This window comes from Accipiter gentilis, chromosome 19 (assembly GCF_929443795.1).
Source record: "Accipiter gentilis chromosome 19, bAccGen1.1, whole genome shotgun sequence".
Lineage (NCBI taxonomy): Eukaryota > Metazoa > Chordata > Aves > Accipitriformes > Accipitridae > Astur > Astur gentilis.
In genome coordinates, this window is record NC_064898.1 from 6,661,353 (window position 1) to 6,914,072 (window position 252,720).

A 252,720-nucleotide genomic window follows, 5' to 3' on the forward strand; every position below is an offset into this window, starting at 1 on the left:
CCTGGGAACAGGAGGGCTGCTGTTCTGACTAATGAAGGAGACTTGTCCTTGACCAACATGAGTATTTTTTCCAGCTTAAGAAAAATGGATATTTTTTAAAAGACACAGATGGAGTCCCATCGCTACTATTCTAAATAGAACAAGACAAATGCAAGGAGTCTGGTGAAGTACAACTCCCCACAGCTACTCCAGAGACTAACAAACAACGCGTGCTGATGCTGCGTCCTTATGCAAAGACATTTCACAAAGCGGCTCTGTGCAGCGCTCCCACAGGAATCCCAGGTGAGATGTCCTAGAGCCAAGGGTTGCCACCACAGGGGAGGGAGGGCTTGTGACTTCTGACAAAGCACTGGTCTGGACCAGGGAGGTCCGTGTCCCTCTCCCACCGCTTCCTTTCCAGGCAGTTGTGACCTGATTTGCAGAAGGCTGCAGGTACCACATTTTAAAGTCTGATCCACAAAAACGGCTGCACCTAGCTGCAGTGTTGCTCAGAACTTGCGGTCTGAAGTTTTCTGATAAAATTTCACTATCACTTAAGCACCTGCACCAGGCAGGCTCAAAAGAATCTCGTGGCTGGGTCTGCTCTCCCATGTGTCACGGTGGGAGTCACGGACCGGTTTTTCCTCCGGCCACATCAGCCTTCTCTGTTCGTGTCACTTGAAATTCATAGGTCCCTTGGGCAGAGGAGAGACTTGAGTAAAGATCCTCTCGGTGAAGGTCCCGAGGGAGCAGAGGTCGACTGGGTAGAAATGCGGCAGCATTGCGGAGGTGGTGGGAGAGGTTGAGGCAGCAAAGCCCAGGGCAGCCAGAAACTTTGCGGGCAGCAGTGTCTTCTCCTGCTTCACAGGGAGACGGTTGCCTCCAGGGCACCGCTGTGGCTCACGGTGCTTGAGGATCATATTCAGCTGTAGGCTACTGCAGTGTGGCAACAAATCGTAGAAATGGTGCTGAGCTCCTAGCATGGAGCTGGGAACATGGAAGGTGACAAGGCAGAATGCAAAGAAAACAAGAATCCTATGACTGAACAGTATTTTAAGGACAGAAATTATGCTAAATCTGTACATCATGTAAAGCAAATCTGTCCCATTCCTGCTAAGCTCCATTTGTTCACCTGTGAAGGTGAAAAAACAAGCTAATTTTGCAACAAAATAGGTTTGAATAAATAAAGCAAATGTGTCTTTGTAAATATGAGTAGTGAAAAACCTGCTCTTGATTATGGCTGTGAGGATAATGGCCACAATCTAAAGTGGACGTGAAAAAGACATCTGTTCTGCTAAAATGATGAAGAGGATCAGAAAAACGATGGTAACAAAAATCAAATGGATTGTTCTGAGTATTTCTTAAGGAAAAATAGAGACAGATAAGAATTCAACTGGTCTTGGTCTATCTTTACAATAGGGATATATTACAGCTACATGTCTTTCTCTGAGTTTCTACCCTTCACATTCTGCACTAATAGATTTTGTTTACTGACAGATAACCAGTCGTACAAAAATGCAGCACTTGCAGTCCTGCTACTCTTTTGCTTATAGATGTCTTTTTTTTAACCCGTGTTAACAAATTAAGCTTTTGATCCTTCCAATTAGACCATATCCAGTCATTATCATGCCACATTTAGGGTCTGATTACGCAGCTGCTGCAACTGAACAGCTTCATTCAAATCAGTACGAAATGCTTACATGCAGCAACTGCAGAAATGGTGCTTGCATCCTTTGCAGAGCTGCCTATTGCTGCTTTCTCAAGGGCTTAGAATATTTATGTCTATCATCACTACATGATGTTGAATTTGCCTGTATTTTTTTTCTTAGGGTCTGATAGAAAAACCCATAAATCTGCAAGTTTTATGAAAAAACAGTTGGAGCAGATTACACAGTTAAGTTAACTTGTCTATGCTGGATCTTAATCCTCTCTGAAGATGTAACATGTATTCAGACCGATTTAAAATAAATGACTGTATCGGAAAACAAAACAGACATCAGAGCACAAGCATAAAGGCAAATGTCAGCCCCTGGCTCTGAAACGACTGGGACCCTCAATCCGAGCTATGAAACCTTACATTTCTGCCTCAGCGCAGGCAAACACACAGCACTATTTATAGCACAGCCTTTTACTACCCTTCTGTTAGAATAGGCTTCATCGGAGGATTTACATGACTAACGAAAAGCAAAAGCCTTTTGTACTTGGTCTCCATAAAAGAAGGCCAGTGTGAAGCTGGTGTTCACTGGGCTGAATTACAGAAAATATCAGTTACTAGAAAACCAGTTACTAATTCAAAGGCATCTGTTACCATGGCATAAGTCTCCTCTTCCCTCTCCATGCCCCAGATTTAGCACCAATGATGGGAGCTTAGTGAAAGCTCAAAAAGAATGGTTCTCACCTCTGAAAAATAAAATGCATAGTCAAGGAAGACCACATGTTTTCATGGTAACTAAGGAGTAAAGGGTTAAGACCTAGAAGATGGCTCTGAACCAGTAAACTGCACAAAAGACTCCTATTAGCAAATCAAGAGCCCAATGTGCTCTCATTTCCCCCGCTGTATCTTCTATTAAACCCTTTGGGCCACAAAGTTGCTGTTCCTGCCAAGGACAGCAATCAGCATGAGGTGATTATTTTAGATTCTGCTACATCCCCTGAAGTCTAGTGAAAATGAAAACCAACCCTCCTTTCACCCTCTGATCCGATTTCCAGGGCAGGGCAGGCCCATCAGCCAGTCCCCATCCTTTCATCTCGCCGTGCCAGCTGCAAGCACCCAGGCTTTCCCCAGAGATGCCACTTTCTCACAGATGCGTGCCTCCTCCTGCCTTCCAGATGGCAGCGGGCTTCTTAACAAGCTCCCCGATTCCTTTTTCCCCTTGGGACTTCGCTTCAACGTTATCTTGTCGCATCTGGTTTTCTCCAGTTGGGTGATGTGCAGGAGCACGAGACGTAACGCTGCTTCGGGAGGTTGCCAACCTGCAGCTCCCGTGGCCGTTTCAGACCTCCCCGCTCCAGAATTGTTCCCGGGCAGCAAGGATCCCTCACGCTCTGGTGTGCCAGAGACAGCCCCTGCCCCTGCTGCCGAGCAGAGGTGAGGACCACTTTGGTGAGGTTTGCGGGCTGCTCGTTTCCTTGTCTTGTTCTGCATCACTGAACTTACTCTTTCCTCCCTAGAGCTTTTCCGCAGCGCTTCTCAAGGCTCCCCGGTGCTGTTACAGGGCTGGTTAACACGGCTCGGGAAGGAGGAGAATGGCTGGAGAACAGAGCAGGGAATTGGGAGTCAGTCCGCGATATCCTTTCACACATGTTGTCTGTGACCTTTGGTGCAAAACTCCACCTCTTTGCTTTTTCCGCCTCTAAATGGAGACTGTGATCCTTCTACAGGAAAGGTTTCGTGTGGCCAAATCCTTCACATTTTACCCAACTGCCTGTGAAGTAATTTGAGATGTGGGTGGGGGCATAGTGCAACAGCAGCGCTCTCTCATTCCACCCATTCTGACCAGATTCACCAGGGGCAGATGTGGCCATAACCTGAATGAGAAGAGAGGAGGAAAAACTCTCTTTCCATATTTTTTGCACGTGATGGCAGCGGTAAGTTCCCAGGGTGAGAATTTGGCTGAAGAGAGACCATGGAGCTGCCTTCCCATCTCCCTAGCTATAGTGATGGTGTCCCTGGGGGTCTGCAAATGGGGGATTAAAGAGCTGGAGAGGAAGGGTGTCAAGGAGAATCAGCAGCATCATGGAGCAGCCGGAGAGGGCTATTATACCCCACTGAAGCCCCACAGTGGGGATCCTTCCCCTGTCAAAGGCAAGAGAAGGAGAGATGTCAGGGCTAAAGCATCTTGAGCCTCTTGATAGATCTGTCCTTAGACCTGGCAACAGATGGTGTTGCCACCAGATGACCTTTCTGCAGTGTCCTGCACAGCTTTGACCTGCTGATGGCCACAGACTCTCCACTTTCATGACACTAACTGAAGAAACACCAGGGTAGTCAGTAATATCAGTCATAAAGGGATGTTCTGCTTCCTCCCTCACTTCCAGTTTTCCACTAGGGATGGCAGCGGTAGTTTTTCATTGCTCCCACCGTGCAGCCAGAAGGCAGCTGTCCTTGGGATTTGATGAGGAGAGCAATGTAGTGCCATGGCTCTGGAAACAGGCAATGTAGGAACTGATATATTGGTTGAACTGGTGACCCACCTGATCAAGCAGTCTATTGCTGTACACAGCTGCCAGCAGAGGAGATATTTTACAAAGACACATGAAGATGCTATTGTGGATAATTATGGAGTGTCTGTTTGGCAGAAGGGGTACCTTTGTAACTTCAGGTAGTGATATGTCTGTTTTGATGAAAATTGTTTGTATGGCTTGTTACCTCCAAGGAAATGATTCCCACTTGCATAAATATTCACTTTTAGTGAATCTTTTGAGGTTCTTTGCTGCAGTAATATCCTGTGACTATGAGTTCCACACATTCATTATGCTTCACTCAAAGAGAGAAAGAAAAAACCCCCACCTTATGAGATGTAAGGGAAAGGTGCTAGGTAATAAATTTTTAATTGGGCATGCTCAAAAAGAAAGAAAGGTAAGAGAAGGAGAGCATCCTGATGAGGTGTATTATATTGCCATGAGGTTGTTTGAAACGGCCTCGTTACTCATGCATGACTCGTGCATTTACAAAGGAAAAAGTAAAATCTTTTTAGGGATATTGGTCTGGAGACAAAAGGGATCTCCAGGCCTTCAGCCAGCAGCCAGGACCGGGGATGACGCTGTCCTGACACAGCTTTCCTCCCGCACTGGGCAGAGCCAGCTGGGCTGTGCCGCTGCGGCTTTTGCCTTCCCTCCCTGCCTGGCAGGCAGCAGGAGCGTGGCGGTATGAAATGGAGGTACTGGGAAACCTAATTCGGAAACCATTTGTTTCCAAACCACGTGGTGCTTCGTGCTCTGGTAGTTTTTAACCATCTGGGATTATTCTCCCCCCGTGTTGCGAGGGTCGGTGTTGGAGAGCTGGGTGCTGCCATGGCCGGGGTGTCGAGCAGCCGCCTCCGGCAACACCTCAGCAGGGGAAGGCGCTGCCTTGGCTCTCCAGTAAATCGCCCCCGTGCAGAGGTCTGCTCGTTCGATGTTGTATCCTGTGGGAGACGTGTTAGTTAATTTAACAAGGTTTTGCTGTGGGCTCTGTTTCAGTGACTGGCTTTGGCCCCAGAGCAGTGCCCTGAGGGCTCCTCAGCCCGGCCTGTATGTGCCCGAGCGTGGCCCCAGCCTCGGTGAGCCCCTTCCTTCTTGGCTCTCCTTGGGCTGTCCCTGACAGAGCCACAGAATCGCAGAGGGCTTGAGGTGGGACAGGACCTCTGGAGATCATCTGGTCCAACCCCGCTGCTCAAACAGGGCCACCTGGAGCCAGTTGCCCAGGACCACATCTAGATGGCTTTTGAGGAGGTAGACCACCCTGGACAACCTCTTCCAGTGCTCGGTCACCCTCACAGGGAAGAAGTGTTCCCTGATGTTCAGAGGGAACCTCCTGTGTGTCAGTTTGTGCCCATGGCCTCTGCTCCTGTCACTGGGCACCACTAAGGAGAGCCTGGCTCTGTCCTCCCTTCAGGTATTTATATACATTGATGAGATCCCCCTAAGCCTCCTCTTCTCCAGCCTGAACGAGAGAGATGTTTTCTAGAAGCAGCGTCACAGCTCACAGCACTGCCAGAACCACATTGGAGAAACGTGCTGGGGTCGGGGACTGTCCTTCCTCAGCCCCACACCGTGCTTTGCCCCACAGCAGGCCTGCAGGGGTGCCTGCCTGGAGCCCAGGGAACCTGGAGAACTTTTAGGACCACGGACTGTCCCAGCAGGGAGAGAAAGGGACACACAAGCCCTTGTGCTGTGCACGGTGGCTCTGGGCTGAGAAGTGGTGGACGGGTGGTGGGATTTCTTTCTAAGCACCAGCTGGTTCTGCCACAGACTGGTGCATAATGGCCTGAAGGAGCCCCGTGCACCTCCTGGCAGCAGGTTCGGTGAAGCTGCTGCTGCTGGCAGTGCGCATGAACGCCGCTGCTTTTCTCCAAGTCCCAGCTCACCCTTCTTTTTCCTGCTAGATACTCCCACAAAGAGATAATTTCCTTATGAAAGGTGAGGCGCCAGCCTAGAAAGCTCTCGACTGTGAAGAGCAAATGGTTTATTTAAGACGTCTTTGCACTCTGCTGTGGACCCCCAGCTGAATGAGAGCCTCTCGAGGCTGGGGCTGTGCCGGAGCCACAGCCCCCGTGGTTTCATGGTGCCGATAGACCAGCAGAAGGCATGGGCATCTGGAGAAACCGAGTCCACCCTGAGGAAATGTGTTCAAGTGGAAAACGTGCTTGCAGGTCCAAAGGACACCTGTGTTTTAGTCCTGCTTCTGGCATTCCTGCTGCCTGCCTGCGTGTGAACCAGCCCAGCTCCTCGCTGGGCATTTGCACAGTGCAAATGTCACTTGTTGGAGTATCTTCTGCTCCAGCTGTCCAAGCGTAGGTGCAGGAGAGGAGCCCAGTTTATGGCCGCTGTGCCTTACGCTAGCTCCAGGGACCATTCTCCCCTATGACTTAAATTAGCTCCACCATACTCTTTGTCGGAAGAGCTCCATCAGCTGTGAGAACTTCTCACCTCTTATCTTCCTCTACTGCAGCTATTATCAGACCCTTCTGTGTGGTTTTAACAGCATAATTCTACTGAGGACCTACCACCCCCGGAAGGGCTTGGGTGCTGCTGAGGTGCTCTGGCTCTCATTAGGCTCTGACCCCGCTCTCAACGGTGGTGGATGAGAGCTTTGCAAGTCATTTAGGCTGGGAGAGGATCAAATCTCTGCAGAGTTTTCAAACCCCTCCGGCATTAGAAAAGCTACAGTGCTTACGAGGCACAACTTCTACTTCTGTACAATTTATAATTTTCTTTAATTGCTTAAAGTGCTCTAATTTTTACACCGTTGTGAAAGGATCTTTGTTTACAATGATTGCAGAGGGTAATATTTCTAGCATGGGTAACCATGGCAATGAATAATTCTATTCTCAGGAACTGTGCCAGCTGCACTAATGCCTTATAGTAGCACTCAAGCAGTTTGCTAATGAGAGACTTCTCGTTTATTGTAGGAGGACATTTTCCCATGTCCACGCATTAGCCTGTAGTTTCTTAAAAGCACATTCTTTATCAGTAATACGTGGAGAAAAAAAACCGAAACAAAACCAAACAAGCAAATCTCAGTTACATAGCTCCTCTTGCATGTAAGGTTTTCCTGTTTTTTTTCTTGGAGACTGTATTATAAGATACATAATTTAAGGAAACTTACAGTATGCAATAGTCTGTTTTGTTTGTACTACCACCTTCTAAAATAAGGCTGAGCCTAGGATGCTCTAAAGCAGCTTTCTTACACAAAAGGCACCATCCTGTAAACTGATCTAGTCAAAGATATGCAGCTTTTATCACTAGAGGAAGGACTTAAACTATTTTAAAAGATTAGTTTTATAAAGAATTTTATTTGAGTAAAGAATAATTTAAAATTATATTACTTTATAAAAATATATATTACAGCTTGGAGTTGAATTACTTCAACACCAAAGCATTGAAATTGATTAAAATATTGTTCTCATCTATGTATGAACATGATAACTATATTTGTAAAAAAATTATATAAAATAAGTAAAATATGTATTTTCACATGTTTCATTATTTAAATGCAATTTAAATTATTTTAAAAATAAATGTTCCAAATGGAATACTTTTTTAGCTTATATGATTTAGGGTATGTTCAGTAGAAACCCTCAAGGAATAGCTAAACTACAGTTCCTGTCATTCCACGGACCGTGGTCTCAGAGTACAAAAACAACCAGGTGGAATAAAGCATCCTCTCCTGTTTTCAGAAAAACATTAACAACAATCCCAAATCTCTTATCCAAGATCAAAATCCTTAGGAAAGATTTATGGAGCAACTGTTGAATTGGGCAAAGTTGTTTGGAATGGTTGTGGCTCGAGGCTTTTTAGAAAAGCGTTTCTTAGCCTTGTGTCTTTGATCAGAGAGAAAGGTGAACGTGTCCAAACAAACAGCACAGCGCAAACCTTCTGTTTTTTTTCATGTCGCAAAGCGGATTGATCTCTTTTCTGTGGTTAGTGATTCGGTGCCCTAATTAGCGGGCTCTGTTGTCACCAGTCTCTAAGTGGCCGACATCTGCCCAGAGCCAGCTGCCTCCCTCTGCAGGGCTCCCTGTCATCACCCGTTCGTGCTCTGCTCGCCAGAAAAGGTCCTCTGCCCATATTCCTAAAGACAAAGCAAGATCCACCGACTACGGTTTCCCAACAAGCTCAGTCTGAGTTGACTTAAACGAGAAGAATTCCCCCCAAATTCTGCTCAGCCTTGGGATAGCTTGGTTCTTCTGCAGCTCAGTAATGCCCCCACCTCTCCAGCATTTAAAAAATAGGTCAGTTCTGAAATTAAAACAGCCTGGAAAAGCCGTAGTGATTTTCCACAAAACCGTCACAACACAATGGCTGACTTTTTTCCTCCCGTTTCTTTTTCCAGCTAAGACAGTTCCCTGGGTTGATCACGTCGCTTGGGTCTTCCTCTGCCCCCCGAAGCTACAAATATTCATTTTGTGGAAATTTACAGCTCATTTGCTTCTCGCCCTCCATTTTGTCCCAGTGTGGACAGCCACCGAGAGGACTGGTCCTCCCAGCCCGGGAGCCTTCATCCCAGCGGGGCTTTCTCCCCGGCTCCCCTCGGCATGGCGGCGGGGTCCCGGCTCTCAGGCAGCAGAGCCAGCCTGGGCACACGTGCCAGCGGTGGGGGGACTGCCGGTGGATCCGATACCTGCTGGCCTGAAGGTTTCCTCCCACGTGTACGAAGCCATGCTGTCTCCTCTCTCCGCTGTCGCTGGAAGCTTAGAGGTCATTTTCCAACAGGACGATGGCGCAGGAACGGTTTGTGCACTGGCCTGATGAACCCTGATGGACCTGATGGCAAACTTGTTGAACCCTGCAGAAATTGCCTAGAAGAGAAACAGTAGCTGACCTTGAGCCACTGACCTGATCTACCCCAAACTACCCAGTGTTTGCTGCTGTTTTCATGGCTAACCCAGATAGCTGCCCTGACGTGGGAACGCTCTGTTTCTGGGTTTTGGGTTTTTTTCTTTTTTAGGAAAGATGTACCGACAAAGGAAGAGCTACAGAAAGGGAAAAGAAAAAAAGGGAGAGAGAGAGAGAGTCACTTCATACAGCTGTTCCAGATGGCAGACACCCAAATCCAGGCTCCTTCGTGGAGGTGGAAATCCAGCATGCACTTCTTAATGTCCGTGGAGTTACCCTTGATTTACGCTGGTGTGTGAGCAGTCCTGGCTGGCAGAGCAGTAGTGCAGGATAAGTGCTCAGGGAACAGGGAGGTTACAGCAGGATTAAAAAATAAGGCTGTCCTCAAGGGGGAGATTTATACAAATTCCTGCTGGGTTTGGGAGCTTGTGACGGGACCAGTGTTGTGCATGGTGCCGTGGCTGGTCCTCCCCAGCGAGCGGAGCTGGGATCCCGCCTCTCACTTTGCTGTGGGCAACAGACCTCCGCAGAAATCCCCTCTCCTTTCGGGTGTGGGGATGTAGTGCCCAAAAAGCTTCCAGTGAGGGGACTCACACCGCAGAGGGTTAAAGTGCTGTAATTTCCGAGGCAGTCCTGAGTTCATCCTTTTCTGAGGGCTGCAGCACTGCTCATTAGAAGCAATTAATCTCCAGTGCTGCGCTCTCCTGTCAGCTCGTGCCACTGTCACGGGCCAGCTCATCCGCGAGGAAGCAGCTGGGCATCCCACGCTGACCAGCGTCTCCTCCGATGTCTCACTTTGCTGTCGTCCCACACAGGTGGTTTGGGTAAATATGTGCACGGGCGTAATACATTAGTGGCAGTCACATCTGAGACCCGCGAATAAGGGGAAACCTGAAAAGCTTCTGCTGCTGCTTGAAAATTAAGTTTGTGATTGAATTAGATGCAGTTTGAGAGATGTGAGCCATACCCCCGTGCCTGGGAGCTCTGTAATCACTCTGTAAGAGGGCTAAAGAGGAATCGGCGCGCTGATTTGGGAAGTTTTCTCTGACAGCTCTTTTCTTTAACATTGGTGCCAACTGTAGATGATGTAAAACACTGCCGTACCTCTCTTCATGGACAAATTGTCACCAATCTTTGGCATCCCTAAGACCCTAAGAGAAGTTATTGCTCAGCCAAGGTCAGAGGATGGTTTTCAACACTCTTCTGCCACATACATTATTCTTGGGCCTCTGTATAAACCTGTTTTCCCTTCAGAGCTGTGGCTGATGTTAAGGAGCTTGACTTAAGGGGTTCACTGCTGGCTTTACAGGTAGCACTGTCTGTTCCCAGCATACAGGCCACATGTTGCAAGGCAGCTGCCAGCAGCCATTCAAGGTAGTAGGACTCGGTCTAATTTTTTCTCTCTAGTCCACTGATTGATCATTTGTAACCCAAACCCCAGTCAGAGATCACAAACATTGCCTGAGACATTATAATTATTTCTACAGCAGATCTCAGTTCTCCTGAACACCCAGAAACCCTCTACAAAACACGTGGGAGACCCTGAAACTATCATCTTGGAAAGGGCCAAATCTACTTACACTGGCTCAAAAGGGTTGATGATCTTATCATGCAAAAATGCATGTCCCCATTAAACTTGACACTACCTGCCCCACCAGAGACCCAGGGAATTGTGGTATCCACTGCTTGATTTGTTCATGACCCATGACTTTCATTTCTCATTTTCACCAAACTAACTTGTTTTTTCCTTTTTCCTTAGAGCCTCCATTCACCCAGCTTGCAAGTCATTGAAGAACAACTGCATTATGTGTAAAGACTACAAAAACCAGGTACCGGGACCCTGTTGTATGACGAAGATGCTTTACCAGCAATAGAAATCTGGCTGGAGGTGGCCTGTGGAGAATCCCTGCTGGGCACAGGAGCTGCACAGAAGCTTCCAGCCCAGAGACCCTCAGGGAGGCAACTCTGTGCCTTGCGTAACAGCTCGGAGTGGTAACCCTTAAATTTGCACCTACACAACTCTAGTTTGTCCTACATCCTACCTTTGTCCACACCTGTCTACTGGTGCTCCCGTCTCTTTACAACTTATGATGCGTTTCAAGTGTATTTTTGAGAAAATTTCAGATTATTCTTGAAAACTTGCGTGACCAAGAGGATTGCAGCGGGGATTTCTACTGCAGTCTGAGCCGTCTCTGCTCCGCTCCCCCTGCAACCACCACTCCAGGGCTTTTCCAGGGCCTTGGAGCTGGGGGCGGGGGGGGTTTGCAGCTCCGACACCATCTTTTTGCTGCCTCCTTCCTGGCGGCGGAGCAGGCAGAGTTCACCCGGCCGCTCTCCGATGCCACGCGGATGAACCGCACCACCGACCTGCCACGCTGCCCTGCCACACTGAGCTCGGCTCCTGCTCCCGTCTCTGAGCCGAGGAAGAAGAGCACGCAAGCGTCTCCCGCTTGTCGAAGGCAGAAAAACATCCTTTCGCATAAAACTGTTTTGACTTGGGGCTGACGTGCCCAACGCATTCAAGCACCGCGAGGCTTATTTAACGAGTGTCCCTGCGGAGTGCAGGCTGCACCCATAGCCCAAGACGAGGTGCTGGGCGGGGGGAATGGTTTTGGCAGCAATTCCTTCCTCCCTTGCAGCTGGGGAGCTCAGGACCCAAGCCCCAGGAGCTGACCCTCGGCAGCTGGCACGGCAGGAGGGATGGCAGACGCGGGCAGACCGACTTCTGCGTGCAAGCTGCCGTCTCCTTGCCTCGCTAAGCTGGTCGGCTCCCCGATGTGCGGCTTCTCCCAGGCGGGCTGGCCGCGCCACTGCCTTCTCCTCCTGCTGCCGGAGCCCAGCACCAATCCTGCACCCGGACACGCACCGTTCCCTCTGCAACTCCAAGGGGGCGTACGTGGGGGAAGAAACCTCATGAGGATGAGGGGAGAAGGAGTTCAAAGGCTTGTCAAGGAGAGGCCGTGGTGGGGAATTAATAGTAGATTTTGCAATGGGGAAAAAGAATTTCTGAATGTGGGGAAAAAAAATGCTCGTCTAGTTAAACCCTTCGCAGTTTGGAGCTCTTCTGCGTGCTTGGTGGCTAAATTCCCACTCCTGCAATTTGTACACAGGTAGCGGTCCCATGCAGTGTCTTTTGAGTTTAGGATTGGGAATGACTGCTTTCTCCCACTACTGAATATGGGCCTGTGAAGAGACTGAGTGTTACAAGCTGAATCTTCCCTCCTTTTTTTTTTTTTTTTTTTTTTTTTTTTTTTAAATTAATGCTGTTGCTGCTGTCTTCCAGCTGCTGTTGAGGAACAGTCTGGAATCTCTTGTGACACTCTCCAGTTGTCCCTCGTGACGTCTGGCCTGAAGTGGATGGGATGATTTGCCACGATCCTGCCTGGCTGTTTGCGCTTTGCAAGCCATGCAGAGGAATAGGTAGCCCAGGTGGGCAGAGGGGGCTAAGCCCCTTCCTGAGGGCAGCTCCCACCCCATACGAGCCCCCCTGTCAAGAGCACCTCATGGGTGGGAGAGGCTCTGCTGGGGGGTCGGCAAGGGTGGCCAAGTGATGGGTCGCAACGTGATGACCGCTCTGCCCAGTTGCCATGCAGGGCTGTGGTTTCTCCCCGTCTTACCGGAGGGAAGCCGTCCTGCCATGGCACAGGCTGCCTTCTGCATTGCCAAGGATGCAATGCAGGAGTAGGAGGTGGGAGGATGGGAAGGAGAGGCTGTTGGATGGGGAAAATACAACTATTTACATCTCCTCTGCTAGCAAGTCTGCCCAAGTGCTATGTCTGTCCAAGAAGAGTCTGCTTGTATCAGTGGGTTATGCTTAAAATCAATTGTAATGCAGATGCAACAGAATACAGTTCTCTGGTGGTACGCCAGGTACTACCCCTCCTTGGCTTGCAGGAGTACGGTTTTTACTTATCGTCCATGCTGGGCCAATTCTTCTCTCACCTTAGCTCATTCTTGTCCAATTATTCTTCCAGGCCACCTTCCTTTTTTTTTTTTTTTTTTTTTTTTTCTTGCTACCATCTCTGCAGGCTTCTGAGAAGTGCTGCACTTGTCTGGGTTTTTTCTTCTGCTCATCAGGTCCTGGGTCATTTGATTTCGGAGCAGTGAAGAGATGCAGTGAGCCTGCTGTGGGCAGACTGCAGGGCTCAGGGGCTGTGGACTTGCCTGAAAAACAGAAAAACACTGGAGAAGTAAGAGTAGCCTGGCCATTATCTGTTGATTTCCATTATAAAGGAGCACCATAGACCGTGGCAGTATTTCAGTGATGTAACCCAGTCCTGTACACACAGGCAGAATTTGGCCCTCTGTGTCCTGGCACAGGAGGTGGAGGGAAGCCGTGGAAGTAGGTCCATCAGGGTGAGTGCATTAACTCGGTGTTTTGGGATCTTATTCTCAGAGTTAAAATGCATGAACAGAGATTTTACACTGAAATCTATGATTTCCTCTGAATTCTCTTCTTTTGTGCCTTCTGCATGTGAGCTTTTGTTAGTCAATTGCTACACAGCATTTTATAGCGTGTCTTTTGTGTAGTGGTCCTTTCAGCTGTCATGCTCTGATCGCATTCAGCCTAGATGTATAGAGCATTTATTGTTTGTTTTGGGAGTTTTTTAATGAACGTTTCATTTAATATTCAGCCGTACTTGCAATTTGTCAGCAAGATCAACATCCTGTTGAATTTCACTCCGAGCAACCTCAGTGCATCAGTTATGGGTCCACGTCTCATTTCATCAATAGTTGCAAATAGGCCACAAGACTCTCTGTGTCAGTCGTGTATAAGAGTGAAGACAACAGAGGTCTAAATACGAACTATAATGGAAATTACCCACTTTTTCCTTTCCTTCTCAGGCTCCGATCCATTTTTCCCCCCCATATCTCATCTCTAGTAAATGTCTTGAGCTCCATCTAAGGGTGTCCTGCCAAGGGGAAAAGAGAATTATGTTTGCTTTCTTCCCTTGTTTATGCTGCATGGAGCAGGCCTAAGAGGTTTTCCCCTCTTTATCCAATAATATTATCTTGTTTTCTTTTTATAATAACTCCAGGGCTTGTCCTAATAGGCTCACTGGATAACTGGAGTAATACAGATATATACAAAAACTGCTTTGCTGAGAGGAGTAACAATTTTTCATTAAGGCTATTAATGTCCGTAGGGATTTTTATTCTGTTTCACTGAAATGCCTAAAAATATGTAGCAGAAAATATACTCTTGTTAAATGATTGGATAATTCTGCCATCTTACCTAAGAATTGGGCAACCACTATCATCTGAGACATCCCACAAATTCTTCAGCAAAAAGAAGGAAAGCCAAAGTTGACATTTTACATATATTTTTCTTTTAGAGCTATAGGAAGGAGTCCCAATACTCTTATGCCTTTTTTTTTAAATATAGAAATAAAAGCACAAGCAAGAGCACAAGCCAATTTTTTTTGTTTTCCTTGGTAGGTCACTGCTAACAGAGCATTTTTTGAAATCCCAGCAACTGCTACTAATCCTGACCTGATTTGGAGTCTTTTCAAAGCACACAAATAAAACCAGGTTGACAAAGCTCAGCTCAGAGACTGGTTTGCCTTCTTTTATCTCAACTGGGACTGCCACAGGGGCAGGAGAAGTACCACCAGACTGATCAGCTGGCAGCATTGCTTTCAAGAATTCGTTATTACTCTGGAGCAGCAGCATCAAATCCTGTAAACTTCCTGGGATTGCTGGTGTGTTGGCCATGGCAGCAGCAAATGCTGTACATGAACACTGACCTCCAGAAGCACTTTTTCTCCTTCTCTTTCCCTCTTAGCATTTTCTTAAGTTTCCTCTTTCCAATACCCATGTGCGCCTTTAGTGCCTGCAGCACTGACCTTCCCTAGTATTTGTTTTCTCTTCTGCACGTTCCTGCCTGTTATTTCAAGGGGAATTGAAGCTCTTTTAAAAGCCCTGGGAAAGGGCTTTCCTTTTGCTACAGAGGCTGCAAATTTGCTGTATTTCTCCCACATTACAGTAGGGCTTCAGACCCACTTGTTGTCAGTCATGCTGGCAGGATCGATAACTCCAGAAAAGGAGGTCAGAATGAGCAAATAAATTGGTATTGAATACAGTAATAAACAACCTGGCTATAAGCTCCCCTCACATGCATATTCTATTTTCTGCAGTTTGTCATTTAAACATGAGGCAAGCTGTATTCTGATAGAAAGTCAGGAACGATGGGAAAGGAGGAAGAAGGATGATCAAGGCACTGTTATGACAGTAATTAATTTAACAGGGTGTGCTTGTGTGGATGTGTTTCAGGATTTCATTGCATCAGAAAAACCCATCTCAGGTAGTTTTGGGACACTGATGAAGCTTTATTACTCTTCCCAACCCTTGTCTCTAAACCTAGAGTTTGCTTGTTGTTTTTTTTTTGTATCATGAATCTCACTGAAATATCAGTATCCTATGACCTACTCTCTCTACCGCTCCTCCTGTAATTCATTCCTGGGTCCTTCCTCAGAAGTGAGTGCTGCCAGTGTTGTTACTGCCTCCCCTCTGCAAATCATCCCTTTCACAAAGGGTCTCCACTTGAACTAGAGAAAAGGAATTTCCTCCCTAAAAGACCAGAATTTTATCCTCATCACAGAGCTTTTACCACTGTGTAATACCCAGCAATCATCTAATATCTGTCTTCTTTGTCCATAAAATGAAAGCATTAATATCCCCATCTGTCAAAGATTGCATGTAAACATTCATTCCTCCCAGGATGTGATAGAGATCCACATTCCCTTTCATATAAGCACTGCTACCTCTTCTGTCCTAATGCCTGATCCATGGCAGTGGCCTCGAAGAGCTTTTCAGAAGACATTCACACTCTACTGATTTATTCTCACATAAAGGTAAATACATACATAAGCATATACTTGAACAGCTGTTTCCACAAGTCATCGTGTACTCTGTATCCAAATAATATTTTAGTGCCATAAAAGGGAAGCTGATTTTAAGGACTCACAATAATTTCGAACCCTGGGGCTGTTTTCCAGCAAACAGATGACATGCTTACAGCCCTATGCTGTTTTCCCCATACATTTCAGATTCTCTCAGCTCAAAACCTTGCTTGGTGCATTTTCCATGATGGTTGTCGTTGGTCCATTAATTCTAGGAGCTCCAGGGTAAATTCTATCTGCATCTTCCTGCAGCTACACGGCATTTGATTTGTCCTCATCTACATAATCCATCTGTCCCCCGATCTGAGAGCTGTGTGCAGCCCTAGGTGCCAGGGAGCATGGGCTCAGTGCACCGCTCTGAAAGGCATGGACAACAACGTTCCATAATTTCTGGCTTTTTTTCTTAGCATCTGATTAAATTAATGTGATTCTTGCATGAGTCATGTAATGGCTGTCTGTTTAATGTACGGCTTCTCAGCCGTGGCACCTGTTTCTGAGAGGTGATGGATATCAGTAAATGGAGATAGAGGTGCTTGGTTCGTCTCAGGATCTCATCTGAAGTAGTGTGACAGTTCCTCAGCGTGGCCAAAAACCACACGCAGTGTTTCTTTGCCTTGGAGCGTGGGGTGGGGTCCAGCCCATGGGTGCCAGTCTACCTGGTTTCTCCATTCTGAGGGCTTCAGCAGCAGCTAAACCAGAGGGAACCATCAGCTCAGACAGGGAGACCTCCGAGGCAGACAGTCCTGCGTGCGAGGATGCTGCGGGCAGGAGCCCGAGCACACTGGGACTGACACAACCTTCCCGGATCCAGCCCGCAGCGACCTGGTCACCAGAGCACTGGCAGTCTCCAGCAGATCTGCTTTGGTTCACCCCCACTCAGATTTCCCTGTCAGAACTCATCTCAAGTACTGGAAAAAATGATCTTTGTGGCGTGGCTGGCTTTATGTACAGTTTATTATGTTTTTCTCCCCAACGATCTTGATTTGTTCAGAATCTGCAAAGATCTGTGGTGTCTGATCCAGATGGGCTAGCGGAGCTGACATCCCCCATCACCATCACAACAACATCTGGCTCTGGCCTACTTGTGGCAGGCATTTAATCAGATACTTACAGTGTATGTGTCTGTGGATGTGTTTGCACAGTGGAAACTCTCCCCATGTTCCTTAGAGCCTGGTACTGCTGGATTTATTTTTTTTAAATCCCAAATTTTTGCTGCTTTTTTTTAAAATTTTGCAATATTTTCATTCAGGTAGGCATGGCTGTAGGAGGACAGAAGGCTGAGGACAAGTAGCAAAACACTAGAGCATCCAGCATGTTGGATCTTAGGGAAAGATGCACAAAGATGCCCAGTAAAATCATGCATGTTGGATAAGCTTAAATCTTCCCCTGCTAATATGCAACACACAGGGGTACTCTGTAAAAAGCAACCTGGACAGAGAGAAAGAGGTTGTGTTCACTTATAAGTGGACTGAAATTATTTTTGCTTCCCATTTTCAGTTTATGGCAGTTGTTGCTGCTTTAAAACTCTTCCAGCAAGGACAAAACACGTTGGGGGATTTTTTTCAAAAAATTGTTTGTTTCCAATGCACTGTGCTTGAGCCAGCAGGCATAACCCAGAGTTTTGCAGTCTTGTGTTTTGAGGGGATGGGGAGGACTCTGAGGCCAAGCTCCGTACCAAACGCGTGCAAACATCTCACCTCCTTGCCCCCAGGCTTTACCTCTCCTCAAGCAAGCGTGATGCTGCCTCACTAAAAGGGCTTCGAAGTCTTTGCTTGGGAGCCACTCTGGAGTTGTTCTGTGTTATTGAAATGACAGGTTTGTGTTGAAAATTTCCTTGCAACTCGCTCTTCTGCCACAGCAGGCATTACTGGTTGGTTCCCAGGTTTGCATATCATCGAGGTCTTTGCTAACCTTGTCTCTTCACTGACTGCTTCAGCACTGCAGGGAAAGGGATGTGAGAGGAGACCAAAAGAACTAGGACAGAAAACAAATGCCGGGAAATAATAGCTTGTAAGTGAAGAAGGCCTCCAAGGAATCACAGGGACATGGCTGTAGATCTGCTTGAACTAAGTAACAGCAGCAAAACACACCTGGCAATTAAGGAAAATGAAAAACAGGTGAAATTTCACCTTGGGGGCTATTCTCCTGATGGCCACCCCTCCTGGGAGCAATCAGCCCTTGAAGCCACCTGCACTGGAGAATCCCCAGCTCACAGTTTCCTAGCTACGAGCGCCAGCAAGGGGTTTGGTTTATAATCAAGCCTATAGTTTGCAAGACTTTTTTTATCCATCAGTCTTTGACTTTTTTTCTTGGTGGCAGGGAAACACTGCTCTGGCCCCTCCAGAACCTCCCTCCTGATGCTTGAGCCATGCACGTGAGGGCCACATGGGGTCCGTGCCCTTAGGATGGCACTAGGGAATCAAGTTGTTAGTGGGCTGCTTACCTCATGGGCTTCATGAGCAACACAGCTGCTGGGCTACCTCTTTCCCTCCCCATGTCCCCAGGGACCAGCTTGGAGCACACCGGCATATCGGCTAACTGGGCTGATTTGGGGTAATTGGCCTGTCTGGTCTGGGTGCACACCTGACAGCGGGAGAGTTTGAGGAAGAAAGAGCCAGTTTCCCGGGTCACAAAATCACTGCAAGAGAGAAGACTGGCCTATTTCCAGAGGTGAAGAGGAAAAGTGATTTTGAAAGGACAGGCTGGAGTCAAAAGGAGAAGCGTATGCAGTCCAGTGCCCTCTTTGCTGGATTGTGTAGGTTCAGGGTACTTCTGCACAGCCCCCTGACAGACCCCAGTTCACATCGCACAGATATAATTTTAATCCCAGATGCATCCCTAGAGTAAGCCCACTGGTTCCCTCCAAGATGAAACCCACAGCCCAGCGCTAGCATTCTTCTTGCTCGACTCGTCCACTTCCCCCAGCAGAAGACCTGTCCCTGGGCAGAATCGCCCCACAGTGGCAAACCTAGCATAGGAGAGTACTCGTGCATCGGCGTCCTCTTTTTCTTCCTCTACATCCCGTCTCGGAGGACGGGACGCCCCTAATTCTCCCTTTCCCACTTTTCCCATGGCTCTAGGACACGAGTCACCTCTACTCTTCTTTTCCAGCCTTTCCTTGAAGGAGTGCCAGGGAGTCCTGCAAGGCACAGTGTTGGCAAGAAGAGGTGAGTGGGACCTGGCTGCATCCCCTCCCCATTCCCACTGCGGTGTGGGGAAGCTGGGCACATTTTGGGACTAGAAGGGGAGGGAGTGGTTCCCGAGGCAGAGCAGGGCCAGAGCCCGGGCAGGGAAGGGGACAGAAGGGAGCACAAGGCTGCTGCAGTACCTCTCACCTAGTAATACTGCTGGTTTTAGGCATTTTATGTGTTTTGGATTGTATAAGTTACCAAGTGTTGATACATTCCCCATCGCTAAGGATAAAAGTGTTGCTGCAGCTTGAGATCACTGTGTTTGTAGGTTTGTTACCGTGTGGGTCTTTTTGCATTTTTAGGATGGCTGTGCTAATGTCTTCAGGTCAACCTGCCCAAATTCAAGTTCCACTGCTGAACCACATGCTTGTTGGACCTCAGCCAACGCCACGCGACATGGCCAGTGCCTGTCTTTGTGCTTTGATTTTAGGAACTCTCATTACCAGAGGGAAAACAGATGCTTCCCATCTAGACTAATCAGGGAAGAAGTTTCACCCAGGGGATGCATCTGTTTAAAGATAGTTTAAATGTAATCAAATTGGTCAAGTTTGAGGACTAGCAGAGCTCTGCCATGAGGGACAAAACAAAGGGACTGAATACAAATATTAAAATCTGTGCTTACGCAGGATTCTGGGGACTGTGCTGTGCACTTTACTATGAACTGAAATACCCTGAGGATAAAACAGCAGCTGGGATTAAAACAAAGCTGGCATCAGTCCAAAGTACCAGTAAATCACGTGGGATTATTACTTCGCTAGAGATTTTACTGGTGTGGAAAGAAAAGAAAGTAGAAACTGATTTCTGCTAAACAAAGGAGTTCAGAGGAATCTCTGGCAAAACTAAGCCCTCGTCCTGCAAAATCTCTATGCAGTTCTTAACCCTAAAATTAACGATGTATGAAACTCTAAACCCACTGTTTCCAAGCAGGATTGGGGTCTGACAAGGGATTATTTCCTCCATGCAGTTCATAACATGACATACAAAGGCTGGGAAATAATCAAATGTGCATAGATTTTTTTATCTACAAAATTTCCTTTTCTGTTTATACAGACATTGAATGTGAACACAAAGGAGAGCAAGCATTTGGTATGTTAGAGGAGAAGGGCAGAAGAGGTGAGGAGGAAGGAACACATGGTAAAAAAATAGGATATAAAAAGAGAGCCACTTCTGCTACACTGGAGCAGAAGTGTCAGAAAACTCCTTAAAATAACCTGGCTGATGGGTATGATGAATGATATGAACTAGTGCTTGCTGTAAGCAGGTGTCCAGGTGAAGCATCCCTCTTTAACGATGTTCTCTGGAGGCTTCGAGCTGGACCACTTGCTGGAAACCAGCCACAGCTCATAGGTGGTACCTTATGACAACAGATGTTTACCAGCATCCTCTGAGAAACTCATTTGTGCAAGCCAAACTCCCAGTAAACATGTCACAATCCCCAACAGCATCAAATCAGTGGGAAGACTGGATTTTGTCATGGAGAACAGGACTGAAGAGCAATTAGAAGGGGACCGGTACTGTCTCTCTCCACATCGGTGCGAAGGCTGGCTGGAACCTGCTGGATGTCTAACGTGCTGCCTTGTCTCATTGCTGAGGCTGGGATGACTTTGTTGAGAACTGGATGTAACTCTTTTAAAAGCAAAAATGGAACCATGCCCACTTATTTCCATCCACCTTTGCAAAGGCAAACATTATGTTTTAGAGGTTATTAGGGAATCGGCAGCTCTCTAGGTTTTTGGTGACAGCTATGGTTGTAAGTGCCTTGGGCTTTGCTTTACTGAGAAGCACAGGTTTATCCCATGCTGCTCTTTCTTCCAAGGCTCCAGCACAAATGAATTCAAAGGCTACTGTTGCAAATGCAGCAGTGCAGGCTGCATTGAACCTTGCATTAATTGAGCTTGCTGCAAGGCAGGCGTATACAAAATGGCTGCAAGTCAAGCATCATTTGAGGAGGGGAATGTGAGTATTCTGGTGTGAGAGTAATCTGGCCACAGCCTCTGGCCCAGATTTTTGCTGAATTCATTGCCTGACATCTTAGAGCCAAAGCATCAGGAGTCCAAATGTCTGAGAAGGACATGGGAAACGGATACTGTGAAAGCCTCGACCTACATCACTGCAGTATCTAATTGTGAAGGATACGTCAATGTAATGTCATTCATATGAAGTTCACACCAACTATACCGATCTTAAGATTTCGTAACATTCTTTATCATGGTATCTGAGCCCTACACAGCCAATACTACTGGGAAACTCTAGTAAATACATGTAGTTAATCCGTGGACTTTTCCCCTCCCTGTAGTAGGAGGGCTTCAGGATTTCTGCTTTTTTTCTTCTCCTCTGTTAAATCCTTCTCTGTTTGGTGAGCTGGTTTTACCGTGTAGTTATGCTCCCAATGGAGACAAAGCTTTTGGGTGTGCTTGATGATCAGCAACTAGAACTCACAGTTTCTTTTAGAAATGTGTTCAACAGCCCAACCCTTTGACCAAGGAGGTAACTTTAGATCCTAATGATTAATAACAATAATAAAAAATGAGGACATTAGACTCTCTCTTTCTCTGTAGCTTCATGGAGTGCATCTAACCAACAAGATTCAGAAGGAAATTCAGGTCCTGCCTTTCCCATCTTGGAGTCTCTGGAGTGTGTAAGTGTACTTTGTGCAGCCACGGTTCACTTTGCTAAATATTCAGTGCAAGTCAAAGCCACGTATCTGTAATCCTACTCTGTTTTATCACCGATGTAATGACATTTACTGGAAAGCACATTAGGAAAAAATAGTCTGGGCTAACTTCGCTCTTTCAAAAACCTGCAATTTAAGCTGGATGTCAGAAGATGGCAGCAGTAAAGCACAATTAGGCCCTTTTTGTCCACAGGCTTTTGTTTCAAACCATGTTTTTGTTCCAAAAAGAGGCAGATTTTTTAAAAGGTGTCATTTTCAACAGTGACATCAAGTATGACAGGCGTCCTTCCAGTAAATGTGAATGCATGACTGCCTTTCATCCTGATGGAAAGCAGTATCAAGACCAGAATATACCTTATTTTATGCAAGCACACTTTTAGAAAAATCAGGTTGCTCTATTATCTTCAGAAAACCAGTCTTCCCTCTTACCTATAAGAAAAGATAACATAATTCTGTAAATGCCCATCCAATGCGGTGAGCATTTACTGAATTTCAAGGATCATTTCTTTTAAATAAAAAAAATCTATTCATATTGCAAGCATTTCCCCCAGTGAAGACTACATTTTAAAGCTCAGGAAAAGCAGAGAGTCTGCAGTGGGAGTATTCATCAGTTGATGAGCAGAGAGAGTCTGCAGTGGGAATATTCATCAGCTAATGAGTGTTCAATGGTTTCACTCTACCTCTAAGGTCTTTGTCTGTGAGTCTGTCAGCTTCACCCATAGCTTAGCAGGGTGTCAGCTCTGAAAGGACACAGTGATGCCAAGAGACAATGTGTGTTTGATTGAGGCTGTTGTTGCAGAAAAAAAAGCCAAGAAACGAGGCATTGTCACTCAGTCTGTGTCCCCTTCTGCAATAATAACTTAATATGGTTCCTAGACCATATTCTCAAGGTTTGCTATCTGACATGACTGTCAATATGCTTGCTGAGCTTTGACATGACAAGTCCTGCCCTTCTTCAAGTTCTGACCTAACCAGTTGCCTTACTTTGCTGTATCCTCGCAAATGTCATTGCATTTCACTCTCACTTCAGAGAGATTTGAAGCAATTCTATCCACTCTTTTCCATCGCTTTAAGGGGACATTCCTGGAAACACTCCTGCGTGATGCAAACGAGATGCTGCTTTTGACAGCATGTGATATTGTCTGTGGTATAAAACCAGTGTAATATGTCTATAGATGATAGTGTTTATCCCCTCAGCTATGTACTTCACACTCTTCACTTCAATGGGGATGACTGGCCCCAGGATGTCTTTCTGTAACTATTACTGAAGAACCAAGTGCCTTTTTCTAGCTAGAGCTCCTCAAGCGTTCTGGTTGTGCAGAACGCCGTTGGCAGCGTGTCCTTACCTTGGGAATGATGAACTCTGGAGAGTTTCTTCTCCCTGGTCCAAGCTATATGCTTTTGTCTGACACACAGGACGCATATGTCTCCAGTTAACAGGTTCATGAGTCCAAGTAATTTCTGTTTTTCACTGGATATAAAAAAATTTTATGTAATACAAAACATGCCAATGATGCCTTTGTTTTATAACATTCATTTCTTCCAACTTTCGCCTGTGGCATGGAAATAGCTTGGGATAGTCATGTAATGGTTTCCACAAGTAGTTATTTATCTTGTACAACAGACTTCTGCTCCTCAGCTGCTATCAATGAGTGTTTCTTAATTTCTTCAATGAGCCTGGGCAGATTGACACCAGTTGAAGATCAAATCCCATGTGATTAACTATGACAATAACCACAGCTAATATGGTCTTATCTTGTATACCTCTAGTAATCCGTGTGAGACCTAAGTAATCTAGTCAAAATAATAATTTGTGAGGTGGCTGTCAGTTGTCAGAAAGGGGGAAGAACATCTGTGATTCTTCTGCCTGTCCCAGTCTCAGGGCTCCTAATGATCTGAGCTGTACCTTCCCATTGCACACAACTGCTTCAGGGGACACTTATAAGTCACTGCCGTGGAGTTATTCACCCTGTATAACACAAACATGTAACTTGATTCATCACCGAGACACTCCAGAGTTATGACAATTTGATTCAATTAACTTCACAAAGATCTGCCTATTACTTGCTTTGGTGAAGATGCGATGGATCATGACACAAGCTATAAAAAATACCAGCGCAGTTGGAGTAGTCTATTGACCAAGCTCTTCAAAAGCTGGTACCATCATAAGTCCTGAGGACCAACTGGATTTCCAGCTGATTTTTAGAGGTACCCTGAAGTTGTATTTAAGAAAAAAAAGGTTTGTAATAAAAAAGACGAGTCAGGTCAAGATATGGAGACTTTCACCCTGTATTTTTGACAGGGTGTATTTTACAGACCTAAGTGTTGTAATCTTGTAATACAAATTTTCATAGAACAAAAACATCTAAAGGTAATGAACGTATATATCCCCTTAGAGCTGGGGAGAGGGAAGTTTATGAAATCAAAGTAGACAGCAGTACAAATAGCATTCAGTTGCACATCTTCCTTAGATACGTTGGCTCTACACATGGCTACAGGTAGGACTGAATGATCTTCCCTGTTTTGCTGTATTTAAAAACAAGCTTCAAATCACATTTTCTCAGCAGAGAGAGCTTTTATGTAATACATGATTGTTATCAGTAATAACAAATGAACTACTGCCTTCTTTATTCCACTCAGCCAGTGGGGTCAGACAATAAAGTAATCTGTCTCCCTTTTAATTTAATTTTGCCATGGGAATCATTGGCAGTACTTGGCAAAATCCCAGCACAGAAGGAATATATATTGTTGAAAAAAATGAAACAAAATCCCCATATGCTGATGCTATCTTGATAATGCCTAAAAATTGGTCTACGTGCCAACTTTCAGTTCCTGATCAAATCAGAATATGTGAACATTACCTGGAAAAATGTCTGTAAAAACTTTGATATAAACATTTTGAGTTTTGCCTGGGAAAACTACTCAGTCACTCATGACACTATGGAAATATATTAATGGACTTTTCCTACACATCCAATCAGAAAGTGATTTTCTTCACTATAGGTGGTTGTTCTTCCGCTGAGGTTCAAAATAGAAAATGATTTAGCACCTCCTTCTGAGGTATGGCAGATGTTCCCATATATTAAATGGATCTCAGTGCCCTCCAGAGAGAGTACTTTATTCAGTACAATCTGGGGTGTATTACAACAGCTTAAACCACTCTTATTTTACATTGATGTCCCTATGGAACAATCAAAAGTTCAAGTTTGTGGACAAAATGGCTTCTCGATGTGTATGTGCTCAGCCTGTAAGGCCTTGATCCCTCCAGGTCCCTTTGGGTGCTGAGCCCCTCTATCTGCAAGTGCCGCACTCGAGTCAGCGTGTCCCTGGTCTGACCGCGTGGGACAGGGATACACGCAGGAGGCTGCTATTTTGGTTTCCCCAATTCCTTCTGTTTCCACAGAACACGCCGCTGCCCGTTCCGGCAGTGATGGGAACACCCGCAAACCTTTGTGCGATGCCAGGTCCAGCGAGGCAGGGGCTGTCTTTGAGGCACGGTGGGATCAGCGCTCTCAGAGCCGCAAAAACCCCAAACGAGGAAAACCCTCGGAGGGCCAGTTAGGAAGTCTGGCAATAAAAGTTGACCTTTGGGCATTTGTTTCAGGCTGAGCTACTGGCTATGGAAAAGAAAGGGATTTGAGATTCTTGTCAACTCTCAGACTATTATCGCGGACTGTCAGTAGTGCCACTGGTTCTTCATTTCTACAAACTTTGAGAAAAACGTCATTGACACTGAGAGATACTATGGCAGAAACTTTATTTATTGGCATTGCACACACAGGAAGAACTTCGCCACCCGCAGTCAAAGCTGGAGAGCAGCCAAAGACATATAATCAAGGCCTTAAGAAAGTATCTGTGGCGGGCACTAGATTATAGGGTACAGTGCACTGATTACAAGCCAAGATACCCCCAGATCAGAAATCAGAATTAGTACTTTTTAAGCTCTAAGGGTAGTTTAAAATATTCATCTGAGCCCATTACTACATTCAGTATTTGGAAATAAACCCCATTTCTCCACATAAGGCTAAAACTTCAAAGCGGTAAGAATTTGCACATGTAATCCTTACCTTGTTGCTCAGTAGGACATTAACTACATGTTTATGTTACTGTTAATGGTTAGACTTCTCCATAACATAGAGGAGAATATTATAATTGGTGGTAACGCGGACTCCACCTGCAAGGCCTGGAATATTGCGTTTTCCATGTTTGCCTTGATTGGTTGGTTGGAGTTGTGAAAATAGGATGTGACATCTGCCTGGGCTTGTGTGTGCAAAATAGCAGCTGTGTGAGATGTGATAGGCAATAATTGGCTGCCTGCAGAGCAAGAAAACACGCACGTAAATGACGTCTCTCTCTCTTCTAAAACATTAGGCAAGGAAGCCTTTCAAGAAGGGGCAGGCAGCCTCTCAGGAAAGAACTGTCAAGCCTGCTTACATCATTGTGTCTCATTAAATTGGGAAATGCAACTCTTCTAATCATTAGTTCAGACAGCGCATCATCCCACCTTCCATCAAGATAATATTATTGTAATGTATTATTTGTGTCAGTGTTTGCCATAGCAGAGTTCTTGGAGACTCCCGTAATGCAGCCTTTTTTAATTTAACAGAAAGGCAAAGATACTATTTAAAATTAGGGATTCTTAGGAAAGAAATAGAAAACAACATGAAAAAGCATCATTACATTGCCAAATGAATCCATAATCCACCTACACCTTCAACACTGTAGGCTCTTCAAACTCCTCTGTCACAAGGATATGGAAGAGTCAAAGAAGGGAAGCAGGAGAGATCAAGGAATGGCACCTCTATTAGGAATGAGTATATCATCTAAGTGTCTTTGAAGTAGAAGAGAGATAACCTGGGGAGAGGAGGCAGTATCATATTGGTCTACAAAGTCTGAGTGACAAGAAGAGATTAAGCACACAGTGTTACTCACCATTTCTCATAATTCAGAAATCATAGCTATAAAATGAGCTTGTTATGTTTAACACTGTTCAATTCCAAACAGTCAAAAGGATGTACTTTTCATATAGGACACGGCCAAATGCTGGAACTGACGCCATAGAGTACTTTGGATACTGAATGATGAGTTCACTCCATGAGTTTGTAGAAGATAAAACCACTGACAACAGAAATAACTACTGTTGCAACTTCTTGATGAGGAGTTTCTCTGGACTGCTGAAACTTAGAAGGTACAATGCATGTCCTATTCTTACACTCTTCCTTAAACACTGACTTCTGTGAGCTAGCTGGATCTTTAATGTGAGCCAATAGACTTCTTTATATGTTTCAATGGTGTAAATAAATTTTTACTGTTGCTATTATTAGCAACAATAATGGAATTGATAAAACAGTACCTTACATCAATAAAATTATTTCTTTTTAAAAACCTGGTGGTTTCACTAATGTAAAAAATCTCAGAGGCCTCTTTGCCTTGAACTGAAAAGTAATACGGAGCTAGGAAGAACTGGCGTTACAGTCAAGGCCTTGGATCAGTAGCAAAGTCTGACAAGAAGTCAGTTTTTGTGTGACCCGGTTGCAACTCAGATATGGAGGTGACCTGGCTGCCAATTTATTTGTGACACTCCTGCGATAGTTCCTGCTTAAATTGAAATGGCTTAAAATGAAATTATTTTTATCCAGCTTTTCAGATTATTCCTGAAAATTTTTTATATTTTTAATTTTTAAGCTGTAATGTTTTTCTTTTTTTGATCTGTAGCCCTCACCTGGTTTCAATTTTCTTATTAAAAAAAGAAAAACCAACCCAGACTTTAGAAGCATCTAAAAGATATTTAAGAAAACACCTCATCATATTTGCAACACCTTTGAGCTGTGATGCCAGGACAAGACGTGACAAGGACTGTGACTCCTTAGGTTGCTCCCATCTAGTGCCTTCATCCACTAATGGATCTCATTACGTGGATACTTTGGGGCAGGGAAAGCGTATAAGCGATACTGCAGTAGAGTCCCAAGAAAAAATAACATCTGAAAGTTCTCTTGAGCTCACAAAAGCTCCGCTCCTCCTCAGTCATGTGTGGTATCCTCTGAGATTTGAAGTCATAAAAGAAAAAAGAAAATAAAAGTGATGTAGTCAGAAGTGCGACCTTCACAGCTGCAAATCCACTGGGAGTCAGAAGAAATTGTCTCCTGATATAAGAAATACTGCACAGATATACACAGGGACCACAGCAGCCGTTGGCTGGCCAAATCCAAATTCTGGCAACTAAATGCCACAGATGTCTGCTAGGTAACTGATAAGCAGAAGCATCACATTTGCAGTCCGTTTTGGGACTCTTCAGGCCTGCATGGGGAATATATGTGTGTGGTAATACAGTTACTGAAAAACAGAAAAAACATGCTTGTGAAGGATAGAGAATAGGTATAAAATGGGATGGGATTTCTATTTTTCTTCATGAATTTTATTCAAGAGCTTTGAGTTAACCAAGAGGCATAGTTTCTACAAATAATATCTACTTGTCATGTCTGCTCTACTAGTAATATGCTACACAAAAGGGAAGATAAGGATGGAGAGCAATACAGAGAATGAAGGTTTTTGGTGTTTGTCCCCATAAAGGCCAGCCATAGCGCTGGCTGGTGGTTGGCATCAGCCACCATCCCACTGCGCGCACTGGGAAAGGTCAATGAGCTGCCTGGTACTGTGTGGGGTCTGAGGAACCAAGCTGGGCATCTGGCTTCCACACCTCCCTTCCTAATGTGTGGCTGTCATCCCCGGGGGAGAAGAAGGAGGTGTGAAAGGAGGGTACCAGGGTGGCTGGGAGCAATATGCACAATGTCTGTGTCTTTAACATCCCCCAAGACAACAGGAGAAGCAGACTCCATCCCTCCACTGCTGGCTCTCTATTCTGGCTTCCCTTTCTCCGATGGGATAACATCAGAGACAAGAGCAAGGTCAGGTCTGAGCTTGGGTTTCTTCATTTTCTCCTCTTCACTTGTGTGACGGCGGTGCTGGAGGGGAGGTAGGGACCACTTTCTGGTGAGGGAAGGGATGAGGCTTCTCACGGGAACTGGCGTGGGGCTGGGCTGCGTGGGGGTGATAGGTGACTCTATCTCAGGAGGTGAGAAGCAATGGGATCTTCTACTTTTGGAAAATGGAGAGATGTGAGAAGAGAAAGGAAATATCAGGCAGTTATTTTCCGCTAGTACTTGGGGCAGAGAAAAAAATCACTTTTGGTTGTGCAGCTGAGGAACCGTGGACTGGCTCTCAGCTCTGCGGGAAATACAGGGAGAGTCTTTCATGCTCCTTACACAGTAATCTGAACGGCAAACATAGACTAAACTCTGTATCTAAAACTAATGACCCAATTCTGTGTGACGTTGAATATCACAAACTTCCATGGGGTTGTGGGTCTTGCAGTATTGAGGCAAGATAGTGAAGACCGCTAGAGCAAAGCAAGGTGAGACCTGGGAAAGTGCACTGAACGGGACCCAGATGCATCCCATGTGGCCACTGAATGTGGGTGGGAAAATCCCTTCCCCTTCCAATACTTCTTTTTGCTCACTCTTGTAATGGGCATAAAAGTACTCACCTCCATCAGCAAGCTCTTTGAGAATTATGACCACCAGGTAAAAGCAAGGCATTTCACTAAGTTTTCTGGAGTTATTTGTGCTAAATGTATTTTATATCATTCCAAAACCAGAGTCAACTATAAAGTTAATATATTAAGAATGCAGTCTGGGAGCTGTGACTGCCAAAGTCACTGTGTGGCACCGGGCATGGTCTCTTGCATGGCCTTCCTATTAGAAAACTGTGGTGATAATATCTCAGCGGGCAACTGCAGGGTTTGATGTTAATGATTATATGCTGGTTTGAAAGTTCAGACTTGATAGAGAAGTACTGATATGGGGGTCTGAGTCCACATGAAATGAAATCAGGCTCTCAGTCTCACTGCCAGAGGGGAGCAATAAAAACTTACCTAGGAGCCACGGGCAGTTTCTGAAGGAAAGGTGTAGGCGGTCACGAAAGCTGCCCTATTCCTTCAGCCCCCTCAGGTCAGGGGCAGGCTGGTGGTGCTACCTGGGAATATTTGTGTTAAAAGTGCCTGCTTTACTCACATTCAGCAAACACAGGTTTTTTCCACTCCCTTCCTTCCAGCACAAAGTTCATTTGGAAAACAAAAAATAGTCAAAGGAAAGTCCCTTCCCTGCAAGTGAATGCCCTTGCTAAACCTGTACCCCCAACATAAAGGTCATATGTCTTAGCTCTCACAAGCAATGTAGGTCGGTGTAATGCAGGGATCACACCAAATAGCCCTTACCTGTCCTCCCAGATGGGCACGTTATTTTTGCCCAACTGAAAATGCTAGACTAAAATTTGGCAAGAAGATAAAACAATCATACATAGGTTGGTAATGATGATATCACCGGGTGTCCTGTAGCTTTGACTTATTAACAGCACAGCAAAATTCATTAGCATGTCAAAGCATCACAGCCCAGAATGCATACAGACCGGCATAACGAATTAAAGCATGAAAGACAGCTTATGTGGAGAGTCACCAACAATGAAAAAAAGAGAATGTTGTGCTTGGGGCGATTCTCATTCAACAGAGTCTTGTCAGAATGGTTAGAGACTACAGAATAAATGTGTCTAACTACATTTTGTTTGGCCACACTAGAAAGCAAAGGTTATGAGGGTATCCTCCAGTTTTTTCTATTCGGCAGATGCAGATATATATAGGACCCTTTTCTCTGCCTCATCAGCAACTTAGTTTCTGCTGTATAGTACATGATGCCATACCATACAGTAAAAGGTGTAGCAAACGATCCATTTTTCTGACCCTCTAGATTGATGTGTTTATACTCTCAAGCAGTGTAAATCACTGCAGCCTCCCTGAAGTCATCAGAGTAGTGTTGATTTAGAGAGTTAGGTCTCCAGACCAAAACCATATGTGGTCACGCTGCAATTTGCCAAGTTCTTGCAAGCTGGCGCAATAACTGTGCAGGAGATTCTGAGAATGTTCTTCTCCTGTAGATACTGGTGGTGATAATTAACCAGTCCCTCTGAGTCACTGGTCTGTCAAGGGTCATTTCAGTGTGAAGGTGTGCTCAGGTGCTATATATGATGTTTTCCAGGCAAGACATAAAACGTGATTTTGCATTTACAGTAACTGTTCCGTGAGGAAATGTAATGCTAATGAAATCTGGTGTCCTACTTACATCCCAAACTGGAAAATTGCCACTCTGCCTGTTTGAAGGTTTATTTGCTTCCAGTGCACAATTCTGTTTGAGCCCTACGCAGTCACATGTTTTTGCTGGGTGTAGTTAGACAGCTGCTTTCTTTTTCCCCTAATTTGAAGGCAACTCTGTCTCCCATCAGGGATTGAAAATAGGGTACATTCTGCTTTAAAACTTGATAAGCACCTCTGAATTCAGGTTGCATGGCTTTGGCAGCACTACCATTTTTATCTGTGCAAGGTAACATGAAGTGAGAGATTATTTTACTGACATTAATGTTCAGTGGAACTGGAGCAGGCCAGTATGAAAAATGGATGGATGTTAGTTAACTAGCAGGTGTTAGGTATGAGTAATGAAAGAAATGTGGGAGGCAAACTTTGCCCATTCACTTTGTGTAGTACCTGTATCTCTGCAAAGAATGGCCTCTTTGTGTGGGCATAAGCCTTGCATTCATTTCCTGCTCTGATCTTATCTAGAGAATTTGAGTGACCCTGATATGCCATTAAATATGGGTCCCTATACACTGAACTCCTCCTTCCATTTTTATTTGTGTCTTGGCATTACTGGTCATCCCATTTTTCTCCTCCACAGATAGATCAACACCCTGTAATATCCTTGGGCTAATTTTGTGTGTAAGTCATAACACAAAGCAAATGTGATCTGGTAATAACAATCCCAGCTTTTGAAATGGAACATACTGTAATGTGATCACACATATAGTCAGACATACACTGCTCTGAGCCTGCAGTACCTTCAGAGGTTCGGTATTTTAAAGATACAAAGACTGTCTGTCTATAGCCTACTTATAGTCTATAGTCTAAATACCATCTATCTATAGGCTACCATGCAATACTTCTAATTTATGTCTGCAATATAGATTTCCCAACGAAGCAGGGCCATGATTCTCAACTATTTGGGTAGATATGCCAAGAAAGAAACAGTCCAGACCTTTTCAGTGTATGCTGTTAGAGACAGCGTATTTTAAGACCAGAAACGATCATTCAAGATTATCTTCTGCATTACACAAACCATAGCACTTTCTCAGGATTTAACTTATACAAATGTGAATTCATTCTTTTTGTTAAAAAATGCATCTTATTTCTAGTCTGGCTTTTTTGAGCCAGCTATTCAGTCTTCCTTTTTTTAGTGTTGTATTGTAAAGCTCTCCACTACTGGAAAACCCTGCTGCATAAACTTGTAGGACTGTGAGCAAGTCATCTTGTTAGTAAACCAAGCAGAAAGAGTTCTGATTATGAAATATGGGGTTTTTTTTCAGGTGACTAATCATTCATGTACCTCGTTTGGAATCCCCTCCAGGTTTGGAACATTGTTTTTGAGGTGGGACTTCAGAATAGAGCTAGGAATTCAGGCGCTTATTTCATCAGTGCCCTACATGTTTCACTACTCATTCATGGTATTTTATTGCTTTTGTGTCTAGCCACATTTACATTAGCAACAGCATCACATTGGGACCTACCGTGAGACAGTAAGTCACCATTATTCAGAGAATCACAGAAAAGCTGTGGTTGGAAGGCACCTCTGGACACTGTCTAGTCCAACCCCCCTGATTAAAGCAGGGTCAGCTCCTGCAGGTTGTTCAGGGCCATGTCCAGGGCTTTGAATATCTCCAAGGATGGAGACTCCTCAGCTTCTCTGGGCAGCCAGTTCCAGTGTTTAACCACCCTCCAGTAAAAAAAGGGGTTTCACATTTTTAAATCAAATTTCCTGTATTTTCATTCTCTCATCCCTTACATGAACTTTTTGTTCTTATATGAATGGTTTTCCCTTTGACTTAGCTCAAATGCATTTCAATGATCTTCCAAATATCATTAGAAACAGAGATAAACTTCTGTGTTCCTGTCCTCAAGCAGCCCATGTTAAAATTGAATACATGGCAGTAATCTGATGTACTGCAGATAAATAAAGAGGTTTAGATTAAACAGAGGGATCTGATAGTCATCATCTTGAAGTTCAGCAATATGCAACATTTGAACTAGTAAAATTATTTAGAACTTTGTGTTCTCCTTTTTTTTTGTTCTATTTGTTTTTCTAGTTTATTCTCAGATGTCATGATACCTTATGTTTAGCTGTTGACATTACTGTCTGCTTTGTCTAATTTAGATCAGTGCACTCATACGACACCATTCTCTCCATTTTCATAACATATGTGGGAATATATGAATAAAAACACAGGATAAGATGTTCCATTTACTTATAATTTTTATATTCAATAATGTTCCTTTTATCCCTTTGTTAATTGTTATAATTAATTCCTTTATTAGTCTCTTACATAGATTTAAAGTGGTGTTTGCATTCCTACAGGCAAGACTCAAAATGACTTGTCAGACTGTATCTATATTTCAGACCATGTTTTTACAGGTAAAATGGGCCATTACTCTGAAACACAGAAATAAAATATATACCCACACTGAATGTTCTCATAAAGAATCACGAGAATGTCTCCCAAAAAAGTGTCTTTTTTTAATATGCAGATTTAAAGTGCTGCTAGTAATGTCAGAAAGAGAACACTTCAAAGTACCTCATGGTTTCCACTGACAGAAATGAAAAGCCCCTGGCTTCATTGACACAAAAGACAAACTTCAAAGTGGATAGTCATCTTCAGACGCTCAGAACAAGCCAGATGCTCCCAATGTACCTGGTCTGTGAATGAAGAGAATAGGTGTCTTTCCTTGGCTCCCAGCTTCTCTCTTTTATAAGTACTAAATTCTCTTAGAAGCAAAGTACTAAAAGAAAAAGTACTACACAGACACCAAAATAACATAAACTTCATTTTTTATTCAACCACTTCCAAAGCATTTTTAATAATATTTTTTAATATTTTTTTTTCACTTATCAGGTGCAAAGTATCAACTTGCTTACATGGGCTGTAGCAACTTTCTCTGTTAGTTAACATAATGAACCTATTCATCAATACTATTGATCACAGACTTACATTTTTCAAGCAAAAGAGCTGAGAGACAGATGCTGTTAGCTTTTTCTTAAGAGTCACATACTTTGATACTTTTACATGGATGATGGCTGACACACACTGCTGCAGTCCCACACATCCATATATTAGCTGAGCTACACTCCACTCCTTAGCAGAGTCTTCTCTCTTCCAATTAAAGACATCTTTGGCTGCGATCAGCAGTAAGCAGTAGATGCCCCCATTGCTCTGGATTTACAGAAAGGTAGTGAGAGCCGGAATAGACACGATGCAAGAAATGTACCCTCCGCAATTCTGTAAAAACACAGTTCTATTGATAAAGAGTAACATCCCAAGAAAGATGATTCATTTTGAGGCATGAGCTTCCACCAGATCCCAGAAGCTGTCTGTAGTAGCAAATTTAACAGCACCCGGGAACTGGCTTGAGCACTACCCTGTGATCATCCGTACCATTTAGTTGTCAGTTGTTGGCCTTCTTTCCTTATTTTGCTAGCAAACATCTTCTCTGTGGGGTGATATTTCAGCTGACCCTGGCATGGCTGTCATTCCCTCAGGGAAGTTGGTAAATCTGCGAGTGGAGTACGCTTCTGCCTAGTACATGTGCCAATGGTTTGTAATGAATTTACGATTATGGGAGGAAAGAAGATGGGATGCTTGATGTGGCCTTGACTTTTTTGTCTCTAATCTGCACTCACTGCTGGAGCAGGAGAAGGAGAAAGGGAGAGAAGCAGCTTCCTCCTGAATCGCAGCAAGATAAAATTGCTTTCTATAAACCTGACGGGAGAGGGGAGAGCTATCTGAGCTGAGGGATAATGTTGGCAAAAGAGCAAGAGAGTATTAACTGCAGGAAATAAGATGATCTTTAACTGCCAGAGCAGTCTGACTCTACAGGAGCCTTCTTCTAAGAGTCATGTGGGCAAAAAACCCAATCAGGTTCTAAGACTGAACTTCATATACTTAGGAAAAAGTCTCATGGTGTCATGGTTTTCTGTGACAATTGAGAGCTGGGCACAGTGTCCCAGGAGCTCCCTTTTAAGCTTGTGTTCTGCAGACACAGAATGAGTCTATATTGTCATTGCATGATCCCTGTGTGTTTCTCAACCAGGACTTCTGATATCCATGACCCTCACCTTCATGTTCTCGCAAGGCTGCAGGAGGTAGTTGCTGTGTGCTGTTCTGTTCAGGAACAGCTTGCAGAGACACACTGCTTTCAGTGTAAAAAGTTACTTGTTAAGATCACAGCAAGCAATGCTATTTATAACTTAAACTTGTGAAACTTGTTCAGAGAGCTTTGATGCTAAGTTTTTTCAGGAGCAAGGCTCCCAGATGACAGCTCCCAGATGACAACTCCCAGATATTGCTTGTTTGCTGAGGTGGTAAAGTGAGGACATTTCATGGGAAATGTAAGACCACTTTGGAAAGTGGCAGTTTTAACATGATATAGGTCCAAGGACTTGCAAAGTGCAGCCCCACCTTCAGAGAATTCATATGTTTCTGGCCCAGAGAGAATATAAGGAGTGTCTGGTGCACAGAGGCAGGTTTGGAAGAGGCAGTCGGTAACCGAAAACTGAGTAAGTGCTTGTCAAAGCGACCCAAGCTCCTGGCTTTGTGTAGGTGTGGAGATGCCATTGGGAGGTTAGCAAAGGCTTTTGTGCCCCCCTCAAGAATCAAATAAAAATCTTACAGTTCTGGTGCTTTGAAGATGCTTGGCTTGCCTTATGACATTGAGTGCATTCTATGGAAAGGCTTTCCTACAGGTGCACACATGCAGAAAGAGGGAAGAACTACAAGAGTATATACATTGACCAAAGCTTCTAGGGCTCACCAAAAGTGAATTTACTGAGCATGGCACAAACCAATCAGAAGGATTCTTTCTCCACCCACATATTTTTCACAGTTCAGGAGCAGATGGGTTTATGTATGTAGCAGTCTATGTTCTGTTTGCACTGTATGATAGGGCAGCCGATGGAGCTGCATCGGACCACTTTTGGACCCTGCAGCTCTTCAAGAACTGCCTGGGCCCTTTCCTAAGGCTGCAGTCCTTCAGGAACGGACTGCTCCAGTGTGGGTCCCCTGTAGGGCCGCAAGTCCTGCCAGGAGCCCACTCCAGCGTAGGCTCTCCATGGACTGCAAGGGAATCTGCTCCAGTGCCTGGAGCACCTCCTCCTTCTTCACTGATCTGAGTGTCTACAGGGTTGTTTCTCTCACTCCTCTCTCTCATAGCTCCTGCGCAGCATTTTTTACTCCTTCTTAAATATATTATCAGAGTATTGCTGATGGGCTCAGCATTGGCCAGCAGTGGGTCCATCTTGGAGACTGCTGCAACTGGCTCTGTCTGACATAGGGGCAGCTTCTGGTATTTTCTCACAGAAGCCACCTTTGTGCCTCCCTGGCTGCTAAAACCTTGCCATGTAAACCCAATACATGCCGCCTAGGGATGTATTTCAAATGTACAAATTCTGAACATGAAAAAGAATTCTCAAAGAAGTGTGACTTTTTACATCACTTACAGAAGGTTTCTGGACACTAGAGCTGTCCAGGGCTGCTGAGGTGTGCAGGATCTGGAGGTCCTTTGAGTCTGGCAGGGAGGCAGTGCCATACAAAAGCATGACTCCCCAGCCTGAAGAGGGTTTGAAAGGCAGTGTTTGCTGCCCCACGTCCTGAGATCTCAGCAGGTTGCGATGCAGAGTTGTGCTGGGCACCTCTCACATGCTGGACTCGCTGTTCTTCCTCAGCAGCAGCAGCATCTGTGTGCCTAGGACCGAAGCTTCCTGAAGGCAGACCTGCAGAGCCTTTTTGTAACGTTTGTGGAAGAGAATTCAGCTCTCTGTGGCTTGATTTCCTCGTCTATGTATTTATGACTGCAAGAGGAAATTTGTGAATGCTTAAAGGACTGAGTTCCTGGAATGAAAGCTGCTATACAGGCTAAGGCTTAAGTTTAAATTCCGCAGGGCAGGCATTACTGCTTATTTGTAAAATGGCACTCCTGTGAGCACTCTCCAGTAAAAGTAGCAATGACAATGGAAAATATACTTTAGGGTCCATCAGTCTTATCATTTGGTTCACCTCGTGGCAGCAGATTTCCAATGTGAGCTGTGAACCTGCAAGCTGCTTTGCACAGATCTCTATATCCATAAAGAGTAGTTTGCAAGCCACGTATACTTAGAAATGAGGGAACAGGTTTGTCAAAAGTTGGAATAAATGGGTTATTTTTCATAGGTTTCATCATGCACTTAAATAGCAAGTGGTACAGAAAGCACACTGCTAGCTGGAGAAATTGCATGGAGCATTTTTTTCCCCGTATGAAAGGGAACATACAAAACAAATGTGACATTTTTTGCCATATAAATCTTTCAGAAAAAGGTATTCCACTGAAAACTGTAATTTTGTGAATGGAGCACAGCTAGAATGAAACCTCCTTGAAACTAGGCCCTTGGCAGGCTGGAAAAGAAGTTTTCCTTTTCTCTGTATTTGCTCAGGATAGATTTACTCCTCAAAAGACTGCCGGCACCATTTCCAATTCAAAAGTAATCTCCAATTTCCCATCCCTAAGGGATTAAGAGAGATGAAGCCTGGCTCCACCTTTTGATGCATTATGTATCAGCTCTGGAAGTAAGGAGAGGGCGAAAGATCAGGCTTTCAACCTGCCTCTGAATAGTCCTTGGCGTGTCCCCTTGACTACGGGCATGTGGCAGCTGCCCGTTGTGGAACACCCTTCCCGTGTGTCCGTCCTGACCGAAGGCTGGTGCTCGGGGGTCCGGGGCTGCCGGAGCTTGGAGGGGCACAGCGGTGGGGACAGTGCCCTCCGCGTTCGTCCCCTCACCGCGCAGACGACGGGACCGGGATCCAGCTGTCCGCACGGACAACACCTCCAAAGAGTTCGCTTCGGTCACAAAAGGGTGTCTTTTATTGGGTTTGTTTTCTGGGTTTGGGTGTGGGGGGGGTTAACTCTTTGTGGGATGGCTTAGCTGCACCAGGGACCAGCCTTGCAGCCCGCATCGGGAATGCTGGGAAAGGTAAGATGTTTTCTTTTCTGAAGCTGAATTTTTTAAAACCTATGCAAAGAAAAATAGAAGAATACCAAACAAGAGGAGGGGGGAGAAACAGAGAACTTTGTGCATGCAGTGGCAGAAGTTGTGGGGCACAGGTGGGGAGGCAGCCCATGGCACAGAGGTGGGATGGCTGGCAGGCAGGCGATGGGGAGCCGCCACACAAAGCCTCTGGAGCCCGGCCACGGAGCGGGTGGCCATGGAAACCCCTCGGAAACCCTTCGGCACAGCTGCCAAAACCCTTCGGCATCACTGGGGCCCGCCAGCGGGTTGCTGGGGTTACTGGGGGGGGCGGCAGCGGGCGGGAGACCCCGAGTCCCAGGCCGGCGAGGGCTGACCTCTGCCTCTGCCCGGCTTGGTCCTGCTGAGGAAAAGCCCCAAAGCAGCCACGGGATTTTCTCAGTTAACAGAGTTTTCCTTGACCCTGGGTTTAAAAAAGCCCAACTCCTTTCCAGGGTGCTAATTAGGAAATGCTAAAGCGGGGAGGAGGGGAAAGGGCTTTTCCTGGCCGGGTGTTACTCTGGTGCAGGCTGGATGTCCCACGGTAGATGTTAATAGCTAACAGGCAGGTCTCCAAAGGACCCAGGGAAATGTTGAAACTGGGAGAATTTCTCTCCATGAAACTGGGAGATTTCTTCTGCTTAAAGAGCCTTTGTTAAACTGCCTTGGAATAACTCAAGCTTGACAAAGTGGAACTAATTGGCCTTCATCTTCCCAATCTTATGCAAAACAACTTTGAAATCAGAAGGATATTTGAGGCAATGATATCCAGTATAAGAAGTAAAGCATAACTTGGGATTTTAAGGAGTTAAGTGTAACATATAAGTGATAACTCTGCACTCTGGGAGATTTCAAAACATCTGCTAGCAAAGGAAAGGATGGAGGTCACCTCTCAGGGGTGGAGGTCACCTCTCTGTCAAGGTTGGAAGTCACCTTTCTTCTCAGGTGGTCAGCGCAACCCTTAAAATAAGAGACTGACTTTTGGATACACACTCTTCCAAACTCTTCAGCATATCCCACCTTACTTTCATTTTGAATGACATATTAAGGACTGAATATAAACCCAGATCTCTCCCTATTCAAACACTACTGTCAATACCAGCCCTGATCTCTTTCTTCCAGTCTTTTAATCTTTTTCCTCTTGAGGATCACTTATTAAGAAGATAATTATTCTTATTTCCAGTTCCCTGGTTGAGGTTCTCTGTTTTAGACCTTTTCTTCACAAGATGCAGCAGAACTGGTGAACGCTCACTCTGCACAGTTCATGCGAGTTTCAGTGATTAAAAATAAAACTTCAGTAATTAAAAATAAAACTTGTCATTATTTATTCTTATGTCAGGAAAGGATATGTCAGATTAAGACAATCAGTTCAGCATTTGGTTAACCAAGACCAGCTCCCAAACTAATCAACCTTTTCCCACTACTGAAAACATGCTAAAATCACCTTATTTGAACTTAATTAAAAGTATCCATCTACTTTTTAAACAGTTCCTAAACCCAAATAAATTGCTATTCTACATTTCTAATATAGACCACATCATTATTGCGTATTTATGTCATGGCTCTTAGAGGCTTCAGAGAAAACTGAACTATGCTTGTGTCTTCTTGTGCTTAAAGGCACAGCATAGCTGGTTTGCAGCTCTTCCCTGTTCCTCAGAGCCTACAGATCTCAGCAGGTAAAGTGTAGAAGATGAAACAGATACAGAGAATTGAAATGAGATGATCCAGCCTGAGACGATCCAGCAGATCAGTAGAGAAATTCAGGTTTCATTATGTACAGGTCTGTGCTGTTCCTGGTACATTGTACCTATTCCAATTCCTCAATAAGAGTATGGCTTTAGTTCAAACCATTCACTTCAGCATACTTTGTGGCTGAAGTTACTTGAAAAATCTGATTGAAGTTCTAAGATGGAAGCATCTCACTGAGCACCAGCTGGGCTGATTTTAACCTTTCCATGCAGGAGCAGAGTGGCACAGCTGTACATGCTGTTACGTCAGGGCTATTTGGTTTTTTTCTTGGAGAAACATATTTAATTACACAACACGTCTTCTTCTTTCCTATGAGGTGAGCTATGGGGCCTAATTCTACAGCTACAGAAATAAGCAGGAGTTTCCCCACTGGTTTAAAAACATTTTAAATTGCTAAACTAAAGCCAAATCATGGAATAGTTAGTGTGGCCTCAAGTGCAGTTTGCAAAAAGGAAAGAAGTCACAGGCACATGGCATTAGATTCAGTGGTCACCGCTGAAGCTGGGGATTCCCCTTGTCTTCTGCCACCACACGCTGCAGCACTGACCCTTTGGAATTCAGCGGTAGTGCGGAGATGTCAGCGTAGCATCCCTCACGCTGCGAAGAAAGGTACGGAAACTGGTCCAGCACCAGCTGAAGGGGGGCACTGAGCTCAGGTGGACTTCCATTCTCACCATGAATGATTAAAGAAGGATCTTCACAGTTTCAGCTCAGGGGTACAGAGCGCTCAGGGGTGTGAACTCGAGTTAAGATAACCAAGGAGGGACTTGGGTTGGGATGGAGTTTTTTGCACTCTCTAAGACCACTAACACAGTGAATGACCAGAAAATAACTTTCTTACTTGTCCCCTACTGGAGAGAACCTCTGGCTTTCGAAGCTACGGGGCCCTCCAGCCACTTACCTGTTTAACTTACACTTTTGCAAGTTTCTGAGGTGACTTCGGCATCCATGCTTGCAATTTATAGCAAGGTTTTTAATAAAGGATTAATGAGTAATTACTGTTTGTTAAAAACAAGTGTAATATAGATGTTAATAAACCAAAGAGTAGAAGCTTTTGCAGATTACTGCAAGCAATGCGATGATCTATTAGAATTTACAGCATTCATGGAACACACAATAAAACAACGACTGATTGGTTATTAATCCTCGGGGAAAAAAGAACTGTAATGTCAAAGGTGGTCAGTATGTTTATTTCTGGAAGAAAACCAGGAGTATCTTTTTTGCTGATTAAAATGTCTTTCTGAGGAGGAATTAAATTTGGCAAGGAAGTTCGGAAGTGAAAGGTTCCCTGTGAATTAAAGCGTGACAGTTTTCAGGAGTAACAAATCCTTAATTAATGTGGGATAGATGCCAGAGGCAGTTATTTTAAAAATAAACTTGAAAACAAGTGCAGGAATTCCCTGAAACAAAGGTTTTCTGTTGCCATTTTCTGAGAACATGTTGTCTTATTGGCCAATTTGGTAGGCTGGCATCACAGAGGCATCATTCTAATTGTCATTTAATAGAAGCTTTACTTTATTTTATCCTAAACCACTTCCATGAATTTCCCATCACCTAAGCCTGGCATTAAAGAGAATTCAAAATCAAACAAGCTCCTCAAGAAAGAATTGTCCTTTGACAGAACTGGGGCTCCCAGTGCATTTTAATTTTTTTCAGTAGACAGCATGAGATGGAGACAGGGGCTTCTGTGTCTTGATCTGTGACAGCTGGGTTCTTACCTAATAATAAGCACTATAGTTGATGTAAAGGTTCAGGGTAAATCTGCACATTTAGCAAACGTGGGGGTAGGTGAATTTACATATGCAAATACTGCAGAAGACAGAGATATGATGACAGACTATTGCCTTTGTAAAAATCTAATTTTCTAATGTAATTGTACCAAGTAGGAGTAGATAAGCAAACAGTTCTGGCTTTTCATAGTGGTCATGCTAGAGAAGAACACAGAAATTGGCAATAGTTGCATTTACCTTTTGCTCAGAAATAGCTCATGCAAAGTTAATTAAATATCCCAAGTAAATTAGCCACTTTATTTTCCTTAATTAACTACAAGAATTAATCCTGAATTCAGTGAGGAGAAATGTTGCTATTAGCAAATGAGAAATGCAGTGGTGTAAGTAGGTAGTGATGTGTAACATTCTACATTTTTTAAATTCAAAAGTAAAAACAGAAAGGTCCATTAGTTCGCTTTACCTGAGTTTCTGGTTGAGCATCTGCTGCGAAGAGGAACATTATTTCTTTTCTACGAATTTCATTAGGTCTCGTTTCTGTGTCATATTACAACAGAGAACGCCTTAATGATGCTAACTACATTTGACAGGTACTATAGGCAGGAGCACATAATAGCATCAGCAGAACCAGTCCTTAGTCTTTAATGCATAGGCTTTTCTGGTGTGCTCATTCCCATAATATGTGAAGCTTTGTAAACTCTAAATGGATTTTTCTTCACAACACGCTCATGAGAGGTACTAAAGCAGTTGTTCAGTTTTATAGAAGGGAGATTAGGTGATAAGCCTAAAGTCTTTTGCAAAGCTGAGCACATGCTCCAGGTCTCTTGGTTCCACTGTTGCTCTGGAGGTGCCTGTGCCTGTTCCCTGGTTTCACAGTGATGGGTGCTGGAGGAACCCACAAACAGTGTGTCACTACACCTCTTCACAGATATCTCCTTATGACAATTTGCTAACTTGTCCTGGGATTGCAAAACATCTTTGATGCAGACCCACTAATCAGAAATAGGATATACAAATAACAGAGGACAATACAGAAACGTAGGTTAGTCTGTCTAGTGCAGTCTTTTTGTAAGTACCTGTTGGTACTGTACTGCTGAGCACCAGCTAGTCATAGTGTGAACACGCTGCAGCCTCTTTAGACAGGGAAGGGCTGAGCTACAGTATTTTGGCCACACAGCTCTCAGTTTGATGGTGCTCTGGCTCCACAGCTTGGATTTGACCCGTGGGAAAGGTAGGGGCCGGGGAAAACTACTGCTGGGAATGAGGAGCTGCAACTTCAGCCCCCTCAGGCCCGGGAGCACCTGGAACCCATTTCCCAGTGAATTGCTCCAACCGTCGGGCAGGGTGGCAGGACCACTGGGCAAACAGAGGGGGCTGAGCAGACACAGCTCTTGGGACCTCTCAGGTGGCGGAGAGCCTCCCTGTTCGTCTTTGAATCACAGGGGATCTTTGGCATCTGCAATCTTAAGCAAGGAAATTCCATATCTTGTGTGCAAGCCTGTATTTAGGAATACAGGGAACTTTGTAAGCTAAGTCTAGATTGAGGGGCCTTCAGGGTTCAGCACCCACTGCTAGTACATGGTTTAACTTGCCTTCCTGAAGCTATGTGCTTACTATGGCACACAAGTCCTGTAGTAGTCAAACATTGTGTGTCCCCAGAACACAGCCTAGTAACTGAAACTTAACTAGAGCCAAGTCATATTACAGCTTTTGCTTTCTTCTTATCCACATAAGCCAGCTAGCTATTAAAGAAGAAAGTTAAAATGTAGTGTCTATCAATCAGGATAATAATAATTTTGTTGTCTTCTAAGTACTTAGTTGTTCTGAATTTGATTGTTTAACATGTTTTATATTAAAAATATTAACTATACATTAAACATATGCCAGTTTAAAATACAGTGATACAATTAATACATAATATTAGAAATAATGTAATATTTAATATAACATATTTAGTATATAATTTTTTCAAGAAAAACGTGATATACTTTTAATGTGATATGCTCATCTTTTGATCTTCAACATTCCTTTTAAAAGAAATATTAACTAACATTTTCATTGATCTCTGTATCTGCACATACGTCAGAAGAGACATTCAGCCAGCGAGATCAGAATCTGACCTACGACAACTGGGTCAGTTGCTGTTAGCTTAAGAATTTAGTTTTCTTTTTTTCAGTTTTGTAATGTTCGTGTAAGGCATAGCACTCACACTGGTAGCTTGGAGCACAGAATCATATGTATAATTTTAATTAAACAAGGAAATGTTCACACAGTTTTTGTTATGAATTTTAATTTCTGTAAGCCAGATAGGATTCACGTGATTGAATGACAGAGCTCTCTGATGAGATGTCTGTAATCCTTTTACTTTGGAATATATTAACGCTGGTTTGATTACAATGAATGAATACATATCACTACCAGACTGCTCTCCTCCATTAACAGGCACAATTATTTGGCTTTCTATGCACATGTATCATCTAATACTGGTAATGACTTTTGGTCCTTATTTCTGGGGAATCTAAATTCCCCATTACTACACACTCCTACTCCATATCTTAATGTGTCAATGTTAGTGCAATATGATTTGTTTACCGTGAAGCAATCCAAAGGGGGCTGAATAAACTTCTAATATATTCACATAAAACACACGGAAACTTTTTTTAGATTTATATGACCAATATTCATGCCAGACACATCTAAAAATCACTGGCTGGTACTGTGTTACTGAATTATTTAGTTATCCATTGTGGAAGGGTAGCTGTCTTCGATGTGCCCAGTCCATGGGTAGAACCAGAGGATTTTGCTCTTGCTCCCTTCCAGCAATTCTGATGTCCACTAATACTTAGAATCTACCTTGAGATTGCCCTCAACTAACCTGAACCACATGCACTGCCCTTCCTTGTCCCAGCTACCTCTTGCAACTCTGCCTTAATGTAAACACTTTCGACATTTAGGCAAAGTTACGTGTTCTGTATTACGGCACCTGCAGGTTTCTTCTTTCCTTTGGGAATGTAACAGTATCCTTCTGTCACGACCCGGGCTGGACATTCCAGGGAGTCCTGGTGAGTTCGGAATTCCCTCAGGCTAAATGAAGGTGAAACAGCACAAACTATCAGTTAAACATTTTATTCGTGACAGAAGCAAACTGAACTTGGAAGGTGTAACAGTAGGTGGAGGGGTTTCTCACAACAGGAACTGGCATGAAACCACCTCAGTAAACCGTGTAACCTGTGGTAACCATATACGTCGATTCAGGGAAGAAAATAAGGAGATCCCTCCCGTTGGGTCACGAGGTTCAGAGCAGACCCCCTTGCTTTCTAGACTCCTTCTCAGAGAGGAGCCCAGGGGCAGCTGGATCCACTCCTAGTCCCACTCTTGGTCAACGGTTTTGTGTCTAAAGGGATGAGCTGTAGGAATTATGGAAAAGGAAAGAGGAAAAGAGAGCAAGACATAGAGAGAAAGAGGAAAAGAGAAGAGAAAGATTTCACCAGTCCTGGGTCCAGCATTGGTCCCACCAGCCTAAGGTCCAGTCCCAGAGGGCACACACATGTGGGGCTTCAGTTTGTGTCCTTTCATCATCCTTGCCCCTCCTTCAGGCACAGGAAGTCATTAGGATAATTAGGTGTCATGAGCGGTTTGTGCTTTCAGAACCTTCGGGAAATGGGTTGGTGGGCTTGGGGGTCGTTTGGGAAGTAACTTCCCCTTCCCTGCAGATGTGACCGTTGTTTGATCTTTGGCCATACATGGTGAGCTGCCTCACTCAGCGTATCAGAACAGGGAACTGTTCACCCTCCTGCACGCCCTCCGTCCTGTTGCTAATGTTCTCTCTGTTCCTTGCTATGCAGCGTTCCGTGTTATGCAGGGTTTGTTGTTACGAAGACCTTGCCCCACCACAATGTTTGAGACACTAACTCTTTCAGTCTCTCACACCTTCTTCATCATTCTCCTTAGCTGCAGAGACACCTGCAAGACTCCAACTCTCTTGGGGTATGAAGGCAAATGGAGAAAAAATTCTGCCTTGTCACCTTCCACCCATGGGCAAAAAAGTTACAAATAAGCCTTTCATTTCTTTTCTGAACCCTCTCAGGTGGACAAAGAGCAATTCTCACCCAACAGAAGGCAACAAGGGAAGAAAATGAGCATATCCTCTGGTCTATATCGCAACTTTTCACCTTTGCTGCTTCTTTCAGCTTCTTTTGGAAAGGCAGGGCGTGTGGAGGGTGGTCTGTTACCTCCTTTCCCTTCCTCTACCTTCGTGGAGCAGCTACCCATCCTCCTCTGCAACTTTTAAGAGACTTGGCCAGGTAAGTTTATTGCAGCTTCCCTGCCCTTTGCAGAGAAATGGTACCCTGAGATACGAGGGCAGGAGTCACAGGGGAACACAAAAGCTAAGAGGGTGCCAAGCTCCCACAAACCAGATGGCAGGCAGGCTGTTTCTAACGGTTGTAGTTGGCAGGAGAGCCGCCAAGGTGACACCCAATATGAGTGGTCTTACGTGCAGACCGCAGAAGGCTACTTCTGATAATTATTACACTGCCAACACTGGAAAACTGAACTGCTTGTTAAGTTTTGTACACAGTCAACTAAGAAGGGGGAAGAAAGGCTTAGTTAGGCATATTATATTAGAAATGTAATTACCACCTACAAGTTAATCAAGTATTGCATGTTTTGAATTGGTAAACATGCATTTGACAGTCTTGCATAGCTATAGATACATATTTTAGTTCTTCAACAGGAAAGAAATTCTAAGTAACAGTTGCAAAAATATGTTAGTAATTAATTTGTATCAACTCAACAAAACCCAGCTAAGACTGCAGAGTGGGAGTTCGCAAGTAACTATCTAGGGTGACTAAAACCTACAGTTTCATAAAACAGGCTCTCTTGAAAACTGGTATTTCTCTTATCACAACCAGGAAGAGGAAAACATGGATACAACTAATCTTAACTGCCAATTAGTCATTGCTGACTGAAGCATTTATATTCCCATTTAAGCTAGATATATTGGATAAGCAAGTGAGTTAAGAGCTCGAGCTGTCCTTCACTTCTTCTGTAGTCAATGGAAAGACTACGCTTTCAGATCTGTCCATTACCTATAGGAAACATGTAGTGGGAAGCGGAGTTTATGCTGTGTACCTCAGCTATACCCCTAATATCGGCATATATTAATCTCAGCCTAAACCTGTATTTATTACTCAGACAAAATTCCAACCTTGCCAGAGTTTGGGGTCAAGCAGAGATTTGACTCAGAAAGGATGGTCATACAACGACTTGTTTGCTAGTTCACCACCTGGTGACAGTAAAAGAACAAAAATACCCACTTCTATAATTCTGAGAACATAAGATGAATTATGCAAGTATTCATAGAACTGCCCAGGTTGGAAGGGACCTTGAAATATCATCTGGTCCAGCCTTTTGTAGAAAAGGGAGCCTAGATGACATTATTTAGCAACGTGTCCAGCCGCGTCTTGAAATCCTCCGGTGATGGGGACTCTACCACAAGCATGAGGAAGTTATGCTCGTGATTGATTGTCCTTGCTGTAAAAAATGTCTTTCTTATGCCAAGATTAAACCTTTCCCAATGCAGCTTGTACCCATTGCCCCTTGTCCTCTCCATGTGGCTCCCTGTGAAGAGAGAGCCTCCATCCTCTTTGTAGCTGTTGTTTATGTACTAGAATACTGTGATGACGTCCCTCCTGAACCTTCTCTTCTCCAGGGAGAAAAGATCTAACTACTTCAGTCTTTCCTCATAGGGCAGGTTCTCCAGCCCTTTGATCATCTTTGTGGCCCTCCTTTGGACTCCAGTCTGTCTGTGTCTTCCTTGAATTGTGGGGACCAGAACTGGACACAGCACTCCAGGTGCAGCCTGACAAGCGCTGGGTAGAGTGGGATGACCATGTTTCTATCTCTGCTTGTCATGCACCTGCAGATGCAGACCAGGATCCGATTTGCCTTTGTTGCAGCAGTGGCACACTGCTGGCTCATGTTCAGCTTGTTGTCCACCAGGATCCACGGGTCCCCTTCAGCAAGGCGGCATCCCAGCCGCACAGATTCCAGCCTGTACTGGGCTCTTTGGTTATGTTGTCCCAGTGCCGGACCTTGCATTTACCTTTGTTAAACTTCATAGAGTTCTCTCTAGCCCACTCTTCCAGCCTGTCCAGGTCTGTCTGTAAGATGGCTCGCCCTTCTGACATGTCCATCCCACCAGCCAGTTTAGTGTCATTGGCAGACTTGGTGAGGGTGCTTTAATCCCATTGTCCAGATCATTTAATAAGATGTTGAACCACGTGGGGCCCAGTATTGATCGGGGGGGGGGGGGGGGGATCAAATCCCACATGTGCCAGGCTGCCAGCCTGAGTAAAAACCATCGATCACCATCCTCCGACTGCGGTCTGTGAGCCAATTTCCTACCCATCTTGCAGACCACCCATCCAGTCTGTATGTTGCCCGTTTGGCCAGGAGGAAGCTGTGGGAATCCAGTGGTATAAAGGGCTGACCTTCCCCTTCTTTCAGCAAAAAGTAATAGCAGAGCTACTGGCAACCATGCTGTGCATGGAGCATGAAGGAGGAAGGGCTGTGTGGGGATTTCCTTTGGAGCAGTGGGTGCAATTACTGACAAATGTAGTAATATTCATATGATTTACATATGGTTCCTCTCATCATGCTGCTCTTATGTTCATTTTTGGGTGACATCTGAGCCATAGTTTTGTTTGCACAGTCACAGAAAGTTAATTTTAATTATGCAAATAAGTAGTGTTTCACAAACCCTAATTCTGAATTTGCACTTGAAGGAATGATTAAATTGCCGTCCAATTAAGGGACAGAAACAAGTGGCTGATGTAATTAATTGCCTTGGAAAGTATTATTCAAATTTTCAATATTCAAGATCAATAAAGAAAAAGTTAAAATTATATGCACAAAACAAGTTGGAATAATTATTATATTTAAGGAAATTAATGTTATTTGGATATATTTAATGACGTGAGACTACTTAATTTTCTCATCTGATTTTTTAAAAATATCTGGTGTATCTTTACATGCCATATTAAAAAAAACCCAACAGTTTTATTTTTTCTTTTCTTTAGCTGCAAAGGGTCATGGGTAGTATTCACTTTATTAATATGTTTATGTTACAGACTAGCGAGCTCTTAGTCTTTTACTTAAGAACATAATTTTACAGCCTTGGAGAATATCAGGGTTTATCTGGCCTTCATTGTAAAAGCAACGGTAAGAATATATACCTTAGGTTCCCCAAATGATATGGATTAATTTTCATCAGTTTTATTGGAATATATATCCCTAAACAACTAAGTAAAGAGGGCTTGATTGCATGTAGAAATATAATTACTGTAAATTACATGCTTACTAGCACTCGATTACTGATGAAGTTGCAATCAGGAATCTGACAGATGAGGGTTTAATTCCCCAGAAACAGGGTTTCTTCCTTCTTCTTGTTATGAACATATGTGTATGGAGGAAACAGATCTGAATATGCCAGATGAATAAATTAAGAAGTCTAGGGTGAAACAGAACAGCTGGAAATATAACTGGTGATAATTGAAGGCTAATTAACTTCAATGAGCAATTTTCCACAGGTGTTCTATTGGCCACATAGAAAGAGAAACCAGAGAAATTGTATGGTGTGCATTTTCATTCAGAAATTCGATGTGAACTGCTGTTCTACCTACATGGTAATTGGAAAATGGCTGTACTGTCTGTTATGAGTATAAATATTCATGTGACTGATTTGCAAAAATCCTTTCATTTCCTTTTAAGCACTGGCTTGGTTTTGTACGTTCCTTGTCTTACCATCACTCTTATTCCCCTATATCAGCTGTTTGTACTTTGGGACCAGGGATAGGAAAGGGAATATTTAAATATTGCCACGGGAATTCACGATACTTATGAGATCAAAGACACCTTCATCTACAAGACAAGTAAAAGGATCAATATAATTCTCATTACTTGCCACAACAAAGGATTTTAAAAATAGCTAAGTAGAGTTGTCTTTTTTAAAGCAAAAAAACCTCACCACCCCCATAATTGTCAGAGGTATGGTATTCTGTTGCTTATTAATGAGACTTCTGGAGAACAAGTTCTTGCCAGGGTTGTTTTAAATCTTGAAGTCCTGATTAAATTTTAATTTTATTACAGTAAAAGATGAAAAATTGACTATAACAATCAAAAGGTCATTTCTGCAACATTGTCAATGCAGGAAATACATTTACACTCATGCCTGTAAGAGATGTTCTTACAAGATTTGGAAAAATAGCAAGTTAACGATTAATAAATATTGCTGTGGTAGGAAGAGATGTGCCAGAAAAAAACAATAACAATAATAACCTCTAACTGTATTCCTGAGAAACCTAGCTATTTAAAAGATTGTTTGATAGAAAGTATGTGGGTCAAGACCCATCACCTCTCCAACAGAAAGTGTACGTGATTCATTTTATCTAATTCTTGATCAAAAAAGCATAGAAAGCTTGATACCGCAAATAGCTCATAACCTGAAAAATTCATATTTTCGTGAGAACACTTTAATTTTGAAAACTTTGTAGGAATGACCTGATTATGGTGAAACAATTTTGAAAATAATTAAACATTCTGCAGTTTAGATATTAAAATAACTAGCCAAGGATTTTTTCCTTTCTTTTATCTTCACTTCTTTGCTGATAAGGAAGGAGAGGGATCTGAGGGTTAAAAGGAAAATGCAAAGTAACGCTAAGATTAGCTAGCGGTTTTACAATGTGGGTAAAAAAGCGGCAAGAAATATTTCTTTGGTGATCTTTTGTGTCTCAGAGTAAGAGAAAGAAGAATAGATGTTCCTGCCGGAGATGTTGTCCTAAATGTATAATTTTTGCTATAGATTTGATTGATATGGATTTGCATACACAAGGGGGGTGCTGCTTTCTTGAACTTGTGATCCTGAGTTGGAAATGCCGACTGATGCCTTGCTCGGGTGATTGACACACGTGCCAGCATGGGGGTTTCTGTCAAAAGCCATCGTTGTATTGTCTGGAGGAGCACATCAGGGCATCGCGGCGGCCGGGGTCTCCCCGGGGGCTGGCAGCAGCGGGGACACCCTGGGGTGGCAGGGCCGGGCCTGGCAGCCGGGGCCTGTCCCACCGCTTTGGCCCCGGCCATCGCGCACCTCCACCAGGAAAAGGGCTGGGCCAGGGCCGGGCTGGGACGTTGGCCTGTTGGTGGGCCAGGCTCAGCGGGGGCCATGGCTGGGCAGGGCAGGGCAGGGACGGGGAGGGGGGCAGCTGAAGACCAGCCTTGGTGGGGAATCACTGGGGCAGGGACTGATGGCCCCGGGGGCTGAAATGGGGTCCTGGGCCTTGGGCAGGGTGGGGGGAGGCCCTGGGAGGGCCTGGCAGGGCCTACTGGTTCTCCTCAGGTTCCCCGACACGTTAACGTAAAGATAGACTAAAGCAAGGGATCAGTCATAAATAGCAGCAGTTTTGGGTGGTGTTGGGTATGCTTTTTTTTTTTTTAATCATGGTTTTTTAACTGTGTTGTTGAAAGCGTAGCATCTGTTGTTTGGTGTGTAGACAATAACAAAGGTGAGAAGGAACGCTGGGAACAGAGCTCTCCCTTAATTAAGTCCATTAATTTCAACACTTGAAAAATACCACTGCGTGTCAGTGGGGAGAAGGAGGAGAACGCCTCGTGCCCCATTGTCCTGGTGTGGCTGGTGCAGGAATGGAGTCCTGAAAATTGGGAGTCGGTGTTGTGGTCGGCTCTGTCTGCAAAACGCAAGTTACAGAAGAGCCCTGAGATAGCAGAAGGAAAACCATGCTCTGTTGCTACTTCATGCAGTGTTGTTTTTTCATTACTTTGAATGATTGCAAGTCCTGTGAAATGTGTTTCAGTAAGAACTTCCAAAAACTGAGGTGTTCAGATGTACTTTGCAGTATGAAAATATGTGGAAAAGGTGGTGTGTATTGGGGGGAGGTGGTTAGCCTACAGTAAAATTTCTGTAAAGTGATGAACTATTTTATGAACAGTCCCATTGCTGTTATTCTGACTTCTGTTGTTCACGTAGAATATTTGTTGTACAAGCAGCGAATACATCACCTATGTTTGTGAATAGATGTTATGATTGGTGACTGAGATTCAAAACCCACTTCTGATTCAAAGGAAGATCAACACCACGCTGGGTACTGAACACTGTATTTTGCTGCTCTTAAAGTCATGTGGCACGCAGCAGTGTATATATATCTACACAGTGATATATACATAAGAATACATATCATTACTTTTATTCAGAACCAGTCAACCTCTGCTTTGGCCATATGGCTGACCCTCTAAAAGGAGGACAACTTGCAGAAAACATGTAAATACCATTGATTTGTTAAGCTGAATGCTGTTCTGTTTGACTGGCTATATGTTTAACCATCTCTTGACTATCTTTATACTTTTCGTGCAAACACTGTGAACAGCAGGGCAAGAAATTGTGTGTTTAAAATACACAGCTTTGTATTCTGTATGACTTGGCGTGGTGTTTGTGCTTCAGCCTGGATGGGATGCTTAGTTTGAGAGACAGGTGGAGAGTAAATGGGATTGAAAAGACTTAGGAGTGTTTAATACATATCTACAGCTATTTGCTTGGCAAAGATGATGACGTTCCATTGCATGCTAATTCTTTTTGCAAAGCCAATAAAAGAGCAGTTTTTTCCTTACAGAAACTGACTTAGAAGTCTAACAGTGTAGACTGTCGTGGGTTTTTCTTTTCTTTTTTTTTTGACTGTTATCATATAAAATGTAGGTTGCTGTGACCTTATTCTTCTCCACAGTTAAGTGCAAGGGTTGCGAATTTTAAGGACAAGAGGTGAAGGATTACTCAGGAGGGCGCGAGTACAGATACTTCCATTTGAGAGTATGATTTGATGAAGAATAGAGTAAAGCAGAGGAAGATGAGCAGTGGTGAGTAATATTTTCTGTACTGACAAAAAGGAGAATTTCCTTGGTGAAGTAAAAATGTCCTGAGAGAGGACATCAGCTTTTGAAATATGTGCTTTCTTTAACTAAGATTGGTTGAAACATGATTTGTCTTCCACTGTAAAGGATTTAGGGAATAAAGGAATAACCAAAACCTGGTCATATTTAAATCTCACAAGGAAATTCTGACTTCTGTGAAACTGATTGTAAAACTCCTCCTGACTATGGTGGAAACAAAGATCTTTCCATTTATGTTGAAGAAAACAATGACATTTGCTTCCAGAATCTGGTACACAGAACAAAAGAAGTGTGTGTGTGTGTGGGGGGGTAGGAATTAAAAGGCCAAATTTGTATCTTCTGCAATGATAAACAGGACAGGACAAATTAATCTTTGGGGCTAAGAAATATGATTAGACATAATGTTGTTAAAATTCTGCTGCTTTGCTGAGGACAAGTTTTAGAAAGCCCATGAGGCAATAATAAAAATTACGATTTGCAGCTATTGCTGGCAGGGATTGAGGGTACTCTTGCACAGATATGGTGCTCATAAATGATTAGCCATAATGTCTCAGAAGTGACAGTTGGCAATTATTTTAACTTACTTATGTCTTAATTAACATTTATTTTGGCATTCTACTTAATCAAACTGAGTTTTAACTTCTTTCTACTGATAACTGACCTGCTTTATTTTCCTCTCCTGTTCCCCCATAAAAGCAGATGGCTTAATGCACAGATGCTCTTGGACAGCAAAGCTGAATTAGCTTTGTCTGATTAAATATTTTCAGAGAAGAATACCTGACTTGTCAGTTACTGCTTAGTATATCAAAGCCAAACAAATTATATGCTTTCTAAATAAGGAATTCAACAATAACTTTGCAGCTATCTCATACTAACTGTGCATGTGGTCTCATGTAAGCCCATACTCTGTAGCCAGCAACTGTGATGTCAATAACTTGATTCCATTAAGAAAGATGACAGATGACCAGGGTTGGAACAAATGAGGTAATTATGATCTAAAATGCATTGCCTAGCAAATAACCATGTGTTTGCCTGTAAGTTCTTCAAGACAAGGATTATCTTTTTGTTCCATGTACAGCATCTAGCACAAAGAGAATCTGTGCCATGACTAAGTCTCAAAACACTACTGCAATAGAAATAGTAATAAACCATATTGGGGAGCATTATTTGTGTTTTGGAAAAAACAATGAGTTAATTGTTCATCTAAATGTATTTAGAATTCCCTACTCTGTTCTCTCTCTTTTTCCTAATAATGTCAAAGTAACTTTGCAAAGACTGCTTGTGAAACTGGCTTGTAACTGACCACTGAGAATAAGAGTATTTCTTTTAATATACCCCAAATGCAAGCAGTTATTTGACATTGGAAGCTGGCCAGTTTGTTTGATTTAGTACAGTGATTAATTCCCATTTTCTCAGCAAGTCTGGTGCTTGTACTATCCAAAACAATTCTAATATTTAAATAATTGGCTGTATTGGTGTTGCAGTTTTTTCAATTAATGGTAGTAAATATTTGATGTTCAGCTAGAGTTTAATAATTATAAAATATAATGACTGCTAAATAAGCTTTTGCAGCTTTTTTTGGTCAGTAGACTGACATTTCACAGCCTGCCTGGCTGAAATCACTTTCAGCTAATTGAAGATTTTCTCACTCCATTTAGCTGTTAAACCCTGGCATATGGGCTTCTGATCAGTTTTCCTATTCAAACAGATCCTCAGAGGAAGATAGCAGTGAAAATAATATTAAAACAACAAGAAAAATCTGGTTCAAATGTAGTTAAGATAATGTAATGCTCATGTAGGCAATGCTGGAACTGTCCTCCACTTGTCAGAAGAGGGTTCGATGGAAGTGAGGAATGAGCTTCCCACACTACCTGGCAATCTGGTGGGAAGGAGCACTTCTCAGAGGCAAAGAACAGCATAGCCACATAATGATAGCTAATTAACTCTTGGATAACTATGTCTCTGTAGTTGCCAAACTACAGTTTGGTAGTATGCTGCTACTCAATAGTTGCTGAAATACTCCTCGGGCAGTAATTTGACATGTGGTACTTATAATAACATGGAGTTTATTTTGAGAGTGGTTTTGTTGTTGGTTTGTTTTTTTTATTTTGAGGTTAGGGAGATTAAAATAACATGGTCATCGCTAGAAAGCTCTCATATGTCAACTATGTTGTTTCTGATTAAAGGAAATCTTTGTACATCCAGCTTCTCATCTACCTGGTATTAACATAGACTAGGCTTCTTCTGAAGTGAAATACCCTTCATACGTTCAGTTTTCCTATTAACTAATGTTATGAAACAGGTCTGTCTGCTGATATTGTTGATATAGCTTGCTTCAGCAGGATTGCAAGTCCTGCAGTTGAGTTCTGCTCTGGTTGCCTCGCATAGTAACTTTTTTGTGCTGCAGCGAGCTTGCATCTCGTTGTTTTTCACTGGTAACAGCAATATTTACTTTCTCACTTGTCTGAAATGAGTTTAGTTCTGGGGTGATGTTTTCAGTTCATCAGATCTGGAAATGTATCACTCTTTAGGTGGAGAACTGCATGAGAACTTAAATGATTTTAGTCTTGTTTATATTAGTGCTGTAGTTAATAAAAAACTTTTTAAAAAAAGAAAAAAAAAGGCACGGGAGAATTGTAAAAATGAATTGTAGCAGTAGAGGCAACTGAAACCTGACTTGACCAGTCTTATTCTTGTATTTTCTCTATTCTCTTTATGTGCCTAAGTCAGAGATAACAGAACTGTGCTTTAAGTAGACACAGAGGCTGTGGGAAAGGAGATTGCCCTATTATTGGACTCAGTTTCATTAGCTTGCGTTGTGAATCCTGAATAGAAATGAATATATTTTCATGTGTCCACTATCTTATAGAGATGATGTATATCTTGGGGAAATACTTACTTTTAGTTTCTTTCAGAGAAAAGACTTTAAAACAAATTGCTGTCAAGATATTGAAATAGTATTTGTGACATGAATGTGTCCCATCCATCAACTCCCCAGTTTTTTTTGATTGAAATCACACTTTTTCAGTTAAAAAATGTTTAATGAAATATTTCCTGCTAGTTCAAAGTACAGAGATCCTGACTATACCATCTGGTACAATATCTGTATATAAAAATGACAGTCACTAATTACACTGTGCTAGTGGGGTGGGGGATGACATCAGAACTGAATTAGATTTAATAAATTAAGCAAAAGGTACACTTTTAAGATAAGAACAACTTCAGTATAAGAAACTAGAAACTGGTATGAATAACAACAACATTGTTTCCCCCCCCTAAAAGGCTGTTTTTTTAGTATTGTCTAAAAGGGATATTTTCAGCAAGCTTGATAATACAAATCCCACAGAAGACTGTCAGTGTGGAACGTCTCCTGGGTACTCTAGTGGTTTGTGGTGGACCATTTAGGAATGAATATTCATAATGGTTTTGTTACCTTCTGGCATATTTTGATACACTGTCCATATAAATCCCCAAACTGGGTTAATCATCTGAAAGTTAATTAAGATCTCTCTAGTCATGCATGTATTGTATGTTTTCACTGGACTTAATTTACTGCTAGAAATAAGCCTATTAGGATAATTATTAGGACAATATAAGGAAAACAGTTATAAGCAACATTTTCATGTTGCAAAAGGCTCACAAAATTAGCCTGCACTGGATAACTTCACAGCTTAAATTCAGGTAACTGTTTTGCTTGGAGAGAAGGAGAAGCATATGGTGCATATCCAGCAGCAGATGTGTCAGCGACATGGAGATTTTAACAACAAAAATGTAGACAACTAGGTACCTCAAAGGACAGCAGGGAATGGAGAAAATCTGGTAGGAAATGGCTTTGAGGATTTGAACAATCCCCCAAATTTGAACTAATAACATTAAACCCACAATAGGAAGACAAAAAAACCCTACACAAAGGTCCCTGATTTCTGTGGTAAACTACACTGCTAAAAGCCTTCAGTTCAGGGAAGGATGACTGAGGAGTTTTGTCAGCAGTGTTAGTAGTGTAGGAGGAGTAAAGTGGAAGATCTGAGAAGAGTGGACTTGATCCAGATGCTGGACTTAGTGTTCCCATCCTCTGCGGCAGCAATACAGCTCAGGAGTCTGTTGTGCCAAAACAAGGTTGCGTGGTCAAAACTGAATCCCTTATTTCCCAAGTTTAAAGATTTCTCTCTTTGCTATATTCCTGTCCTTTCAAATAGGAACACATACATGCAGAGGGAATGCATGGGTTTCCATTTTTTTGTTAAATTATCCTTTGGAGAGCTACTGATATTCTAACTGAGTCATCATCGTGGTTTAAACTTCAATACCACCAACATTTGCAGCACAGACCTCCATCTCTAGGGTTCATGGAGTAAATGATACTGGTAGTATGTTGCTACCTCTTGTTGAACAGCTTTAGAACAGGATGCTTATTAATGTGTAAAACAGTTGTCTCACTGATAGGGAAACCTACGGTCAGCTCTAAGTCCTATAATTTGGAGTTTTCTAGTAGTTACAGAAGCTTTCACCTTGAACTTCTCTCCTTTCTCTCCTGTTTGCTTCTTTCCATTCTGGGCATATAGGCCCTTTTCTTCTTTGGCTGTTTGGCCCCCCTCTGCCACCTTCACCCACTTGCTTTTATTCTGTTCCTGTAATTCTCCTTGCTTTTCTTATCACTCCGAGATCAAATCCAGCTTTTCCCAGCTCATCAATAAAGCAAAGTTGTAAGAACACAGGAGACACTGTCCTTGCTTCTATACAATAACAAAAGCCTATGCCCGGGGCCAGACAATTCACTAAAACCAAATTTCAAGTCTATGTCCCAAAGAAAGTGCTGCTAGAGATTCTCAAAGAGAGTTCTTGAGAAGACTGTAATTTTCTGTAATCTTAGTTTGAAAAAAACCTGAACTGTTTTGATTAAAAATTCCACCAAAAAATTCAGCCAGAGGCAGGAGTGCTATGCAGGAGCTCTCAAACTCAGTGCTGACATCTGGCAAGCACTGAAGACCTGGAAACAGGCTCCCAGGATAGGAAGTATCACACAATATAGAGTTCTAGCTGCCAGCTTCACTTCTCTTGCCCATGATAAAAAGTATTGTTTCGGCTACTCCGGCGGGTGCAGTCAAGTGGAGAGAACTTCCGTAGGGTAAAGGATACTCATGTGAGAACTCCTCTGGCCATTGCTACTCATATTGAAACGTCTCAGAGCAGTGTTAATCAGAGAGCTGGAAAGTCTTCAGCCCTGTATGAGCAAAAATAATTTTGTGGGTTATTATTTTATTTTACAAAAAGCTAAGACAGAAGGAGGCATTTCTAGGCACCTGGTTTAGACAGCTTTGAAATCTAATCTGTCTTAACCTGAACTCTCAGAACTATTAATTCGAGCCAAACCGTGCCATATAATTACGTTGGCTATTCCCTGTGGTGCAACATTGTCTGCAAGAGACACTGATCACGTGAGCATAGCACTTTCAAGCAATTATGACCTGTATTGAAAATTATTGAAGCTTAACTAATTATCTAGCGAAAATTCAAAAGGAGAAAGCTCCTCCTCCAACTCTACATTCCCCTCCTTCCTAGTGAAATTATGGGTGCTTGAATCAATGGGAGTTTTGCTACTGATTTCTGCAAATCCAGAGAACAATCATGAGTATTTATTGCCTTCTTCCTCTTTGCATTTGGCTGATAAATTATATTTTGCAGTAATTCTTGGATAAGACAATGAAAACTTTGGTTTCCATTTCCTCTACTAGTGCCATGGGAAGTTCTTCTGTGTAAAGATTACATATCTCAGCATTTGTGGGGCTGATGTTGATGCCTTCTTTTGAATTTCAAAGCAGGTGATAAAACATAAGGGTGGCCTTTTTGTTCTCCTGATTCCAGGTAGAGTGAAAGTCAGGTGGCATTTCCACTCATTGTCTTGTATATTGGAGTCTAGCATGTGCATGTTTTTCTTCTCTACACTTGTGTGCATGAAATAAATGTGATTTAGAAATGATCAGGTGGACAAAAAAAATTGCATTGGAGATTTTTCTTGCAAAGAAAATAGGGATAATTTTCTTTCAATTCTCTTGGTTTGTCATGGGCAGTGACTACAGTACACTAATTATACATTGAATATTCCTCCTCTTGTTTCAGCAAAAAATAAGGTTTCATGTCATCTTTAAACACTCAGCATCAGTGTTTGAGAGACAAATGGAAGATTTTTTTTTTCCATAAATACTTGAAAATCAAATTATTATTGTCATTTGCCTGGTCACAACTTCTTTGCACACAACTGCCTGTACACATATGAAGATTTAAACCTTTTGAGCAGACTACTGACTATAACCATGTTTCAGGTTGTGTGTTCAGCTGTATTTTTTAGAATTTGAACCTGTATTGAAGCATTAGGGAAAATAGTTGTACTGTTGTAGTGTTGAAGTTTGACTATCAAGTAGCTGAAAGAAATAGTTTATCACTTTATTAATGATACAGAAGGAAAATTGTAAGTAATCTCAGTAATGAGTAACTTTAAAAAAAAATCCTTTTGTGAATGTTTTTAATGGAACAAAAGAAGGAAAATCAGAAAAATTAAGTTTAATTTTACCTGACTAGAATCTGATTTTCCTTTCCTCAAATGTTTTAAACACCTAACACAGGGTGATGTGTGCTGATAGAAGCTATTATTCTCTTGTGAAAGAAAACAAAGCCATGTTCCCTACAGACACACACAGGCACTAATCATCTCCAAAGCAGTCGATAGTCGACTGTTTCATTTGCTCCCGTGCTGCCCCAGAAGGATTTTGAGTGCTGAGAGCCCCACTGAGTGACGGTGGTTCACGCACACAGTTCTCATTGTATTAACGGCTTTTCCCTCCATTTAGTTTTTGTATAATCCACTAGTGTTGCCCTGAATGGAGGCCTTATATCTGTTATACCTATACCTGCTATGTTGCATATCTCAGAGATATGCTGCAGCACTAGAGGTTTCTAAACCCGTCCCTAGCATCTTGGCTAATTTGAAATGGAAAATTGGCATGCTCTAATGGACTTTAGCTATAATAGAATTTACAATTGGTTTAACAAAATTAATTTAGATGAAGAGATACCCATTCAGAGCTCTTAGCATTTGAAAAACTTTATACAAGCTACTCTGTCCCAGTGGCTTCTGCTCAATGCCAGGCTTCCCACAGGCGCAGGGATGAGCAGTGGGGTGTCAAGCTCCTCTCCGGAGCCAGCACCCTGCCGGCGCAGAGGCAGGGGTGACAGGGCGATGGCTGTAGAGGCAGAGACCTAGCTGCCTGCTCACCCCACTCCTGCGAAGCCAGGAGCTCATCCTCCGCATCCTGGCCTGGGGAGGGGATGTGACAGGTCTCTGTGCTGGCTGGCTCAGGGGAAAAGCAAGCACGTTCCTCCTCCTCCTCCAGGGAGGAGCTGGGGATGTGGGCATCCAGGAAAACTGCTTGTCTTTTAAAAGGTGGATCTAGCTATGTGTTAGCTTGGGAAATGTGCCTAGCGGTGCAAAGCACTTGGTGATTTACTGCACCAGAAGAGTCCTGGTGTGCTTATTTAAAACATTTGTTGACGGTGGACTGCCTGCTCAGCTTGTTACATAAATGTTCTCTTGCATGCAGAGTGCATCAAGGTTGATCGAGGTCGTATAAGCAGTTTGATGTGAGTAGATGTGACCGGAGCTCATATGACATTTGTTTCTGGGCCCCTGCCCCTTCTCTGCCCACTCCAACACACGGCAAAACAGATACTGCTTTCAAAAGGAAAATCCATCGCAGCAATGGGAACATGGAGTGTCTCTGTTGTATTACCAGACATGGCACACCTGATGTCAATAAAGAAACCTATAGGACACAAGGTGGATAGTCAGAATTTCTTGCCTCTAGGAATTTTGATTTTATACAAAAAAGAACATATAAAGAGGTCTGCAGCACATGTGCCTCATACACTACAAATCTAAGTTGGTAAAGGCTGGAGCGAAAGATATGGTGATTCACAGGCCTAATCTTGTTAGCATTTTAAATCAACCTGCTTATTTTGATGGAAACTGCACTTCTTTTAAATAGCATCCTTTAAACTTGTTGGCATTTTTCTATCTCCTTTCCTGTGACTAAAGTATTTTTCATATCAGAAAAGCTCACAAGAGTGTTAAGTTCAACTTCTTTAAAGGCTAATAAGGCAAAAGCATGTTTGCTTGGGTCTGGTGCCTATCAGGTCAGCATCTGCACTACTGGGGGAATAGATTAGCATTGCTACAGTGACCCTAATTCTCCCAGCTCATTGGTAGCTGATTAGGTACGGTGCGTATAGCAAAAATTACCTTCTCCTTACTCCAATAAGAGATTTGAATCTGGGATCATCAGATAATACTATGTAAAGACCTACTGCAGCTCGAAATTGCTCTCCTCCCACATTTTAGTGACTGCACCTACGCTGGCATCCCAGCTTACTGTAAGCCAACACTGAATTGGCAGAAGATAATACCCTGCAACAGAGCTTCCCACCACCTCTCTTCCCAGCCTTGGATGTATGGATCTTATGTCTCAAGATGTGATGGTATACTTTATCCAGAGTGGCAAATAAAGATTGTAGGAATGAAATGAAACAAGAATTAAGCAGCAGAATTAAATCACACAGATAATTGTTAAAAAACCAGAAAACTCCAGTGAAAAGTAAGAAAATGTATTTCACAAAAGCCACAGTTTGATCTTTCACTCTTGATCCTTAAGTGAGGGATGAAAAATGCCTTGGGAAATTAGCTTGGGAACTAAAATTCATAACTTTAGTGGATACTAAAAATCATGGACTCAATAGAAAAACTGGTTGGCGATGTTTCTTCTACACCATATACTCTATCAAGAGCTCACTGCTCTGTAGGCAGTAATTACTGTTTTCTGGTCTGACAGCACCTAAAATATTATCACCTCTGTTTCTGCTAACATTCTTTTCTGCTCCCTTGGTACCAACTGTCCTTTTCCTTGAAAAGGACTAATTCAATTAAATTAAAATCAGAGCAATGATTCTTGGTTTAGCTTGGAGATTTAGAACTGAAAAAGGGCTTACGTGCTGGAAAGCTTGTAATTTTTTTCCAGCTCTATCAATCAAAGTTGCCTTTATAAACATTGTCTTGTTTATATCCTTGGAGCATTGCAAGATACAACATTGCATTACAAATACAAAGCAACACTGATAGTTCCAAAAAAATGCTGTATGCAGTCTGAAATTACTGAGAACCCACTTCTGCTCTAAGTCTTGTTTCAGTAGCTTTATTTTTACTTAAAAACCAGAAAGTAGCTTGTATGTAGACCAGATATGGCAACTGGGAGGTTGCACAGGGTTTAGCAGCATGTCTGACTTGTGGTGAATTAGCCTTAATTATTCAAACTCATGAGTGGCTTAACAAAAATTAATCATTCCTTTCTCTCTTCCTCCTTCTATCCTCTCTTGGCTTTGCTGGTTCCATTGTTTCTTGGCATCTGTTACTGTCAACATCTGCCTGTGACTGGTACAGATAAGCTGGGCTGTTGGATCACAGGCAGGGAGCCATAGATAGGGGGTGAATAACAGCTCTGCTATTGTCCTTTTACTAGAAATTAATTGTGGTATAAAAGAATAAAAACTGCTCAGCAGCTTTATTGGTCAGTAATCTATATGATAGCTTTAATCTAAAGAAAATTCAGCAATTACACTGAAATAATAATTTCTGATTGAAATAATCTGTATTTATAATTCTAAACCTTGTGCGAGGTTTGCCATGTCCTTTAATGGTAAAGAAATATGGTGTTAATGTCAAAATTATTGAAACTGCAAAAAAAAAAGTGGCAGACTAGCTAAGATCCTACACTGTATTCATTGAGCCTTTCCCTGAACTGCAGAAACTGCATTTAGATGTATCAGATGATCTTCATGATTTCTCCATTAAAGCTCCAAGATATACTCCATATTCTTAGGTTATTTTCTTAATTTTTACTTTGTGGGGAAAAAACCCCACAACATTAATTTGTTTAGTGCTGAGTTAAAGCCTGGAGATAAAAATCCTGCTGTGGTTCATTAAGGGATTATTTTAGTTAGTATGTGTATGACAGTAAAGCTGAGAGGTGTGGTTCAGAACTCAGCCCTTATTGGTCTGATGGCAACATCTGTACTAGTGAATGAAATGGGACAAGACTTGCTGGCTGGAGGGCATAGTGCGACTCAGCTGGCATTCCTGCAACTCTCTAGCCCCCTTCCCAAAACTGGATGCCTTCATCCGCAGTGCTTATCAGTCATTATTCTTCTGCTACCTCCACCTTGGTGTGGCACATGAAAGTGGTAGCTGGCTTAGGCCAAAATCATACCACAGAGTGTGTAAATGAACAGCATGCTCACAGGGTGATCATAGCGTGACCTCAGACCTGTGCCTTGGCCTCATTTAGCCCACAGATGTAGGTGAACACTCCAGTTTTTCAACATCTCTCTTTTACTGGGGAGTCTAAAACTGGATACAGTAGTCCAGATGTGGCCTCAAGAGTGATGAGCGGAATGGAGTGATCATGCTGGTTATGTGCATGCTAATGCAGTGCACTGTGTAATTACAGTAGGAATAGGTAACGCAGATTTTCTTCAAAGTCATTTTAATCAGAGAGTTAAAATGTAAGCGTCCTGCATGGAAGAGGTAGAAGAAGAAAATGATAAATGTAAATGTTTTAGCTGATTTTCTGTGTGGGGAAAATGCAGTCATGTTAATGCATTCATATATTCTAATAATAAATGCCAGCATTTTAATTTATTATCAGATACAGCAAAGTGGATGTCAGTGTAGTGAACAGCTACACAGTACTAAATGTTATTCATTCAGACATTGTTTAATTCTTGATACCTCTTTGAGTTGGTTAACTAGCATACTGGAAGTTAAACAGAGAGCAGGTAATGTCATTGTTTTGCAAAAATCCACTTAAATGGGCCTTTTTTCCTTTTTCCTTTCTTTTCCTACTTCATGTGGGCACCAAAAAAAGCAAGTCATCCCACATAAATGGATAGTCTAAAATGAATGAGTGACTTGACTAAGCTCACACAATGAAGACATCATTATTAAAAGCCTCGATAATTTGGCATCTTTATTTGTTAAGAACCTGACCTAACACAAATTGTATCTCAGGTCCAGGAAAACTAGGGTGCAGTTGCTGGAAGTTCAAGTGTGTAGCATTTGTCTAATCCATGATCAAAATGTCAGAAACTGATCTCACCAATACGCTTTTACCCATTATGTGTTGACTTCAGCATTCCAATATTGGGCCTATTTAGGCATTGATGTTTACATATCGTATTTCATTGATTTTTCAAGCCTCCTAGTCTTCAGCAAAATGTTCTTAAAATATGAAATAATATTCCTGGATAAGTAATAAATAATCTGATTCCTTGGGTCTTCTAAAGCAAACCTTGACAAAGAGAAAAATCACTCACTGGCAGCAGATGAGACTGTATGCCTAATATATCTCTGCTTTCTCTTTTTTTCTGTGATTAAGTTGTATGTAGACATCTTGAATATACAGTTTTCCATATAAAAAGCTGCTATTAAGGCCATGAAGAGATTTTCAGGGATTAGCAAGTACTGTCTGGGACTTTCTGCATTACTTAATACACTGTCTCCCTATTTCAGTGCATTGACTACTTTCTTTTGTCTCTTTCCAGAGTTTCTCCATGAAAGCTCTCAGTGCTCCTGACTTGGTAAGAACAGTCAATTTTTTCCCATGTGATACTTACCCTATTGATTTTAACAGAAACACACTTTCACTGCACTTGCAGATATGCAGAATGTGTCTCAAGAGCAGTGAATTTGCTCAGTCTTGGCATCTTCATTCTTAAGAGCCTTTTCAAAATGTAAATTAGAGACCAAGCCTACAGAATCAGAAATTTTAGAGCACATGCTAATGGCAGAAATCTGAGATGGTTGCTGTGAATGGTAGGTTGTCAGTCAGGCTTGCATTAATGTGAGCTCTGAAGATTTGTATCCCTAGCTTAGAGTAGCTCAAGAGGAAACACGAATCTTTTCTCTCACAGGGACAGCAGAACTAACTCCCAACTCTATCCTCTTGCCCCTGAAGGTCTTTTAATTATTGTGATCTTGTTAGCATAATTCAACAACTTTAAAAATTAATTCAATGCAGATCAACTAGTCAGGAAGTGAAATGGTGTTTCTTACACTGCAAAATTACAATATTACACAGTTATCTAAATTACCAGGAGGCTGTGGGGCAATCCATGTGTTTTTAGGCTTTTTAAGATTGCAGTATTTCTGAATCAATAAATTCCCATAAAATCAGATCAACAAACCAAACCAAGAACACCTCAGAATCCTGTAGTAAGTGTTTGCTTTTTAAGCTCTAGAGTTATAAATAAATATATTTATATGGAGGTGGGGGTGTTTACTGAGCAAGTAATAACTCTTCAGTTAAACAAAGTTCTTTTAGGTAGATTAAGTATGTTCAGAGGGTCACATTTGAAAAAGTAATTTTTAGAGTTCACTAGAAATGAGAACATCATCAGACAGAAGAGCAAATGAGTTGACAGACGTGGTGCTCTAGTCAATGCTTGCAACAGGCACAGAAGTGGCTGGGCAGAGTTCATTGCTACCATTGTATTCCTGTCCTGCAACATGGTTAAAGAAACCCAGGCTGTCATGTCTTTGAAGTGACAGGGCTTTCTGAAGGGTTGTTTGTCCATCCTGCAGGTGGAAGCCGAAGGAGCTGTGATGCTCCAGGGCTGGCTCTTGCTGAGGCAGTTCTGCATTCCCACAGGCAGCTTTCACAAGACAAGCTCGCAGCCTCGCTTACAAGTTTTCAAGGCTGACTTGTGGTCTCAGCTATATTGCTTTGTTATCATGACAATATGTTTTCAGGAACTGTCTATTGACATAAAGACAAACAGGCTATTCTTACCAGCTGATGGCAGAGTGGGAAGTTGAAGTGCAGCTGGTTTGGCTTTGCAAAGAAATGGAGGTGTGAAAATTTCTGAGAAAATTACAATAGCGGGCAACAGCAGGGGAAATTCGAGTCCTGATTCAGACCAGACCACAGACTGCCAAAATGCTCTCAGCATCCTTGCCCCGGTCTTTTAGGAATTACATAACTAGGAATAAGATACATCAGTCTGATTTAAATCATGCAGGGAAGGGCTCAAACTGAGAAGCAGGTTTGGGGGTTCTGTTCTCTGGCTCTGTTGGATTATAATAAACATTTCTACTAAATTTCATTCTTAAGTCTGCCTCTTGTAAAGAAGACAGAGACCACAGTGGTTGGTAGCACAACAGACATCATGTGTTTGGAATGATGACATAAGCAAGCTCTGGGAAACAACAGTATAAAACATCTACTGATGGAGGGAAGAAGGGGATGTCTCTCACATTCTGCAGATGTACAAAATAGTTTCACTGTTTTGTGCCAGAAGCAAATGTACCAGGAATGTCTTCACGGAGTTGGGTCCTGCAACAGGAATTCTTTCCTTCACCAGCTCAGTGTAAGAGGGCAGAGTAAGGTCCTCCAAAACTAATTTGGCTAAACAGTAAGCCATATGAGTTGTGTCTGTGTTGTGCCTAGCCCTGCCTGAGACCTCTGAGTACCAGCATGTGATTTTCCTTCACCATAGCAGTGGTACATGTGAGATTATGTGCCCTGGCATGGGAGCTGGGGAAGCTACTAACATGTGTGGAATTATGCAATACAGGAGAGAGGGGTCTAGAGGAGACATCTGTCATGCAGAGTAAGTGAGAGCAAGTGTAAACAGCAGCAGAGAGTACCAGAAAAATGTTGTGAGTGTATCTATGTTTCTGCCTTGTGAGACTGTCACTGCCAGCTGAGCTGCACAGTGGGGATGAAAATAGCCCGTGTATGTATGTATGGTGCAGCTGTATTTGGGACATCATCTTTAAATCAAACTGTCATCTTAGATCTGGAGAGAGTAGTTATGCAACCACTGCAGAGGTGGCAAGAGGCACAAGACAGTAAGTGCCTTCTGAAGAGGATAAAAGGTGAATTGATCTGGCAGACAGGAGCTCTTTGGGCTCGTAAGAACAGTGGAAGAGGAGATCTTTTCAGCATCAGCATGAAAAATGTGTGCAGGAAAGGGAAACGAGAAGTTGGAAGAAACAGACAGCAGGACAGGGAGAAGGATGAGACCCAAGGCAAATTAGCTGGGGGTATAAATTAAGCCTGGAGAGATGGCCCAGTTTACAGTAGCAAAAAAATAGCACAGGAAAGGTGAAGCAGGGTGGAAAAAATCTGGTTTGGACTGGGCTGAGAAATGAGTAGGAAATTAGAAATAAGATTTAACATGGCTTGCATGTTGCTCTGTTTATGTGAGTATCTGGGCAGTGAACTCTTCCACAATAGCCAGGATGTTATACACAGCAATAAATGCTATCACACCTACAGGTTGCTAATACAGAGGACATTGTGTGCTTTGACAAAAAGTATCAACAGCTCTCGCAGGTAATTACCACGATTCTCCATTTCCAGGCATTGGTTATCTGGTGAGCGTGGTAAAGGTGAAACTATAATGATTGAGCTTTTCATTCCCAGTTTTTGTAGTTTTGGGGGGTATGTTATCATGGAGCCTTTTCTGTGTAATGTGCATTGTTGTATCTTCTGAACTCCTTGCATTAGTATCGGGTTAGGCAATAGGACTAGCAGTTATAGCGTGCCTCACAGAATCCTCTCTCCAGGGAGAGAACTGTGGCAGTGGAAGGGTTATTCTAGATTTTTGTAACAAGACATTACTGGTTTGTGTAGAAAAGAGCAAGGCTAAAGAAATTCATTGTCTTTTGGGGGTTTGTGATGCTCTGAATTTCCTGTGGAAGTTTATCCTTCCATTCTTGGACCAAGACCTGAGAGTTGTGTTTGCTACAAGAATCTCTTTTTGTATAAAATTCCTTTGTGTTAGAGGACTAAACACCTTGCTTGTTCCTTCTGATCACAGTCACATTCTCGGTACTCCAGGGATTACTGGTGCTTCAATATTTTGAGCAAACTGGTGCCACTCTGGGGATGGGCAATAACCTACTACCAGATTCATCTACTCTTGCATCCCTGTCTGGAAATCTGTAGTAATTCAGGGACTGGTGCAACCACTCAGGTTCTTTTATTCAACCTGTAACAAACACAGTTCTCTTTTGCTGATGAAATTGCTCCCAGGGATGTCTGGACAACCATGAGACAGTTTTCTTCCCTGTGTGTGGAGTTATTGCCTGTGTAAATATTTAAGCAGATCTTCATTTACCTGATCACATGTGTTTGTTGTACATTTTGAGCTGGCATTTTAATTTATCCATGTGCAAACCATGCACCCAAACTCTAATCACTGTCAGCACCATGAGTTCACATTCAGATGTTTTCTAGTCTGTTACCCTTATCGTACCTACACTTTAATGGATAAGATAAGCCACACTAAAGGTATCTTGTGTAAACTTCTGATAGTTCTTTGATGGTCTACAGGCATCTTGATCATTAGTCCATTACCTATCTGCTTATCAGTTAACAATCTCAAGCCATTCAGTTGCACAGCTTTGATAATTCTAAATACAAGCTTCCTGTGCTTTGGATTTACTTCGCATTACTGTAACAAGCAGTTTTAAACCCCAGACTTCATCCTTGAGCTGGGACCAAGCCACAGAATCCTAAAGGGGAGGACAGACATCTAATCAGTGCTTGGAAAGTGGGACAGTGAGAGTGGAGGACAGATTCTGTCTGTTCACATCAGAAACTTGGTCAGGGAGATAAACTGAATGTACCAACTGGATTTCCAAAATGGATGCGTGCATTAATTCTGTAATCTAGATGAGCTCTGATGAAGGCATGAGCTACAGAGGCAGTTTCATCCCTTGTTGGGCTGGAAGAGAATTTTATAGCTGACCGGGACAGTAGCAAGTGTAATCTGTGGTGCTGTTGTGTGAAAACCTGCATTAGCTCTGATGAGCTGTGGATGCAAGGAGTGCTCTGAGATGACACACTGAAATGGCCAGTTGTGGATGCAAGTGTGAATTGCAGCCAAAGAAACTTAAACTGTTTTGTACATTTTTAAAAAATACTTTTCTCTGCCCGCATCACCCACACCCTTCCTCAGTTTCAGCGTCAATATGAAGATCTTGCTGTTTGTGATCTAAACCAGGCAGTGGGTCATGTGAAAGGTGGGGGTATAGTCATATACCAGGGACATATACCAACTGAAGAGGTAGTGTGCTGGACTGTTTTTCTTTTTCAGTTTAGAGGCTAAGAAGTGGTATATTTGGAGTGGCTTACTTCAGCTTATTTTGTGCATGCAGGAGGAAGACAAAATTTTCTTTTCGAACAAGGCATTGACTCTTTGAATCATAAAGAACCCCTTTTGCTTAAATCTCTCTTCTACAAGCCAGGGAAAGCACAGATCACAAACCTAAGTCTAGTAGAAAATAAGTCCTTCAAGTTATTTAGAACTTGTTGATGCATGATTTCTGGAAATGTAGATTGTTGATTATCCAACAGTCCAGGTTGTTTTGGAGGTTTGTTTGTTGGTTTTCTTTCCACATACAGATTTTTTTCAATAAAGTTTAACAAATCTTTTTCTGATGCCTTATTTTGCTATAGGCTTTGGATACTTATGACAGATTTTAAGCACTCTGTAGAGTTTCTTAGCATATAATTCATCAGCTGTAGTAAACTTCAGAAACAGGTATTTGTCATGTACTTACACCTACTTGATAGCCTGTCAAGTAGCCCTGTCTCAATCACAAAAAAAAATCAGCCCTTATAATACATTTTAAATGTTATCAGGTTTCAACAAACTGTATAAAAAGAATTGGTTTTATTTCTTTATTAAAGGAATCTAGAACACTTAATGGGTTTTGGCTGAAAAATATGTTCCCAGAGACCCTTTTCTACCAGTGACAGTGGAAAAGGGGATGTTAGAGTAAGCAGGATAAAAGTCTTTTCAAAGAAGTAGTAGAAATTATTTACTCAAATAAGAGTTAAAATTTCTGGTGATTATAGTTCAGCTGATATGAAATAGATGTGCTTTGACATACTAATTCTCCATAGGGTCACAGTCATCTTTGTAACACATACATTGTCATTTACTTAAACTCAGTTCAGCTGCTAGTGGCATTACTAACCTTCTAACAACATTATGCCAGATGTCTGGTTTCAGAATAGAGATGTTTTGACACACAGGTTCCCTCTTACACATCCTGTGGATGGAAGGAATAAAGCCTTGCAGGCAAGAAACTGAGCTGAGCTGTGAAAAGGTGTCTGGATTCACCTCCTGTAGCTGCTACAGGCTTCCTCTATAGCCACAAGCAAGTTGTTCTGTCAAAACCCACAAGTCTACACCTCACAATCCCTTTTTCCCCAGGGAGTCTTGCTGCCTTCAGTGACATGATGGCATAGCGCATAGATCTTCTTTTGGATGTGCACAAAGAGGAGACTTTCTGCTCAGTCTGTTGAAACTCACAGCCTTGGGTTAATCCTCATAGCACCTCAGCAGTAAAACATTGTATAAGAAACAATCCTGACCTTTAAAGAGGTTTCAGAAAGGAGTGGGAGGGAAGCACAGAGTTACAAAGAAGTGGCTTATTTTAGCTCATCTACCGGGTCAGCAACAGGGAGAGGAACAAAACTCTAGTCTGTAATGCCTGCTGTTACCGATCTCACTTCATTAGGGTTCCAGTTAATGCATGCTTTTTGTTCCCTCCCGTTTGAATTGTCTTATACACATTTGGTTTTTATCTAGATGACTGCTTTTATAAATTGTCCTTAAACAGAATTTTACTTTTTGCAGCTGCTCACTGGTGTATCATTGATAGACAGACAAATAATTACAGTATAGGAGAAAAGACCTGCGGTGGCTTTATAGTGGGAAATCAAACCTCACAAATATGGCAGGGTACTGGAGTCAATGAGTGTATGAAAAAGAATTATTTGGTTAGTTCAGCATACTTGATTTCCAAAAGCCCTTAGATATGTTCCTGCCTTAGCAGAGGCTCTTTAAGGAGCAAAACAGTTAAATGACTGATTAAAAGGTACGAATCAAAAAGTTACAAAGAAATGGCTGATTTTCATGATGGAGCAGTAACTATAGCCTGTTTTTATTACCTGCGGGCTCAGGCAATGATTATGTCAGTCACACCAATTACAAGTGTCTCAAAGACAAACCAAAAGGAGTAGGACATCCCACTGGGCACAATGAACCCATTGATCTCGGGCTTAGTCACTGCTCTTTTGGGATAGTTTTGGGATAGTTAGGAGAGAGCAAATGCTCTCTCGCCTTACCAAAGGAATGGCCTACTGAATGGCACTTTAGAGATGGACCTCTGGGTCATTAGATGTGTAGTGGGCTAGAGAAACATCTCTATGAGGAAAATTAGTTCAACTCATTTTTCTCTTCAGGCTGGAAACAAAAAACCAGAGTGAGGGTGTAACAGAAATCTATGGAGTTATGAATGTCATGTGGAGGTGGAATAGACAACCATGATTTAGTGTCCAGTGAAATTACCAGGTATCAAGACAGGAAAACAAGCAAGACTGAGTACTTTATTATACATTCTTATAATTCAATTATAGAACTAGTCATCAGACAGACACTGTAGCAGCCACAAATGTAAAGGGCTTTAGGGAGTAAGTGGACAAAGTCAGAGAAGAAGGTTCATCAAGTATTACTAAGTACAAGGACACTTAAATAAATTTGGCTTTGGAAGTCCCTAAGCAAAGATTGCTGAAAGCTGGAGTGATCAATGAAAAAACTGTGGTAAACTTGCCCTGATCTTTACTTTTTCCTAAGTCCCCAGCAGTGGCTACTCTAGGAGTCTAGAGGCTGGCTAGGCAGACCTTCGGTTTGAACCTGTGTGTCTGTTTCTGCACTCTTATGGTGACTGTTGACTCAGGCCATTGGTCTTCTGGTTGGTTTTGGGTTTATGTGTGTATTCATTAAAGACTGCTGGAGACAGAGATTTCTCTTGCTCTGTGGATGTACCGTCTCTAATGGAAAGGGACGGGCCCCTGATTGCTCCCCAGGGCTTCATATGCTACTTTCATACACATTGTAATTAATAGTTACGTAAAAGCCAATTTACAACGTGCACAGTAAACACAGAATCTAGTTTAACATCCTCATCCCACAGCTAGATACCTGCTGTTACTTCCATGGGAACCTGCCATGTTTTTTTCTTTCTCTAACTTTTCCACCTTCAAGGCTCTCGCCTTAGAATCACACAGGTCTTCGTTGCCCACAAAAGTAAGTACTGACTAGCACAAGGCACCCTGACTGCAAGTTTTTTTCCTTCAAAACCTCTCTCGGAGCATGTTTCTTTCAGCATCCTGGAGATACAAGCCTCATACATGCCATCCAGGAAAAGAGAAGATTCTTCCCAGCACAGAACCATTCCCTGGCTCTCCCAGGGGTGCATTCCCTATTCATTTCTTGCTAGCTCCCTCAATTCAGGAACATCCTTGCTGCTTTCCTGTATAATGTGGAGCACCCTTTGTAGCGAATAAGAGCTAAAGCTGAACTCACATCCAGAAAGAGTTTGAATCACTTGGTAGCAGAGCATCAGCACTCAACCCCAAACTGATTTTTTTCCCCATATTCTGAGTAGGCTCCAGACCAAATATTAGCATAAATTTAAAAAATAATCACTTTTTAATGTGTAAGATTAGGTTTCTTTTGGTACCTCAGTGATGGTCCCAGCCAGGCCATATTCTAAAATTCACGATGGCATCAATGAGGGCTGTTGACTGGAAAGATATGTAGATTAGAAAAATGGAACTATTTTTTAGATTCTGATTTTGTTTTTTTTGCCCTTAGTACTGTTTTTTTTAAGTATACATTTTTGGGCAAAATTAGATTAATTTCACTTTAGTTTATACTGTATTGGCTTTCAACAAAATCCGGGTTACAAATATTTGAAATGAAGTTGTATTTAGAAAGGTATGTGTTGTGGCTTTTAAAGTTCATTTGAACAACTGTCTTATTAATTACTTTTGTAAAATTTTGGGTTTTGCCGAGTATAAAGTTTGGTGAATGGATGGGTAGACTGTGACTCAGTTGTATTTTTAAATAATGTTTCTCTTGTTGATTTAACTTGAAGCTCTGTTTGGTGCTTCACTTAAGCAGAATCTAAGGCAACAGGGGTCCAGCTGAGTGGAGTTGTCACGCCTGCCCTGCTGGAAGTGGGATGTGAAAGATCTCTGGAGACCTCTGACAGCAACCATGAATGTCTCACCTGATAATTCTTAAAAGGACCACCAGATAGGAAATACACTCATAGAGCCCTGACAGTGAATTTTGTTAGTTAAAAACAATGCATCATTTAGAAGCAAGGCTAGGGACTGCTGCTTATAACTCCCAAGGCAATGTTTTGTTTGGGTAGCTGGGGAGTGATGTAATGTTGCTGAGATTGGCTAGAATAGAATGCATTCCTTGTAAAGGCTGTGTGGTTGTTACTCTTTAAGAGGTGAGTCTACAAGAGGATAGTATCTGTCTTAACACTGGACAATCTGAGGATAAAAAGAAAAACCAGAACCTCTTCAGCATCTCAGGGTCTGTCGATCAGAGATTTTGTAATGTGTTCTTCTCCTTGAAGGTGGTGTCCCTGAGCCTGACCAAAAGCACATTCCTATTGCCAGAGGATGTCCCTCTGTCTTCAGCAAGGTTTGGATCAAATCCCTCACATATAAGTTGATCATTCCTTCAAAATCAGAACCACTGGCTCTGAGAAGTGCCTTGCCAAATACTTCATTAAGGACTTCTCTTAAATTTGCTGGGCCAGTAGCCCAGAATTTGTGACTTCTGCCACTTTTCATTCCATCACCTTTCTTCATGTCTCCTTAGTTACTATATTGAAGAAAATTCACAGCAATATTGTGGTGGAATGGGAGGAAAGGAGGATTTCCTAGAAACCTTGTCTTCTTTATGACAGTAATGTAGAATATAGTTGGCATGGCATATTTCCCGAATCATAACTTTAATGTTTGTTTTACTCACGGCATAACTTCCAGCTGTTGCTGATACATATGATTACTGAATGAATTGTGCATTAATCCTGCATTACTCTGAACCAACTGTAACCAAGCATTTTCTGTCAGACCACCAGAAGGAGCTATTGAATTCAAAAAGCCTTTCCTTCAAAGCAGGAATTCCTGGTACAGCCGGGCAAGCAGCAGGATAATGGAGCAGGCACACTGTCTTCCTTGCAAAGTCCAGCTCTGAGCTGCAGAGCAAATTCTCATTTAGAGTCTGCATCTTTTTCTGATCCACTGTATTGAGGTAATCAAAACTGACTTTACAGGGTTTAAGATGCTTCAGGAAGAGATTTCAGGCATCATTCCTTAAACATATACTAACAAATACTAACCAAATCCGAAGAGATGGGGAATTCATTGAGGCAAGTTTAACAATATATTTTCAAAGTACAGGGAACGTGGAAGCTGCCATTAGGTCAGCTGGGAGATGTTAGGCTAACAGACCTGCAAAACACTTGAGACAGGTAATGGCAATGTCCATAAGGATAAATGAAACCTGAAATTCCACTTACCCAAGCTGACTGGCAATCAAAATGCACCGGTCACCTGTTATGTGTTTCTGAGGTGATATGAAGATATGCAATTATTTGTTGTCAGCCCAATACAGGTATCTCATGATCAGATTCATAAAATGAGGTATTAGGATTTATAAACAGGCTTCCCTCTATGAGCTTTGTCCTTTATATTTGACAAAAAAAACCCTCACACCAACAGAAAGCAGATTATGTTGCTTCTGCCTGTTTTCTGTTTACACCTTCTTTCATCTGACAGCAGCCTGAAAATTTGTGATGGTGGTTTGTGGGTGGTGCATTCTGTGAGAGTGTGTGTGGCTTTGAATCAGTGTTTGGGACAAGACCTTAATTAAGTCTGCCCACTGCTATTCACAGCTTGCTTTGCTATAGTAATATTGACTTTGGAGGAGAGTCACACTGCTTGTCTGTAAGACACTATCAAGATGCAATCCTACATATATTTCACAGAATAAACCCCACATCTATCTAGGGGAGGAGCAGGTATTAGCACAAAACATCAGTGTCTCAGTGAGTTAACCTTTGATGTATGTTGACAGGAACTCTGGCTCTCTGGATGGATCTCAAAAACCATGCCTACAGTTATTGCTGTGTTGGGATTTTCTTCTGGATCTGCTCATTTCTTTGGGAAGGAAGAAAAGTGTGGGGTGTCATGGATGAACGGGATGTATGCTGACACATACCAGTTGTAGGCAAAGGAGAGGGAAGTAATGATCAATAGTGGTTGTTTCTGAGTATGTCATACAACAGCATTTGTCTCTAAGATCCCAGTTGTGATGTCCTATACAATTTGCTAAGTCGGTGTATTCAGCATATTAGCAGAATGTTTGTTTTAAGCATATGTATTATGCATCCCTTTGGATTAACAGGAGGAGAAAAGCTGTCTGAAGATAACTTTTTGGAATACTTTTAGGTAATAGTTCAGGCTGACTGATCTCAGCACTGGCTTTTCCTAATGTTGAGTTTCTTAATTTATAATGCATTTGTACTCAAGAGACTCTGCTAGTACTCGGGCATAAGTTTAGGGCTGTAGGTAGAATAAATCAAATATTGCCCTGAGGAGCTTACAGTGCAAATGGTAACAAGACATGAAAAGTAGGTATAAATCATAAAGCAGGAGGAGCGAAAGGAGGAGGGAGAAGCTGAAGGAGCATGGAGAGGAGGAAAAGGTATATAGCATTGGCTGGACATCTAGTTTGGAGATTTGATATGTTGGGCTCTTTCTTTATTTTTCTTACCATGATAAAGTCTAGTATCCCTTTTCAGAGGAGATGATCTTGTGCTAGATACTTTGCTGTGCAAAGATGGAAATTGAAGGTGGTCCCTGTCTCAGATTTAATCTGTATGATTGAGATCCAGGATAAGACAGTTGGAAAATTATTACAAAGAACAGGTACTATAGGCAATGAGTTACCTGTCAAAGACACTTTCTAAATTTAGCAGTTCCAGAATAAAATACATTTGTCATTTTATTACGACCCAAATCCTATTTATTTATGCAGTGAGACTACTCCCAGAAGTAATTTGTGGATAATATTATATAAATGTAAGTACTTCTTATTTGTAGCAGTATCTCACAGAGATTTCCTCTTCCAAAAAAGGTTTAACATGCCCTGTGCTCTTTTTCTTGGGAAGTAGGAATTAGTTACAACAAGCTATGCATCTGTAATGACCTTGAAACCTGATTATTGTCATTTTTTGGACTTATGAGACTGTTGCTTTGATTAAAAATAGAAACAGCCACCAATCTCTGTGCTCAGCAGCACAGTGGGCACTAAGACCGTATCAGCCTAAAACTCACTTGTCTTCATGCTATGGATTTTCATCCCCAGAGCACTCTGTCAGTGTGGCACAAACTACTGGAGGACCTGTCTCAACTTGAGCCTGACTTTCTGTGACAACTACATCTCAGAGGAATGGCAGCATTGTTGGCACCTGGAAGACAGTTTACAGGGAAACTGTCTTGGAAATATATCTTTTCTCACAAAGGAAACTTTCTACTTCAGATTCTCAGTAAACCTGCACTTTAAAGAAAAGCAAAAATGTAACCTTTGTAAAACTAAAGCAAGAAGATACTTCATATTATTTTGCCTTCACTTCACTGACTGGTACTTGAATAGTCCTAAAACAATCTAAAAAGACAAATAAATGAAAGCAGACTGTAGGAAGTCAGTTGTGTACAGGAAAGAAACACCTTTCACTGTGCATGAGTCTCTTCAGAAATACACAAATAAGTTACTATCAATGCATTATTTACAGGGAGCTGAGTGTTATTTTCTCTGTATGAAAATAACAAAACCCCCTTATGACTTTATCCCAGCAAACAAATTATTTCTGTCTGTCCAGTCAGTCCTGGCTTAAGTGACAGGACATATCATTCTGCCCTTTAAAGGTGTGCGTCAGATCTGTATGCCTGTGTTCAGAGTGGGCTTCCTACAAAATTCTCCTTTTTCATCTTATTCAGGTTGAAGGTAATTGGACACCGGCTGGTTCTTTCGTTGACCTTCTTGGGAGGGATCCTGATACTGGGAGTTGAGCTATGGGGTTGCTTTTGTAGGATTTTGAATAATGGGTTTGTGATGTGGCTTTTGTGCCCTTTAAACACCTTGGGCTTCAGTTCTGCCAGTGCAGACACTAATGTACAGGAATCCAGCCATATGCTGTCATCAAAAGGTTTGGGGCAATCCTTAGCTTTTGCATGGTGCATGGCTTCTTCTGGGCCACAAGAATTAGATTATTAGAATAAATGAATTCTTACAGAGTCATATTGTCAATATACTACTCCCCTTGGTGAGTTGTTGCACATCTAATCTGTGAAATGTCAGTACAACTTTTGTATGAGTAGGTATCCATTGGCAAGAATAAAGGGTTTTCAGTCTGGCCTCTTCCCAACATTGCAAATGTGTTACTCATGGTACAGTTACTAACTAGTAGAATGAAAGATACTCAGGACATTTTGATGGCCTTCTCATTAGGTAGCAAACATCTGTCTAGAGTCACAGACTAGACCCACAGAGCAAGTAGGAGAAAGTCAATGCATGTCTGAACTCCATTTTAACACTCAAGAGTAAGTTTTCAAGGGCGGTATTAATCTCAAGTCACATCAGCTTTCCGAAATGTTCATACATATGCACAGTCCATGCATCCAGCCAACTACTGTTAATGGTGGCTGTTATACTACTTGATTTCCCTTTTTTCTTTATTCTTCTGAAATTTCCTTCCCATGAAGGTAGATCTGCCTCAGTCAGTAACAGAGTTGGAAAAAGTACTCTGAAGCGGACTGAGGATCATGAAGTGGTACCTTTCCTGTCTTGTCCTGTCCTGTCGCTCTGACCCTTTTGCCCTCGTCTCCACATTAGGCCATCTGTGAATCTTGTTATCTAGTACTGTGCAGAGCAGATCGTGTGACTGATCTCTTGGCACAGCCAGTGTGTTGCCTTGGCGGGTAGCGTGGGATGAAAAAGCACAATACGTGCCTTTTCTGTCTGAGACTTGTTTATCTGCACAACATCCAGGCCACTGTGGGAGAGCTCTCCTCTTGGTGATCACTGGCAACCAAAACCGAATCAAATCAAGGCAAAGTTAGAGAGATTGTCCTATACAAAGAGCTGCTCTAAAACAAAGCTGCGTTTTTGTGGTGCATTGTTCTGGCTCTGTGTGAGTCCTGTAAAGAGACAAAGGCGAGCAGGAAGGAAATCTCAGCTGCTTAGTAAATGCCCTAATTTGATTTATTTACTGCTCCCTTCCCCCACCCAAACTGTTCTGCTAACCTGTTAGTCCCAACTCAGACAAGTAAAACCAGCTAATCTGATTAGTTCTGACACACAGGAGCAAGGCTGCTGGGAAAAGCTGGACCCTTACAGCTGTTTCAGGCTTCAGCTTCGATCATAACGTTATGGGTTTACCGAATGTATAGTGCAGTGTGACAGGAGCCCGGCAGCATGTACGCAAGTGAGCAGTGTGACCGTCACTGAAGATTCCTACCCTGGGTCTGAGGCCACTGGAATACAAACCATGTTTCGTGTCACCTTCAATGTAGTGACAGAGAAAGTTACCTTCACCTTGGCAGCCTGCCCCTCCGTCACATGGAAGGTAAGCTCAGATATGCATCATATAAAAAGGTTGATGGCACAGGAAAATGAGTATCTAAACTCTTTTCCCAACCGTAGGCCTTGTTTACAAAATTTTAAGGGGAGTAATAACGTTTAAGGGAACTGGACTGCAAAGTGGCATATGCACGACTGGTTGGAGTTAGACTAAATGGATCTGGTTCTAGAGAACAGCTTATTCTTTTGCTTTTAAAGGTTTTCTCATTTGACTTCTAAAATAGGCAAATTCATACTCTCTTTCCTCATTCTGGTCTGGAAATGCCACTGTATTTATATTAACAGCAAATCCAGAGAGGTATATAAACACAAGCTACTCATTTCTGTAAGGAAGGGACACTGTTTGGGGAAAGCTTTCAAGCTTCCTAGATAATTTAGGGATTGCAAGGATTTGTGAACTGTACCAAGGTATGATAAATTAGGAATATTTGCATCCTGATGGTAAGGGACTTGAAGCGAAATAGCCCTCGATGCCTAATTTACCTGGCATGGGTTTGTGATAAAATTTGGCAGAAGCCAGAGATGCTTTGCACATCAGCTCCTTCTCCCATTCAGTGATTCAGTTCAGATCTTCATTTCCTTGAGACAAATGTTCTCATCTCATCTTGAAGAGCACTGTCAGGATGAGACGGGACCAGGTGCATTGCCTTTCCTTTCTCTTCTAGTGAGTGTGTGCCTCACTATAGTGCCGTTTGAGAAGACAGACACTATCTTCTGAAGCGTTGCTTTAAAACCTTCATTTTAGAGTCTGTTACTTAGAGAGCAGTTACTGTAGGAACCTGACCTCTGTCTGTTATTATGCCTTTCAGATGTGAGACAATTATGAATAACGAGATACAGTGGTAGAGCAGGGTAATTTCTCTTGCTTTAGCTGTTCATGATTCATTATGCTGCATAAGTAGTTGTCACATATCTTTGCTGTATCATTTTCTCAGTCTTGGACCTGTCTTTTCTCTTGATTTGTGAGGTAGACACTGCCCAGAAGCTGTTATTAGAAGGTCTTTAAAGGGCCTGCTACAGTGTGGCCCCAGCCCAGGTCTGTGCTATTTGTAGCATCATACGCTAAATTAAAAAACATCTACAGGAACAAAGTGTGTTTGGAGTAGAATTACAGTGGACACCCTCCCTCTGTGGTAGAGTCTATGGTAATATTGCTTCAGTTTCCCTATTTATTAGGAAAACTTATCTTCCCAAACATGTGTATTCACTAAATGGTAGTAAAAGATCATTTCAACACAACAGAAAATGGCCTTACCTATGCTTGCTAATGGTGTGTTGAAGATTTTTCTGCCTTCATATCAAGAGTTGTAAGGACTTACAAATCTCTGCCTTTAGGCTGCAAGGCACTTAGAAGAGGGAATTGAAATGGAAAAGGATAGAATCTTACCACACTGCAGTGTTCCTACCTGACCCTGGCTCATGAGCTCTTGGTACAGCAAACATGGATGCAAATATAACCCAGCTGCATTTCAGTGCTCATTTATTACATTGCTGAGGGCTGTTAGACATAAGTGCATTGTAGTAAATCCCTCTGGAACAAACTGGCAAGTACTGAAAAGTGCATCCAGGCACACTTTTCCAGTTGTCTAGCTCTTTCGTTATTTGCATAATTTAAATTATTTGATATGTGCAATATGCAAACATGAGCAAATGCTTAAAAGTAAAAGCTAAAAGAAACCATGGTACAGTAGAACTTCCTGAAATGTAGTACATTGATTGATTAACTAAGTAAAAAATATGTGAGAAAGTGGGCACAATTATATGGAAAAGCAAGATGGGATGCCAAGCCAGCAGAAGAGATGGATCTGCAGTAGAGCTTGCATAAGTAATGCTAAGTTAATTTAAGGAAAGCTTCGTGGAGGGAGGCAATATTTTTATTGACCAACACTTAGAGTTGGAAAAATCCAACAAGGCTGCAGGCACACAAGCCTTCCATTATGACAGTAGGAGGCTAATGAAAGATATGTTTTCCCTACAACCTTACCTTGCTTACGTCCTTATATCAGCCAGAACAGCACTGCTACTGCAAGTTAATTTAAATTCCTTGCAGCTGAAAGAGGTCACATCACTGCTGGAGGAGGGAGGACAGAGACATCTATTTTCAGACTGCTAAGTCTTTTTCTTTCAGGAGTAAGTGGCTCAGCCTGCAGGTAGCGCTGAGATTTTCTGCTTTTCCATTTTCCACACACCACAGCAGGACCAGCACGGGGTGGTGGGGCCGGGAGGATGTGGCAGCTCTGTGGCACACGTCTTGCGTCCAGGAGGAATGGTGCAAGTTCTGTCCTGAATTGTTATCTTTCTGCCCTTTACTATGCAGTTTTCATTTCTGTTAGAAATCAATTTCTCTTTAGAAGTATTGGTGAAAAATATTCTGGCCAAAGCCCACTCTAATTATATGTAAAATACTCATTCACATGACATTTCAGTGGAAGAAAGACAGGACTCCTGCTCCAGACATTTCACAATCTGTAGGGCATAACCCCGTTGCTTTTGTCAAAACATTGTTTGGTAAAAACGAGTTTAATTAGAAGTGGGGGAGGGTATGGACACAGGACAACTAGAGGGAAGTGACAGCTGGAAAGACTGTTGACAAATGCGAAGGGCTCAGAGTTGAACATGCCTTTTCACATAGGTACCAATGCTTGAAAACCAAAGCAAGAGCCATCTTTATTATCAATCATAAGCATCCTTATTATAGAGCCTGGAGAAGGGGACTGATCTGCTCTTTCTCACCTCTCTCTGTGAGTCTGCCTCCGCTCATTTCCCTGCTCCTTAGAGAACAGGCTGACGGTACTTCTCGATCTGTTGACAGGCATGGAGCTGGTTGGCAGAGCAGAGGGCTGAGTACTCCGCGATATGTGTGGGTTACTGCGGCCGGTATCAGCTTGGCCAGAGTCCCTCTTCAAAGGCCTTTTCAGGGTTCACTCATGGGAATTACTGTTGCATTTTCAATCAGTTGCTGCTAACATTCGGGGAGTCTCATATTGTGCCTTTCTGTGTCCTCTACCTGGCTTTAAGAACAGATAACAAGATCATGCAGCTGTTGATATACCAACAACCTCCTGCCACTCATTTCCTAACCTGTGAATAGATGACATGCTGCTTAGACGAATGCAATTCAAATTCACAGGGTACAAGCAGATTTAGTTACAGAATGTACCCACTTGTTGAGGATTAGCTACACTTGAATCCTATTGATTTTCTCTTACCGTTGGTGGTTTGGTTTCATTGAATCCTGTCTGAACTGTATGGGGGGAAGCAGCAAAATCTGCTGGTTTGTGGCTTTCTATTCAAGGCCCGGAAATTCACTTGATGGGGATCAACCTAACTCGGGGTTTTCTTGCCAATTGATGCTGCGCTTTATCTCCCTGACATGGATAGATAAATGAGCTGGGGGTGCCTTGCAGGCAGTTGGAGCCCAACCCAAACGCGTTGTTGCCAACTTTCGAAAGCTGCACAATGGCTCTCTCCCTGGCAGTTACAGCCGTTGGGGCAGGGGCCTGTCATCTGAAAGGCTGTTAAGAAATAATGATGTAAACTCCTCCCTAAGGATGTGAGAACAATGTTCGAATCGTATGAAGGGAGCAATATCTGTGATAAGGAAACCAGAAAAATCGGGAGCTTAGTGTTTGCTTTCTTTCTGCACCAGTTGAATACAGTGCTTTTGCTTGTGAAGGGCCAGTGGGGAGGCAGGATGGGAGGCGTGGGAAGTGGGCGGCAGCACACAGCTTTTTTGGCTCAGAATACCCTTCCCTGCTGCTGTTTAAGAAACCTTGCTTAGACTTACATAGAGCTACAGTCGTCTGCCCAGTTCAGCAAGAGTTATGTGCAGATTAGTGAATGGTTTGTTACTACTTTGTTGTGGTGGTGCCTAAATACACCCGCAGTGTCAAAACCCACAGTGGTAAATACAGTACAAACAGAAACAGCCTTATCTATGGATTTAGTGCACCATAGCAAAGGACCAGATCGTGAGCAGAAGGACAGTGCGGTGATGACGAATGTCATCCTCATGTGATGGCACCTGGGAGAGAACTGAGTGCAGGAGGAGGGCAGCGTGAGTGTGGCATATGCTGCAATGGATTACTCTAGGGCTGAATCCAGGAAGGTCTTGCATTAGTCCAAGGAGCCGCTTTGCTCCCCAGATCCTGTTAAAGCTAGGGAGGTGACGGAGCTGAGGAGGCTCAGCACCTGTGGGAAAGAATTTCAGCTTGTTCTTTACTTGGATGTTGTTTTCAGCTTGTAGAACAGTACATCCCTCCTTGAGCAGTAACCACTTCATTTTTAACTGTTAAATTTAGAGCTGGTAAATACTTCCAAGTGCAAGTTCCCTGAAAAAACATCCAGAAACAGCTATTGCTCTCAGTCTTCATTTCATATGCTTTTTTTTTCACCTTGCTTTTAAAGAGCTCCCCAATATATATGCCATATATTTGTACATCAGCTTCTATGAACTTTGTTCAAGGTTGACAAGCATGTGAGACGTCTCTTTTTTCTCCCTGCTCATGAGTGCAGATGTACCCCATCTTGTATATTTGTTAGTTGATTTTGTTCCTTTTTAGTGCACCCAAAAGAGAGGTGGACAAATTCCCTTCACTCTTCATAATATTCACAGTCCAGTGATAGTCTGTGACCTCAAATACTTGCTCAGCAGCCTTGAACCCCACTGCACACCGACACAATCACCTTTGGGATTACAATGCCTCATTTGGGAGCTACTGCCATAGAAGCAAGTACTTTTTGAGGTGATGACTTATTATTTCTAGCAACAATCTCAGAGCTTTATTACCTTGAGCCATGACGATAGACCAAGGTATTCTTGCTGTCATTACACTTCTGCGAGTTTTGTAGCTCCCACACGTCTCCTCAAAAGTCTTGCTAGCAGAGATTTGCTCATCTTCAGAGGACTGAGATCCCTTTCTCCACCTCTCCCTGATTATTTTTCTTACAGTGCAACATGCCCACCTGTGCTGGCTTCTTGCCACACCACAAAAATATCAGTATTTTCTTAGCCTCCTACCCAACCCTTAAATGAACGTGACTGAAATGGATCAGCAGATTCTTGCTGAGGGGTCAGGTGATGCAGAAAATCAAGTCAGTGATGCTCGTTTGATGCCCAACTGCAGTTCACCAGCAGATGGTAGCAAAGATCTCCTTCCCTGTGAGCTTCAGCGGGGGTTCTCTGAATGCCAAAGGGCTGGAGTCCCCCATCGGAGCCATTTGTTTCCAGCGAGAAGAAATAGGCTGTAAACAAAGTAGTTGTGCAACTCGGAACAAGGGAGAAGAACCGCGGACATATTGCTGCAATCGGAACAGAAGAATTAAGTAGAGGCCGGAACAGAATCACTGCAGTGACTTGCACTGAATGGCATGAGAAGCATTTTGGTGTCACTGTTATTGTTCTTGCGGTGACAAAAAGGGACCATTATTTGCAATGTAGCAAATGAACAACATTCAGAGCAGCACAATGAAATCAAAACTGCTCTGGCTCAGCTCTGCCCGTGTTTGTAGACCCTTTGTCTTCACACTGAAGAAATGGAAAGTTCAGGATGGGTGTTTTTACAAGAGGATATGACTAGTCATTTATGTATTTTTCTTCCGAGCAGTACCAGCTCTAGTTCCTTTATATTTGATATTGGCTGTTGATTACCACTTTCTCTCCTCTCTTCTGTATGCTACTGATTCAAATGGGTTGTTGTGACAACACTTCTCAGCTTCTTTTTCCTGATAGCAGTTAAACTGAGAGACGGAAGAGAGAGAGGGACAGGATAAAGTGAAAGCTGCTAAACTATGGTGTAATTCTCATAAGGAAATGTCTCGTCGCTTGTAAGACAGGACTGGTTAAAGCTGGGCAAACTATTTGTGACAAATCACTGCATATATTTTGCCATTACTGTTTTCAAGTGTACCACCTCTACTTTTAACTACCTTACTGGAGATTTGAAATTCTTTGATTCCTTCATGCAAACACTGTTCAATTCTGTAAGCAGTTTCTGGAAAGCATTCCCTTTGTGTTCATTTCTCCATCAATTAGTGGTTCATGACCAAAATCCTAAGAGCTTGTTCTGTTGTCTGACTGGATACCGAAACTGATTTCTAGGCTTATTTGCTGGAAATGAAAAAAAAGTATTTAAATATCATTTAAAACAAGAAAATGGCTTTTTATGGGTATAAAAATGTGTTTCTTATCCAATTCTTACCATTTTCTGCATCAGAATGTCTTTACTGGTTAAAGTTTTAGAATAGAAAGAGAAAGGAAGGAAATCAGTTACCGTATTGCGCTGCTTCTTTCACAGGGTGGCTTGCTCTGGAAAGCAGTGCAAAACACAAGTGCGACTGGCTATACCTCTGTCAGTGCTTATGCCATGTATCTGAGGATTTCAGCTGAAGTTGTCAGGACTCTCCTTTGGCTTTAAGTCTTTCTGTTTTCTTGCAATTATTAGAAATACCTAAATACCTTCTGTGCCTCTGGCAGATACAGCTGGCCTGAGTCCTTTCAGCTCCATTGGCATCAGTCAGTGGTGTTAGTGTTTGTGTATGTTGTGTTGAACTACATGGGCAGGGGATAAAGTCCTGCCAGTGTGACAACACTTGTCTCCTACAGCTGCACTCTTGGCAGAGGTGATGATCAATCAGTTCCAGGGACAACCCAAAATTTTGCTTGGGAGTTTTTGGTCCGTATCCTTTGGCAGGGAGATGCACTGGGAAAGGCCTGAACATTAGGGGACTTAACGACCTAACTTGACAGAGCTACAATGGGAAGAGAACATGTGTCAGTCTTGAACATCATGGTTAGACAGTATGGTAAATCTGCCATTAGGGATCCTCATGTTTCATCAAAAATGCCATGGCCATCTAAAGCCAAGCTTTGATTTAATATAAACACACTGCTGATCCGAATTTATTCAAAAACATTGATGGATCTATTTTGTACTGTCAGGCTTTGTGCCAATCAGGTATAATCTGTCTGCACATTTCCATTTTTATGCTAGATCAAGGAGCATCTGCCCTCCTGCAGCCAGCATAAAACACCTCCACAAAAGGATGAAACCATTACGGAGCTTAAACTCTCTCCTGTATAGTGTGTTTAATCTGTCTGAACTGCAGTCATGTTCTCATGTCTGAACAGATCCATTTTACACTGTTGGTGGTTCTTAGATACGCCATCACAGAACCACAGCCTAAATGCATAAATGCAGCCATACAAGAAACTGATGTCAAATGCAAACTGTGAAGCCAAACCTCTTCTTGATCACATTTGCTTTCCCAAGTGACAAGTGCTAATTTTTCCTCCAAATAGTTTAAAATTTAAGCAGATAAGTAATGTACAGGAGATCTGTTAAGATGCAAACAGTACATCCACAGAGACATACAGACGGATGTATACTATTTCAAATATTAAACTCAAAATGTGTGCATTTACTAGTTAACGTCAGCTCTACCTTTAGTCATTCTTTACTGTCCTGATGAGATATTAGGAAAGGAGACCAGAGGTAGTAGTCTTGTAAGATGGGTAAGAAATAGGAGGGAGAGAGCAAATGCATGGGAACTGAAAGCTGTCACTGGAGAGAATGCCTAGAAAGCAGTAAATTGCAAGTGGGAATTGTGAGGTCCTTGATGAAGACAAAGTGTTGATTTGAGCAGTACAGAGACTGGAAAATATGATGACACAGCACCAAACCAAAGAGGTGTGTGTATGGGGGAAGTTTAGGAGTTGTCCTGTAGAAGTGAAGTTTTGGATTCTGACCAAAAAGAATAAACCTACTTTATGTGGAACACTGATTTTGATGACAAGACACTATGAAATGACAGAGCAGCTATGTATTTTGCCCATGGGATTCAGTTTCTGTTCCCATGCAGGTGTTTAGTGCTTGGTAATCATAGTAGTACTGGGCTATTATAATTCATTTAGACACTTCGTGCCTTATTTAACAATATTTGAAGCTATTCTCACTATTATTATTATAAAAGGAACAGTCGCAAGCTCAGAGCTGCGTATGGAAATCTCCTTCCACAGCAGTAATAATTCATTCCTCTTAATACAATATCCATCGTCTTAGTGCAACTAAAAGGGTCCTAGGTGCTTTATGAAATATAAAAAGACATAGTCCCTGGCCTAAAGTGCATTCTGCTTTAGCTCAGATATGACCGACGATGTGAGAAATGAGAGTGAGATGGTGCAGGGATGAGTGAAACCCAGAGTTCCTCTGAAGAGAGCACTCTGCTATGATGTTTATACAACCTGAGCATTAAACTGTGTCCAGTCCCCTCTGTCCTTTTGGAAGTTAGCCTAATTTTTTGAAGAAGCAATGGTTGTATGACATTAACTGGCATTGCAAGAGTTCTGATGGATGACAGTTTCATTTTTTACTTTTGATAAGAGCTCTTGTGATTCACATCACTACCTCGGACATTAAAGAAATATGTGTCAATTTATCTTAATATGCCATCCTGTAAATCACAATGGCTTACCTGCTGCTTTAGAAGAACTTCAGCAACCCCTGCAGCAGGGACAGGGACCTCCAAGTGCTGGGGGTGGGCAGCTGAGAAAACATGTATTACATACATTATTTAACTCCCAATGTGGCCACAAAATGTGGTAGAAATATTTCCTGAGTTGTACTCTATTCAAGTTTCTTATAAGGACAGCAACTTCTTATCAGACTTGTAAATCCCGGTAGGTCTTTGCAAAACTGGTCTCAGCAGCAGGGAATGTTTAGCAGTGTCTTTGACTGCTGCATTGAAGCTAACCTCTTTTCACAAAAGATGTTCCCTATCAACACCTCCTCCCTGGAGTCAGACAGAAAAGTATAGTTTAAAAATCTTTATTTACAACTGGAGAAAAAGAATTCTTTGCCTTAGTGAGCTTCTGGCAGTTACTGAGGCTCCATAGTGCAATATTCACCTGTTTCCCAAGGAAAATGCCAAGTTTATCCACGTGATCACGGATCAGACTACACTGCTTCCACGGCTGTTACGGATCCCGAGCATCAAGAAATACAGGATACTGCATGGAATTCCTCAGGACTCACTACCTTCACACCGAGATGGAAATGTGTCCTTCCTACTGGCTGTGGGGTCCTCTGGGATCAGAAAGAAGGGGTAGAACAGCTTCCTTAGGTAGGTGTTTGGGTTCAGGGACAGCGGTGACAGACAGACACCTAGCTCTCTGGAAAGACCATGCCATTCACTGCCTTTCCTGCTTTTAAGCATCCCTCTCTCTGTCCTCTGACTAGGCAGTCCTATCTGTCTCTGATTGAGATGTGATCAAATCAACATCCTAACACCCAGCACTTTCCAAGGGAGGATTTCAGAGGACCATACTCATCATGGCAGTGGGTATTTTCTTAATGTTCATGAAGAGAGATTTACATCCTACAATGATCAGCAAGTAGCTCTGTAAGGATGTTATGCTGGATTACCCTGGTCACCGCATCTCCTTTGGCTCTGATTTCCAGCACCCAAGCTGAATGAGGAGCCGAAGCAAAGCAGGGGTCCAACATATTTCTCAAAATACTCTCGAAGCCCCATTTTTTGCCTCCATGCAGAATTTCATGAATTAGTGCCTCTGAACATTAACCAGCAACACACTGGCCTCCACTGGCCAGTTCCAGGCTTGGCTTGTGCCAGCTTTGCAGGCTCTGCCCCTCACACCCAGGCAGTGGCAGGGGTCTGCGGGCAGCATTGAACTTATGTACAAATGAGGAGGACTTTTTAGCAAGTGTTCTCCAATATAAACTCATTCTCTCTTGTTTTCCTTATTTCCAGTCTTAAGGTGGGATGTTTCACCTTGCTGTCATTATCTGTTGGCTCATTTCCAGGCTGGACAAAGCTAAGGGGGGGCTGGCTGTACACCTTCCACTACTGCTGCTTGGGCCCTATAGCATGGAGGGGTTCCTCTGCCCCTGCTCATGTCACATCTTTCAGTAAAATGGTGCTGGGAAGAAATAAATAGTGTTTAAAAGAGGGAACTGGAGTGAGCAAAAAGTTTTCCATTTAAAGTTTATACATTACTAGATAAAATGAATGAAACAGTGAGCTGTGCATAACGCAGAGTATAGAGTATGCAGTATGACAGACTTCTTGTTATCTCTTCTCTAACTGTCTTGTCACCCTTCAAGCAATAATATAACCAAACTCTGGATGAACACTGTAACTCCAGGTAAGCTCAAAGATAAGCTGAGAGGCTTTCGCCATTTAAACCTCTTTAAAGGCCTAATGCATTAACAGGAGATTTACATAGACCAAAAGTTACATAAACAATCACTTATGAAAATGTTCTCTTTCATTTGGGTGCCAAAACTTGACTTCTCTCTGAAAGCAAAGGTGTTGCATCAGCATTTAACACTGTGGCTGCCACTTCCTTCCCCTGGTGACAGCACATGGCTCCTGCAAGTACAGAGCCCTGAAGCTGTGTTTTGGGAGATCAGTAACGTGTCTGTGTGCAGCCTGCAGACTTTGCTTTGTTAAAGAGTATTAAAGTATATGTGGTTTAAAACTTTCTTTGGTTCACCATTAAACCAGGCATTTCTTCTCTTCAAAAAGCTGCCATTTTGACCTTTAACACTATATTAGAAAGCAATGACAGGCTCAGCTGTTTGCAGTTGTTTGCCTTCCACGAATTCAGATTAGCTATTCCAGTAACACTATTATTGTACACTATTATAACCATTAACTAGTGACTCATCAACACAATGAATCTCTGTATTCTAAAGAAACTCAGTGGGTCCAGTGCCCATTACCTCAAAGGATTTTAGACCAGGGTTTGTCCCTGAATTACAAAAAACATTAACCATCCTGAAACTCATGCATCATTCCCTTCAGTGACTGAGTACTTGGAATATCTACTGATTTTTTTTGGCAATATACAAAACACCTTTGCAATTTTCTCTAAGTATTTTTCAGGAGAACGGCTTTGAAGTCGTCACTGATTCCTGGCTTTAATGACTTGAAAGGTCTCATTAAGGGAGATCTGTAACGACCAAGTTTCTAGGTTAGGAAGCACATGGTATTTTCACTTGTGGAGGAAGGCTAGGAAGGCCCATGTGTGTGTGCTTTAGCCCTCTCTTACTGGACAGCATCATTGCTGTTTCCAAACTATGGGCCTGGCTTGCTCTACAGGTGTCCTAAAAGCCCTGGTCCATCAGTCATCTTTACAGGGAGGCATGTTGGCCTGTGCAGTGGATCCCACCTACTCATAATTTTCCAGTGGAAGTAGTGTGATAGTTCAGGGCCTAGGTGAGTGATGGTATATGTTTGAGTCTTATTTCAACAAACATTCAGTACTCAGCCAGAGAATGGACCTTGATGCAAGAGGTGGGAAACATTCCCAGATCCCAGGTTAGATATTGTCAAATATCAGGTTTGTAAAGCAGAAGGAGAATAACATTTCTACCTGTGAGCAATGCACAGTTCATTTGTGCACTAACTGAAGAAGTGGTTCTCTAAGCTGATGGATAATCTGAGCTGCTGTGTTTCTGAGCTTAAAAACGTTATTAATGAACATTAGTCATGATGGTGACTAATGTTCTTGTTTGTGCCAATGTTTAGCCAGTCAGAAAAGATGTAGGTTTAGTAAATGATCTCCAGACTTTGAGATTCTGCCCAGTCCTACACCCAAAGATCACCAGCAAGAGGGAATCATTTATACCACATTGAAGTAAAGAAACAACAAAGTAAAACCATTAAAGCAATAGGACAAAAGCCTGGCTTTAGCCAGGGTACAGAAAAATAAGCTGCTTTTGAAATCTGCCACTGCCTTCTCCTCTCAGTTCTACTGCATATGTTGCAAAATAACTCTTGCTTTAAATGGAGGGGACCGTTTATAACTTACTGAATTCATAATTTAGAAGAATTTAGACATAAAGCATCATGTATAACTGAAGTAACATGACCTGAATCACTTGGAATATTGTAATTGCCTTCTTTCTGCTGTAAAACTTGGAATCCAAGATTGCAGGCTAAACTCTTCTGAGGAATTCATTTTCTCCAATTAGAGATCTCATTGCTGTCCTTGTGTTCAGAGCAGTTCAGTTTGTTCCATTCACTGTTCTTTGCAATTTTGTCAGCAGGACAATTTACTGCAGCCTGTCCGTGTGTAGTGAATCCATAATGAATTATGGAAATTTGCTGTGAAAGCCTGACCTTTTCCCATGTTTTTATTAGGATTTCCCAGTACCTCTGTTCTCATACATTTTAATGCTTTGAGCAGGAAGTAGTCATTTCAAATATTGCTGAAGAAATTAACTTTAAAGTCTACCCAGACACATGAAAAATCATCCTTACAAAAAATTATTTCCTGCAGCCTAAAGTAATGCAAATGTTATTAGCTGAGAGAAACTATTGGAAAACATAACAGGCTCCTCATTAGGTTTTCACCAAGGCAAATAGAGTTATTACAAACACAAAAAAGACTTAAAGTTTTCTATTGGCCAGATATACACTGCAGAGCATGTGACTACCATTAATGTGAACTTCAAAAAGCTCAGAAATGTGGCCCAGTTTTCTCACACATCCAGAAAGTTGGATATTTATCTAAATAGTCATATTAATGAGATGCGTTTGCAAAGTATCGTAATTTCTTGTCCCAGCTAGGGATAGGGCAAAGCTGGAGCAGGAATGAAACAATTTCTCCAAGTTTTCCAAATATTACCCGATGTCCAGCGTTGGTTGGATGCCCATATGGTCGGTAGCTCTTACCGTATCTTGGCAGCTTTTCTGTTCTCAAATCCATATGATTTATACAATAAAGAGCAGGTTCCAAGAAATGTACTGAGCTCATCACATCCAAACTCCCACAGCTACTCTATTGTTATGTGACTTTGGAAAGCAGAGCAACGGTGACTTAGAGTCAGAATGAGTCTAACCCGGTAAAAGAAAATGCCAACTTCAGATAATTTACATCCTTTTAATTCCTTTAAAATGGCTAAAGCCAAAGTGAGGGAAAGTTTGATTCTGAACCAAGTAGTTAACCTGGGAAAGGTACCCTCTGATAGTCATTGACTTACGTGGCCCCTGATGGGCATGGGATTGAATATCTCAGCTGGTGAAAGGGTACAGTGGTCTAGACATTTGGGGTCTAGTCTAAAGCTTTATAAATCCAGGGAGAAGCTTTCCTGGCTTTGGATTAATCTTTTGAGATCTAATTCAATGTCAAGTCAAGCCGGATCTGTTTCCCAAACAAAAACACAGATGCGGGCAGCTAACAAAAGAGCTGCTGTATTCTTGTAGGCAAGCAGAAAGGGAAAAGATTTATTTCAGAAGCCTCAAAATAACGTCTAGTCCAAAGAATCAGAATGGGTGTGTGGATATATCCTCTTAAAATTATTATGACCACAGTATTCCTTGATTTACTGACAGCATGATCAGACAAGCAGCATAGATCCAGCCTGTTAATCATAGAATAATAGAATATTTTGGGTTGGAAGGGACCTTAAAGATCATCTAGTTCCAACCCCCTTGCCATGGGCAGAGACACCTTCCACTAAACCAAGTTACATAATAATTGCAATGCAATTTGAAATCCTTTGCACTGAAGCTGGCTTAAGCTCACATGCTACAAGGCTTCATAAGACATTAGAAATGTATCTCTTGGCCACTCTTTTCTTCCAGATAAAGGGATGGTCTTCTTCAGCTTTAGGATGCCCTGGTTGGACTATTTGTGCTTCTGACCCTGGCCATTTAAAAAGCTGTGAATTCAGACCTTAAAAAGAACCAGAAGTTACAGAGGTGGTAATGGGACAGGAAGATGTAGAAACCTGCAGCACCATCTGCACTGAAGACCTTTGTTGTTTTTAATGTAGCGATGGCAGTGCAACCCCTTGAGGTTAATGGACCATTCCCTGGTGCCCTTGTTACTCCAGTAACCTACAAGAGGAGTTTGCAACATTGCAAGTCTTGTTTTGCCCCTTCATGAAATCAATACAGCTATGTAAGAGGTTTGTGTTAGTGGTGGCATCACAAGTAGACAGGGATGATGCTATTTTGGTAGAGAGGGCTGGGTCATCTCCTACCTTAAAACTCCCTGTTTGTAGAACACATTCTGTGTTTTAAACTTACAACAATTACCTGCTGAATATGGGAGAAGAAAGCAAGTGGGAACTCAGCTGGTCTACTTCCAGCATTACTTGGTTTGCAGTCTAAACAAGATAAAACTTGAATATTACAATATTGGAATGAAACATACCTACCAAATTGGGGAGGATATGTATGCTTGTGTAGGCAGAGCAATGGGTACAGTGCTGCACGCTTCTCTTCAGAGCTGTAGACTTGAGTTCTGATGAACCACAGTAAAAGCAATAGCAGGGGGCAATAACATTTGGGGAAAAATGCTGACCTTGATAGCATATGGTGCTTTCTGACATAGCTATGCATGGAGATCTGTTTTAATATTTAGTTACCATTATAGCGTGTTTTACACCCACAAAATATGTTCATAATGGAGCTGCATTCTGTTAAATGTTATCCACAAAAATGTGATGAATTTCTGCCCCAAAGGATTTATAAATCGATAATTCTAGTTCAGTTTAAACAGAAGTTATTTAGTAAGCAAAGCCTTTAGAAGTCTGTTTCCCACTTAGGTTCTGCAATGACTTCTATATTTTTTGATATGTTGGGAAAGGAATTGCCTAAGCTACAACAAGGCTTGACCTGAACAAGCTACTGACCTGCTTGTCTGATAGCTGTTGGATGTATTTAGTTCCCTGCGACCAAGATTTGTTTCACTTGGGACTGGAACTTCAGGGGCTTGCAAGGCTGATGCCTGTGTTCCTGTTAGCAGAGCTCCACTAGATCACAAAGAGAGAGAGCTCTTGTGAAAGCCAGAATGCATCATCGTGTTTCACCCTTGCTATCCAAGCCACCATCAAATTCATTTAGTTTAGAGATAAGAAAGATCTTGTCTCTGGTGGGGAGTGGGAGATTGTTCTGTGAGTAATTTTAAATGGGCTTAGCGTCGGGGATTTTTTTTTTTCTTTTAAGAAACTATCTCATGGTCTTTGTTTTTAGGAAATTCCCTTTGTTATTTGATCTAGTTTTTCCTTTACTGAGCTTCATCATAATGCCTGTACCAATAAGACCTGTAAGTGAATTCATGGTAAAGCAAATTTTCTGCAGTTTATTTTCAGAGTACGTAAAAAAATAGATTTGGAACCACATGTAGTCAACTTTGCAGATTTTATTATTGAAATCCCGGAACTATTAAAATCAGTAGCAACTCCTCATGACTTTAATAGGTCCAGAATTTTATCTTTGTAAGGAAGTTACTACTGGTGGGGGTTTTTTTCCACTATAACCTTTAGAACTAGCTGACACAATGCAATTGCAGCGCAGATTGTGTAGAAAAGTGTGGAGAACATTAGCAAAAATCAAGGGACAGCTTACTTGACTTCTGGTAAGAAGACATTTTGCTACCAGATGTGTTCATACTCTTTGTAAATGTACTATGAAGGCTTACGGAATATTACTTGCTTTAGAACAATCTAGTATTATGTCTGATGAACTCCTGAAACAAAGATTTGCTTTAGGAAGACTTAGGGCCTGTTTCAGGAGAGGTGCAGTGTTACGAACTTATGACATGCGAGCTTCCCACCGAAGTGGGGATGGCTCAGCTCCTGTTGCAGAAATACAGTTTGGCACATAAAGGTAAGCCAGCTCTGATTTAATCTGTCCTTAATACAGTGGGCCATATGATATGTTGGTTCAGTATTTGTGAACTGGACCAGCAAACTATCACTGTAGTGTGGGTGATTGGACTCATTGTGGTGGGAACTGCTGCAGCCCAGTGGTGCAGCAGAATCCTTAAACATTGTGACTGTGTTGTCTCTACTGGTGCAGCAAGGAATATGACTACAGAAGCACCAAACTACTAAAAGAAATACATCTCAAAAAAAGTTTTGCTATGGCTAGGACTGTAGGATCTAATGGCTTATCATAACCTCTCTGGAGTATTTCCTCTCAGGAACTGTTTTATATGCTTTTTGTGAACAGGCGCTCTGCAGGAACTTTTTCCAATGTTAAGAATAAGCACACATTTTATTTTTGAGGTGTTTTGATGTTTCTGCATTCATTTTTCAATAAAGCAAGAAAGTGTGGAGGAAACTAGAAATTAAACAGACATAGTATATAAACCTTTCTCTCTCACCACGCTATAAAAATAGCTGTTTCAAATCAAGTTACAAATGATCCTTTAAATCACATTACTAATTCAAATGTGCTCTCTCAACCCTATTAAACTGTCATCTTATCCAGAGTGGGGATAGACACAAATCAAATGCATAGATCAGAATGACCCTGGTCACCGTGTGGGAGTTGAAAACTCATCTGATGGAGGGTTTGTGAATGACCTTTTGCTTTGTACCAGGCTGTATCAAACTCTCCAATCAAATACCCACTCGATTCCTAAGAGTCCTTAATCTAGTGCAGGTGAAGCAGTTGTTTACATGTAAAATGGTAAGCATATGTGCAAACCTGAATTCTCAAGCTAACTGTGCCCTGACAAAACCTTAAGCCGACATTAGCTGGTGCATCGCTAGAGGACGTGGTGGGGAAAGTGCTTCACAGCCCATCCTGGGGGATATCCAGAAAATGTTCTTTTGGTTTTTCTCCTGCCTTTAGCTCCTCTGTCAGATCTGTATGCGTTACACTGCTAGATGTGAAACTTGAAGTTGTTTCAGAACCTCTGAAATATTTTTTCTGACATTAACAGTATAAATAAATTCTTCATGAAGTTCCTCTCATGTTTAGCTTTTCTAAGAAGAGCCGATGAGTCACAGGTTTCCGAAGCATCTTGTTCCCAGCATTAGGCTTCTCAGACATTAATTAGAAAACATCAGAACAATAACAATATTTCCCCTGCTGCTTTTGGAAGAAAACAAAATATGAATCCTATTAGTTTGAATAATTCTGGTGTTGGATGATTATATTGGTCACAGGTTTTATTTTCTCCTTGGTGCAGCATTTTGTAAAGTCAAGTCAAGTTGAAACAATAGGAAGACGGAAGGAAGAAAGTAGCACGATATCCTGTGAACACCAGCGGTATCATTATCTTCTCTTTGTTTTCAGAAATAACCTAATGAAAAGGCTCCTTCAAAAGCTAAATGCCTTTGTTGAATCCTTTCTCTTCTCCTGAAGCTATTTACCAGCACAAAAGGCTTCAGCCTAAGAATCAACACAAAACCCTGAAGAAGAACAAGGATCAGTGGAACAAATGTTCTGCCAATCTAGTGCTATAACCCAGCATAACTGTTAATTTCTGCATAGCCATAGGCTGAGCTTTTTGTGTTCCTAAAGGTCAGGATTTCGGTACTTTCTGAAGTTCTGAAGACCTGTTTCTGATCCCTTTATTTAGCACATACTAGGAAGTGATAAATCTGTATAACTGGCTTTAGAACTACTAGGACACTTCTAAAGCAGTCTGAAAATATTTGGCTTCTCAGTAAATTAGGTGAATGACATCTGTACTTCTCTTCGTGAGATTGTTCCCTGCAATTAAAGGACTGTATTTATTTTATGTGACCTCTCTACAGAGTTTGTACTTTTGTTGCTTTTAGACAGCCTCTTAAGACAACAGTAGCCTGTGCCTTATATTTCGATCAAACTTCTGACTACACTGTGAAAATATGAACTTCTACTAATGCTGACAGCAGGATCCATGTGTATTTTTCAGGTGCCAATATTAACAGTCCCTGTAGAGGTGACATTGCAAATTCAAAGCCAGAGTAACCATACTGTCTGTATCACTTTTTCTTCTTTCACCCCGATCCACAGTGATGGTAAACAGATGCAATATGCTTCTTGAGATCAGTGATTTCCTGTCCTCAAAGGACCTTGTGAAATTGCCTCTCCTTCCTATTTCCAGATGCTTATTCCAAGGTTCAATTGAATTAGGTTTTGAAAACATTGTCTAAACATTATCTTATTCTGTTCCCTGGGATTATGTTTTTCTTACCTTTATGAGGAGGGCTTGCTGAAGCCTTTCTGCTCTGAGCACAGGCCATTGTTGCCTGGGACTGGGGTGGCACCACATCCAAGTTGCCCTTGAAATCTACCTGAAATTTTTGCAGCCAAGTTGGTCATAAATGATCTAGAAATGTAGAATTTATGAGAGTCTCTTTTTGCTTGGGACAACTTCATCTTACGGTGTCTCTCAGGGTCTATAATTCTTCTTGTCACAATCTAATGGGTATCTGCATGCTGAAGCTTTAGTGTCATCTTAGTAGCAGTAGACTGAAACCTGAGCCTGATGGAAAACTACCAGACAAGACTCTTAACAGAGTCCTCATTTTGGCTTTTCACGGCATCAAGATCTAAGACATACATTTGGGTTCTCCAGTGCTTTGTTGTGCACAGTGACTTGGAGAAAATGCCAGCAGCAGCACCCAGTGAGTTGTCCATTGGTAATGTCACCAGCTATCAGTTTTCTAAGTTTCTTGTCCACACAGTTTTCCAGATTTTCAGAGAAAGTTTGAGATCTGGGTCACAAGAATTGTCTCTTTTTTTGACAGGCCTCCTCTTGATGTTCTTCAAATGCAGAGAATTACAAAGGTTTCTCTTTCTTAAAATATTTCCATGGATCTTGCTCTGATTAAAAATGTATGCATCTTGTTATATGCGTGAGCTGCCTTCCCTGAGATGTGAAACTTGTGACCTACTTTGAAAACAGCACCAGTGCAAAGTTTCCCAACTTCTTCTGGACTCTCTTTCTCATTATCTGCAGCAGTTTCCTGCAGTATGTTGAAGTCTGCCTTGGATGTGACCTGTTGCCCACAGTAACTCCTGCTGTCATCCATCTTTATGTTGGCAAGCTTCCATTTTATGCCAGCATTCCTGCAAGAACAACTGAAGAATGACACTGAATCATGTCAAGTCAGTGTAATCCTTTCTCAAAGAGATTTATTTTGATAACCTGGGGCTCTGGACTCTGTGGAGCATCTGGATGACTGAACCGCTGTCTCTCTGGTCTTTGGTAGCCAGCGGCAGATGATTTCATGAATGTAATACAGAGTTGAGCTCGTGTATCTTGCTCTTCCTTGTGTTCAAGGTTTACATTGCTCTGTGCTACTTTGCGCTCCCATTAAAATCTTCATTTTTCTGTCATGTGCAAACTATCAGAGTACTTCTGGAGACAGCGTGATGCTGGCTTCTACTGCCCTTGTTATAACAATGTGCCTACTAAAAGAGGTGCCTTAAAATGAGTGGAGTCTGCCTGCCTACCTGCCTGCTTGGATGCTTAAGTGACTGGATGGGTATTTCTGTAGGTGCAAATAAACTATACTGGGGATATAGAAGAGTGTGAATGGGGAAAGAGGAGGACTGGGGAGAGGTTTAACAGGATACAGGGAAACTGGGGAGAGAGGGGATGTGAGGAGTTACGAGTAGACCGAGGGTGAATAAGCCGAGAGTCTGGAGGTGTGATGTGGGAATATAATCAAAGGGAGAGAGAAGGATGAGGAGCTAGTCTGAAATGGAGAGGTTTTCTGGTGAAAAAGAGGTCCAGAATTAGGTGCAAATCAGTAGGAGAAGTGAGGGAAAGGAAGGGGCTGTAGAGGATGATGAGGTACAGGAATCATCGGAGTATGTGGGCAGAAGGAATAAAATCCCCTCTGTTTCTGTCCTCTCCCTGGACAGGAGATGGTACTGGAGTCCCTGTCACCTCAGCCAGGTCGAGGAGAAAAAGTGCCCTTGTGTGCCTGTGTAGACCTAAAACTTGTCTATGATAGGATCTTACAGTGGGGATATGGGGGGGGCCTTTCATTTCAAAAGTTTGCTGTGGAAACATGGTGTGATGTGATGATTTTGTTTTCATCAGAAATTGGCAGCCACAGCCTGTTTTACTTCACAGTGCTTGCAACATCGTTATGTGCATTTGCAGGAGAAAGACATTTTGCACCTACATACCCTTTATGAGTTTACTTTAAATTAAATTCTTTAGGCTCTCCAAAGTTGATTAATGAGATTCTGCTGTGCTTAACAGGGCTCCCAAACACATGTTCATATTAGTTAAGATCTTTTGATTAGACTTGGCCTGCAGTTTAATCATAGGCTCCTTTGAGAAAAATAGCTGTAGTTGAAGAGTTTAGTTTGTTACTGAGAATATAGTCTGTCAGTTTTATGATAAAGATTCTATGTGTACCATAAATTTTACTATCCCTAATAAAATAGAATAATAATAAAACATGATGGACTTAGCCTACAGTTAATCATATCCACCCCAACACAAAATTATGTTCTTGTAGTTAATTATTTCCAGTGAAAAACTGTCGATAAAATGCAGAGATAATAATTTATCTTCTTTGCATGAATAGTGCAGGTTTTGTCACACTTGTGTTATTTAAAGTTTTAGCCTCAGTAAAGTATTGTTCAATATCCTGATAGAAAAGAATTAGTCTATTTGTGGAATAGGATGAAGCTAGAGTGTTTGGAAGTAATATTTTTCTTACATATGCTTATAAATTATATATGTAAGGAAAATTATAGAACTCTATTGTTTCCAGCAGCCATGCCATCAAATGTTTTGCATCCCATCACCTGGATTGCCAAAAATGCTTTCAGTTTAACATACATATGAAAGGTCTCATTTTCTGTTCAGAAAATGTGTTATTTGCAGTATAGCAATGAATAAATCCAGATTAAATCCATCTCCTAACTTATATAGTTAAGATGTTTGTAAAGTTTACCTTTTCAATTCATGTTTCATAGTTTGTTTCAGGAAATAGAGTTAAATATTAGAGATACTATGTCTACAGTCATATCTGGTATCATGTTTTGGGGGGGTTCTTCAAGAATGATGAAATCCTTATCGGTTCAACTGTGTAAGAAATTGACTTTTTTGCTCCCAAGTCAAATGAGAAACTTGGGAAACTGTGCTTCTTGAAAGCTTCTTGAAAGTATCATTTAATTTACAAAGCAATAGTTCAGTTGACATCAAATTAAAAAAAGTCTTTTATTTGGTTTGCTTTTGCCTCTTTAAAATATAAATGTAGATAGAATTATAAAGAAAAATTGTATTGAAAAGAGATAGGTAAGACTTCTGAAAGTTTCTACATCAAATGATTCAAGCTTTTTTGCTTTTAATGGCTAAACCCAGAGAATTTTAGAAGAATTTACCAATAAAGATGCATTTGTTGGTGTGGGAAAATAATGTTATTCTGCATATTACAGAAGAAACACTTGCATAGAGTAGTTTGGGTGTGGACTTGAAGTGCAGAAGTGTTTGTATGTGTGTGAATCTATAGTTATTTTAGATGGACCAAATAAGTTTTAATGCCCTCTGTAGCCCAGAAGCTGTCTATTAGCACTAGCACGCCACTGAGCTCCAGCTCCTACGTCTGCTGACTGAATAGGGTATTAAAGCACTAAACTAAGAGATTGAAGCAGTAAAATCCCCTTGTGATGATCATCATTGTGGCACACACATTTATCCCAAAATAACAGAAGCAAAGAAATTCTATGCAGTGCTGCAGCAGGAATGCGCTGCTCCTTCACTGAGTAGCCGGTTACCTCCTGCTGCTCTCCCCGCCGTTTGCTTTCAGTCACATTTTGCGACTATAACTCTGCTGGTTTTCCACAGCTCCCTATCACAGCAGGCTTCCAAGAGTGCTGCAAAGCTTCAGGCAGCTAACAGTGTACACGTGGGGACAACACAGTGAACGGGTCAGCAGAGGGAAATTTGAGGAATGTTTGGTAAATTGATGCAAGAAAGCAGACATCTCTAGGAGAAAGACTTCAGATCAGTCTTTAGGTCTGTTCTATGGTGAGCAGTGGCCATGTATTTGCTTGGGTGGGAAGAGGAGAAAACATGCACTGTTGGTTTGCTTAAATTCTTGTTTTATTGCTTTCACAAGGTTATGCATAGCAGAAACCTTAGAAGCTGAACAGAAATGTTTCTTATGTATAGGTATTCTCAATTTTATCACAATCTGTGTTACCTAATAGTCCTATAAATCGTTTGGGATATTATATAGATGTTCTAGGCCACAGATGAACTGCTTTTGGCATTTTCTAGAAACCAAAGAGAGACATTTTATTGCTGCTGAGAGTCACTGGAGACTGTGTGCCTCTCGCAGGAAGAGGTTTTCTTGTGGGTAGTAAAGGAACAGAAGTTTGCTGCCACTGCTGCACACAGCAAATTCTCTGGTTCTTCCGACAGACCCCATCCTTACCAAGCTGCTGCCAGCACTGGTTCATTGCTTTTCTCTGGGTCTCTGGTTTTGGAAGAGACTGAAGGAAAGAGCAATTTGCCCACTGCTATCAAGAACCCAAACCCTGCTTCTCCAGGTGAAACTTAGCAAACAGTCTCTGGCTGCGGCACAAAGTTTACTTATTAAAGACTTTGCCCAAGTAGCTGAGCTGACAGTCCAGCAAACAAGGTGTTAGTAAAGAAAAGTGCTGATGTGTTGAACCATTCAGTCTGAGTGACCAAATTTTCCCCAAGAGGGGCAGGACAAGTTTGTGAAGACACACTGTATTTGGCCGCACAGCAGCAGTACTAGAGCAGTATTCAATACTGGAAAGAAAAAAAGATAATGCATTTTTCCAGCACAGCACAGGGTCGGATGGGACTGTGGCCTTTCACCCTGACATTCTCAGCAAAAGTTGCACTTTGTGTAAGTGGCTCATAAGACATGCCAGCTTCGGTAGTTAGGAAACGTGTCTGTGCCCTCTGGCATCGTTAGAAACCAATAACCAGAGCAGTAAACAGAATACAAATTTTTGGCATTTTGGGTAAAGTTGCTTTTAAAATGTTCTTCTGTATTTGAAAGGAGAACATGACTCAGTTAGCTGAGTTACGTTATAAATGCTGGCTTGCAAGTGTCCCATAATAGCTCTTTTCATTGCAGGCTCTCTGCTGGCTGGGGCTGGGAAGAGTACACCCTGCCACTCAGACCTGTTGTCCTTTTTTCCCTTGTTAAAGCAATGCTTTGATGCTGGCATAGAGACAGCTGCAAACTTAGTGCGGCTAAATGCCAGTTTCCTTTGATCAGATTCTTTGCCAGGGTCTTTGCATATCAGCTCTCAAAACACCCACAGGAAAAGGTCTCTGAACAACGGGAGTTACTAGTAACAGTCGCCTGGTATTAGTAACACTTACACTGTTATTGTCGCTTTAGAGCACAGTAATGAGTGTGCCAAGGATTTTGTTCAGTAATCACATAAAAATGCAACTTAAAGCTATAAAGAGTCTACAGAGTCAAAATGAAGCTCTTTAATGAGAACCCTTTGGTGGCCAGTTTCTAACCCAGTACAGTTTTTAGTTCCTATCTACATACTTGTGCCGCTGTGGACTGCAAACTCCTCTGGCTTTTCATGTGGAGGAGCGAGACTCATCTCCACTTTGCTCTACCAATATATTTAAAGGCTTAGATTTCAAGAAGCTGAGCACTTGAAGCAGCCGTAAATGACACTCAGCGGTCTTCACGTTTGCAGTGACATTTTCCTGCTCTGAAAACCTACTCTTTTAAATTGAATTGTCAGATGACTTTATTGAATTTATCTCATTAGGAAAATGGTTCTGAAAATTACCTTCAATGACAAGACTAGGAATTGCAGTGGAAAGCAATGGGCAAAACAACCACAAAGGAAGATCAATATTACAGCACGTTTGAGGTGAAGATTGCTAGGATCTGGAATTGAAACACATGCTATTTACCGCAAATCAATAGTTATACTAGAGGTACGACAAAGAACAGAGCTAAGACAATTTTCCTTATCTAAGGTAAATCCAATACAATTAGCAAAGTTAAATTTGCATATTCCATTTAAATGCCAATACTGAATAGAAGCAACAAATTATTTCAGGAAATGCACACAAATATATATGTGTAATGCAACTGAAGAACCTAATGAGATAAACAAAGAAGTACTAAGCATAAATGACTAGCAATATGACAACATTATGAATTAATTTTGAATCGCATGGGCAAAATTTCCTGAGCAAAATTTCTTATGTAAGATTTGTATTCCCAAAGCATGATAATTTCTAACCAGATGTACAGTGTTATTGACGATGATATAAATAACTAGTAAGACCTTTGAGGGAATATGGGAATAATACAGTTAAGAAGAAAGGAATGGTTTACAGTGTCTACAAATATGAAAATTTGGGGGTTTTCTCTTCAACTCTGCTCTTAAGGCCAGATAGATGTTTTGGTGAAAGTTCAGGAATCATGAAGCTGTTGTAACTGTTCCCACTAGGATTCAACATTGAAAGGAAAGAATGAATGTAATTTCTGATCTTTTGTTGCCTGCGTTCACAACAGCTTTAATGATAATCACACATCATTGCTGTTTGTAATGTTGTAGCATTAAGAAAATTAGGAAAATATTTAGAATGCAAATATTTTAAAAGCATGCCTCCCCTTGTTGTACCTACCTTGGACATAGGCATTATGGAAATGTTTGGTTTAACTTTAGCAGGCATTCAGGCAAGGGCTTGAAAAATTTCAGTACCAGAGACCACACTTGTGTGAACTGTTTGCTTGAACAACCACCTTGTTTTAAAGGGCATATCATAGATGTATTGATATTTTCCATTGGCTGTTTGGCTGCAGAGTCAACTTCCTTCTGTGAGTCCTGATCAAAACCAAATCAGGTCTGCAGGTCTTTGAGGCATACTGTAGTATAGCCCAAGCAACTGTAAAGCACGGAACCTGAGTAAGAGCGGTACAAATGCAGGATGCTTCAGAAAGTGTCTGAAGGGACTATTCTGAGAGGGTTTGAATAAATGTAGTTCTTACAGGGTTATCATCTATTTGGTTCCTTTTCCCTTTGCCTGATGCAGTTCTAAATAGAGATAAAATATTTTTAATTTTGAAGTCAATCTCTTCCTCTTATAGCACGTAATTAAGTGCTATACTGCATTGTGCAAGCCATCTGTAGTATATTAAGAATCTGGATAAAGGTGACAAACTGGGCTTATATAAATATATAATCTTTACTGATTGTCTACATGAAACTGATTAAAAATCCCAAGGCCCACAAATGTGGTTTTGGAGCTTGAATAAAACCTTGAAATGAGAATACTGTAAGCAATTTCAAAGCTAGGCACAAAAATAGAATATTTCTAGGATATGTACAGAGTTTTATTGGTTATTTGATTTACTGAATGAAATATCTGCTCATACTGTTGTCCTGTGGCATAACAGATATGCACTTTTACAAAATATCTACAGCCAAATGTCCTTTTAAAAAAAAATAAAAATCACATTTTACATTTCAGTCAACTCAATTGATATTTCACTCTCATTAAGCTGAAACAACATACACCTCTCTCTCCTAAAGATAGAAATCCAAAGAGTGAATTGCAATTTTTGAGAAACAAAATATATAAAATATCAAGGGGGGAAACATTCTGTAAAGAAGAAGGTGTTAAAAAGTGTATAATCAATTCATATAATGCAGTTGAAAACTCAGTTCTCTAGCATTAGATTCTTGTTTGCCCTTAGTTTTCTAGTGATGTTTTGGTTACAAGGACTGAAATACAGCCTGATGAAAATCAAAACCTGAATTTACCCAAGATTCTCCAACGAAAATTGTATTGGTACAATTAAATGAGAATATGGTCTGAAATGGTGCTTGAAAACAAATTAGCCTGGATAAAACTTCGCTCCCTTCTCTGGAGAAAGATTGCTCAATTAGGGTATGCGTTGAGTAACACCAAGTGTGCTGTGGAAGCTCATAAAAAGTCATTGATTCCAGCTGAAGTTCATTCTGAGTCTCCGGCTTGCTTTGAATGCTGATCTCAAAGTGAAACTCAAAGGCCTCAAGCCTTTTGTGAAGCCAAAACAAGAAATCTGTTGCTCAGACCCAGAAGAACTGAAACTACTAGTTCCCCTACAGCTGCTCCACCAATCTTTCCGAGTTAGTGGTTTTGCAACTTGATAAACAAAGACGGGAACTGATTCTCTTTGGGCACTGTCTGTTTTCTCATCCACTCCAGATAAATTCTGTCTGCTGATGTGCTTATCTTCCTCCTGTTTTCACTTAGCAATGTGTGCAGCCATCAGGCAGGGAGAAGGACAACGTGAGGGGAAGAGTACTGGATCAGCTGGGAACTGGTCTGTTGTCAAGTGACCAGTGACAGTGTGCTGCCCGCTGGCACCGCTCCCACCTGGAACTGGGCTGCTGAGGAGACTGGTGAAAGTCATTCCAGTTCAGCCCCGACCAAGTGGAAGATTTTGACATTCACTGTGTCACCCGCCACAGGGCTACTTGTTTTGCCAACGGCTGTTGAAACACAGATCCTCTAAACTCATTTCTCAGTCAGCAAAGTGAAAGACACCTATGCCTGACTTTATTTTCAAGGGTAGTTAGCTAGGCATTTGCACATTGCTGTTCGGGACTTTAAAAAGCTCCACAGTGTTCTGCTGTTTCATTTAGCCTTGCTGTTTTCACACTTTCTTGTGCTCTCTCGCTCACTCTGTGTCTACTGGAGGCATGAACTCTGCCTTACGGACTTGTCCTTAGAGCCCACCAGAAGGTAGTGTGGGCAGAGAACATCGAAACTGGAGCTTTCTGTATCGCTAGAGACTGATTGTAGCTTCAGTATGTATCAGCTCTCGTCTTGCTGCTTCTTACTTTGAAAGTGGGAACGCACCAGCTGTCTGTCAGGAAAATGTTGCAGCTTATGACAGGAATTAATAAAACAGTGAATACTGCGCTGGAGGCACTGAGTGCGATTTAGCTAACGCATTTGTCAGGGAAATCTTCTGTTTCACATCTAGAAGAGTTATATATGAATTAGCAAACTTCCTTCTCTGTAAATTGAAAAATAATTTTATGACCAGGGAACTGCATGAAAATCAAGTGAATGGCAACTTGTGCTCATTAATGAACTTGCAACCTGAAACAGTTGGAATAACAGTAAGTTTTATTAGCTTTGACCTAGAAAAATGCCAGATTACATGCTTGCTTTTCTTTTTAGAGAAGTCATTAAGTATCTTGCTAAAAACTGTTGTCTGCTGCTACTGGAAGTATGCCCTGTTTCACTCCCCAAAATGTTGCATTTCATTGGGACAATAATATTCCAATACATGCCTTCATTCATAGTTTTCATTGAGATAGTGCTTAGTTTATAAAGCTAAACTGATATGAATACTGTAAGGAAAATCCATTCCTACAAGAAACATATATGCTTTCGAGGTTAAAGCCCACAAGGGCTAAGCAAGTTACAATATTTTGCAGGGGGAAAACTTTAGATTCCACATTAAGCCATTATAAAAAATGCCAAAATTCATTGTTGAAAGTGTTCTCCTGGAATTCAGATGACAATTTCCTAATTACTATTCACATGATTAAAGGAAAATCCTTTTCCTCCCATTTGATTGCTCTAATGGTGAAGAATATATGAAACAGAAACACCTATCACCACCAAAACTAGACTCCCTGAGGAAGTGCTTGGCTGGTCATGCCTTCCCATGCCATCATGTTTCTGTAAGTAAAGGTCAGAAACAGCAAGACATCTTTGAGTTTACACGCTGAATTGAGCTATAAAAACATTTTGCGGTTGCTTAGCCATGAACTCTGTATTGTAAACAGAGTTAAGTTGTCTCAACTCTTGGCAGCAAGGCTGCATTAGCACTCCAGTACGAGCTGGTGGCAATGGTATCACTGGGAGATCTCTCAATACTGGGTGAGCAGGGAGCCTGGGTTAGGTATACGGTCTGACTGCAGAGTAGCCTTACGTGTGTCGTGGTAAGGTATTGCTCTTGCATAGCTTTCTGGGTTCATGTCTGGAAGTATCCACCACAATTCCTTGGTCACCTAGCAGATTTAATAAAGTCTTCCTGTCACACAGATGAACTGTGGGAGAAGGTAGTGAAAAACAACTCCAAACTCCCAACCACCCACCAAGCCTTAAACAAAACCAAAAAAATCCCTTGAAATTGTCTGAGAAGGTCACTATTTGCACATACTTTCCTTGCTAACGGCCCAGATCAATAGTAAACACCTGGGTTTCATGGTGGTTTTGTAAAAAAAATTATATTTTTTTTTTTTGTGAATGAGAACATTTGCTTCTGGAGCTTCTTAATATCAGTCTCAAGCTATCCGAGATAGCCATGCAACCCTTCATTACTGCGATTGTGTTTGTTCAAGTATTTTTACCGTGCACAAAGATATACACTGCTTAGAGTATCAATTAATTATTGGCTGGCCGGCCAGTCATCAGTCAAGTGGTGAAGAGTTAGCCCGTATCACTCCTTGGAACTGGCTGGTCCTTGCTGTTGCTGAGTTGCCATCTGCCAGGGTTTTATATGGGTTCACTATTTTTCCTCTCAAGTGCTTGAGTTGCTGACTATGACCAATTCTTAGTCAACAGTTACATCTCTGCCTGTGTTTTCATCTTGCATTTTTTTCTTTTTTTTTTTTTTTTTTTTATTAATCTTTAGCTCATGTACTTTTTAAAACTTTAACAACAGTTTTGTCAATAAAACTAAACTGAGGTCATACAGCCTGGCTGCATCAAGCTATACTTGGGATAATAGATGGCTGAACCCTGGGGCCACAGGTTTCAGCTGCAGCAAGCTTTGTTTGGGCTTTGCAGACCTGCCTGCACAGCAATATCTGATGATTAATTTTATAGTCTTCTCTATGTTTTCATGCTTTACCTGAAAAAGATGCTGATTGGAACCTATCTGTTTTGGTCTGGATAGATCTAGAGTCATCCTTTGGGTCTGGTACGCTCAGCAGTGGTTATATACTTTCAGAATGAAGATGTTCTATAGCTTTTAGCTTTACAGTGAGCCATATAAAAAAAAGCACCAAAAATAAAGAAGAATATTGTTTATTCTGCTGAAGATAACTTTCCATCTTCAGAAGCCAACACTTGAGTTAGTGTTGAAAAGATGAAGGAGAGTGGTATGCTCATGGCTGTGTGATAGTTAACACCGATAATATTAAAAAGGACAAGGAAGTGCTCTTGGGATCAAAGAGATCAAAGTGTCAGAGAATCAGAGAAAGTTTATTCCCTGGACACCGCAGTGGTAACTGATGAAGCTTTTCTTGCCTACATCCCCTCTCACAAGAGACCAGAAAGCTACCCACTGGTGATACAAAGCATAATAGTCATGGTGGTAGCTATGAAGATGGAAGGCAGGTCATGCTGGTGCTATGCAATTCTGGAAAATTGAAATGAAAATCGACGTATTTGAAATCTTAATATTAATAAAGCTGACACTACTGAGTCAGCAGTGGGCCATTCCAGCGACTATGGTTAAACACCTGCTGAAGCTCTATAAACAGAACTGGCCAGTAGACTGAAGAATGTGATCATTCCCCTCTACTCAGTGCTCATGAGGCTACTATATGGAGTATGGTGTCTGGTTTGGGGGTCTCCAGTACAAAAGCGATGTCAAGAAACTGTAGAGAGTCTGCAAAAGGGCCACTCAGGTGGTCAGGGAGCTGGTGCATATGACATAGAAAGGGTCACTGAATAAAACGGATTTTCCTAGCATGGAGCTGAGAAGGGTAAGGGAGTTCTAGTTGCTGCCTCCCACTATCTAGACGGGAGGTATGGCGAAGGCAGAGACAGGCTCCTCTTAGAGGTACACAACGAAAGGACAAGATGCCATGGCAGAAAGTTGTAGCGAGGTAAATTTTGCCTGGATATACAGAAAAAAGTGCTCATTATGAGAGATTTGAAGGACTGTAATAGGTTGCAAAGGGAGACTTTGGAATTTTCCTCCTTAGAGCTTTCAAGAATTTGACTGGACAAGACCCAGAGGAAACTGATTTACTACTTGAGTTAGTTCAGATTTGAGTAAGAATTTGGAAGAGAGCTCCCCACAGAGCCCTCCCAACTTAAATTTTTCTAATGGTTCTCTGCTGGTAGATTACATATCTTACCTCAGTTTTTTTCATTTGGTATCCCTGACTGAGCTGTTGAGCAGGAAGTTAAAAGGTAGTAGATAATTCATCATTCTTCCCAAAACTGGGAAGGGCAAGAAACAATCCAAAATAAAACTAGTCCTTCAGACCGTCAGACTTCAAAGTGCTGGACTGATTCCAGCTCTTGAGTCCTGCAGTCTGATTCAAGCAACCCATATATCAGTGCATATTAGAGTTCTTATAAATTAATATTGGCAATGTAGAACTAGTTTATCTAATTAAAGTTTCATTTCAGTCTGATAAATTGGATTATTTTTTTTAAGCCATCTGTGTTACAGAACACAGATGCTACATGACTGTAAAAATAATTTTTGTCCTAACTTTGATTTAAATCTTTAAACTTTAAAATGTCGTCTTTGACCAGTGTGACTACCACTCCCATTGTAAAGCTGGGCACGTTTCAGAAGATTTTCAGTAGATGATTTGAAAAAATGTTCCCATGTGCATGTTCACTACTGTGTTTTGCTATACCCATGTAGATTAAATTTATTTTTCGCACGCCACTAAACAGACTTTTTGTGGTGCAGATTTAAGTGACAGGCCCATTTGACTGACAGGACGTGTCTCAATCTGGAGTGAGGCAAATCCACTGGGGTTCCAGGACAGGGTGTTAGCTCTCATGGAGGGTTACTGGAGGTGCCTGAGCACCAGGCTCCTGCCTGGCTTTTCACTGCATTTAGAAGAGACTGATGCTCTTTCCTAATCCTTTTCTAATTGCTGCCTCAACTGTTGTTTAAACTAATAGAGATTAATACTTCTGTGTTGGCATCTCAAAGAGAGCATAATTATGACAACATTAATTTTTCCTATTTTATGTGAGCAACCTAAATATAAGAACTGTTACAACATTTTTAAATCATATAATCTTGATGTTGCCAATGATATCAAGCTTATAGTCTTCACCTCTTTTCACATCATCCTGTTTTCTATTCAGGATACTTAGCCTAATTTGCAGGTATGATTTTAATGTACGTTGTGAGAAAGGAACTAACTAGAATAAACCAGGTTTTGTCACCTGAATATGAGGGTAATGTGTTAGTGCAGACTATGTGTTTTGCACCAGTTATCAACAGAGAATTGTTCTGAAACCAGTCATAATTGTACATTGATTCTCTGGAAGTCCATGCTTTACAGCTGAGAATAAGATTTTTAGCTGTTGTGGTGGTTTCTGTTTTATGTTCTAGAGCCCAGGGAAAACTAACATTGACTTAACTGGACCTTGTATTATGCTCAGTGGGAGGGATGTCACCTAAAGGTAGAGCTCTGAAATGAATTAGACACATAGTATAAGCTGATCTTCTAGGTTCTCCTTCTAGTCAGTATGAAGAGAAATGCCCCTCCAGAAGCAGATTCAGACACCTGGTTTATATTTGTTTTGTGGGAAGAATTCATCACACTAGCTGAACGCCTTCTCCTTACATATAATGAGCTGTACATTTTCTTACCTGAATAAGATCTACATTATCCTTTCATTTTGGCATCTCTTTTTGTTTTCATCTTTATCAGCATCACTTCAGAGAGAGGGGGAGGTAAGTTTGCACCACTATAAACGCACAAGTTTTGTCCAAAATCTGATTTATTCACTTGTGGTAGCGCATGTCCAAACAGACTGCCTGCTCGGTCCCTGCTCTGCACGGAATGGCAGACCCAAGCAGACGTGATACTGGCACACTTCACCTACTTACAGAAGAATCTGTGTTCTAGAAGTTTAAATCCAGATAAGCATATTTTCCATGTTTTTTGTAAATTTTCTAGGAGCACACAGATTGTACTCCAGTACCTAGCTTCACTTCCTTCCTGGATGTCTCTCCCACATTTTTGTTTGATGTGGGCTAGTGTCTGTCCCCGCCAGGCAGCATTTGCACTGTCTGCATTAACGTCCTCTCTCTAATGCATACAGAAGGCTCTGGATGTGTACAGTGACCCCACTGTACCCAGGAGCAGACCGTGCTGGAGTCCTGACCACAGTCTCCACTCCGGATCCAACTCCTGGCACCACTGGAATGTTCCTATATGGTCGTGGATGAAGATACTAACATGGCAGCCTTGTGCATTAAAGGCTCATTCATAAGCCTTGTGGTTTGCCCCCCAGTCTAAGAGTACATTGCGTGGAAAAGAGCAACCAAGTCCACACAGGGAGATAAACTAAATAGAATCGGGAGTCCTAAGGCAGTAACGCTAAACTCAGAAAACCAGGAGACTAATCAGTGGAAAGTAAACCCAGAGGAAGGAATTCATTATGAACAGTGGAGTCCCTGTGGGCTGCTGATATGTTATCTTTGCTGGTCATCCTGACTCACCAGCATGCTGAGTCTGTCTAAATGGCTTCAGATACGTTAGACTTGCCTTGTGCTCACAATCAGTCTCTCCAAAATTGTTCTCAGACAGCGTGAGAAAAGCGTGACCTGACTCACGCAGAGCATGGCTACTCCCAGGAAACTTGAGTGTTCCAAAATCCTGCCCTAGCTGGGAGCACTGCTATTGTCTCAGAGCTGAGGGGTGCCAGGAGGACCTGGAGCAATCTAGTGAGGAGTTAATTAAAAGAAAACAAGTTGCAGTTTCATCTCATTCACTGAAGAAGATGGTTAACTCTTTCTTGCAGCAGGCTGCCAGTGATTTGCTGTGCTGGGATGAAAGCCCATCCTCTTCAATCACTCCCCAGCAGAGCAAAATTACCAGTGTCAGGAAAACTCATTTTGTGGCATTAATCAGAATGGATTAAAATGGAACAATTTCTGAGCTGCCTTGCGAGAACAGCTGTGGGACATCAAAGAGAGCCTGTGATCTGCAAAACCAGAAGACTGTGTCCTCTGCTTTGAAATATTGTAGTCAGCCAAACATTCATTGGAATGACATGTTAACTGCATTGTTTAAAAGCACTTTGGTGTTTAATCACTTGTATCCTGTCTATCTCCTCCATTGTAATATAATCAGGTAAGTAATCATCTGGTGTGTTCAGGTGCTTTTGTTGGAGGAGTCTGAGGATCCATTTAAAATCTTGGACTGCTTCTTGATTTTAAGGATGGATAATGGACTACCACAGAGTCCACTCAATCCATTAGGAATAAATCCATCGCTATATATATTATAGCTGCATGCAGTCATTTTAAACAAGAATGTTTCCCTGGCTGCTTTGGAAAGTATTTTTCTTCTTCTAAGGAAAGAAAAAACAGACTGTGTGTAGAATTGTGATGTTTTATAATCCAAAGATTTTCTTGCCTTGAAAATATGTTTTAGATAATGTATTTGAATTTGCTACATAGCAACACATTTGACAAGAGGAAAATGCTTTCTTATAAAACCAGGAAGCTGGATTATCTGTGGAACTTGGAAAAAGTACATGAACTAGCTTTTCAAAACATCTCATGCTATTTTTGTGTTTTAAGAAGAACAAAATGTGTACAAGCTGCCATATACAGTAGGTATATGTGATATGCTTTTCAGAGGCGAAGTGAGACAAATACGTCTGTTCAGATTCGTCTCCACTTGCTGTAGCATCCCACATACTATAGTCATGTATATGTCATTGTGGAGTGGAAAGTATTCAACTGTACTTGAGAGGCGCGCAGAAACCCTAGACCCTCACTGTGGTCACTGCTATATGGTCATGTTGGGACTGTAGTACACAGCTCTGTGAAAACATCAGCTTGATGCTCAGTACCCATCAAAAAAAACCAAACGAACAAACGAAACCACCCCAAATAAAATGCTAAGAATTGTTAAGAAAGGAATAAAGAACAAAACATTGTGATGCCATTGTATAAACAAATGCATGCTTCACCTGCACCTTGAATACTATGCAGAAGTCTGCTCTCCCCAGCTCAACAGTAACAGTGCCATTGGAAAAGATCCAGAGGCAAGTCACAAGAATGATCAAAATTATATAGTGGCTTCCATGCACAGAGCAAATAAGTTAGGATTCTTCAGTCTGCAAAAACCAGACAAATGAAAGGAAAATACAACAGAAATCTATAAACTAGTAAGTGCCATGAAGAGGATGGATAGGAATCTCTTGCTTATATAATAGGTTTAACATAAAGAGAAGGAGGTGGTTCAGCACTCAATATGAATTTAAACTGTGGTGTACTTCTGCCATAGGGTGTTCTGGATGTTTCAAGTTTACCAAAATTCAAGAGAAATCCATGAAGAGCTATTATATCTGAGGACACAACTTCTGGCTCATTAAGCCCCTGAAGGCTGGAAAGCGGTCTGATTAATTACCACCGTGTGATAGCTAGGGTTTATTATACTGTTTGCTAGACATTGACTTTTGGCCAGAGACAGGATATTGAACTAAATAAATCTTACTCTTGCCCCAGCACAGCTATTCTTATATAACCTGCATTATATCGCAGTTTAAAAACACAGGAGGTTCAGTATGGAGAATACATGGGGAAGGGGAAATGAGGCAGCACAGCTAGGTGGGTATGGCACGTGCCCTGGAGTGCACACGCTCTTCCAGGCAGTGCCATTGGGAAGGCTGGAGCATCCTCAGGTCTTCTGGCAAGTTCACACTCATGTAAAAGGCATTTTTTTCACCAGTGAGAGTCAGTTATTTACACCAGTAGAACTAAGAGTGTGTAAAAGATCTTCATTCATTTACATGAATGGCAGAAAATAACATAGATATTGATTACTGAATTACTATTTTAAATTTTCTAATAAATAATTCACACTTTAAACTTGATTGAAAAAAAATTGTTTACTTCTTTGTTTTGCCGTGACTTCTTTGATTGCAGCATTGCATCCAAAGACAGAATTTGGCTCACATATTCTAATTTCCAAGGAAATGTCTAATCTGTATTTGGTACTTAAGAGACAAAGACGACAAGTTTTCAGTCTTTTACTCCAGAGATATATATCTGATTGTCAGAGCAGCAGTTCTGTGATAATGTCTCGCAAAGTTTAGGGTAATTCTGGAAAGATTTTTGTGAACTCAACAAGATTTCATGGTTTGTTTGGTTTTATTGCCTCCATCCAAGTAGGATCTGAACATAATATGAAAGAATATATCACTTAGGAGGCAAGGAAAAGGATCTTAAACAACTCTACAGAGGGTGATTAAAAAGTTCTTTTCCTTTGAACCAGGCCTGAACTTCTAGCTGCACAAGCTTTGCAGACAAATTCAGCTATCAGATTTCAGGAATGCCAAACTACACATCTCTACTACTGATTACTGCATTTAGAAATAGCCTCTCTGTAGTCCTTGCCAGAGACCCTGGAAGACTTTTGTTTACACTAGAACATTTTAGTACATCAGAAGTTAACTTATGGTACAATTTTGTCACATTAACTTACCCTGATCTGCACCTTTCCGTGTAAGTAGGTAGGGTGAGCAAGGTGGCCAGCAGACTTTGACCTTGAGATTTTTTACTTTAACTAACCTCACTTCAGGCCTAGATGGTTGTAGCATCCTCATGTGAGGCAGCGACAGTGACTCACTGGACCATTTCCAAACAACTGGGATGTGCTGCGTCTCTAAATCTAAAAAATATTTCCATAGCACCAAGCAGGGTGGGTGGGTCAGATCCCTTCTGGAATTGTTTCTCTGGAAAATTATCACAGTGCTTAGAGATTCATTCATCTGAGGTATCCCATATGCATATGTTACGCCTTTCAAATCATTGCTGAAAATCAGCCTGTAATATCAAGATTAACACCCATCCTCTGTAACTGACTCTTAACAAGCTGTGTCTTTATTGTGCATTTTTGCATCAGAATACAGAATCAGTGACCCAACGTCTGCACGTAGGAATTGCATGAATAAAATAGTAGGAGAGCTCCCAACTTCAACTGGACCAGATTATATATCTAATCAAGTCATATTTAGCTGCAAGCTATCACTTGATTACTGAAACCCCTTCTACTGTGATGCTAGCAGCTCAGTTTATACAGAAATGCTGATTACTTCAGGTTTTGGGGCATTCAGTCAGATCCTTCGTCTGAACATTTATCAAGGGCTTAAGAAAAAAACCATCAGTCTGGTTTTGTGGGACTGGACTCTCCACCTCATCCTCAGGAAAAAAAAAAGGCATTTTAGTGGATACATTTCACACTTCCCCTGCTCTGAGTCAGAATCATCCGAGGAAAGGATGAGTCAGAAAGCCAAAATGAGTTTTGAAGAGCCGACTACATCTTAAGAGGGATAACGTGTTACTGTAACCCACATGCTCAAAGGTGGTTCCCCACAGAGCTGTATGGAAGGGAGGAATACCACCCACTGACTTTGGACAGTGCCAAACCCTAAATGTACATATACATTGCAGTGGCTGCTGTGACTGTGTAAATGGCCCTGACCCCAAAGCAACATAAAAGAGTGAGCATGGTTCACTGAAGCCTGAAGCATAGTCCTAAGTGAGGAAGGATGTCCAAGTGGCTCTGGAGCTCTTTGAGACAAGAAAATTTATTTTATAAATATATTTTATTTTATAAATATACTTTATTATTTCAGAGCGCTGCCCACAACTTCTATGTTAAAGATTTTTCTGCATTTGTAGAAATACGCAAAATAGACATGCAGCATCCTGCCAGCCTGTGCCTGGGAAGCTGATTAAAACTAAAGGAGCTTGTTTTGACACAGTCATACACTCATCTCCCAAGTAGTGCTTATGAAAAGTGAGGACTTAACTGGGATGATTTCTATGGACAGGTACAGTAAAAATATACTAGGGTTTATTGGCGGTGCTGAAAGGATGAAACACACCTCAACAAAAGAGCTTGGTCAGTGCATGACACTGGTAAATGAGTGACCAGTGTAGCTGTGGTGCCTTTTAATAACTAAACCATTTGACTAGAAGAAAAATGACACTGAAACACACTTAACCATGGCACTTTCAGGAGCGTTGCATGCCTCCTTCTGAAATCATTTATCGACCTCTTGATTCAGTTGTTTATTCACAAAAACGAGCAGTAAACATTTTGGTCTCTTCAAACCTGAAGATAGATTTCTGTGTTTGCCGTGTGCTAGGCCAGGCTTTTGCTGCGTGTCACTCATGCCAGTTGCAACAAGCTGAGAGGCTGAAGAGGGTATTTCGTGTTTACCTCCCTGGAGGCAGAAATAGTGTTTAAAAAACCCCTGGCACTGGGGTGTATGGCTCCTAATTTTAACCCACAAACAAAACACTCCACAGCTGCTTGGATGACAAACCGTGAGGAAATGCAGCGTGTGACAGCCTGGTACATCTGCCTCAACAAGTGTTTTGTCCAGCTTGCTAGAAACGATGGCTCCAATAGCAAGGAATGGGCATAAGAGCTTCCCACAGCTCTTGGGATTAGGATTAAGCAGAGCTGAGGAGCTCCATGAGGCCGCTTGCCTTGTGAGTGGAGTGTGATGTCTCCTCCAACCTCACTCACCAGCAGGGATTTAATTTCTGTCGCAAAATGAAATGTAGAAAGAACAGCAAGATGTGCAAATCTTGAAGGGAAATTATTCCTCTGGCAGGGACCACCAGCCCTCGTAGTCTAAAAAGTATAGTACAGGGACTTTGGGCCTGCTTTAATCATAAAAAATTAAGAATTCTCAAATTACTTGCAGATTAAGAGAAATTGCAGAGGCAGTCTTAGAAAAAGACAAAGTCTGTGTGAGTGGTCTTGCTGACCAAAGATAATAAGTAAATGCTATTTGCAGAAGTGCCTGTATTGAACAAACCCAGACAAATGATTGAAGAGAAAAACACCTGACAAACATTTTCCCCTTACTGTTGAACTGCCTGTGAATTTACGGTGTTTCTTCTCTATTCAAAATTTATTTGCTTAGTGATTTCTGAAGATAATATTTCTTTTTATGCTTTGTTACTAAGAAGAATTCGTTGCATCAGTGGTTTCCAGCCTCTTCTGGGTGAGTCTCCCATCCGCAGCCTCGTCCTCTTCCCTGCCCCCTCCATCCCCAGCAGCACTGTAGGTCTGGGAGATGAAAGAAGGGGGAGGTTTGTACCACAAACCATCTGGCAGTGCTTCTTTTGTTGTCTTCTCTCGCTACCTTCCCCTCTGCTATTACCTGGGATGGAGGAGGGAGTCTGACAGCCGTGCTGGGACCTCTGTATTTCCCACGCTCAGGTGCAGCGCGCCGTGGGGGGAGGCAGTGCTCAGGCTCCCTGCTTCACCCTCCCCGGACCCAGCTCACCCCCAGTGCTTCAGTGCTGAGAATTCAGCGTGCCTGTGTATGGAGGCACTGAGGGAACATGGAGTATATTCTGGTTTACAGTGATTTACAGTGGTACCTCTCCTGTGCCGCAGCCCGCAGCCCAGCAGGGAGGTGGGATGCTGTTTCTGCAGTAGAGGCGCGGTGCAGGGAAGCACGGCTGGTGCGGCGTGACCAGCATAAACATGCCAGAGATCAACTGCAGGGAGGAGTTGTACAGCACATGCATGATTTTTGCCACTCGGGGTATTATATTCTCTTCCCTAATTCCTGGTCATAACTATCAAAATTGAGTTTCCTGTAAAGCACAGTCTGAAATGTGCTTATTGCACATGTCCGTAACATTCAGTTCAATATCCTTGTTTGGACTGATTCCACGGCTGCATAAGTAGCTAGGTCTGGGACCTAGATGTTGGATTTTATTTTTTTTGTAACTGGCAGGGAAGAAGTTATTTCTTGTTCTTTAAAGTTGGGTACTAATTTGAAAATGAGTATTGTGCTTCCTCCCTTCTTCCCTTTGCCTGGCACATGTCCTTGGCTTGTAAACTTTTTATGGTTTGGGGACTGTCTCTTGCCTTCTGTTTGTTTAGTAACACTATTGAGCCCAATCTGGGTAGGAATTTCTAAATGCAACCTCAGTACTAGTATTAGAGTAATGATCACAACAATCTGATTTGCTAGAAGAGCTGTAGAAACAGAACATAACAAGAAAACACAGCTTTAACCTGTTTATGTAGAAATAAAAATGGTTGAATAGCTTTTTGTAGGGTTTGTGCAAGTTGAACTCAGATATTACATTTCAGCTAGACTATGGAATGAATCAGATAATAGTTGTACTATTGAATATACTAATAAATTTTGCTGTTGGGTGGTTATATAGAAAGGAATTACCAACCTCATTAATTTTATGCAGTGTGATTGATTGCCTGACAATTTAATGTGGATTGAAGTCCCTGAATAGTCAGCCTCCCAGATGTTTTTTCTCTCCTCTTAAATCTCTATTTAGATATCCTTTATCTCCTTCTTTTTATATGATTTTTTTCCGTTTACATTTTCTTCAAAAAAGAATTCTTTCCTCCTCCTAACTCCTTTTAATTCATTCCCGCATTTAAATGACAAATACAAAATGTTAGATTTGAAAACTCTGACAAACTGTGACAGGACTGACAAAAACCAAAGTGCACAATGTCTTCCCCACGCTGTGAGGCACTGGAAACTAACTGCTTATAATCTACCATCAGTTTATAAGACACACATAGATCATAATCCTAAAACCCTCTGTGCCTCTACATGAGTTTATTTGCCTAGGTAATTCCAGTGAAGTAAATGGAAGTATACACAGAAGTGAAGTGTCTCAGAGTAAACTTACACACAGGCTGTCTGTGTTAGACTGAAGCAGAGAGAGGTCACGGGCTCCCACACAAGTCACAGTTGTCTTTGTTGCCAACTTGTTAGGATGCTCCCCAGCGTGGGTCAGGCGTAGACCAGCAGCACTTGCTCTGCACCCAGGCAGTGGATGAAGCCCCTTGTGGGAAGCTAGGAAAGCTTAATAATGTGGATATGGTCAAACCATGCCACTTGCCTTCATGGCAAGAGATCAAACTCTGCCACTGTTTGCCCTACGAGAACAAATGTATCCCTAAAGGCCACAACTGTATAAGGGGAAGCTGCAAAGAGCACAAGATCCAAGGGGTTCTGCGTCCACGGTTCGGTCAGATGTCTGTGACAGTTTTCATAGCTCTGCCTCTCTAGTAGTTGAAATGATACTCTACTTAGTACATTTTTCAAATGTGACTTTATTTTTTCTGAGCTTTCTGGAGCTTCTTGAAGTTGTCCTGCTCTTTGTCCTCATCCCTTCCTGCACATGGGCTTCATGAGGTCCAGAAGTCCCAGCGAGTTCCCTGAGTGTGACTTCCTCTGTTGATTTTCCAGCTGAAGTATGGAGAGCAATCAGGCAGCTTGGTAAGGTGCGAATTTTCAGACATATTTTGTGATGCAAGGCAGTTGGGCTAAGCCACAGGGATTAGGTTAGCAGTGACAATTCTGAGCCAGTTCTCAGGAGAAGAATGGACAAATTGTTCTCTTCGTTGAAACTATTTATGAACTAATGTCTGTTTACAGAGAATGGACCATTTCTTGCTCTGTTCCACCTTTCCTGGAAATGTTGTAAAGAGTCATATTCATTAATGCTCTTCAAAAAATACAAAAAAAAAAGAATTCAAGCTTCTCATTACAGGAAGAAGTGCATGGTATACTTGTAGAGTCACAGGATTTATTAATTACCTTCCTGTAATGCATTAAATCCTTACCAGTTTGGAAAAAACAGCACTCATGTCAGTCACTGCAAAAATACTGTTAAGATTAGAGGGGTTTTATACAGTATGTGAAAAAATAAAGCTGTAAGAAAGACACGTGCAGAAGTAGAGCCTAGAACTGCTCTTCTGAGTTAATAAAGAGCAAAATAAGATTCTTGAGACCACTGAAAGACCTGGCTCAATATTTGCAGCATCTCAGTTGCTTAGTGTTTGGAAAATATTTGTCTGCAATACCTGTCATATTTGTTGCCAAGCAGTCTCAAAATCCAGTTTGATGCTGATACATGCTTTGGAATGAGGCTGTAGCCCCCAGTAAGTAAGGTCATTTCCAGGTACTTCAGAAGACCTCTAACAGCTGCTCTGGCTGCATAAACTGAGGAAGAGTCTGAAGATTTTTTTAATTACTTCTCTGAAGAGAAAGAGAGCCATCAGCCTTGGTTTACTCCTCTTTGTTAGTGAAGGAGCTTATTGCCCTGTCAAATGACCAATACAGGCAGAAGTGTTATGAGGAGGTCATATATCCTCTCACAACTATTAAAGTGATGAGCTGGAAAATGAGCTGTGACACTAAGAAAGATGCTCTGTGCTGTTCTGAAGAGAATATGAATCCAAACCCATGAAGAGTCAATGCTGGGGTTTAAGGTAGTTTTTACTGAGGTAATTGGCTTTTATTAATTAGTAGTTTCATACTGTTCACTGCTATTTTATTTTCTTTATTCTTTTTCTCAAAGTAACATCAGATCATGTGGGTAAAGTGATGAAGAAGATTTGCTTGTAATACAGTGCGTTGATAGTAGTCTGTCAGTTTAACTGTGGTACATTTCCAGCAATGCATGTAAAAATACAACCCCAAAAGTGATAGTAAACTAAAATGATACAGGGAACTTTTAAAGAAGGAGCTAGCAAAACCTCATATCTCAGTGTTGCCCCCTTTTGATATCGGCAGGAGTAAAGGAGTCTTCCTAGTAAAAAGTTTATGGGACCATGGCTGCATGAATATCTAAGAAGGAAATTAAAATAAGAGAGAAATGGATACTACAATTGGCAAGGATATTTCTGAGAACTGGTAACATAGAGGAAGAGGTGGTAATTTAGCATAGCATATCATAGGATAAAAAAAGAACAATGATTTGAAATAAATTATTTTGGGCTAAGAAGGCTATCTTAACTACAGTTTTACTCTTTTTGATATAATTTGCAGTACTTCCTACAGAAAGGATAGCATTTGCATATCTCTTAGTGGTGTCTTTGACATGACTGATGTATCTCACACATGGGGGTTTTTTTCCTGTCATTCTCTTCCGATAGTCAATGGTGGCAAGGACACTATCATTGCTATTCTTTCAATGGATTTGTCACATAAAATACAATAGAGGAAGTCTAACTTGGTGCAGGAAACTCCATATTCTTTGAAAGCTCAGAACCCCATTTTTTTTACAGAAGACAAGCTCTTTAATACCTGGGCTGTTAGCACATACCCAGTTCACAAAGCATGGATTTACTGATACACTTCATACACGGAAGCTTCCTTTCATGGTACAAACAGTCTTTAGTGTTTCTTCTAAATTTTAACCAGAGTGCAAAGTGCTTTTACAATGCACAAAAAACAACACAGTGAAATGAGAGGAGCATATTCAAGAATAGAATACGTTAACATCAGCCCCAGGAAAACATAATTCCAGACCAAATTTGGATGACACCTGGTTTTCATCCAAAAATTATTTACGGATCTGATTCTTACGAAACCTTAAGTTAAAAGAATCCCAAACCTGTGAAGCAACATTTGCAAGAAATTCCAGCTAATTTTTATGTATGTTTGAAGCCATAAGACTAGGTGGTGGCAGCCATATAGCTTAAAACTTTCTCTGAAAAAAAAAAGAAGAAAAAATAATCATCAAAATTGTGTCAGAACATGAGGAGATACTTACCTCCTAGAGCATGCGGTTTCAAGATCTTAGTCCATCAAAGGTTGCTTATCACTCTCCCAAAGGCAGCTCTGCCTGGGAAGGCTCACAAGCTTTCAGAGGAAACACTCATTAGTGATGGGGTTTGATTCCTCATCAAGGCATTTTTTTTCCTCCCTTAATTGCTAATGGACTTGTATAAATCCCATATGAATCCACTGAATCTTTGAAAGACAGAGAATAGATAGAGAATAGCTTGAAGAGTGTCAATATTACAAGATGTACCCAGTGTTACTAGTTCCTGGCTGATGCAGCATAAATCAGCAAGCAAGGGCGAGGAATGTTGTAGTTAGGTGAATCAATTACATTATTTGTTACGTTTCCCCTATACAAATGCGACTTCTATCTTGGAGCTCCCATCCTTTTTAATTTGCAGAGCATTCCTGCGGAGGTATTTACAGTTGGCCATGTGAATCTCGGCCCCAGCGACACAACATGAGGGCAGGCACGGTGGATGGGCAGGATGCCTGGAGGAAAACTGGCACAGGAGATGTTCTCAGCCCTTTGGGTGTAAACACTGTGGTGACAGGGATAATAAAAATTCCTGGATAAAGACGACTCTGGCTATTAGAGATAAAAACATTTACAAGTATTACTTTAGATTAGTACTTTAGGTTGTAGTCAAGTGCTCTTCCTAGAACATCTCTACAGGCTAAAGAGATTTCCACCTCCACCTGCTTGTTGTTGCTTGTGTGAACACTCCCTAGCCCATTTCCAGTAAAATGAGCTTGATTAAATAGTTTAAGTAATTCAGCTCATTCTGATGGGTACAGGTCAGGGAGTGTTCACATAAGGGTATCTGCTAACAGCTCTGTGGGGGCTCACCTCCGGCAGGACGGCAGCGATCAGCTGGGCACGGGCTGGGAGGGACAGCTCACAGGTTAGAAGAGGACTTGGGTCCACAGCTTCAGATGGTGTGACAATATCTTTTCCCAATTTGTCTGGAGAACAGCGCTATCTCCTTAGGTATTGCTGCATTGCAACTGTTGGAAATTTGGACATCTATAGTAGGCACAGGAGGTGAAAAAAAGACCAGATTGTAGCACATCTGTTAAAGATCGCTGAAAGTGGATGGAAAAGGGTTTACACCAGACACCAAAACTTTCAAACTGAGGAAATATTTTAATTTTCCTATTGTCCGTCTCCCAGTCCTAAATTCTTCATTCCACTAATGTCTCATGACTGCTGTTATTTCTTCTGGATGTTCTGGTTGATTTTCTTACTGAGTGAATGCACTGGTGTAAGGATTTTACCTATTCAAGAACCCTGTCTTTAAGTATTAGTAACTTTGATAAAGCATCTTTATAACTGGCCCTTTGTAGTTTGAAAGCACCTAGAAAAGGACCCAGTGCTTAAAACAGGATGTTTGAAATCCCACCACATGCAAAATTACCCTCTGTGTTCTCATGCAAAGAGAGGAAAAATACATGACCCCGATGGAGCAAACCACTTTGGCATGCATCTAACTCTAAACGTGTGAATAATCCCATTGCATGCCATAGATTTACTCTTACAAGGATATGCTCATATGCTTCTTAAGATGGGATAGACTAATAGGCCATGCCTTCATACACTGAAGAGGATACCAGTACTGCAGTAAATATGTATAACCCATCCATCAGGGTGACTCACAGAAGACCCCACTATGAAGCAGCTCATCAGCCTGTCTCAAAACTAAACCTAGACAGTCAAGGATCATTTATAATAGAAATACCGAATTTCTTTCCTTTTCTATGAAAGGTTTTGGGTTTTCTTGGAAAACTTTCATGCAATTGTTTGAGGCTTTGTTATGTTATACCTTCATTCTTCATGAGTCTGTAGAGCAGGACAGGATCTACATATGAGTTTCCCATAGGGATACCTGGGTTGTAAAGAAATGCTAAACAATGCTGCAGACAAAATAACGGGTTTAGCGTTGACTAAAGAGTTGAAAAAGTACATCTTCTATGACTACAAAAGGAACCTGAAACTTGGTAAGCTATTACTCTGTCTGCCTTAGTCTGTTTCCTGATTGAATATTCCAGATACTACAAGTGGTCCACTGGCAGTTTAATTACTGATGTGGTATAAGGCAGGTTGGAAAACACAATATTCACAAAGACAGTTGCTGAAGAGGTACATGGTCCACTTCACCTTTTCACTATTGCTAGTGTTGGTGAGGATATACTGGGAAACTGGTATCTCAGCAGTACATAAAAAAGTAGATAAACTCACATGTTTGTTTCCCAGGCTGTGTAAAGTAGCTGAAATTTCTATTGCCCAAGTAAAAGTGGATAAACTCTGTTCACCTTCAACTGCATAATTGCTTTTGGCAGGACCTCTGGAAAGTTTTAATGGAAAAAGGCTAGCAAAGCTGCAAGATCAAGAGGTGAATATCTATCTGTTCTTTCTGCAGATAACTGAAAACACGTCCCCAAGATGACAGACTTGTCTTGAGTATTGTTATTATAGCTTGCTTAAGTGGAAAAGTAAAATAAGGGCCATTAACATACATTGACTATATACTGTAGGGAAATAGACTCCACAATCTGGGTTCCTGCCTCTTCAAAATTGTTATTCCACAAATGTGAGACAGTGACTTTCACCAGGAAGTGAACTCAGTTATAAACTCAATATACAGTTAACCTTTTTTGTAAATAAGTTTCCACGGAAAAACATAGGTTTTGAAAATGTTAAAAAAGAAGAGAAAACAAGATTTTAGGGAGCAAACTACATGGAAGAAAATTAGTTTTAATGTAGTTAGTTAATTTAATTAGTTTTAATGACTCATAAAATCAGAAATTTATAAACAGGGATGAATGGCTATTCAAGGACTTACAGGTGATGATACTTCTCTCACCAGCTATTAAAATTGTAAGCAACCTTTTCATAGTTCCAGCTGGGGCACTAAAATATGATTATGCTCCAGGTGAGAGTTTCTTTTGGCACGTTATAGCAGCAGTGTGGAGGAAACACAAATAACTCACTTCCACTCAAAAAGTGCCATAATATTTGAGCTCTAGGAGTATTATTTAGAGCTGCGCTTTTCACTCAGTTTTACAATGAAGGTTTCATCCAGCAGGAAGCTATAGTTCGATCATTAATCATGTGCATTTTAATCATCCTAATTTATTTTAATTTGCATATATGGATAGTAATCAACAATAGAAAAACATCAGGAGTATTAATGTTGTTTTGATATGTATTCTGGAAAAATATTTGGAGATTAAGCTATGGTACTCCTTATGCAGTCATATTTTGGAGAGGCCATCCAAACCTTTTGAGCCCTCCTTTTGCTAATAGACAACCTGGTAGAGTATTTTCCTTTCAAGGCCTAGAACTTCTGCTTTTTTTCTCAGTGCTTTTATGCCATTAAAGTTCTTGCCCTTGACAGTACTTGAGTGAACATAATCCAAGACACACCACACTTTCTGACAGCCTCTTTTAACAGGCATTCCAATGTATTTTTCGTACTTCATCCCTCATGCAGCCTTAATCATCTTCCCCTGAAAGAGAAATGATACTACTCACCTACGGCATTTCTAAGTATACACTTCTTTGTTTAAATTCTCACTTTTTTAGATTGACAGTGAATTTCTAAGGAGGTAATTGAGTTCTAGTTATGTAAGTTTTCTGTTATTTTGTAGGAGGTTTGGTTTGGGGTTTTTTTAGGAGTTTTGCAGTTACATAACTTTCTGAAATTTTTAGGAGTTTTGTTTTTACTTTTGTGGGAATTTTGCAGGCTATCTACTAGTGCTGCTTGGAGTTATAATGATATAGTGTTACAAAAAGTACCCTAACAATGTATTTGAAAGCTACACAGAGTCAATCAATTCTGTTTATAAAATGAGTCAACGCAATGTTTCATAAGGATTCAGCATCAGAAATGATGTTATAAAGATTTGCCTGGAATCAGCTAAGCTTTAATTTTATTGTTGTGTTGGATGGAGCAGTACTCAGATGTGCAGCCTTCATGTGCCACGTTGCTCTTACAGCATGAGTACCATGCAGGAATTTAAATATAGTTTCTTTACAGCGCTGACTCTTTGGGCTTTGCACTGTTGTTCCAAGAGCACTTTAAACTATCAAAACCTGCCACTGCCTGATGAAAGAAGCGATCCCTTCCCGCCTCCCCGGCTGCTCATTTCTGCTCCCAGGCTGTCCAACCACTGAGCTGGCCCAGGTCTCTCTGGCTTTACAGTGAACAGGACCGGTGAAGCGCTCCAGGTAAAATTAACCTGTCCAAAAAGCTGTTTGGGAACAGCTCCGGTGAATCAGGTGGATCAAGTGAATAATCTCATTTGACTCACCCTATTAAGCACAGTAGATATGGTCATTTCTAGAGGAGCTCTTGTAGGTCTGATAATTGAATCTGGACGTTATGGAAGGGCTAATGCAAAAGCACAGCTGTTGGCCCCCGTTACAGCTGTGTGCACCAGGGTCATAACGGGAGCGAAGGGGACCAGGGGAGCCATCTTCTGAGCAAGTGCCCCTGGAAACGCTGTTCACTGACGCAGAGGCGCTCGCGATGCTGATACCCGCACGATGCTACCGGCGTGCTCAATGAACGACACTTGCCACGCCGGTTCAACAAGGGTAACTTCCCTCACTTTTATTCAAGTGCTGTTAAGCTGCACAGGAGGAAGGAGGAGCTGGGCTTTGGCTTTTCCCTCTTCCAGTATAATTACTCGGAGTCCTGCAGCGATCCTCGGAGGAGCGGCGAGCCTGCTGCCTTCCACCCCGCCGGCGCACTAATGGCGACGTGCCACCGGGGCTGGTTCTGCCAGGGCAGGGGCTTGGTTCGCACACGCTTCCTCAGACACATTTGTTATGATGGCCTAACGCATTCCTCCAGGGGTTCTGCCAGCACTAGTTCTTTCCTATGCTCGGCTAGACCTGTGGCTCAGGGAATAGGCAATAAGTATAGTTAAAATTGCTTCTACTTATTTCCTGAGAACTGAGCTTCTCTCGCTTCCAGCAGCGTTCCCTGCTAGAAGAGGTGCCAGCTGAAATTGCAAATGTTTTCCCTATGGCTGAAAAGGTGAAAGAAATCATTGTGTCTTGGTATTGTCTTTCTGCTCCTTAGGAAGATGAGAACTTTTCGGGGCTGGGAGACCACTAAGGCTAAGCCTTATGGTATCACAGCACATGCATCCGCATAAACCAAATCCTTCAGTCAGAGTTTTGTTTGTATGTACGTGTGTTTGTCCTGTAAACCTGCCTGCACTCTCACCCGTACTGTTTTGAGGAAAGATTTCCCTTTTGCCTGAGTGCACTGGCTTTGGATGAAGCGGTCCTCCTGCTTGGTCATGGGCTGGACCCGTGCCCCAGACAACTCTTGCTGGGCATCTTCCTGCAGACAACCATGGCTTCGTGGAGTGGGAAGGAATGACAGCCCTCCCCATCACAGCCACACGGCGAGGCATGGGCACCCAGCTCTGAGCCCATGGCATCCCTCTTCCATCTTCACAGGTGTGTGTCCTGGCAAAGCAGGGCTTAGACAGGCTTATCACATCCACTGAGTTCAAAGGTAGTGACTAACATCTTGCTTCATATTGAATATGATTTCTTTCCACCATGTTTGTAACTTGCTGCTGTTGTGAATTTCAGAAACCTTACTTTACTCCCCTGGAATAAATAATAAAAACAATCAGTCTCCATTGACATACAGCGATTCAACATCCTGACATTTATGAGCTCACGGTAGGAGTTTAATTAATTAAGGATGATTCTGCATTCTTCACAAGGAACATTGGCTTTTTTGTTTACATTGTCATAAATAGTCTCATATGTTGGAACACTTTGGAAAATACCAAGGAAATATGCTTCCCTCCCACTTTGAAAATATTCTCCCTCAGCATTTTTGTGTGTTGTTTTTATTATCTTTGCCTCCAGTAAACCCCCTAAGACAGGCATGATTTTCAAGGAGAAGGCTTCTGTACAAACAGTCTTCAGCGCATGTTAACAGATTTAACAAAAGATTAAAGAGAAGAATGAGATTAATAGGAGGAAGTATGAAAATAAAAAGTAAGGTTAAATCAATCCTGCCAGTATTCTTAGGTCCAATTTTTTGTTTCCCTCACAAGAAAATTGTATCTCCCAACGTGTTGCATCCTTCAGTTTTAAAAGGTATTCCAATGTAAAAAATTATCCTGTTCAATGTAAAACATTTCTGCCTTTGAAATTCTCTTTTAAAAAGGGAGAATGACAACGAGAAGTATCGCAGCCGAGATCAGCTCTGTAGGAGTATGAGCAGGACAATAATCTCTGGTGACAGGAGAGAAAGAACAGGATAATGCAGCAAGAATTCAGATTCCAAGACTGCAGATTTGGGCCCAGGAGCCCTCTGATCCTGTTAGCATGATAGCACTGGAGCGGAGCAGGAGCAAGGGCTGTGGTGGGATTCATCCCGGAGCCCTGACGGCCTTTAGAGATCCAGCCTGACGAACAAAGCCTCTTCTCTTCCTGCTCAGTGTAGCAAAGAGCAAATCTCCAGACAAACGCAGTGAAGCTGCAGAGCCCTGTTGGGTGGCATTTTTCATCTACCTGCCTTTGTAATGCGTGTAACTCTTGCATGCAGCACCTGATTAATCTAGCGTTTGAGGCAGTGAGGTGCACGAATGCTATTGATTTTCAAGAAATTTAGAAAAAAAGAAAGAACCCTAAAAATTGGAAGCTCAACTTCCGTTTTTTTAGCAGAGTCCCAACTTCATGCATATTTGTGAGTCTAGAGAAATCAGATAAATAAGCAGCACCATATTCTAGCATAACAAGCCCACCTCCCGCCCGCTGTGTCTCTGTTTATTCTCCCAACAGAGATTATGAGGTTGATACTTGGAAAGAAGCAAGGCTGGCACAGAGGGGCCTTGGAGGAAGGCAAGGAACAGGCACTGGGTGCAAGGAGCACGTCTCGGGAGCAGAGCGGAGTGTGTCTCGGCAAGGTAAATGAGCATGCCCTGAGCACCATGCTGGCAGGAGGGCTGCTACCAGTCCCTGCGTGAGCGCATTTTAAGCTGGCTTAGACATGTCTGAGCAGCTTTGTAGTCAGTGCAACTGCACTCTTACTAGTGTTAAGCTGAGGCATGCAGCCCTTTTAGTTTTACAGGCCTGGCATTTCGTTCTGATAGGAAACCCTGATACTACAGCCTCTGTGTGCACCTGAGACCTGGGGCCAGGAGGAGAGCAAGCGAGGAGCCTGACTTGGCAGCCCGGTAGCTACAGCACTTACCTCAGGAAGGGGGTTGGGGGCTCTTTGTCCTCAAGATTGTTTGTGGTTTCATACCTTAAGCATCCAAAGTAAGTCATAGCCCATCCCAAGCGAGGGACCCAGCTTCTGGCATCGGGCAAAAAGAGACCCTCAGGCCCGCTGCCCTCCAGGTGCCGTGGCTCCTGAGGTCCTGGAGCTGCATTAGGAGGATCCTCCTACCTCCCTCTGTCGCCTCGTGGTTATGAGGCTTGTCTAGGAGATAGAAGATATGGATGTGAATTCTACGTGGCCAGGGGATGCAATTAGCTGTCTTGGACAACTAAGGTGAAAATGGTTTCAGAATACAGATTACCTGATTATAACAGATGAACAGCACTGAGAGGCAGAAGATCACCTCCTTCCGCTACTGACTTGATGCCAAACCCGCCAGTCATTGGGCAGCCCGTGAACCCATAAACTCACTAATCCATGAGCTGAGATAAGACACCCCAAATAACTCCCTGCTGGATAAATGAATTAAATCGTCTGGCAGACAGGTCTGAGAAATGGAAGGGCTGGAAAGCACCATCGTGCATCTGGGAGGAGGGTGAAGACCTTCCCTTTCGGCAGCAGTGGGTCATCAGATTAGCCCCACAGCTAAGTCTCACATTTCCGAGGCATCCGGCAGCCACAGAGCAGCCACCACTGGCATCTGGAAAACTTTCAGGCTGAGCAGGAAGCTTAATGTGCAAATGCTAAAGAAGATGCAGAAGCTTCATTCTTTTCGGCCTTTCCAATTAAATTTTGCCTTTGTCCCATTTTAGACATCAAAATAAGCCTTGTTTCTGCATTTGCCTTGTCTCAGCTTTGAGACATTGATTCTTATGCTTCTGCCGCTAAATTAATGACTTCCCTAGTTCCTGTATAACTACTTTTTGATAAACTAAATAATTTGATCCCTTTAAGTCTCTTACCGCAAGGCATTTTCTCCAGTTCTTTTGAGGCTCTTTCTTGTGGCTTTTCGAATTCAATATAATTTTCATCCTAAGTCTGCTCAGGATAATTGTAAATTATTTTGTTGTTCATTAAAAATTCAGCAAAAACCCAGTGCATCCCTGGAGCAACTTGTTATTCTGTGACTGACAAGGCACTAGTCTGAATCAACAATGTTTTCCTATTAAACATATGCAAAGTCTTCTTCTCCCCATACCCCAGTACATATGAGTAACCCAGAAGTAAAATAAGCAGTCTGGAAAAATCTTTGCTTTACAGAGAGGATCTGACAGTAGAAGGCACAACTGCATATGCTGTTCACATGCATAGTGATTTTCCAGGTGTTGCCTGGAAGGTGCTTTTAAATATATTTTTGGGACAGGCATTACTTTTGACTATGGCAAATTTGTATAGTTAGACAAAGTGATACATATGCCTACAGGATTAATTGCTGCGTGGAAATTAGCATTTTACCTTTTATTGTTTATTCTTGATAAGACCAAATTATTTTTTGCAAAGTCTTTTATTTAATAATAAAAATAATGCTATTAAAGAAAATGAAAAATGACACCATCATGACAGCATATAATTATCTGTTCAAGCTAGTGACTCATGTATTTACGTTTGAATGTCTATATTCAGATAAAAACTGAAAGCGTAGCACAAAGCTTTACAGCACAGGCAGGCTCTCATTTCCAGAAGATGCTGACAGTGTCTTGGCATTCCAGGAGCAAAACCCATAAAGTAAAATTGTTTGTTCTCATCCTTACACATTAAGGAGATGGACAGGTTGCTTTTACTCTCTTCTTCGCTGCTCTTGGTATTTTCTTCCTTTAAAAGCTTTACGCAACATGGTCAAGTCATTTCTCGGTCTTTCTTTCTATCTAAACAATGTTGAGCTTTTTATCGTGCTCTCTTAGTATTCAGTGTTTCAAGATGATATGCTGAGGCTTACAAAAGTCTCCAGATAGATACATTGCATTGCCATTAGTAGAGCTGGAGGTGGCTGCTTAGCTGCAACAGAATTTTCCAACTCCCCTGGGGTGGAGATGGTGACAGGAATTAGGTATAATGCAGCTTTGAGAGAGTTTAGCCTCTGCAAAAAAAACCTCCAGGAGATCTGAATTGCAGGCGGACTTACTGATTGTGGCTGCATATCTGTAAGGAAACAAAACTTCACTGGGTCTGCTTATGCTTCCCTGCCTGCCAGCAGCACCTCTGTTCTTGTTCCGCTTAGCTTTAACTTACTGTCAAGTGTGACTGACTCACGCTGTGTACATGTAATGTGTATAACCTCCATGCTGATAAAAGCCAGAGATAAGTGCCCTCTCTGCAGCCTGCACGTAACAGGCTGCAGCACTGTCTGCTGTGGCATTCCCTAATGCCATTACAACATGGTTTTGACTGTGAATGTAGATGGATCGTTTTCTGTGTGTTATCCTCAACTCAGCTAAAATCCACACATATGTCCAAATCCACATCACGCCCAGCTTAGTTGTCTCCACACTAAATCTTAGCTATGTTTTTGCCAGGCGAGAAAGACACACGCTGGAATCTATTTCACTCGGTTGGTTTTGGTGGCCCACTAAATCAAGGCTCTTTAAACTGGGAGTGTTTATGTGCTGAAAAGCCAAACCAGACACTTTTAGATGGAAGTTTAACTAGCATAAATTAAGGCAGGCTGATCCCATCACCTAGTCCTGTGTTCATTATAGGTCTTTCCTAGACCTAGCCACATCTCATTCAGCCACACATCTGGCTACACACAGTGTGACCCTTACTTACAGCTAGCCCCCCAACATGAGAAGTTCTGGTTCTCTCTCAGATACTCATCTGACCAGCAAGCCTCTAAAACCAGCTCTGCAAGGCAGCCAGCCACCTGGAACAAGCAAAGTTCATTTCCAAAGTGTACCAAGAGAGCAGCCTCCATGCATTGACTCTGGAGCACTGGCTTACAGCCAACAATAACTTTTCTATGTAATGTATTGCAAAATATTTGCAGTTCTGTATTGACATTTCCTTTTATTCTTTTTCTCTAAAGTCCTAGTCAACTATCTCCTTGGTTGGTGAGGATTTAGCCCACCTCTGTAGAACATTAGTTACATGCAAAAAAATGCTTATCTTGGTTTCTTATCTGGTACTGCTTGTGTTTGTACAAGATGAGTCCACTAGTGATCTATATCAACTGATTTACTGTCTGAAACTAATGTACAGAATTGAGTAATTAAAATACTGAATGATTCTACTGTTCAGCACTATCAGAAGGAGTAAAAGTGCAGCCAAGATTAATTTTGTTCAGTATTTCTTTTGGTACGTTTGCTTTTTTTTCTGCAGAGACTTGAAATATTAGCACCAAATTGTCTGAAGCATTTATCTCTTGCCAATAACACTATCTGTTCAGACCTAGTAAAACATGTTCAAGCTTTTCCGACATAAGCACTGTGTACTTTAAGAAGTCTAAATTAGGTTCTTTATGAAATCAGCGTTGGTTATATAACCACCATGCAGTTTCATTAAATATGGATTATTATGAAGAACATTCTTTTTGGAGAATTTTGCAGGCTCCTTTCCAAGGATAGCAGAGAAAATCTTTCAATCTGACACTGGAAGGAAGGAAATAATTGTTGACTTTTCATGTTTAAATGCAGTGCATTTCTGCTTGGGTCATGTTTCGTTTGAACCTGTCTGTCTTCAGAGGATGTTAAAGAGGATACTTTGGGATATGCTCATCTGAATATCCCATAGATGCATTTCGGGGCAGCTTTTTAAAAGACTGGAACTCTCCCATACATCTGATTATTTTCTAGCTCTTCCTGTGCTTAAGTTTCTGGGTAAAGTTTGTATAGTCTGGTCTAGGGCCTGTTTGTTGCAGTCCCAAAGGCTGCTGAGCTTGAAGGCCACATGGAAGCTCTGTGTACAAAACCAATAACATTTTCCTAGTCAATAATGTAGTAAGCTTTTTTACTCCAAGTCACTCCCCAAACTTTTATAGAATGACAATTCACACCCCTAATATGCAGTGGCTTGTCTTCCCCTTCATTTCAAGCTTGTGCTTGGTGGGTTTCGATTATTTATTTATTTATTTATTTATTTGATTTTCTATGGCTAGATGTCTTATGGCGTTTTCCTGATGCAGCTGCTGCTGTTTTTATGATGCATTGGAGCACCAAATTATCTCTCCCATCCTACCCTCCACTATCTTTCTTCCCTTTTCTCACTGTGGATCAGGCAAGTGCTTATCTGGCTCCAGGGCTTGGGGGCTGGATGGATTCACTCACTAGAAGACTGTGTAAACTAATGTAGAAAAGTTTGTTAGAAAATGTAGGTAATGCGAAACTGGAATCCACTGAAAAAACCAGGCTGTTTTCTCCTCCCTCAGCTCAGACCAATTCAGTATGTGGTATTTTTTCTGGAAAATAAATTTTTAAAAGCTATTTATTTTAAATATACAAGATAAAAAAGGACCAGCAAATAACTTCTGGAAGTAAACAATACAATACTTCAGTACCAAACTTCCTATCGCTGCTTTGAAATGCATTTATAAAATAATAGGCTTGAATATCTATGGTCCATAGGGACTAACAACAGCCTCTATGAAAAGATATTTACAGAGGATACAGGGAGCAGGGATATTGGGCTGCTTGGTGTATAAACTGTACATCACCAAGGTGTCTTGCTTTTGCTACTAAAAGAGTTCCGAACTGACGGAGAATGCCATTTTGGTTAGGACTTTCACTTCTGCCAAGGTCCAGTTTCACAGCAATCGCAAGTTTTTAATAATGACTTTCCTGCCCTTAAGAGCCATCCTCTGCACCGCAATGCAATGGCAGGAGTGTTGCCATAGGCTGTTTGGAGGATTCCCAGCAGACTTGGTTTTGTAGGTCAAGACATGGCTATCATAAGTCCAGGTATGTCACAACAAGGATGGGAGAGAACAAGGGTAGCAATGGTTTACATCATTATAATGTCATAATGTCACCAAAGAGCTCACCGACCTCAGCTCACCATACAGAAGGGGAAAGGGAGAATGGAGAGGGAAAACATCCAAGGAAAAGAGGAGCTGCAACCTGAATTATAACAGATCACAGATTGTCCACAGGCACAAAATAATTTCATATTTACAGTATCAGAAGTACTGGATTTAATAGCTATTCATTATATAAACCTTCTTTTCATGAGTAACTGATGTTTTATGGGTACAGTAATGCTCAAATAAAAGCATCTAGTCTGAACACACTTTGGGTGCCATTTCACAGCAAACAGCTAAAACTGTTTTTATTGTGTTGTATCGATAATATGACCCGCAAGGAGTGGCAGCAGCAAGATATCAGTTCCAGAAATATATAAGGCCCACATAAGTCACACCAAATTTTTAGCATATACCAGTATGTCTGGTATATTTATGCAGGTCACAGTGGTGTTTTTCAGAATGTAAGCTTTAGTTGGGACAGGAAGAGGGCAGAGTAAATCTCTAATGATTATTTTAAAAGTATCCCAAATAAACCGGTATAATCCAGTGTAGGGCAACCACTCTGCCCCTCAGAAATATGTTATCTCTACAGATATCTACTGATGAACCTAAAGGATCAGATTTTTTAAGAAGTAAGATGGTAAGGATGAATGAAAAAGTATGAATTTATTATAACAAGTTATAAGAAATGGAAAACGTGAGATATTATTACAACTACTAGATTGTCAGTGTGACACAAATAGCTCTAAACTAAATAAAAAATCCTACACATGCCCTGTATATATTCTTGCTATGTGATGTTGTAGTCACTCTTAGTTATATTAACCTGGAAACAGGCTATCATTTAACAGCCTGTGTTCTGTGATGCGAAGGGAGATCTGCTGTGGGCTGAGCATAACATACGACCTTAATTTTATACTCCTTATGTTCAATGAGAACATAGCCCAGTCTTCTCCAGAAAGTGAGTTTGCAAGAGATGTCATTTAGAAATGGATGGAGAGATAGCAAGGAAACAGAGGAGCTCATAATTGCTTATAGGAAAGACTTTTTACATTACTTTAGCGATATAAAGGGTCTTTAAGCAGTTCTAACGGCAATGAAAGGCAGTCTGGAAGCTGGAATAAGTTATGGTGCAAAAAACTCTTCCTCTAAATGATAATTAAGACCCACGTGTTTTCAACAGTGTTGAACTAGTGCTTCCAGGACTTCCATGGGATATGACACTGCCACATTGTATAAGAACATGGTTTGAAATGAAAGAACAAATGAAAACTTCAGAGATGAGGGGGTACCCCTAACAGGAACATGTTAAAGAGCAAAAAGTGGAGGGGTCAGCCAGTGTTCGGAGAACAAAGTGAGAGATTTGTCATGTGTGGGAGGAAAAGAGAGGGACACTGGCCTTCTCATACACTGCATTTGCACAGTAACACTGACTTTCCCATGTTTGATCCTTTTTCCCTGTGCAGATTTAAATATGTGGCAAGGTTGGTAACAAAAACATCTCTTATTCAGCCATGTAGAATATTTCTGTCATATAGCATTACAGTGACCCAAATTCAGCATAAAACAGGGAAATCAAAGCAAAGGATGATAAACTCCATTCTAAACCTCTTTGTCTATATGAAAAACAGGATGCAGCTCAACCCCCCGCGACCTCATCCTAGCCTGGAGGTCACTGGAGTGGCAAACAAGCTTTTTAGTTTTCACTCAAACTGCTGTTGTTTTCCTATGGGTACAAAAGGAGGCCCAAGAGCTTGACATTTTCTGGAAGTGAAAAGCTATTATTGACTGAGAAACTACAACCTATCCAAAGGGGGCCTATACTCTCCCAAAATTCTCTCTGTATGTGGGTGAGCGTTTCCACCCATCTCTCTGATACATGTGCACAAACGCCCCAGATTTAAAAGTACAGAAATGAAAGTTTGCGTCTCAAATGGGGGTTTGAGACTCCCATTGTTGTTTGAGACTCCCATTGTTGTTTGAGACTCCATTGATGTTTGAGACTCCCATTTCAAGTATTCACAATTTGCACTGTGTTAGGACAAGTGTTCTTTCAAAGGTTTCTTGATGAAATAATTATTTGACGCTTTATCTATCCAGTATGCCGTTGGGTGCAGACTTCTAATACTTAAACCAAGGCCTTGCAAAATCTTAGAACTGGTTTATTTGCCTTTTGGTCTATATTCCCTCTCTGAAAGCTTACAATAAATTTTGCAAAGGGTGAGGAGGTTATATTCGGGCCTGTGACATCATCACATGTTCTTTGCTGGGTACACAATGTCATATGTGCTGTTTGCTGATCTGGGATAAGACTTACTTGGCAGAATGATTACTCTTTCAGGCTGCTGAATCTCTGATGTACTTTCAGTTTCTGCAGTGCTAGATTGCTTTGGAGGACACTGCTGCTGAGAATTGAGCATCTGATCTTGCAAAGTAAAGGTATAACACCAAGGAGATCATAGAATCATAGAATGGTTTGGGTTGGAAGGGACCTCATCTAGTTCAACGCCCCCGTCATGGGCAGGGACACTTTCCACTAGACCAGGTTTCTCAAAGCCCCATCCAACCTGGCTTTGAACACTGCCAGGGATGGGGCATCCACAAATTCTCCGGGCAACCTGTTCCAGTGTCTCACCACGCTCACAGCAAGAAATTTCTTCCTAACATCTAGTCTAAATCTACCCTCTTTCAGTTTAAAGCCATTACCCCTTGTCCTATCACTACATGCCCTTGTAAAAAGTCCCCCTCCAGCTTTCTCATATGTGTCCCCATCAGGTACTGATAGGCTGCTATAAGCTCTTCCTGGAGCCTTCTCTTCTCCAGGCTGAACAACCCCATCTCCCTCAGCCTGGAGATGCTGAGACCTAATGACTTTTGTGGTAGTCAAAGGCACATTTTGCATTTTTGCAGCTTTGTAGTAAAATTACTATAGTAGTAACATATTAGTTATGCTAGTTCTCTTCATTTTCTTAATTTGTTCAATACTACAGACTTCCTGAGACAAGAGAAGGCTCAGTATAAAGGGGTTTCAAGCTTTTTTGTCTTGGGGAATCTCAATGTTTTCTACTGACAGTGCAGAGCCTTTTGTAGGGAACATACATGCCTGTTGACAGTAGTGTGGGTGCAATATCACATTAGTTACATCTAACCTTCAGTAGCTACAGACTTTCTTAAAACAGTCTAACCTCCTCCCACCATTCTTTCTCTCTTGCTCCACTTCCTACTGTTTTGGGGGGTTTTTTGAGTTGGATCTAGGAGTCGTTTCCATCAGAAAGTGAATTTTCTTTCCAGTTGGGAAAGTGAGCTGAACTGACCCCAATTCCTTGTCTGCTCCTGGGACCAGAAAGGCAGTGGAGCTCGTGGTGGGGACAGTCAGGCAGCCTGATGCAGTGATTGCCTTGGAACTGTATTGGTTTGGTGTAATATGAGATGCTCCCACAGCTGTCCTTTCCAAATTCTTTAGACGTAGTCCCTTGATCCTCAGGGATCTGTAAACCACAGAGGAAAACCACTGCTTAACTAATGGGATTATCAGCTAGCTCACTTGCATGTAATATATATCTAAACACTGCTTAATTTGGGATATTAATTACAGCCTGCACTGAAAGAATACGCATAAGTCTTTAATTACATGGAAAGGTGTTAGATCTTCAAATTTGTGGCTGGAACTCTTGTTCCAAGGGTTTAAGAAGCTGGCAATTGCTTGTGATAACCATTTTACTCTGTAAATTGGTTTTGGCCATGTAGTGGCAAAGTACGGGCTGCTCTGAGTTATGTTGTCAAATGCCACCCAGATCGAACCCAAAACAGACTAGAATTTTGTAAATCTGATTTTTTTCATAAAGCTTCAACATCGTCTCAGTCGTTTGTTGTCTTACATATCTGATTGACTGTGAGTGAACTCAGGCTTAAGGTGTTTTTTTTACTCATAACTGTCTTTATTATAACTTCATGTTGTACAACCTACATGTTGTGGTTTAATGCCAGCCGGCAATTAAGCACCATGCAGCCACTTGCTCACTCCCCACCCCACTGGGATGGGGAGGAGAATCAGGAAAAAAAAGTAAAACTCATGGGTTGAGATAAAGACAGTTTAATAGGACAGAAAAGGAAGGAATAATAATAATAATAATAATAATAATGGAATATACAAAACAAGTGATACACAACACAATTGCTCACCACCTGCTAACCAATTCCCAGCCAATCCCCAAGCAGTGGTGCCCCCAACCAACTCCCCCCAGTTTGTATACTGGGCATGATGTAATACGGTATGGAATACCCCTTTGGGTCATCTACGTCAGCTGTCCTGGCTGTGCCCCCTCCCAGTTTCTTGTGCACCCCCAGTCTCCATTGGCAGGGCAGTATGAGAAGCTGAAAAGTCCTTGACTTAGTGTAAACACTGCTTAGTGACAGCTAAAACATCAGTGTGGTGTCAACATTATTCTCATCCTAAATCCAAAACACAGCACTGTACCAGCTACTAGGAAGAAAATTAACTTTATTCCAGGTGAAACCAGGACACTATAATGTGAATGCCGTTATGTTCTGGGCTTAATCAGCAAGGGACTGTGCACAGAAAATACCAGTGTGCGTAGAAATTAAATACTGTATGTCCCATGACTGGCTTCTCGTCAAAACAGCACTGATGATGTGTTTACTAATCCCATTTGTAACCTCATTATCTGTGAATGGATGCTAATACACGTGAAATTATGACACGTGAAAATGCATTATTTTCAGAACAAAGAGTGACAGTTTTGGGGGAATCTCTGAAATGGTTTCTTTGCTAGTTCCTGAAATAATTTGTCACATGGAGAGCTTGCACATTTAGCAAAGCTGAAAAGAAGGGTAGGGATGGAGACATCTTTTTATAATTCAGTTTTCAGTGATCCCACTTTAAAGATCCTTAGATAAATCCTTAGAAGCTATTCAAAGAATATTATTTGGAGGGTGAGAAACAGTAAAAATTCCCCTTGGCATAAAATAATTCAAACAAGATTAAATCTTGCCTCTCAGCCTTTCTGAAGACTTTTTTTGGCAGTTTGTTATATTAATTTGAAGAAAAAAATTTAAATACCCTTAAAACTACTTAGAAATTCCTTGCAGCAAAATTCTGATACAGGTCCAATGGGAAGCACACAAATACGCAGAGCACAGAGACAACTGTAAGCCCGGCTAAGGTTGTGCCTGGAGTCTGAAACCCTTATCAAGATGCATATTCTAAAATTAATCCAGTGAACCTCATGGTAAAGGAAGAGTGCCTACATAATTGCATTTTTTACATAGCTTTTCACAAAAGCTTTGCAGGAGGGACTTTTGTAGCAGGTTTCTTCACAAAAGAAGGTCATTCTGAACTATATCTGATGCATTGATGATAACTTCTCTATGGAGATTATTCAATTCTGTGAATTTGTTCATGGAATTAGTATAGAGTATCTGTACTAAATACAATGAAATTCAGCCCTCAGTTGCTTTCTAGTTAAAAACCCCAGACTACTTTGCTTCCAACTTTGTGAATCTCATTTCAGTAGTATGTTGGATGAATTCAGTACTAATTCATGAAACTAATAAAAAAAATGAATTATGAATCTTAGGAATAAATTTGATTCAAACCTGATGTCACACAGTCTGCAAGTGTAAGAAAAATTTCAATGCTCACAGAATATCAATCTAGTTTTTATGGCTGCCTGCAATTATCCAGCCTTCATCAATTTAATACAATCATCAGTTTAGTCCACCTAGAATATTACAAACATTTCACGGTTTACTGTTGTACTTCACCGTACTGCTCCAACATGCAATAAACTTCTCTCAGCTGAGGGAAATCCTATAGTAAATGTCACACAAATGACATGAAGGCTTCTGGCTGGTATCTAATACCTAGACAATTTGAAAGTCCTAGTGAAAAGAAAGAGAGAATGTCCAATTTAAGTTACATAGATAAATATCTGACATAAAAACCTGCCTAAACACAAAAATATTATAGAGTAAATCTTATTAATTAATGCAAACACATTTCTTGAGACATCTGCCTATACACAGAACCTCTTCTCTCAGCCTTGCTCTGGCCCCGTTCCTAGCCTGCCTTACTGATGCAGACCTTTGCCTTTATTGCCCGTCAGTAACCTGGCCACAGGTGCCGTTCCTCTGCCCCGTTATCTGTTCCACATCCTGCTCTCAGCACAATACATCATCCGTGCTGATCCTCCACCGCCATAAATACTCTTTTCCCCTTTTTTTTAATTCAGTAATAAATGAACCAATGTGCTGTGTCTATCTTTGCTACAGGCGGGATTTTCAAAGCTCTTTAGTTTTACCTTCCATTGAAGTTAATGGCAGTATTACTCTTATAATCAATTTAAATAAACCAGGCCAGCATGGATTACCCTCAGAAATCTGGCTGTGCTTGTTATTTGAAGGAAACATGCTTAACTAGTAACAAGAGCTAGAAAGAACCCTAAGCGGACTGATTCTTCATTGCTGCCCGCTCCAATTTTTACTTTAATATTTGGCAGTAAAGAAATGCAAGTACTGTTAGGACTGTAAAGTGGTCATACTGCCTGCTTAACACCTGATAGCAATATACTGATAAAGAAATCTCTCTGATGGCATCCTAGCAGCGGTGAGCTCCTGTAATTCTGAGGTAGCCTTCTCTGAGGTCAGGGGTGGCACGCTCAGCAGAATAAAATGGTTTCTAGCAATGATCACAGAAATTTTTCAGCCAGTTCAAAATCTACAGAGAACTGATGTTTTCTCTGAGGCAAGAAACAATTAGTTTCAACCTTGTCATAAATACAGCACCTTTTCAAAAAGCAGGAGAGCTTAGACTGACAAGCCTACAAGTTCTACATTTACCACTAAGCATTTTATCAGTAATATGTAGTCATTTTAGAGTAGTTGACTTCACACTGTAAACCACCCTGTATTGGTATAGTTTGTACTTGCTGCCAGAAGGGAAACAAAGAAGCCCCAGTTGAACCACAGGTTTTAAAAAAGAAGCGATGCAAATTACCCTGTGTTACAGTACCACAATTAAATGGTTTTCAGTATCTGATGTGGCTTCTGAGCACTTAAAATTAATGTGAATGCATCTGTCCTACACTGTCTGCGTAACACAGATACTCCGTCAGTCCCTGGAACTTCTCTTTGAGATTCTTCTGGGAAGCTTTCCTCCTGTAGGGATTATCTGAACTGGAGTATTTCTATAGAATCAGGAAGGCTGGAAGTGATGTCTGGGACATCTGGAGGTCTCTAGTCCAACCTCCTGCTCAAATCCCTTCTCGTGAGAACAGGTTGCTCAGGGTCTTGTCCTGACAACTTTTGAATGTCTTCAAAGATGGAGGTTCTGCCACCTCTCTGTGCAACCCAAGTCCTCACGGTAAAAACCATTTTCTCTCTTTGGACTCAGAATTTCTCATGTTACACCTTGTATCCATTGCTTCTTGCCCTTCTACTGTGCACCTTTGAGAAGAATCTGTCTCTGTCTTCTCTGCAGTCTCCTATTAGATAGTTGAAGACAGCACTAAGTATTCTTAGCTGTACCACACAGAATAGAAAAGGCACCTTCTTTTTTCAACCTCGAGAACCTTAAACATCCAACCTGGGGTTGGAGGAGTCATCGAGGAAGGGAGGCCCAGGTCAGCCTGAAGGTATTCAAACCCACAGCTCAACATCCTAGGACATGGCCTGAGATCAGATGGGAATGGGAATTACTCTTCAGAACTTATGCCCAGTGCTGAAACCATTGTGCAGGAAAGACTGAAGATTTCAGAAACCCAGAGGAAGGGAAGAAACAGTGGGGATCCTGGCTCTGTGACTCTTTTCCATTCTGTTTTTTTGCAGCAGGAACAGATTATGTATTTTGCATGGAAAAATCATTGTGTAAAATGCGTTAATGGTACTGGGAGCAGAGACTTGCAAGCTGTAGGGTCGTTAGGATGTACAGTCAGGCTCCTTCCTTTCGCTCTCTCTCTCTGTGGCCCCATGAATCTTTTTATCACTTCATCTCTGTGCAATGGCCTTGCTAGAGAGAAAGGTAGCCAACCACCATAAGGATTAGTTGGTTAAAGTGTTTGCAAAAATGCTTTGGAAAAAAAAGGAGGTCTAGTTAATGTTTTACACACTGCTATGTAACAGAAATGTGTTATTAATCATGTTTACCATGAAACCGATGAAACAGTAAACTTGAAGGATTGTTGTTGTGCTAGGCACTGTACAAACTGAGAATGGCAGGCAGCCCTGCTCAGCCTCATAGTTTTAAAAAAGGAATAGACATTAAAGATAGGACTCATGAGGCCAAAGGCAGATAGATGTCTGCTAGACATCATAAAAATGAATTTCCCCCTAGTAATGTCTTTTTCTCACCAGTGACAGGGGACCTCAGATATTGAGATCTGAAATGAAGCTCACACCATGAGAAAGGGAGGCAGCACTAAAGGGTAGAGCTCACAATGACTTTGCAGCAAAAAACATCCACGTCACCTAACTTAGGAGGGATGAAACAGCTAGAGACGTGAGTGAAAGAAGGAATAACATGGAGGGGGCCAGTACAGAGGAGAGAGAAGCTCTAGAAGGTGTAAAGAGAGGCAGGCTGTGATGGTGGCATGAGAGAGAAAGAGGCAGAAAGGGATTAGATGGTCAATGAAGGATGTACAGAGCTCCCTGGGTGTCCAAAGATTTCTGCTTTGGGATCTCTGGAGGCTCTCCCTCCTGCCTTTGAGCTTTGAAGGCAAAGCTTCCTTGCGGGGTGTGAGCTTGGCTGGAGGGCATCGCCCCAGCTCCCAGTGCCCTTCAGTGAGCCCCTCTCCCTGCACTGGTCTTGGCCATGTGGTGGTATCTTTGGCTGAGTCCATTTCTTTTCCCTGTTGCCTTGACTGTTCCTGTAGCTGCCTTTGCCAGCTGCTACATTATGCTTCTGTTTAGCACCTGTGACTCCATCAGATACCTGGTTTTTCCTTCCACTGCATTTTGATAATAGCGTGCCTTCTCTCATAAAAGGACAGGGAGATGTCTCTTTAGGTTTACATGTTGCTCCCCACATTTAGGTGCCGTAGTGCTGGCAGCATGTGGGATTTCTCCCCTTATATCTTTTGTATCTCCAGCTAAGTTGACTTCAGACAGGGATATCTAGTTGACCCAGTACTGAGGTATCATTATATGACTCCTTATTCAATGCACACATGACTTAAGGTGATAGGATGTTTTGCTTCAAGACAAAATAGCAATTTCTTTGAGCTGCCTGGAGGTACACACCATTTTCAAACTAACATTTAAGTCTTACCCAAAGAGGGAGTTTAAAACCATACATCAATGCAGTGCATTTTAAATGAATCCCTGTGAAAGAAACACTTGAAACGCAGAGCTCAGTACTTAACCCCTGAGACGTCAGCCTCACAATGCCTCAATAAACCAGAAAACTGTTCTAAAAACACAAGGAAAGCAGTTGATGGTCGATCTTGAATAACTATAGTTGGTAGGCAAGGAGTAGAGGAGTAAATGGCTGTGCTGCAGATGTAATGGGACATCACTGCCTAATCTTCCATCACGACAGACGATGGAGAACTGAGGTTCACCAGGGCTGAAATAGCCCCTGGTTAGCCCTGGATCAGGAGAGCATCATGGTTGCTTTAGAGCTCCTTGGCCCTCTGAGCTCTTCAAATACCCCAGGGATAAAGCTAGCAGAGCTGTGTATCATACAGACTCCATATCATTTAGATTCCTAGAGTCCCAAAGAGAGATCTGGGCTGCCTGTTCTGCACTGTCTAATCCCTAGGGGATCTCTCCAGGGTCTCAAAAAAGATTGTAAGTGCATAAAGTTAGCCTGGAGAACTCAGGCTGAATACACTGAATGTACATTTGTTCTTAAAAGAACAAATTCAACTTTTCCTATGGCCAAATGTGCACTTAGTGTGGTTTTTTTCAGAACAGCGGATTTGATGCTGCTAGATTTCATGTTTTTTTCTCCAAGCCTTTGACAGTTCACTGTAAGCTTTGAAGTCTGCTTCACATAACCATGAGATAATTTCAGAATTATAGATTCACTTAAGGGTCTCAAGAGCTAGATTTTAGCACCAAAATTAGCAGTCCCTCAGAGACCCTCACAGCAGGACATTTAACACTTTGTTCTAAACTTTTGTGCCATGGTTTGTGTTCTTCACAGAAGGCCAGACTGTACTTGCTCTTTGTATTGGTGTACAGGGAGATGGGTTTCCCTTCCACATCTGTATTATGCCCCTTCTGCTCAAGTGTGCACCTTGCGGAGTTGCAGTCCTGGTCTCTTGGTATGTTCCTCATCAGTCAGTTTGCATAACACATTTTACCATCACACTTTTTCTATAGTGCCTTTTACTGTAGACTTACAAGACCATAAACCACCTCAGAAGATTTGCTGAATCTAATGTGCTAAGTGTGAGGCTCACGTAATTGTCTCTTTTTTCCTACTCTGCTGCATCCATGGATTTGTAGCTCCACTGCAGCCTCTCCTGTCCAGTGGTCCCACATACCAGATGCAGATGATCTGTGATCCAGCGACCTGCTGCCTCTTGTCTAAGAGGCACCGGGCAGCAGAGAAGCTGCCAAGCTCTGCCACACTTTGGGATCTCTTCCTGAGAAGGGTGCTGTGGTTAATGGACTGCAGCTTGGAGACACAATTTGCAGGATCCATGCTGCGGTGTGACCAGCTCCCATGCTCCCACCTTCACAGCTTTAGCCAGGACATAACACTGATATGTTCAGGCTCTCTCAGGCCATAAATTTTTTTTCCCACTCACTTGAGAAACAGAAGAAGCCAAATAACATTGGTGAGGCTGAGCAACAGTAAGATACAAGTTTTAGAAGATTTATTTGCAATTTTGTTTTGTTTTGTAATTACGTTGTCCATGTTACGCTGCCATCTCAGAGACAGTTCAGACTACCTGAACTGCTGAGCTGTCTGCATTTGAAATGCTGCTGCTTGTGGAATAGACCATCTCCTGGAACAAGCTTCCAGCGATATTGCTATTTATGCATGGTCCATAAATGGAAGATGTTTGCAGGACTCTAATCTCTCCTCCCTTCCAGCTTGTTCTGAGCACAGCTAGAGTACAGGGGTGTGAAGCGCTTGTTATTCTCGATTACCTAATGCTAAGCATGCAAGTGGGGAATCTGTTCCTCTGTAATCAAGGCCAGATGAAAAGCTCCCCAACCAGCAGATGTCTGAAAAAACAGTTTGTTCTCATTCCACACTCTACCTTGCAGGTGGTTGTAATGATTTGCCCAGAAGTCTGCTGCTGCACCGTGTATAATCAGGTAACTTCACTGAACTCAAATTAGACATTTAGAATATCATCCACACTGAGCAGACGCAAGAAGATCTTTATTACTGTTAATAGCTGGGTTACTGTGTCTAACCAAAATATCTTTAATGGATTACTTAATTAAGTCATCTTCAATTCAGAGTAAGAAAGCCAGCTCTCCGTATGTTAGCTTTCTACAATCCCTGTAGGACTTTGACGTTGTGTTTCTTTGTAGCCACTTTCCTGCTGGAAATGTGGCATGTAACATAAAGTGTTTTAAGAGGAAGAAGGTATATTTGTGTTTTCTCATATACCTTCACTTCTTACAGATGCAGCAGTTCCGGACTGAAGTGGTTACAGAGAGCCAAAGTGGTTATGGAGGGTCACAAATAGCAGTGGTACGTTATCATTAGGTGTCAGTATTATGTCATATCATGATTTGCCAGTGGATGGGAGGAATGCAAGTATATTTGGCTTTTGGCTACTGAGAAGAGGAGATGCTCGGCATCTATCGAGGCCCCGGAAGGGCTGTTCCTCATGTGATTGCCTGGTTTGACATGGTGCTGGTCTGCTCAGCTGGGGCTCTCAGTCCCCTCCGGCAGCTCCCAGTTCACTTCTAGGGCCAGAGTGCAGCTTGCTCTGCCTGAGACATTGCAGGTGTTCCCCAAAATTTGCAGCTCCAGGGGCTGAGAATCAGACAGACTGTATTACAGAGAGTCTGTGTGCCCTTTCCTCAGGATTTCCTACATCAGTGGGAGTAATAAGACCATAAAATCTAAAACAACCCACAACGAGCTGGATAATTAAAATAATCCAGTGCTACAGGACTTGCTGGCTCGAGCCACTGCTCCCAGTAAAGCCAGCACTCTGAGCAACAACCCTTTTCATACCTTTGCCTGGCTCCAGGGCAAAGGAAAAGACAAGGAAATGCCTTTCAGTCGTTGCCTTCAATTTTTTTTTCAACTGCTGCTGGATTTTGCATGGGTTTCTTGGGGCATTTACTTGAGATAACACACGATGAGCTGAGCGTCACGTCCCTGTAGTATGCAAGGAACAATTGCACTTCAGTAGAGGAGGTGGAAGTGTCACTGGTGACTGCAGAAAGACGTTCACTCATCAGAGTGACAGGCCAGTCACTGTACCAGCATGTCATCTCAGCATCACTGAGGTGGCCTTTCCAAGCCTGGCTGCCACTCCTGGGCAGCAGGGGTGTACTTCAGCTGCCACTACTGGTATTACCTTTGCTTTCTAGAGAAGATAAATAGAGAATTTGACTCCCTGGCACAGTTAAGTCTGATACTTCTCACAAGTGCTAAGTTCATTCATTATTTATTGTTGTTGCTTATTATTTGTGAAGAGCTGGCTTTGTGCTCAGCATTTTAATGAATTCTGACTCCTGTCTCCACTGAGTGTTTCAGAAATATGACAAAGTGGAAAGCAAGTTTTTTTGTTAGTGAGGATTAAAAGATGCTGTGAAGCAAAGATGAAAGGACTGTTGTCACCCACCATTTCCTTTTAAAACATACAGTGTTTGGATTTATAATGTGATGCCAAAGAAGCATTTCCATTAGTATGCATAATCATTTGGGGGTAGTACCAACTATGCTAATTGTTGAGAAGGACCCAGGGAGGCAGTCGTAGGGGATTTGGAAATTTCTGATCACCTGATTATCTCAGGGCAGGCAGACAAATTTTGAGGGGAAAATACCATGCAAGCCATTTCTCCAGTTGTCAGTAGGGGTCTGTTTCCCATTTATCCTACCCTCTAATTTCCATTTCTTGATTCTTAGAGATTGGCAATCTGGAAATACAGGTCAATGAGGAGTGCAGACTCTAAGGACATGAGACCAGCCTGATTGTGCAAGATGGTTACCTGTGACATTGCTTGTACCTTTCTGATGAATCTGTTAGTGACAAAAGGCTTTCCCGTGAATGCAGCATCAGTGACATCAGTATCACTTACTTTCCTCAGCAGCCATGTTGCATCCTCTGCCTTTCTTGGCTTGTTACGTCTCTCTCTGCCATTTTCTGAAAGTATGACAATTTGGTCCAACAAAGTAACTGTCGTTGTTTAACTCCAGCCAGCAACTAAGCACCACACAGCCACTCGCTCACTCCCCAGCTCCCCCCCAGTGGGATGGGGGAGAGAATCGGAAAAAAAAGTAGAACTTGTGGGTTGAGATAAGAACAGTTTAATAGCACAGAAAAGAAGAAACTAATAATGATAATGATAACACTAATAAAATGACAATACTAATAATAAGAGGGTTGGAATATACAAGTGTTGCACAACGCAACTGCTCACTACCTGCTGACTGACACCCAGTTAGTCCCTGAGCAGCAATTCCCTCCACCCCGACTCTCCCTGGTTTATATACTGGGCATAACATCACGCGGTCTGGAATATCCCTTTGGCCAGTTTGGGTCAGCTGCCCTGGCTGTGTCCCCTCCCATCTTCTTGTGCCCCTCCAGCCTTCTTGTTGGCTGAGCATCAGAAGCTGAAAAATCCTTGACTTTAGACTAAACACTACTTAGCAACAACTGAAAACATCAGTGTGTTATCAACATTCTTCTCATACCTAACTCAAAAACATAGCACTATACCAGCTACTAGGAAGACAATTAACTCTATACCAGCTGAAACCAGGACAGTAACATAACTATATGAAGAGACAAGATGCTGTAGTCGTACATCTGCTTCAGCTCTATTCCTGTCTTATGGAATCAAAAATAATATGGAAATCGCCAATGAGGCACTAATCTACACTTGTTTTACTAATGCTAAGTAAGACTAGTTTCTGCCTAGCTCCAGACTCTGGAGAAGGTGGCAAGGCAACAGGCTTGGACCATCTCTCAGGTGGTTTGGAGTCAGACGTGGTCTTTTAGTACATCACCATCTAGATGCAGGTTTTGCATCTTTAATCCCTGTAAGCATAATCCGGGAGGCCTGGGTTTACCAGAGGTGCTGAAGAAATGTTAATCCTCACACACTTGCCCCTGCCCCTTCTGACTCCCCTCCCCAAGCCCTGCGCTGAGGGCACGAGTGACACCCAGGTGGGAACGGGTGGGATCTGAGAGTTCATGAGGAAGCCCAAAGCCTCCCCTCATGGCTAAGGCAGTCTTGAGCAGCTCTTCTACCTCCAGGACCATAGCACTAACTGGAAACCACAGACCCAAAGACAAGTGAGGTGTTTCTCCTGGCAACGCTATGCTGGGAGTGGCTCAGTGCCTTGTGCTTTGGGATTTTGCTGGATTGCAAAGGAAAACTGGGATTTAGCTAACGGAGTCCCTGTCACGTCCAGGTCTTGAACATGCTTTGTCCCCATCGTAGTATCTAGCAGGTTCAGGGCTGCATCTGATGCTCCTCATTGACCTGGCTGCTTTTCCTTTGTCTTCAGTAGATTTTTAGGTTCTGCCTCATTTAACCTTAAAAGACCTATAGCCTCCTTTCACTGACCCAGGCTTGCCCTCATTTGCCCAGGGGCCCTTTCCCAGAGTTTGAGGAAGGAAACCTGGGTTTGGTAGTTGATGTCTCCCTATGGCTGAGGGCAGCATTGGCATACGTGTCTGTCTGTGGCAAGCCTTATTTGTCTTCCATATTGGTTTCTTTCTCTCCAGGTTAGCTCAGTGTGTGTTCGTGAAGAATTTGAGGATACTTTTTGCCTAAAAGTGACTATATGCATGCGCATGTAATGTAGAGAAAGAGAGCAAACACAGCTGTCCTCTGGACCCCAACCGCTCCCTTGCTTACTGTGCAAATGCTGCTGCAGCACTGATGGGGATGGGGAAAAAGCTGTGACTTCTGCTCCTTGCAAATGTCCCTCCGTCTGCTTGCAGCACTACAGAAGGAATACACTAAGGAAAGCACGGATAAGGTTAGGCAGACAGAACAAGGCTTCAGCCTGCTTTTCCTGTTATTTCCTAGGGAACTGCTGTTGAAGCCCAGTTTCCAGAGAGGTAAAAGTGTATTCCAATGTATGTCACTGTGTTGCTGTCATTTGGATGACTGTATTTGTTGGTGTACATAACCGGAACTGAAACATATATCTATGCACTGGTACAAAAAAGTGGGGAAGAGTCTTATACTAAATTATTTGCAAAAGGAAATAGCTCCATGACCGCCCTTCCTTTGAGTTGCTGTGTCCCCTCTTTTAACCAAGTACACTGCCTTGTGAGTAAGGGTAGGTGGGGAAGAAGCACATTTCAAGAATGGGTTACTCTATGCCAGAGAAAGGTTTTGCACAGGTCTGAATGGGAGGCATTGTCAGAAATCCTTCATCTCATGGAAAGGCCTAGAGGTCCAGTCCAGCTCAGAGGTTTGGGTTTTGTACAAACAGGAAAGGGGTTAGCTGGCAAACCCCACTACCTTTTCTTTTCTAGGTAGAATCAAGTGTCATGTTTTCTGACATCAGCAAATATCAGCAAGAAATTCAGGCTATTTATGTCCAAAGCAATAAAATTTCATTTTGAAATGTGCTATTGGGCGTAGTTCAAAAGAAGCGGAGGTATTTCTATTTTTAAAACGAATACATTAACTTTATTGTAGTTCTTCAAGTTAGAACCTATGGAGTCTCAGAGGGTGATAATTTAGTCCTTTTAAACTGGCCTTTTTAAAGTCTAAGAGGAATCCTAAGCATATATAATGTTCACTGTATATAACAGATCTGTGTACTTTTACCTGAGTCATCATCCTCCTACTTGTATTGCTATTTGTTTACTTAGAATCAAAACACAGGTCTCTGGGGAAACCATTGCCATAAGCAAACTATGGGTGGTTTGATCTACATCGCAGTCACTTCTCCCAGGGGCCTGAGCAGTGTAACTTCTCATCCCCACTGGTAAACACCTCAGGGTGTGCCAAGAAAGCCAAAGTAAATGGCACTATGTTTAGGGTTTTAAAAAAAATTCTTTTAAAACAAAGATGCTTTTTCTCCCTCTGTCAGTAGTGTGCTTCCCTACAAAACCACTGTTTTCTGTGTAGTTTCTTGTGACTTTATAAAAACCATGTGCTGAGCTCTTTCTTCAGAAAACTGCCCTTCTACAAATGGAGAAAAATGATGCTTTCTGGAGGCTGAAGTCCTGTGTCAACTGACATTTGGCTGCTGGTTGTAGCACCAGCTTGGTTATAATCCGACAGTCACTGGCCTTGACTCACCGACAACTAAACGTGTGGCCCAATGTAACTGACTGTAGGAGCCGTGACTGCCCCTTAGCAAAACAGGGTGAAAATGTCACTGGGGCCCCTGCAGCTCAGAGAACGATTCCAGCAAAAATCTGGATCAAGCTTTGTGAATGCTGAGCCAAGCCGTATTTTATGTGAGTAGGGGTAAGCTGGCAGCATCGGTTGTTTGCAGAGGGGCAAAAGCTAAAACCGTGATGGGATACGCTCCACAGATGACAAGTGGGAGGATGCGCTGGCTTTGCTGACCTTACAGACCTGTGGAGGGTGAGTTTCCAGATGACCAGTGGGACAGCAGTGCTGTCTTCATGTTGGTGATGTTACCAAACTCTGCAGGGGTCATCCCCTCTACCAAACTTTTACGATCCGTAAGTGATTCTGCTTCACCTTCCTTAATAGACTAACATTTCCACAGCACTCATTAACAAAGTAATCAAGTTCCTCCATGCAGGAGTAAATGTCTTCTAAATTACACAGTCGATTTAATCTGATTTTGGACTCGCTGAGGGCACTCGCACAGCAGGATGTCAGTGCAGGTACGGATGGTAAATACAACACCCACGGTGTGTCACCAGTGTCAGAGCAAACAGGTTTCTGTTCTGAACAAGAGACTGCTTTGTTGCCCACAACTGCTCCTGCCCTCGAGTGCCAGCAGATGAGTCGTGGCTCTGCTCTGGGCTACCTGGCCACCAACGTTGTCTTGCCTCGCCAGGCTCCAGGGGCAAATAACTTGGGAGGCCAGCTCCTCACCTCCAGCTGACAGCCGAGGGTGGAAAAGAAAATGTGACAGAGCCTGGGCAGTAAACTCCAAAATAGCCATCAATGAGCAAGATATGTTCAGAATAATGCGGTCTTGGCAATCCAGAAAAAAAAATAAAAATCTCCTGATATTCTTGGCATCCTGGCAGTATTGTGAATGGAATGGATGGCTGCAGTACGTCGCTGTTGTGCTGGTTTTCCTGCAGCCCTGAGGTTCAAAGACTTCTCAGGGTAGGTCTAAACCTCTCTTCTCCTTTGGTCCCAATAGGCTTTCAACCACCTGGGCTGCAGGTCAGCGTATGAAGTACAATGCAAAAAGCTGTGTTTCTTGCCCTGACAAACAGATAAGAGCAAAGGTCGACAAACTCAGATTCAGCTGAAGCGAGGAAGAGCAAATTCCAGCACCGAGGGCCCTCTGCTCCGTGCGCTGGCTCCAGCTGCCAGGCATTTAAACCCACAGGCTGTGAGCAAGAGATGGCATGTAAAATATGAGAAGTGGCCAAGTTTATTTAATATGTTGGCTTTTCCACTGCTTTTAGCACTGTTATCAGAACACTTAATTTAGTTACATGCAGCAATGTGGAAAAACACTGGTGAGCATAAAATGAAAAAGCTGCTTCCAAGTAGCTTCCAAATTAACTAGTAGTCCCTTTGCATTGCTGGAAATCTAATAAGGCACTGATTACATATAGGACTGATAAGTTTTAAAATATGCTCAGCTTCAGCTTTTATATACATATTGCTCAAAAAGCCTTGGGGCAGGAGAATATGAAGACATCTTGTCAGGACCTCAGCGGTGATACCACTAGGTCTTTTGAGCTGCCTGCTCAAAGGCTTTTTCTCCATTCCCACGTGGCAGCTGAGAAATGGCCAACTTCGTGTGCTCGGCGGTCATTTGTCTCAGTCATTCTTTTGGGATGGGACCACTGTAGCTGGAAGATGAGCTAAGCAGCTCTCCAGTATGGGATAACCCAGCTAATGGGAAATCCCAGATAAGGCAGGTCATGTGGAAAGCCCTGGGGAGAGTAACAGCAGCCACCAGCCGGGGTCCGTAGAGCTCACCAGAGCTGCAGGCTCTGCAAGGGTTCGCTCTCCTGACTGGTATTCCCAGGGGTCTGGGGAGCCAGGCTTGTCCATGGGCTTTGCCAAAGAGCAAGGCTTGCCATGTAGAGGAGAGGGCTTATTTAATGGGGACTTAGACAAATCAGATGTGCTTCCCACAGCCACACACCACCCTTTCCTCCTGTGGTTGCAGCATCACTGGCGAGCGGTGGGGACCTGTGGGCTCATGTCAAAACTGCCTAGAACGTGAGAGTGAGCAATGGTCAACTCTTTGCTTCCATGTTGGCTTGAACCTGGATATAACCAGGATGGGAAAACAGCTACTCACGGGGAATATCTCAGACTATAGCATCCTGTACAGACACAGACAGAGCGTGATTTGCTACCTTCATGGTACCTGTAGCTTTTAGAGCCTTCGTGCCCTGCCCTGTGTTCCGGCTCTCTATTAGATTGCATTTTTGCATTCATGTTTGAGCATTGCCAAAAGAGTGAAATCTAGCTTCTTCACCCACTCTTCCTGCCACTTTTCATCACCATGTACCCTTGCTGCTTGCCTTGTTGCCAGCTCTGGCATTGCTCCAAGTGCAGAATAAGCTGATTCAACTCACTAGCACAGCAAAGAATTAAGTCAAGAAAACGAGTGAATAGGGAGAGGGACGAACATGCAGCTGGAAATGGGGGGCAGGAGGGAAGGGGAATCGGAGAGGAAGATAGCAAAGACCTTTCTGTGGCAGCCAGATTTTAACTTGGTTCAGTAGTGATGTCAGATCACAACTTCCCCCTGAGCAGCAGCAGCAGTGTTAGTCTTTTTGGGGGGGCACTCTCCAGCATGAGTAAACGTAGCAGATTCTGGCACAATTCTTTCCGGAGGCTGCTGGTGAAGTTCATATCACAGCTTGGACTACAAGCAGATATATCACATGTTTAAAGAACAAAGTGCCCGTTTTGATTGATTGATTGACTGATGCTGTGTCACAGGAAGGCTGTGCTTGGGAAAGCATTCAGCTTGCAAGTCCTGCCTCTCTGAATACTTTTTACCCAGAAGATTCATGGCTAGAGGAGGAAATTCAAAACTGTCAGGCAAGGCAGCATGCAAACTGGTCTTTCAACTTGCTGGGCCAGCTGAGCAAGAGACTTGAACATTAATACTGGGAGACCTTTGAAAGGATTTTCCTTTTTAGAAGGCAAACTACCTCCCTAAAAGTCTATGCCTCCCTGTAAGCAGGCCATTTAGAAAGTAATTTGAAATCACTCCCACAAGTGTTCAGCCCTCTTTGAAGCATGACCAGCTACAGCAACCTGCACAGTGCAAAAGCCAGCAAGGGAGGAGGCAGAACGTCAGCCTACAAGTATTTGCTGCAATATGTAATACAAAAAGAAGGGGCATTTCCCAGACCCTTCTCAAGCAAAGCCAGGGGTGACTGCACCAGCCTGCTATGGTATGCTGGCACTTAGACCAATATTTGACACTCCCTGAGTTTCCTTCCTCCTCTGTGCAGGTGTATTTCTTCAGCGGGAGAGTGCCACCACCGAGGGGGAGATCATGTCAGCATAGCAGGGCTGGGGTGGGAGCAGGTGTAGGCTTGCAAGCAAAGCAGTCAAGAACCACAAGGTGACTTGGTAGATCAGAAGGCAGGAATTCAAATGAATGTACACAGGCCGGATGGAAAGAGAGAATTTCATCTTCTGCTGTTTTTTCCTAATTTTTCTCCTGCCGGAGTCCTTTGACAGTGTGTCTAGGTACAAGTATTGCATCATCTGAATGGACTCATTGGTGGCTCAAAGCTCCCAGGGCCCTGAAGGGCAAAGGGGCTGCACAGTAGCTTTAAACAAATTAACACTTTCATGGGAGTTGTTCCTGTTTTCACTGAAAGGCGATAAAAGGTCTCCAGTGTTGTGCAAACTATCCATCTATACTCACCATGGCTTGTAAAGTATGCGCTGGGACAGATCTCAGGCTCAGCTAGGAAATAGCAATAACGACTATTGTTAACGTGAGGCTGCAGCTGATGTTATTGTATGCTGAGCACTTCTTCCCCTTCTTTCCCATCAGGATGCATCCCAACCCAAGCACCGTCCTGGTTCATGACTGCATGTTGTGAATGCTGTCCCTCCTGTGTGAGCTGGTTCATCTCACAGGCTATAGAAAAACAGGAAAAAAAAAGAACCATTTTCTGTCGGTTGAGAGAGCTGAATTGGCTCATTGAATTGTCAGAGGAACAGAAGAGCTGGCATTAGGTGAAGACCACTGCCCAAAAGGGAGAGAGGAGACTCGCTGCCCTGTTTCAGTGGTAGCAAGCCATTAATTAGGGCATGCACCTTGTGAAACCTTACCCTCTGATGCAGTGATATAATTGCTCATTTCATCACTCCCTGGCACAGTTCTGTGAAAACGGTCTGTACTAGGCTCAGTGATTTTCATAGAAGGTTTTTTCCAGATCATTTTGAGACTGAGAAGAGAGGGGACAAAACGTGCCACCCTGTTGGCAGACCTGAGGAGACGGTAATCTTCAGGGAAGTGGGGGAGGGATAAAGAAATAACCTCTTAACCCTGTTCATCTGTGGCCTGGACAACATCTCTGGCTATGGCCTAAGGGTACAACCAGGCAGTATATTTAAACTGGGCTAAAAGATAACTACTGCTAAAAAGTGCCAGGCAGCCCCTCTCCCCTTGCCACTTGGGTGCACTCCTGCTGTTTCCCTTGGAGCAGCACTGATGCTTGTCTTGACTCAGTGGTGAGCAGGTCAGGGAGTTAATACAGGGTAAAACAATCCGACGGGAAGAAAATTAAGATTTTTCTGCTCACTGAATAAGATAAATCAGCTAATGGTGGAGTCAGACAAATGCCAGCTCCAGGATAAAGAGATGGGCAGAGCACAGCCCTTCCAACAGCAGCCGCTGTTAAGAGTGGCACGGCTTCATCACAAAGAGCTGTAGGCTGCAAAGACATTACACTCGCACTCCAGTTTGAATACAGAGCGCCTGCCTCTTCAGGCATGGTGCATCTATTTGCTGTAGCTGATATATCGGCCACTGTGGTATTTAGGGCTCAGATTCAATAAAGTTCAACAAGGTGATGCCGTGATACTTTCCACAACACCATATTGAACAGGGGTGCATGCACAAAGTTTAGAAAACTTGAGCAAGTGACACAGCCACAAAACGAACTCAGTTCATTGATTGCTTTGGGTTAAGGGGCATTCCTTCAAAGCGTTCACTTTGAATTTCAGCTTTAGCTTTTGTAAGACCGGACCACAAACCTTGTTTTATTCGCTGTGTGCTTTTATTCTGGGTTTTGCCTTTTAAGTTTGCCTCAGCATTTCGTGGCCTTTGATGGAGAAGGCCTTGCAGACTGCATCCTGCTGGACTAAGTAGGATCCTAAGGAAATGATTCTGTAAAACCCAATTTACGGTCGGAGCGCCAAGGAGGTCAGCCCTGAAATGGAAAGAAGTTCTCAGGCCCAGCTCTGACAATCTGCTAATCCCTCCAGACACTTTGGAAATGATATTCGAGACTCCCATTGCCAGATGTAAATCAGTATTACATTCCATAGGATAGTTCAAGGATGCCTATAGAAAGTTCATGTTTTGCATCAAGGGCTCTGTAGTTTCCAGTGTTTTCCTTGCTTTGTTTTATTCCCTATGGCTATAAGGCAGTACCCAAACTCCCCCCCCTCCCCGCCCTGCGGCCCCCACCAAATAGATCCTTGGTGCACACAGCAGAGTACATAGATGCCAAATAATTAAACTTTTAAAATCTAGCTGAAAATCCATTGTCACACAAAATGGACTATACAGATAAGAAGCAGGTAATGGAGACAATCTTTTACTGTCTGCACTTAACCATAAATGCTGGCCAGAATTCAGGAAGGATTAGGTGTTTCTACAGGAACCAGAGCATTTGCAAACACAGCACTTAGCAGCTGCTAATGTTTTGTGCTTGCAGCTCTGGGCCAGAGCCCATTTCTTGTGTTCCTTCACTCCTTTGCTTTCTGAAACACCATTACAAAAGGACACAGGACTTTTCTGCCATCTCATAGTGCTTCACCTTCAATAGCAGTCCTGGCCAGTGTACTTGGGCAACTTTCTGTCATCTATCTCATGAAATCTTGTGGATGATGTTGCCCAATTGCTACAATTCTATGTTATCTATGTATGGTAAAACAGTCTAATTATGATATAATTTTAGAGGAAACAATCCAAGTAGGATATCATCACTATTTGGTCAAAAACAGATTCAGAAAAACAAAGCTAACCAGTCTTAGCACAAACTATACTGTGTATATTTACCAGGAAAGGTATTTCTAGAGTCCTGCTAAAAATAACTTACAGGATGTATACCACTGTTGTTGGTTTGTTTGTTGGGTTTTTTTGTAATTAATAGCTTATTTAACGGAAACTGGGCTCAATTTCCAAAGAGCAGAGACTTTAGTACTTAAACTCTCGCTAGGAGCAGAGTATTTGTTTGGTAGGCACAGTGTACAGCAATAAACCTGGTTTACTTCTTGTATATTTTATAAGTTTTTTACTAGATGATGGTATGTAAATCGAAGTTGAGCTTTTGAGTTTGTGATGTCTGATTTTATATACCATGTGCGGAGGCTCACAAGTACTGTACCTCAGTCACCTTCTGAAGCAGAGTTTCTGAGCTCAGCCAACTGATATTCCTCAGGTACCTGCGTGGCTGCAACAGAATAGCATTTCAGTGGCTTACAATCTGTAGGATAAGGGAAGATTATTGTCCCATTTGACTGAGAGAGCACAGGTACCAAAAGTCTTAGAAGGAAATTTAGTATTATGTATAATCTAGCGTAACTGGGGGCTGCTGTTCTGCAGTCCCACTGCACTGCCCGTCCATCTGCCTGCACTGCCTGACTCTGCATCCAGCAATTGCACAACTGTGGCTATCTCAGCTTAAATTGCTGATGAAATGGAAAATTACAGCTTTTGGTGTGTGGGTTTTCGAGTGGATCAACTTGCTGGAACGGCTGCCCCAGCGCAGGCACAGTGCAAGGCAAACACAGTTTGTGGCGGGGGATGCAAGGAAAAGCTGGAGGGTGACACTCACCTTGAGCCTGTAACTCACAGTTTACCAGCTGATTACGTGCAGCGTCAAACCGAGCTCAACCGCAAGTCCAAAGAAGACCCGGCCAAGAGCGTAGCTCCCGCGCACCGCCTTGGTGCCACCAGAGCTACAAACCTCCATGGGCTTCACTGAATTATTCACGGAGCCAGGGCAGGGGGCTAGTGGTCCACCCTTTTGGAGTTAGCTTTAAAATATTTTAAAAACTTTACCGAATCTTGGCTACAGAACATGTTTCGTCTTCATATACCCAGTAAGTGTAAATTGCACAGCAGCATGGTTTTGTGCCATAGCTTTACGAGCTTCATAATACCTCCTGGTTTCTTAAAACAATTACAACATTTCAAATAACACTTGTGTATTTGGTATCAGGTCAGGATATTAGCTGCTGCTGGTTTGAGAAATATGTACTGATGCTGGAACTACATTTCAGAATCTATCCTTTAAAAAGTTTAATGAAACCTCCCCAAAGGGTAAGACTTCCAAAATCATGAGTTGTGAATGCACATTTAGACCTCCTCTTTTCTTTGTCTCTTCTCTTCCCAAGAATTTTCCCATTTAAATGACAGTTCAGGAAATAACTAACTCTCAGCTACACTCCAGTAAAAAGATGTGGATTAAGGATTTATCTGATTGGGGGGGGGGGAGAAGTGTGGTGTGTGGAAGCCTGCGTGTTGGGGGGGGAGGTTACAGTCACTTGTAATGAATCTCAAGGTTGGAGGAAAACAGGTTTTAACTTCCAGAATGCTAGATGTCTCACTCTTTATGCTGCTCTGTTGTTTCCAAGCTTAAGCACGCATTTAACCCTGCTCAAAGACAAGTTTTCCATAGTAAATAAGACAAAATTAGGCCCTTAAAGAGATTTGTAAATAAGGCAGTTTTTATAAGGCAACATTGAGTTAAAACACCGAAATGTTGCTTATAAAGCCCTTTTCAACTCCAAGTACCAAGGTTCGGTTTTTGTTCCTTTACCCCCCACCCCCATCTTTTTGCAACTGGGGTCAAAAAAAGCCCTGCAGGGTAGCACGGTTTTGCACATGCTGCCAGTCTGCTCCCACAGCCTAAATTACCAGTAAAAGGGCTAGAAATCTGAATGCAGATCTGTGCACGGCGGCAGCAGTTCGGATGAGGGGATGCATTAAACCCATTAAACTCCACGTGATCCCTGCAGCACAATTCTCTTTTATCTCTCTCCTCTCCACCACCCGGAGACTAAAGAGCTCATCTCCATAGGGCTCATCTCCATAGGATTGGGGAAGCAAAGTCTTCCACAGGCTTCACTTGTTTCTGATCCTCTGCTATTTCGCCCGGTATCTGTTGTGGCTTTATAAACTTTATTGGGAACTTTAAAGATGGTTCAAGCATCTTTGGAGGAATCTGATGGATGTATGTGAATTAGAGAAAAATACAAAACGTTTTTGGACCTCCTTAAAAGTTCCTGGAGTTTTACTTCACTTACGCATTAGAAATGGGCGGTTTATCTGAATAATGGATTTTTTTCCTTTTCCTTGGTAAAACACCTCCTTCAGAGAGCCGTGGAAGTCCTTAATATTAACTGCTGTAATGAAACAACCCCTTGGTCTGGGTGTGAAGTCTCTAGCGTATAAACATTCAGTCTCTTTATTTCTTCCTTAGACAAATGAAAGCACATAACTGAGCCCGCTGCAGGCTGGATAAATCTTTCTCAGAATGACTCGTTTTATGCAGCTGGCTTCTTGGGGGGGGGGGGGGGGGGGTGGTGGCCCAAAACTTTAAATGTGGTTACTATGTCAACAAACGACGGGATTTAGGCATTTTTCTCAAGGACTTACGTCTACAGAAGGCTGAGGGGAAATTTATGGGGCGGGTTGTGCTGACACTCTTCCAGCTGTTCCTCCCCCTGATTCAGGGGAGGCCCAGGGACGGCTCCGGGGGGGGGGGGGGGGGCAGCGGCTCCTTCGGAGACCCCCCCCGAGCCCTCGGAGGAGCCGGGGAGGGCTGGGGCTCCTCTCGGAGGGTAACCGGGGCTGTTCAGGGGGAGCTGGGGGCGAACGAAAGCCCCCCTGCTTTTCTTCGCGCTGAGCTCCTTATCTGGGTGGGGTGTGTTGTGGTTTTTTTTTTTTTGGGGGGGGAAGATTTGTGCTTGCAAGCGCCTGCTGCACTCTCTGAGGAGCCGGCAGAGAGGTAAGACGGATGGTTTTTTTCTCTTTAACGGCTTTTCTTTCCTGCTCTTTTCCCAAATTACGAGCCCTCCCCAGCATCCCGGTCCTGTTCCATCCCGCAGCGTGGCCGCCTGCCCGCCGCTGCCGCGGCCCCTGAGGGACCCCCGGCCCCAGAGGGGGCTCCGGGGGGAGGCAGACAACACCCCCCCCCCCCCCGCCCCCAACCCCAGCCTCGGCCGGCCTTCAGCTTTCGAGCCCCGTGTCACCACGGCCCGCGGAAAAAGGGCGAAACATCAGTGGAGGGATGCTATCCCCGGTTTGGGGTTATTTGGGGGTCACGAGCGCTTGGGGGGGGGGGGGGGGGGTTGTTGTTGCGTGAGGGAGGCCTCGTCCCTACACGAGGTCACTCCCGGTCGTGTCCGATGTGGTCAAATTGGGATGGGCAAGGAATGGTAGAAGTTGCTGAAGGGAATTGGGTGCCGCCTGGGAGAAGAGATGCGCCGGGAGCTGTGCGGATGGTCCACGGCCCTTGTCCTGGGCAGGTGCCCACCTCTCACCCTCCATCTCCGGCACAGCCGCTCGCAATTCCGCCGCTCCATCCTTACGTCGCACAGCTAGTCTCGTTCGGGCTAGTTTGTTGACGGGATTTTGGAATTTGTCACACAAGCACATTTTTTTTCCAGTGAAAGCGAAGGCCGTGTGCTTCCTTTCTGCTTCCTTTACACCCACAAACTCCGAGTCTTAAAAAGCTCCTCGACTCCTATTGCTGGCATCAACAAACCCGCTTTGACAGAGATACACAGGGCCTCTCGTATCGGGCCACAGAAAATCCGTCTCGGTGCTCCTGCAGGAAAAGAACAGCTGTGTGGAAAGATCAATAAACACAACCAGTTGCTCCAAGAGTCATAAAATGGAAAGGCTCTGCAAAATAAAACGTGTGGCATGGGACCCTGGCTCCAGACGCTGCAGGAGAAGTCCTGGGAAACTCAGTAATTAACGAGGAGCCTCAGACTTGTTTTCTTTCAGTGGTTCCACATAGAAAAATATTTGTTTCAGGAGAGGAAATCACAGGGGTAGGAAGAAATAGTTACCTATGCAAAAAGAAAGCTTGTTTACGCTTAATGCATTGGAGAGATTGTTCATGAATGGTTTACCTATGTGAAAATAAACCACTCGCAGTGCTGCCAAGGCCAGAGAGACCTCAGGTGAGCTGCATATTTGCTGCCTCACCCTGTGAGCTTAAAGTGTCTGGGGCTGCTTAAAGTGTCTGGGGTGTCACTCTAAAAAACCCCAAACCAACAACCTGTGAAAAACTGTATAAAAGCTGTTTCAGTGAAATTTTCTTCTTTCCACCTGCCTTTCCCATGTTACTGTAGATCTTTGCTCCTTTAATCTGCGTTATCCCCAAGTTTTGCCTCAGTGCCAAGGAGAGAGGAATCCCTTGGGAACACACAGGTCCCCTTGCTGGCTCACTCTCTCCTCTCCATCCCCACCCCGAGCCCCCTCTGCCCTCTTCGCAGCTCTCTCCTCCCACCCCCTTGCTCTCCCCAACCTCTTCTGGTGTGGTGACCTTCCCCATCGCTCTCACATCTGCCCCAGCCTGGTCCACTCCTGCTCTCCTACCTGTAGGAGAGCTCACCAGCCTGTGCCACCCCTTCTCCTTGCTCTGCCACCACTTTGGGGACCGGTGTTTCCCCCCTAGCCTTCCCTGCGAGCACCCACGACAGGTTTCCTGAGGAATGCCAGAGGCTCCCCACCGATGTCATGTGAAGGAAAAAGAGCTGCCTGCGGTTATATCTTTGCTGCAGGGCAGGGTATGCAGGATTCATGCAGAGCTCTGAGCACGTTTCCTCCACGCAAGCAGCTGTAGAAGCAGCCGGTGGTTCCCCTGCCTGTACAAAGCTTAACATAAGGAGGGATGCTCTTATCCCCTTCCCTTTGACATTTCTTCTTGAAGCTTTTTGACAGCTGTGTGCCCAGGAACGCAGATCTTGAGGTGTGATTGATGGACAAATTAAGATTTCTAAATGGTTATAAAGCTAAATCCTAAAATTAGAATAGTTTGTGTTGTGTAGGGGTTTGTATACATGTGAAAACTTACTGGTAAAACTAGGGCAGTAATTTATACCTCTTCGACTCAAGCAGGGGTTTGCAAGGGGATCAGAGGGAGCGGGTGAGAGCCTACAGCCCCTCTCGGTGCAGTGCACGCTCAGTGCTGTGTGCCAGGGCCATCGGTGCCTCCTACCCTTTCCTTCCCCAACTGACTGTCTGCGTTCAGGCCCCTAATTCATCGCATGGAAACCTGCAGTCTAGGAAAGCTGTCCATGTAGTGTGTTGTGTCACTACAACTGTATTAGTAGCAGAATGATCCCAGCTAACTTTCCTGTACAGGCAAAGGCCAGCGGTCTGCTTTGAGTCGCACTTCTGCAGCCATTTGCTTGTACGGGATCTCATCCAAAGCCCACTGATTTCCCATTCATCTTGGTGGGCTTCCACTCTGCCTCATTGCAGCTAATCTCACAGATAAGAGCTCCAGGATTTAGGTTCTTTGATTCTGCCTCAAATGAGTATTAAATTCTCCTAAGATCAGCCTTACTGCTAGGCAGTATCTTCACTGTTGGATTCACTTTGGGGCTGAGCCGATCTTGCATACGTGCCTTCACGATTAGATTCTTCCCCTTCTGCAACAAGAATGTCCTACATCACAACGGGGATGTTGCAGTGACACACTGCAGGGCACCATATCGGTGTGTGGGGCTGACTGAATCAAAAGCCCTTTTATACCTGGGTGGGTGCTGCAAACTGCCTGCCTTCCTACAAGGTGGTCAAATGGGCAACGTTATCTGAGCCCCATGGGTTTTGACCCCCAAATGTCTCTTTCCAGCAACACTTTGCACTGTACTCACGTGGTTTCCTAAGAGACTGGTCCAGCCCTGCTTGGCTTAGAGCAGCATTTCTGTTCCCTGTTTGTACTGGATTTACCCTGATATAGCCTAGAAGCAGAGGAATCACATGAAGTTGTTGATTAAGAATCGCTGCCACCAGTGTCATTCCTGGATGAAGACTCTGGTTTTGCGTTTAATCAAACGTGGTTAGACACACTCTAGGGACGGTCACTTTCAGTTGGAAATAGTTTCAAGTTTTCTTAAGGGATTAGAGAGACCATGTCACTATTCGACAGGGATTTGCAGCTACTGCACAAGGCCTCCTACTCTGAACATGGATGTGACAGTTTGTGAATCTGGGGTGAAGCAGAATTGAATTGAGTATACAAATTAACCTAGAATTCCTCAAACTCCAAAAACCCTGCTGTATTTGGGAATGACTTTGAAACTACTCAGGTTCAGTTCTGTAAAACCCCATGGGTAGGCCCCAAACTAGACTCAAAAGCCAAAATTCTCTCTCTGATTAAGAGAAACATAGTATCATTGATAAAAGTCTGTACCTTGTCCTACAGGGACTGAATCTAGCTTTTATTTGCTCCTTTTTTGAAATGGGGCTATCATGATCTTCACTTATCAGAAAGCCACAGATAGAAAGGAATTGCCTTCCTTCCACAGAGTCAAAGTTACACTCTTCTTGTCTGATATGTAGACAAGACTCTTCCAATGTCAAACCTAAGGGAGACGGACAATCCTGAGGCTAGGGTCTCTGACATTAAATTGAGGTAACTCCTAGATCACCAGTGACAGTAGTTCGTATGTAGCCATGACCAGAATTTTACAATTGTCTTTTCAGAGCCAGCCTTAGAAAAGATGAAGACATGAAGGTACTGCTTTTCAGATGGAGCAAAGCTTTATTTTAATTCATTGACTGACCTGTAATTACAAAGCACCATGCTGCCATCTCACAGGAACAGGTCTGTGCAGCAATGTAACTAAAGGTGGCACTGACACGTAGATCCATATTAGAACCCAAACCAGTGATGGAGACATCCAGACCTAACTGGAAAGATCATAGCATCATAGAATCATTTAGGTTGGAAAAGACCTTTAAGTCCAACCGTAAACCTAACAGTGCCAAGTCCACCACTAAATCGTGTACCTAGGTGCCACATCTACACTTCTATTAAATACCTCCAGGGATGGTGACTCAACCACTTCCCTGGGCAGCCTGTTCCATGCCTGACAACCCTTTCAGTGAATAAATTTTTCCTAATATCCAATTTAAACCTTCCCTGGCGCAACCTGAGGTCGGTTCCTCTCGTCCTATCACTTGTTACTTGGGAGAAAAGACCAATGCTGACGACTCTACAACCTCCTTTCAGGTGGTTGTAGAGAGCGATAAGGTCTCCCCTCAGCCTCCTCTTCTCCAGGCTAAACAACCCCAGTTCCCTCAGCCGCTCCAGGCCCCTCCCCAGCTTGGTTGCCCTTCTCTGGACATGCTCCAGCACCTCAATGTCTTTCCTGTAGTGAGGGGCCCAAAACTGAACACAGGACTTGAGGTACGGCCTCACCAGTGCCAAGTACAGGGGGACGATCCCTCCCCTAGTCCTGCTGGCTGCTATTTCTGGTACAAGCCAGGATGCCGTTGGCCTTCTTGGCCACCTGGGCACACTGCTGGCTCACATTCAGCCGGCTGTCAACCAGCACCCCCAGGTCTTTTTCGGCTGGGCAGCTTTCCAGCCGCTCTTCCCCAAGCCTGTAGCGCTGCGTGGGGTTGTGGTGACCCAAGTGCAGGACCCGGCACTTGGCCTTGTTGAACCTCATACGACTGGCCTCGGCCCATCGATCCAGCCTGTCCAGATCCCTCTGTAGAGCCTTCCTACCCTCCAGCAGACCAACAATCCTGCCCAGCTTGGTGCTGTCTGCAGGCTTACCGAGGGAGCACTTGATGCCCTTGTCCAGATCACTGATCAAGACATTAAACAGAACTGGCCCCAGTACTGAGCCCTGGGGAACACCACTCGTGACCGGCCACCAACCGGATTTAACTCCATTCACCACAACTCTTCGGGCTCAGCTATCCAGCCAGTTTTTTACCCAGCAAAGAGTACACTTGTCCAAGCCATGAGCAGCCAGTTTTTCCAGGAGAATGGTGTGATAGACATAAAACCATGGCTGCACTCTGTCGTGTGCACACTTGTCACACTCTGATTTAATTTTCTGGTTGGAGATACAGGAATCCTGGGAAGCTGCAGGAGAACCATGTGATTCTGCCCATGGACAGGGATTTTGTCTCATGCAGATGATGGGCTATGCTCCCTAAAACTTGGGACTTGCCTTGTGTCCATAATGCACCACATCCCACGTGCAGGATGTGCACATGCATGACAGCAGCATGCCTGAGGGTCTCGTTGGCTTTTTGCAGCCTCTGGTGGGCTCAGTCGCCTGTCATCTAGAAATTCTTGGCAAATGGTCTAATTCCTCCTTTTCCAATCAGACTATGTTTCTGGATGGAATAATGTACTATTTGAGCAGGTAAGGCTAAGAAGGGATCCTAAAACCAAGTCAATTTTTCCTTGCCCTCCTCTTTAATGACCTCAGCTGAAGAAAATCGGTGGACATAATTTCTGAAGACACAGTGTATCAGTTAGATGCATTTCTCAGGGAGAGGTGGAAATGAAGATTTCCTTGTAGGCTTTGTAAATCCTTTCCAAAACCTTTTGCCTTTCTTGGATTAGTATAATCAGCAAGCAAATCTCAAATGAATGAGGAGCCACCAAACACGCCAAAGTCGTGAGTGACTAATTGGTTCTTGTCGCCTTTCTTCCAATTTGCGGTATCATTCCCGATAGTGGCATTAAGCATCATCTGTTCTCAGAGGGGCCACGAATCTTGTTGGAGAATCTCATATTTAATTACATGGTTTTGTTTCTCCTCTCATAAGAACACTAACATGTCCTATGAGGTTTGAAAAGAACATCACCAATTTACTGTATGTGTTAGCAGTCCTTGTTTCTTGTGCAGTTTTTGTCATCTAAATAGAACTGTCCTTTAGATTCCAACACACAAGGAACAGTGTGGTTTGCCAGTCCTTGATGCCACTCTCTCTGCATATTCCATTTCCACAGTCCTAGAAGGACATAAGTAGAACTCATTTCCAAGAGTTTATGAAGCAGCTCTGATAAACTCAGTCAGTTTTTCAGATAAAAAGTTGGTGCCTCTTGATGAGTTGGATGAATATTTTTCAGATAGAATACTTAAAGGAAGGGAATAAGGGAAAATTATTTATGCTTATTGGAACCATTTAAGGTGACTATATCAGAAATATTTATATTTTGTGAGTCTTTTAAAATTGTTATTGTAATCAAATGAGGATGTATTATTTTTATCTGTTCCCTGCTCAATTAATGATTCTAAATCTTGGAATTTCTACTTTTTTTAGAAGAAAATAATAGTGATGCAATTACGGATCAGCAGACAGGTGATCCAGAAGTTTTATATTTCATGAAATAGTGTCATTGTAGTCTATTCAAAGCAAAAATAAGCATCAGACATAAGTATTTGTGGGAAAATGAAGTCTCTAGGAGATGGACACCATAATGCTTTTCCTGTCTGCTGTGATACAGAAGTCTTCCACACCTATATATGTCCCAGCTGAGGGGAAAAGGTCAAGGGCTGCAAGGCGGACTTGAATAAAGCCATAGAGATTTTTAATTAGAGGACTTTAACAAGCTTCCCAACTAGATGGGAATTACAGCTGTGGGTGAACTCCTGTGGCAGTATAGGGCAGCAGCAGTTACCTTCACATGCTCCTTGGAGCGTGGACAGCATTTGAATGGCAGTTGTGTAATGAATCGATTTAGCAGGGGCAGGCTCAAGACCCTTTTCTGCAACTTGCAAAAGCAACCCTGTCTTCAACGAAATTAGTGGGTACCTTGCACTGTTGGGGCAGCAGACAGATAGTCTGCTCATAGAGAAACCTCCAGTTTTATAAGGCAATATATTCAAAGCTTAGCCAAGACAAAGTAAATCTCCACCATGTAAAACTAGTAGCCCAAACTGCACAACCTGAACCACTGAAATGTTATTTTATGTCTTCTTGGCCTGATTTAGATTTAAGCAAAATACCTGGCACAACTGACCAATTAGTAAAATGAAGCAAAAAGAAAAATCACACAAGTTTGAATCTGATGATTCAGATATTTTATTTCTAGCTGTGACAGGTTTATCACTGTGTAGATCTTTAGTAGCTGGCACCACTTATTAAAACAATATAGATTTTTTTTTCATGCAGAAAATTGAAAGACAGTTCTCCCCCAGAATATTGTTGAATTGCTAAGTACTGAGACAAGCGTGGAGTCAAGGAGTGAATCTGGCTCATGTCATGCATGTTTAGGTCTTGCACTGTAATAATCTAAGACTGTTAGGATGGATAATTACATACATACAAGTGCAAACAGACATACATGATTTTAGTGATGAACATCAGAGAGTAATGAGAATGTGAAGGGTATTATGGTATATGGGTTGTAAGTCTTCCTTATATGAATTCCCCCAAAATAGAGTTTTAATAGCTCATATATGTCAAGCCCTGTGTGTGTGAGGAGAGGTGTGACTATAGATCTCAGAGCATTAAGAGTGCCCAGTTGAGTGCCTCTGTGCTGGGCAAGGCGGAGGCTTGAACAGCAGAAGCATTTTTGGCTTTTGGGGTGTATTTGCAAACTTTGCCCATGAACTGTGGGGAAGAGGCAGGCCAAATTGATTCTTTGGACCATCAGCTGAGCCACACTGAGCATCTGAAAAAGAATCCATGAGGAAAAAAAAACAACCAAATTTTGGCTCCCCCTCCAAAAGAAAAAAGTAAAAAAAAAAAAAAAAAAAGAATCAGAGGGAAATCCATTAGCTTTGGGGACCTCACCTCAGATGAAAATGCCAGGCTGAGAAGCTATAGTGCAGAGAACAACTAAAGTCTTTCTCTGGAGGAGAGGTAGCTGATGGTGATGAATGACTAGGTATTACCTAGGGAAAAAAGTCCACAGAGAAAAAAAACGAGTAAAAGATGCTGAGTTCCCCCCAGTAGGGAATGGTCCGTATCGGGAAGAAGCAGGGAAGTAAACTGTCTGTGACTCAGAATTCATTACTTCTACAACGCTTTTTTCTATATAAAAAACAAGTTACTCTGCAATAACTGTGTTTTCTGTCGCCGACTCCTGGTCTGTAGCTCCTTGCAGAGCAGAGCTCTTAGACCGTGAGGCGGGGAGAAGGGTCACTGGGTCACCAGCACTCAGGGGGCGGCAGCCCAGTGCCCCTGCAGAGGCAAAGGGCTGCATAATTACACGGGCAGTGAGTGATCTCCTCAGGCCTCAGCGGTGTCTGCCCTTCCTGCTGCATTCATAAAGACCGTCACATCACTTTTTCCTCCTCCTGGATCCCTGATTGATCCCTGAAATTGCATAATCTTCCTCTTTTCACTGCGCACAGCCACCTCTCCTGCCTTCCGTCATCTACTTCTTTATGGTACTCGATCCCTCTTCACTTGGGGCAAAGCTCCGCAGCTTTCTCTCGGCCAATCTTGCCTTCAGATTTGACTGTAAAATCTTATCAAGTTCAGAGTCAGACTAAAGAGTCAGTTAATTTCCCAGGCAACCCTCCTCTCTTTTAAATATAAGCATCACATTTTCTATCCTTCCGTCACACATATCAGTCTGTACTTGAAACACTCATTAATCATCCTTGCTAATGCACATGGAATGTCTCATTTTGGTTAATACTGTGTTCTGGGAGAGAGACAGAGCTTTGTATTATTTGGTCTTTTGAGAATTTGGTTTTGCAGTTGTTCTGAAAGTATTAACACTGTATGTAGGTATGTGGTCCTGGAGGAGTTGTTCCACCTGTACTAACTGGATTATTTTGAAGAGAAGGAAAAGGGTTTACAGGACTGAACCCCCAATTCATATCAGTCAAGTACAACAGTGGTTCAACAGGAACACAAAACATGGCTTACTTTTGCTCCCCAAATTGTCACTAAATGGAGCCATGCTAACAGATAATAATACGCATTATTGTGATAAGAAGAGTTACTTGTCACACAATTTTAAGCCAGCTCCAAGCAATATTGGAATGCAAATTTCAACAGCCAGTCTGTTGAACAAAGTCTCCTAAATCTGTATGTACTTATACTGCTGGCACACAGTGCCAAGTTAACAAGGAAAACACCTACATCATTAGAAAGAATTATATGTCTGAGATTTTACATCATTTAACATTACCCTGTCTCTTTCCCTTCTTTGTCTCCCTGGTGGGAAACGGGAAGGGAAGAAGAATGCTGTACCTCTTGCTAATGAAAAACACTAAAAAGTTTCTGAAAATTCAGCTTTGTCCAAGATCTCAATTCAGGACACTTAATCCCTGAACAAGTAAATTTTCTCAGTATTGGTCTCACCACAGGTTCCATAGCAACCTTTGATTTTGAATTGGAATAAATTTTGAGTCATGTTCTATGAGAATATTTTGAACCTAAGTAGGGTGACCATAAATGAAGCTACAATTGTACTGAAAAGCTTGGTTTGATTAGTCATTGGGTCTAACAGTCTTACGTTTGAAGGCAATGAGAAGTTATTTCCATCCATCTACTGTAAGTGGGAACCCAGAGTATGCTTTGTTTTCTATGCAAACCTCGCTGCACCATTATGAGGACGGCAGCAAGAGATAACTTTCTAGCAGAGTGGGATATGTGAAGGCCAAGGTTGGCAAGATAAATTAAAAGTTGTAGAAGACAATGAAATTCCAGGAATGGACAGGACATGACTATTGAGAGCTAAATGGATAGGCTGCAAATGGAAACTGGCCAAAAATCACAAGTGATATGACAGAGAACAGCTGAGCTTCTATCCCCTCCTGGAAGGTATTGCCACATTTTCAAGTCTCAAGCCTGCTTTATCAAGGCATTGTGAGAGCGTGTGTTTAATGTTCTCTATGATTTACAAAGAAATACTAATTATTTACAGAGAAATAATTATTAGGTCATTAGTAAAATTCAACCCAGAATGCAAAGAGTTACTAATAAAAAACAGATTAAACAAAGTATTTTTTCCTTCCCCTAGAGACACATTCATGTCAAAGTATCATTAAACAGAGAACCATTTTTTGCACGGCATCAAAGAAGTCACCAGAGAACTGGAGACTACACCACTCTCATAAGTATGCGCAGAAATTTGCATTTGGGTAGTAGAAAGTGAATTGAACAATGAGAATGCACCAATTCACTCACAGGCTCGATGGATGTGGTATATTATGGCATTGATCTTGCAAGAAGTTGGTCCTTATGTACAGTCTCTTCCATATCTGATTATTTTACACTTTCTAACAGATCTGCATAGCTTTTCTAGTACAATTTGCAGAAGTAATTGAGTCTGAGGTTCAGATGAAGGGATGAGGGGTACTCGGCACACAAGAACTGCAGGGAAAGGCTGGGATCTACAGTGCCAGCGGTCAATTACCCTGGCTCCCACCAGGAGCAAATTCGGTCCTGCTAATACATACAGCTTCCTCCAAGCTGCCTGTTGGCTCTGAGCAGGAGGAGGTGAGAGAAATTGACACTCGGACAGTATCACTGGTGTCTGAGATGTCTGTCTCTGTGTTACATCTTTCCTCCGTATCTGAGAGTCAGTTGGAAAGCATCTGACCTGCAGTTGTCGTGGAGTCTGTGGGACCATTGCTGCTGCCTTCAAGGCAAGAATCTTTGATTTCATCCTGGATTTTTCATAGACAGTCAGAATGTCGTATTTGGCATTTCTGTATTTTTTCATATTTCTTTGTGATATGCAAATGCTTTATGCTCCCTGAAAACATATCGAATTTGATTAATTATGTTAAATAAATTCAAGAGCAGTTTAACTACACTGGTGTGCAAGAACCAGCTGTCTTGTATAAAGCCAGCTAATTACTTTCATTCACACCAACCATCCTATTGGACTAGGCCATTGAACTCTAGCTAAAAGTGATGTTGATTTGCATACTAGGCATCATCTGCATCCTGTTAGATTTACAAGTAGGTAATTAAGTCTTTATTTTGATCAGCTTTCTTCATTTGTTTTCCTGATTAAATTAAGGAGTAGAGATTTTCAGAAATTAATCCTCGCACTGGTTTCTATTTTACTTGTATTTTATGGCTCTAGATTAAACTTCCCAGCACTGCTTACATATTCTGAAGTTCTTCTCTTTCATATGTCCTCCATTTCCTAGGATGAGAAAATAAAGAAAGCTTTTATGCATGTGGGGCAGTAGAAAATAAGAGTCTGTTGTAATGTTCAAAGTTCAGATGTTCAACAGCTCGCCCAACTACCCAGTTGAGGCAGGAGAGACACACGGCAGCAGCTCCTGAGCTTGACCCACATATTTTGTCAGATGTTTTCTTCTTTCTAATGAAGGAAACTTCTCTACAAAAGCTCCTGGATTTATTTTTACCATGCTTACCATTTCCATGATGAGGAGTGTACTTATTCTCTTGTACTTTCAACTAGCTCTTAATTACGGTATTTTCATGTTCTATTTGCATATGGATGAACTGAAGTTAAGACCTTCAAATGAAGCCAGGATCTGTCCCTGCATTAATACTGTTGCAGAGACTGACTTAGAACCAGAATGATTTTTCAAAGAAGTAGATAACGCTGCCTCTGGGCAAACCACATGAGTAAAATGGTTCAGCCAGTTAAGGGACTAAATAAACCAGGTTAAAACAATAATAACAATAATAATAGTAATAGTAATAATAATGATGATGATGATGATGATACGTTAGGTTGCACCAACTAGAAAAATAAAATCAATGCAAAAGTTTTAAAGACAAATCTTCTACAGAAACCTTGTTTAAAATTGAGTTTCTGTCTGACACCATCAATTTGGGAATTGGATGACTAATGGGAAGAGTTTGGCTGTTTACGATACTACAAAATTAATGTTTGAAAGTTGGCTTTTATAGATTACTGGGTTTCTGCAAAGTCCTGTCATAGGACTTCAAATTCACTCAGAGCCAAAACAATTTTCTTTTTGTCTTTGTCACTTGTTGTCCTTGTTTATAACAAGGGTCAGCATTTTTAAGTACAATGATTTGGAACTGTTTGAAGTACGCTATTGCCTTGCTCCAGTGTGTTAATAAGGACCTTGTAATTAAAAGTAACCTCCCAACAATGAACCAAGGGCTCCGTGTCTCCTTGGCATGCTGTGTGGTTTGTTGCTATGTTGTTAAAACATTTTTATGTTACTGATGGAACAGCTTAGCTATCCAGGAAGAAAATAATGAAGTTGGCTACATACCTCGCTGTTACACACCTGTGTAACACCTTAGAGAAAAGGTTAACATGCAACACGATACTTCCTGGAGCACTGGCCACTGAGAGAGGAACGATGGATTTTGGGGAACTGGTGGCATTCATCAGTAGGGCTCTGACTTTCCAGCTTGTAAAGAAAAGTTGAGTAAGTTAAATATGTTACTTAAAACCTGAACGACAGCATAAAATATGAGTAGCATGTGGAGAGGTTAGGAAAAAAACATTAAGAACAGCACGCTTTTAAAGAATGAATTATTTATTTATGATTTATGTATTGCAGTCATTGAGATTGTTAAAAACCAGGAATCCCCTCCTAATGGTACAAGAAGCAAGTATGACTGTCATTTAAATATTTGGGCAATACTCCAGAAACCTAGCTTGCATATCTGTCTATATGTCCTCTTGCCAGATGTGCTCCCCTTTCTCATTCTCTCCAGGAAACCCATCCCTCATGTTTGTTACTTCACCTCTTTCAACACCCGTGTCTGCGAGGCTGGAGGCACCCGGCTCTCAGCACCCTCTGGCAGGACGAGGTTTTCAAATAGACACAGCATCACCTGGGCAGGAGATTAAAATCAAACCAAAGGGAATAGGTTTCACCCACGGTACCAATTAATTATGGAAATTCAGTGAAATACAAGGATGTGGAAGCCAGAGAATTAGTGAAAATAGAAAGGAAGCAGGAAAATTCATGGAAGAGGGCCCCAACAGAACCAAGAACTAGAAAACAGTGTATTCTGCATGCAGCCTCTGATTTAGGAAGACTCCAAGCTTTAGATTGCCAGAAGATGGGAAAGTAAAATAGAGAGAAATTTTTTCTGTATTCGTCTTGTTTCTTGCTCCTTAAGCCACCTGGAGATAAGAGAGTTGGCGAGATGGCTTTTTGGTCTAATCTAATGCAGCAGGTCCTACCTAACAACTTTCATTTGAGAATGAGATTCAGAAATCTGGCTCAAAATCTTGCCCTGGATCTTTTGTTGTTTATTTCCAGTGTAACTGGTTTTATTTTAAATATTGACATCTCATCCGGTATCTTTTAAAATAGATGTATTTCCTGTATTTTATCAGCTGCATTTTAATGTCAGTGTTAGAAACTCCCTTACTCACCACTGATAGTACTGAAGAGATAATGTCTTTGATGAAGGTTTTACAGTCTTCCTTATGAAACAGGCTCTTATTATTGATGAATACACATAAACAGGTTTGGCTTTTATGGATTGAATCTGTTGCGTTTCCTGCACGACAGCATGAGAAAGAGAAAGAGGGAGAGAGAAACTTGCAGGAACTTTTTCATTTGTTGGAAAGAAATCAGCCTTTTAGAGCAAAGGACAGTGGTGTTTTCTGTGTACTGACAATAACAGTATCAAAGCAGTATCACTCCCAAGTCCTACATAGAATATTCCTCTGCTGAGGACTCAATTAGTACATCGGTTTACTTTAGCAGCAGTGAGGTACTCAGCTCTTGGGCTGAGGAATTAATCTTCTCAAAGGATTTAAAATATTGTTAAAAATAAACCAGGATCACTTAAAACATCTTTTCAGGTGGTGGTTGTTAATCTGCACCTAGTGTCCAGGCCTAATTGCCTTGTATGACCTGGCGATGAATTGGTCTTATGAATGGTGCTGTGTCTGGATTACTTTGCAATTGCTAACCTAAATATCTGCAGGGAGGATTGCCCTTCTTACAGGGCCTGCTTTGTATTGTGTGGGGTTGTTAAGATTGAGATGCCTTAATGTAATTGATACAGCTACATGCAGACGTGCCTACTTTTTTGTTCTTTTTTTTCAATTTCTTTGTTATTTTTCTGTGTTCTGACTATAGTAAAAGATTTAGCATGAACTGACGGTAAGTGAACTGTTACTCCATTTTGCTGTATTTTCAACAGAATTTTGAACTAACAAAAAGTAGTGGATGAACATCCCTGAAAGCCAACTCTTATTTACAGAACATAGACAGCATGGGAAACATATTATTTTATTAACAAGCCTAAATGCAAATCACCAGTAACATATTACTCTTAGCAGTGTGTTTAGTGTCCAAGCCTTCATAAACCTTCTTTGCTTTGGTTGAGACTGCTGGTAGTGGTTGTAAAAAGTAATAGTAGTTTCCAGAGAGGGAATGGTCCTCTGAAGATGTAACAGATTTCCAACTAGTAGCAATCAAGGGCAGAAGTTCTGCAGCCACCATGAGTTTTCCAGATGCTAAACCATCACATGATTGAAATCCTGGTCATCATGGGGAACTTAAACCATTCACATATCTGCCAGAGGGACAACACAGCAGGGCACAAGCAATCCAGGAGGTTTCTGGAATGCATTGAGGATAACTTTCTAACGCTGGTGATTGAGAAGCCAGTGAGGAAAGGCACTCTGCTGGACCTCCTTACGCTTACAAACGAGAAAGATCTGGTTGAGAATGTGAAGGCTGGGAGCAGCTTTGGCTGCACTGACCAATAGTGATGGAGTACAACACCTGAGGGGACGAAAAAAGGACAAATAGCAGGATCACAGCCCTGGGCTTCAAGACAGCAGACTTTGGCCTCTTCAGGAATCTGCTTGGAAGAATCCCATGGGAGAACATCCTGAAGAGAAGAGAGCCAGTTGACTTTCAAGAATGACCTCTGCCTCCAAGCTCAAGAACGGTCCAGTCCAACATGCAGGAAATCAAGCAAAGATGGCAGGAGGCCTGCATGGATAAACAAGGAGCTCCTGACAGAACTCAAACATCAAATGGAAGCATACAAGAATGTATTGGGGTTACATGGCAGAGTTTTGGCAGTGGGGGGCTGCAGGGTGGGCTCTGTGAAGAGAGGCTGGGGCTGCCCTATGCCAGACACAGACGATTCCAGCTGGCTCCACAATGGACACGCTGTAGGACACACTGGGCCCATCAGGGAAGCTGGTGGTGTCCCTGGGAAAACATATTTAAGAAAGGGGCAAAACGCTGCACAGATAGTGAGGAGTGAGGAAAAAAGTGTGAGAAACAGTCCCGTGAGCACCAAGGTCAGAGAAGAAGGGCAGGGAGGTGGTGCTCCAGGTGCCAGAGCAGACATTCCCTTGCAGCCCATGGAGAGACCATGGTGGAGCAGGTATCCACTCTGCAGGCCATGGAAAGGACCACCCTAGAGCAAGTGGGTATTTCCTGAAGGAACTGTGGCCCTTTCAGAGCCCACACATGAGCAGGTTCTCCTAACAGGAACTACAGACCATGGAGGAACCACGCTGGAGCAGGTGGATCCTGAAGAACTGAAGACCGTGCAGAGGACCCATGCTGGAACAGTTCTTGAATGACTGCAGCCCATGGAAAGGACCCACGCTGGAGGAAGGGAAAAGTGTGAGGAGGAAAGAGCAGCAGAGACAAACTACAATGGACTAACTAGAACTGACCACTGTCCCCCATTCACCTGTGTCACTCGGGCAGGGTGGGGTAGAAGAGTGGGGAATGAAGGAATGAAGCTGAGCCTGGAAAAAGGGGAGGGATGGGAGAAGATGTTGTTTTAATTTGTTTTTATTTCTCACTATCCAAACCTACTTTAATTGGAATAAATTGAATTAATTTTCCCCAAGCGAGGTCTGTTTTGCCCATTACAGTAACTGGCAAGTGATCTCCCTGTCTTTATCTTGACCTACAAGCTTTTCCATCCTATTTTCTCCCCATCCTGTGAAGGAGAGGTAGTGAGAGAGTGGCTGGGTGGGCATCTGGTAGTCAGCCAAGGTCAACCCACCAGCAAGAGGCAGAAGCAGGGTCAGAGGACCTGGGAGGAATGCAGAGACACTGTCCAAGCATGCAGCGATGGGGTTAGGAAAGGCATAGCCCACTGGGAATTGAATCTGGTGAGGGACATAAAAGACAACAAAGAAGGCTTCAACAAGTGTATAAGCAGTAAAAGGAAGACTAGAGAAAATGTGGGCCTACTGCTGAATGTGCCAGGGGACCTGGAGACAAAGGACGTGGAGAAGGCTGAGGTACTCAGTGCTTTCTTCACTTCGGTCTTTGCTGGTAATACCAGCCTTCAGCAATCTCAGGCCCTGAATGGGAAGACATGGAGAAAGGAATACTTATCCTCAGTAACGATCAGTTCAGGAAACATTTAAATGAAACTGAATGCACAAGGCCATGGGACTTGATGGGATGCACCTGATGGACTGAGGGAGCTGGCTGATGTCGTTGCAAGTTAGTCATGATGATCTTTGAAAGGCTGTGGTGACTGGGGGCGGTTTCTGAGGACTGGAAGAAAGTAAATGTCACTGCTGTCTTCAAGAAGGGCAGCAAGGGGGATCTAGGGAAGTACAGGCTAATCAGCCTCAGCTCAGTCCCCAGGAAGGAGGTGGATTACATCTTCCTGGAAGCCTTTTCCAAACATATGAAGGACAAGAAAGTGATTGGGAGTAGTCAGCATGATTTACGAAGGGGAAATCATATCTGATCAACTTGATAGCCTTCTACAACAAAATGACCAGCTCAGTGGACAAGGGGAGAGCAGTGGATTTTAGCATGACTTTTGACACTGTCTCTGATAACGTGCTTATAGACAAACTGATGAAGTATGGACTAGATAAGTGGATAGTCAGGTGGATTTAAAACTGGCTGAACTGCTGGATTCTAAGACTTGTGATCGATGGCATGAAGTCCATCTGGAAGCCAGTCAGTATTGGACTGACGGTTCTGTGAATAGCAGGTACTCACACCTAACGCATAACTCTGCTAGAGTCCACCCAATTGGACATTTGTTCAGTTTCTGTGCTTAGATCTCAGTAATCCGGATAGATAGTTATATTTCTCTGGGTGGTGTGTCGTGGTTTAACGCCAGCCAGCACTAAGCACCACGCAGCCACTCACTCACTTCCCCTCCACCCAGTGGGATGGGGAAGAGAATTGGGAAAAAACCCCCTCGTGGGTTGAGATAAGAACAGTTTAATAGGACAGCAAGGAAGAAAATAATAATTATAATAATAACAATAATAAAATTACAACAACAACAGCAACAACAACAATCATAATAATAACAACAATAATAGAAATGGAATATACAAAACAAGTGATGCACAATGCAATTGCTCGCCACTTGCCAACCGATGCCCAGTTAGTTCCTGAGCAGCGATCCACCCCCCAGGCCAGCTCCCCCTAGTTTATATACTGGGCATGACGTCACATGGTATGGAATATCCCTTTGGCCAGTTTGGGTCAACTGTCCTGGCTGTGTCCCCTCCCAACTTCTTGTGTCCCTCCAGCCTTCTTGCTGGCTGGGCATCAGAAGCTGAAAAATCCTTGATTTAGTATAAACACTGCTTAGCAACAACTGAAAACATCAGAGTGTTACCAACATTCTTCTCATACTGAATCCAAGACATAACACCGTACCAGCTACTAGAAAGACAATTAACTCTATGCCAGCCAAAACCAGGACATGGTGATTTGAAACCTCTTTGTCACAATTTCAGGCAGTAAAAATTGTTTTGGGACAAGGAAGTTATTTTCCATTGAGATGTATTTGCTCTATTTCTGCTTTGACTTGTGTAGGTGACATAAGCTCCTACATCCCACTGATTTTGGAAAAATATGCTCTCATAGTTTATAGTACAAACCTGGATACAACAGCATAGAATGGAAATAGTATAGTGCAGTATTGCAGTTCTAAAAATGAGGTCATTAGGCCTGCATAGTTCTGATTTCCTGGTAATTTTGAACCGGGTTATTCTGACTGGTTGGTTACTGGCTTTCTCTAGGTTCCTCTTGATGTTTTGGTTGCTTCTGTCCTAATCAACTCTTGAGATTTGCATTAAATACATTTTTTATACAAGTTTGCTCTGCTGATTGTTCTTTGTTCTGGAGATTATTCTCCGTAACATTCTTCACCAAAACCTGAATGCTGCTTTTGTATTTTGACTACTTGATATTTTGTGTGTCAGCATCTCAAATCATCAGCTCAAAATCTGAAATGCTCAAAATTTAAAGGAAATTTCTGAAAAATATTGAAAATATTATAAGAGGCTTCATACCCATGAAAGATTTAACCTACTCAAGTTTGTAAAGTACCTGGAGATTCTGAGATTGCAGGTACAATTCAGGTACAAATATAATGACCTATTGCCCTCTAAGCAGGAACCTCATCAAGATATTTCAGTTACTGAATTGCCAAAACTGGACTGGACTTTGCTGCTAGTCTTGCCAGAAAGTTAAGCGTCACATAGCTCTCTAAACTTTGGTCTGTCTTCTACAACAGCATTTGATATCCTAACCATAAGCAAGATTTCATGGGCAGGAATACCAGAAACTGCAGGAAAAGGCATTTATCACATTTGTGTGTCTGTTGCTTGTTATTCCTGTGTGATCTGAATCCAGATCCTTCTCTTCGCACTTGTGAAGCACCTGGAGATCGACTCGTGCCATGTAGTATTCTTTGCGTTTCAGTTCTCCTAAAATTTCAATCCACAAAGCAAGATGTGGTATTTTATTCACTTCCTCCCCGCCCAGGACCATGATCAAAATCAACATTCATATGGCAACATCCTAGATGAGCACCCTGGTGTGTGGTTTGAGACCAAGAAAATTGCTTGGACTTAGCCTTTATAATAATCTTTACTTAAAGCTTGATAGAAGCAAAGTCCCCTCAACTTTAGTGGACCTTGTATCTGACTCGGAAGGCTTAAATTGGTAAAAGCCCAGCCTTGCATGAGAAGAGTATGGCAGTGAGGAGCTTGCTTTCTCCTTTTCGCTGGAGGCTTCAAGCATAAGTCAAACATTGTGGAGTTGTAGTTCTGTCTTTATACTCTCGTGTAGTTAATTTTCTTGGTACTGAGATTCCAGCAGAGCTTTCAGCTAAAATGAATGTAACTAATAATTTGGAATTCAATAATATCTGATTTGCAAATTATTGCATGAGACACATATGAAGCCTCATACATTGTTATAAATTATTAATTAGGTTTTGGAAATTATCTTGGATATGTAAATCTATTATTAAGTAAATATGCTGGCATTTCTACTTTTAAGAAATGAATGTAATATTGCCATTAAAAATTCTCCTTGTAATTATTCACAGAATAACTCCAAGAAACACAAGACAGAAATTAATTTCTCTTAGAATTAATGTTCTCTTGCATTCAGGATTGCAGTTATTCTCCACGTCGTGCTACTCTAATTCAGAAAAAAATGCAGTTGGAAGTTGCTATTTCTTCTAGGGAGGAAAAGAGAAGAACAAATCACATTCGAGCAGATCTTCTGTTATATATTATTTGGTCTTCTGTATAGGAAGGGATATATAGGAGGGAGCTGTACAGGTCCTTCCAACTGGAGAGCACAAAGCCAGGGGCATTCTGTGTTTTCCTATGTGATGCCAGGCTCTGGGGATAAATGCGGGTCTGTAGGAGAGTGTAGTTTCTCTCCCTGTAAACCAGGCAGCAAAAGCAGGGAAGCACAGGTCCCATCTTTCCAGCAGGCGTGTATCTGGTTTTCTGCACTGTGTTGTTCTGCCACCGGGATAACTCAGCTCCCCACCTGCAGTGCCTTCTGCACACCCAGTTACCTTCCTGTGGCACTTTGCAGCTCTCAAAGACATAATTATACCTTTGATTTCTGCCTCTTTCATTTCTTACAGTAAATGACCAGGTATGACCAGGGATGATTTTGGCATTTGGTTCTGCTGCTGACACCTGCAAATAATAGACCTGGGTGGTAAAGTTTTGAGGTTCGTTGTTATTTTCATTTCTGTGGATATGTATTTAGCATGTGCCATTCTGGGTCACCCATTTTGTCCATGCTGTCAGGTGCAGCTTGCTCAGGGTAGATTCCAGCTGATAATAACCAACTCACAGTTTGCACAATATTTATCTCGAAGTCTTTGATTGCAACTTTAGGTTATTTCTGCCTTGACTGCTTAATTTTTCTTTCACCAGAACACTCCCCAAATCTTTGCTTTCATATGGTAAATATGTAGGAATGCTGCATATGAGACTATTCAGCACAAAGATTTTAATGAAACACTCCTGTAAATATGCTTGTTTCTCTCTTGCTACACTTATTTTAAGTGTATGTTTAACTTGCTGATTTCACACACCGCTGTGCAGCCATTTGTTATATATTAACTTAAGACTCAATCCCGCAAGGTACTGACTGCTTCTGGATCACACTGAGTCCCTTTCCCTCCCAGTGGTTGTGTTAAAGGGCTTAAAGGGTGCTCAGCACCTTGCAGGACTGAGCCCCGAATCCAGACAACAACAGGCTCTTTGAAAAACCAAACAGGTTTTCTGGAACAAGGTTCATACTGTAACTGGGCAATATTCTGTGCAATGGATTTTCATACATTTAGCTTAAATCTTACCCAGAACAAGAGATCTGGTAGTTAATGGCTGCTGGAAGACATAAACATTCAGGTATGTATGGTGGTAATTAATTACATTTTACAATTATGGCATTATTAGTTGTTCCAGTTAAGTGCAAAACCATAACTTAGACTAATAGTTAATCTTTTGTGTGTTGGCTGCAGTGCGCTTTGCCCCTCTGTTAAAGTGTATGTGGTTTTTAGAGTTGCAGATAATCTGTGCAGTTCATCTAGCAAAGCCATTTGGGCATTATTCATTGCCGCGCTTACGCGCTATACGACGGGGCACTTCGCGTGCTGTGACTTCAAGGGGAGCTCACTGGCAGTGGGGGGCAGATTCCCTGGCATTGTCCCAGCTTTCTGGACCCCCCCCTTGGGCAGAAGCCCACCCAGCCATACAGCCGAGCCACTGGCGGCTGCCTGCATTGTCACTGGTGGCACTGGGCTGGAGCCCCGTCCTCCGCTGCGAGTTGGGCATTTTGAAAGGTATGCTTTACCGAAGGGTACTAAGCCGATCGTTGCTTACGTTTTGGGAAGCCAGGAGAAATATTTAGTAGCCAAATGTATCTTAAGAGACCAAGATATGGTGTATAGCCTGTGCAAACTCCAGTATTAATTATTACTCTTCCTCTGGAACTTGTTTAGGGAGAAGAGCATGGCATTGGTCTGTTGTAAATTCAGATGTATTTGGCACAGAAGAAGTGCTGTAACGTACCGTTTCTGAAGTTACTCTTCCTGTTTTGTATGCAGATGAAGAACATAATCTTCCACTGTTTGCAAGGAAAAAACCAGGACCTGAAACCTTTAAGCAATGGGGTTTAACGCCATCTACAAGCAAGGAAAATGACTTCCAAAAAGGCAGCCCCTGCCTTCCCTGTTCAACACCCTGCCATGGTAGGCAAGCAAGGAGATGCTCTTTGATTTTGGTCCTGGTATCACCTGCAAATCGTGGTACTTATGAACTGAAAACTGAACCTGAATTTTGCTTTCAAACTTCTATTTAAGGTTGGCCAGAAAGCAAGGCACAGTTCAGTTCTAGGGACTGTTGGAGGAATCTCACTTTAATTCAAATACACCTGTGTATTAATAACCATACCTTTTCAAAATAAGCAATCACACTGCTGGCTTTTGCCCTCACTCCCACAAGTTAACTCTCAGTTGTGCACACATTTATGTGTGGATTATCTCTTGAGATGGGTGTGATTTTAAGCATGCAATAGCAGAGAATCACATACATAAAATGTTTGCAAGATCACAGCTCTGGCCATGTACTCTTAACTGAAATCGGGGCATGACACAGGTGCGTAAGTAGACTGCGGATTAAACGACTTGCTGACTGCCAGTTTTCTCAGAGTAATGACCATCAAGTTGGCTGCTGTGCTTTTCTGGGGAATAAGCAAAAACCCAAAGAAAACTGAGCTTTTAGGAGTCTTTAGTAAATTAGAGAGGTTTCTGTGTAACTTTAAGCACAATTAGCTAAGCTAGCAACACTAAGAAGTTAAGAGTTGTTTACCCATTAAAAGAAAGTGGGGAAATGGGTAGAAGTTTATGGGAACAAAAGTGGACTGCTGATGCCAGTGAAGTATTTTCCAAAACTTTCAGCATAGGATGAAGGCACCACGTGATCCCGTGTAAGAATATTGCAGCAGAAAGTAGTCACAAGTACTCAATATCCTCCCTGGGAAAACAGCTCCCGGTTTAGAGGAAATGAGCTTGGGGTTGGTTATATGCTAATTGCTTTTCATTACTATGGGTTAGCAAAGCTGTTTAATACTTGCTGTAAAGCCTGGATTTCACTCTCCTCTCATTTAATACCAGGTTAAATCTGGAATAATAAGCGCTCAAAAGCTTAGAGGTTCCAGTAAAATGAGATTCGGCTAAAAATTACATGTTGGTTTCTACTAGTAACAGTGTTCTAGCTTTGGTGCCCTAAGCAATGAGAGAAGCAAGACTGGTGAGAAAAACGAATATGCTTCATTATGATATTGAATGATTTAGTAGAAGTTGCTGTGTCTTACTGCAAACCTTAGGAAGGGTTTCCTTCTCCGGAGAGCCCGAACTCCCCCCCATCCCCCTTTTCTTAGACTTCAGAACAATAAAAAATATAATAGTAAATTTTGAATAATTTCCAAGTGTTTGTATGGTGTATTTTGCTTAAGTGTTGGAAAATCAAGACGTGCATGGAGCCAGATGGTTGTTATTTCAGTGTTTCTCAGGCAGCAATATCTGTGACTCTGAGGGCTGAACACTGAACTGGAGCTGTTTATCAGCTGAATGATAGCAAGATTTCTGATAAATTAAGCATCTTGGCCTGGTAGAATGAAGTATAAAGCTGATACTACAGTCATCCAAAATTGGCTTGTTATAAAGGTGCACCTCTGACTCTTTGCTTAAAACAATTATTCTGGAATGTATTTGTCTGTGGCTCTTCAGGACTTTCGAGTTAAAGCGTTCATGTAAATCTTGTCCTTGCTAGGAAAATTACCAGATGCTGACAGGGGGTGTCACCAGTGGCTCAGCTGAACATATGCTGCATATGGCTTGGCTGCAAGTGCTGGACAGGGAGGCCCTGTTCCCTGCTGCTGCAGAGACTGGTGAAAACAGGTTTTAAACCAACTGATTTCAGCACGATACTAAGCATTAGCCTCTATGCAGTGTTCATCCTACCAATGAGACTGAATAACTATTCAAGCATAGATCGGCCTGCCAAAATTTTTGCTGCATCGAGAAAAGCTCAAGTGACACCTTTACTGAGTTATTTTACAAACGGTCGTTTTGAGGTACACAGCAATCCCAATATCCTTGCATCGACGCTGTTTGTATTATTTTGTGGTGAGGCTGGAATTGAAACTGAATCAGAGATTGAATGCAAAGCAGATTAAAATGTCTATTTACCTTAATCATTATTTCTAATCCCTGAATTTGACACAACAGCGCTTCATAAAAAAATCAATTAACCGTTTTCTGGAGTAAGTATTTTCTTGCTTTTCCAGAGAACACACTTAAAAATATTTCCAGTTTGGGAAGTTGCCACAGAATTTTGTGGGTTTTTTGCGTCTCTCTTGCGAACCCGCCACAGGCACCCACCCAGCACCGCCACCCGCACGCCCACCTCACACCCACACAACCTGGCACCCTGCAGCTTTGAAAGGCAACACGCGGAGAATAAGCTGAGGGCAATTGCATGTTCCTCAGCCTTTTCCAATTCACAGCACTCCTGCGCAGGTCCTGAGACAAATTTTGAGTCTGGAGCCGTTTCAGGAGTCCCGTTGCTTGTGGAAGGAGTTTCCACTCGCCTTCCTGCACTTTTCTCCCTGCCCTTGGATGCTGACTTCTACCTCCTGCCCTTCAACAGCTCCGGTGCAGCCGGGGAAGATGGTTCAACTCCCAGCCTGGCTGGAAAAAGCAGAAGGGAGGTCCAGCATCTCTCCCTTTAGGTGGTGGCAAGCTCTTAGAATGGCTGGAGCCATCACTTCCACCTTCACCCGTAGAAACCAGGTAGATCGAAGGAGATGATGGTCCACGGGGAGCAACAGCATCGCTGGGTCAGCGTGTGCTAACAGGAGAGAGCAAAGCAGCCGTTCCAGTCCTGGCACAGAAACAGAAAGTTTGCTGAATTATGTCATGAAAGGGGAGAGGTGGGAAGAGGTCTGACTCAGGTATTTAGTATTGCTTAGACAAAAGACAACCCTAGGACAGAATTGGTGCAAAGTGCCTCCCTTTCACACTGAGCTGGAAACACGGCTCACATCCCCAGCTTAGTATTTTAATTATGTACCCCAGCGTGTTAAGGGAATGGCTTCTATGTTTTTTTTCATTAGGTTTTCTTAACTGGAAGTTTAACAAGGTCTTTTTACAAAGGACAGTGTCACTGACAGGTACCAAAGTGTCCATTTTGCTATTTGCAATGTTTAGGCAAAGACAGCTCACCACTGTAAATTAACTTTTGTAGTAAGGAAATGTGCAATCTTTTAGGTTCAGAGCTGTCTTGTACTCTTACGAGACATAAATTATTAGCCAGATCTGCAAACTCCAGTTTAGAAGATTAATGAACCATCATCAAAATAGGCAATTGAGTCTTGAAATGGGCACTTTAGTCTGAACTCCTTTCAAAAAACTGGAATTTAGAGTTTGTCCTCTGCATGGATAGGTAATGGATTATTTTCTCTGTGTGTACACTTTTTATAGCTCTCATCACTGTAAGCATCAAAGTCCCCGAGGAGCATTGATGGATTTGTCCTTGCAGGCCCATAGGTTATAAGGCACTACTCCTATCATCACTTATTTTACACATACGGCACTTAAGCTGAGAAAAGTACGCTGAACTGCCAAGGTCAGAAAGAAAGAAAATCCAGAATCTCTCTTCCCAGCCTCAGTCATAAAGCCATCTTTCCTGCCTGAGATGAGGGTTTGATTTTTTTCAGATAATTTACCATTACTTTTGGGGCTGGTAAAATCCAGAGTTGTTTAACCTCTACTCATGGAATATGGGTGTCTGAGCCAATGGCCATAAAGGTCTCTTGAGGCACCGGTTCCAGTCCCGCACTGTTTCAGGCAATTATGCCATTTGGTACCTTAGATATACATAACTAACTCCATCTCAGGGTACTAAAGTCAGGTTTTCTTCCACACTGTTCTAATAGGAAGACAGTTGCACAATTCTGATGTTCTGATCTTAAAAAAATCTTCTGTTTCCCCACCAAAATCTGACTAACTTGTGCAGCAGCAATATCTTACAGAGGCAGTCAATATGTATCATTTGTATTGCTTCCTAGAAACAATTTTAATATTACAAAGAACATCAGGCTGCAAGAGATTTCCTTGGCTATCCTGCTCATAAAAGATCTAATTTAATATGTATGGTTGTTTTTAACAGGACCAGTAAGCTAGCCCAAAATTTATAAAATTGTTATGTGTCTGATTCCATGTCCAAACAAATAAGTTTTAGAGTGAGCAGCATAGTGTGTTTTCTGCATCTTTAAATCAGGTAACTCCTGGTCCTGCGAAAATAAATAGACAGTTTGCTTAAATTTGATCATCCGTGTTTTGAAAAAAATACTCTTGATCTTAGTATTAATAAAGAAGAAGGTAGGTAGTTACTAAGCACCAGAGAGAGGGATGACTATTAGTTAAAGGCTTATGATTGCTTTGAAGTTTTCAGGCAGGATAAATTCAGAGCATGTATTTTATTGAAAAGGCCCAGCACGTAAATGTTGTTGTAGCACTCATTGGTACCCACTTTGTTCAAATTGCTTTTTTCTAGCTTTTCCATTCCACAGGGTTTTTGATAGAGTAATTTCAAACAAGAAGTAGAAGTTATTAACACACTAGAGGTAGAATTAGCGAGAAGATTTTTTTTTTTTTTCCTGAAAAGAAAGAGAAACACAGTGGAGATGGTAATTCAATCTTCTGGCACAAGAAATGTGCCCATGAATGTTAATTTAGTTCAGACTGTAACAAACCCAGCAAATTTGTCATTGTAAAAGGGGACTAAACAAAGAAAAGTATTGATACTAATTGAAAAAAACCCTGTGTGGTTCTTGAAGCACATGAATCAAGATCACCTAGAAGCCTCCTAACAACCACAACAATCCCCCAAATGCTACCTATTTCTCCTTTTCTTAGTCTTACTGAGATATTCACTGTTCTGACCTCACGAACACATCAAAAGCTGTAATTTTTCAGGGCTTTTTGCCCTGGCCACCACAGAGTTAACTCAGGTGCACAGCTGCACTATCACCAGCTGGGTATTTCTGTTGCATCACACTGGGCCAATTATTCTACGGAGACCTGTTATTTTATTGTAATAAGCATCAGAAGCAAGATGATCTTATACAACTTTGCATAATTTCTACTGATGTAGCATCACCATTCCTAATGAAGTCCACTACCTGCTTCACTTTTAAAGCAGTTCCATCTTTTCTCATTTCCGATGGACTCCGTACGTTTGCGCTGTTGCTGTATCCCTGCTCCCTTCAGCACAGCTGAATTATTTAAGCGAGGGTTGGGTGCTGCTTGTGCTTATCTGCCCCCCTCCGCCCGAAGCCCAGGGAGAAGCACCATCACTCAGAAATCTAATAAACCCACGCACAGCCCCTTGCTACAGCTCACATGCAAAAATGCATGAAGTGCTCCTCACTGTCACTCCAGTCCCTGGCCTGAGCCGTGCAAACACCCGCTGCAGGTGGTCCTCAGCCCCCAAACTCCTCAAGGCCCTTTCTTTTTGTATTTATCCTTCCATTGATTTATTTTGGCCTCCTGGTTGCATAACAAGGCACCTTCATATCCTCAGGTAATTTTGGAAGGACAGTTTTGAATAGAGAGGACAGGATGGCAAGGTAATTAAGTGGGTGTGGAAGAAGGTTGATAAAGAGGTCTTAATAGTCACTTTTACATGTTATTATTCGAGCAAGGATAATAAATACAGAATGGCTGTAGGGCCATCAGATGCCGCAGCCAGGGGTGTGACATAGGAAAGGATGGCAGGTAGAGCAGAGAAGGAAGAGAAAGCAAATGACTGCAGAGTGGGAGGATTCCAGCTCTCTTGAGATCGCACCCTTTCCTCCCAACTAGTCCACATCATTTTAATGTACATCCACCTAACAGAAAATCTACTGTAACTCTTTTCAAGACAAGAGGAAAAAGAAAAATACATAGGGTATATATTTTCCTTCCCATTTCTGTCTACTTTGCATCTCCACGGTCCTTTTCCTTCCTACATCTTACACTTTGTGAGACACAAAACAAAGGTGGAATTCAGCCTTCCTAATTGGTAACTGGAAGTCTTTATGTTTAAACACAATGATCTGTTTATTGGAAACTGCTCTTCTGTAGTACCAGCCATCTCTTCATGTCATGCTGTCTGAATAATGCCTCTTGAGGATGGGGAGAAAGAATAAGATCACAGTCGGACCCCGTGGGGTTATAAATAGCCTTCTAGCAGCCTGAAAGGCTGAAGCCATCATTAAGTTGCATGCAGCTGTATTGGTGTAGGTGGGTGAGTAAGAGCAACTCGGAGATGGGATAATGGTAACCTGGTACACAAGGGTCATTTTTCATTGATGGCGTCACTCCATCAGGCTATTGTGTTCTCCCTAAATTAGGTCTCTGTGTTTAACTGAGCTGAGCAAGCTCAGCGAAATAACCTCAGCAAAGCACATTTAAAAGAAGATTAGAGGGAAAAACAGTTTGTTATGTGTTCTGATTTAGACCAAGTTGTGATAAATTTTTCTCACTTTGGTCAGTAATTGCCTTTATCGGAAGCAAAGTAAATGCAACAGGAACTGGCCTTTCGGAAGTAGCATACCAGGTTCCTGCACAGGGGCAATGATGACTTTCACTAGGCAAATTAAGGAGTTAATACAGCAATTTAACCTAAGCTGTCCTTTGAGTGTTTTCCTTAGCAACACAACTCATTTTCTGGAATGGACATTTTCAGTGCCAAGACAACAAAGGTCTTGAATTTGGAAAATCCCTTTCCATTTATTATTACCAATTTGGTTGCAGATATACACAAATGGAAAAATCCTACATTAATTTCACACAGTTTATATATAAAACAGATGAAAATAGTTAGCAGCCTATGTTAGTTTGAGCTTGCATACCCAAACATACTACTCTTCCCTTGTTTCTAAACTGAACAAATTGAGATCTTGATTGTGCTCCCAGTGAAGTCGGTGGGGGAGCTGCCTTTAACTTCAATAGATATATGACTCAGTTTAATTCCCCCTGTGGGACTTGTCAATGTGTAAAGATTCCTTGGAGGTTAATTGCTTGCAGGAGAGTCTTTGCCTGGGATGTAAAAGGAAGGTGCAAACTGCAGAACTGGAGCGTTAGCTGCGTACTGCAGCCTGGAAAAGACACTGTCAATTAAAGCAAAGGGATCTCTTATTTCAGTAATCCTGCATGTTAATAATTAAATTTGGTCACTCATTAATTTAGAGTATGTCTTAGAGAGTCACTTCCTTTGCCGTCTTGCCCAATAGCTGTTGAAGTAGGACAAATGCTTTTATGTTTTCCTGAAATGCTTCCTTTTGGCTCTTTTTTTGCACTCTCTTTTAAGAGTACCTTTTAAAAAAAAATCACTACTTTAAAAGAGACATTTAGAAAGTATGTATAAAAGAACCATGAAAGAAATAATAGACTTGTGGGAGTGGAAGAGAGGATTTCTAAACTACGTAGAAAGAATCATTCTCCTTTAGACTTTTCAGATTTAAGTGAGTTTCTTTATTACACATATGTGCCCTTCGCTATTCTGAGAAAGCTGAGATATATCACTACGTATTAAAAAGTTGGGGGGAGGGTTGTTCCTTCATCATTAAAACTTCTCCCATGTCACAGTTTTTGTAATCCTTTCCCACCTGTATTACACTTGGAATAATCCTTCTCATTCCTTGTCACATGCGCATTAAACCTCTTTTAAATTACAGACTTAGAGCTTCTAAAACAAGCATTTCATTTTTTGTTGCAGTAAGTGCGATGACCATTGTCAAATCACTATTAAAAATCTCATGCATATACCGATCAGGAAGTTATTCTTGGAGTTCTCTTCTTAAAGTACTGTACTTGGTCAACCATAACATGTAATGCTGGCACTGCCTCTCAGTTCACTGCAGCCTGTGTTACTCATCTGGAGTCAAAGTACTACCCTGTAAATAACACAGGACATAGCTCAGTTTTTCAGAAATACCTATGAAAGTGCTATGAATTTGTTCTTATTGAAGCCTTTTCAAGTATTCTCAGTGGCAAATTGTGTTAATCCTCTCAAGAAACAAAAAAGCTGGAAAACCAGCCAGGAATGCCACTTCAAAAGCACCTTTTTTAATCAGAAATTTGGATGACATTTTGCTTTTTTAGGATTGTAGAAAAACCTTTATATAGAAAGGACTAATTTGCTGAAATTTTGGTTTGTAACTTTGAGGAAACACTATGGCTTGTTTTCCTTCAAATATTGCAAGAAACTGGAAAGCGCTCAAGTTTATAGTCAGAAGAGTGATTTGCCTTCTTTCTCATGGAAGTCCTGTTGATAAAGTTTGCTTTGCATCATTTTATTAACCCTTGGTGTGACAGCACCTGGGTGCTATATACACTTCCCAGCCTTTAAAAAATTAATAATTCAGATTAAGAAAAGATTTGGGTAATTATTGGTCTCCAGTACGGGAAGTTAATCCTGTTCTCAGACATACTCTTTAGTGTGCTGCATCCCTGCTTCACTAAATAGTACTGCATGTGGAAGGACAGACTCTGACTCAATGAAGCTGCAAGAGTTAGGAGAGGGTTTAAGTACGCTACCGGTAGAATATGTATGACAAACAAAGTATAGTATTTACTTTTAGAAACTTGACAAATGTCTTAATTGACCAAATACTGTTACCTCTGTAATTGCAATTTTCTAGGTATTTCCTTTAGTAAATGTTGTGACGTTTAAAGAATACAGCATAAAATATAGTCTTACCTAATTATCTAAAGTGAGCTTTTTAGCGTGGCTTTTTAAGGAAGTTAAGTTCTTGCGAGCATGTTGTTAGCGTGTCAATACCTTCTTGTGTCATTTCTGTCTTCTCAAGCAGTTTTTAACCTGCTGATGAGCTTCAAATACATTGAAAAGAAGGGCTCAGATCTCAAAGTTATTAGACTTTCTTAAGTTTCAGAAAGACTCTTGGCTGGATAAAGGAGAGACACAAATTAGTGGTGCAGTTCAGCTCAATGGATTTTTCTGCTTTGTCTTTTTGTCCAGCTGGTAGATAGAGGACACAGGAGGAACTGGGGGTTCCCTTCTCTGAGGAGGCTTGTGGATTAAAACAGATATCAAAAATGAATGTAATGGATATAGCTCCAATATTTATGGAAAGGAATGTGAGGAACATAGGAACATAAATCCCTTGAAATTCAGGTTTGAATAGTTAGAAGTTTTTAAGCAACCAGCACAAACCGCTAGAGATACCAGGGACGCTGTGAGATAAGTTTACAGACCCATTGAAAGTGCTTTTAAAGTTAACTTCTGATATACTTCTTGTCTCATATAAATAATACTACCCTTAATAACATTGCTGAAGTAATTCTCTTGGCCATTCCAGTGCCTTCACTGAGTCCCTCTTCAGAGGCTTCCTTTTCCCACAGCCTGAAGCAGACAGTTCTTCTCTGCGCTGACTCAAGATCTTCCCCCAGGTAGTCCCAAGCTAACATAGATCACCAGCCACGGTCCATATGGACCCTCTCCATACTGCGTCAGCATTTACAGTCCTAATCTCTGTTTCCTCTTTGCTTCCATGCCCAACACTGTAGAGCAACCACTTTACTGCCTCATTTGAGTCATTCTTCAAAACTCACTCCTTCCATGGGGCATACCATAAAGCCAAGGCCAGCAAGACCTGGGCTGGTGACAGGCTGTCCCTGCTGCTGCTGACTGCCGGAGAATCCTGTGGTCACTCCCAGAGTTATTTGCTACCTCATTTGACCTACATCCCTTAAGCCCATTTGTTTGCCTCATCCCCTAACTACACCTTGCCTTTGAGAGTATGTCTGTACTGCTCTCCAGAGAAGTAATTACAGCGTGTACAGTCACACCAGTCTCAGAGGAGAGGCAGTGGGGCTCCTGGCCCTCGTTACTTCTTTAGGGTGTCTGTTCTGCTATGCACCCTGTGTTGTCCTGTTTTTATTTTGCCTCTTACCTGAGCTACATTAAAAGAGTTTTAATTATGTCTACAGCTCCAGTCCAAGTGTAGAAATATTTTTGGACAATAAACTACTTGAGCAAGGACTACCAGTTGTTATGGGTCTTTGTCAGGAGCCACGACATGGGGCTGTAAAACATTGTCTCACAAAATTTTCCTTGTAGTATATGAGCGCTGTTCAGACTGTGCATGAAATGTTCTTGCTGCTAACTCTGAGGTACAGGGGCAAACCAAAAGCTTGTCCAGGTCTGGGACAGAAAGACAGCCAGGGACAAACCAAAAGCTTGTCCAGGTCTGGGACAGAAAGACAGCCAGGGAACCAAGCACGAGCATCTGAAAGAGCTTGAGCAGATCGGCAAGTACTTCTTTTCCAGCATTCATGTCTTCAAGCTTAATAAAGCAAACCAGGCTTAGGAAAATATGCTGATGAGAAATTTGTGTTTGGCACCACAAATGCAACGCGGCCCCTGACCAATGTAAATACTACATTGAAATACAGTTTGATGTTACGGATTGTTCAGTTATAAAACAACCAACTAGCTACTAAATACACTTTGCTGGGGTGAAAGAGAGTGGCAGATGATCTGAGGCTTTTTTTTTTGTTTTCAATACTTCGGGCTTACTAGGAGGCTCAGTCATGCCGTGTGAGGAGTTGGACCGTTTAACCCGCAGATGATAACTGGGAGAATCAACTCGCGTTTGCGAAGTGGGGGGGGGGGGGGGGGGGGTAGAACTGGTACCGGTTCCGTCCATCGGGTTGTGCTCCGCGGCGGGAGCCCGCCCCGCTCTCCGCCCCGCCCCGCCCCGCTCCGCCCCGCCGCCCGCTGACCGGGTGCGCGGCGCTTCCCGCCCGCCCCCCGCTCGGCCCCGCTGCCGGAGCGATGCCGGAGCGGGCGGCGGCGGTGGGGTCCCCCCGGCTTCCCCCAGGTAAGGGCGCTGCTCCGCGGGTCGCCTGCCTGCCGCGGCGGGGCGGTTGGCGTGGAAATCTGCGAGCGGTACAAGAGCACAAGGGCAGGACGGGGTTTCGGTGCCCGGGGGGCTTCTTTTGTCCGACCCCGGGTGCGGGGTCGGGGAGGGGGGACGGGACAGGCTCGGCTCGGCTCTGCCTTGCAGCCCGGCAGGCTCCCACCGCGCCCCTGTGAATGAAGGGGGGGGGGGGGGGATTAAAAACGGCGGCGAGGGAGATTTCAGGCTGAAACGCGAGAAAATCCGTTTATCCCCAGAGGGACAGAGGCTCCCGAAACTCCTTTTCCAGCGCTCTCAGGAGGCAGCAGCCTTAAAACCGGTGGGGACGAGCCCCGAAACCGACGCCGTTCGCGAGATGCTGGGTGTTCGCCCCCCACGGGACCTGCCGCTGCCCCCCGGGCCCAAGCAGCGGAGTTGGGGTTTGGGCTGCTGGGTCTCCCACGCTCAGCTCCGGGAGATCCCTTGTGCAGCACGTTCCCAGTCACAGAGACTCCGGTCGCTTCCAAATTCAAGTTTTCCTGGCGCTGTCGTGACAGCGTAGGCTGGCTGCTGGCTTTACGTACCTCTGAACCTTTTCTTTGGCTAGGGAAAAACACTTCGCTGGGCGCTTGATGTGACTTAGGTTCACCTGTTAGGGGACAGACAAGACAGTCGAGTGTCATGCAGCCTTCTGACAGTAGCAAGTGTAGGAAAAAATACATGTATTTCCCTCTTCGTTGCCTGCTGGTTGAGGATTAGGTGGCACCTGATGGATGTGCTCGGTTTTTTGGATGAAAACTTCTCACGTGTCCTGGGGCTCAGTGCTGAGCGGGAAGACCAGATTGCTGTTGTTGGGGGTTTCTCTCTAAGTGTGTATGTGGACTATATTTAGTGTTGTAAGGTAGGTGTGGTAGTCATACTGAATTTATGAGGTTATTAAGCATTAGGGAAACAAGTACATACTGAAATTATTCAGGTCTGTTAAATTGCTAATGAATGCAATTATACTTCGAGGGAGTTATGAATGCCTTCTCCTCACCACTGCAACACACCTTTGTTCGGCAAAAAAGAACCTCGTTTTGTGTGTGTCTCTGTTTCCTACAGTGGGGCTCAAACTTTTTTGACTTGGGGACTTCGTAAGGAAATTTCTCTCACAGTTGCTTTTGTTCTCCTGATGCAGGCAGTGCAGCCTGAGGAGCTCGGCTCACCCAGTCGATGTGAAAGCAAGACAGACCAAGGTGCAGCAGATGAAGGAGAGGCAGCGAGGTCAGCTGGTGGAGACAGCAGCGTCGCTTTGAGCTACCCCAGCCTCCGTTTCCATGCGTACAGCATCGAGAGCATGACAACGTTTCCGAATGGCTGTGGAAATGGCACCACCGTTACTTGTATAGTTATGGATAATAAAGAGCCCCAAAATCAGACTACCTGTGTCAATCATAATGGGGGATACAGCACCAGCAACAGTCATGAGGAGGAAATTCAAGAGGATAAACTCAGCCCTTCCAAAATCATGCGCTTTTTCACCACCCCTCGGAAACGGGCTAATTCCAGCTCTGACAGGCCTCGTTCTCTGGTTTTGATGGGCAACTCGTCCACGTGGAATGCTTTGTCTTCCATCAGAAAAATGGGATCTTTCAAGAAGCTGAAATCTTCGGTGCTCCAAGGAATCCAAACAAGGGAATGCCCAGACATCTTAAACGAGAACGGTGTAGGCAGACATGGTTCAAATGGGGCTGTGGTGCGACTTCAGACTAACAGGTATTCCTATTCGGGGCCTCTACATGATTTCCAGAATGCAGTGGATGGTTTAGCTTCTGACTGCTCTGATGCAGAGGAGAGCGATGAGTCTTTCCTGAGGAATACTCACCGCTCGCGCAGCATTAGGCGGGCTTACGGTGCTGGCCGCATAAACTTGCTGGACTCGGATAAAGTTCAGAGTCATCAAAACTGTAGTAGGCCAACATCACCTGTCATCGCAGAGCCAAAGATCTGTGAAATTTTAGTGAAAGACTCTGAAAACAACAGGATCATTTATCGGAGAAGCAAAAGCTCAGATAATTTGAACTTTCTGAAAAAAAGTTCATTCAAACGGAAGTCCACCTCAAACCTTACCGACCTCAAGGTTGCAAGTGAAAACCAGACGCCAACAAGGACTGTGAGTGTTCCTTCTGCTGACTCGGACAAAACTGGTGGGAACCCCGGGAGGAGATCCAAGCGATGGAAGAGCCCTATCAGGGCAAAGGATTTTGACCGAGTTTTGAAACTTGTCAGTAATGTTACAGATGTCGCATGGAAGAAGGATGGCCCTAAGAGCACAGCTCCTTCTCCCAGTGAGCAGTCCCAGAGAACAAGGTCAAACAGCAGACTGCACGATGACTACTCCCGCAGGGTTTCCAGCAGCACGGATCACGACAGAAAGAGATGCACCTCCCCGGTATCTAGTCCAGACTCTTCCTCACCCGGAACACCTTGTCTGCAAAGCCCGGCAGTTGCTCAGGATAAAGAGACTGAAATGAATGTAGCTGTTGCTGAAGACAAAAGCCTCAGGACATCATCGGGTATCCCAGACTCTGATAGTTTATCACCCACGCTGAATGACATTAGTCCATTTCCCAATGAAGTGTTTTATTCAGACTCGGATGAACCAAAAGCTACCCAGCAGTTTACAGACGAGGCTGAAAACCCTCACGTTCCCGTCAGGCCGACTACTCCAAAGCCTCAAAGTCCCACTGCAGAGAAGGTCAAGTGCAATATGAATTTCCAGTGCCCAAACCATCACAGCACATTGTCCCTGAGCTCATCGGAGAGCGAGGAGAGAGTCGAGGTACCGGGGCTGAAGTTGGGCAGGAATCCTGTTTGCTTCCAGGACTCGGTGCAAACTGTGTACTATGATGATGGAAATGAAGACAGTGGCATAAGCAGCCACTCTCAGCTGAGCCTCAATTTAGCCTCTGGTGCTGAAGAGAAAAAGGAAGAGGTAAGAAAGAAAGCAAAATCTTTTAGAAGCTGCATATATATCCATCAGATTTTGTCTTTATTAATGCAAAACAATGCAAACAATGCAAACTAACCTGAGTACTAATGGCTGTTGCAGCTCGTTATTGCTAAAATAAGCTGACAGCAATTATTTCCTTTAATATATTCTCTTTGGATGCTAACATCGAATTATTTTTTCTTTGTGCTTTAATATCAAAGAAAGTTTTGGCAGCAAAGCTATTCATGTATGTCTTCAAGGGCAGCTTACTGCACCCTGCTGATACACCACCTTGTCATGTGCTCTTGTCAGTTTTTACCAGCCTAAGCAGGGTCTGGACGCGTTTCCTTCCAAGCTGAAAGGTCTCTAAAGAGTCTGTATATTTTGAAGGAGTGTTGATTCAGTGTAAAACACTTTGCCTGTGCAAGCCTCGCAGAACGTGGTAGTACTTGTGCAGCAGTGTGGTGTGACAGATACAGTAGAGGTTTAAGCATTCAGTTGTATCCGATGTTTTCACTGTCCAGTGATGGCCGTGCTGAGGATAAACTGTTTGGTTATTTATTTGCCTGCAAATTTCAAAGAGCAGTACTTTAGATGCTGGGCTGAGTGTGTGGCTACTCATGTTTTGGTGAAGACAACAGTGTTTCACTGCACCTAACGCATGATTTCATACTCTCAATAGATGGGTAGATAGACGTATTGCAGCACCTCTGAGGCAAGTTCAGGTAATAACCCTGTGCCATTACCTAAAGCACTGTGTGAGTTGGCACCGGAGCAATTTTGGCAGTGTTGGTGAAGAGCTGCCGGACGTATCCTGCACCCATCTGAAATGGTGTGGCTCACCTCAGCCCCAGCGATGGGCCGTAATGTGGTTTTGAGCTACTCGGGGTGAGGCAGCAGAGAAAGGTTTGCTGCTCTTTGGGAAAAATATACCAGGGCAAAAATCCCTCTGGATCTGTATGAGTATGGAAACCATTTACAAAAGAAAGCTGACATGTCTTTTAAGCCACCTCAGTTTGACTAAAAGCATCTTGTCCCTTGACAAACGCAGCAGTCTTTCATGCCGTACAGTCTTACAATGTCTGTCAAGCCATCTTACTTTTGAAAGCCTGGCATGGTTTTTGCAAACTAACTGTAAATAGTTACAGAGCTTATCAATATTGTCCTTCTGCTGGAGAAAAGCGAGTTTGTTTACTGTAGTGCTTGCAGCTATGGTAAGGTTGGAAAACTAAACCCAATGTGTCTAAATGTTGGGGCTCTGAGGTTATTTCCTCCTCTGGAGTTCCAGAGTTGCCACAGCCATCCATCTTTCCCAAAACTCTCACTTAAGAGCATATGCAAGGAGATGCTTTCACACTGCCAGAAGAGGCAAGAGCCCTAGTGTGGACGGCTGTCGGTTGCATTTCTCGGGAATAAAATGGGAAGTAGAATTAATGCTACTCATCTACCATCTAGTGGTGATCTGCCATCATGACCCCAGAGAAATTCAGCTCGTCCCTCCCCTTGGCTCCCGACAAACCAGTACAGTTTTTAAATGAACGTGTACATTGGGTGGATAAAAGTTACTGCAGTTTTAGTTTTAACACCACATTCTGTTATTATCTAACATGCAATTTAAACTTTCTCTTTATATTATGACATATTTTAGGTTAATTTTGAGTGCCTTTTAGTGCTCGCCTCTGTTGTCTAAAATACAGAGCGTGCACTGGTGGCAGCCCTGGGTTTGTGTAGTGGGCAGGCGGCCGGCGTGGGATGGAGCCCTGCGGGAGATGAAGGACACGGTACCCAGGGGACGGACTCCTCGGGGGGGACAGTGGCCCCCTCCTTCTGCTTTGAGCCCTGCCCGGAGCCCCCACGTATGGCAAAACAACTGCGGCCACCCAAACGATGCGGCTGCATCCAGACCTCTCTTCAGATCCAAAAAAGCAAAGCTCTTGGAGGTGGGAGCTGTGGATTGGAAGCAGGAGCTGTGCAGGACAGGGTTTACTTCTGTCTTACCATGTAAGGGGTGTAAACTCTGTCCTTGCTTTTTTCCACACCTGCTCCTCATCCCATAGGCAACCCTAAAGCTGTGGCACTCAGAGTGACTGCAGAACAGGGAGAGTGGTATGGTTTCTCCCTGCCATTCCTTTGAAGGGTTTCATTGCTCATTTCCTTGCTCCTCCTTTACAGCATGGTTTCCTCAGCGTGGACGTAGCTTGGCACCAAAGATACTTATGCCAGGTTGGTTTTTAATTGGAGTTTATTCAGCCCGCAGGCACTTTTATGAATGCCGCATACTCACACAATGAGGTCATTGGGGACTGAACTTTTGACTACAATTCATTTTTAATTCTACCTCACACCGTCGCGTTACAGAACTGTACCCACCTGGCAAGTTGTTCCTGCGACAGTCAAGTGCTTGGTTCATTCTCAACAATCATTTGAGATGCAATGCTAAGCCATGCAAATCCCAAATTTTTAAGACTTTGTCTGAACCTTAAATACACTTTTGACGGACAAATCTGCACTGTTTCCATGTTTCATGCATCTTCTTTTCTGTATGGATTTCATGTAAAAGCCAGTATGTAATCTGGTGCAGCCACTAAAATCTCTGTGGCTTGGAGACATATTTCAGTACAAAGCTTACAAGGTGCTAAGCAGTCAGGCTCCAACGTGTTCTTCTTTCAGGACTGGCTGCCGTAGCTGGAAGCAAATCTAGTTTATTCCCTTACCCACTCATCTAGTAGATTAGTCAGTAAATGAAGTCTCTGGAACTTGGTCCATCTCTATATTTTCCCAAATGTGGAAATGAAACATTTCTACCTTGCTTTTCCCTGACACTGTAAGGCTGATTTTGCAGTATTCACCCAAGGGTGTTTATCCATTTGCCTGAATCGATGTTTTGGGGATTGTTTTTTGCTACGCGATTCAGTCTTGAGATCCTGTCACTTCTGTCACTTTGTTGGTTTCACCAAAATGCAAGATTTGGACTGGAGCAGGGGAGGTTTGGCCTTCTCCGTTGTTGGTGCTGCCAGAGGTTGCTTCCCAGGGAAGAGCTAATTAAGTGCAGCCTGGATCCATGCCTCAGCACTTCTTCAGCTAGAGGCATGAGTCACCAAAGCTCATCTGTGACAGCCCATGCTTTCCCAGTCTGCTTTATGCCACTGTCGCTTATATTCAATATGTTGCTTTTAAGTAGCATCAAGAGATGATTAAGGACAAGTTTTTATTTGGACTGTTTTGCATAGTCTTTACTTTCCTGAAGAAGAGCCCCATGTCACTGTAAATAAAAACTTAAACTCTCTGCTTTGGACTGGCATGTGTCAGCCACTAAGGCTGCCGAAACAAAATACTGTTCTGAATTTGTTACAAAAAAGACAAATCAATTTATTTGACATTTCACCGAGTCTTTCACAAGCTTTTAGAGCACCTGCTATTTAAGTTGCCTTGCTGGCATCTGGCTTCGCAGTACACCAGACTTTTTATTACTTAAATACCTTATCGCCATGACTAGAAGTGAATGATAAATTACAGTGAAGAGGTAACTCTGCTGTAATTAGGGTTGAGTCACATTTTGTTTATAGGCTCTAAGACCTGTCTGTTAACTCATTTATGTTCATGCCATGCGAAAGTCAGTGGTCCCAATTAATCCACATCACGCAGTCCCCCAGTGCTCAGCTCTTGGCCGGGTTGAGCTGGTCTGTCCCGTACAGGTCTTGGGGCTCTGAATATTGAGCATGGATGGCTTAACTTGGGAGACAGCTTATGGAGGAGAAGAGGAAGAAGAGCTGTATGGGTGGGAATATGGGGAGGATTCAGCTCTGTCCTCACTGTTCATCCTCCCTATTTCTTGCTTCAGAAAGTGTCCTCACAGTGAAGGACCAAAGGGTGGTGGCTGGATGTGGTCGTGTTGAATACCCACAGGGAGCATGCAGCAGCCAGGAGCTGAGGATGGGCATCCTTGGTACCTACCACAAACTCCCGAGTGCTGTGGGGCTGGGGATGAACACACCTGCTGGGAGCTAGCTGGCTTCAGCTCTCTGAACTCTTCTTTTTTGGATTTATTCACCCTGGTTCATCCACATGCAATTTAGAGTGCGGCTTAATCTATATAACTAAAAATGTGGTAAACTGTGAAGGATAATTAGGTAAAGTGAGTAAGGGGGGGGGGGGGGGGCGAACTTCTTAAACAGGGTTTACTCCTATGGTGCTTGTAATTTGGAACAAGGCTCACCACTCCAGTGGCACTCTGGTCTTGCTGGTTACAGGGCTGGGGGACAGAGCAGCAGAGCACTGTAATGGGCTCTCGGCAGCATCTCTGACAGCAAACGGGTTTCAGTTAGGCCGAGTGACGCTGGATTTACACTAAACTCTCTGAGCTGCTCTGCACAAGTCAGGATACCTTCACACGACGTCTCCACAGTCGCTCAAAGAATGAATTCCAGGAGCGCTTGCCCAGACCTAAACCAGAAACCACTGCGCGTTGCTATAAAACCAAACTGCAGAACCAATCACTGAGATGATGCGGCAGGGAGCCCTCAAAGGACACAAATACTTTCCTGTCGCAGCAAAACCTCTTCCAACTCGCTGCAGCAGAGCTGTCAGCCATTCAGTACAGCTTGTAATTGTTTGTTGCTGTACCCTCTACTAGGAAGAAGAAAAACAAGGCAGTGGTGACAGTAATCTGAATTTCGGATCAGGTTAAATTTTAGACTGAGTAACTCTGCAGTGCTGAATAAAATTGGCCATTCCTGAAAACCATAGAGTAATAGAGGAGTTACTGTCATCCCTACAAAAGGGTCTGTGGATGCTGAAAGGGGGAGCTCAGACGGATTCCGCTGCAGTTAACCTGTGGCAAGCTGCTCCCTTTCCTTACTGCATTTGTGCTCCTCTGCCTTTCCAGAGTGTCTGATATTTGACTGCCGTAGCACTCCTCTGACACCTTAATAATACCCAGTTGCTGCTCACCCTGTGATCAGGAGTAGTAGTACCCCAGAGAGTGGGACGGCACTTCTGGCCACGTAATTTGGTTTTCACATCGAGCGTGGTGTTGAGTTGTCGGCACCGAAATCCCTCCTCAACGCTAGGAGGTTGCGATGTCCAAATGGAGCAGAGGCAGCTGCGGAGTTTCCCCTGAGCCACCTGCGTTTCCCCTTTCTGGCATCCGGAGGCTGTGGTGCCGCTTGTGGTACCGGGATGCTGAGCGGGATGCTGTGGCAGGCTGGGATACTGGCCGGGTGCTGGAGGAGACCGAGCACGGAAGCCTCGTTTTTTCCTACTCCAAGCTCAACCACAGCAGCCTCGCCCTTACTCCACGCTCTAGGGAGTAATAGTTTGCAGACGTAGAGTTGCCCAAGGCAGCTCCACCCCACACAAACTGGAGTTTGCGACTGCTGCTGGGACCCGCTGGTGGCTGGGTTTGGGTTTGGGCTTGGGTTTGGGCAGGGATGACGAGGCTTTGCTCTGGAAGGGTGGAGAGAAGGGGGAACCAGAGGACCTCCGCCTGGAGAGACACTGACGAGACGCAAGGCCTATGGCTTTTTATGTTTTGCTTTGTTAGCATAAAGTTCCACTTTCAACCTGTGGTTGTCATCTGGCTTTTGAGGTTTGCCAGTGGGTATTACAAAACGGCCCGGCAGAAGTTGCTTGTTTTGCCAAATAAAAGGGAAATGGACTTTTTCTTAGACCTGTTACTTGATCTGGGGTGTTCTGAGTCAATTTAGAAATTACTTAGGGATTTGTTTAGGGATTATTAATGCCTATAGATCTTCTAAGAAGAGGCAGAGGATATGAATGCTCCTTTGCTATACGCTACATGCTTGCTGTTCCAGTTGAGATACTGAAGTAAAGAAGGGACCATGTTAGAGCATCACCCAGCCATCCTCAAGTATCAGTCACTGGAAGACTAGTGGAAACAGTTTTCTGGTTTTAGCACGCTGGCATTTTTATATGACCGGTGAGATTGTTTCTGCAAAGCAAATACATTTCCCTGCAAACTCCCCTATGCCATTTGGAAATATGTTAGCTGATTTGGTTTTGGAAATGAGTTAGAGGAGAGGATGAAGGAAATCCTTGAGGCTGAAGAACAGGTTTGAGTGTCATGACATCTGCTTGTCATTTCCAGTTCAGCCCTATGCTTCCTCTGTGACTTACATGACTTAACTGCTTTGTGTCTCCTCCTTATCTGTGAAATGTGGATATTATGAAGGTGAACTCGCTTATCTTGGGAAGGCATGTTGCTGAGAGGGAAAGCATTATGCTTGTTGATTATGATAAGCAGGCTTTCAAGGATCAGGTTAAATGAAGCAAACCTGCATTAAAAAAGCCTTAGAAACATATGGCTAAATTTTGATTGCGGTTGTATCTATATAGCCTGATCTTTTAATGCGGTTTTATAGGTGTATTTTTTAGTTAGAACCCCACAATTGCTTTGGTGTCAACAAATTCCAAGAGTAGAATTATATAATTTTTTTCCAATTTCTAAAATTTCCAGGATGAGTGTTTTACCACAGTAGTTTGTGTTGCTAATGAGGATTGATTTTACAATATTACAAGGCATAGTTATATAATTTTTCTTCATTACAATTCATAGTATTTCCTGCACCTGTTGTAGGAGCTCATACTAGTGTAGTGCAGTGGTATTACTTTAGGGGGTCCTCCTTGGAAGCAGTGCTCTGCAAATTTTTAAACTGTGGGTCCAAATTTTTAAACTGGGGGGGGGGGGGGGGAGAGACAAGGCAGATTATCCTGCTATGTTTATAACTTCCAAGCAGCTAAAACTTATGTTAAATTTTGAATATGGATGTATTACTTTGATTTCTTCTGCTTTGCTCGTTTGTATAGGTATAAATGCCTATGTTCTTCAACTTTTTTGCAGTTGCTTCACAGATTGTATTCTCCTGTCTTGCAGACCTGTCATGCTTGAATAGCACTGTGTATTCTAGGGATAGATAATCAGTGCATTTATTTGGGGTCTTCTCAAAGGCTAACTAAAAAGAAAAGATGCTAGGGGCAGAAGAGGCAGGGGGGTGTAAAGGAAAAGAATATAGTCCAATTTGCATTTAATTAGAAAGGAAGAGATGGAAATTTTCTTCCTGCAAGTGAATTGGACTGGTTTAATAATTCCGGTTGGTTAGTGATAGAAGAGGCAAACACTGATTGCCTGGGTGCTTTCTTCTACGGTACAAGCAATCATTTCCATGGTAACTATTGCTGTGGTGGTATCACTGTTGGAAGTTGTCAGCCTGTTGGATCAATAGGGAATCACTGGGCTCTCATAATGGTTTAGGATCTTTTTATAAAATCTGGAAAGGAAGCAATAAATATATTTTCTCTGGGAGGCTGTATTGTATCCAGAGTCTTGTAATCTCTGTGTCTGTCACAACAGTTTGCAAATAAAAATGTTGATCATGTCCATGAAACATAAAACAAGCTTTTGACCTCCGTTAGTAGTGATTATAAATGAACTTCAACTAATGCTCCCCCACTGCTGTTTAGCAACAGGAAAAAGTGCAAAGGTTGCCTTTTATCATGTACCTGGGTGGAGACATGTTGTGCAGAATTTTACTCTGTTAAGTGAAGTTGATAAAATAATTTGTGGCCACTAAGTCATGATTACTTGGTCCTTTATGTTTTTGGTGGCTTATATGAACTGAAAAATGAATTCTAATATTACTACTGAGTTCCTAGCATTTGGCAGTTACTGTGTTATACAGAAATATCATCTATTCAATGGTCAGCAATTATAATACTGGCATACAGCTGTCATTGTAAGCATAAGAAGTTTGTACATTTTTATATAGACCCCTAAATGTACACAGAAATGTGTACTCATGATCAAAATACAGAGATATCTACATGACAGCACAAATACTGTGAGGCTTTTAAGCCTTGTCATTTACAGAAGAACATGACTGATTATCCATCACAAGTTTTCACTGAGAATATGCCGTAAATGTGTTCTGAAACTTCTCAGCCTACTCAGGTTTTCCTTGTAACTTAGCCAGAATTATCATGTTTCATATATCATACATTTTTATAAATCGCATTTGGAAATTAATATGCATTTATTGTAAAGACATTATTAGATTTTGATTATCTCCTTTCTCTGGGTTAGAAAAAGGCACCTGTAGTTAGCAAGGCTGCATTTCAGTCAGGCAGCTCAAAAATACAGAGGTACCAAAACAAGAAGCATTGCAACTTACTGTGGAACTAAGGAAAAGAAAAAAGGCAGAAGGGGGCCAGGATGCTCTTTCCCCTGGAGACCAGCAGGACTGGGGGACCTTGTCCAAGAGGCACCAACCTGTGACTTCCCAGCGGATTGCCAGGTAGAGAAAACACTTTCAGGAGATTTAAGTGTCCCTTGTACTGCCATGCTTTTCTATATGGATATGTTATGCAGCATTAATTGTATCAGTACCTTTAGAACATAAAAGTAAAATTTAAAAAATCCAGGGGGTTGAAATGCAGATTAGTGGGCAGGGAGCCTCAGCAATGTACACAGGCATCAACACGTTTGTAGAGTGATTTTATTTTCATTAGGGAGTTTACTGGCATAAATACATTAACAAAAAATCACCCAGGGATTTTTTTTTTCCTTGCCATCATGGTGGCAGCAGTGTGTCAGCCCTCACGAGTGTACCAGCAGCAGCAAGCTGACCAGCAGCGGGCTGCGTTGGGTCAGACTTACAGTTTGGGCTTTTTCTGCAGTGGAGAGTGTGGTCAAGTATAGTGTTATTCACGGTTGGCGTAACTGTGCCAGCAAAAGTCCTGCCATGCAATTTCAGGTACTGGCAATTTTTTGCCATTTCACTGATAGAAGTTGCATCCATATAAGCAACACTTTACCAGTTCTGTACAGATCAGATCTCATGCTCCTTGGGCAGTGCTCCCTCTGAAGACAGTTTTGGGTGCTGAATTTATCAAATACGCACTGTAGTCTGAGTAAGAGTTGCAGAACCTGGCTCTCATCTGGCTCTGAAGTCTAAGCTAAGATTTCAGTGGTTAAAACACCTGATGCTGATGTTGCTTACATTGGTATTAATGAGTAACAGGGAATGCCAACAGCAGTCATGCACCATTAAACGCAACAGGGTTGTACCGGTGCCAGGTCGAGTTGAGTGAGGTCATGACAAAGTCCTTGAAGCTGCTGTGCCTGGGTTGGGAAATCAGTCTGGGACCAGGCAAAGGAGGGATTTGGTCCGGCTGGGCTCCGACTCGGTGGTGTAGATGTCTACCTGGAGCAGCCTGGGAAGGTTCCTGCTGGATTGGGATCGGTGTGGTCAGGGGGCCCTGGGGAGCCCACCCTAACCAGCACACCTGAGAGTGGCACCTAGAGCCCAGCCCAGTCACCTAAGAATAGCTGTCAAGTGCAATGAGGGGCAGGTGTGCACCAAGACAGCTGTGCACAGCTGGAAAGCACCTTGTGGGGAAGCTGCACCTTGCTGGGGCAGGAGGTGGGGACCAAGCAGGCTTCCCCACAGCGGTGGGGAACACGGTTGTAGTGCCGTCCACCTCTACCTGCAGTTGGGTTTGGCACCTGATTCCTGCCTGTAGCGCTGCCCGGCTGATCCGCTCCGTGGGCTCGGCTGGCACTCTTGTTTGGGGGCTCAACTCGATTGCCTGAACGTAAGCACCCAGCGCTGCTGGAGGTGCCCCGACTGGTTCCCCCTCATCTCCAGGGGCTGCTTCTAGATGGCCCGGGCCTCCCGTAGGTCCTGCGTCGTACCTGCAAGAGGCATGGTATGCACAGATATTTCACATCCCTTAGGACATTTGAAATGGCCCCGGGTGCCTATGTTCAGGCAACAAAATTTCGCCACAGATTTCTACAGGCTGCAGTGACGGCTTTAATGTCTAGCTAACATACAGACACCTCTGTTGCAGACATCAAAATTTAGATGTGGGAATCTGGAGCTGAATCCCATCCTAAGAGTGACATATTACATGGGAACAATAGCAAATAAAAGCGTAGCCTGGATCGAAGTAAATGTTCACTTTAAGTGGTTGTATTTGTAGATATACTGCTGTCAGGAAAAAGGAAAACAATTGAAATACAACAATTTAAATAATGTGCTGTCATAGGAATTTAGGTGTCCAGGTAAAATGAATTCATTTGCATCAGTATAAATAGGTAGAGCTGTTTATGTTTGCATTCTCAGAAGAAACCTAACTGAGGATGCAGCCAAAGAGACAAGATGAATAATCTTGATTGCTAGCGTTGGTGATCCTGTGCTGTTGCTAGACTAGCAGATGTGAATTTCAGAATATCCAGTGTGGATTCAGCTTAGACCTTTAATTCTCAGAAATCTTGAAATTCCTTGAAATTTTTGACGAACTCTTAGAATGTATCAGTCAGTGCGTGACATTTTGGTTTTCATCCTATATGAAGTGCCCTGTATATCTCTACTCATGTCTATAGATGTTACCAATAATAAGTGTGTAACATAGACCTGATTTCACTTACAAAGGATTAATCAAGAGAGGGTCATCTGAGGTCAGTGGTGCTGCACCTGTATAAAGCCGGTGACAGGTGGAACAAAATTGTTTCCTTAGAATTTTTTCACTGGTGTCAAGAATCACACTTACACTTAAGTGAGTGCAATATTGGAGCCTATGAGTTGTGTGCTGGATATTTGGTTCCTCCTCATAAGTGGTCACTTGACCAGGTCCTGCTTGAGTAGGTCACTTAGGGGAATGTGAGGTTATCAGTCTGGTTTCCTCTGATTTTTGCTATGAGAGGATTACATTTTCTGTTTTATTAGTATTCTTCAATGCAGTTTATAGATCTAAGCCTAAAAATACACATCCTTCAGCATTGTTTATTGCACAGCAGAGATTAATCTGGCTGTCATTTGGATCACCGCTGTAGGTGGAGTGCTGCAGAAGGATAGCAGCCCTCTCTTTGCAAATATTATTGCTCAAGATAAGGGTGTAAAAAGCAGATTGGAAGATGACGTGTGACGTGTCCTTCCCTCAGTCTAAAAGTACAGGATCATGGGATGAACTTCACCTGACTGGTTATGCAGAGTGTGCTCACTTATGTAGCTCTTATGGACGAGACTTTGCAAAACAAAAACATAGAATGACTCTCATAAGCTCCTTTCTCAGTCACTGCATATGTAGAGACCCTTTACCTGTGTCCGATTCTGAGGTAAGAACCTTATTTAACCTGTGATTTTGCTGCTCTGACCTTAGAGGGGCTGTGTTTAAGGGACAGCTTTGCTGAAGCTGTGTCAGTGCACCGGCCAGGGAGTCACTCTCTACTGATTTGCTTATACTATTGAAACTGGTCCTGAGCTAAAATCTGCGGAGAAGCTGAAGGATGCTTGAGTGACAGGTGTGACACTACAGAAATCAGAATTTATGTAAGTGCTCTATTTAGAATAAATTTCATGCTGTTAAGTGAAATAATTGAATGTAGAGTGATGGATGACACTGATCATTTTTCATACCTTAATTGCAGTGATCATGTTAAAATGCTGACTGTTTAATAACTCTGCCTACTAGCTAAAGTGCTTTCATACAGTGAAATTTGTCTTAAGCTGGCTTTCAAACAAAAAGTGAAATCTGCCCGCTGTATCGGGTGGCCTTCTAAAAAAGGCTCATCGGCGTTGTACTGTCCTGGTCAAAAACGGTAGGTGGAGAAGAAGGTGACAGAAGATAAGTCCTCTTTCACAGGCATCATTGTAAAAGGCTGATTCTGGGCTGCATGTTTGCTTTGAATGTGCAGTACCTGAAATGCCTTCACCTGGTCTGAAACAGATGAACAAAATGTAGCCAGGCAGACAAAATGATGCTTCTCTTTTTTAGAATACTTATTAGCTTTGAACATCCTCAGAAATGCACTTGGGTAGTCTAAAGATACCCTAATAAAGAAGTAGGCTGATTTTTTTACAAAAAAAAAGCAGAATTAGCTCATAATTTGTATGACAACTTGGGGCAGGGTTCACTTGCTCAGCAGTGGTTTGGAGTTTGTCATTCATTCCATCAGGCATTCATGCCAGGTGCCACCCAGCCCAGAAATACCCACCTTCCTTTCTCTGTTTCTTTTCTGTTCTTATAAAGGAGCCAGGAAAAGCCAAGGAAATGCTGAGAATTTGAAAATTTGAGGGAAATGTGAATATAAATTTTTATGTGCAGTATTTTTTCTCAAAAGCTGTAGGGATTTTGCTAGAAAAGTTTACAGCAGTATTACTCCAAATGCATTGAAATCCTTAAAAATGATCTCTCTAACAAGAATTTCAGTTAAGGTTATTTTATTTCCAAACTTGCAGTACCAGTGCAATTATGATACCTATAAGCATTAACCTCCCTGAGCCAGATGTGCTGTTACATATGAACAACATGCTCATTTTCTAAGCTTCCTCTCTAAAAAACATCAGTTTTTCCTGTATTTGTGTTACAGTGTATCTCCGGCCCTAGCCTGTATGACTATAACCTTGGCGAGCGTGTAGAAAGTTAGCTTCTCCCTTCCAAACTGGATGAGCTCGCTTACCCAATTCGCGCACGGCTGCACAATCTCTAGATCTGACCCAAGCGAGAGCGCGGGAGTGAGCGGTAGGAGGGAGTGCGGCTGCCTGGGTTGGTATCGGCTGACTGGGATCAGCAAGCAGTCAAACTGCTTGCTTTGTCATTACTGGGTGAAGGTAAAGCAGAGGAATATCACAGAATGGTTTGGGTCCTTAAAGGGACCTTAAAGACCATCCAGTTCCAACCCCCCTGCCATGGGCAGGGACACCTTCCACCAGACCAGGTTGCTCAAAGCTCCATCCAACCTGGCCTTGGACACTGCCAGGGACGGGGCAGCCACAACTGCTCTGGGCAACCTGTTCCAGCGTCCCACCACCCTTATCATAAAGAATTTCTTCTTGTATCTCATCTAAATCTACGCTCTTCCAGTTTAAAATCATTGCTCCTTGTCCTGTCACTCCAGGCCTTGTTAAAAAGTCCAGAAACACAGTGTACTGGTTCAAATGTTTTTACTGGTGTTATATGTAACATCCTACTTGTGCACAGGAACAAGTCCTGTGAGTGACAGGGCTGTCTTTCCCAAGACATCATTCAGTGAATTCAGTGTTTATGATAGGGCCTGTCTGTGTGCTGAGGTAATAGGTGAATTTTTAGTGTTATTAGTCATGTTTGCCTAAGAGGTGCTGATGGTTGGGTGTTAACCTTACTCGGCACCAGCACCACGATGTCTTTCCTTTGCAAGGTTACTCTCTTCCTGAACTGTCAGTCGTGTTTGTTGTATTTATGATAAGTCTTTCTTTTTAGCAACGTTAAGTTATCTGCCATATGAAAAACTCACAAATGATTAACTGTCAGAAAATTTTGTGGCTTATTTGACTTGTTCACATTTAAAAAGGTTGTTTCCGATGATCACTGGAAGAGGTCCCCATCCCAGGATGAAGAAAAGGCAGACACTCAAAAGGTCACACCCAGGAGATGGGGCTCTGGAAAAAGATCTCGCCCCAGACCTCTCTCAGACTATGGCCAAATGTCCATCAGAAGTTTTTCTATACCAGAAGATGCAGTTGCGGTGGAGTCTCAGAAGACAGACTGCACGGATGGAGAAAATCAGCCAGGACTGGCTTCCGTCGGGTCTGTGATCCAAAGCAATACAGTGGGCTACCACAGAGGGCGAAAGAGAAGACCCATCTCCGTAATAGGTGGGGTCAATTTCTATGGAAGTGGTCCGGCAGAAGAGATGGAAGTTCTGCTGACACAAGTAAGATAAGAGATGTGCTCTCTGCAAACTGCAAAAGACCCTTTCACTTCCTTGTCTCTATCTTCAGCCTAGAAAATAGAATGGATGCTTCCTTCTCTTCCTTCCCTTTTGTCAAGCTGACTTCGTATACTTACAATTCTGCTTTCCTGGTCACTAATTACTTTGTCTTCTTGTTAAGAAACAAAACAGCATGGAATAAAACTGATACTGACTTTGGGGTAATCTTTTCCATATTGTAAATTAACCTTATTTCTTTCTTGGAGTGGTCATTATGTCTCATATTGGTATATAAGAGCTCATTTGCGTGTAATACAGCTGTGTGTTTTGTCTCCTTACAGGGTGTAGGGCCTGAGGAACAGAGGAGTGCAAACAAATATGATAATAACACAATATTTATTGATCATTTCAAATTCTCCCAAACCAGGTCTGTTCAAAACCTGTGCCATTAGCTGTGGTGTTCAAAATCTTGGTATTGGCATATCAAGGATACTTTAATAAAGACATTGCTTAAGAAAATTGGTAATAAATTGAGAAATTAATGAAACAAAGAATCTAAGAAAACTGGCAATATGAATAAAATGTCTGTTTATGTACTACTAAATTGACCTGATGGAACGAATGTAGGAAGCCTGTAAGAAAATGTCATGTGGTTGAGTTAGCACTTGAGCAGTACCTATATACTTATTTGCCATCTCTGTCGGCTTAGGTAAGAGAGGGAGAAATAAAAAACTTCTGAAAGATAAAAATAGCTCCTTTTTCCCTGGAGGTAGTCCTGAGTGGGTACAATGTGTAGAGGAACTTACTGTTGTGTTGGTAGTGGTGGCCCTGTCTTGCAGCTGCTTGCAGAGCTTCAGGCTCATGGGCTTTTGTAACGCTGCACTGATCAGGTGTTTTCCACTTTCCAGAAAAGCTGGAGGACTCTTACCTGCAGCAATTCTCAAGCTGATAAAGCAACAGAAAAAAGGAATAGTACTTACATCCTCAGAAAACGTGATTCTAGTGGTTATTAATGGAATTTGAATCCTCTTAATCTTTCTCGTGCCACTTGATCCTCCTGCTGGGAAGTTTAGTGGTACTCCTCTGACTGAAATCAAATGTTAAAACAATGGCAGGATTTTCAGTCTCCTGTGCAAAGCAATTTTTAACATGAACATTGTTTTTGTATACTGCACATTTTTTTCTTTATAAATCCCTGATGAAAAAATGCATCTTCAAGCAAAACTCCAACTGAAGCCAATGAATCTTTTATCCAGGCAAAGGCCATAGTTTCAAACCCTATATAATTGGGGTATTTTAAAATTAATTTTATCATTGCTTAGCTTGGAGGAAAAAAAAGAAGAAAATTATTGTTATAAATTCTAGGCTATCTTATTCAAGAATACTAGATGGATTTCAGGGGACAGTAAGTATTGGCAGCTGCTGTACCATGGAAGTGATGTAACTCTCCAAGCCCTTCATTTAGTGATGAAAACAAATTGATCTCTCTTCAAACCTTGCTCACATCAGTTTATTAATGAAGGAATATGCGTCAAGGCAGCTATTTGAGTTGATTCTTTCCATGCTTGATGCTGCTGCGAGGGCTGGCTGGGGTTAAACGGGGAACACTGCTGGATCACTGTGGAGAAGACCAAAACTATGGACCATTCCCAATGGGGCACATTTTTTACCCAAACGATGGCCTTCCCAGGCCTGCCACTGAGTAACAGCACATCCTTGTCTGTCCAGGGAAGGGATCTGGACTGAAGCCTTACAAGAAAATTTTAGTTGCCCAGAAATAAATAGCTTTGTTGCTTAATCAGCCAATTATTTGCATATAGTAATTCCCATCACTTCTACTAGCTGTTTGATGCAATATATCGGACTTACTCTTTGTGGTGTTATTCAGTGATAGGATCCTGGTATATTGCTATAGCACTGAGGAAATAAGGCTTAAAAATGAGGTTTTAGTTAAATCATATTCAATACACATTGAGGTTTTTGGCAGTCATGTTAGAAAGTAAATTTGTAGCTGGAATGTAAAAAAGGACTAATGAAGCAGGAATACATGTGCTAGAAGTATTTTATGTGGGGCTTTCAAAGACTGATCTTCCCATTGGTGATGTTTTTTCGTAAAAGCTTTGAAAACCCACAGGAATATTTGAAAAGTATAGTGCTAACTCCTCCTTTGTTGTGTTTCATTTTGGTCTGACAGCTTAGGTGTGAGAAAACATTTTCAAACAATACTAAATCATTGGGTTCAGAACAGGGTCTAGTCAAGAGCTAGTTCATTAAAAAACCATCCCTGATGTTTCAGCTTACTTGACAGAAGGGCCTATGAACAGTAACAACTGAAAGATAAGGGAAGATCTAAAGATGAGTTTCTCTGAAGTTCATGTGCTGAGGTCTGGCTGGTTTATGTTGAATGTTTATGCAAGGTCATTCAGCCTGGCTAATGTGGAGTTGTTCAGGGACGACTTAAAACTGGACTCAGTTTGCAAATAAAACGGGTAGGTTCCCTAATCATAATTAGGCAAATGAGTGATTTAATTAAAGAAAATGGCTTCTAGATAAAGTTTTGAGTAAACTTAATGTTACCTCTTTTTAATGAGACTCCTAGGAACGTCAGAGCAGAGGATAATTTAGACAATTATTTTTGTCTTGTAAAATATGTTTATTTTACTTGAAAGCAATACACTTATTTGAAGAAAGCAAGCGTCCCAGGAAATGAACACAACTTCCAACCATAGCATTTCTGGCCATTCTTGCACCTTGGGTTTCCCTTCAGATGTGTGTTTATAACGCCAGCCGGCATTGCGCAGGCTGTTCTCAAAGCAGTTAGGTCCCGGACTGTTTGGGCACAGAGTGTTACAACATGAAAATTATAGAGCATGTCTGATCATAACAGAAGGCTAAGGAGTTTTTAATGTAGCAGAGAACTGTAAAGTAATAAAATATTTTCAGTGGTGCTGGTGGATATGGTATGCAGTGTTTAAGCAATGTGACTTCAAAGTAGGGGATTTTACTGCCCCTGTAATTAGCTGGACTATCTGAAGAAACCTTACTTCATACCTGAGTTTTATTGAGTTGGACTTGCTGGTAGCTCTACTAATACTGGATTTTCCTGTTTTCTCTGTAGCCTGTAACACGGCCACCCGTTCCAGCACACCAGGTACCCCCTTACAAAGCTGTTTCAGCCAGGTTCCGTCCGCTCACCTTTTCTCAAAGTACCCCCATCGGCCTGGACCGGGTTGGACGAAGGCGGCAGATGAGAACATCTAACGGTAAGATTGGCGAGTCTTTTTAACTCTCTAGATCTCAGCTTCGTACCCCAGCTTAGTCAGGAACTAGATTATAGCCTGGATCACAAAAGGGTGCAAACTAACTCATTGACAAAGTAGTACCCAGCTAAGTTGCGTAGTTTTGTGAGTTTCTCATTAGTAGCTGCTGTATTCATGTAAATCTTGGGTTTCAGATCTACTGTCTGACATTTATATGGTTTATTCTTCTGTACCACTTACACTCCTGTATTTTCCACTCTCTATTCACATACTTGCCTGAAGACAGTAATAGAATATGAAGGAAGTAAGGTCCAACACGCCTGAGTTCATACCCGAACCATAGCCACATCACACATGTATTTTTAATTTTCTGTTTGCCATGCATTCAGCTTAACTACCTAGATAGGCAAGCCCTAAATAATTAAGCAGCTTGTTTCAGAGAACTGTATGCAGTCGCAGTTGCTTACTCAGTGGTTTGTGTAGCCCAGCCAGGGTTCTGGTACATGATGGACAGGTTGTTGGAAAAGGTTGCCTTTTTGGAAGCATTACCCTTTATCAGACTCTCTGATGTGCCCTGTGTATTTTTGCTGTACTTGTTTACTATTAGCATGCATTGCTATCTTGAGTTAATAGAAAGTCGTATCTAGCATTAGTGGAACATTTCTTGGCAGGTGGAACCAGAAGAACCTGGTTTAATACCATTTGTGCTCTTTCAGACAGCTGTCAGCTTAATCTGAACAGTTATTCATGTTTCACTGGCAAGGGTCAGAAATAAAAGCAAAATTTTCACTTTATATCCTTCACTGTTAATAGTGAACAAAACACTAGTGGGAACCTTCATTCTGCCTCTCTGTGGAGAGAATAACTAAAGGTGTCTGGATCAGGGCTTGCCATGACTGAAGTAGGAAATTTAACAAATAGCATTTTCAGCGTTTCTTTATTAAAACGATACATATGTTTACTAGTCAGTACTCGGCTTTTATGGCTCTAAGCTAAGTTTTAGCTGCAATGACGTCCAAATTCTGCTCAAAAAATCCTCCAAGTACACATCAATTTATATAAGAATATGTTAAAACTGCATTTTCCAGTCTTCAATAGAGCATGATAGTTTTCTTCAGAAAGTGCTCTCCAAGGAACAGACTTGAGAATTACTAACTATAGCAATGAGATATATATTATATATATATATATTATATTAGTGTTTTCCTTTTGATTTATATTGTAGTAAAATATTGGGAAATACTTTAAAGCCCATGTCTGGATTGTGTCCTTGCTGTCTCAGTACACTTAATAATCCAGATTAGACATCGAGTTAAATTAGACATCTAATGCTGTGACCCTTGCTGAGATTACATGGTATCTCAGTGCCCGATTCCAGAAGGACCACTCACAGAATTAACAGGTTTGCCATGAGCTAGTTTTCTAACAAAAAAGAGACTCTAAGTATCACAAAGTAGGAATTCTTTTTCTATTTTTAGTTACCCTTTCTGTTTCATGTTTGGAAACCATATGAAATAATATTAGTTACCTCGGCAACTGCCTGAGAGTAGTATCTTTCCAGGTATTTAGCTTTTGAATAACTGGTCTCCTAAACATAAGCATCAGGATGACAAATACACAAAGCAAGATTTCTGCCACTTCTCAAGACAGTGAAGCCAAAGCAATACTGATTATGCTAGATGTGACTTTTATGACTCATTACAATAACCATAGAAGCTGAGCAGGAAAAACTTCTGAAATCAAAGCCCTGAAGGCAAGTAAAGAATATCACGGACTTCGCAGTTTGAGAGCAGTTGCAAAGATCTATTAAGTAGCTGCAGCAGAAAATAAAAAAATGACGAGTGTCACACATGCTGATCTTTTTCCTTTTTCACTTAAATTCACAAGGCATTTCCTTGTCTTTGAACATGTGAGAGTTTTTTGTTTGCTCATGTACAGTGAAATTTGGTAGCACAAAAGCCCTTTATTATAGAAAGAAATTCTAAACCCAAGCACTGAAAACCAGTGGCATCTTATTTTAGTTACTTGCTAGAGCCTAATACATTGCATATCTACTTCTATAACCATGAGAGATAGAATTGGAGATGTAAATTTTTAGAAAAAACAGTTGTCACAAGACAGTAAATCATCATACTGTAGGAGGCAGAATAACAAGCAGCCAACACGCAAATGAAACTTGCCTTGAGACTTACATTGCTACTCCTGTGCTTAAAGGATTACAAGTTTTAAATTACATTAAAGACGTTACCTATTTATCACAGTACAGCAATTTTTATAAGTATCTTAAAGACTAACCCATCTTTCTTGCCTATTGTGGTGTGGGATTTGAATTTGGCTGAATTAATTGGTGAACTCCTTTGGATAAGCTGAGCTCTGAGTAGGTGGGGTGGGATTCAACTCAAGTTTAAGTCACCTAAATTTAGTCTAAATGTAGGTACCTACATAGGAGTTAAACATTAGAACACCAGTTACAGGCAGTGGAGGACTAGGGCTTGATTCAGTTACCCACCCCAGGGTGCTGTGGGGGTACCTGAGCACCTACCTGCAGCTGGCAGATATGACAAAGGACCTATGGAAGACCTATTCCTTTCTTCAGTGGCAGCTGGAGGCCAGCAGGGTATCCAAAATACTTAAAATGGCACGAAATATGTACATTTAAACAACTGATCTGAAGCCTTAGCTATTGCAGTCAATGAAGGTTAGAGCAGGAGCTGCCTTTGGATGAGCTGGATTGCTCTCTCAGCTGTTTTAATTGTGACCAATACCTGCTGATTTAGATGGTTCGTTCAAATGTGGATTCCAGCATTTAGATTAATAAATCGAAATGTCTTTAATTCACATAGTATCCAGTCCTGGACATTTGCGTACAATGTTAAACTACTGTCAAGCTTTTCCCAGTTCATCAAGGTTGGGTGACTGAGGAGGTTTCAGCCTGTGTGGAGCACAGCTCAGCAACTGAAGTGCAAACAAACTGGCTGTTGGGAGAGGAGATTTTCAGGTTCTCCATCCCTATCACCAATGAAATACTCAAGCCCCACCCCCAGAACAAACAGAAGTTAGTAATCACTCCCCAGGTGAAAACAGTTCTCTGCTTGCTACCATCTCCTCGCTACCCTGTCTTTGCTCCCCCACCCCACAAGAGTGAGGATGTGAGTAGGACAATATGCAGGAAACACAAATTCCCAGGTTAGTAGACTGAGTGCTGTATTTGTCACAGACAGGACCGAAGGGGCATCATGAAAGCAGTCCCAGTGTTGCTGGGTGCAGAAAAGCCTCTGAACTGGAGGATGATGGCTATGGGATACTTTGAAGGATGGCACTCGTACCTGATGGGAAAAGATAAAAACTATGCTGGTGGGTAATGGGATTTAGTCGCATAGATAGCTGGGCTAGATGATGCAAACAGGACCTAGCGGCGTGTTGGGAGCAGCTGGTGCATCAGGTGAAACACCCAGCCAGTCCCAGGGAGAGTGCGGTGGGCAGGAGGCAAGCGCTGGAGGCAACACTGAAGCTGTCGGGTAGAAGCTAAAAGACCAGGAGCCCAACGGTAAAATGTCCAAAGTGCTGCCAATGCCATGCTCAGTATCAGACAGAGAGGCCTTTTTACCCCCAGGCACCTTTATCCAGAAAGTTGTATTGAAAAGAGGAAGATTTAGGGCGAAGCTGGCAAGGTGTAATAATACACAGTGTAGGACAGCACATCCTTTACAGGCGATGTCAGTGATCACTGCATCCTCAAATGGAGGGTGGAGAGGAAGCTGACAAAACTCAGGCAAGAAATAGTCAGGAACAGTTGGATAAATGTTGTTTAAAAAGGATTTAGAAAAACAGGCAACCCTGCCAGTAATAGTGAACGTTTAAAAAGTAAGATGGAGAAGTAAACATATTTTTAAAGACGCTAGATGGCATATGTCAGAAACTTGGTTGAAGGAAGATAACCAGTGGAGCTTAACCAGTATATCACCATTGTGAAAGCTGTATAGGAATAACAGAAAAGATTGTACCAGTGAAAGAGGGTCTCTAGTGTATTGAAAACTAAGAGCCAAATCAGATGAACAAGTTGACTGTATCATCAAGTGTCACAGGATCTGTAGTCTGGAATGCCATGCCTAAACAGGAAAAAGTACAGCGACAGGATTGAATTATGAACCACCTGAGATCGCCAGGATGATGAATGTAAATGTGACAAACCCAGGAAACCAGAGAAGTTTCAAGGGCAGCAAGCACAGTCCTAAAAGGAGACTTAAATTGCTGTCGTGTGGGTTAAGCGTTGTGATGGGGCACAGTGCTACATTTTTAGGCGTACCATAAATAACTATTCGGTGCAGCTCATCAGGAGACCTATGGGAAGTGAAACAATCCTTGAACCGTTCCTGAGATGTGTGCAGGATCACACATAAAAGCTACTCTGTAAGGGTGGGATGTGTCTCATCTGACTGTATAGACTTGTAAGCTAAGCTAGGTGACCTTCGCTGGAAGAAACAGGTAATTTAGGGTGTTGTTCATTAACCGAATACAGACAGATAACGAATCTTGTCCTCTGTGTCCATAATGCACTCTGAGCCAATAACCTTGCAGGGGTAAGAAGAGTAAAAAAAATACAATACAGTATGTGTTTTAATTTAAAAGAGGGAAAGTAAATAAAAGTGAGAAGTCATTTATGTAACAAAGGAATTTAAAGGAGCAGAAAAAGGTGTTGAAAGCTTGCAGGCAGCACGGAAAGTGTTCAAGGACAACATACTAGAGCAAATTCATGTCACCTGTCAAAATAGACTTTGGAAACACCAGAAAAGGGTTCTGTCAGTAAACACAGGGGAAAAGAATCTATCAGAAGAAGAACCAAATAGGAAAAAAATACCTCTAGCAATTTTGATGTAAAGCTACAGGAATGTAGAAACAATTTGCTAAAGATATGAAAACTACATCCTTTTTAAAAAATATGAGAACCCTGTAGACTACCAGACAGTTTGTAGGCCTTCTAAGTGACTGAGAAATAAAACCTGAGGTCAAATTGGATAAGGATCTGTCTCAAAATCTCAAGTAAAAGTTTTAGATTAACTAAATGAATAGCAGCAAATTGCCAGAACCAAGATTCTAAAGGGATTTAAGAATAAAATTTCTGAGCTACTGCCTCAGCATGGAATTTGTTCCTCAAAAATTGCCTCCGGCACAAGGAAGATGGCAGCAATGGGATAACCATTTATAAAGAAGTAATGGGAGGGATCCAGTGAGCAGTAGACCAGTGAGTCTGACATGATAGTACGTAGAATATATAAAGAATGTATTTAGGACTTAGAAACTATGAGAGAGTAACATCAACTGTTACCACCACTGACTGGTGGACCCTTAGGATGAAGAGTCCATGTGCCCTGTGTAGAGGAAAGCTGTTGCCCGCAAATGGATGAGGTTTTCTGAAAAAAATCACTGAGGATGTGACCAAAGGGATTCAATAGGTAAAGGCTACTTGGACCTCCAAAAGGCCTCTGACAGGATCTCTTACAGATGTCTCTTAAGAGAGGCCTGGGATAAGAGGGAAGATCCTCCCATGCTTTAACAAGTGAGTAACCACTACGTAACGGCGAGGAGGAATGTGGTTGGTTTTCTTAAGGAGAGAGCTCATGAGTGGAGTCAGAGGTTCAGTGTCTTCACAAATAATGTGGGAAGGGAGGTATAGAATGAAATGACCATTCTTGCTTGTGTGCTAGATTATTCACGGTAGCAAAAGCACAAGCTGCTTGAAGAGAGTTGCAGCAGGATTTCACAGTACGCAGACACAACGCGCTGCGCTGGTGGCGGGTGAATTCAGTGTTGATAGAGGCAAGGGAGTGCACGTGGAGGAACACAAGCCTGATATGCTTGCAGAAGAACGGACTTTGAGCTGGATATTGCCATTCAGGAAGAGATCTTGCAATCCTAACAGATAATTAAAGTGTCAGTTCAGTGCATAGTAACAGTCAAAACAGTAAATAAAAGGGCAGGAATTTGTAGGAAGGGAATAGAGAGCAAAACAGAAGGCCCAATTGTGCCACTGGTGTGGTGTGTGGGGGCCATCTCCTTGTTCCTTTCCACCTCAAAAGGCATTTTTTACAGGGGACGATACAGAGAAAGGCAAAAGGACAAGAAAACCTACTCACTGTCTCTGTGTGAGGAATGATTAATGCGGCTAGGGCTCTGCAACTTGGAAAAAAGGACAATAGGGGAATAAAAGACTGATTGGCAGAGGAGAACTGAACAGATAATAGTTATTGTTTACAATAATGTGAGAACTAAAGGGCACCAAATGAAATCATCAGATAGCAAGTTCAAAATAAAAGATAGTTTTCACACTCTTGCTACACATGATATTTCACATCCCAAAGCCTACAGAAATTCAGAAAGTGGTTTGAAAAATTCAGTTCATTAAACACAAAGATACCACTTCTGCCCCAGGAAGGATCTGACTCTAATCTGCAGAGAGCTGGAATTTAGGAAAGTACATCAGAAAAATGCCATTACATGCCTCGTCTATTTTTATGTTCTTCCCTGGGCATCTGCTACTGGCTGCTGTCAGAGTGGGGCAGGTGGGGGGGACCTTTGGTCTGCCCCAGGGTGTAGGGTCCTATGATACCAGAGGGTTATCTAGAACTGGATTTTCTTGAGGCGGGTAAACTAGCTTTTAGTTTTAGTATTTTAGTCTGGGCTACCCACAGCCTTTCCAGAGCGCCCTGCGCAGCGGGTAAGCCAGCTCAGCGTGCGTTTGGAGAGGGTCCCTGCGGACTGACGCTCCAAAGGACAGCCTGCGCCTCCTGTCCCCGGCTGATCCTGCGAGGAAACCCACCCGCCACCAGCTCACCCCAAACGAGAACTTTTGTGGGGGTTCAGTTTGGGGCTGCACAGTTGCTAGACGTGCCGGTGCAGAGGAGGGAGAAGAGTCAGTCCGTCCCCCCCACCCCCCAGCAGCATCCCACGGTGGCGCTGGGTTAGATGTTGGGCAAAAAGCACACAGTCCGTTCTGTTCTGCAAAAATCAAGCCGGGACTGTTTTTCAGAGATTGTTTTTAACGTGTCTTCTGGAAGAGCTGTGTGGGGTTTGATCTTGTTCCCCTTTGGCAGTTCGGCTGTTTTTCCCCTGCAGGTAGGGGTTGGACATGGCAGAGAGCTTGTGAGCTGGTTGATAAAAAAGCGTGAAACCTTTCGCTTGCAGGCCCCAGGATCGTCTGCGCTTCAGTGTCACTTCTGTTTGCTGGGTTGTTTTTTTTTTAATGATTTTTGCCAAGAAAAATGTGTGGGGCTGTGTATAAACAGCTTATATAACACGTAGTAGCTTGTTTTTACTGTACTATCCAGTGTGTCCTTGCAGCAAGAAATAATAGGGAAGTTTGGGGATTCAGAAGAGAATTCCTATCGGTCTCCTGTGCAGTGCAGCGCAGTCTGGGGTTTTGTAGGAAGATGGCATTAATATTGCAGGGCGATGTTTGGCCTTTCCTTCTCTGTCTGAGGCAGTGCTAGGGGAAACCATGTGATTTCAGTGGGTGTTGAGACGTCGCTGCGCGCAGAAATGCCTCCAGGGTTTTGTGAACACATCCCTGGAGGAGGCAGTCCCCAGTTACAGGACAGGCTCAGCTGAGCAACGCAGTCAGCAGGTAAAGAATGAGCCGTAACGATTATGGAGCTTTCCAAACCGTGAATATAACGCTGTGTACAAGCGCAGGCTGCGGCAGGCTTTGCGCTCTGCTGATGGGAGCAGCTCCTGCCTTTGCTTCCCGTGCATGAACCGATCCTGCTTCACTGCAGATGTTAAGGGTGGTAAATGCTGGCCCGTGGTGAATGAATGAGGTTGTGCTCTGGCTGGGTCAGTCCCAGTGAAAGCTGGGCTCTTTGGGTGCTTTCCTGCTTCACTCCCTATTTTCTGGAGCAGCTGAATTAAGTTTGTAGTTTGAGTGAGAAAATGTCTCCGTCCTCCCCACTTTCCCCGGGAGCAGTCTGCTGCAGCCTTAACGCTTTGGCTGCTTGTGCCCTCAATAATGATACAGCATTTGCCTGTGAAGCAAGAGGAGTTTTAATAGCCGTCCAAAAAATACCTTCATTGTTTACTTCTACTGGAATTTTAACCGGTCTAGCGTAACAAAGATAGACCGATACTCCGAACAGTGTCGTAATACAAAGAACTCCCAGCTCCCATCCGAACTGTCTTTCCCTTTGAATTGCAGTCATTTGAATATAGATTGAAATCGCATTAAGCCGCTTTAATGAAAAACAAATGTACTCCTTGGCTTGCTGCGTTCTGAGACGTTCGGGCACTTGGGGAGCGGTCTGGGCGGCGGAGGCGGCTGTCGGCACAGCGTGGCCGGGGCCAAGGCAGCCAGGGTTTTTGTTGCTTTTCTGGAACTTCCTCCCTAAGGGCACCCCATGATGTCAGCGAGCCGGGAGCTCGCCGAGGCGCGCGCCGCTGGCAGCTCCCAGCCGGCCCCGGCCTCGGAGGCGCAGCCGGGAGCCGAAGGCGGCCAAGAGGCTGGTTTCGCCGCGCTGCGGGTCGCTCGGAGCCCTTCGCGGTCCTCCGCCAGCCCTTTAGGACCGAGCATCACCTGGTAGAGGTCAAACCCCTTCCCCGGGGAGCGAGTCTGACAGCAGCATGGTAGCCAGGGGGGGAATGGCACGATTTTGGAGTCTGGAGAGCCTTCAGATGGGTACGTGTGAGTAGAACATGCTCTCTCTCTTGCTCTTTTTTTTACGGTGTTTTTAGATTGAACTGATAAACTGTGGCAGTCAGGGGGCCTGATTCTGATCACGCTTACACCATCCACGGGAGCCTGCAGCCTTACACTGGTGACAAAGCTGCTGGGAGATCAGAATCCGTCCCGGGGTGTCTTTTAAGTTTTTGCATCCCGTTGGTGCGATCAGAAAAGCCCACCCCACCTCTGATATTTCTGTCTGTAAACAATAGAGGAATAGATGCAGAGTGCAAGCGACTTGATTTTCGCTTGAGTCTAACTATGAAGAGAATGTAAGCTTGTTGATTTGGTGCAGAATAATGAAGAGTTATCGGTCCCCAGATTGCAGTCATTTTTCATCTGGAGCCAAATGAATTAGGTTATTTTGATGTGCTGTTGTTACTGGAACAAACCAACAGGCGGTACTGATAGTACAGTGGGGATTTATAAAGGATCACTGAGATTAATTTTTTTCTTTTTGGTGTTGCTTTATAACCTAAAAATTGATTTAATGAATTATTTATTTGCAGATTTTTTTAAATGAAGCAGTTTCAGTAAGTTTCACAAGATGTATTTTAAAAGTTTATCAGTGCTCAGGTTTGTGAGTCTGTAGGGAAAAAAAATGTTGTTTTTTTAAATACAGATTCTGCATCCTCCCTGGTTAGGCAGATTATATCATTAATGTGAGCGTATATTTAAAATGCTGGGGAGTAGAAGAAAACAGTTGAATAGCCATGTTGTGTTACACTGAGACTATGCCATATTTTTCCACTTCTAAAGGAAAGAAAAATCTTCCAAGTTCTTTAGTGAATCTGTGCAGTAGCCAGCTTTGATCTCTCCTGCAAATTAATACCCAAATGACCGAAGATGCTAGCGATGGTGTGAGCGCCCGTAAGGAGGGGTTTGATGTGTTTCTCCCTAGAAGGTACATCACAGATAGGCAGCGGCGTGTGTAGCTGTGTAGGTGTGTGGAGTAAAGCGACTCTCGCCCATGCGGAGCCCAGAGCTCGGCAGGCAGGCGGTACCCAGGCTGGAGGCAGGATCAGAGCCTGGCTGCTCAGCCTTGCTGCTAGGTGGAAGCGGAAGGTTCAATAACTCAGCTTAAAGGTCTGTTCCCAGGCACTCCGGAGTGAGAGAGATGCTCTGTAGGCTGCACGGCAACTTATCTGGGACGCAGTAACCATTAGAAAAGGAGTTCAGTGCCGGCAGCCCATTCTGAATTTTTTTTATTTTTTATTTTCTCTTGGATTTTTGAGCACTGTGTGATCCTTAGACTCTCTAGTTATTCACAGCTTGGGCATGCCATAGGAATAAATCTTCAGGGATAAATGAACAAGGACCAGAGAACTGGGCCACTGGTTGTGAAAGCTTCTTGATTTCTAGCTCATCCCCTGATCTGTTTGAACATTACGGCTGGCTTTCAAAGGCAAACCTGCTCAGAAAGGGTCTAGCACTGAGCAGTGTGGACGTGAGTCTCTCAGCAGTACTTGGTCCTGAGATCGGTCCCCGGTCCTCTTCACCTGCCAGTGTGGAGATGGTCGCCGAAAGGATCTGCCACCCAGTGATGTACCCCGAGTGGGTTTTACAGTTTTACACAGATTTACATGTGCATAGTGACAGTCACTTACATGATGTTTCTCTTGGTTTATGTGGCTGTGTAATAAGATGAAGCCCATCTTAGGTCTGGCCTCCATTTCTTTACAAAGCTGCCTCTTTGGTCAGAAAATGTACAGTTGCCAAACCAAGGATTTTTTCGGGCTCGGAGCAGGGGCTGCGGCATGGGCTGCCCCCCCCCCCCCGAGGGGTGGGTGGGCAGGGAGGTGTTGGGGTGCCACATCCCTGCGGGGGGATGTCACGACGGGATGGCACCCAGGCTGGGACTGACAGCGGCCCCCCTCTCACTGCCGGGGGGCCACTGGACCTCCCTCATCTGCCCTGTGGGGAACGTGGCATTGAGACCTCCCTCCTGATTCAGGTCGTTTGAGATGTCCTCTGGGTAAAAAAAAAAAAAAAAGTAAATAATGGTTATAGTTCTGGTTTTCGCTCGCAAAAAGGAGAATTTCGTCAGCTGCTGAATGAGAAAATTCCGAAGAAGAGTAAAAAGTATTTAATGGCGGGAAAGCGGTTTCCTGAGGGCCCTGCTGCCCTCCGCTTCTGCTGTTACTGTTATATTCGTGACAACAAAGGCAACTTCTCAGAGATTCGTCTTGCATTGTTTTACGCTGGAAATCAGAAAAAATGATGAAGCAAACAGCTGTTGCACCTTTGTTTTAGTTGCGACAGATGGTGGGGCTGAGCCTTCGGCCTTAGCGGACGACAATGGCAGCGAGGAAGACTACAGTTACGAGGAGCTCTGCCAAGCCACTCCCAGGTACCTGCAGCCCGGAGGGGAACAGCTAGCAATTAACGAGGTAACGTCCTGGGCTTTGCGTTGCTTGTAACGGCGGCGGGTGTGTTTTCCACAGGTCTGAGGTTTCATGTTAACGAGAGGTGCCACGGCGGTTGCCACCAGAGTGAAGAATCCGGCAGCCGTGGTGGCCTGTCTGTGGCAGACGCCAAGGGAAGAGCACGGTGACTAGTGCTTCACCGGGACTGTAACTCGTTAGCCTGTGTAACTGCTCTAATTGTAGGACTCTTAATTGTTCTCACTAATAAATACACACATAGATTTCTGAAAATCCAGAATTTTAGTTCTATCCTGTAGTAGGAGTAATTGTGGGTGCTCTAGCGAGGTATTTTGATCTGTCAGTAGTTTATAAACAGTTCCTTGTTTATCTTTTGTCCTTCACAACCTCATTTTCTCCCCACCTCAGCTGATAAGCGATGGCAGCATTGTCTATGCAGAAGCTCTCTGGGACCATGTGACTATGGATGATCAAGAGCTGGGCTTCAAAGCTGGAGATGTCATTAGAGTTCTAGAAGCTTCCAACAAAGACTGGTGGTGGGGAAGAAACGAGGACAAGGAAGCCTGGTTTCCAGCTAGCTTTGTCAGGGTGAGTAACTCTCTTGCTTTTGCACCATTGCCATGTGAGATTCCTAGCAGAGCGCAATAGTCGTGGCGTTACATTTAAGTGAAAGGCCTGGTCCTCAGCATCTTTGTATGTGAACATCAGTGGCGCAACCCCCAATGACTTCACAAGGAAAAAAGCAATAGAGAATCGCACCCCAAGATCCCTTAGCTCTTCTGACGCCTTTTACAGTGGCTTCTTCCTTTTGTGACAAAAGGAATTTCTCGAGCAGAAATGAGGGCAGCAGAAAGCTCAGCCGGGAGCAGTGAGCATATATAGAGGGGACGTAGCAGTTTCATGGTAAAATAGAGCTTAATTTATTATCACAACATCATGTAGGAATCTCGTTCACAGTCTGAACCCCCTGGTGGGAACTCAGCCAGATTAATGACAGTATAACTCTTGAATGGTATAAAATTGACCTGTGTTTTAGAAATGAATTTAAAGTACTTTTTGAGATCCTGTAGAGAAGCTTGGGCCACACTGTATGAAGTACTACACAAAATGCAAGAGATGGTTCCTGCCTTTGCCCTTCCTAGATCTCCAGCCAACACGGGCAATCAGACAAAAGTCAAAAAAGGAGATGCTGTTATCCACGTCGTACAGATGGGGAACTGGGGCAGAGGGAAACTATTTAAAAGTATTTGAGTTGTCTACTTTTGTAATTCTTACCCATGTGCTGGCTTGGCCAAAATAACACATAACTATTAGTAAGGGTCAGAAATAAGCTTAAGTCTGAAAAATACACAGGCAACACAACAGATCAGATATTGTGAGTAGAAAGCCATGTATTTAACTAGACAGAAATCTCAACACTGTATTTGAGTATGCAGTGGGTACAATGAGATAAATCCTGTTGTGGAACTCTCTCTCTCTAAGGTAAGAATGGGAACATTTCTGTAGCAAGGCCTCTCTTAATTGTAAGAAGTTTGTAACAGTTACATCACGTTTTGTAAAAGTTTGCTGCTTTACTCTAGTTTGCTTTGTTTGTTCTGGCTGCAGCTGCGAGTTAATCAGGAAGAAGTGCCAGAAAATTGTAGTAGTATCCAGGATGAAGAACAAGATGCAGATATTAGCAAGCATCGTCAGAAAATAGCTGAAAACAAGGATCAGATGAGAACCAACGTTATACAGGAAATTATGAACACAGAACGAGTCTATATCAAGCATCTCAAGGACATTTGTGAGGTACATGCTTTAACCTGAGGGCATTCTGCTGACCTAATGTGAACAAAACATCCCATATAAGTCCAGAACCGGAGTGGTTTCTCATATCAAAATATTCCCGATCGCACTTCTGAGACTGTCAGTCAGACCCTTCTTGTGTCCTCTTACAGCTTTCCTCTCTGCTGACTGCCACAAGGCATTACTTCCTTTTTTTAAAAAAAACATTCCACTTTTGACATGGAAAAAGTGCTTTGCTTATCTGACTGCTATTTCCATAGTAATGAGAGAAGGAAGTCCAGTTTATTTAAAACTTTTTACCACTTGGTTTAGATAGAAAACTTTCAGTAACTTTAATAAAACCAATTACAGTTCAGGGACAAAATTTTTTGAAAGTAACTTGCAAAGAGAATGTTTGCTGGGTGAGATTTTTTTTGTTTGTTTTCTCCAACAAAGAGATTTTTTCTGGATGCTTAGAAGCTATGAAGAAGTCTTTAAAGGTGTTTTAGAACTACCTTGCTTGTTTGAACCATAAAATGTGGGGGGGTTCTGCTTTTTGTTCAAGTTTTGTTGGAGGCCCACACTTGGGCAAGAAGCTTCTTGGTACTTTTCACTGAAGTTCGCCTCTTCTGACGTGGACTGTGACACATTTGACCTGTATTTGTGGTTAGCATCTGGAAGGGTGCTAAGCAACCTACCAAAATATTCTTTGTACCCTTAGTTTGCTAGGTTTCTGTCTGTATTTTTCATGTTGTCATCCTTTAGTCCACCACTCATCATTTGATTCTTTCATGAACAGCAAAGTAGACAAGACAGCAGTGGTTGGGTTTTTTTTTTAGATCAGACTTTTTTTATGCATTTTGAAGAAAGAGAGAAGGGAAAACAAGAAGACAAAAATTGGTTGCTAATTGGCTCATTTTAAAACATTAAATGTAAGTTTTGTCATTTAGATTCACTATTTACTTAAGCTAGTAAGCTTGACTGTGTGCGTAAAAGATCAAGGAGGAATTTGTACATGCAGCTATGTCATTGCCATGGTTAGCTGAGTTCTAGGACACGACTGTCATATTTTACTGACTTATTAATTCTTAGACTGATACTAATAATTAATTTTCTCTAATTCATATATTCTATACCTCTTTTTTTTAAATCCTGACATGCCTCTGAGTTTGCTACAAGAGAGCTAACACACATTTTCCAAGCAGAGAAGTGAGTGAATCTGCAGGGTGGTGCAAGCAGGACATAAAGCTGAAAATACACTCAAGTGAGACTAAGCCGGAAAAGCAACTGCTGATAGTAATCCAAATTTGCAAGCCGTGCACTAGAATGAATCACTAGGGCTGGTGCAGTCAGGATCATGAAGCTGGAGTATACCCAGAAAAACTTTTTACATTCAAGAAGTGTCTGCAGTCCACATTATAAGAGCTGAACAGGAATTAGTTTTCCTTCTCAGAGTTATCCTCCTAACCGTAGGAAATGTGGTAGCTGACTTGCAGTGTAGCCACTGCACAGCTTTCAGAGCAGATGGCGGTGGAGGAGACAGGAATATTCATAACGGTGCCAGCAATATTCAGAGTTGCTTCCTGGTAAACCTCACTGGAGCAATTGCAAGGCTTTTTACAGCTGTCTGCTCCCAAAGCAATTTGGGGGAAACCTGCCTGAAAGCAGCCAAATGGAAGAGCCTGGCAGATAACACGTGTCATACCAGTTAACCTTCGCACTGATCCGTACCCCGGTGCCATTACTGGTACGAGAGTACGAGCACAGCAGCTATTCCTGGATATTTAGCCCCTGCACTGTATCCTTCTCGCCACGCTCAGCTTTGTGGAAGAGGTATCTGAGGATGTGCCGGCTCTGTGTTTTTCAGCCCTAAGAGGCCCCCAGTCGTTTTAAAACTGGAGGAGTCACTTGTGTATCTACTTAACACTGGGTACAAATAAAGTGAGCTGGACCCCTGCGATGTTCCGACAAGTAAAGAGAAAGAAAACTGGACAAGTTTTATGCGCGGTCTTGCCAATACTATTACCTCCTGCCAATACCATGTGGATTTTTACCAAACAGCAGCATTCTGAATGTGTTATAATATGTTCTTCATTTTGCTTCTCTGGCTTAGACTGTGTCCTATTTACGTGCTGGTTAAGGAACCAGTACTTCAGCCCTGGTAGAAATTGTCTTTATATATTAATTGTTTTCGGGTTTGTTCTTACCTGCATAGAGAAGAACTCTTATGGCTAAGACAAATTGCTCTGAAAAAGTGCAGCAGCTAAAGTAGTAGCGTGCATGGGGTCTTACACCAGGCTCGCCTCCAGCTTGGCGGGTAATCATAACGAGGAGATGTGAATGGGCTTCACAGACTCTGCAGGTTTCTGGTTCCCTGATTCATTTATGGTACTGTGAGACAGAAGTTGGACTGCAAGAATCAACGTGCAAACATTTCAGATGCAAATCTGGAATTGCATGTCCGTGTGTGTGTGTCCGTGTGTCCATGGCTGGGAAACGACTCACCTGCCCATAGATCACAGGGGTTCTGCCAGCTCAAAGGGGCTTGTGCAGGGTAGAGCCTGTTTTCACATGTTCAAACTAAAGAGGTTATTCATTTAATTTCCAGGGTTATATTCGGCAGTGTCGCAAACATACAGGAATGTTCACCACAGCTCAGTTAAGCACCATTTTTGGAAATATTGAAGATATTTACAAATTCCAAAGGAAGTTTCTGAAGGATCTGGAGAAACAGTACAACAAAGAGGAACCTCATCTAAGTGAAATAGGGTCATGTTTTCTTCAACATGTAGGTTGCAAAAGTTGGGTTTATTTATGAAATTAACAAAGTAGGACGAGAAAATGCTAAGTTACCATGTTAGGAGGGGATTTTAGTAACAAGGGCTTAATTAAAGAATTATTTAAATGCTTTTGGTTTCTCCTCATCTTTAGCAAGCATGTAACTTTGTGCACAATTTTAAGTTTCCTTTTCAAAACTTTAGTGATCACAGATGAGCTGGACTATTTGCAGTGATCTCATATTGGGCATGCGAAAACTTCCCAAAGAAAATAAGGAAGGAAGGTGGTGGGGAAAGAGGCTGTGACTTCATGACAGACACTTGCTAAGCCTATAGCTACCTTCCCCAAGAAAAGTACTTCTTAAAGTGGGTTTGATTATCCTGACTCAATGGAGGCCTCTATTTCTGGGTTCTTACAAAGAAAGTACATAGTGTTGACAGTTACAAAGTAGATTTCTGAATAGTTTCAAGGCTGATCAGCCTGGAAACAATATAGGAAATGGATTAATTAATCTAATTAATTATAATAGATATTACAGAAATATCTTTCCTCCTTTATAGATAACTACTTTAAGCTTTGACTTTTTTTTTTTTTTTTTTTTAAATAGCAAGAAGGCTTTGCTATTTATTCAGAGTATTGTAACAATCATCCCAGTGCCTGCATTGAACTTTCCAAACTAATGAAACAGGGCAAATACCGTCACTTCTTCGAGGCCTGTCGCTTGCTCCAGCAGATGATTGACATTGCCATTGATGGTTTTCTTCTCACGCCCGTTCAGAAAATCTGCAAATACCCTCTGCAGCTTGCAGAATTGCTCAAATACACCACTCAGGAGCACAGGTAAGAAAATGAAAAAACCAAATCTTATAATAGTAGTAACACCTAATTACTCAAGCTTTCTGGGTGACACAATACTACAGCTTTTGAGATTAGGAACAAAACTCCCATTGACCACTATAGACAAGAGCTCCTTACTAGATGGGCATCTTGGAACTGTTACAAAAACAGTAGGTGCAAATGGAGCACAGGGGACTGACAGGGTGCAAGACAGAATGAGGAATAAGTGAAAGAGGGAGAAGGAAAGGAAGAAAGTGCTGAAATATGATGCAGGGAGGGATGTGTAAATCAGTGAAAAAAAGCTGATGTGTCATTTCTTTGACGGAGAAGGAAATCCACAGAAAAAAGGGGGAGGCTGCATAAACGTTGTGAACACAAGAAAGGTAAAGAGGGCCTTAGAAAAAACCCACAATCTGAGCAAGCTTGGAGGTAATGTTTTTTAGAAACTTACCTAGTAATAAACATTGCCTTTGTTTGCAATGAAGTCCAGATATTAGATTTTCAGCTGGGATAAATAAGAACTGAAGTTGCAGGTTATTAGCCTTTCTAGTATACACTTGAGATGATTAAATCTCTGACTAAATTAAGATTTTATCTCTAAATGTCTTCCTTTTTACCTTGTACAACTGCAAGAAAAATGTTCCATTGTGACCCCTGTGCTGAAAGTCCAAATACAGCCTGAGGCAATGCTTCCTGGGCCAAAGTCTGCACTTCTTTAACCTTGAGAAAACTCCCCTTGGAGACCAGGGGATTTTTGCCAGGGGCGAAACGTAGGGGATGTCAAGTACTGTCATTCAGGTGTGAAATGCCTCTGTTCAGTTCTGTGGCTACCTGGGAAGTCCCGTGGTAACAATTGCTAACGTGGGTATCTCTTTCGCTGGTATTAATTTTAGAAAGATTATTCTGTGAGCTATTAAACCAGCAGATGAAGTGACAGCAAGGTCTTGCCACCTTCCACCCATACTACCTGTCTTTCTTTTCTGTGGCACGGCATCCAGAGATGCCTACAAGCACAGACAGGCGCCCAGTGCACAGAGATGCTCACAAACAGGCAGACCTACACCCAGGCGGAGCCTTGGTAAAGCTCAAGCCAGCTTGAGGGGTTTTTGGTAGCTTTTTGTTTTGTTTTCATAAAAAGTTTGAAGATCCAATGTGCACAGCCTGCCGTGAAGGCCACAGGTTATGCAGCAAGTGTGGAATAACGTACACACTGACACAGAAAGAAGGAACTGAGATAAGGAAGGGCAAGAGTAGCGGCGTGTATATCATGCGGTCACCCTGTGGGACATCTGCCTGACATTAGTAGGATCCTGTTATTGTTAATCTCACTTTTTGTATACAGTGTGGCAGAAAAGAGTTTCCAGAGATATAAATAGAGGAGAGTAACTCACAGATTTAGAAGGGAAGCGCATCCATCAGCAGCAGCCGATGAAAATAGGAACTGAGGCAGAAGCAGATAAAAAGGACAGCGAGGCTGACCCCTTTACAGGATTTATTTCTGGCTCATGCTGTTTTCTACCTCTGGGCCCCTTTTCTGCAAGAGGTGTTCTGATAAAGGAGGGAAGGCAGCTGCTCTGCTGGGACTCTAAGGCAAGAAACATGGGTCTCCTTCTCTCTTCTCGGAGACTCCATTTGTCAGCCATTTTGTCAGCATTGTCTCCTTTTATTCCCGTTTTTGGTGCCCATGTTCTTGGGTCCCTTGCTCACCTTGTTTGAGGTCGGTTTTGGTATTTTTTCTGCCCACATAGCATTCTCCATTTGCATTCATTGACCCAGCCACTGGGAACAAGAAGGGCAAAATACAGTTGTTAATCATGATTAAAGGAATGCCCTTCCCAATAAAATCCCACTAAAATCTTGCTTAAAACCAAATACCTTTGCTGCAATGTAGGTATCACTGAGGTCAACAGGAGTTCTACTATTGTTTTCAATAGAGACAGTGCTGCAATTTGTTAATCTACTTCCACCTCCTTCCACCAGTTTAGTAATTTGCTCCTGGACAAAGCCTAGCAGTACGGCGGCACTGAATTGTACAGACTACTGTGTGAGGTTCAGGATAGCTGAGAATCAGGTTTCTCTTACTTAAGTACCCTGAGTAGAGGGATAGATGCATAATGTGGGCTAATGCTTCAAGCACTGCGTTACAATTTGTGATTGCCTCATATCCACTGCATAAGTGATCTTTGAAATGTGCCTACATTTCACAGTGATTATAACAACATAAAAGCTGCATATGAGGCTATGAAGAATGTAGCGTGCCTGATCAATGAGCGAAAACGAAGACTAGAAAGCATAGACAAGATTGCACGTTGGCAAGTCTCTATCGTTGACTGGGAGGTAAGCGTCAGCCTGTCCCTTTCCTGAGCAAAGGTGCTCTGTACAGTACTTCATGTCCTTTATAGGATACGTCTTTCTGCATAGTAGGTAGTTTATGGTGTCTACTTTTCAACTGGTCATTGCTCAGTTAAAAGTCCAGTTGCTTCATTTGCAGTGATTCTGTTACTGATTACCTTGTTTATAAATCCAGAAGAGCAGCATGTATTAACATGGACACTTGTCTTTGAGCTGACGCTGGATTGAGCTGACAGAATGGATTTTTTTGTAATGCTAGACCTATAGAATCTCCTTTGGATTTTTGGTAGTTCTGTCAGAACTTGAACCTGCTTCACTGACTTTAATGAGTTTCCTCCTGATTTATGTAGAAATAAAGTAGAGCAGAACCACGTTCTGTAGGAGACTATCTACATTCTGTGACATTTTCAAATCTAATAATAAAAATACAAGAAATATGAATGAACTTGAGATTCGATTATAAAATGAGACTGGTTAGGCACACAGTAAGATCTTAAAATATTATTTACTTACTACATCTATCTATCTATCTATCTATCTATCTTCTTAGGGACCAGATGTGTTAGCCAGAAGCTCAGAACTGATCCACTCAGGAGAACTGACCAAAATATCAAAGCAAGGCAAAAGCCAGCAGAGGACTTTCTTCCTTTTTGACCATCAGCTTGTGTTCTGTAAGAAGGACTTACTGAGAAGGGACATCTTGTATTATAAGGATCGTATTGACATGGATGAGATGGAAATTGTGGACACTGAAGATGGCAGAGACAAAGACTTTAACATTAATGTCAAAAATGCTTTTAAGATACTAAACAGAGCCACAGAAGAGATTCATTTGTTCTGTGCAAAAAAACAGGAAGATAAAAAGAGATGGATGGAGGCATGCGAAAGGGAAAGGAGAAGAGTTCAGGAAGACAAGGAAATGGGTGAGTGGAAGGATTTCCTCTCTAAAAGGTGTTAAAAACAAAGGGGAATGTTCCTGCTTTTATGCTTCTTTATGCTTTGTGCAGATGAGCACTCTGCCTTCTGGGACTGGTGTCTCTTTCTTACCCGACACGACCTTTAGCCGTGTAAGTGAAGCCTATTCAGGTGTGTTTGCCCTGTCATTGTGGGCAAAGGTCCAGGGCAGTTAGCTATGACATCCATGTCACAGCGTAATGCATGTAATTCTGGTGCATTATGGAGCAGAACGAGATCTGAGATATGACAAGATGCAATTCACAAAGACCAATCAATAATAAAAATCCATTCAAAATCCTAGCACTTTTGTATGAATCATTGGCCCAAAACATCTGTTCGTAAAGGACATTTTATTATAAAGCCAAGCAGCAATAATTGTAGATCTATACTGTCCATGTCATATAATGGCACCTCCTGTGTCCAGGAGACCTGTGCAGTTTCATGGTATCATTAGTTACAGAGCCAACAATAGCACCACTGGGCAGTTTGCAGAGAAATGAAGCCTAACCTTGAGTGAGCAGGGGAAAAGGTACCAAATCCTAGCATCAGCTTTAGACCCACAGCCTGTGGAACACTCTAAGGACAGTGCCTTCTGTGTGAATGTACATTTAGGATTGTTATTTAGATTTTTGGTTTTGCATAGTTTCATGCTTCCTTTAAATCAGTGACAAAAGCTCCAGCAAAATTTCAATGGCAAAACATACATGAAGAAGACAGCAACACTCATAAGGAAAAGAAAACTCTTTTTAATATTCCTAAAGAAGTAATGAAAATACTAGTACATCTGTGTGTGTTGACTGCATGAGAACTTTTCCTTTTTATAACACTTTTCAGGCTTAGGCTTTGGATAACAGCCAGTTAAAATTGGAAGTGCAGTGAAGTGGATGATAAAACCCAGAAATTATTAAAATTTAAACAAGATGCCAAATCTCATATTCCATGTTCACTTAAAACACCTGGTCAGAAGAATAGGAAAACAGGAATAACCCTTAGATTACAAATGTAAATCTTTTGATCTTAGTGCCTTTCTCTTGTTTGGTACTGTTGTAAATATTTAAATAAGGCCTCCTCCGTATGTACTGTAGATAGTCCGTAAGCTGAAGTTTACCAATTCATACTCTTAAACCAGTTTTAACTCTTCTCCATTGCAACAAGTGCTGCAATTAACCCCAGTCGTCTGGAGTCTAGAGTAAACAATGAAGCAGCTACAGCTAAACTTTCCTCAAACTTTCCAAACCCAACTCTTCGCCTGTGCTGAACATCATGGTGTGACATTTATGATCCTCCTGGGCACAACACTGATGGCTTTCACAAGTTGCGCTGTGTAGAGCTTGTTCAGTCACCTTATCCTCATGGGGATGGGTGGTGGCTTTCCTAATTCACCTAAACAGGACTCTAAAATAAAGTGGATACTGCAGAAGGGTGAAGGTGATCAGAAGGTAATAAAGCAATGCAGAGGATCTGATGATGAGTGTCCAAACAATCCCTCTTACAACAAAGTTACAGAAAGCCTCCACTCCACTCCACCATACGACAAGAACAGTAGTACAGTCATATGGAAGGACAATATGGAATAAATCACAGCTCCTGCACTTTTGTGAGCAGGACTGAGCAAAAGAAGATAAAATGTGAACATTTTCTATTCCCTTCCTTTCTAAGGAGCATTCTTGAGCTCTTCATATCTGTATCTACCCCTCCTCCTGCAGTGGTTGCTTTATGGAGCACCAGGAGAATATGTTGAGTGGGCTGAATGCTGCATGTCAGGATGCTTCCGAGGCTCACACTAGTGCTTGCCCCGTGCAGCAGCAGGTCTGTTTTGTGCAGGCAGTGGAGTGTTCCCATTCTTTCTAAGTGACACTGCTGCAGAAATCCCCAAGCATGAGGAAACTGCAAAGGCATAGCAGCTACAGCCCTAAATGTCGTTATTTATTCTACTGGCACCTCATGAAAATCAACGTATGATATTCAAAAGGGTAACCGTTCAACAGTGGTGGCAGTGGCAGTGATAACGATGAGATTTGCTGTAATACCACTAACCCTTGTTTAGCGCTGAGTCACAAATTTCTATAGTGCTGAGCGCAAGGATTGCAAGGGAGGGTCCATCATGCTTGCTGCTCTTCAGGCACTGTGCAATATAGGGAAGAAAATTCAGTATAACGGGAAACTGTGTATTTGATAATGGCTCATAGGCACATGCAGTCTTTTCTGTCCATGTAACATGCAGCCTTCTGGAAACTTGCTGTTCAAATGTCGCAACTCATTATTCTGATGTACCTGTTTTAGCACAGGTATCATGAACCAGAGGAAAGATAGTTGAGTTATAATACCGAATGTCCATCTGGTCTTGTGAGTCACAGTGGCTTGGATGTTTTCTCCATTACCCAGAAGACTGCTTCTTTTCTCAAATTCCCTTTTTTTGGCATAATGGAACATTTCCTTTAGCCAAAACCAGTGGAAAGGCGCCAGTATTCTCAACCTCAGGTTTAAATTTATCTTGTTGATTTTGTAAGCTATCTTGCTGGAGTTCACACAAAGCCTCTAATCTAACCACTCAGAGAACAAATACATACTCTTCCAGTTCAGAACTGCAAATGGCATTTTACTTCTATTTTCAAAGGCACTTTGGTGCAAGTCACTGTCTCCCAAACCATATCTAGCTTTTCTTAGCTTTTGTGAATATATGGGAAGAAAAGGCCACAGCCAGAAAATCCTTCTCCAAACCACTAATAGTAACCCTAAGAAAGTGGTCTGATCTCTGTTGATGAAATTGCTTCCATTTTTTTTTAATCTGTTTCCTTGTTTCTATAAAGGAAAAAAACCCTGCAGAATAAAATAAACTTCTGCTACCACAAAATTATGGCAAACTGCTGTTGTATTGTAAGTTAATAGGCTGATTTGTAATAACTTCTGCATAAGTTCAGGCTAAAAAAGTGAAGGGAATTTTAAAAGTATGGAGAAGTGCACAAGAAGCAAAATGGAACCAAACCAGACGCTTCATTCTGACTGTGAATGGCAACTTCTGTGCTCTTTATGTGCATGTGAGTGAAATGAGTGACAGCATGTGCACCCTGTTGTCTCCTTGTGCAAATATAACATATCCATGTATCTCATCTGTCTCGTACCCAGGGAGAGGAAACTGGAGTGTCTGTACGTAGGCTCCAGACGACACCGTCACTGGTGTCACCTTTCATAGTAGGTGTCTGGTACCTCTGTACTCAGCACAGGTCAGTCATACACCTGCCACATGGTAGTAAATAGCACAGGGTTGACCACATACTATAGCATCATGTCCATCATACAAGTATGCAAACAAGTACATGAGACACCGGAGTGAGAGATCCAGCCCCAGTCTGATGAAGCCACAACCACATCACAGCCTGCTTCGGTGTCTGACGGATTATGTGATACTGTCTCCTCCAAGCGGAGGGAAAGATACCCAAATTTGTACTACGGCAATACCAGTGACTTCATTTTGTTACCCCAAGTTAGCTCAGAGTGAGAGAAAAAAGGAACAGATTCTCAGAGTGAGAGAAAAAAGGAACAGATTCTGCATTTGTGATCTATTACTTGGTGGCTTGTAGCTTTCAGAAGTGTTAATTTACACTTTTTTTTAAGCTCTTGTTATCTGGACTTATTTATAAAAAGAACTTTCTGAGGGTTAGTTCCCCAGCGATTGCCAGCAGGAACTGGAAAGCAGTTTTTCCCAGTAATCTACAGGCAAATTAATGTTCTTATTGTTATTCCACTGAAAAGCTGTCTTTAAATTCTTATGACAAAGTGAAACATACTTCTAAAAACTTCAGGTATGTTACTATTAAGATTTACTAAATATTGTTTAAAATATATTTGTTTTAATTTAACGTAATCAAGTATTAGATACACTATTTTTATACCAGTGCCCTAATTTACACTTTGACATAGGAATGGAAATCTCAGAAAACCAGAAGAAACAAGCCATGCAGAATGCCCGTAAGTCAAGGCATGGAAAAATTAAAGGTGGGTGTTCAGAATTGCTTTACATTTTTACTGTGTTCCAGTGTTCTTTCTGTTAGGAAATAGCACAGTCTGGCTATGGTTGAGTTCTTCAGTCTTTTAAAAAAACTTAATGGTTTACATGGAGTTCAAATAATTTCCATTAACCTGTATTTTGATATCAAATTCCAATGCCTTTGTAAACTGTCTACTAAATCAGCTCCACAGTCTCCTTCAGACAGGCAAGTCAGTGTTCTCTTTATTAGAAAAGAAACTCAAAGAGGTAAGGCAAGTGGTTTATTTAAGGATGTAAGAAGTCCGTGCAGAGATTAAATTAGAAATGGGGCTTACTGATTCCTTCCTTTGCTTTTACTCAAACACCTTGTTCTTCTTTAGCAATTCTGTGCTTTGTTAAAATATCTTAAAGTACTTTTTGCAAGCCATGTGTTGCTGTATTTATCATAATACACTCAAAATGGCTTCCTTCTGTCCTAGACTAGAAGGAAAGTTGGACTAGAAATGTGTTTCTCTGGAAACAGCTTTTTTATTCCTTTCATCTCTCAGAAAATGTGTTGTGATTTTGTCTGTTTCTGTCTGAAAGCCAAATCTCTAGTGTGTTGAGAGAATAAATTGAGCAAGTGGGACCAGATTAAGTCTGAATTTAGGAGTGAAGGAGTTGACGTTAGATAGTCCTCTGCTCCCTGGGATTCATATTACTAAAGCATTTTCTCTTTATCAATCACTAGATACCTATAAAACCTGTCTGGATTTTCAGGGGAGTGGCTGAAAATTGTGATCAGGAGATTCTGTTCAGAATGCACAAAGGTCAAAGTCTGAGAACATTAGCCTGGAGAAATATTTTCCAAATTGAAGAAATAACATTTTTGTTGGTGGCAATATTTTACGCAGCCTAATTCTGAGTGTTGACTGAAATACAAGTATCTACAGTGTTAAGTCATTCCTTTGAAATACCAGAATTTACTTGTGCAAACAATATAGCCAGGCTATGTGAAACTGCCGCTTATTTTTGGTAATTCTGTAATGTTATTTCTACTGTTATTATTCTCCTCTTAAGCCAAACCAATGCAGCAATTAAAAGTCTAATACCAGAAAAGGTAACCTTCAGTAGTGCTTCCATTCAAGATCATGGCAAAATTCCTACTGGCTTTACGGACAATTGAACTTGTCCCATGGTCCTGTGCTTAAATTTTCCCAGAAAATTTCATGATCTGACTCATACGCTTTCTTAAACTGTTCCTTTTGCAGGTGTAAGCTATAACGGGTGTCCTGTGCCTCCTCCACACCAAAGCCTGCATCCTATTCATCAGCGCCACATCACTGTGCCTACCAGCATCCCGCAGCAGCAGGTTTTTGCCCTGGCAGAACCCAAGCGGAAGCCATCCCTCTTCTGGCATACCTTCAACAAACTCACCCCCTTTAAAAAGTGAGAGGCCAAGGACCAGGGAAGGACATCGGCATGGAGGGAGACTTTCTCCAAAGAAGGACCTTGGAGACACGGCTAAGCTTATTTGAGCTCGGTGAATCTCCAGTTTTGGAGGGAAAGCCTTGGGGTCCTTGAGCCAGAAGTACAACCTCTGTCTAGAAGAAGAATGAAGGTCCTCAAGACTGCTCTGAAGTCAATGTTGCCAAGTGTCGGCATTGCTGATGAAGAGCAGTCTCCCTTCTGACAAAGACAACTTGCTGTTACTCTGAAGCAGCTGTATTTGATCTCTGTTTGTCTTAGTTATGTTGAAGTAGCGATGGAATCATGCAGGTCATTGTAACATTTCATTTTTCTTAACCTTATATCGATGGCCAAATTTAGGGTAGGGAGGAATTTTTCCTTAGGGGTATATCAGCAAGGAATCTTAGGAGAGTTTTCTCCTTCCTTTTGGAGCACTGAGCAGAGACCACCCATTAAAATCAGGTGGAGACATCTCATAGGATTAGCCAGCTGTTGCAGAATTTGGTAGACACTAATCCTTCCTGTCTTTTTCTATTAAATTGCCAAATGGCAGGAGAACATCCCGCAAGGCCTTACCATATTCCAGATTGGAACAGGGAAATTTTATTCTGTCATATAGAAACATGAACAGAGTGTGAAATGGACTATAAAGATATGTGCATTTATTGCACACAAGTGGAAACGAGGAGCCCAGGGCATCTCAGATTGATTACTTTCAGTCACAGCAATATACTGCATGCGTGTATGCTCTTCAGTATAGAGCTTTTATATCACTTTTTGCGCACTACTTCACCTAGGAGATGCTTCTTTATATTTCCAATATGCTTATTTCTCTGTGTAAAACTTATTTTTTAATTTTCTAATGGAGATAATGTGAATGTACAAAGGCAGAGTTGAGACAGTACGTGCTGGCTGCTGGCTATGTTACATAGTTCTCACACTTTGTGTTCATATAGCTTGACTTAGAAGATGGATGAATGGTAATGTAAATACATTGAGGCGGTCTGGATCCATGCTTCTTATACACAGTCAATTGACAATGGGTTTTGAACAATTATTTCTTCACAAAGAAAAAGAAATTCTTACTGGAAGGGATAGAGGAATTGAGTGGACCAGAGATGGATTTTTGTCTCAGAGTCCTCAGTCTGTATGGGAAGGAGAAGAACTTCACTCGATTAAGGTCAGCTCTGGCCAGCATATGCAATATGTGATTTGCGCTGGTACAATTTGCCTATGACATTAAGTTGATTTGGGAGAATAACTTTTAAAAAGCCACCAGGAAGAAACAGGATCTTGATATTTGCAGCACTGATCATTTCTGCTTGATAGCTCTCATTGAGGTTGACAAAAGACAGCTGGTAATATGAAAGGAAAGAAAGACTCCATATGTTTCAGAACTGATTTGCTATGAATGTCTTTTCAATACTTTATCCTATGCTGCTGATTAGGGGCATTATCTGATGATAAGGATAGATCCAAGGATATTCTTTGACAATGGACACAATCAGCTTTGTCATGAATATGTAATATATGAAGAACAAACAAGGGGCTAGAGGCCAGGAATCTTAACAACAATGTAAAAAAGCCTTATTTTAAACATGTATTTGTTCCTACTACTGTTACCTCTATATTTTTGTTTATCGTCAGTGTTGTGATGCCCACTAGTCGCTAGATTTTGTGACTTGATAACTTTGTGGCAACTTCTGCAAAGCCCAGGTTTGTGGTTTTGATTTTAAATGGCATCTTTTGACAACTGTACATTTCAAATGCCTTGTGTATATAGTTCAGCAATAATGCAAAGTCTGGTGATGCTCAGCTGAATTGTTCAGTGCAGTGAACTTCATTGCTTGTGCTTTCCCATAGCAATGGAAGATGACCTGAAACAGTTAAGAACTGGAAATATGCACTGACATTTTCAATGATCCAGCTTAAATAAAATGCACAGGAAAGTTAGTGAAAAAAGCTGGCTGGGTTATATTTTTCTTTTGATGTTTAAAACAAGCCATTTCTATTCAGATTTTTAAAAAGATAATTCTAAATGCTCTATTTAAACACAAGGAGCAGACTTCCAAATGCAGGCATGGATGCATGCCCTTCCCCTTAAATGAGTAACCCTTTTGTGTTTATTACATACCCATTTTTGTGGGCACTTGCCACGTTCAGGCCTGCAAACCAAAGTAATGCACGTACTGTGGAAGTAGAGACGATGTTTTTTCATAATCATATTTTGAAAGACTTGTTCTAGATGCAAAAAAAATATGTCTGAAGTTGGATTGCAGTGCTCACCCAGAAACTTTCCCAGCTGGACCTGAAGACATTATGACATCCACACTTAATTGCATATGTGTCTTTGCTAAAACCTACTTCCTTCCAGGGCTCGGTTCTGTAGAATGCTGGAAAAAAAAGGAGGTTTTGGGATGTCTCTTCCTGACATGTCAGTGTCCATGAAGGCTTTTTCCACATACTAGTGCTGGTGCCTTAGCCCTAAAAATGGACAGAAATGTTTGCATATGGTTTTGAATGCAGCAGTTTTTTTCTCAAGACGTTAATTTCAGAGAGATAAAAAGCAAATGTTTCATGGTGCAGATTACTCAGGACAGTTTTACATATAGTACCCTACATATAGACATGGTTGTTTTATAATATTCTCTGTGTCTTTCTTTGCACTCTGACCTTGCAGCAGATTAAGATAAAATATAACAAGACAGGCCAAATTTGGACTACACCATAATCTTTTAAACAAATTATAGTTAAATGGAAACAAACAGTTACATTATCCAACAAGTGAGACAAATACTTACTTGGGGTTCAGCCTGATTTAGAGTCTGTGGGAAAAAGAGTTGCAACTAAAATGTGAAAGTTTGTATTCTAGCAACTCTTGCCCTGATCCTCCTTCTGGTAACAACACTTATATATGATCAGAAAGGTGTGACGGCAACATCTGTTATTTTCCTCTCACTTTTGCATGTCTCTAGGGCATGCAAGTTCTAGGGCAACTACTAAGCACATTTGTGCCTCGTTTAGATAAAGCACAGTCAGAGCCTTCCTGATGGCCTGCTGAGCAGATAACCTCAGACTTTATGCATGAGATGCAGTAAAATATAGTCGTCCTCAAATGTGTTCCCACTGAGTTAGGAAAATGCCAAACCATAATTGCATCTAACTCAGAGCATTTGATGTATAAAATAATAAGATTGTTTTACAAGTGGCTCTTGCCATGCTAAATTTCACATTGAGTTTTAGTGGTCAGTGTAATAACGGAGTTCAAAGACAGACTACTCAAATGTTCCACTTTTTAGTTGTCTTTTGAAAATAATTACAACAGAGTTTTGGAGCCAAAGGTCTTTAGCCATAACTAACACAGTACCTTTCTTTGACTGCCTTTCTGCTTTTTTTCTCTATGTGTGGCATTTGTATGTAGGAGATGCCTTCTGAATGCGCTCTAATTTAAAACTATTTGTTGTAAATACTAGGGATGACTTGCATATATATTTTATTTTGACAAGTGTTTTGTAACATTTTATCTTACATACATTGCTTTGTGCATCTTACCATCTGTGTGCTGTTACACATGTTGTAAATGAAGTGTCCTGGCTACAAAGCAGATGAATTGGCTGTTGACAGCTGAAGTACAACTTAGAGGACTGCAGTAGCTCGATGTGCATTTGTTCTGAAGTAATTGCATTACAAGGTTTATTTACTCTTGGAACATTGTTTGTCAAATGAATCTATTTTCTGGAAATAAGTACAAACTTACATTCCCATTATTTTTCTCTTATTGTACATGTTTGAATTAAATAATGTACAAAGCTGAAGGTCCTCAGCTGTCTCTTATAAAACTTTATTGTGCAGTTTTAAAATTGTTGTGGATTTTTTAAATTGCCTACAAAATATCCTCTGTGATGCAAACATGTATCAACTGTCATATTTATTATTTTAAAGCAAAAAATGTCACACCCTCCTCTCTTGGTTTTCCAGTAACAGCTACAGTACTTCCCAGCACAAGTTTGTTTTAACAACTACTAAACCTGATTCTGGGATTGAAGTCTTCATCGTTCAGGCAAAACCCATCCTTGTTACTGTCCCAGCCATATGCATCTGCAATCACTGTGCTTTAACTTGTCCTGGCAGACGGCTCCCACAGTACCCCTTGGAAGTAAATGCAAATGCAGCTTCTGTATTAATAAAGCTCTGGCTGACAGAGGATGGTGAATTAAGTATTGTAGTTTAGGTAAGGATTAAATTTTATTTTCTTTGGAACAAAAGCAAAACCTTTTGAAAGGGTTCACCCAAAAGGCGTGTTCTGTAAACGTCTGTGAACAGGCTTACCTGCCTGCTTGTTAGAGCAATGGGCAATGCTGCTGGAGATTCAGCTTACTGCTCTGATTCAGGGAAGTGTTTCGTTTCTCATTATTCTGATCGAGCAAGGGACCACATCTGAAAGGCATGCGTGTGTCCTTCCTGCTCAAGGCTGTTTCAAAAATTATGTTTCGCTGAGACACATTATCTTTAACAAAATAACATACTTTGCTGAAATCTTTTCATCAAAAATGCTTTGGCGAGTTGAAATGCTGGCAGAATAGCTGGGTTTGCCAATTCTTTCCCCCTCCTTCCAATGTGCAAGCTCTTATCTCTGTTTCTTCGTTCACCTCAAAGCTGAGCATTTCCCAGGCCTCCCAAGTGCTGCTGCTGCAGCAGGATGTGTGCGGAGTGCTCCAATATCAAAGTGAAAGGCAGAGTCTGAGCACTTAGTGAGGTAGATCAGATGACCAGAAAACATAAACTTGACCAAACACTGGAGTAGGACATTGTGATAAATAGGTTTTCTAAGAAGCATGCAATTAATCTGGCCACGGTGAGCTCATTTGTGCATTTTATTTCATGCTTTGGCAGTCAGGCGAAATCCTGTAGATCATTCTATATTGTCAGCTTGTAAGTCCTTTGAGAGATGATCTATCAGGTAGAGCTTTTAGGTTGCGCAGAAATGACACTGCTTCTCTTGGGTTTTTTTGGTTTTTGTTTTGGTTTTTTTTCCAGGCTACGTGATCTGTGCTTGGTAACGGAGACAAGGATTCAGGCCTTTTTATGTTAACAGTACCAAAGGAGAAATGAAAAAGTCAGCAATGAAAAACCGCACATCATGTAGCCTGTAAGGAAAGCACACAAATATTTAGTGTGTTTCTGTATAGTTTTCAAAATTCAGTTATTCTAACTAGCTAGAGAACATGTAATTGTGAGAATATGTCAAAACTGTATAAACTGTCAGCACATTTTTTTTTTTTTTAATCTTAGTTCTGTGTTAGGTTTAGTTCACTGCAGTCAGAACTGACTTCTGGTGGTCCAGGTGAGTACCTAGGGCTGAGAACTCACATACTGCCACCATTAGGTATTTAGGCTCTGGTTTCAAAAAACAGATGTGTGTGTGTGTTTATACACATATATACACACCCACACTCGCACCCCCTTCACAGACTCCACATGGCATCTCCAGATAATGTCTCTGCTGGCACCTACAGCAGGTTGCACCAGACAAGTGATCCACACCCATCACACCCTCCCTCTGTTTGTGTTACACCTTACATTTCTGTTGTGCATCTTGGCGGGGGGGGGGGGGGGGGGTGACACCTGGGCAAGGTTGTACCCAAGTCATTTTAATGTTCTGAGCATTCAGAATGGGCCACCAGCAATGACGGACAAACCACGCCGCAGACAAGGGAAGGTTGGAAGGTGTCTGCGTCCCTGGAGTCTGGTGTCGGCAAAGTTCAGAAGGGAAAATCTGAGAGGGTAGAGGTTAGCAGAGCAAGGAGTACCGCTGTCCTTCAAGGGCTGAGTTCCACTCAGAAGAGAAATACAAGATGATGTGGGATTTATCCATTGTTTCTCCTAGTGATTTTTGGAAAGCTGAAACTGCTTTGGGGGAAGGGGGAGCTCCAGGTGCTCCTGAGGGACTTTGCTGGCAGAAGCAGACACATGCCAAATTCCTTTGTTTCTGGCACATAGGAAATAAGGCAGAATATATATACACTGAAGTGAGCTGTCAGTAGGCAGATTCCCTAGGCGCAGTTAACCTTGGCCCCCCCCATGAGCATACCCTAGACTTTGGATTTAGGGACTCATGAAGGACTGAAAAAGCATCTAGAAGGTCCTCTGCTATTAAGGTTGGGTATATCTTCTTTTATTAACCATCCATCTCATGGTCATTACTGCCATATTCGGCTCCTAACAAAGGCAATTAGCACAGCAATCAATCTAAACCGCCCTGCATCTCCTGCCGTTCAGATGCAACGTTTTTTAAGAACAAACTTTTGCTACTGTGTAATTATTTGCAAGGCGTTATTCTGTGATGAGACGAGGCACGTGTGAAAGCAGCTGATGGTCTTGTTTGTCTTTAAGGCCATTCCTACAGCAGTCCTCTTTGTTCTTTGCTAAAAAAGCATCAAACCGGATTAACTGCAGAGTCCATCAAGGTAGATGTAACTAATGAATCATGTAATTCTCACCTGAGGATTGGGATAGACAGACTGTGAGTGTTGTAAAATTCACAGGCTCTTTCGGGTGAGCGTGAGGGTCCGTCCCGCTGCCGCGGGAGCCCCCGCTGCCCCTGGTGCTGTCCCCCACCTGAGCCACCAGCTCTCCCAGCACCCTGCAGCCAGGAAGGTTCGTCAATAAATCCAGGTTTTCTGCATGGCAGGACAGATCACTGAGGGCACAGCACTAAGCTGGCAGGGTGGGCTACTTTTTAATAACTCAAACTTCAGAAGCGTGAGAGGAGGCCGAGGCTATAAGCAACCTTGGAAAATTTCAGATGGTGCCTAATGGGTACAGAGAAAAGGATTGTTTGTCATGTCTCTCATTTCTTCTTAATTAGCACAGCAGCGAAGCTAATTTGGCTACAGAAGTTCATTCAAGTAGAGCAGCTAATTGCTGCACATTGTCCTTCCTTTTCCTCAGAGCACGGCAGCTACAATGTCCCAGATACAAACCGAGGCATCTAAGGCTTGCAATATTTTCTTAATACCACAGGGGGGTGGTGAAGACCTTAGTGAAAACTATTCATTGCTCATCTGTGCTGAGGATGCGTTATTTGATACGCAGGCCACACATGTCATATCTTTGCAGGGTGGGAACCCCCTCAGACACAGTCTTTTCAGTCACTTGCACCAGGAGGGGTGAATTAAGGCCAGTTCCTATAACACATTAACTCCTGTTACTATTGGTTTTATCCTTCACTGTTCACGATCAGCATTTAAGGAGTTGACGATATGCTCAGTTGCTTTATTTCCACTAGTCCTTAGATAGCAGCAGTTTCAGTAGTTTCAAGAAGACACATTTAAGTATCATTACGGTTTCTTCAAATTTAGTTGCCAATAATATGCACAATAGCTTTGATTGATGCTTGAATGGCTACATGGGGAGCCTGCTAATTACACATGAAAAGCTCTCTTTGGCATTCAATTTATTTACTTTAATTGCACCTTCTTACTTCTTTTCCATAATATTTGTAATGCCACTTTCACAACATTGTTATTTTTAATTTCTATAGCCTTTTGTCCCTAATTCCGTTGTAAATTGCTTGATACAGAAACTAACTTACATGTTTTTGCATGCACATGCAAAAATTACATGTTTTTGCAGCACAATAATGGTATCAGGCATGCCTTCCATCCTACAAACCAACCAAGCTGTCAAAGGCTAACATTTGTGTAATGTATTTGTATAATGGAACATGCAAATCAAAGCCTTATTAATCCATTTTAACAATTTTATTTCACGTAACAGTGGTAAAAGCCAAAGTACAAAGTGCTTCAGCTTAATATTGGAATAAATAGGAAGATTCCAGTTTAAACCTCTGTTTTAATTATTGAACAGCTCTCAAAATTAAATCACTGACCTTTGAGAATTTAGTGACCAAACAAGTGCTTGTCCTCAAGGCACATATTTGAAGTGTGCATTCCTGTGTACAGGAAGCTTTTATACTCTGGTTAAGGATGCCCAAGAACACTGCAAGTACACAGTGAATGAGGTAAGACCAAAGATCCTATATATGTGATGGTGGTGATGATGATGATGATGATATTGATGTTGTCAGCTTGTGGAGAGGAGTGCATGTATGGGGACCAAACTCTCTCTTCCTTAGGCAAGAAATACTCCCTTAGACAACAGGGAATGGGGTTTTCTGTCAGTGGACAAGGACTGTCAGACTTCTCCGTGGGGTGCATCATATCCTAACAGCATCATACAGAGCACTTCTTCCTTCTGCACTCCTCTGGAATCCTTTGACTAAGGCAGCAAACGTTTATATAGCTCAGAAGTAGCAAATGTTTCATTTATTTTCAACTTTCTTTAGTGCCAACCAGAAGCAGCAGACAAAGTAGGATTTTGCTGGTGCGTGTTGAAACATCTCTCTGGAGACTATTGGCAAAGGCATCCTAAATCACATTCCCAATAATTGTTGCAAAATGGGGAACTTTTCTGAAGACAGAACAAAAACATTCAGGAACATGTCCCAAAATTCAGGTCTTCCTCTAAAAATTAAGTTAAAAGAATATTCAGATTGAATACTGCTAATAGGGTGTAATTATTCTTATTGAGAACATACTAGTCTCTCTCTGCATGGTATTTGTGTGCATTGTTTCATAAGACTGAGAAATGGTGGTGAAGAGATTAAACAGAAGACATGATTTTTTTAGTCAATGCGAATTAATATTTCAAAAGGAATACTGATCTTAGTATTAAGTTCTCATTAATAAAATGACCAATTCAAAAGCCAATTATGTAAAATTTACTTATTCTAGTGCTTTCACCTGTATACGTACTTAACCTATATAGCCCAAGCTTCTGTGCATTAATTTATGAGTATTAATTCCAAATAAAATGGGCATTAATTTTGCTGCTATTTGATTTTTGTTCCTCAGTCTAATCTCTTTCCACTAATTGTTCTTACACTCACTTAAACCAGGTAGTGCCCAGAATTAAGTATTAATGTATTTTGGTGGGCCTATATTAAAAGACATTATATAGGAGGGACACTCTAATGAAAGGATAAATATAAGCTGGACTTTAAGTAGCATCATTACACTAAGGGGGAGAACCAGACTAAAGACTTGTTTTTGCCAAAAAACTCTCTTACTTGATCCCTCACGTCTTTGTCCTCATCTCACTCTGCTCCAGCTTTGACCCTCTCTGAGGTCATTCAACTTATTAACTCAGTAGATGACTAACTCCAATGAAAAACAAAAAAGAGTAAAAGATGATTGCTTTGTGCTGAATTAGGGGGTTGAATTGCCGTAGCTCACCTCCTGTGGCATCAGAGCCAGCTCTGGGGAGATGAGAGGCACAACTGTGCAGTCATGAGTAGGTGCAAGGAGAAATGTGGGTGGAGAAGTGGGCATTAAGACCCCTGCTGCTTCTCGGTTATGAGCTGTTTGACTAGCTCAATTATATTATTTTTCCCTTAAGAAGCTGTTAGATAGATACTGGGTTATTAATGACCAACACTGATAAAACGTTGGAGAAACAGGACATTGTATGAATCCTTGTGTATGAATGCAGGATCACTGAATCATCCCCAAGACCTTAAATTTTAACTGTCGATTTGGGCTTAGGACAGCAACAAATTTTTATTAGCACACTTCCTTGTAGACTTGCCAGACATTGGGGTTTCAGAGTTTTGGTTGGAATAGGACAAGTCACTAGAATTTCTTCAGCATATAGCTGCTGCAACTCTATGTTCCTTGCTGTAATTGCTGGGGGGGGAGGAAAAAACCAAAAAGATTATCACTTTTGCCCAGGTTGCCTTTTTATTACAATCTTGAAATTTGGGTTAAGTTCAGCCAAATCCACGAAATCTGGGCTTTGTCAATGCACTCATGGTTTAAACTGAACAGTGTGAAACTCTATGAGATGCACTGAGCTGTTGTTTTCTTGTTTGCTGGCTAGATCCTGAGGACATCAAAGGTAGCTCTAAACCTCCCCAGAGCTTTTGTGACTTTCAGCTGCTCACCATCTACTCGCATCAAAATTTCCCTTTGCAAAGTCATTTATTTCCACAAGTCATGTTGCATAAGAAAATATGAAACAGAACCTGATGCTCCAAATCATAGGGAATTAAGGAATATTTTAAATTGTGTAAAGCTAAGTCAATGTTTCAAAAGTATAATGACACTATGGCCGATATTCCCATTAAATTATTATTTGAAATGGCACTCAGTAGTCTCCAGGACTGTGCTTAATGCTATATAGAAACCTATAAATAAACCAAAACTAAACAACAGATGTGGTGAAAACCCATTTCCTTTTTTTCCTCCCTCCCCCACCCTGCATCCCCTTCTAAGGTAGACTTAGGCAGATGTACTTTTGCTTTCTTAAATCTTTCAGCCAAAATCATATAACCTATCTAAAGAATGAAAAGCTGGATTATACTGCTGGCTATTGTAGTCAGCACAGCAAAACCACAAACCCAGGACATCTGTACCCAAGGGTATCCTGGCATCCCTGGCAATCCTGGGCACAATGGCATACCTGGTCGTGATGGACGTGACGGTTCAAAAGGCGACAAGGGAGATACAGGTACTATGTTCAGAATAAATGATTTCATGTATCAAATGCAATGCCATTAGTTCCCAAAGTTGTCTGTAGTAACTTGGCATTAATGGGATTATTCTGCCTAGCCTTCAGAAAATATTTCAGACACCTGTCATTTACTTGTTTGAAGAAGGAAATATAAAGTAAGACCTAATAATGAAAGCAAGATAGCTAATACTATGGAGGGGTCAGGTCCATGGGATAAAAACAGAAGAAGAAAGACTTTACCTTCTATTTTGGGAATATGTTCATGTCTATTTGAAAATTTTAAAGCCTGTAAACCTACTCCTACATCTCTAAGATAGCAACTGTATTTCTGTAAAGAGCTTCAAGCCCAGTAAAAAAAACCAAACAACAACTTGTTCAGTGTAATAAGAAGTGTGCAGCAGTAAGATTTCTCTTTCTTATCTAAATTTTACATTTGTAGGACTTGCTTCTGAGTGTGCTTCCTTGCTGTAACTCAAGGGCCACTAGAGGGAAGTTCAGGAATGCAGACTATTGAAAACTGTGTAGGATTCATGTCTGCTCTAACAGGCTATAATTGAGATTTGTGTGTGATACTGAAGACAGAGGTAATCTCAGCATCCTAAAGCTGGTAATTCCTATAGTACTTTAAGCCTCAGGATAACGATGGCCCTTGCATCCATGCTGGAATATCAAGGCCAGGGTTGCACAAGGTGATAAATCTGTGGGCATGTGGACATAGAACACTTCATCTGAAGTGTCAAAACCCCAGAATGCAAAGCACAGGACAAGTGCAAATCTGCTGCTTCAAATTTGTTCACAAAATTCTGGGGGGGAACTTTTCCCCAACAGGCTTTATGTTAGGTCAGCTATTGTATGGCATCATGCAGGTGGCATTATGTCTTAATACACAAAGCTGTCACAAACACTGTTATTGTGGGCCTGGCTAACTCAGCCGCACAAATCAGTCCGGATCAAACTTGTACTTATCAGATAAACCCTTCTACCGAGTGCTGATCTAAGGATTGTGAATCACAGCTCTTTTCAGTGGAGTATATAATCTAGTACCTAAACCATGCTGAGGTCAACAGTCTAAAAGAAATTAAATTAACATGTGCTAAAGTGTTTTACTATGTCTTTCAAGCCAGTGGAAATGTCTGCCTTTAACAGACTAGGTTGCTAAGCTAATGAATCACATGCTCCACCAGAAAAGTATATGCCTCTGCAGACAGCGTACGCTGCAGAATCAGTGTTGAAGGTGTAGTTTGATGCGTGGCTCTTTGATGGCTATGCTAGCATAGGCAGGATCCTCTACCAGATCCTCTTCCTCCCACTTGACTCTTCTCTCTCATGCCCCACAACTGTTTGTGTGGCTCTATAGTAAACTAGATCAGCTGAAAAATAACCAGCACTTATAATTTGGGCAATGAAGAGTTATTGACTGCTTATGGCCTGCCCTGGACCACCAAAAGGCAAGTCTACCCACTTACATATTTACCTCAGTGATTGCTAAAGAGTTATTTTGAACTGTCTTGTTTATAAAATGATTTAGAGTTGTCTGTCAAGCAACAACTTAAGTGCTCTGGCTTTCAGTGCCCTAGCCTGGCTAAAACCAGAACCTTTTAAAATCTAGAAACAAACAAAAAAACTCCATTAGCTTCTTAATAGGCACATACAATTAACTGCCTTCTTTTTCTATATGCAGGGGTCCAGGCAAGTCTGAAAAATGGAAAATCTAGAGCTCACTTGTTTTCATTTATCTTATAAAGGCCCTCACTTTACTCCAGTGAGTTATCACATGATATCACTGGTTTATGATAAAGTCCCCAACTCTCTTTCCTAAATTAAGCTATTACGATGACTATACTGATTATTTGTTGTTTGAACAAATTGGGATGACTGTACTATTAGATGGTATGTTTATATCGTATGTACACACAACTTTGCAGTTTAATACATGAGACTTAGTTTTGTTCCTTACCAAGTCAATGAAATTTCAGCAGATGCTGGACTGTGCCCACTGTGCAGAAAACTGCTAAAGAACTGTTCTCCCATCTGTATGGCCAGAGAGCTACTCTTGGAATATGGTTATATCCAAACTGCCAACTCTTTTTTCTTCTGTTGTGTTCTGGATGTAAATCCAGGTATTTGATCACATACCTCTTAGTCACCTGTGATATTACTATAAAGATTACTTCTATAATTGCTCTCTTTAGAGCAGTGGAAAGTTCATGTCATGCTAGATACAGGGATCAAGAGTGTGAATGACTTCCTCAGATCTACGGGCACTATTATTCTGCTGTAATGTTTCATTACCATTGGCCAAACCCCTGCAGATGTCTCTTCTTTAGAGGAGAGTTTACCATTGTTTCGCTACTAGGCTTCCTGCCCCTGCAAATCTTGCTGAATATGGCTTCCTCATTCATTTTCCTGCTGGAATCTTCCATGGATGGAGGCAACAAAAGGACAAGAGGTTTTCACATTGGACCAGATTGTAGCTCTTCTACATACCTCAATAACCCACCTCTTTATGCCAAGAATTCCCTCTGTCTCAAAAAACCACTGTCCTCAGGCTGAGCTTCTGTGCTCGCTGTCAATCTCTCTGTAAGATAAAAGTACCAGGAGTGGCACCCACTAAAAGTCAGGAATAAGATAACTCTTCACATCATTGTTTAAGCCAGGCTTGAAGAGGAAGGATTAGAGAAGGATCACATCCCAAGTTTTCTGGCAATTTCATTGTTTAATGAAAATGTGTTTGTCTCTTCTGTACTAGGTGAAGCAGGACTTCCTGGCAGTCCAGGAAAAGATGGTGCAAATGGAGAGAAAGGCGAACGAGGTCAGAGAAGAAGTGTTTCAATTTATTCTTTGTCTATCAACTGTCATGTCCTTGTGTTTGTGAGCACTGGACATGCCATACATTCTAGCTGTAGCGGAAGTACCATAAAGGTTAAAAAACCTTTTACCAGAAGTAGTAGAGGCTGCAGACATATGCTGACAATACAAGAGAAATTTGCCACCTCCAATTACCCTGCTGCCTCCGATGCCCTACAACTTCTTCACTCAGCCTGTTATCCTATCTTTCCCTGATCCTTTTGCCAGCTGCTGAGGAAGATACCGCATCTGCAGCTACCTCAGGAAAGTGAGGCTCCTGTAGATATGTATGCAACTTCAGGGAAAGGGACTTTGAAAAGAAACTGTAGCAGACACAAGTTATACACCTAAAAATACAGTAGATCCTGTATACTTCACCTATTTAACCAACCTATGCATACACAGCATGTCTCCTGTGTCAGATGGATGTACATGTGCAGAGTGACTTGTGCATAAAAGCAGGGAGTCAGCCATCGTGCAAGTGGCATCATATCATTCTGCACAAATTCAATAACTCTGAGATGCTGGACTTTTTCATCCTTAGACCAGCTGTACACAGACAATGTGTATATCCAAAAGCATGGAAGCCTGCCAAAGACAGTGTCCAGGTTCTCCAAAATCCTGAAGTTGACCCTGGGAAATAACATACAGTATATGCATTGCATGGGAGTATTACAAGCTGCCCTACACCCCTCAGACTTTTCTCCAGTCTATTAGAAATGACCCCAGTCCTGGAATGAGCATAAGACATGAAGCCACAACTGTTGTTTAAAATTACCAAAGCTACCTTCTTTACCTGTGTTCTTGTCCTGATGGACCCATGCTCCTTTTCGCAGAGGCTCACCATACAATCTCACTTGTTTTCAGTTCATTGCTGCTGTTAAATACTCTCAATTGTAAACTGAGAATAGTAAACTGTAAGTACAGCATCATTCCTAACATCAGAAGCCAGAGGCTATTATGCAGAAATTATCAGCCTCTTTTCCTGATTGATAGAGTATATGATCATTATTGTATCTTCTATCAACTGCTGACATGCCCTTCAATTAATGAGAACTTCACCTTCAAACCCTCGTGCAGCAATCAGAGAATTTTCAAAGGCTTTGAGCTTCAGTCCAAGAGCGGATGAAGGATAAATGGAGCATGTCATAGCAAATAACAAGGACAAAAAGCCTTTAGCTGCACTGCAGTAGCAATCTAGGTAACCCAAGCAAAGTTCCATCACATAGAAATTATAGACACACATGGAGAGCAAGTTCTGGGTGTTGTCCAAATAGAATCTTCCTCTGATTAAATTGTGAACTATCTCCCCCATTTTGTATATCAAAGGCTGAAAACAAGTGTTTGGACAGATGCTGCTTGTGCTTGAGATGATGTGAGCTGTCAGTGCTACCATTAGCCTGTAGACAAATCACACTTTCCTTTCTTTGAGTTTATTCTTGCTGCTCTCAGCCCGAGCACCTGTTTTCTAACACAATAGCAGCTTCTTCAGATGTTATGTTTATCCTGCACTTAAATATATGAGAAATTGTATGTACAGTGAGCACAGTATGTATAGTGGTGACACACACCTACGCATACATGTCTTTGTGCTGAAACTCATCTTGTGCCCCACTAATCCAGTGGAAGATCACAAAGTGTCCTTTTTTTTTCCCCCCTTGTTTTTTTTCATTTAGGGGCCAATGGGACTGTTGAAGAGAAGGGGAACAAAGGAGATAAAGGAGAAAGAGGACGACCTGGGAAACTGGGACCAAAAGGAATTATAGGGTCAGTGGGTTACAAAGGTCAAAAGGGAGAGCTGGGACTGCAAGGACACAAGGGGTTAAAAGGAGACATTGGGCCCATAGGTCCAAAAGGGACAAAGGGTGAAATTGGCCATCCTGGAAGAGTTGGTTTCCCAGGGCCAATTGGCCTGACAGGTAATCCAGGTCCTAAAGGTAATACTGGAGATCTGGGGCCACAGGGTAATCCAGGAGTTCAGGGGGAAAGAGGCTTGAAAGGAGACAGAGGAGATAAGGGGAACGCAGGTCCCCCAGCAGTCCTGCCAAAGAGTGCTTTCAGTGTCGGCCTTACAATCGCCACCAAATTTCCCCCCCCGAATCGCCCAATCAAGTTTGACAAGGTGCTGTATAATAGTCTAAATGACTACAACTCAGTTACTGGCAAATTCACCTGCAAATACCCCGGTGTTTACTATTTCACCTACCACATCACTGTCTACTCAAGGAATGTCCGAGTAGCTCTAGTGAAAAATGGCATCAAGATGCTGCACACGGTGGACAGATACCAGAGTGGAGAGGACCAGGCCTCGGGAGCTGCCATCCTCGAACTACAGGGAGGAGATGAGGTGTGGCTGCAGGCTCACCAAGGAGAGACCTTCAACGGGCTGTTTGCAGATGCGGATGATGATACGACCTTCTCTGGGTTCCTCCTCTTCAGCACCTCTGACTCGCTGGAGCCGCTGCCATCGCCCGACACGTTAACTCCACGTTATCCATGAATGCTGTATGTCCGTGTCCTTCAGCCCTCCCTAATAAAGTTGGTATCCACTGGGCAACTTCTACTGGATTCAACAGAAAACAGAAATCATCCAGGGAGGTACGCCGAGGGCTGAAAGGGAGACATAGGGCTGCAGGGCAGGTTGGCACCAGCTAGGCATCTCCCTAAAAGTTGAGTAATTTTTATTATTTTTTTTTACTGAAGTCATCACAGTGGGAAGGTGTAGGATCACACTACTTGTACCTGTAGGAAACCAGGCCTTGTTACGCACACAACTGCTCATTGCACAACTTACTGTGCTGAAGTTTTCATTATCAGCTGCTAAAACAGAGCTCAAGGTTTCAGAGCCATACTCAGAAGAGTTTGAATTGAATGCTGCCTTGTCCCAGTCGCAAGGTACCAGGTATATATTTATTAAGCTGTCCTAATCTACCGTTGTCAGCTTTGTTTTTTAAAACTCAAAATAAAAAAAAATTCCTAATACGCATAAACCGTTTTCATGGCTGCAGTTGCAGGACAGTTGGTTTCAGGAACGGCTTCTGCACAAGAGAGGAAAACTTTTAAGGATCTATAGTGCTGGCCTTGACACATTACTGGTTTGGTGACTTACTGTAGCTATACGGGGGTGTGTACACCAGTTCTGAAGGACAATGTTTTAAAAGAAAGTGGGGTGAAATAAAAGATAAAATTTCAAGTTCTGGAATTATGACATGTGGGTCCCTGCCATCTTGTAAAAACATTAAGCAGCAGTTACTTCCAAACCAGTTTATATCTTTCTAGGTGGCACGTGTAGATGGGACTTGAAATTTGGTTAGTTTGCATCCAACCATTTCAAAATACTTTTAAAACTTGGCATTGGCGTAGTTTGATACCTCCACAGGAGCTCCTTGCTCTTTTGTTGCAGCTGGGCAGATTTTACAGCTTTTAAATATGCTGTCTTGCTCTTTGTGTAGCCAAAGGTCTGAAATAGAGCGAAATGGAGTGATAGGAGGAAATGCCATGTGGATTCTCTAACGTGGGCAGATATTCAATGCCGGTGGAAAAACACAGCATAATGTTGCTGTACTTCAGAATTAGCTGGTGCAAACCAAATTCTTCCAAATGAAGGATAATCTTTAATCAACACTGAAGCAGACACAGTGGAGCACTGATCGAGAGATATTTCCCGTGCCATGAAAAACTTCAATTTCTGTGAATTTTCTCAGATTTTTCCCCCCTCTTTTTTCCCTTTTCCCCTAAACCTCAAAAATATAACAAAAGATGCTGGTAAGTCTCACTCCCTCCCCTTAAAAGAGAATAAAGCAGAGATGCCAACTGACACGGGTCAGTGACACGAAATTCGGCCTGGCTTCCCATCACCCCTAACGCTGCCGGGGGGGGCAAGGAAACGTGGACACGTCCCCACGGGCGTTGAACCGCGAGTACGGATCACGGGCCCCGAAAACGAACACGTTGAGGTGGGTTTCTTGAGGAAAAACGGACGCACTTCTCATGTCAGCTGAATTACAGTGAGGGGGATAG

At 42.4% G+C, this 252,720-nt stretch overlaps 2 protein-coding genes across 9 annotated transcripts; both read left to right on the forward strand.

Annotated features, from left to right (window-relative positions):
- The first annotated feature begins 13,226 nt into the window (after window positions 1-13,226).
- Window positions 13,227-239,141, forward strand: SPATA13 (spermatogenesis associated 13). 8 transcript variants are annotated; one of them, XM_049823006.1, is made up of 14 exons: window positions 178,311-178,554; window positions 179,148-179,396; window positions 191,298-193,094; window positions 206,440-206,802; window positions 209,918-210,062; window positions 221,023-221,159; window positions 221,562-221,741; window positions 222,759-222,944; window positions 225,529-225,708; window positions 226,306-226,538; window positions 228,743-228,872; window positions 229,438-229,810; window positions 233,766-233,840; window positions 235,083-239,141. In XM_049823006.1, exons 2-14 carry the CDS (start codon window positions 179,346-179,348, stop codon window positions 235,262-235,264), a joined length of 4,032 nt encoding a protein of 1,343 aa, XP_049678963.1. In that variant the 5' UTR covers window positions 178,311-178,554; window positions 179,148-179,345; the 3' UTR covers window positions 235,265-239,141. The 8 variants fall into 8 exon arrangements, with proteins under 8 accessions (XP_049678967.1, XP_049678962.1, XP_049678966.1 ...); XM_049823007.1 differs by having other exon boundaries at window positions 179,253-179,396; XM_049823010.1 differs by lacking the exons at window positions 178,311-178,554; window positions 179,148-179,396 and adding an exon at window positions 13,227-13,374.
- A 6,528-nt stretch (window positions 239,142-245,669) lies between these two features.
- LOC126048268 (complement C1q and tumor necrosis factor-related protein 9A-like) lies at window positions 245,670-251,200 on the forward strand. The gene is made up of 3 exons (XM_049823039.1): window positions 245,670-245,850; window positions 248,603-248,665; window positions 250,377-251,200. Exons 1-3 carry the CDS (start codon window positions 245,685-245,687, stop codon window positions 251,198-251,200), a joined length of 1,053 nt encoding a protein of 350 aa, XP_049678996.1. The 5' UTR covers window positions 245,670-245,684.
- Window positions 251,201-252,720: the final 1,520 nt, after the last annotated feature.

Bases quoted from the DNA above. Each gene is read 5' to 3' on its own strand.
- LOC126048268 (XM_049823039.1), top strand. From the start codon at position 245,685: ATGAAAAGCTGGATTATACTGCTGGCTATTGTAGTCAGCACAGCAAAA. The intron at 245,851-248,602 runs GTACTATGTTCA...CTTCTGTACTAG, and splicing joins AGGCGACAAGGGAGATACAG to GTGAAGCAGGACTTCCTGGC. The intron at 248,666-250,376 runs GTCAGAGAAGAA...TTTTTCATTTAG, and splicing joins TGGAGAGAAAGGCGAACGAG to GGGCCAATGGGACTGTTGAA.
- SPATA13 (XM_049823005.1), top strand. From the start codon at position 77,945: ATGTTTCGTGTCACCTTCAATGTAGTGACAGAGAAAGTTACCTTCACC. The intron at 193,095-206,439 runs GTAAGAAAGAAA...ACATTTAAAAAG, and splicing joins CTGAAGAGAAAAAGGAAGAG to GTTGTTTCCGATGATCACTG. The intron at 228,873-229,437 runs GTAAGCGTCAGC...CTATCTTCTTAG, and splicing joins TCTCTATCGTTGACTGGGAG to GGACCAGATGTGTTAGCCAG.